Genomic DNA, 245,492 nt, shown 5'->3' with positions numbered 1-245,492 from the left:
AGTTTACATTCCCACCAACAGTGTAGAAGGGTTCCCTTTTCTCCATACTCTGTGCAGCATTTATTTGTAGACTTTTTGATGATGGTCAGTCATTCTGACTGTGTGAGGTGATACCTTATTGTAGTTTTGACTTGCATTTCTCTGATGATTAGTGATATTGAACATCTTTCCATGTACCTGTTGGCCATCTGGATGTCTTCTTAGGAGAAAGGTCTATTTAGGTCTTCTGCCCAGTTTTTTGATTGGGTTGTTTGCTTTTTGATATTGAGCTGTACGAGCTGTTTGTATATTTTGGAAATTAAACCCTTGTCTCTTGCATTGTTTGCAGATATTTTCTCCCATTCTGTAGGTTGTCTTTTTGTTTTGTTATGGTTTCCTCTGCTGTGCAAAAAGCTTGTAAGTTTGATTAGGTCCTGTTTGTTTATTTTTGCTTTTATTTCTTTTGCCTTGTGAGACTGATCTAAGAAAGTATTGCTACAGTTTATGTCAGAAAATGTTTTGCCTCTGTTCTCTTCTAGGAGTTTTATGGTGTCGTGTCTTATATTTAAGTCTTTAAGCCATTTTGAGTTTATTTTTGTGTATGCTGTGAGGGTGTGTTCTAACTTCATTGATTTACATGCGGCTTTCCAGCTTCCCCAACACCACTTGCTGGAGAGACTGTCTTTTCTCCACTGTATATTCTTGCCTCCTTTGTTAGAGATTAATTGACCATAGGTGTGTGGGCTTGTTTCTGGCCTCTCTATTCTGTTCCATTGATCCATATGTCTATTCTTTTGCCAATACTTCTCTGTTTTGATTACTGTAGCTTTGAGGTATTGTTGAAGTCTGAGAGGGTTATGCCTCCAGGTTCTTTCTTTTTCCTCAGGATTTCTTTGGCAATTCTGGGTCTTTTGTGGTTCCATATACATTTTAGGATTATTTGTTATGAGGACTTTCTTGTAGGCAAAAGGAGATGCTGCCTTGTGGGACCAGCTAGTTTATATTTTCATTTTAAATTTGTAAATTGAGATTCTGTCTTATCAATCAGTGTCTTGTGAACTTGACTAATGCATCACTCCCCCAGGCCTAATCACCTCTGAGGAAAATGGTAAAACCAAGTAGCTGGACCTCCAGAGTGTCAGACTCTGAAAATGTGACGAACCTAGTGAAGTGCTGTAAACTTCTCAAGGGCCAGCCTGGCCACTCTTACATCATTTTTCTAATTCAGAGCTCACACCCTGACCTACCTCTAAACCCCTGCTCCCAGGCTGCTGTGATTTCCTGAAGAAAATCCCAAACTAGCTGGCACCTTTGTAAATTTATGGTTTCCAACCTCAGCTGACCCTTCAACACACCTCAGCATTCCCTTATTTTATCCTCTTCTTGTATTTCACACCCCTCTTCCTTACTCTCAGCATGTAGCCTCACTTCATGCAGTACAAAGCAAAGTAAAACCCACAAAGCTCAGTATCTCCCTCCTCTCCACTGAAGACTACTTACAACATGAGTCATCCTCAGAACCTCTAAGAGCTCAAGGCATGCCCAGGCTACTTCCAGCTTTTGAGAATGCGGGCATTTTCAGATTTGGTATTGAGGAAATTATTTATAAACACTGCGGCTTGTTTGTTAATTTTAAATAAAGCATTTACATGATTCAAAAGTCAAAATGCACTTGAGTATCCATTGATATAGCTGCCTCCAATCCCTGTCTGCAGCCATCTAGTTCCCCTTTCCATTGACAGCCACTGTTACCAGTTTCTTGCTGCGTATCTTTGTATCCTTCCAGAAATATTCTAGCATGTTTACATATATATGTGTATATATAACAAAAATGGCATCATAGGATACACACACTTTTGCACCTTATTTTACTTAACAATGTATCTTGGAGATAGATCCACACTTATACAGCAGCAAAGTATTTCATTACCTGATGTACCATAATTTATTTAACTTGTCCCTGAAGGGGAGCAGAATGTGTGACCCCAAAATATGCCAGTTTGGCATGTGGATTGTCTTGAACGGAGGGCAATCAAGATGCAGCAGACTCAAGAAAAACTTGTACCTCTCTCACCACTACCTAAAAGAACGTAGATAGGGGGCCTGGCCTAGAGAGAGCTATTACCAGAGAGGACTTTTGCCTAAATGACCTATTTCTGTGGCAGGGCAAACATCTAATTACCAAACATCTGTTCCTTGGAAGCCCCAGGCCCCTATCCCATTCCTTAGCTCAGGGTGGTACATAAGCTTCAACTGCCCAACTTGCTCTTTAGTCTCATGCTTCTATTGGACTCCTGTACATACAAAATTAAATTTGTTTCTCTCCCGTTACGTTGTTTTATGTCAATTTGATTATTATCTACCCTAGAAGGGTAGAGGAAAAAATTTTTCTCCACTACATCCCCTACAGACGAATATCTTTGGTGACCTCAGTCTTTCACTATTACAGTGCTGCAGTGAATAACCTTGAATATGCCGTCATTACACACACATGGGATTATATTTGCAGGATAAGCTCCTGTACGGGCATACCTCAGAGATACTATGGGTTCAGTTCCCAACTTCCACAGTAAAGCAAATATCACAAATAAGCAAGTCCACAAATTTTTTCATTTCCCAATGCATACAAAAGTTATATTGCACTACATTGTAGTCTGTTAAGTGTGCTCCAGCATTACGTCTCAAAAAACAATGTGCATACCTTAATTAAAAAATAATACTGTTGGGAAAATAGCGCTGATAGACTTGCTCCACTAAGAGTTGCCGCAAACCTTCAGTTTGTAAAATTGCAATATCTGCAAAGCACAGTGAAATTTTCAGCCCCACCCCCTGACTCCTGGGAATGTGGCAGACAGGAGAGGGCAAGGAAGAGCCTTGCGCACCTCCCCCATATTTTGCCCTGGACACCTCTTCCATTTGGCTATTCCTGAGTTGTTATCCTTTATAATAAACTGTTAAACATAAGTGTTTTTTTCTGAGTTCTGTGAGTCGAATTATCAAACCTGAGGGGGGAAGGGGGTCATGAGAATCCTCACATTTGTAACCAGCCAGGCAGGAGTGGGTAGCTTAGGCACCCCATTTAAGGCTGGTGTCTGAAGTGGGAGCAGTCTTGTGGGACTGAGTCTTTAACCTGCAGGGTCTGTGCTAAGTCCAGGTATTTAGTGTCAGAATTGAGTTGAATTGTTGGACGACCAGCTGGGGTTGGAGACTCAGGCTTTGGCGATGACTTTAAGCCCTTCTAGGAGCATATCAGGTAGTCTCTATCCTTCCCTTAAAGGTTAAGTTCTCTACTTCCACGGTCATGGAGGGGTCACTGCAGGGTTGCTTCTTGGACTGTCTAAGAGTTTGGGATCTTGGGGAGGTTAATACGTCCTCACACCGATTTTCCTTGTATATTTGTTCATAGTTTCATTTAAAGAAGAGGCAGGGGACTTCCCTGGTGGTCCAGTGGTTAAGACTCCGTGATTCCACTGTAGGGGGCATGGGTTCGATCCCTGGTTGGGGAACTAAGATCCTGAAAAAAAAAGAAGAAGAGGCAAGACCTGGAGCAAGCCACTCAGCAAAATAAGCCTGGTAATGTGACTCACTCTCAGAAGGCAGGTTAGTGAGCATCTGTTGATCTGTTGTGTTTTAGGCATGCCCTTAGAGGGGTCTTACTCCATACCCTGAGATCCTTCACAGAGTGTCTCTTCCAATGCACACTCAATTCTACATTTGGTTACTTTTTTTTGCGTGATTTAGTGTCTCTTCTGTATTGGTAAATCAGGCAGTGCCCAGCTGGTTGTATCAACATCGGAACCCCCCTCTCTTGCTTTTATCCAAGTTCTTCTCCACCAATTATGCCTTTTTCCCTATATCTTCTCATAACCCTTTGTGGTAGCCGTGAGAATGTGCCTCTCAGATCTCTAGCCTCAGGAAACATAATTAACCTATGGCCTCAGCTGCTGTGCGCTGAAATTCGTTACTGCATTTGCTCTGAGTCCACATATCCCATGGCTGCTCGCAGCCAAATGCCGAGCACGCCAGCCAATGGCTGAGGACTGCTTAGACATCAGGACTGCTCAGACACTCCTGGGTGAGGAGGGACTCTCCTCTTAGAGATGACATTGGATCCAGTGTCTGAAAGAGTCAAAAGCAGCCATGACAATGAGCAATTTCTGTCCTTGCTCAAGTGGTTGACTTCTGGGGGGATAAAAAAAAACGCCGCAGGATTCCTTTTGAAATTGAAAGCCCCTGACCTCATGCAGAGTGGCTGATTTCAACCATGTAAGGCCAGGCAAGGTTAGTGTAAACCTGAATCAGGGTGAAAATACACAATCCTGAGCTGTGGGAACCAGGCATTTGTATTCCTTCTCTCAAGAAAATGGATGATGAACTTTCTAAGTAAAGAACCAACAATGTTATCTAGAGCAGTGTTTCTCAAACATTAATATGCATACAAGTCACCTGGAGAGTGTATAAAACTGCAGATTCTGATCCAGGAGTTCTAGGATGAGACCTGAGATTTTGCATTTCTGACAAGTTCCAAAAAATGCCATCGCTGCTGGTCTCCAGACCACACCAAATAGCAAGGATCTAGAGAATCTGAAGAATGCCATATATATTGTATTGATTAGTTGGTGGGGCAGGGAGAGGGTCATTTCCAGAACCAATAACATCATGTGATCTCCTTAGCTGAACAGATATGTCTCCCTTAGGACGCTTAGAGCATTCTAGCCATTCATGTGACAAATATGTACTGAGCAGCTACAGTAAACCAAGTGCTGTGCTAGGTGCTAGGGAGGAGGGAGCATGGAGAGGAGGGAAGGTGGCGAAAAAGATATGGTTTTTGTTTCCAGGATCTTTCAGTCTGGTCATAGGGACACGTCAGTAGAACATGATGAGAGCCACATAGCCCAGTCTCAAGGGTAGTAGGGAAAGAATTCCAGAAGGAAGCAACAAAACTGAGACATAAAGTTGGTGTTTGACGTGCAAAGTGCCTGTGATTTGGGTGTGCCTGTGTGTGGGAGGTGCATTCCAGAGAAAGAGATAAATACAGAGGCCCAGAGGAAAGCACTGCTGGGGAACTACACATAGTTTAGTACTACTGGAATGAAAGTGCAAAATGACAAGGACTAAGGCCAGAGGGACAAGGCCATGAGGCATTACAGTGTTTGTGGTTCTGACCCTTATCTAAAGACATTCTAAAGGAAACCACTGAATGGGAGTGACTTGATTTTTAGTTTAGAAAGATCACTCTGGCAGAACTAAGATAGCAGCAGTGGGAATGTAGAGAAAAGAATGGACTTGAGAAATAGTTGCCCCTGTTCCTCTAGTTTGACCCAAAGAAGGTACTGCATTAAGCAACTGAGGACTGCCCAGACTGGAAATCTATGAGATGCCAGGTCGGAAGAGAGTGTCAGGACGCAAACAGCGCCGTAACTCCTACTGGGAGGTGAAAGGCCTGGCAAATCTCTGTGGATTGGTATCAGTGTTCTAGTGAAAGGCCTTAGCCACTAGGATATACACAGGCACACCAGCTTTGATTCCTAGTTGTGTTTGCAAAGGAAGTAAGCTCTCCTAACTACTTGTTTGGGAACATATCTTCGCAGGAGGTGTATTTGGCCAGAACCTGTGGCTGGTTTCAGTAGAGAGATTGACCAGGCCTGCTGAGACAAGGCTTGATCCACTCAGCTGTTTAATGCTCCCAAATCGATACTTACTTCAACTTGGAGTATGGGCATATTACTACAATGTTTGCCACCCCACAGCACACACTCACACAGGCACCCATGTGCTATTTCTGTTTGTTGTCCTATTGACTAACCAAACTCAGCATATCTAAAGTCACTCTCATTCCATTTACTCTCAAGCAATACCCCCAATATTTATATCCTTTTTGCTGTAAGTATTATTTTTTGAATCGCTTGGGCTTTAGCTGTGCATCATCTTTTTTACCTCTTTCTCATCTGCCCTCACCCCCTTGCCATACCCTAGCTTGGTTAATGTTAGACCACAGAGATCTCCACGCTACCTTGCTTTCTCTAATTTCTTCTATCCATTAGGCACAATACTAGTGTGATTTACGTACTACCATTCTGATATGTTTTTATAGTATAGATATCTCTTGCCTAGAAATTTATATTTTACATAAATGTGTCTGACTTGAAGACAATGCTATGAGCAAATCAATTATATTTAGTGAGGGTTTGGTAGAGGAAATGGGCAAAATCCTTAGTAGCCAAGTAACCCTAGAAAAGTTTTTTGCCTGACTGTGCCTCTGTTTCTTCATGTGTAAAATGGGGACAAAAATAGTATCTACCTTACCAGGTGATTATGAGTACTGAGAGTTAATATTTATAAAGCATTTAGAACAGTGCCGGACACATGGTAAGCCCTGAAATGCCTAGAATCTGTGAACAAGTCAATAAGGAAATGGCCTTACCTAGAAAGAAAGAATGTAGTTGAAAATCATAGGATGAGGCCTTGAAGCCATGATTAGAAGTGACTGGTGCTGTGTGGCTAGGCTTGTGAGCAGAGGCTATTCAATCAATGTTGTAACTAAATGAATCTAGTACTGGAGCTTGATGATCCTCTTGACCAGAAACCTGAGCTTAAATCTATTGACAGAGTGTTTCAAAACCTTGATTTATTTACTGTCATTTTAGATTCAAAATATTAGTTTTCACAGGCATTTCTGTCTAAGGCAATGTCAATTAATTAGGTCCCAAGTAAAACATCTGCCATGGGAGATTTACATTACCATAGCCTGCATTTGAGAAAGTCAAAAATTTCAAAATATCCTTAGTTCCAAAGTATGTTTTTGATAGCCCAGCTTGAATACTGCATTGTGGATAACAAGGTTAAATAAAGGTTCTAATAAGACAAACAACGACAATTTTAAATAAATCAGATGTTTTTGTCGAAGATTACTCTGTGATTTTGTCCAATTATTCATGACATTTCACCCATTCATATTGTGATCTGCTTTAATAGTGAAGGGAAAAAAAACCCTCATCTCCTTGTTTATTCTTTGTTCTCAAGGAGATAAGCTGTTTATAAAGATACGTTATTTGTTATTTAAATCACTTTTACTGAAGTTGTTTATTTCCTTGTTTCAGTTTCTAAAAATATTTCAACAATTGTAATGCTTCTTAGAGATGTCTATTCAATTCAGAGTGATTTGTACTGAAATTCTTTACTAAATGGGCACAGGTGCTATGTGTATAACATGCTAGAGTGAGTCAAAACTAATAAATGCTAAAAAACAAAAAGGATAACGGGGATATACTTGTGTCAACTTTCAAAATCTGTGATTAAAAACATTTTAGACCTAACATCTCAGATATTTGTAAATGTCTAACTCTATACTTGCCACTTCAAAACTATTTAATAATAGTAATAATAATAAATTAGATAACACCAAAACTATAAGCAGAAAAACTGTATAATTTAAATCCAGAAATCTATTTCTTAGAAAATGCCCTTTAATCACTTTGCAGACTTTCAAGATCATAATTATTATATAAAAGTAATTACATTAGGGCTTCCCTGGTGGCGCAGTGGTTGAGAGTCCGCCTGCCGATGCAGGGGACACGGGTTTGTGCCCCGGTCTGGGAAGATTCCACATGCCATGGAGCAACTAAGCCCGTGAGCCACAACTACTGAAGCCCGCATACCTAGAGCCCGTGCTCCGCAACAAGAGAAGCCACCGCAATGAGAAGCCCGCGCACCGCAACCAAGAGTAGCCCCCGCTCACGTCAACTAGAGAAGGTCCGTGCGTAGAAACAAAGATCCAACACAGCCAAAAAAAAAAAAAAAAAGGCATCCAAATTGGTGAATTTTTGTGTAGCCATTTTAATATTGAAGATGAAAGAAAAAAGCAACATGTTTGGCATATTATGCTTTATTATTTGAAGAAAGGTAAAAATGCAACTGAAAAGCAAAAAAAGATTTGTGCAGTGTATGGAGAAGATGCTGTGACTGATCGAACATATCAAAAGTGGTTTGCAAAGTTTCATGCTGGAGATTTCTTGCTGGATGATGCTCCCTGGTGGGGTAGACCAGTTGAAACTGATAGCGATCAAATCGAGACATTCATTGAGAACAATTAATGTTATACCACGCGGGAGATAGCCGACATACTCAAAATATCCAAATCAAGCATTGAAAATCATTTGCACCAGCTTGGTTATGTTTATCTCTTTGATGTTTGGGTTCCACATAAGTTAAGCGAAAAAACCCTTCTTGACTGTATTTCCACATGCGATTCTCTACTTAAACGTAATGAAAACGTTCCGTTTTTAAAACAAATTGTGGCTGGCGATGAAAAGTGGATACTATACAATAATGTGGAATGGAAGAGATTGTGGGGCAAACGAAATAAACCACCACCAACCACACCAAAGGCCGGTCTTCATCCAAAGAAGGTGATGTTGTGTATATGGTGGGATTGGAAGAGTCCTCTATTATGAGCTCCTTCAGGAAAACCAAACGATTAATTCCAACAAGTACTGCTCCCAATTAGACCGACTGAAAGCGTCACTCGATGAAAAGCGTCCAGAACTAGTCAACAGAATATGCATAATCTTCCATCAGGATAACGCAAGACCACATGTTTCTTTGATGACCAGGCAAAAACGGTTACAGCTTGGCTGGGAAGTTCTGATTCATCCACTGAATTCACCAGACATTACACCTTCGGATTTCTATTTATTTAGGTCTTTACAAAGTTCTCTTAATGGAAAAAAATTCAATTCCCTGGAAGACTGTAAAAGGCACCTGGAACAGTTCTTTGCTCAAAAAGATAAAAAGTTTTGGGAAGATGGGATTATGAAGTTGCCTGAAAAATGGCAGAAGGTAGTGGAAAAAAAGGGTGACTACGTTGTTCAATAAAGTTCTTGGTGAAAATGAAAAACGTGTCTTTTATTTTTACTTAAAAACCAAAGGCACTTTTTGCCCAACCCAATAAGAAAAGTATCAGAACGCATTTAGGAAATAAAGATGGGGGTAGGGTGTGGGAAGATGAGATCAGTTTTCCAGTTTTTTGAGAATAGTATATATGGAGGTTCATGAAAACAAATGAGATACTTGGTAAATCACTGGGTTTCAATCACTTATGAGAAGATGGTAAGGTAGGTTAGGAACCAGATCTTGATTTTCTAAAGGTCCATAATAAATTGTATTTCATTCGGTAGACAGTAGGGAGGCATTGCAAGTTCAGAATCTGTGATGCAATGTGGTCAGATAGGTCACATTTTTGGAAACAAACCTGATAGCAAGATGGATCAGAGGAGAGAGAGAGAGAGCCAGTTAGGAGATGACTGTATTATCCTCAGAAAGACTGGAGGAAGACCTAACAGTAGTTGGTGGATTTATGCCATATTAAGATGATAGATTCAATTATATCTAATGAAAGATTGCATCTGAATCATGAGGAAGAGAAATTAATTGAAGGTGGCTCCCAGGTTACAAATTTGCATGTGGATTTGGGGGAGGTTAGAAATGGCTGTGGGTTGCTGCTATTTTAAAAAGAAAGATGGGGGCTTCCCTGGTGGCGCAGTGGTTGGGAGTCCGCCTGCCAATGCGGGGGACACGGGTTCGTGCCCCGGTCCGGGGTGATCCCACGGGCCGCGGAGCGGCTGGGTCTGTGAACCATGACCGCTGGGCCTGCGCGTCTGGAGCCTGTGCTCCGCGATGGGTGGGAGAGGCCACAGCAGTGAGAGTCCCGCGTACTGCAAAAAAAAAAAAAAAAAAAGAAAGATGGCAGAGAGGGCATGTGGAGAAATTACATAAGAAAAGCCTCTCCTTCCCCCTTAAAATTTGGGTAAGAAACATTTAAGGAGGAAATATATAGGTAAATAGACAAATAGACATATTATCATGTGGTTCAAATAAAAAAAAGAATATCCTGATAAAGGATATTCAAAACTGAAAAACACGCATACAACTCAATATCAAAAAAACAAAAAATCAAAAAAAAAAAAAAACCCAGCCCAATCCAAAAATGGGCAGAAGATCTGAATAGACATTTCTCCAAGGAAGACATACAAACAGCTAATGGGCATGTGAAAAGATGCTTTACATTGCAAATTATTAGAGAAATGCAAATCAAAAACATAATGAGGTATCATCTCACACCTGTCAGAATGGCCATCATCAAAAAGTCTACAGAAAACAAACTTTGGCAAGAATGTCAAGAAAAGGTAACACTTATACACTGTTGGTGGGAATGTAAATTGGTGCAGCCACTATGGAAAACAGTATGGAAGTTCCTCAAAAAACTAAAAATAGAACTACCATATGATCTAGAAATTTCATTACTGGGTATATATCTAGAAAATAAGAAAACATTAATTCAACAAGATACATGCACCCCAATGTTCATAGCAGCACTATTTACAATAGCTAAGATATGGAAGCAACCCAAGTGTCCATGAACAGAGGGAATATATATACACACCATATATGTGTATGTGGTGTATATATGTGTTTATATATATGTGTGGTGTATATATATGTATACATATATAAACAAATTATATATACAATGGAATATTACTCAGTCATAAAAAGAATGAAATTCTGCTATTTGCAGCAATATGGATGGACTTAGAGAATATTATCCTTAGTGAAATAAATCAAAGACAAACACTGTATGATATCATTTATATGTCGAATCTCAAAAATAAAACAAACGAACATAGATGCAAAACAGAAACAGACAGATTTAGAAAACAAACTAGTGGTTACCAGTGGGGAGAGGGAAGTGGGGAGGGGCAAGGTCGGGGTATGGGATTAAGAGATACAAGCTATTATGTATAAAATAGATAAGAAAGAAGGATATAGTCTATAGCACAGGGAATTATAGCCGTTATTTTATAATATTAATAGCTTTTAATGGAGTATATTCTAAAAATACTGAATCACTATGCTGTACATCTGAAACTAATATAATATTGTAAATCTACTATATTTCAATTAAAAAACCTGAAAAACAAACCGAACCAGTTATTTTGAATCTGTTGTTGAAAATAAGTAGAAAGAAACTAAATAAAGAGTTGAGCACTGAACAGGACTTCAAATATTTTGTCTTTGGCCAGTCTCTGGTTACAGATGAAATAGTGTTTCATTAAGGAAAAAAATGGTAGCTTTTGTTGGAAGTTCAGCAGATGTGTAATTCTTACTTATTAGAAGGAATGGATTGCTTGCCACAACATCTATACTTGATATAAATTTATATTACTGAGGTGGGTATATCTTGTTTAGAAATTTCCATAGGTAATAAGGCACTTAGGCATATTTATTGTTTGTTGAAATTAAGGATCCTAAATTATATTTTTGACCAAGGATCTTTAATTACAAATATTGGAATTTAGAAGCTAGATATTTTGACTCTGACTCCAGAAAATGAGTATTTATGGTTTAAATCATTCCTTATGTGTCTTCAAATGAACCATATTGTCTCTTGTAGCTAAAGTGTTTCTTTGTTAAATTAGAAGAACCTATAATTATGAGGAAACATGTGTGATGATAAATAAATGAATGAATAAATAAGTGAAAAATTAGGGCTCTTTGGCTGTATTCCAATTACTTCTCTGATATTGAATTTGATTTTTTTTTTTTTTTTTGCGGTATGCGGGCCTCTCACTGTTGTGGCCTCTCCCGTTGCGGAGCACAGGCTCCGACGCGCAGGCTCAGCGGCCATGGCTCACGGGCCTAGCCGCTCCGCAGCATGTGGGATCTTCTCGGACCGGGGCATGAACCCGTGTCCCCTGCATCGGCAGGCAGACTCTCAACCACTGCGCCACCAGGGAAGCCCGATGGTGTTTTTTATTAATCTTCAAGTGGACTCAAAATATTAGGAGTATCACTGATTTCATGAAGCAGGTAGTCTGGTTTTTGCAGAAAGACTAAAATGATGATAAATTTTGTATTTGTACTAAGACAACTCATTCAGTCACTTAATACACATTTATGGAGTGTGTACTAACTTAGGCACTATTCTAGGCCCTGGGGATACAGCGGTGAACAAAAGAGACATTAATCCCAGTCCACATGGAGCTTAAACTCTAGGAAGAGCAGTAAGAGCAGATAATAAGCTAATAAATTAGTAAAGTATATATAGTGATGTTGGAGAAAATAAAGCTAGGAAGGAGGAAGTTAGGTAGTTAGGTGGTTAGGAAAGGCCTTCACTGGCAAGGTAGCATAAGGAACTAAGGACACAAGGAAGTGAACCAAGTAGATATCTTGGAGGAGAGCATTCCATGCAGAAGGCACAGGAAATGTAAAAGCTTTGAGGTGGGAAACAGGTTTGTGAGTTCCAGAAACTCACATACCATAGTATGTTATCGACCAACCACTTTCTTTCCCATTTTTGTCATCCTTTTTTTAATGATTGCATTGATGGGTTGATTGATGGCTGTGTTGGGTCTTCATTGCTGCATGCAGGCTTTTTCCAGTTGCGGCGAGCAGAGGCTTCTCTTGTTGCGGAGCACGAGCTCTAGGCGTGCGGGCTTCAGTAGTTGTGGCACGTGGGCTCAGTCGTTGTGGCTCTCGGGCTGTAGAGTGCAGGCTCAGTTGTTGTGGTGCACGGGCTTAGTTTCTTCACGGCATGTGGGATCTTCCCAGACCAGGGCTCGAACCTGTGTCGCCTGCATTGGCAGGCAGATTCTTAACCACGGTGCCACCAGGGAAGCCCTGGCCTGGTTTTGTCCCTGAGATTAGAGTCCAGAACTAATTGGCACTTCTCTAGGGAGATTTTTTAGTAGGAAAAGATAATGCTTTGTGATTTTCTGATTTACTTTTTCTGATAATGTTCAAAATGCCTTTTAGGGCTTTTTTTTTTTTTTTCGGTACGCGGGCCTCTCACTGCTGTGGCCTCTCCCGTTGCGGAGCACAGGCTCCGGACACGCAGGCTCAGCGGCTATGGCTTACGGGCCCAGCCACTCCGCGGCATGTGGGATCCTCCCGGACCTAGGCATGAACCCGTGTCCCCTGCATCGGCAGGCGGACTCCCAACCGCTGCGCCACCAGGGAAGCCTTAGGGCTTTTTTTTTGTTTTTGTTATAGCAATTGCAGGAACAGCAGGAGTTTGGGATTGGTATTTTAATAAAATAGTTTACAGTGGCTACTTAATTAGTTTTCTGGTCATAATAAATTCTCTTGAATACAACAAATGTAATTTAAATTATTTCCAAGTTACCTCATACTTGTACACAATAAAGTTCATTTGCCATGTTTCTGTCCACTTGCACAGTCATGTGAAAATTTCCTGCAGATCTTCCTGTCAATTTGGCATTAAACTATCAATGAGTTCCTATTTCACTTCCATAATTATTAAGCCTTTGGAATCTCTACTAAGAGGTAATTTCATTGACCAAGACCAAGACAAGCAGTTGTTTTCCCAGGGCAAACAAAATGATACCCAGACACTCTCTAAAAGTCTTGAGAGTAATGAATATGTAAGTCAAGGAAGAAACAGTCCAGTTTTTTCAAAAGGCCTTTCACAAAGTGTCACACAAAAAAATTAGTAACATTAAATGAAACAAACATGGAGGAATAGTTTGTCGTGTCAGACAATGGAATTAAAGATAGAAAAAAATGTGAAATGACATTTTGAAAGACACAATCAAAATAATTTTTCTATAAACGATTTGACAGAGTCAGTAGAGAAATCTCCAAAATATTATACCATGCTATATGCTCTCCTTTTCCTGTTTCTTTGGAATCTTCTATTGTAGACCAATTACCTAACTTCCTGGAACTCTTTCTAGTGTAGTCTAAAGCATGGCTTTCTCCTTCCTGTAATCCAGTTTTTTAATTTTTATTTTTTTTGCCCCACTGCGCCACCCGGGATCATAGCTCCCCCGACCAGGGATGGAAGCCATGCCTGCTGCAGCGGAAGCGCAGCCTTAACCACTGGAATGCCAAGAAAGTCCCTAGTCCAGATTTTCTTGCTTGCCTGCCTTAGCTCACTCTATTTCCTGTTCTTGGAAGGTCTTCGTTTCCTGTTAAAAATAAAGCTTCTAGAAGGCCTTCCTGATTTCCCAGCCAAAGTGCTCTTTCACTGTTTCCAGAACACCTAGTAGAATCTTTGGTCGCTTTCTTTATCCTTCCTTACCGGATTGCCTGCCTCTTCTGGACAGCAGTTTGTATTCCCAATACAGTTATCATAGTGACTCAAAACATTTTTTGTTTAATCAAATTAGGGCAGATCACTTAGAAATTCCTCCTTAGATACACTGTCGCACAGCCACTCTATCTACTTGTCCATCTTGGGCCATTGGCTTTCCCATGTTACACAAATTTTCCATGTTCTTTCAAAACATTTGAGTATATGCCACATTGAAAATGATTTATGCTCTTGAAATACAAAAAGTAAAAGTGGTAGGAGCACATTTCATGTACTCTGCCAAAGATGCGTTGGACGCTGGAGGCAAATAAATTGGGGATACCGTTTACGGAGGTAACAATATTTCGTTAAAATATGAAGGCCCACTGGATCACCTACACTTTATTTAGGTTTTGGAATCTCGGTCAGGGACGCTAACCGAAAAGGCTCAGGAGTGGTTACTTGAATACACGCCGCAAACACGTTCTAACTCCTTGAAAATGTTTTTAGATCAGCTGCAGCAAGCGCTGGGCGGACAACTGCCCCTCCCCCCAGCCTAAAGCTGCCCTCCGCCCCGTCCCTTCGCCCGGCCCCCGCGCCGCCGCGCTGCGTGCTGGGAGTCGTAGTCCCGGTTTGCTTTGCCCGGAGGGATCGAAGGGCATCGGAGTCCAGCTTGCCCTCGAGCTACTAGAGGTCGCGTTCTTCTGCTGCTCCCTTTCGTTCTGTCGGGCGGAGCCTTCCGTGAGCACGGCTGGATTTGTCTGTGCTACCGTCTCTCTTCTGGCTTTCAATAAAGTTTTCCTCTTCCTTCCCCTGTACGGAGCTCAAGATGGCGGCCTCTTGGTCGCCCTTGGTTACCCTGCGCTTAGCGCCGAGCCGGCTGAGAGGAAGATGTGTCCGGTGCAGGGCTTGGGCCGCTGCTCTCCCCACTTCGGTCACCGCCCCTGGAAACCCCTTTTGTAAAGGTTAGTGACTGTATCTGGAGTAAGCCGAGACGACTGCTTATGACCGGGGAAGTCTCAGGGCAGTCACCCTCCCTCCTCGAGCTCCCCAAACTGCCTCCTTGGTTCACGGTTTTCGAGAGATTTCTTCGAGAGGAGTTCCACCCTCTCTTGCACCGTTGTTACTGCCTGCTCATGAAGGAGCACTGAGGGAGGTGGCCCAGAGTAACTTTCATTTTGAGGGTTAGATGTCGACCCAGGGTTTGTTCCTTTCCGGCTGTTAGAGACCTGTAAACCCAGGTGTGGGGAGTACCTCGCTTGAAAGGGATTCAAGTGTGGGGTTGAGACCTGGGAACTCTTCCAACCTGCCCCATCCCAAGCTCTCCAGGCTGGTGACCCGGGACTGTATCTCTGACACCTGCAGGCCCTGCGTGCTCTCTGGATTGCGGGAATGCAAGTGTACTGACATTCTCAGATTGAGGGGTCGATTCTTTGTGTTCTTTTCAAGTTCTAGAGGCTTCAGCGAGGCGTATTTTGTCACCGGGCTTGCATCATTCATTCATTCTTTCAAATTGTTATTCATGAGTGAATGAACCTGTATTTTGAGTAACCAAGGCCACAGGAGTGCTAGTTTTACTATATTCATATACTCTCACTAAATTGCGGGCTACTCAAAGGCAAGGACTGGGTGTCATTGTTTCCTCAGCACTTAGCACAGTGTTTGGCACCTGATGGGCAGATATATTTTTTGAGTGAATGAATGACGTTATTCTTATTGCTCCCTCATCCGCATACTTAAGCTTTCCTTTTTAAAAAAAATCTCCAGGAACCCCACCCTTATACATCTTAATAAACTGATTCTCATGGGCAGTTTAGCTAAAACTCTATCAGTCTTTGATTATTATCATAAATAGAGTTGAAATTAATACTAAAACTGTGATTAAGTCACCTCAGGTTTTACTGTAAAGTTTAGCATAACCACTTACTGTATAATGGAATATTTTGGTAGCATGAGGTTTCGATCTTAATATAAACTATTTTAAAAAAATTTTGGAATAGGCTATACAAGCAAATAACACAAAATTCAAAAGGTACAAGAAGGAATTCGGTAAAATGTTGACTTTCTTCCACTCCTGTTCCATAGCCATTTAGTTTTCCTTCCCAGAGGCAACTTCTCATACTTGTTTCTTATGTATTCTTCCAGAGACATTCTGTATATATCCACCATATATATTTATAAATACCTGAATTAAAGAAAAATAGAAGTGGTAATATACTATACACACTGTTCTGGTCCTTTCTTTTTTTTTCATGTAGTATATCTTGGAGATCATTCCATATAAATACGTGTAGAACTGCCTCTTTTTTTTGGCTGCCACAAGGCATGTGGGATCTTAGTTCCCCAACCAGGGATTGAATGGGCCCTCCCTGCATTGGAAGCTCAGAGTCTTAACCACTGGACTGCCAGGGAAGTCCCTGTACCTCATGTTTTAAATGGTTAAAATAGAATTCCGTTCAATGCATGTACCATAATTTATGAAAATTAGGATTTAAGGAACATGAGCATAACAACATGAGCCTTAATGTTTGTTCTGGGTCATGCAATATGCTAAGTGCTTATCTTGTTTAATTCCCGTTATCCTCATTTTGGGGATGAGGAACCCAAGGTTGCAGGTTATTTGGCTAGTTAAGTGGCAGAATTTTTTTTTTTTTTTTTTTTTTTTTTTTGCGGTACGCGGGCCTCTCACTGTTGTGGCCTTTCCCGTTGCGGAGCACAGGCTCCGGACGCGCAGGCTCAGCGGCCATGGCTCACGGGCCCAGCCGCTCTGCAGCATGTGGGATTTTCCAGACTGGGGCACGAACCCGTGTCCCCTGCATCGGCAGGCGGACTCTCAACCACTGCGCCACCAGGGAAGCCCCAGAATTTGTTTTGAATGTGGACATTTGATGAAAATGCAGTTAGAGGTCAATTTAATTGTAACTAAAGTTGCTCCTTCCCCCTCTTAAAGTAAAAGAAAAATTTAAGTTGAAACGTTATTCAGTATTTAGAGTCTGATTTAAGTTTGTTTTCTATCGTTTTCTTGATGTTTTGGGGGCGGTATTTACTGTTGACATTTGTTTTATCTCCTTTTTTTCATCTTTTCAAGCCTACTGTTTACTGCAGTGTAATGTGAGGGAAGCACATTACACTTAATGTTAAACAAAATAAGGAAGTAGATAAAGGAAAGGAATGAGGGGAAAGGAAGAGCATGTTCTTTGTTTTTGTGCTTCATTTCTTTCTTTCATTTTTTTTTTCCTTAATTAATTTATTTATTTGGCTGCATGGGGTCTTGGTTGCAGCATGCGGGATCTAGTTCCTTGACCAGGGATTGAACCTGGGCCCCCTGCATTGGAAATGCAGAGTCTTAGCCACTGGACCACCAGGGAAGTCCCCATCTAAGCTTTAATGCCAGCCTTGGCTCTAAGACATTTTGGTAACTGGAAATGTGAAAACTTTAGGGGTCCTAAAATGGCGTTCATTCATATCACCTAACTTTAAATTCCTTAGGAAGTACAACTTATGAATTCCATTTTGCGATATATGTATTTCCATTAGTCAGATTATTAAACAATTGAAAGTATCAATAAAATTTGGTATCTTAAATAATTTAAATATATATGTCAATTTTGATATTACTGCTTGTTTTCTTTTAGGTCTAAGTGTATCTTCATTTAATGTAACAGTTATTCAGTCTCCAGATAGTTATGGGGAAACATTTTATTAGAAATCAGAGTGGTCATGGTGTGGGTAGAAAATGCCTCGAGATTGCTAATTCAGTTGAAGTCTTGTATTAAGTGTATGGAGGGGGAAAGTGAATGAAATTGGCTGCCAGGCCTTGAATAGCTTACAGTCCTGGGAGGTGGAATTACAAGAGCTAATGTTTATTGAGCCCTTTCTGTGTTCCAGGCAGTCTGCTAGCCGTTTCTTTCTCTCATAATTTTATCTTCATAAAAACTCTATTATAAAGTTATTTTAAAATTTTTAAAAAAATTTTATTTTTTAATGTTTCTTTTTAAAAATTTTATATTGGAGTATAATTGATTTACATTGTTGTGTTAGTTTCAGGTGAAACTGAATCACTTTAGTGATTCAGTAAAGTGATTCAGTTATACATGTACATATATCCATTCTTTTTAAGATTCTTTCCCTATATAGGTTATTACAGAGTATTGAGTAGAGTTCCCTGTGCTATCTATAAAGGTATTGTCATCTCTATTTTATAAATGACTAAACAGGCATGGCTACTCAAGTGGTATTTGAGCCCAGGCATTTTCCCTCCAGAAGCACAAACTTAACCAACCACTGTGTTCTACTAGCTCTTTACCGTGACAATGAACATTAACACCACCATAATCTAGGCCCATCTGAAGTGTTGTAGGACTACAGAGGAGAAAGCAGCTCTGCTTGGAGAGGGGAGGGCTTTTTAGCAAAAGTGTGGAAGTGAGCTGCACCTGGCCCTTATTGGTGTATGTATAGTCCCTCAGGGGGAGCAGCTAGAGATGAAGCTTGGCAGGTGGGCTGGATTCTGGTTAGAAGAGTCCTGTATAGTATGCAAAGATGTGTAGGCTCAGGGGGATACTGCTGAAGATTTCTTAAGAAGAGAAGTGATCAGGTCCATTTTAGCATGATGATCCCTGTGGCTACCTGAAAAACAGGTCAGGAATGCCTGGATGGGGGAATATTGGAAGCTTGGTGATTATTTAAGAGGAAGTTGTAGTAGTTTAGGGAGAGTGATTTAGGCCCTGAATTACTGCTGTGGTAAAGATGGAGAGCAGGGCAGCAAAGGAGGGAATTCAGAGACCCTGCTTTGGTAAAATTGACAGGATCTGGGGGAGACAAGGAAAGAGAGGAGTTAAGGTCAATTTGGGTTTCCTAGTTTGGGTAATTTAATGGCATCAAATTCCATCTATCAAAGGAAACTAAATGAATGAAAAGTAAGGCCAGAGGCATTTTAGGGAGAGGTTCCATTTTGGATATGTTAAAGTTGAGGTGTTAGTGATAATTCCAGGTAAACAAGTCTAAGTAGTTGTAGGAAATATGGGATCTGAGTCTAAGAAAGGAAATATGAGGTGTTGAGAGCCATGAGAATGGAAGAACTAGCCTTGAAATATTTCTAGAATGAAAAGGAGAAAAGGCTAGGGATGAGTTCTTGAGGAAAACTGATGTTTTATGAGCAGAAGGTGACCTCATCAGAGAGCAGTTAGAGAGGTCATAGGGGAAATTGGAGAGAAGCCAAGGAAGAGAACGCTTCTAAGTTTTCTAAAACTTAAAATCAGCGTATCTATTTTACTTAAGCTAGCCTTAGAAATTAAGTTTCTTTCTTTCTGTTTTTTTTTCTTACTTTTTGGCCACACCGCGTGGCATGTGGGGTCTTAGTTCCCAGACCAGGGATGGAACCTGCACCCCCTGCAGTGGAAGCGTGGAGTCTTAACTGCTGGACCACCAGGGAAGTCCCAGAAATTAAGTTTATTTCATAGAGGCAAGGTAATATGACAGTCACACCTTGTGATTTTTTATCATTGTAGTGTCCTTCTGTATCTCAGTGTTATATTTTTAGATCTCTATATTAACTGAAGATTCGTATTTACCTTTAGTCACAATCTCTTCTTTAGTACATGTACATTGGAGAGCTTGATTAGGTATTAATGTGAGTAGAACTCAGCCATATGAATTGGTATTGTTTATTGGCTGTATAGATTAGTGGTTAAGAAAATGGATTTGGACTTTTATTACCCAGTTAGATGAACACCCTGTGTGAAACTTCATGTTTCTTGGATTTCCGTTAATGTTTATTATTATATTAGAAAAGAAGGTTCATGCCTGCTCCTGAGACTATCAACTTCATGATAATGGTTTCTTTCAGTCAGTTTTTTTTTTTAAGCATAGCACAACTTATTACATGGCATAGCTAGTGCTCAGATGTAGTTCTGGGGTAGAGGGTGGGCAGGTGAAATAGGGTGGGTTCAAGAGTAGAACCCATTGGAAAGGAACTTTAGAAGTCCAGAGATGGATTATTGATCTACTGTAGATTTGCACTGTGTTATACCTCAAGAGCTTCATTCTGTTTGTTTAAGTAAATGGTGAATATTTAAATGGGTTTAACTATTTTTAAAAAATTAACTTTTTTTTTGGCTGCGTTGGGTCTTAGTTGCGCCAAGTGGGCTTCTTTCTATTTGCGGCGTGCGGGCTTAGCTGCCCTGCAGCATGTGGGATCTTAGTTGCCCGACCAGGCATCTAACCGGTGTCCCCTGAATTGCAAGATGGATTCTTAACCACTTAAATCCTGGTTTTACCTATTTTGGATTTGTCTTTTCACAAAAATACCACAGAAATAATAGATGTCAAGGGCCCAGTGCAATAATACGCTCTATAAATTCTGACAGAAGGTCATGTAGCCTCAGCTTGACTATATCTAATACTGTTTCCCTAGGCCACTCATATTTTTTTCTTGCTTGTGACTAAGATTTGTTCTAATTTCTCTTTTAAGAGCCTTTTGAATATGTCTGTTCTTCCTGCTGTGTTTTGTCTTCCTTGCCTAAGGTCCTCTGTTGAGGTCCCATTTTTATGTGTACCCTGCTGGAGGTACCTCATACTTTAATCTCCAGAATCTTTTTTCATAACGTTCTTTCGCTGTCCTACTTGTCCTTCTTATTTCTTCTCTCCGTTCAGCTCATCCTAGAAGATACTTTTCAACACATTATCTATCCATATTCTTGACCAGGTGTGCCAGTTTTCAACAATTTTTAAAGCCTGAACATGCAGTTCTTAGTGTAGTTACTTCAAAGCTTCATAATGCAATTTATATCTTAAATGTAATTCCTGTAGATTACATTTAAAAATTCTTATTTATATATTTGTGTAAAAAAATTTAAAATAAATGAGCATAACAGATAGACGTTATTTTTCTTTATTGTTTGAAAGAAAATAGACCCCTTAGGTCTCATTATTAAATAGTATTTGAAAAGGGTGAATATTAAGGAGTTACTCAGTATGCTAGGCCATGCCTATAATTACTTCAGAATAGCTTTATTCAGATTTTTAGGCAGTATTTTACTGATTTGTTATGAAATTTAAGTACTGTTTTTTTTCTTTTGTAAAGTTACACACATTGGCACATTTAAGATTAGCTTCGAAAGGAAAAGAATGATAACTGGCAAGCATTTAGTTTTAATTTTCATAATTTTTCTATTTAAATCAAAAGCACCCTTTTAAAGCCCCTAAATCATCCTTTTATAAATAAAGTAAATGCATTCCTTGATGATGGCTTATGTTGTTTTTTTAAAGAAAGAGTTTAATTAAGATTTGATTTTCTTCTATTCTGCACTTTGTTTATTCATCACTGAATCAAACATAGGTGTTTAATGTCACTGGTAAATCTGACTTTTTGGGTCATTGATGACCGTTGCAGTTTTCGAAAAAAGCAGCTATTTCTCTTTGGGGTATGAATAGAACATAATAGAGCATAAAAGGGCTGCCTGTGACCTTAGCATGGGCTTCTGTCATTGTAGGAGAACATTTCTGGTCAGTGGCCACTGTTTACAGTTTGTTAAAATCAACACAAATGTACAAAACACTCATGAATAATTGTGAACACAGTATTTGAATGGATGTTTAATAAATATGCATTAAAAATATAATTACAGTAATGAAATTACAGCTGAAATTTTAATCCAGCCCTTTAGAAATATTAAACGTGCTTTTCCTGATTGTGCATTTTTCGCACAGCAGTTGGGTAAACATTTTAAACTGGAAATCTAAATTCCTTATATAGTTTTGATTTCATTTAACTAAGCGTGTGTTCTTTTTTGGCAACAATCTTCTTTCTCTTTGTGAAGAAGTGAAGCTCATTTTATTCCATAACTGTTACTTAGAAGAATTTTGATCAGTTCTGTCATAGGACTAATGAACATATGGGATACCAGGTGAATAATAAAATGTGACCCGGAAAGACTAGATTGTGATTCTGGTTTCATCCTATGGTACGGGATCAATCATTTAATTTGGTATTTCTTTTTTCTCATCTGTAGAATGGGATTAGTCATCCTAACTCTGCCTTCCTCACATGTCATCTATGAGGCTCAGATAAGTTATTATATAATAGGAGAAAGTCCTTTGAAAATTATAAGAAATGTTATATAAATGTAGGGCTATGCTGGGAGTAATTGAAATATTAATATTGAAATGCTAGAGGTGGTGGATTCCAGTCAGTGAATAGGAATGGGATGAACTCAACTCTATGTATAATTACTAAAACCATTTTGATTTTCGGGGAGTCTAACTTATATTAACAATGGCAAAGGGCTCAGTCTGATTTCAGTGCTTTGAATTCCAGAAGACGAAGTTTTGATTTTTCTAAGATTGTGCAGAGGGCCTCTATAGATAACCAGGGATGGTTATTGTTATCCTGGACTTAACTACCTTTCCTCTGGATATTCTGAATATCTAGAGGGTCTTAGAAAATATGAGCTACTGCTTTCGTCATGATATTTCAAAGAAGGCTATTGAAATTTGATTTATAGTATGCAGGTAAGTCACTAAGGTAAATTATCTTAATTTAGTAAGATACTGCTTATGAATACTGTTTTCAAAGGAACTCAAGTTGTTAATTATTTGCTGTGCAGCAAGATATGAAGATAACATTTCATGGGATCATAGAATAATAGAGCTGAAGAGGACCTCTGGGTTATGTAGTTAAATGTCAGGTGGGAAGGTAGTTTCTGCCTTTATTGTTTCTTTTTGAGGCATGCTGTTCATTTTTATATAGCCCTAATTGCTAGAAAATTCTTTAAGTAGAATTCTTCAAGTAGAGCTTTTCTGTAACTTCTCATTCATCTTGACTCTTTCCCCAGGCACAACTTATATAACTCTAGTTCTCGTGTGCTTATGACAGTTTTTTAAGTATATCTTATTCATTTATATAGTCATTTATTCATTTATCATATTATTGGTTGCCTCCTTGTCCCAATTCCATTTGACAACCTTTAAAACATTAAAGACATATTTCTCCCATTCATCCGTTCATTCATTCCCCAAATATTTCTTAGTGCCATCTGTATGCTAGACACAGAGTGCTGGGATGTTGTTACTCTCTCCTCAATGTCAACTGTCTCTTGTCTTATCAGTCAAATCTTATGACACGGTTTCTAGATCCTTGAACTACTTCCCTTCTTGAGATTACAGTCTGCTTTCTGAATGTCACTCTGAAAATGTGGCCCACATATCTCAATATATTCCTTTGGACATGTCTGGCCAGAGCACTATTTTAGGTTACCTTTTCTGTGTCCTGTTGCATTAAGTTGGTGGCCAGGTCATATTCATGTCTCACCTTAAGACTCCTAGGGCTATTATAAGACAGGTCTCTTTTGTTTATATTTGATTAGTTATTTTTTCTATTAAAAATAAATTATTTTTATTATAAAAATACTATATGTACATAGTAGAAAATACAGGAAAGATAATTACTGTTAACTTCATTTTTATTTTTTAAGCATACTTATTAAAGTATAAGATTCATTTAGTAAAGTACGCAAGTGGTAAGTGTAAAGCCTACTGAATTTTCATAAAGAGGATAGATTTGTGTAAATACAACCTAAATCAAGAAATAGAACATTTGTAGTACCCAGAGGCTCCCATTGTGTACCCTCCAAATCACTAGCTTTTTACTCCCAATGGCAATCAACATCCTGATTTATGTTACTATTGATTTATCCTTTCATCTCTTCTTTTTTCTTTTTTTTTAAAAATTAATTAGTTAATTTATTTTTGGCTGCGTTGGGTCTTCGTTGCTGCACACAGGCTTTCTCTAGTTGTGGTGAGTGGAGATTACTCTTTGTTGCGGTGCGCGGTCTTCTCATTGCGGTGGCTTATCTTGTTGCAAAGCACAGGCTTTAGGTGCACGGGCTTCAGTAGTTGTGGCATGCGGGCTCAGTAGTTGTGGCTTGTGGGCTCTAGAGTACAGGCTCAGTAGTTGTGGTGCACGGTCTTAGTTGCTCCGTTATCCTTTCATCTCTTGATGGACACTTAAGTTGTTTTCATGTCGTGGCTATTTAAATAATGCTGCAATGAACATGGGGGTGCAGATACTTTTTTGAGATAGTGATTTTGTTTCCTTCAGATAAATACTCATAGGTGAAATTGTTGGATTCTATTTCTTAATGAATTATGCCAGATTTATAGATTGAAAATATATTCTGTCATTCTGTGTGTTGTATTTTCACCTTCTTGATAATGTCCCTTTTTTTAAAAAAAATTTATTTATTTGCCTGTGCCAGGTCTTAGTTGCAGCATGAGGGCTCCTAGTTGCAGCATGTGGGATCTAGTTCCCTAACTGGGGATTGAACCTAGGCCCCCTGCATTGGGAGCACCGAGTCTTAACCATTGGACCACTAGGGAAGTCCCAATAATGTCCTTTGATATACAAAAGTTTTAATTTTGATGAAGTCCAATTTATTTTTTCTTTGGCTGCTTTTGGTGTCATAGCTAAGAAATCATTGCCTAATCCAAGGTCATGAAGATTTACAATTATGCTTTCTTCTAAGCATTTAAAAGTTTTAGCTCTTACAGTTACGTTTTTGATCCATTCCTACTGGGGTTTAATTGGGAGTCCTTAAGTCTGAGTTTCACAGGCGATTGTGATGTCCAGACAGGATTAGATTTAGAAAGTCCACACCTGTTAAGAGAGATCAGGGATTGGCAACATTTTTCTGTAAACATTCAGATAATACTTTTGTCCTTGCCTGCCATGGTCTCTGTTACAACTTTAGCTGACCCTCCATATTTGTGAGTTTGGCATCCGCGGATATAGCGGGCCAACTATTCATTGTACTGCACCATTTTATATAAGGGACTTGAGCATTTGTGGATTTTGGTATATGCAGGAGGCCCTGGAACCACTCCCCTGCAGATACTGAGGGACAACTATACTCAACTCTGGTGGTGTACTGTGTAAACAGCCAGAGATAATAGACTAATGTGCATGGTCAATTTGGCCTGCAGGCTGCTATAGTTTGCAGACCACTGGACTAGGTAAATATTCATGTATACTTTATTTTTTTGGTTTGAAATTTTTTATATATTTACATTTTAAAACCATCTGGAAAGTATTTTGGTATGTAGTATGAGGGGATAATCTAAATTAATTTTTCTGTTGTTTTCCAGTTGTCCAGATGTCACTTGTTGAATGATCTCTTGGCTCCCATTGCTTAATTCATTGATTCAACAAATATTTATTGTGTGCCCATCATATGCCAGGCATTGTAGGTGCTAGGTATACAGTGAATTAAATAGGCATGGTACCTTCCCTCTTGTGGCTTGCAGCCTAGTTGAGAGAGACAGACATAAAATAAATAACAAATAGATAATTACAAGTTGGGTGATAAAAGAAAAGAACAGTGATAATATTTGGTATGCCTCCCTCTTTTATTATATATTAAATTATTCCCTGAAGACTTCCTTTTAGAATATCTATTCTATTCATTGATCTTTTGCTCATAGTGTTTTATATTTATTTTCTCATCTGGTAGTCAAGATCCCCCTCATTACTTTGCATCTTCATGATTTTCTAAGGATTTTGGATTTGGATTTTGGTGGAACTGTATTTAATCTGCAAATTAATTTGTGAAGAACTGACAATGTTACAGTGTTGTGCATTTCTTTTCAATAACACTGTGTCCAGTCTCCCAAATTTTCATTTATGCCTTTGAGAAAGATTTTAGTTTTCTTCACATAGATCTTAGAAGTTGATTGTTACTATGACTCTTCTTTATTCTAGACTTTTTATCTTAATTGTAAATGGGATCCGTTTTTTTTCTTCTATTGTATTTCCAACAGGTCATTGCTAATATGTCAGAAAGATAAAGCCATTAAAATGTTTTCCAGTATTCTCCTTTGCTTAAGAGGGGGTATAATTAAGCCACTGAGTTCTTTAAAATTCATAAGTGGCTTCCTGGAAACTTCAGGATTAAATTTAAACTGCTTATCGTTGTAAAGCCCTGTGTCACCTGGTTCCTTTATATTTTTCTAGTAGCCCAACTCTTGCCCCCTCTGCCTTTCACTTTATATCTCAATACTGAACTTGTTTCATTTTCTTCAGTGTACTATCCTCTCATATTTTAGAGCCTTCTCCCAGCTTAATGCATTTCCTTCCCTTCCTTCCATTTTTCCCTGGCTAACTCCTGTTTGTCCTTTTGCTCTCAATTGAAACATCATTTCCTCTGAGTACCCTTATCTCCTTAAGCTAGGTTACTAGCTTTGGCTCTGTGATCTCATAGCATCCTCCTCTTCCCTTTACTTCATACCACACTTTATTAAAGTTGTTTATCCACTTGTTTATATCTCCCCCAGTGCCCTGTTGATATTTTGAGTGCAGTTACAGTGTCTGTCTAGCTAGCTGTGTTTGAAGTTTTTAGTACAGAGCTTTACACTCTATAGCTGCTTTATAATTTGTGGAATTAGTTGTTGCTTATTCAGTTTTTCTATTTAATAGGTTTTCAAATGATTCTTTTCAGTATAATTAAGTTTTTGAACCCAATTGCACCTGTTGGTACTTTTATCCCATTGTGTAGCACGGCAACATCATCTTGACTGTGATACAGCACTGATTTGTCTCCTAACTTTGTGTCATCTTTGTATTTGAGGGCTAGGTCTTCATTTAGTGCCAGATTTTGTTCTCAAAGCTCAAAAAGGTGTACATAAATCTAGTTAGTCAAAATTCTTAAAAGCCAGCTATGTGAAATGTAAGGGCTTTTAGATTTATATGGAAAGGAATTTCTTTCCTCTAACACTTCAACTTTGGGCTTTTAGTGAAAAAGCTGCTGACTCACAGACATAGAAAACAAACTTATGGTTACCAAAGGGGAAAGGCGGGAGGAGGGATAAATCAGGAATTTGGGATTAACAGATACACACTACTATATATAAAATAAACAACAAGGATCTACTATATAGCACAGGGAACTGTATTCAATATCTTGTAATAGCCTATAATGGAAAAGAGTCTGAAAAAAGAATATGTATATGTATAACTGAATCACTTTGCTGTACAGCTGAAACTAACACAGCATTGTAAATCAACGATATTTCAATTAAAAAAAAAATTTGCTGCTGCTGCTGCTACTGGGTTTTACAAGAGTGCCGTATATGAGCAGAGGCAGGTTGAGCCCAGAGTGCAGGCAGGGCAGAGCTCTAGCTGGGCCTGAGTAGGATGGAGACCCAGGAGGGGTGGATTGTTGGTTGCTCCAGGAGGCTTGAGTACTTCAAATTAGAGGGAGGTTTGTGTTTTTTCTGTTGCCTGGCTCTGATAAATGGGAGCACAATCTTCACTTGTCTGTAGTGTTATGGTGATTTTAATGAGGGCAATATCCTGGTGGTAGTTTGGGGTCACTTAGCTTTAGATCCTATCTTGCCTATTCACTTAAATTTTCTAACATTTTGTGGTGTTTTAGTTTCCTCATTTGTAAGAAATAACAATATCTACCTTAGATTTTTTTGGAGAAGATAATATATAGAATACCTTTCAGAATTCTATCACTCATAAATTTTCAAATGAATCCAAGGTCTGTAAAGAAAACCTTAAGCTGTTAAATGAACCTAAAGCATATAACTTTTCTGGGTTACATGGATACCTCTTGTAATCTGTTAGTTTTGTATAACATCTTTAATTCTACTGAAGTAAACACATGTAATGCCTTGAAGTAGTCTAGACTCATCACAAATTGTATTGAATATTTCTGAACATACAACCGTCTAGGAAGGAATAATGCAAAAAGATAGTTTTCTTTACCTTGAAAACTCTTTAAATTTGTATGGTCATGTGTTATCTTGTGTATCTTCAATTCTTTCCTTTAATCATAGGATACTTTTGAGCTGAGAAATCTTTACAGAATGTTTTTGAGTTGAACCCCACTTTACTGACAAGTTGTATGTAAAACTTCTGCACATTAAACTACATCTCTACTGATTTTGAGTATGAAGTTGGAGATGGATTCTCAAAAAATATTTAACCTCAGGTATTAAAACAAAAAAACCTTAAGGGTGAAGCAAACCTTTAAAATAACATTTCTGAAAGGAAAATGCTTACTTTTTGTTCAAATAGTCTGGTCCACCATTTTGCTTAAGTCTCTAAAGAATATCTCTAAGACTTTCTTAACTATCTACCTTTGTGTAGAATTTGAAATTCCATTCCAATTTAAAGCACCAAAGAACACAGAGACCACACATCCCCTTTGTTGTTATTTCTCAGCTCTATGGAGACAGTGTCAACACAGTTAAGCTTTATGACATATGTTTTAGTCAGGGTTCTCCAGAGAGACAGAACCAATAAGATGTATATACATTTAGTAAGAGATTTATTATAAGGAATCAGCTCATTGCAATTATGGAGGTTGACAAGTCCCAAGATCTACAGTCAGCAAGCTGGAGACCCAGAGACCCAGGAGAGTTGGTAGTGTAATTCCAGTCTGAGTCCGAAGGCCTGAGAACCAGGAGAGCCCATAGTGTAGTTGTAGTCCAAAGACTGGCAGGCTTAAGACCCATGAAGAACTGATGTTTCAGTTTGAGTCCAAAGGCAGGAGACAACCGATGTTCCAAGCTTAAAGGCAGTCAGGCGGAAGGAGTTCCCTCTTACTAAGGGGAAAGTCAGCCTTTTGTTCTGTTCAGGGCTTCAAGTAATTGGATGAGGCCCACCCACATAAGGGAGAACAGTCTACTCAGTCTTCCGTTTCAGGTGTTAACCTCATCAGAAACACCCTCACAGACACATCCAGAATAATGTTTGACTAAATGTATAGGCGCTCGATGGCCCAGTCAAGTTGCCAAATAAAATTAACTATCACAACATATGTCAAGATTATTGTTGTCCTCAGTGTGTGAGCAGCATTTCCCCTCATGTTCTTAAGGTGCTTGCAGCAGTCCAGCTACCTTAATTTCACAGGTAAAAGTACAAAGGCAGGAAGGAATGAGTTTCTGTCCTGGTCTCCTTTTGAAGAGTATCAGGAGAAACTTTGGCAGAAGCTGACTTCCTCTTAGGCATCATTGGCTAGGATGGTGATCATGTGCCCAAGCTGCCATGATCCAGAGTCAAAATGGTGGAGTCAGGAGATAAATCTGGAGGGTATGACTCCAGAGCCCATGCTGCTTCCACTACAACATGCTGCCTCCCTGCTGGACCTGTAGGTACAAATGCTGGCTCTGCCACTACCTAGCTATGGGAACATGGACAGATTACTTACTTAGTCCCTCTGTGCCTTAGTGTCTTCACCTTTAAGGTAGGAATATGTTAGTACCTACATCATAGGGTGGTTGTGAAGATTAAATGAATGAAGGTATGTAAAGTACTTAGAAAAGTACCTGGCACTTAGTGAGTACCCACTAAAGGTTAGCAATTGTTGCTGCTGTTGTTATTAACTATATGATCTTGGTCAGTTTACTTAACCTGCAACTTGCAGTGCTAACTCTCTGGTCCAAATCATAGACATCTCTGAACTGTACTATTGTTAAGAGTTTCCTAAGTAGTCTCCCTGCTTCCACTTAAAAAAAAAATTACATATATGTGTATAATAGTTTTATTGAATACCATACAATATAAAAATACATACATATATAAAAATATATGTATATTATATATAATATATAAAAGCATTATTGAATATCATACTATTCCTCCGTTTCTGCTTTCCTTTTGAATTTCTATTCTCTTATTTTCTACAAACGGATTAATCTTTTAAAAAACAAATTGTGACACACCCCTGATCAAAACCTTCTACTTGATCTTAATCCTATCACATTCACACTATTTACCGTGGCTTACAAGACCGTACATGATCTGGTCCTTCCTCTCCTTTCCAACTTCACCTTGTAACATACTCCACCTTGTTCATTTAAATCAGCCACGTAGACTTTCTTTTCTTTCTTTGAAAATGTGAAGCTTATATCCATTTTCACTTTAGGGTTTTTGCCAGAGCTCTTCACTCTGCCTGGGAAGTTCTCCCAGATCTTCCTCAGGGCTGACTCCTTTGGGCATTCAGGTATCAACTTATGTCACTTCCACAGGGAAGCTTTTCCTCATAATCTATAGGAGTCCTCAATCATTCCCTAGCATAGTGCTTCTCAGTCTTCAGTGTGCATATGAAACACCTATGTGTTTTGTTAAAAATGCAAATTTTGATTCAGACCCCTAGGGTAGGGCCTGAGATTCTGTACTTCTGTTGAGCTCCCTGGAGATGCCATGCTGTTGGTCAGAGGTCCTAGGATATCACTCTTTTATTTTCACCAGCATACTGATTATTATGTGATCTGTTGTTGCTCTTTATTTAATTTTTTGTCTCTCTTCCCCTTGACTGGAAGGAAGGCTCCATAAGGAAAGAAATTTGTTTTTAATTGTTGTTTCACCAGTGGCATGAATAGTGCCTGAGCTATAGTTGGTTCTCAAGAAACCTGAGTGAATGAATCAATGAATAGATTTATCCATGGATTTTTTTTTATTATCATTTTTTTAACATCTTTATTGGAGTATAATTGCTTCACAATGGTGTGTTAGTTTCTGCTTTACAACAAAGTGAATCAGCCATATGCATACATATATCCCCGTATCTCCTCCCTCTTGCATCTCCCTCCCACCCTCCTTATCCCATCCCTCTAGGTGTCACAAAGCACCACACGGAGCTGATCTCCCTGTGCTATTCGGCTGCTTCCCACTAGCTATCTGTTTTACATTTGGTAGTGTATATAAGTCCATATCCATGGATTTTTAAGTTATTTGTATAATAGGATTATTGTGAGGAGTAAAACAAGTAATTATGTTAAGTTACTTAACCTAGTCCCTGGCACACAGTAGGTGCTCAATAAATGTGAGCTGCTATTATTAGAATTTCCTTCTAAAACTGTTTTGACAATTATTTTTAAAACAGTGGTTCTTAATCAGTTTTTGTTCACTTGTTTGAAAATCTGAAGGAATCTGTAGTATATTTAGAGATCTTACCTCAGAAGAAATGCAAAAACATACACACACACAATTTTCTTTTAATTTCAGAGGGCTCTCAGACCATCCCCCCGCTTCCCTGCCAGTTGACTTGTCATGGACCCCAAGTCAAGACCTTGTTTAAAAAAAAACAACCTACGTGTATATAACAATTCTTGTTAGGGCTGTTAGTGACAATTTGCCTTTTTCTAATTTCTTTTATAATTGTTGCTGTTGAATTGCTTCTTCTTTCTGTGTTATAGGTTACCATGTGCCATTAAGAAGAGCATAAATGTGGTTTATTATATTAATTATTATTTTTTAAAAAATATTTATTTATTTATTTATTTGGCTGTGCCGGGTCTTAGCTGTGGCACCCAGGATCTTCGTTGCGGCGTGTGGGATCTTTTAGTTGTGGCATGCAGGATCTTAGCTGCAGCATGCGGGATCTAGTTCCCTGAATAGGGATCGAACCTGGGCCCCCTGCACTGGGAGCAAGGAGTCTTAACTACTGGACCACCGGAGAAGTCCCTGTTATATTACTTATTAATGCCATGAGATTGTTTAAGTGGAACATATTAGCATAGACTGTAATACTGCAGAACTTCAGAAGAATTTTTTTGTTCTAAACCTCTGTCTTCAGATGAAAACTTAAATATTGGGGGAAATCGCTTCTTCCCCTGCCGATAGCACCCCCACAAACAGACAAACATGGTGTATATCCCTGAAACTTGCCAAACTAACTGTAAGAAGCATGCCAAGCATTAAACCCACAGAGTGACACAGGACAAGAAGGGCAAGGACTCTCTGAATGCCCAGGGAAAGCGGTCTTATGACAGGAAGCAGACTAAGCTGCTTTTCTGGAAAAAAGGCTAAAACTGCAAATGGAGATTGTGCTGAGGCTTGAATGCATTGAGCCTAGAAAGTGCTGCAGAGTTAGAGAGTGCTGACTGTTAAGACCAGCAAGCATTTTGAACTGGGAGGAGATAAGAGAAAGGGCTAAGTACTCCAGTTCTAAACTTCATCTTTTGTTTTATTGTGAAGACAATAAAATCTGGAGGTTATGTTCACTTCAAAAAAAAGTTGAAGCAGGGGGAATTGAAGTAATAACAAATACACTCAGAGCCTGGGGAAACTCATTTATTTTCCTTGGGGAGAAAAATTGAAGTAATTGTTAAAATACTATCTAGAAAGTTATAATAGATTATTCAGATGCTAAGACATCATGATATTGAGTAAATCTTATAACAAGTGGGCTATGGAGTATAGTGGGATCTTCCTTAAACTTCGTTTAGGAGAAAGTAGTGAAATAAGGTACAAAATTGAGGTATTAGAACAGCGCAGACTTTTTGTGCCTCTAAAATCTTACATTTATGTTTGTAGATTAGTTTGTGGATCTTCAGAATGGCATTTTCCCACTGTCCATTTGGAGTACAATAAGACAAATTAATACAAATCAAAATAATATGGCAGCAGCATCACATAATTTGTGTACACTGATGCAGTAACAGATTTAATTTAGTGCAGCTTTTGAGAAGTCCTTTGTGATTCAATTTATACAGCTGCTGTCCAGGCCTAAGCTGGCCAATCTCTCAGCCTTGAGTATCTTGCCTGACTGATTCTTTCTTTTTCTTTTTAAAAAGACTGATATTTTTTAGAGCAGTTTAGGTTCACAGCAAAATTCAGAGGAATGTTACAGAGATTTCCCATATACCTCCTGCCCCCCACATGTCCCCTGTTATCAATACTCCCCAGTTATCAACATCCCATACCAGAGAGGTACCTTTGTTACAGTCGATGAACCTACATTGACACAGCATCATCATCCAAAGTCCATAGTTTACAATGGGGTTCTTGGTGTAGTACATTCTACGAATATGGACAAACGTACAATGACACATATGCACATTATAGTATATTTTAGGGTATTTTCACTACCCTAAAAACCCTCTGTGCTCTGCCTATTCACACCTTCTTCCTACCTACCCCCTCCCTTTGTTTACTACTGATCTTTTTACTGTCAATAGTTTTGCCTTTTCCATAATGTCATATCATTAGAATATAGGACCTTACAGTATGTAGCTTTTTCAAATTGGTCTTTTACTTAGTTATGTGCATTTAAGTTTTTTCCATGTGTTTTCATGGTTTGATAGACTCATTTCTTTTTAGTGCTGAATAATATTCCATTGTCTGGATGTACCAGTTTATTTATCCATTCTCCTACTGAAGGACATTTTTGTTGCTTCCAAGTTTTGACAATTATGAATAAAGCTGCTATAAATATGTGTGTGCAGGTTTTTTTGTGGACATAAATTTCCAGCTTCTTTGGGTAAATACCAAGGATAATGATTGTTGGATTGTATGGTAAGAGTATGTTTAGTTTTGTAAGAAACGGCCAAACTGTCTTCTAAAGTGGCTGTACCATTTTGCATTCTCCCCAGGAAAGAGAGGTCCTATTGTTCCACATACTGGGCAGCATTTGTCAGTGTTCTGGATTTTGGCCATTCTAATAGGTGTGTAGTGGTATCTCATTTTTTTTTTCTTTTTTTTGGCCTTGTCACATAGCTTGCATTCCCTGACCAGGGATTGTGAAAGTGCCAAGTCCTAACCGCTGACCACCAGGGAATTCCTTCTCATTGTTCTTTTAATTTGCATTTCCCTGATGACATATGATATGGAGATCTTTTCATATGCTTTTTTGTCATCTGTATATCTTCTTTGGTGTGGTTTCTGTTAAAGTCTTTGGCCCAGTTGTTTTTTTTTAAATTTATTTTATTTTAGTTTTATTTTTGGCTGCGTTGGGTCTTCGTTGCTGCGTGTGGGCTTTCTTTAGTTGCAGCAAGCAGGGGCTACTCTTCGTTGTGGTGCACGGGCTTCACATTGCAGTGGCTTCTGTTGTTGCGGAGCACGGGCTCTAAGCACATGGGCTTCAGTAGTTGTGGCACGTGGGCTGAGTAGTTGTGGCTCACGGGCTCTAGAGCACAGGTTCAGTAGTTGTGGTGCACGGGCTTAGTTGCTCTGTGGCATGTGGGATCTTCCCAGAGCAGGGCTCGAACCTGTGTCCCCTGCATTGGCAGGCGGATTCTTAACCACTGCACCACCAGGGAAGTCCTGTTTGGCCCAGTTTTTAATCAGATTGTTTATTTTCTTGTGAGTTTTTAGAGTTCTTTGTATATTTTGGATAATAGTCCTTTATGAGATGAGTCTTTTGCAAATATTTTCTCCCAGTCTGTGGTTTGTCTTTTGAGATCATGGCATTGTCTTCTGCAGAACTGAAGTTTTTAATTTAATGAAGTCTAGCTTATCAATGATTTCTTTCATGCATTGTGCCTTTGGTGTTGTATCTAAAAAGTCAAAGCTATACCCAAGCTCGTCTAGGTTTCTCCTATGTCTCCTGTATTTCTCCCATGTTATCTTCTAGGAGTTTTATAGTTTTTTCTTTTACATTTAGATCTATGATGCATTTTGAGTTAATTTTTGTGTAGGGTTTAAGGTCTGTGTCTAGATTCATTTTTTTTGCATGTGGATGTCCAGTTGTCCCAGCATCATTTGTTGAAAAGTCTTATCTTTGCTCCATTGTATTGCCGTTGCTCCTTTGTCAAAGATCAATTGGCTATATTTACGTGGGCCTATTTCTGGACTCTATTATGTTCCATTGATCTATTTGTCTATTCTTTTGGCAATACCACACTGTTCTGATTATTGTAGCTTTATAGTAGATCTTAAAGTTGAGTAGTGTCAGTCCTCCAATTTTGTTTTTCTCCTTCAGTATTGTGTTGGTTATTCTGAGTCTTTTGCTTCTTCATTTAAACTTGAGAATTATTTTGTCAGTATCCACAAAATAACTTGCTAGGATTTTAATTGAGATGCCTTTGAATCTATAGATCAAGTTAGGAAGAACTGACATTTTGACAATATTGAGGCTTCCTATACGTGAACATGGAATATCTCTCCATTTTTAAGTTCTTTGATTTTGTTCATCAGAATTTTGTAGTTTTGTTCATATAGATCTTGTATATATTTTGTTAGATTTACACTGAAGTATTTCCTTTTTGGAGGGTGCTAATGTAAATGGTATTGTGTTTTTTTTAAAAAATATTTATTTATTTATTTATTTATTTTGGTTGTGCCAGGTCTTAGTTGCAGCATGCAGGATCCTTTGTTATGGCATGTGGGATCTTTAGTTGTGGCATGCGAGCTCATAGTTGTGGCATGTGGGCTTCTTAGTTGTAGCATGTGGACTTCTTAGTTGCGGCATGCAGACTCTTAGTTGCGGCATGTGGACTTCTTAGTTGTGGCATGTGGACTTCTTAGTTGTGGCATGTGCACTCTTAGTTGCGGCATGCATGCAGGATCTAGTTGCCCTACAAGGGATCGAACCTGGGCCTCCTGTATTGGGAGCACAGAGTCTTACCCACTGGACCATCAGAGAAGTCCTGGTATTGTGTTTTTAATTTCACATTCCACTTGTTCATTGCAGGCATATATGAAAGCAGTTGACTTTTGTATATTAACCTTGTATCCTTACTATAATTACTTGTTAGTCCCAGGAGTTATTTTATTGATTCTTTTGTATTTTCTGTATAGATGACCATGTCATTTGGGAACAGACCATTTTATATCTTCCTTCTCAATCTGTATACCTTTTATTGCCTTTTCTTGTCTTATGGATTTATCTAGTACTATGTTGATAAGGAGTGAGGAGAGGGGACATCCTTGCCTTGTTCTTGATCTTAGTGGGAAACATCTAGTTTCTTACCATTAAGTATGATGTTTGCTGTAGGTATTCTTTATCAAGATGAGGAAGTTCCCTCTATTCCTAGTTTACTGAGAGTTTTTATCATGAATGTGTATAAGTTTTTTCAGATGCTTTTTCTGCATTTATTGATCTGATCATGTGATTTTTCTTCTTTAGTCTGTTGATGTGATGGATTACATTAATTCATTTTAAAATGTTGAACCAGGGACTTCCCTGGTGGTCCAGTGGTTAAGACTCCATGCTTCCACTGTAGAGGGCATGGATTCGATCCCTGGTCAGGGAACTAAGATCCTGCATGCCACATGGCACAGCCAAAAAAAAAAAAAAAAAAGAAAAGAAAAAAGGTTGAACCAGCCTTGCATTCCTGGGATAATTCTCACTTGTTTATATTGTGAAATTCTTTTTATACATTGTTGGATTTGATTTGGTAGTATTTTGTTAGGGATTTTTGCATCTATGTTCACGAGAGATATTGGTGTAGTTTTCTTTTCTTGTAATGTCTTTGTCTTATTTTGGTTTTAGGGAAATGCTGGTCTCATAGAATGAGTTAGGAAGTATTCCTTCTGCTTCTAATCCTCTGAAAGAGGTTGTAGAGAATTAGTATAATTCTTTAAATGTTTGGTAGAATTCACCAGTGAACCCATCTGTGCCTGATGCTTTCTGTTTTGGAAGACTATTAATTACTGGTTCAGTTTCTTTAATAGATGCAGGCCTATTTAGATTGTCTGTTTCTTCTTGTGTGAATCTTGGCTGATGTGTCTTTCAAGGAATTTGTCCATTTCACCTAGGTTCTCAAATTTATGGGTTGAGTTGTTCATAGTATTCCTTTATTATCCTTTTAATGTCCATGGGATCTATAGTGATATCCCTCTTTCATTTCTGATATTAGCAATTAGTGTCCTCTCTCCTTTTTCCTTGTTAGCCTGGCTAGAGGCTTATCAATTTTATTGATCTTTTCAAAGAGGCAGTGTTTGGTTTCATTGATTTTCTCTGTTGATTTCCTATTTTCAATTCCACTGATTTCTGTTCTTATTTCTTTTTTTCTGCTTACTTTGGATTTAATTTTCTTTTTCTAGTTTCTTAAGGTGGAAACTTAGATGATTGATTTTAGATCTTTCTTCTTTCTAATATATACATTCATTGCTATAAATTTCCCTTTAATCACTGCTTTTGCTGCATCCCACAAATTTTGATAAATTGTGCTTCCATTTTCATTTAACTCGAAGAATTTTTACATTTATCTTGAGGTTTCTTCATTGACCCATATGTTATTTAGAAGTGTGTTGTTTCGTCTCTGCATATTTTATTTTATCTTTAAATTAAAAAAACTTTTTTTTGGCTGCGTTGGGTCTTCATTGCCGCACGTGGGCTTTCTCTAGTTGCGGCGAACAGGGGCTACTCTTCGTTGAGGTGTGCAGGCTTCTCATTGTGGTGGCTTCTCTTGTTGCGGAGCCCGGCCTCTAAGGCGTGCTGGCTTCAGTAGTTGTGGCTTGTGGGCTCTAGAGCGCAGGCTCAGTAGTTGTGGCACACAGACTTAGTTGCTGTGCGGCACGTGGGATCTTCCTGGACCAGGGATCGAACCTGTGTCCCCTGCATTGGCAGGCGGATTCTTAACCACTGCGCCACCAGGGAAGCCCTCCATTTATCTTTCTGTTATTGATTTCTAGTTTAATTCCATTGTGGTCTGATGGCAGACATTGTATGATTTCTGTTCTTTTAACTTTGGTAAGGTGTGCTCTGTGGCCCAAAATATGATCTATCTTGGTTAATGTTCTGTGTGAGCTTGAGAATAATGTGTATTGTGCTGTTGTTGGATGAATTATTCTATAGATGTCAAGTTTAGCCAGTTGATTAATGGTGTTGTTGAGTTCAACTAAGTCCTTACTGATTTTCTGCCTACTGGATCTGTCCATTTCTGCTAGAGGGGTACTGAAGTCTCCAACTATGATAGTAGATTCATCTATTTTTCCTTATAGTTCTATCGATTTTTACCTCATGTAGTTTAACTTGATGGTCTGTTGTTAGGTGCATATATATTAACGATTGTTATGTCTTCTTGGAGAATCAACTCTTTTATCTTTATGTAACATCCTTCTGTATATCTGATAACTTTCCTTGCTTTGAAGTCTGGTCTGTCTGAAATTAATATAGCTACTCTTGCTTTCTTTTGATTAGTGTTAGCATGGTGTAATTTTTTCCATCCGTTTTTTAAAAATATCTTTATTGGATTATAATTGCTTTACAATGTTGTGTTAGTTTCTGCTCTATCCATCCATTTACTATTCATATGTATGTGTCTTTGAATTTAAAGTGAGTTTATTTTAGTCAACATGTAATTGAGTCTTGGGTTTTGATCCACTCTGACAATCTTTTAATTGGTTCATTTACACCAATCAATTTCTTTTCAATCTTGGGGGCAGCAGTTTGTCCTGTGTCCTTCCTTCTCTTATGGATCTGAAAAGATACATTGATTTTTCAGCTTTTTACTTGTTGTTGGGATAGAATGGCGACTTATAAGCTTCTTATATGCAGTACTAGATAACCTATGATTCTCTTTTTATGTCTGCTGATTGCCTGAAGTGATGCCTCATCTTCAGTGTAACTTGGTTTTCCTTTTTGAGAAATGTGAATGAAGTATAAACTACTCAATAAAGATGTTGGGTTAGTAAAAAGAAAAGTGGAAGCAAAGGACTTTAAGCCTCTCCAAAGCCAGATCCCAATAGAAACAATGTACTTTGCCCACAGTCCTGATGGTTCCTATGAATAACTTTAAAAATTAGATACTTTATAACTGTAAACAGGAATATGAAGACTGAGGAATATCTACTGGATTTGGCAACACTAGGCATTGGGTAGGGACTTCCCTGGTAGTCCAGAGGTTAAGAATCTGCCTTCCAATGCAGGGGACACGGGTTCTATCCCTGGTCGAGGAACTAGGATCCCCCATACCACAGGGCAACTAAGCCTGTGCGCCACAGTTAGCTGGTGCACCGCAGCTACAGAGCCCACGTGCAGCAACTGCTGAGCCCATGCACTCTGGAGCCCATGTGCTACAACTAGAGAGCCTGTGGGCTCTGGAGCTCACATGCCACAACTAGAGAGAAGCCCACATGCCGCAACGAAAGATAATGCTGCAGCTAAGACCCAACGCAGCCAAAAATAAATAAATAAATAAATAATAAATATTAAAAAAAAAGGCATTGAATGAACTTGGCAGAAGCCATCTCAGTAGAAGCTTGATTATAGTGGGTTGAGAAATGAGCAGGATGTGAGGGGGCGGCCAGAGAAAGTAAAGGCAACTCTTTCAAGTGGTTTGGCTATGAAGGGAAAGAGGGAGAGCAGGTGTCAAGTCAAGGAGGTTGTTTGTTGTTGTTGTTATTATTTTAAGAGGAGAGGGTTGAGCTGATATGAAAAAAACTAGAAGAGAGGGGAAAGGAGATGATATAGTACAGAGGTGATTAATGAAGAGAATGATATCTCTGAAAATGTACGAAGGGAGGGGATTCAAGAAATATTTAATAAGCACCAATCATGTCATGCACTGTTGCCCTCAAAGAGCATATGTTCTGATGGGGAAAGAAAACAAAAAGGTAAATAAGTATCATATAAGGCATTTAGTATAACTAAATATAGTGGTTCTTTAGATATAAATAATAAAAATATATGTGTATAAAATACCAGAGAATATCATGCATAGAAAGATCCTTTTTTTCTTACTATTTCATACTTTTAATAAGTTAGTTATTACTTCATGAAACTTGTTTTTCAGTTATGTATATTTGTGTGTATATTGGGTCATGATTTTTTTTCCAAAAAATTGAAATCCACTGATTAGAGGGTGAGTGAAGGCATTAATAGCCCTTGATGGAAAGAGAAATAGCTCTTAAGCTGTAACTGCAGAAAGAAAAGAGAATGGGGTAGATACAGGTGAGTTTGGAAATCTGGTGGTAGGGAGCTGAGGGTGAGTTGAGATTTGTGGAGGAGAAATTAGGCTGGCAGAGGGTTGGAGGAGGAGGCTCTCCAGTTGGGACCATTGTGAACAAAGGCATGGCTATGAAATGAAAGAATGGAAAATGTTTGAGATATGGTGAGCAATCCAGTTTGACTAGAAGGCAACCCACATTATTGAATCTACCTTTGCATTTTCCATTCTACCCCGCTTCCTAACATTTTTGCTGTTGCCATCCTAATATGGGCCTGTATTATTCCCACTTAGAATAGTTTCATAACCATTTTCTCTGTACCCAAATTCATTTTACTTGCTATTTCCAGTTGATCTTGATACATTACTGCTGCAATTTTTTTGTTCTTCCACCTGCACTTAAAACAAGTCAACTTTGGGACTTCCTTGTTGACGCAGTGGTTAAGAATCCGCCTGCCGATGTAGGGGACACAGGTTCGATCCCTGGTCCGGGAAGATCTCACATGCTGCGGAGCAGCTAAGCCCGTGCTCCACAACTACTGAGCCTGTGTTCTAGAGCCTGCGAGCCACAACTACTGAAGCCCATGTGCCACAACTACTGAAGCCCACGTGCCTAGAGCCCGTGCTCCGCAAGAGAAGCCTGCACACCGCAGCAAAGATCCAACGCAGCCAAAAATAAATAAATAAATAAATTAAAAAAAAAACCCAAAAAACAAGTCAACTTTGATATTCCCTATTACCCATTACATGTGGTGGTACTCAGTCATTTCTTGTATTGAAAAAATAGATGCATTTTGAACAGTAGAGGGGGAGTAGTCTGAAAATGCAGGCTGCACCCCTATTATGGATTCCTTGAACCTCAGAATGAGGACACTATCTGTGTTGGGAATCCCCAAGACTACCCCCAGGTTTGGTGATTTACTAGGAAGACTCAGAGGACTCAGCATATGGTTATACTCACAGCTACGATTTATCATAGCAAAAGGATACAGAGCACAATTAGCAAAGGGAAAATACATGTGGGACAATGTTCAGAGAAAATTAGGCACAAGCTTACAAGCGTCTTCTCCCAGGAGAGTCAAACAGAACATGCTTAATTCTTCCAGCAACTTACTGTGACAACAGGTGTGAAATGTTGTCTATTAGGGAAGCTCATTATAGGCTCAATGCCTAGAGTTGAGCCGTGGTTACAAAGGCACCCTCTGCCTAGCATGTGCCAAAATTACAGATTTATAGAAGGAAACTAGGTGTTCAGCATAAATCACATTGTATACGATACAAACATTTAGGCACAGTGAGTCACTCTTACCATTTCTGGGAATGATGGGAACCCAAGTTCCCAATCAAGGGCCCATTTTTGCAAGCAGGCATTGCTAAGGACGGTAGTCTCAGGCCTGCTGTGTTAACTCTTTTCTGCACACTATCCTTACTTAATGTGATCCTATAAGGTGGGGAAGTGGCCTTAGGGGCTGATTTGGAAATGGGGTGATATGGGCTTGGGAATGAGGGAAATGTGAAGAGGTCAGGACTTTGTTACCCCCTCTTCTTTTCTCAAATAAATTTGGGATCCGATGGAAAGTTTTGTATAGAAAAAGGTGCTGCTGTTAACATTGCATTTGAAAACCACTCCTTTAGGGAATTCCCTGGTGGCCCAGTGGCTAAGACTCTGTGCTCCCAGTGCAGGGGGTCCGGGTTCGATCCCTGGTCAGGGAACTGGATCCCACGTGCCGCAACTAAAGATCCCGTGTGCTGCAACTAAGACGTGGCACAGCCACAAAAAAAAAAAAACTGTTTCCCTTAAAAAAAAAAAAAAAGAAAACCACGCCTTTAAACAATGAGATGAATTTTAAGCAAAATATTGATAAAATCACATTGAGATTTTAGCAAGATCATCCTTGTAGTTGATGGAAGATATTTTTAGAGATTGTGGTGTGGTCATGGTAAATGTGAGGCAGGAGGCGATCAGAGGCAGGGAGGCCAAGCCAGAGACAATAAGAGGCCCAGCTGGAGTGGTTGTGTGAAGAGGGGAGGAGGGAATGGATTAGAGAGTATTTAGGATGTAAAATTGAGTAGCACTGATGATTGATTGGCTGAGGACCTGGTTGAGGGCTGGGGAAAGGGTTTGTGGGATGGAGGAGAAGGAAATTAGCATTATCTTAGGTTTCTTACTTGGTTGATTCCAGGGAGTGGAAAAGAGCATTTTCCCTGGTTGTGAGTTTCTCAAATCCTCCAACACTAATGGTTATCCGTCAGTTCAGTTCTGGCACTATCTACCTGGAGGTAGCATCGGATCCCCCAAGTTAAAGGGCCAATCCCACAAAAGTGGCCCCACTTCAGAGGCCAGCTGCAAATGGGCTGCCCAAGCTACCCACACTTCCACACGTCTGACTACAAATTTAGTGGGTTGATACTTAGCTAAATTTGATAATTTACTAGTAATGGTCGTAGAAATCAGAAAAAACACTTTACTTATGTTTATCAGTTTATTATAAAGGGTACATAGAACTCAGGAACAGACAAATGGAAGAGATGCACAGGGCAAGGGATAGGAGCAGGGGTGTGGAGCTTCTGTGCCCTCTCTGGGTATGTCACCTTCCTGGCACCTTGATGTTTTCACCATCCTGGAAGCCCTCCATATCTTATTGTTCAAGAGTGTTTATAGAAGCAGGTAAGCATACAATTTTTAAAAATTACTTAAATAATTAATTTTTGGCTGCGTTGGCTCTTTGTTGCTGCGCGCAGGCTTTCTCTAGTTGTGATGAGTGGGGGCTACTCTTTGTTGCGGTGCATGGGCTTCTCACTGCGGTGGCTTCTCTTGTTGCAGAACATGAGCTCTAGGCGTGAGGGCTTCACTAGTTGTGGCACGCATGCTCAATAGTCATGGCTCATGGGTTCTAGAGCGCAGGCTCAGTAGTTGTGGCGCATGGGCTTTGTTGCTCTGCAGCATGTGGGATCTTCCCGGACCAGGGATCGAACCCGTGTCCCCTTCATTGGCAGGCAGATTCTTAACCACTGCGCCGCCAGGGAAGCCCTATAATTTTTAAAAGCTAACTTGTAAAACAGCATCTATAGCCCAAACTTTCCCTTTTTCCTGTGAAACCTTTATTGAAGTACAATTTATATACAAATAACATTCATGATTTTAGGTGAACAAGTCAATGAGTTATGACAAATGTATACAGTCATGTAACCACCATCATAATCATAATATAGAATACCTCCATCACCCCTAAAATTTGCTCCTACCCGTTTGCTACCAATCCCATAACCCTATTCCTGGGTTCTAGAAACCACTGATTTGCTTTCTTCCACTAGAAAAGTTTTGCTTTTTCTAGAACTTTGTATACTGTAGTCATATAAAATTAAATTTTGCTTCTGGCTTTTTTCAATTAGCATAATACTTTTAAGATTCATCTACATTGTTATATTTATCAGTAGTTTTAATCCTTTTTACTTCTGAGTAATATTCCATTGTGTGGATATACCATCGTTAACCCATTCATCAATTGATGGACATGTGGGTTCATTTCAGCTGTTAAATATTATAAATAAAGCTGCTGCTTTGAGTATTCAAATACAAAAAAAAAAAGTGGTTATAGAATTTAATCTCCAGCCTCCCCTGCCCTCCCAAGTTGGTGGGTGGGGCTGCAAGTTCCAACTTTCTAAACACTTGGTCTTTCTGGGAACCCGCCGTGTCCTGAGGTTATCTTGGGGCCCTACCCTGCGTTCATTAGCATATGTGGGATGGAAAGAGGCTCATTATGATAAACAGAAAACACTCTATCACTTAGGAAATTCCAAGGGTTTTATGAGCTCCGTACTAGGGACTGTGGACCAAGGGCAAATATGTTTCTTATACCACTCTGGTAGACATCTCAAATTGCTGGAAACCTTATGGAACTCTCAACCTATGCCTCCAGCTTCAACATGAACCCAAGCCTTGTTCTTGGTCCTATGAGGCCTAGGCTTCCAAGAGACCCTTAGTCCGGTTCTCTTTTGCAGGCTGTAAGCCCCCTGTATTAGTTAGGGTACAATTTAGGCCTCCGTAACAAAGAGACCCTAAAATACACTGCTTGAAAAGCAAGATAGACATTTATTTTACATAAAAATCCCGGCAGGTGGTCCAGAGCTGGTTTGGCAGCTCAGCATTGTTAGGGAACTTTGCTCTGCTTTGCTCAGCATTCTGTGCGCCTCTCCTTGCCAGGTTGGCTCTTCCAGCTGCAGTCATGGCACTTTCTTTCCAGTCAGAGGGAGGGAAGGGAAGGGGAGGAGTGGGATTCGCCCTTTCCCTTTAAGTGCTCCAGAGCGGAGCTGCACACATTTCAGCTTACATCCCATTGTTCACATGACCATCCTGGCTGCCAGAGAGGCCAGGATATGGAATATTTCACTCGGCAGCCTTGCACCCAGCTAAAACCTTTATTCAGAAAAAGGGAGAGCAGTTATTAGAGGATAGCTCTGCCCTATCCCTAACAGTCATGGTATATTTAAGGATTTTTTTTTTCCTTTTTTAGAAAATGATGGAAATAATGTTGTGACTGTTAATTCTTTTCCTAAATTAAGTAGTTTTCATATTATTGAAATAAAGGAAACATGGTATTCAATGGAACAAGAGGAACAACGGCAAAATACCCTTGTAAAATCTTTGTCTAAAAATGTGCCAGTTTGCTGCTCACTGAACCTGCCCCAGATAAGGAATGGAGTTCTAACTGGACCTTTCCACAGACAATCAATTTTCTTCCCCAAGAAGCTAAAAAAAGGATTAACACACCTCCCTGCTTTGAAACAGACACTCTGTTGTGTCTCAACTCTTTGTGTTCAACCTAAAGGTGATGGAAAAGGGAAGGAGTCTCGCAAGAAGTGTGCTGAATTCAATGTGGTAACATCTGAATGCTGTGTTGTTTTAGACAGTGAATAAAGAGGCAGTAGAAAACCCTTTGTGACTAGTGTCTAAGTCTCTGTCTTCGTACTGAAGAACCAGATTTAGGCCTAATGCAAAGAAAGGTACCACCCCTGCTGTGAAGAAAGATGTGATGAACCCAGGTGGCTCATTCATTGGAGTGGAGGCAAAGCAGACATTCCATTCTTCCTGGAAGAGGGGTTGTAGTGATAGCTTATGAGTTTGGGGTTTATTAAACTGAGACATTTATAAATATATTTATGTTACAAAATGTGTTTTATATTATTATTTTCATCAAAGTGATATTTACAACTGCTCAAATATAATTATAACTGGTTAAAAGTTTTAATGTGGCCATTAAGAAATAATGTAGAGCACTATGAAATATCTTGATTTCAGAAAGTCTAAAATTTTATATATATTTTTGTTTATAGCCTATACAGTTCAGACAGCCAAGAGTATGTCTTCAACTGCTGCTACAGAGGTTTATTCAAAAGCTTTAGCTGTTTGCCATGGACCACTGGACCACTATGACTTTCTGATCAAAGCTCGTGAGCTAAAGGACGATGAACATCAAAGAAGAGTCATACAGTGTTTGCAGGAATTACATGAGGAACTTAAAGGATACAGTATAGAGGCAGAAGGCCTTTTTTCTAAGGTAAGGTTTGTGTGACATTAAAGATTGAACAGTTAAAAATGTAAGCATTTAAAAAATGGATTAAATGCAGTTGGGTACAATGATGAAAGAGCTTGAAAATTTCCTACCAGTTCCTTTAAACAAGCTCTGTTGGATCCCCATTTCTGACCTCTTGATGTTCCATAGCTTTCTTTCACCTTCAGTGGGATTCAGATAGCTTCATATTGAGGTATTTAAAAAAAAAAATGTGTGCATTTCAAAGCTTCTCCCTCTCTCTAGGTTAGGCCTGGCCCAGGATCAGCAGCAGAGAAGAGGGGGTGACTTGTTCTTCTCTCTCTATTCTTCTCCTCTCTCTGATCGCTTGGCTTCTCTAGGCTCAAAACGAGGGGGATAGAAGATTAGAGTGAAACAGCAGAGTCTGAAGTCACCAGTTAAGGGCCTTTTGTGTGGTAGATGCTGACATGCTAGCTTTCTGTGAGGGGCACTGGGTGGATTCTTCAGGACTCCCATGAGGACCTCCCTGCTGCTCCACTCTGTGACTGACCTCTTACGGCTCTAACGGAACACCTCACACCACTACGTGAGGCTGAGACGGCCTTGCCCTTGCACTTAGCCTTCTAAGACGGGTCCTTTCGGGACAGCGCTAACCAGGTCACCTTTATGGCGTCTACTTAGGCCACGGGAAGTATAACATCTCATTTCTCCAACCCCTTCTGCATGGGCAGCTTCAGTCAGTCTCCTGCCCTTGGACTTCTGCAGATATAAGAAGCAAGCACCAGTGTCTGTCTTTGTCCTGTGCACCCCTATACTCCTGGGGACACGTGTCAAGTTCTTCCATGAGTTCTTTCACACCCTGCTTTGGTAGCTGTCTGTAGATTTTCTCACCTAAATGAGTATCCACCCCGTTTTTTCCTTAATGCTAATCTCCTTGGATGTTTCTCTTGGGGACCCCCTGCACTTGGCATGAGGTTCATCTGGGGGAAATGCCACAGAATTCTTTACCCAGCTAACAGCTTTCTGCCTTGATTACTTTGATTTTAGGGCTGTTTTTGACTTTTTTTTTCTCTTTTTAAGTAATTCCTGCATGGATACAATTAGTGCCTCTCTTTAGTGTGTAGGGGGACCTGTCTCCCCTTGTCCTCAGCTTTGAGTTTTTGCTGAAATTCTGAGACACCAGGAAAACTCCCATTCCTTATCCTTCTGTAGAAGCCATTGTCATCAGTGGTGTCATCCTCAAATCATGAGGGGTATTAATAGTTATAAGAGTTAGAATTTGTTCAACCTAAGAAACTACTTTTCCTTTAACTGACTGACCAAACCTCCTCCCCCCACCCCGCTACACAAATATTCTTTTATTATAAGATCTTTATAAGAAAGGTATTGTATAACAATGTGTTAGTAGTACTTTATTTAAAAACTCTACTGAAAGTAATTTTATGTTTTAAAAAGCACTTCAGAGTGTAATGAAATAGTTTTATTTTTATATAAGGAAAAGGCTGCCATGGTGTTAACATATTTTAGTTAAAAGGAATAGAGAATTATTTAGGTCTGAGAGAGAAATGGAGATGTAGAATAAGATTACATGAGAAAATAACAATGAAGGGCATCTCCATCGCTCAGCCAGGCCTCACAGAGCCTGTGCCAGCTTTCAGCAGTGTCAGCGGCTCTGAAAACTTTGATGACTTGTAGTAGGAGGTACCCATTGATTCTCCAGAACCCTGCCATTCACATAGTCTGCTTACTCTTTGTTCCTTTTCCCATGCCCTTACCCACTTCTATTTATTCTACCAGCTTCTTGGTTCTTTTCCTGTATCCATGGTTTAAATTCCTGAGTAAAAATCTGACCGTCCACCCAAACACTTCATCCCTGTTTGGGCAGAGCTTTCACACCAGTTTTCCAGAGGCTGCTAGTTAGCACAAAGATTGGATCTCTGTATAAGGTGCCATCCAGGGCTCCTGTGAGCAGGGCGGTTTCCCTCAGAAGTGGACTGTGAGTGTGGAAGCCAGAGTGTGTTAGCTAATCCAGAACAATGGTTATGGGAAATAATGATGAATTATCCCTTTTGATGGCCAACCTTTTCTCTTTTTCCTGTGTTTCCAAAAGTTGATGGGTGAGTCAAGAAGCAAAAAGTTTGGAAAATACAGATTGCTTAGGTACTGCATACCTAATTATAGTTTGCAATACAGGAGGTCTTCCAAACAAAATAACAACTTTGTTATGTATCATAGCCAGGAAACAAGATGTTTTACTTACCAGATTTTTTTTTTTATGTTATCTGAAAGTTAAATTTCTCTCATGACTGTTGTATCTTATTCCCTTTCTAGCCCTCTCCCTTTTGGAAATACAGTCCTTTTCCTCCTCCCCACTCTGTATCATCCCTAGGGCTCATCTTACAGGGGTTGGTGAACTTCCATTCCTTAATAAAATATTCCTTAAATTAACTTATCTGGTTGCCAATTCAACAACCTATTTTTTTTCTTTAAAATTATTATTTGGCTCTTCTTAAGGGTATTTTCCCATACTTCCACCTTTGATTTATAAGTTAGCTATGCTGGATTTGCCTAGTAAATAGATAGCTATTTAGCAGTAAGTAAATGCAGTACTTTCTATCTAGAGGCCCTGGTTTTATTGGGTAATTCTTATGTAAGGAGGAAATTTGACAAGTCAGGTAGTTTCAAATGTGTCTAATGAAAGCTTATATTTGTTAAATCCCAATGCATACGTGAATGAATGTTTAGTAAATGGATCGACATCTCTTTATGATAGTATTTGTCCTGTAGTTTCTTTAGCCCACCAAATCATTGTTTTTCAGTGTTTTTCAAACATTGAAAAAGATCCAAATACCAAATGTAATTTGAATAAAACATATATAAAAGCTTTAGTTTTGAAGATTCTAAAGGTGCCACAGACCTACTTCTAAAAATATAGACTGATATGCTGATTATCAGAGAAGGAAACTTTGGACTGTTAGGTTTTCCAGCAGTAGAACTTTGTTAGTATGTAGAGTTCTTGATTTTGGTAAATAGGGTTTATAATTTCATGGACATTTGATTTTTCCCCCAGCTTTATTGAGATATTATTGACAGATAACATATGTAAGTTTAAGGTGTGCAATGTGATGATTTGATACCTGTATACATTGCAAAACGATTACCATAATAAAATTAGTTAACACCTATATCCCTTCACATAATTACTGTTTCTCTTTGTAGTAAAAACATTTAAGATCTACTCTTTCGCGGGCCTCTCACTGCTGTGGCCTCTCCCGTTGCGGAGCACAGGCTCCGGACGCGCAGGCTCAGTGGCCATGGCTCACAGCCCTAGCTGCTCCGCGGCATGTGGGATCCTCCTGGACCGGGGCATGAACCCGTGTCCCCTGCATCGGCAGGCGGACTCTCAACCACTGCGCCACCAGGGAAGCCCCTAAGATCTACTCTTTTAACGACTTTCAAGTATATAATATAATACTGTATTGTTAATTATAGTCACCATGATTCCCAGAACTTATTCATATTATAGCTGAGAGTTTGTACCCTTTGACCAGTATTTCACCATTTCCCCTACCCCACAGCCCTTGGTAACCACCATCCTATGAATTACGCTTTTTAAAAATTCTGCATGTAAGTGAGAACATACAGTATTGTCTTTGTCTGACTTATTTCAGTTAGCATATATGGGCATTTGATTTTGATGCAGATGTTTAAATACTCATTTTGGTGGACTTGTTAAAAAAAATTGTACTCCTAAGAAACTTTCTGTAAGGGTAAGCCATAATGTTAGAATAAAATGCACCTTCTTCACAAAATGCCAGAATTATTAGTCAGTGAGAAAAAATTGGTGGCAGACTATTAGGCTGCTTTCACCTACCTACATAAAAATGTTTTCTCTAGTAAAAATTTGAAAAAGTTATGAGCAGATGACTATGCTATATGAGCAACAAACTATAAAGAATAAGCATTTATGAATACTTTACTTTTGTTATCAAATAAAACTTATAGCCAGGTTAATCTGACACATTTAATGTATGCATAATTGTTATTGTGCTGTGAGGTAATTAGGCATAAATGGTAAGTAAGTAGTTCATGTAAATCACTATAACTAGAATTACTTTTACACAGCCAAATCAAGCATTTCTAGAGTCATGGAGGGAGAGAATTAAAGAGTGTGGAGCTACTCTGAAAATCTCTGTTTCCATTAATCAGGTGTATACAGGCAGCCAGGTTTTTTCATCTCTGGGGAGGAGAAACCATAGCCAGAGAGACCTGGGAATTGGGAAGAGGAGTGGGGAACAAAATTCCTTTTCCTTTTCTCCTGCTCTTCACAAAATAATTTTGCTTTTCCCTCATGAGAAATTATTATTTCAAACTTCCTTTTACAACCTATGGTCTTTTATTTGGATACCTCTCCTCACTCTGCCAAGAACAATGCATATAGCAGGTAGAGACGACCTGCGCTGCCTTGAATCTGGCTCATCTAAGGTGTTGGTGCTTTCTGTGATCTGGCTTCTAGCATCTGGAGGCCGTGAATAGGATACCTGGAATGCCGGGCTGTGGAATTTTCTCTCAGGAGATGCAGGAGGCCTATTGTCTGGGTCCCTTCAGTTATTTATCCAAGACTAGGCAGTTTGCTGGTTTTTCCTCAGTTCCTCCCTTCTCTCCCCCAGCTAAGGAAGTGAGCACTTGTACTCTCCGTTCCTCTTCTTAGAATTGGCATTTCCTATAGGTGAAGTAGGTTGAGCAGTGTGATTTAGGTAAAGCCTCCCTGTTTCCTGGTAATTTATCCTTCAGAACATCATAAGCAACACTGAGTATGAAATAGACATCTATAGCTACAGCTTTATTAAAGACCAGAAATATTTTTAAATGAATATTTTCTTGTATCAAATTTTTATGAAAGCCGAAACAAAAGATTATGTCCTAACCCAATGACGGCATTATTTGTAAGGAAGTGAGTCAAACTGCATTGTTTTTTGAGAACTAACACATGCCAAAGACTCATTTAAAGTCTGAAATTTGAGAGAGTGTAATGGGCCTGCTTCAGTCTCCAGAATAATTAACAAATGTATCCAATTACATTTTAAGTTTTGTCATGGTTCTGAAGGTAAAATTATGCCGTCAACGTAGATGAGAGTGTCTTTTTTTTTTTGAGTTTTTTTCCCAGTTTTATTGGGATATATTTGATATATAGCACTGTATAATTAAGGTATAGAGCATACTGATCTGACTTACATGCATAATGAAATGATTACCACATAAGTCCAGTGAATATCCATCATCTCCTGTAGATACAAAATAAAAGAGAAAGAAAAAAATACTTTTTTCTTATGATGAGAACTCTTAGGATTCACTCTCCTAACGACTTCCACATATAACATACATGAGTGTTAATTATATTAATCATGTTGTACATTACATCCCTGTTATTTATCTTATAACTAGAAGTTTGTACTTTTTAACCACCTTCATCCAGTTCTCCCCCCCTTGCCAGATGAGAATGTCTTTTATAAATTCCTTAAAATAAATTTAAGGAAAAGGGGTATAGCCCTATTTTATAATGTCTGAGATAGGAATTTTATCTGTCATTGTCCGCCAAAACTGGCTACTTTGGTTATGGCAGCAGAATTATGTAGGCCATAAGGAGGCATTAGAGCCATGGAATCTATGCTGAGATTTTGGTCAGGTCTCTAGATCAGGGGTTGGCAAATATTTTCTGTAAAGGACCATGTAGGAAATCTTTTAGGGTTAGGGGGCCATATGATCTCTGTCATAGCTATTCAGTTCTGCCATTGTAATCAGAGTAGCCATGGATAATTCAAAAATAAATGTATTCTGATAAATATTTATTTAGAAAAACAGATTTCAGACTGGATTTAGCCTATAGGCCATAATTTGCCAACCCCTGCTATAGATGGATGACTGCTTCCTGACTAGATTTGAGGGCTGGTGGGAGACCATTAATAGTATTCAAGGTTCTCTTGGAACTGTACTTAGTCTAGCTTTCCAATCTGATTTTTTCATTACTTCCCTTTATGTATACCTGCCTCTAGTCAACAGAACTATTCACTGATTTATTATATAGACAAACAGACAAATGGAACAAAATAGGAAGTCTAGGAGATACATGGAGACTTGATATACCATTGAGTTGACACTGAAAATCAGTGGGAAAAAGATGGTCTAGTCAGTAAGCAGGGATGAGACAATTGATGATCTTTGTGAAAAGGAAAATAAAATTAGGTACCTACCTCTCTGAACATAAACATAAATTCCATAGAGTCAGTGTTCTAAGTTTAAAGTGAAATTTTAAAACTTCTTGAAGAAAATATAGAGGGTTATCTTTGTGAACCTGGGGAAAGGAAGACTCTCTTATACAAGATATGAAAGTTTAAATTATAAAGGTAAAGTTGGATACACTTGACTATACTAAAATTTAAAACTTCTAGTCAACAGTAAGCACCATAGAAAGGTGAAAAGGCAGACCACAGACTGGGAGAAAATATTTGCATCAAAAGTAATTGACTAATAGATTGACTATAATTGACTATATATATCTAGAATATATAAAGAACTCCTACCAAAAATAGAAAAAAAAATCAAACAACTTAGTAGAAAAATGGACAAAGAAGAGTCTGTTTTGGGGTGATAACTAGCAGATGCCACAAAAATAGATAAGTAAATCAGAATGTATTTTTTAAAATGGAATGTTGAGATGATAAACTTCAAAATCAGAATTGTTAACTCTGAGCAAGAAGGGCACAAAGGGGGGGCTTCAACTCTATCTAATGTGTTATTAAATTTTGGAATAAATATTTCAAAATATAAAGATTTGATAAAGCTGTGTGGCAGGTAACCAGGTATTCAATATTTTTTCCAATTTAGCGTGTTTATAATATTCCATAATAAAAGTATTTTTAAGTGTAACTGTGAGATATTTCAACAGGTTAGTTGATTTAAGAAAATAATTTTGAGGAAATTATAACTTTTCCTGATAATATAATTCTAGACTCTACTAGTTCAGCATTTGCTTTTTACAAATAGACTGAGTGAGGAAGGGGTATTATTAGCTCAAAAAGTACTCAGCAAGACATAGGGAATATCTTAGTAAGAGGTTTTTAGCGATGAAACTTCTTTCCTCTTTCTGGAATCTCATCAGCTGAGTTTTCTTGGCCTTAAATCTTTTTCATGAATGCCAGATGTTTCTGAGTTCTATGTACATTGGACTTAATCTTACCCCATGTTCAGCAGAGTTTGTCTTTTCCAGGTAATGTGTCCATTTTACATACTGGGGAAATACTTAGCCAAGTGTCTTCTTGTCCTTTAGGAGATTAATACATCTCCAGGGTGAGCACTGGGGAAAGAAGTTCTATTGTGTAGCTGGGAAAAGCAAATGATTTTTCGTTTTACAGAAAAATTTATCATACTTAGCTAGAAAATGTATCTCTTTGTTTATCAGAACGCCTGGAATTATCATATATAAATTCAGTTCAACAACAACAAGAAGAGTTGGTCCTCACTATGTACTAGGCTCCATGGAGCCAAGGATACAGGTGTAATTAAGGTTAATGTTTTGTGATTTCAGTGATACCTTATTCAGTGGAAGAAATGGTCATAAACAGCTGTTTATAACTCAGTGAATTAAGTTCAAAAATTCATATGGGTATAAAATGCATATGGGGACAGTCTTTGAAAACCCACTCTAAATAAAAGGATTTAAATGTATTTTATTCCATATTATTGCTTCACTTGAGACTTCTAATTCTGTTTCTCATAAAGAAATTTTATGAATCAAATTACTATTCATTTACTCTTGAAGGACAAGGTTCTAAGGATATACATCAAAATTAACAACATAAATCCCATAAAAAATATATGCTGGGCTTCCCTGGTGGCGCAGTGGTTAAGAATCCGCCTGCCGATGCAGGGGACACGGGTTCAAGCCCTGGGCTGGGAAGATCCCACACACTGTGGAGCAGCTATGCCTGTGCGCCACAGCTACTGAGCCTGTGCTCTAGAGCCTGCGAGCCACAACTACTGAGCACGCATGCCAAAACTACTGAAGCCCGCGCGCCTAGAGCCTGTGCTCCGCAACAAGAGAAGCCACTGCAATGAGAAGCGCGCGCACTGCAATGAAGAGTAGCCCCGGGGCTTCCCTGGTGGCGCAGTGGTTGAGAGTCCGCCTGCCGATGCAGGGGACACGGGTTTGTGTCCCGGTCTGGGAAGATCCCACATGCCGTGGAGCGGCTGGGCCCGTGAGCCATGGCCGCTGAGCCTGTGTGTCCGGAGCCTGTGCTCCGCAATGGGAGAGGCCACAGCAGTGAGAGGCCTGCGTACCGCAAAATAAATAAATAAATAAAAGAGAATAATAAAATGTAAATAATGCACTCAAGATTAATATTTAAATAAACTTTATAAAACATTTCTGAGAATTATTATTCTATAAAGCTTCCATTTGTGCAAAAGTATACCACTTAAATAACAGCAGTTTTTGAAACTAAAATTGAGAAATCAAAATTACGTTTGAAGAGAGACAAAAAAAAAAAAAGGTCTCAAGTTTCTTCTCAGATTCAGAATGTTCAATAGTAGGCTTGTGTGAAGACTGAATCAACCCTAAAGATAATTCTTTATTCATTTCAGGATGTGGGAATGGTGGGGGGAAATCCAGCACATAAGAGAGGAAAATCAGGATGGATAGACAGGAGACAAGAAAAATCCCTTGGCAGAAAATATTTATGAAGAAGGAAAACAGGTCTCTATTTTAAGGCTTGTTCACTTGGATCCACTGGCAACAAGGACATGGAGGAAGAAGTAGGGAGGAAAGCATGCTGCTAAAGGTGAGAATCTGAGTAAAGGGCAGTGGAAAGACCTCTTTTCAGATATAGGCCTACCCTTCGGTGAAGGGCATTGCTTTATTTGGAAAAGCCATAGGATGTGGTAGATTTTGATTTCTGTTCTAGTGATTTCATTCTCCTTATAAAGTTACCAGTCAATTAATCTAGTTCTAAATTATTTAGATTTCTTTTTTCAGTTGTTTTTCCATAAATCTATTAAAGCCTGAAGCTCGGAATTCTTCACCAGTTGCCTCCACATTTGCTGTTCCTAAAGATTCTCTATGAAGTTGGCACTTCTTAAGGATAACTCTAAGAAGCTATATTGTCTTTTAACAATATTAAACTTCTCAGGAGTTACATATTTGCCTTCAATTAGTTTTTTTAATTGAATAGTAATTCTGATTTTGCTTTATACAGTTTCTTTTTTTAAAAAAATATTTATTTATTTATTTTGGCGGCACCGGGTCTTAGTAGCAGCATGTGGGATCTTCAGTTGCGGCATGCGGACTTTTTGGTTGTGGCATGTGAACTCTTAGTTGCAGCACACATGTGGGATCTAGTTCCCGGACCAGGGATCAAACCCAGGCCCCCTGCATTCAGAGCACGGAGTCTTACCCACTGGACTACGAGGGAAGTCCTTATAATTGGTTTTTAACTGAGTGAAAACCTCTATTTAGAAACAAGAGAACTATAAAGAAAAACTGAGCAATTCCAATCCATGCCATCATTTTCAATGGAGATGTGCAGATATTAGGACCTGAACACTGAACACACATTTCAGGCCACACTACCACAGCCATGTACAGCTTCTCCAGGAGAAGCGTGAAGCATAGCTCCAAGGTAATCCATAGTCCCTTCTTGGCAGTGAAGACCACCACAGAGCTGCCTTCAGTTACCTTTGCCCTGATGAACCACAAAAAGCCCCCACAAGTATTTCTCCGTGAACCACACTTCCACCTGGCAAGGGTGGCTTGTCAGCAGAGCAGGTAACAGGTAGTGTTGTCTTTTCCTCCAGTTTCCTCCCATTCAATGCATTCTCCACACTGTATCAATAATGATATTTCTAATGGATAATCTGATTGGACCATTCTCCTGCTTAAGACTTCTCAGTGCCCTCTAGAGAAAGTACAAACTCATTAGCAAGTTCTACAGGGTCCTTGAGAGCCTGCCTGGTCCCTGTCTCTTGCTGGCCTCATCTGTCTTTGTTCTCTGCTGACAATAAAAGCGGCAGCTGTGACAAGCTACTTGAAGATTGTTAGACAAGACTGGGGCCTTCTCTTGCCTTTGGGTCTTTGTTAAGGCTGCCTGTCCCCCCATCCTTTTACTGTAGCCCGTCTCACATGGCCCACCTGGTGACCACATGCTCCTTTAGTAAATACCATGTCATTGTTTTCTGGATCTTTTAGGTCTGCAGAACTTAGCTCACTGCCTGATACAAAGTAGGTGATCAGTGCTCAATCCATGTTTCTGGAATAAATGAAAAAAACCTGAAGATTTGAATGAATAACAAAGCAATCACTGAAGATTCACAAAATAATTCTCTGCTGACTCTGAAGGCAGTTGTCCTGGTGGCTGTGAGCCTATCCATATGTCTGTGTGAAAGCATAGGTGTCTCTGTCAGTTTTTTTGTTTTTTTTTTAAATTAATTTATTTATTTATTGGTTGCATTGGGTCCTTGTTGCTGTGCACGGGCTTTCTCTAGTTGCGGTGAGCAGGGACTACTCTTCGTTGTGGTGCGTGGGCTTCTCATTGTCGTGGCTTCTCTTGTTCCGGAGCATGGGCTCTAGGCACATAGGCTTCAGTAGTTCTGGCACATGGGCTCAGTAGTTGTGGCTTGCGGGCTCTAGAGCGCAGACTCAGTAGTTGTGGTGCACGGGCTTAGTTGTTCCACGGCATGTGGGATCTTCCCAGACCAGGGCTCAAACCCGTGTCTCCTGCATTGGCAGGCGGATTCTTAACCATTGCGCCACCAGGGAAGCCCTCTGTGAGTTTTTATATTCACTTGCTTCTCTGTGGACATGTTTGTGTTCTCATTTCCTCCATAGTGTCAGTTCTTTGAAAATCCAGGAGAAGCCTGGAAGGCCACTTTAATCCCTCAAATTCAGAACCTTAACTAGGTTCAGACTGAGGAATATTTTCCACATCCTTCTTTTGATAAACTCCAGGTAGGTTTGAGAATTATGCTTAAGTCCTGGATATCCCTCTGAACAAGTGGTGGACTGGAGTAGGTCACACCTAGCTTATCTTCACCTAAGCTAGTCCAGAATTCGAATATCAGGAGTGAGTGAACTGGAAGGATTTGCTGGAGAAATTGCTTCCTGTCATTTGTCTCCCACTGACACACATAGGCACTTAGAAATGCTTGTTGCTTGAATGCATGCAACATTAAAAAGTCATTTGCATCTTCAAATTCTGTTATAATGAGAAATTGAGCCGTTTCTTATGCTAGTTGTAGAGGTTTAAACTCTGCCCCCACACTTGTTTATTATTTAGGTACTTAAAAGGCTTAATTATACTAGTAAACTGAACAAATTGGTGTACTTTAGGTTACAAGGGTTCTTTTGCAAATCAGCTGATGGTATTTAAAAAAAAGATTTTCATTTAAAGAGAATTTGTGGGTGCTAACATATAGTTCAGTTCTTTAGCTTTAATGATCGTCTTAGAAACCTGAAGTGATCTACTTTTATTAAACAGTGGTCTATGTTGAGAATGATATAATGCTTGTTTTTAAAAGATGTAATTATGCTCAGTATTCCAGCTGGAATCACTGTCTATCATTTTAGGAGTTAGTAATGGATGGTGAGGGGAGTAGGGAGAAACAGGAAAAGGAATATTCCTACATTTTAAACAAATGAAACCAACTCTTTATTTTAAAGCATCACCCTTATTATCTAATTGTCCTAATGGAAATTATACTTGACTAGCAGGTAGACAGTAACCCAGAAAGGTGGAGGACATGCTGTTTTAATTTATAACTTTGATGAGAATCACCTTGGATTTTTTTTTTTTTTTTTTTTTTTGCGGTACACGGGCCTCTCACTGTTGTGGCCTCTCCCGTTGTGGAGCACAGGCTCCGGACGCGCAGGCTCAGCGGCCATGGCTCACGGGCCCAGCCGCTCCACGGCATGTGGGATCTTCCCAGACCGGGGCACGAACCCGTGTCCCCTGCATCGGCAGGCAGACTCTCAACCATTGCGCCACCAGGGAAGCCCACCTGGGATTATTTTTAATGCTAGAATTTTAATATCATAAGGAAAGCATAAAGTTAGAATGATTAAATCAAAATATTTGGAATGATGGATGGCAAATGTTTACTTTGCAGAAGTTAAAGGAATAGTTTTGAAAGCAATTGTCTAAAATGCAAATATGTAGATATTTTAGAATAATTTTAGACTTAGTTCAAAAGTAAAAGTAGTACAGTAATTAATCACCTTACCAGATTTTGTTCTGTTTTTCACAACTTTTTATTTTGAAAAATTTCAACAGTACACTTAAAACCACTAATGGTTAACATTTTGCCACATTTGTTTTCTTTTTTCTCTCTCTCTCTCAATATTTTTTCTTTAATCATCTGAAAGTAAGTTGTAATATCATAACACTTGACCTCTAAAAACATCATTATGTATCTCCTAACAAGGACCTTTTCCTGAATAACTATATTACCATTATCATACCCAAGAAACTTAACATTGATGTAATGATATCTAAAATAGGGCCACCCGATTTAGCAAACAAAAATACAGGATGTCCAGATAAACCTGAATTTCAGATAAATAATGAATAGTTTTTTAGTGTATATATGTACCATGCAATATTTAGGACATACATGCACTAAAAAATTATTTGATATCAGTGTGAAATTGAAATTTACCTGGCATCCTGTATTTTATCTGGCAATCCTAAATATGAAGCCCATATTCAGATTTCTTCAGTTGTCCCCCAAATGTTCTTTTAACTGTGTGTGTTTGAATCCAGTAATCATGCTTTACATTTGACTTTGTCTAATAAAATTTTGATAGAATAATTATCAGATATTTACTTTAAAAATTATAGTCCTCACGTTCAAAAGATTCTCTATGTGGAAGTGGGCTTTTATGTATATAAAATTCAAATCATAAAATTTTTACTAAATTTAGTGGTTTGGGGTGCATCACTAAATGCATAACAACTAGGACCCCAAACACTTGTGACATCAGCACATTTCCTTATTGGACAATTGGCAATTTATTCATATCATTTAAAAAAATTTTAAAGACATTTTTCTGATAGCTGCTTTTCTTATTATCCTCCCTTTTGATTTAGTATATAGTATTGTAATACTTATTATAGTAAGTCTCCTAAACTTGACATACTCTCTTGACTAGATACCTATGAGTTTAGTTTGTTTTTTTTTAGATTCCACATATAAGTGAGTTCATACACTGTCTTTCTCTGTCTGATTTATTTCTCATAGCATAATGTCCTCAGTGTCCATCAATTTGTCACAAATGTGGATTTCTTTCTTTTTTAATGGTTGAATAATTTACATTGTGTGTGTGTATAACACTTAAGTTGTTTCCATGTTTTGGCTATTGTAAATGATGCTGCAATGAAAAAGGAGTTGCAGATATCTTTTTGAGCTAGTGTTTTCATTTGGATAAATTTCCAGAAGCGGAATTGCTAGATCATATGGTAGCTCTATTTTTAACTTTTTGAGGAACCTCCATACTGTTTTCCATAGTGGCTGCACCAATTTACATTCCTACCAACAGTGCATGAGGGTTCCCTTTCTCCACATCCTCACCAACACTTATTTCTTGTTTTTTTGGTAATAGCCATTCTAACAGATGTGAGATGATATCTCATTGTGGTTTTGATTTCATTTCCTGATGATTAGTGATGTTGAGCATCTTTTCACATGCCTTTTAGCCATGTGTATGACTTCTTTGGAAAGAATGTCTGTTCAGATTTTCTGACCATCTTTTAATTGGATCGTTTTCTTGCTGTTGAGTTGTATGAGTTCTTTGTATATTTTAGATACTAAAATATCACATATGATTTGAAAATATTTTTTCTCATTTGGTAGGTTGCCTTTTCATTTTGTTGATTGTTTCTTTTGCTTTTTAGTTTGATAAAGTCCCATTTGTTTATTTTTGCTTTTGTTGCCTTTACTTTTGATATCAAATCCAAAAAGTCATTGCTAAGACCAGTGTCAAGCAGCTCACCACCTGTGTTTTCTTTTAGGAGTTTTATGGTTTCAGGTCTTATGTTCAAGTCTATAATCCATTTTGAGTTGGTTTTTGTGTATGATATAAGTAGTGGTCCAGTTTCATTTTTTTTTTCATGTGGCTGTCCAGTTTTCCCAACACCGTTTATTGAAGAAACTATCCTTGAATCTTGGCTCCTTTATATACCCTTGGCTCCTTTGTATACCCTTGGCTCCTTTGATATAAATTAATTAATCATATATGTGTGGATTTATTTCTGGGCTCTCTGTTCTGTTCCATTGATCTGTGTGTCTGTTTTAATACCAGTACCATACTGTTTTGATTACTATAGCTCTCTCTTGAGAATAGATACTTTCAGATACTTTTATAAATACTTATATCAAACCATTAAAATGGCCTAGTAAAATATATTATGACATCAGTTAGAATGCTTTCAGTTGCGAATAACAGAAAACCCAACTAAATTAGGTTAAATAATACAAGTAATCATTGGCTCATGTAGAAGTCCAGGGATAAGTATGCTTCAGGTGCAGTGTATTAGGCCCCTGACTCTGTTACTTACTTGGAGATCTTCTTGATCTTGCCCTCTTGATTATTTTGGCTTTGTGTTCAGCTTGGCTTATCTCAAAGTAGCAAACTAGCATCACATCTACACAGCATACTGCCCAGAAGACTAGAGCTTCTCTTTCACCTAGAGTTGAACAACAGAACTCTGCTTGACTGGACTTAGTCATAAGCTCACCCTTGAACCCCTCATCCGGTTGTGGAGGATAGAGCTGGGAGTGGGATCATTCTCACCTAAAGGACATGGCTACTGCACAGGTATAGAAGATTGTTGAGAACAATCTGAAAGCCCTGAGGCGTGTCCCTCCATTTTGTCAACAAATCTGTTTCGCTGGTTAGTTCACTCTTCTCTGTAACGATTCTCTAGAGCCTTCTTAGCTCCCTTCAAGCTGAACTACACTTCCCCTATCACTTTCAGCAAATGTCTACATCTTTATAAAGAGAAAACAGAAGGCATTGGGTTGGACCTACTTCCACTTCCTATGTGAAATTGCAATCCCAGAAGTCTGGGTGGACGTGAGGGAATGTGAGGGAAAGTCAGTATCTTAGTATGAGATTTTTCTATTTTTAGCTATCCTTCCATCATTTATTTCTAATTTTATTCCATTTTGGTTGGACTACAGTGATTCTTTGGAGTTTATTGAGGTTTCCTTTATGGCTTGGAATATGCATGGTATTTGAAAATGTGCTCCATGTTCTTGAATGTATTCTTGATTTGTTTGGTAGAGTTTGTATAGATATAAAATAGCTTAAGTGTACATTAATGTTGTTCAGATCTTTGAGAAGGGTGTGTCAAAGGGTGCGATGTTTCTTCTTAGTGGTCCATAGGTTTGGATAGAAGCAGGTATCAGTACATGAAGTTTACAGTCTTCAGCATGAGTGAGTGGGCCTTGTGATTAGGTGTGCAGAGGTGGGCAGTGAGTGGGAACTCCCCAGTGCCGTGTCCTGCACCTAACAGATAAGGAAATGGCTGGTTGTAGAGTTGATGTGGCTTACCCAGAGTCACATAGCTAATAAGTAGCCGAACCAGAATTTGTACCCAGATCTTTTGAGTTCAACTCTAATACTCTTTCCTTATATCTTTTATGCTTAGTGGAGGTAGATGATAGCTTTCCACTGTCTTCCAACATCATCCTTAAGCTTACCATCTGCACAATCTGTAATACAGTATCACTGGATCCTTATCAAAAACACATTAGAGAAGGTGTCATCATCCTACTTCACAAATTCCCTAAGATATAAGTAACATGACAAATCTTACAACTGGTCACTAGAGAAACTTATTCATGTTCAGATCTTCAAGTCTTTGTCTAGTCAGTGTTAAGTAGGTGTATTTTAGAGGTTGGGCGTGTATCAGAGCGCTGTCAGGAAACTGTTCACAGCACTTTAAAGACTGAATCAAGAGATGACTTAGAGAGTCATGGGCAGGGCAGGCCTAAGGCAGCAAACAAAGGATGGAGGAGTGAAGGAGGAGCCTGCAGAGAGCTGTAGCTGTGGCATGAGGACCTAATGATTATGGAGGGATGCAGCTCTGCTAGAGACACAGCACTGAAGCAACGGGAGAGAATGACCCGGATTTCTCTCCACCCCCTCCCTCCTATCTCCTGCAAGTAGTGCCTTCCAGGGACTGAACCCAGCTAGCAGCCAGCCAGCAAGGTTGCCCCCAGGGTAGAGAGCAGGATGAAGGAGGCTTGTGGAGGATGGGAGCACATGTAGAACCCCAGCACCCAGGAACTATGCCAGGGTGGAGTGCTCTGAGACATAGGAACACATTACAGGAAATTAAAACATTGGGAAAGGAAATTTAATGGACCTGAAAAATAGGGTAAATTGTGAGAAAATGTAAATTAGGAGCATGTAAATTATGTGGGTGCCTGTGTCGTTATTTTGAAGAAAACTGTGTGAACCTAACTCTCCCTGAATTGACCACTATGAATAAAGAATTAAAAAACTTCTTTAGAATCCATTTTACAGCCTTCTAAATAGTCTTACTGTTCTCCATTCAATCCTCTGATTTTCCCCTTAAAATATAGAGTTTTAAATCCTTTGAAATAATTTCAATAATTTTTGGAAGACTGAAATTTTATGAGGAGAAAACTAACCTGCCTCTCCAAGTGAAAATACTTGGTGTGTATATAACATAGTTTAGATAAATGATGTCTAACATTTATTGTTAGAGGATTATCCATTGTGTTTATCAATTTATTTGGAGTAAAATCTGCTTCTTAAACAGTATTTATGCCATACGAGATATTTGTGATCTCAGATGTTTGAGAATCTTTTCCTTTGATACTCTATAACCATATCTCTTTATCATCTTCTAAATATTGCCATAAAATGTAATATAATATAAATTATATATGTAATAGATAATGTACTGTAATATTTGCCAAAGTGCTCTTTCAAAAATACGTTGAGTTTGGGTAAAACAGAAGATAGGCCCAAGTGATTTTTTTTTTTTTTTTTTAGCAGCATTGAGCTCTTCCCATGTAATCTTTTTCCCCCACCTTTGTTAAATTTTTGGCTTGAACTTCATTGGTTCAGCATATGTTGATTATATCATGACTAGATCCCGGACTGTTTCTACAAAATGTGATGTGAAGAATTGCTATAACATTTCCAGTTACCTTATGCAAAAAGTTGCTTTCAAAAGATTTCTAATACATAGAATATACTTAGAGATTATTAGGTTGTATATAAGTTTTCTAATTTGAAGCTGTTCTAAAATTATTGAGGAGCATGATGCTTTTTTCTGGCAAATTGAAAATAGAATAACCAATGTACAAGAATGGTTCACATAAGATATTACACCAAGACAAATTAAGAGGTTTTGGCAGGAGTGGCATCTGTTTTCAGTTGAGATTTAAGAATAGATCGAGAGTTAATGTGCAGAGGAACACAGGGAAGGCATATCCACCTGGCAGAATCAAAGCAAAGAAGATCCTTTTGCCTAAACCATGGTGAAGGTTCTTTTGGAAGGGGCGTGCTAGAGTCAGAGGCTGGATTTATAGAGAAAGCTGAGGGACAGGAAAGTGAGAGAGGTTTCTGAGGCATGCTGGAGGGAATCCACAGATTAAAAAACAAAAGTATTAGGTAGTGGATCCTGAAGTCTAGCTTTTGAAAATGTTCTCTGTCAAAATATTGACTGCTCTGGTTGGTGCTAAGGGGCATAACCTTCGCTTCTTTCTGCCTTTACCCTTTCTGAACTCTCTCAGCTCTGGCTCACCTTGGTTTTTGCACAGGTGTCTAGGAACTGTCATACAGTTTGAAGGTTACTCTTCTAAGTGGAGCAAAATTCAGGAAGGTAATTTGGGTTGATAATAATATCAGGCAAAGAGAAGTTCCATTTTGTTTCTTCCTTTGAGGCCTCCATCCTCCTGTTTTGGTCTGGACTTGATTGCTTTCTTGTCCTGCTTGTGCCACTGTGGTTCTAGAGAGCAGCCCTCCATCTTACCAGGGCATTCTCCCCAGGATCCTCTGTGTTTCATGGAGCCTAGGTGTTCCTATTTCTGTTGCGGAGGGTTTTTTGAGACCCTGTATGTATGGAATGTCAGTTTCCCATTTTCACACTTGATGGATAGATTGGATGGATTAGGTTGGAAATCACTGCCCCTCAAACTTTATTCAAGTTTTTATCGGTTGTTTGTGACCTGTCTCCAGCCACCCGCTCCCCACCACCTTTCCCCCTGAACGCCCACCCCACTGCCACCTTAGACGTTTGTAGGATTTCCTTTATATCCCTGGTGTCTGAAATTTCAGGATTATGACTTGGTATGCGTCTTATTTCCCTCATTGTGTTGGACACTTATATAATCTGTCCTCCCAATCTTGAAATTTCGTCCTTCAGATTTGAGAAAAATCTTAGGTAATTTCTTCCTCTCTTTTTTCTCTATTTTCTCTTTCTGGAATTCCTTTTGGTCAAATATTGGACCTCCTGAATTAATCCTGTAATTTTCTTATATTTTCCATCTTTCATTGTTTATTTGTTGTATTTCTTTAACATTTCCTCAAGCTTATCTTCTAATCCCTTTTCTGGAATTTTGTTTCTGCTACCATATGTTAAATTTCAAAGTACTCTCTTTTGTTCTTAATATTCCTTTTAAAAATTGCATTTTGTTCCTGCTTTATAGTTTTAATAACTTCTTTTATTTTCCTCAGCATATTAATTATATTGGTTACAGTTTTATTTTGAAGTTTCCTTTTGATGTCTGTGTAGTCTCTGTTTCCTTGGAGTTTTTTGCCCCCTGTATATTTGCTGTGGTCTCCAACTTTCATAACGGGAGTTTTTCTGTTTTTTTTTTTCAAATTTCTGTTGATTCTTGGCTGTCAATTCGTTTGAGAGTCTTTTCAGATACTAATGAACTGATTGAAGGCTCCACCTTAAGAGGTTTGTTCACTAGTATGCTTTACTGTAAGGTGATCTGATAGGGACCCAGTTCTTTCTTTGGGAGAAACCCACACTAGGTGCCTTTGGGCCTTTATTTCTGGAAACCATTCACTTTCTTCAGAAAAAGTCTTCTGATCTCTTGTTTGCTGGGAATGAGCTAGGCTGTCATTGTTTGGGGAGCCCATTTGGGAAAGAGGGGGAAGATTACATGGTTAGTAAATTGTGAAGTGGATGTAAACTTAAGTTGTGTGACTTCAGAGCCTTGCTCTGAGCTCTTATGATTCTTGCCTCCTATATTAAAACCTAAGTGGGGCTTCATAGCCTTTTATATCAAGTTTTTTGTACTTATTGTGTACAGTAGCCCATTTCAGTCCTGTATATGTAGCACGGTTAGGAACACTATGTATATGATGATATTCGATTATTTCCACGTTGGAGATTTATAATTTGTTCTTAATTTGCAGCTTTTTTCAAGGAGCAAACCTCCAAGGGGCCTGTATGTTTATGGAGATGTTGGTAAGTGTGTTAAAATAAGTTTTAAGTGGTCCAAACAAAAAGTTTCCCAGCTTTCACTCAGGGATAACTTCCATTTCTATCCCTCAGTACACTACCAGCAGGAACAGGATGAGGTGAGGTAAAATAGGAGAGAGGAGAGGAGTGCAGTTATCTTAGTTTTTACTTTTATTTCTCATAGGGTGACTGCAGTTGAAGACAGGATTAGTTAGCATGTTAGGGTGCAAACATTATTTAATGTATAAAGTCAGTTGATCTCAGGGAAGGAAGTCATTTCCAGATAGGTTATTAGATAAACCAGAATCTCATTGCTCAGTGCTATTTGACTCAGGTTAATAACTTAAAAAAAATAAGCTGTTTGTTTTTACTTTTTTTAAAAAATAAATTTATTTACTTACTTATTTTGGCTGTGTTGGGTCTTCGTTGCTGTGCACAGACTATCTCTAGTTGCGGCGAGCAGGGGCTACTCTTCGTTGCGGTGCACAGGCTTCTCATTGCGGTGGCTTCTCTTGTTGAGGAGCACGGGCTCTAGGCGCATGGGCTTCAGTAGTTGTGGTGCTCGGGCTCAGTAGATGTGGCTCGCGGGCTCTAGAGTGCAGGCCCAGTAGTTGTGGCGCACGGGCTTAGTTGCTCCGAGGCACGTGGGATCTTCCTGGACCAGGACTCGAACCCGTGTCCCCTGCATTGGCAGGCGGTTTATTAACCACTGCACCACCAGGGAAGTCCCTGAGTAGACGTTCTTAACATATGAGTGGTAACATTTCCTTGGTCATGCACTGGCACAAAGACTCACATTTTCTTGGAAACCTTATGAGCTGTCACTTACTTTCTGGATTTTCCTAATCAGTTAATGTCTTTCTTCTTCCCTGACTTCATTCTTGCTGAAGTTGTCTGTTTCTGGTTTCTATTTCCTTCAATCAAATCTTTTTCTCCAGTTTTAAACCTCTCCCTGGTTACCCACCTTCACTGATGTCATGAAGGTGGCTCCTCCTTCCTGTGACCTTATGGCTTGTCCTTCAGTTCTTTACATACTCAAAATGCACATTTAATGTAACGAGATCAACAAATTTGCATTGTGAGGAAGTGGTGGCAGAGGTTCGTTATCTTAATAAGAATTTTAGGGTAAGAAAAATAATAGAAGTTGAATAAGTAGTTATACTGCCTTAAAGATCAAAATGTTCTTTTCTGGGTCCTCCCTCTTCTTCTGATTTGTTTACTAATGCCTCTAAATGCCTGTTTTACATTTATAGATTTAGCAAATCTAATAAAAAGGGAATTAGTATTTAAAAAGTGCATGATAGAGATTCTTCAAACTTGCAGATTTTAAAAATGTGAAAGAAGCTCAAACTATTCTTTTTCTTAGTTCATTGGCTAATTGGTATTTTTGAGACCAATGTATGCTTCTTATTTAGAATCTAATTTATACCAGGTACTTGAGCAGTTTTGTGTGTCTGCACCTATGGGCACCGCTAGCAGATCTCATTCTGTTGTCATCTCTTATTTTTTGCCTCTTCGGAGAACGTTTACTTCCTATACCTTCACTTTCATGTTCTGTCATTGCTAAAATCTGCATCTTTGTTTCTCTTGTTACCTTAACCACTTAACCATAAATGGAGATGGTTAGTAAGGCACAACTGTTTCCACTTCTACAAAAGGACTTAAAAAAAATAAAAACAACAACTATGAAAGTTGTTGGATTTTTAGTTTGGAAAATACAGCCATATTCTAACGAATTGAAGGAGGTACAATAAATGTAATTTATCTGAATGTTTGAAGGGATTAGAAAAGATGTGTAACATGGGATATTCACATAGGCTGGGTGTGTGGCAATCTTTGGCTAGGAACATCTTCATAATGTAGAGAGGGGAAGAGAAAGGAATTCTGAAATAGGAAGTGAGATGAACATTTTGGTGGCCATACTCAGTTTAGTTTAGAATACTTACAAAATAGGTAATAAAAGATAGGTCAAATTCTCATTTTGGGGGGGCTCGCTGGCTGGGAGAATAGCCTCGGAATGCCTTTACAAGCTCTTATTCTTTATTATTTTTCTTTTTTAGACTTGGGAAACAGATATTAAATTTTAAAGAGACTTGGTGGAAAAGAGATGTCTGTTTCATAGCATCCCTTTCCCTCTCCTTATTCCTGCCCTTGGCTTGGACTCTGTCATGCCCACTTCACTCTACTCTGTCTTCATAGGTATGTTGAGATGATTGACTCAGATGGACCCTCAATACGGGAACCCCAGGAGCATTGATATCATCATGGTTCAATCTTGAAATGTTTTCATTAATAAAATGCTTATCATATCTCATGCAGAAGTCAAAAGCTTCAGTAGTAATATTTTGTGGCTTCATTCTTACCCTACAGCTGGCTTTCTTACAACAAGGTTTCAGCTCTAAACTAGCAGAATGAGTGGTTATGGCAGGGTTAGTGATTTCTTCCGTACATTAGAAGAGAATAAGTACATTTTTGTTTGTCAGTCCCTTTTTTGCTGTCTCCTGGTTTAACCTTACCTGTTCCACATTGATAATTTCACCAGTGGAAAGCTAGACTGTTTTTAAGGTTAGGGGTTGGAAAGCAAAATTCTTCTTGGGTGGGAGGCAGTGGTGGAGGATACCACTTCCAGCTCCTTCTGCAGGAGGTCAGCTGTGAAAAGGGCACCACTAGAGGGGGCTCTCGAGTAGTCATTTTTTGGCTTCCCAACTATAGGCTTAAAAGTTAGAATTTAAAAGATTTTTACGTTTTATAAATGACTCCCCTAGTAAGAATCTTATCCTGAGAAAATTACAAGGTTTTATTTAGGATTCTGTAGAGACCAAAGAAAAATTATGAAGCAGGTGAAATTTAGTGCTGGTTTCTTCCCTCCTTTTTTCCAACATCTGTCCTCATTCTTCCAGTCACTTGACAAATGCTTGTTGAGCACTTGCCTTGTGCCAGGCAGTCTGTTGTTTCTGGAAACGTAATGGTGAATAAGAGCAGACACAGCCTTTGCTCACCCAAAGCTTACTAACTGTGGCAATGGCTTTGAAACATTTTTAAACATGACTCACAGTAAGTAATATATTTTACATCCTGAGGTAGTATATGCTTGGGTGTGTGCACACCACACACATATATATACATACATACTTATAAACATCTTTGTCCTGTTAGATTTCCTACAACTTGGATTTTGCTGATGCATTTCTGTGGTGTGATGTGAGTCCTCCAACTTTGTCTATTTCAAGATTATTTTGGCAATTCTGTGGCCTTTGCATTTCCATGTTCATTTTAGAATAAGCTTGTTCATTTCTTTAAAAAAAATCTGGGGATTTTGATTGGGATTATGTTGAAGCTATAGAGCAATGTCTACAGAGAATTGGTAACTTAAGATATTGAGTATTCCAATCTATGAGCATGGTATATTTCTTCATTTTAAAATATCTTATTTATTTATTTATTTATTTATTTTTGGCTGCGTTGGGTCTCCGTTGCTGCACACGGGCTTTCTCTAGTTGCGGCGAGTGGGGGCAACTCTTCGCTGCACTACGTGGGCTTCTCATTGCGGTGGCTTCTCTTGTTGCAGAGCACGGGCTCTAGGCATGTGGGCTTCAGTAGTTGTGGCTCACGGGCTCTAGAGCACAGGCTCAACAGTTGTGTCACACGGGCTTAGTTGCTCCGCGGCATGTGGGATCTTCCCGGACCAGGGCTCGAACCCGTGTCCCCTGCGTTAGCAGGCAGATTCTTAACCACTGCGCCACCAGGGAAGTCCCTAAAGTATCTTCTTTAATTTCTCTCAGTAGTGTTTTGTAGTTTGTAGTGCAGAGGTTTGCCATATTTTTTGATAAATTTATTCCTGTGTATTTTACTGCAAATGGTATTGTATGTTAACATTTAAATTTCCAGTTGATCACTGCTAGTGTATAGAATCAATTGATTTTTTGGATGACCTTTCTAAATTCAATTATTAACTCTTATAACTCCTGGTTATTTGGTAGCTTCTTCAGGATTTTTTGTGAACGTAATCATATCTGTGAATAAAGACAATTTAACTTTTTCCTTTACAATTTCTATGCCTTCTAGTTCTTTTTCTTGCCTCATTGCATAGCTAGGATGCAGTACAATGTTGAACAGAAGTCATGAGAGTGGATGTCCTTGCCTTGTGTCAGATTTTAGGGGAGAAGTGTTCAGTCTTCCCTAGTTAAATATGATGTTAACTGTAGGGTGTGTGTGTGTGTGTGTTTGTGTGTGTGTGTGTGTGTGTGTGTGTGTTTAATGTATTAGTTTTTTTATTGTGGCAACATATATATAATATAAAATTTATCATTTTAACTGTACAGTCCAGTGGCATTAAGTACATTGATATTGTTATGCAAACGTCACCACTATTCATCTCCAGAACATTTTTATCTTCCCAAACTGAAACTCTGTACCTATTAAACAATAACACCCATTCTATAACCCCCTCCTTCCCAGTCTCTGGCAACCACTGTTCTACTTTTGTCTCTATGAATTTGACAACTCTAGGGACCTCATGTAAGTGGGATCATATAATATTTATCCTTTTGTTTCTGGCTTATTTCACCTAGCATGGTATCTTCAAGATACTATGTCAGAATTTCATTCTTTTTTTTCTTTTTTTTTTCATTCTTTTTTAAGGCTGAATAATATTCCATTATATTGTATATACCAATTTTGTTTATCCCTTCATCTGTCAATGGATGTTTGGGTTGTTTCCATCTTCTGACTTCCGTGAATAATGCTGCTATAAACATTGATGAACAAATATTTGTTTGAATCCCAGCTTTCAATTCTTTTGTGTATATCCAGAAGTGGAATTGCTGGGTCATATGGTCATTCTGTGTTTAATTTTTTGAGGAACTGCCATACTGTTTTCCATAGCAGCTGCACAATTTTACATTCCCACCATTAATATACAAGGGTCCCCACTTTCCACACCCTTATCAATACATTATTTTTCTGTTTGTTGTTTTCATAATAGTTATCCTAATGGATGTGAAGTGGTATCTCATTGTAGTTTTGTTTTGCATTTTTCAAATAATTGGTGATATTGAGCATCTTTTCAGTGTAGGTTTTTTGGTATTTGTCCTTTATGAGGTTGAGGAAGTCTGCTTCGTTTCCTAGTTTGCTGAGAGTTTTTATCATGTATGTGTGTTGAATTTTGTCAAAATTTTTTTCAAACGTTGTGAGATTATATAATTTTTATATGTTGAATTTTATTTTGACAGGGAGTTAAATAAGTTACTTGCATGCCACTTTGATTCCTTTGAAGTATTTTTTTAATTGAAAATTTCATTGAGATAATTACAGATTCACATACAGTTATAAGAAGTAATTCAGAGAGATCTGTATACACTCATTTCCCCTCTAAGGCAACATTTTGCAAAACTATAGTAAAAATATCACAACCAGGTATTGACATTGATACAATTCACCAATCCTGTTCAGATTTCTCCAGTTTTACTTGTATAGTCATCCCTTGGTATCCACAGGGATTGATTCTGGGGGTCCCCAAGGATATCAAAATTTGGTGATATTCAGGTCCCTTATATAAAATGGCCTAGTACAAGGAATACAGTCAGCACTCTGCATCCACGAGTTTCACATCAGCTGTGCCATACTCATTTATGTGTGTATTTAGTTCTATACACTTTATCACCTCTGTAGGTTCATATATCCATCACCACAGTCAAGATACTGAACAACTGTATCACCACAAGAATCCCTTGTATTGCCCATAATTTTATAACCATACATATCCACCCTCCATTTCTACATCCTGGCAGTCACTAATCTGTTCTCCATTTCTAAAATTCTGTCATTTCAAAAATGTTATATAAATGAAAAAGTATGTAACTTTTTAAGATTGGCTTTTTTTTTTCCCACTCAGTGTAATTCATTGGAGAGTCATTCAAGTTGTTGTATGTATCAACATCTCTGGAAATTGTTTATCACTCAGTTTCCTAGGGGTTCATAATACAGCTTCCCTTGCCTCACATCACGAAGTATCACCCTACGCATGAGCAGCTATTATTCAGCCAAAGACTCAAGAGTGTCCACCTGTTGGTTTCTGGAGCTCTTTCATTATATAGCTTCCTCCTCTCTGGCACTTTGCCTTGCAAATTTCACCTGCATTTTGGACTCCCATAATCCTGATCTCTCTTAACTCAACTCACTCAGACCTGGGTGTTTAACTTGGATTCACCTTCTCTGTGCAGCAATCTGGAAGGTGCCTCCAAGCTAAAAGTTGGAGTGACATAGGGCTCATCTTCTTAATCCAGTTGTCTGTTGATGGGCACTTGGGTTACTTCCACGTCTTGGCTATTGTAAATAGTGCTGCTGTGAACATTGGGATGCATGTATCTTTTCAAGTTGGTGTTTTCATTGTTTCCAGATATATACCCAAGAGTGGAATTGCTGGGTCATATGGTCATTCTGTGTTTAATTTTTTGAACTGCCATACTGTTTTCAATAGCGGCTGCACCAATTTACATTCCCACCAACAGTGTATGAGGAAAAGATATAAAGATATATAATGTTAAACTGCCAAGTTCCATGAGGATAGGGATTTTTGTTAGTTTTGTTCACTGCCGTTTCCTAATAAGCACCTAGAATAGGGCCTCACACATGGTAGGCATTCAATGAAAATATGTTGATTAAATAAATAAAAATATTTTATTTATGGTGATTTTGATATTCAGAAGTTTGAATTTTACATATTCTAGTTTATCAGTTTTTTCCTTTATGATTTCTTCTTTTTGCTTTTATTTTCAGAAACTTTTTATATGATGGTTTTGTTACATTTTAAGCACATTTTTGAAGAAGAGCACAATGATTATGTTCAAATATATATTGTTCACATTTTTTGTTAGATAATTCATGACTTCTTTTCTGGATCTATAAGTATACTATGCTTCATGCAGCAGAATTTGAAACTTTATTAATTCACTTCTTTGTGTAAATGTAATGATATAAAATTTGCTGCCACTCACTATATCAAGAGACTTGTACCGAATATTTTTGCAAAAAATTACTTTTCAGTCTAAGCGGTCTTCTCATTAAAAATCTGTCTGGTGAATTGTATTTTCTTTTTTAAAAAATTTTATTTATTTATTTATTTGGCTCGCTGGGTCTGCATTGCAGCCTGCATGCAGGATCTAGTTCCCTGACCAGGGATCAAACCCAGGCCCCTAGCATTGGGAGCGCAGAGTCTTAGCCACCAGGGAAGTCCTGTGAATTGTATTTTCATATACAAAAAACTTTCTGACAATTCAAATGGCATGGCCCAAAGTCATCTTATGGAATGGAGGAAAGCTCAACAGATTTAAGACTCAAATCTTGCTTCCTGAGCTGCCTTTGAAGTTAGTATAATAATTGCAGCTCCTGCAAGGAGAGCCTGGACGCTTTGGTAAGGTGGTGGTGTAGGAAGCAGTGAGGATGAGAGACAAGACCAGCATCCCCTGGCCTGCCTGCTGGGGAATGCTGGGTGTGAACCAAACTTGACTACTGTCAGTGTCCCCAAAGCTCTGGGCTTTCTGTGAGGGAATAGGCTTCCTGTGCATGCCTTGTGAAATGCTCAGGCTGTTGACTCTTCAATTACTAATGTGATCGTAGTGATTAACAGTTTGAGTGCTGAAAATTAGATAATTTAATTATAAGGGTTAACTGTATCTGAATTTCTTCAAGTAAGCCTCATTTTGAAAGTCAATATTCTCAGCTTTTTAAAAAAGTGTTATAGGACTTCCCTGGTGGCATAGTGGTTAAGAATCCCCCTGCCAGTGCAGGTGACACAGGTTTGAGCCCTGGTGGGGGAAGATCCCACAAGCCATGGAGCAACTAAGCCCATGCGCCACAACTACTGAGCCTGCACTTTAGAGCCTGCGAGCCACAACTACTGAGCCTGCGTGCCACAACTACTGAAGCCCACACACCTAGAGCCCGTGCTCCACGACAAGAGAAGCCACCGCAATGAGAAGCCCGTGCACTGCAAGGAAGAGTAGCCCTCACTCACCACAACTGGAAAAAGCCTGCGCTCAGCAACGAAGACCCAATGCAGCCAAAAATAAATAAACAAATAAATAAATTTTTTTTAAAAAAAGTGTTATAATTGGCAATTCTCCGGCTCTAACATCTATTATTTATTTTCAGTGTTTATGTTAGGTGCTAATCTGTATTTTCTTATTTTTCACTGGTAGATTTTCCTATAGTGCCTAAGACAGTTCCTCATCCTTTGTAATGGCCCAATAAATAATTAATTAATTAAAGTTATTTTATTTATACTGTGCCTTTTGGAAGAGAAACTGAAGAATGAATAATCTGTAAATCTTGCCAGTTTAAAAGCATAGTTCTCTGGAGGAAATACTCCCTGGAGTGCTAACTAAATGTTGTATTTCTTAAAAACAGGATTTTAACAGAAAAGAATAATATCAACATTTTATTTTTAGGTAGTTTAGCATAAGACATAAACACTGCTTTTAAAAAAGTTAACATAGTCTTAAGCTTTCCAGTAGCAGAGTGTGGTTTCATTATCCCAAAGCTAATGAACAATCATTAGAGCAATCAGTACATACTGTTTAATAGTTTTTTTTTTTTTAAGGTACAGGGAAAACAATGGTGATGGACATGTTTTATGCTTATGTGGAAATGAAGAGGAAAAAACGGGTTCATTTTCATGGTTTCATGCTAGATGTTCACAAAAGTAAGTTAATGATCTGAAAGAAGTGATTTAAATGGACAGACATTACAAGATAATTTTCCTCATCTTAAAGTTCTTAATCTTTTAAAAAATTAGATTTTTGCTAAAAGTAAGATTTTATTTGGTTTCATTTGTTTTGTGCTATATTGAAGCAATTAGTAATGTGTCCAGAGTTGGTCCTAGAGACAAATTCATTACTTCCAAATCAGAGAACAGAGGTTACTCTATGAAGGTCAGGCATTTTCTCTTTCTACTAAGGATCAATAAGAAATCTTTAAGCCTCACCTGTTTCACAAAGTTATTCTTGATTAGGCCTTTTCCTCTGTGTCACCTTAGCATGTAGGCATTCAGTTTGTTCTTGTATGTATGCTTTATTTCTTTGTCAAGTGTATGTTATTTCATCTTTGCATTATTTGTTTACTAGCTATACTGTAACCTTCTCAGGGCAGGAATATTTTACTTTTCTTAGAATACTTTCAGCATTTAGTAACATAGAGTGAACGAAGTGGGACTGGCCGGAAACAAGGGAACATCCTGATTAGATATGCTAGACATAGAGGACAGGATCACCTCCTTTGCCTGCATCTCTGAAATCCTCAGGGCTAAGATCTGTGTGTTGATCCATCAGTCACAATCTGATCATCTATTCTATCACTTTGTCATCTCTGAAGTGATTGAAGAGTGGAGATGGAATGACCACAAAGTGTTCTTACAACCATGGGAATATAGTAATATGTGAACAACTTATTTGAGGTGGAGAAACTGCAACCAACCTCAATAATCATATTTGTTTGTATGTGAAATTTAAACTTCATTTTTATGTTCACACTCTGTTTCATTTAGAGATTTTAAAAATATGTTTTCGTTATCTATAATGTACTGTTAATACAATATTTGATTTGTGTTTAACTTCATCCATTTAAGGAATACACCGCCTTAAACAGAGTTTGCCAAAAAGGAAACCAGGATTCATGGCTAAATCATACGATCCAATAGCTCCTATAGCTGAAGAAATCAGTGAAGAAGCAAGTCTTTTATGTTTCGATGAATTTCAGGTAAGGTAGAGATGTTTCATAGATGTAGAATGGTATACTGAAGGAAGTATGAGTATTTAAATCCTGTTCCTGATTTTATCAGTTTTATAAATTGATTTAATACATTATCTCTTATGACTTTAATTTTATTATCTAGTCCAGGGGTCGGCAAACCACAGCTTGCACAGGGCAAATCTGGCCCATCTGCTTTTGTATGGCCAGTGAGAAGAGGAAGATTTTTATATTTGTAAAAGGTCATTAAAAAAAGAAAAAGAAAATGTAACAGACACTGTATATGGCTTGCAAAGCCTAAAATATTTACTATTCTGCCTTTTATAGGAAGTTTGCCTACCCCTATATTCTAGTCAATGGATTCACATTTCCCCTACACCACGATGGAGATAATATAATTATTACAAAATAATGTCTTTAAAGGTGTTTGACTGTTTTTTAAAAGTGTTATTAAAAAGAAACAGGTGATTCACACATCTCATTTAAGCTTCACCACTTATCTGTGATGAAGGAAGAGAATTGCCCTAGTTGAAATTTCTTTTTCCCCCCTAGTTGAAATTTTAAAATTTGTTCTAGTTTTAGGATTCAAAATTGTGCATTTAAATTGGTAGTACATTATTTCCTGATCTTTATTTCTTATGAGAACAACGCATCAAAGCAAACACCATGTCTTATGCTTATTCTGTATCCTACGTCATGTCCAGTGTTATAATAGTAGTAATTAATAATATAACAGTAACAATAATAATAATAGAAGATACTCTAGGTTAAGAATTACTTTCTCTTTATTTGACTGCTCTTTTTAGTAGTTATAAAATGTAATAGTTGGTTTTTCTAAGTTGCTTACCATAAGAGCAATTGATTATTGGAATGAAAATAGAAAAATCCACAAGGACTGAATATAAGCTTAAAAACAGGGCATCACACCCAAAGCTTTTGAAAAAATATTTCTGGGGCTGAGTGCAGAAACTCCTGTCTCATTGCCTAGAATAAAGGCCCAGAGAACTTTCAGGAGTAGCAGACTAACATTTGTTATATGCCTACCCTGAGGCAGGCCCTGAGTGATTCATACATCTCATCTAAGCCTCACAGTGTATTTGTAATGAAGTGAGGAAATTGCCCTAGTTGAATTTTAAAGTTTCTTCCAGTTTTAAGATTCTCTGAAATAATGCATTTAAATTGGTAGTGAGTTATCTCCTGTTCTTCTGTGCCTAGAAACCTGGGTTAGTGGGAAGATGATGTGGCCAGGATGCCTTTAACCCAAATGAGGCATGTAGGTCTCCTCTAGCAACTCGATACTCATAGCTAACAGTGGTCTCGATTTATGATAGAGGAGAAAGGAGAATTTTTACCAGGAATGGTGTTATACTGAACCATCTGGGGAGGAGGAATTTTAATTTCTTTCTCCCTTCAATCATATTCAGACAGCCTGGCATTCACACTTTGTATTGTAGAACTACAAAGGTCTTCAAAAGAAAGGCTTATGGAAAAGAGATGTTCCTCTGCTACTCTGAAGGTACACTAAGTACACTGGTGTACTGCAGAAAGAGAAGGGCCTCATTTAGTTCTAAAAATAGCACCAAGTTAGCAGTTATGTGGACTTCAACAACAAAAGTCAGTGTTGAATCAGTGAAGGCCATTTCTCTTGGTTTCTCATTATGAGTCTTTTAACCAAAATATCTCTAAACAAAATTGAATCGACACAGGTAAATTTTTTTTCCATTTAGAAACAGAAGTTTTATTGAAACAGGGAAACAAGTGATGTGAACAAAGCACTATTTCTATATGTTACTTGTATTGTGTCAACTTTTTAAAGCAAAATAAACTTATACACGACTCAGTACCTTCTCCTTTTGCCACAGTTATCAGGTATTTGTCACAGTTAAATTTTTTTTCATATGGTTTTTATTCTTCAATTTGTTAATATGGTGTATCACATTGATTGATTTGCGTATATTGAAGAATCGTTGCATCCCTGGGATAAATCCCACTTGAACATGGTGTATGATCCTTTTAATGTGTTGTTGGATTCTGTTTGCTAGTGTTTTGTTGAGGATTTTTGCATCTGTATTCATCAGTGATATTGTCTGTAATTTTCTTTTTTTGTAGTACCGTTGTCTGGTTTTGGTATCAGGGTGATGGTGACCTCACAGAATGAGTTTGGGAGTGTTCCTTTCCTCTGCAGTTTTTTGGAAGAATTTGAGAAGGATAGATGTTAGCTCTTCTCTAAATGTTTGATAGGATTCACCTGTGAAGCCATCTGGTCCTGGACTTTGTTTGTTGGAAGATTTTTAATCACAGTTTCAATTTCATTACTTGTGATTGGTCTGTTCATATTTCCTGTTTCTTCCTGGTTCAGTCTTGGAAGGTTATACCTTTCTAAGCATTTGTCCATTTCTTCCAGGTTGTCCTTTTTTTTTTTTTTTTTTTTTGCAGTACGTGGGCCTCTCACTGTTGTGGCCTCTCTTGTTGTGGGGCACAGGCTCCGGACGTGCAGGCTCAGTGGCCATGGCTCACGGGCCCAGCTGCTTCGCGGCATGTGGGATCTTCCTGGACCGGGGCACGAACCCATGTCCCCTGCATCGGCAGGCGGACTCTCAACCACTGTGCCACCAGGGAAGCCCCAGGTTGTCCATTTTATTGGCATAGAGTTGCTTGTAGTGGTCTCTTATGATGCTTTGTATTTCTGTTGTGTCCGTTGTAACTTCTCCTTTTTCATTTCTAATTTTGTTGATTTGAGTCCTCTCCCTCTTTTTCTTGATGAGTCTGGCTAATGGTTTATCAATTTTGTTTATCTTCTCAAGGAACCAGCTTTTAGTTTTATTGATCTTTGCTATTGTTTTCTTTGTTTCTATTTCATTTATTTCTGCTCTGATCTTTATGATTTCTTTCCTTCTACTAACTTTGGGTTTTGTTTTTCTTCTTTCTTTAGTTCCTTTAGGTGTAAGGGTAAATTGTTTATTTGAGATTTTTCTTGTTTCTTGAGGTAAGCTTGTATTGCTATAAACTTCCCTCTCAGAACTGCTTTTGCTGCATCCCATAGGTTTTGGATCATTGTGTTTTTGTTGTCATTTGTCTCTAGGTATTTTTTGATTTCTTCAGTGATCTCTTGGTTATTTAGTAACGTATTGTTTAGCCTCTATGTGTTTGTGTTTTTTACATTTTTTTCCCCTGTAATTGATATCTAGTCTCATAGCATTGTGGTCAGAAAAGATGCTTGATATGATTTCAGTTTTCTTAAATTTACTGAGGCTTGATTTGTGACCCAAGATGCGATCTATCCTGGAGAATGTTCCATGCACACTTGAGAAGAAAGTGTAATCTGCTGTTTTTGGATGGAATGTCCTATAAATATCGATTAAATCTATCTGGTCTATTGTGTCATTTAAAGCTTGTGTTTCCTTATTAATTTTCTGTTTGGATGATCTGTCCATTGGTGTAAGTGAGGTGTTAAAGTCCCCCACTATTATTGTGTTACTGTCGATTTCCTCTTTTATAGCTGTTAGCAGTTGCCTTATGTATTGAGGTGCTCCTATGTTGGGTACATATATAATTATAATTGTTATATCTTCTTCTTGGATTGCTCCCTTGATCATTATGTAGTGTCCTTTCTTGTCTCTTGTAACATTGTTTATTTTAAAGTCTATTTTATCTGATATGAGTACTGTTACTTCAGCTTTTTTTTTGATTTCCATTTGCATGGAATATCTTTTTCTATCCCCTCACTTTCAGTCTGTATGTGCCCCTAGGTCTGAAGTTGGTCTCTTGTAGACAGCATATATAGGGCTCTTGTTTTTGTATCCATTCAGCAAGCCTGTCTTTTGGTTGGAGCATTTAATCCATTCACATTTAAGGTAATTATCAATATGTATGTTCCTATTACCATTTTCTTAATTATTATGGGTTTGTTTTTGTAGGTCCTTTTCTTCTGTTATGTTTCCTACTTAGAGATGTTCCTTTAGCATTTGTTGTAGAGCTGGTTTGATGGTGCTGAATTCTCTTAGCTTTTGCTTGTCTGTAAAACTTTTGATTTCTCCGTCAAATCTGAATGAGATCCTTGCCGGATAGAGTAATCTTGGTTGTAGGTTCTTCCCTTTCATCACTTTAAATATGTCATGCCACTCCCTTCTGGCTTGTAGAGTTTCTACTGAGAAATCAGTTGTTAACCTTATGGGAGTTCCCTTGTATGTTATTTGTCATTTTTCCCTTGTTGCTTTCAATAATTTTTCCTTGCCTTTAATTTTTGCCAATTTGATTAGTATATGTCTCGGCGTGTTTCTCCTTGGGTTTATCCTGGCTGAGACTCTCTGCGCTTCCTGAACTTGGGTGGCTATTTCCTTTCCCATGTTAGGGAAGTTTTCAACTATAATCTCTTCACATATTTTCTTGGGTTCTTTCTCTCTCTCTTGTCCTTCTGGGACTCCTGTAATGCGAATGTTGTTGTGTTTAATGTTGTCCCAGAGGTCTGTTAGGCTGTCTTCATTTCTTTTCATTCTTTTTTCTTTATTCTGTTCCGCAGCAGTGAATTCCACCATTCTGTCTTCCAGGTCACTTATCTGTTCTTCTGCCTCAGTTATTCTGCTATTGATTCCTTCTGGTGTAGTTTTCATTTCAGTTATTGTATTGTTCATCTCTGTTTGTTTGTTCTTTATTTCTTCTAGGTGTTTGTTCTTTAATTCTTCTAGGTCTTTGTTAAACATTTCTTGCATCTTCTCGATCTTTGCCTCCATTCTTTTTCCAAGGTCCTGGATCATCTTCACTATCATTTTTCTGGAAGGTTGCCTATCTCCACTTTATTTAGTTGTTTTTCTGGGGTTTTATCTTGTTCCTTCATCCATCACAGTTAAATTTTTGATTAAGGTATTGAAATTAAAAATTTAAAAGTATATTAATACCCAACCTTTGTAAAGTAATTCAGGGTTTACAAAGTGTTTTTACATCCTTACTTCATTTAATTCTATTAAATAGTTATTATTATTTCCATCATGTATATGAGGAATATAAAGGCATCAGAATTTCTTAGGTATCAGGTAAAACTCATTACCCTTAACTTAAAAAATGTGAATTTTAAAACATTCTGAGGGCTTCCCTGGTGGCGCAGTGGTTGAAAGTCTGCCTGCCGATGCAGCGGACACGGGTTCGTGCCCCGGTCCGGGAAGATCCCACATGCCGCGGAGCGGCTGGGCCCGTGAGCCATGGCCGCTGAGCCTGCGCGTCCGGAGCCTGTGCTCCACAACGGGAGAGGCCACAACAGTGAGAGGCCCACTTCAAATAAAAAAAAAAAAAAAAACATTCTGAGAAATGATTGGCATGTTTCTGTGACATGAGGACCATTGGCAAGACTGTTTAAGAAGATTAGGAAAAGATAAAAGTATGGTTGTGCAAAGCAGATCCTGAGAAGATTTATGGCAAGCAGGTCCAAATTACCCATTAGGCACAATAGGTATGGTGCTGAGGGTCCATGATAGTTTTAGGGGCCCATGAAAATATTTTAATTTAAATTCTTTTAAAATTTGAAGAAGAAATGAATATGTCAATAATGAATCCAGCCTGTATCTGTCTGCATCTGTACTATATTTGTCTTATACCAACACAGTTATAAAATATAATTTATGTATATATGTATATTTATATATATATATTTTTAAGTAAATTTATTTTTTAATTGAGGAAGGGGCTTCTGAAGGTTAAAGGGCCCATGAAAGACATAATGCCACCCTGATAGTGAGGTCCTAACGGAAACCTGTGTGGTTGCTCTGGGCATTCTCCATTGAGTTCAGATTTTAGAAGATTGATACATGGTTGGGAAGAAGGAAACAAAAGCAACTATCTATCAGGATGAACCAAATCTTGTAAAAGAAATATAAGGCAACAAAAAGGATTTTTCAAATTATATATTAAGGATGTGTAAGGGAGATCAAGAGGGAGACAGACCCCTTGCTCATAAAATGTTTCTTGCTAACGAAGAGAAGAAAGTGGATGTGATGGCTCTGTTTGTCATCTCCTGCCTTATCCAGAGTTGGTTTGATATTCATTCATTCACTTAGTCATTCATCCCAGTTGTCTTAAAGACCTTATTCCATACTACAGAACCCTATCTGTCCCACAGTCAAATGGATCATGTCTGGACATCTGATCTATGAGTAGCCAGTCCACAAGCTTGTCAACAACCTTGGACTTGTGTGGTGTGGCCTGGGGGTTGAGCCAATCATATACTTTTTCTCATGTATTTGAACTAAAAGATGCAGAGGGAAGTGCCCACTTAGTAATGAGACAGGAACAAAGAGACATAGGAAGGAGCTGAATCACATTAGGGGGAGGAATACCAGGGTGCTCCCTAGGCAGCTGCAGAGCTACCTGTAATTTCATGCCAATCTCCAGTTCCTGTTCCCAGGAGGTGCTTTCAGTGCTGTTCCATCCTGAGGTCTCAAGTATAAACCCCTTATGTTTAGCTGAATCTCCTGTGCCTGTTTCTTGCAAAGAGTCTTGATGAGAAAGGAACTATTCAATTCATGTTTTGCTCTTATCTTCTATGTCAAGAAGGATTTCCCTATGGTCTAGAAAAGAATAAATAGGAGTACTGTGAGGAAATCTCACCTTCCTTAATATAAAATCTGTTACCTCTAATGGAAGGAGGTTTACCTGATGAACCAAAGCCCAAGAAAAGCAAAGAGATGAGGTATCTACTAGGATGCTTTTGCCTGCAGGTAACAGAAAACCCAACTTAAAAGGGCTTAAACTTGAAGGTGGGATATATTATGCTGTATAAAATGGTGTCATTACCCTTGCTCAAACCCCCCCCCCCCCCCCCCCCCCGCTGCTTCCTCTCTAACATTATCTCCTATACTTTCAGATTCACTCAATGCTCCCTACTTTTTCCAATCCTATTTTCTTCATAGATTAGGGAACTGTAGTTAATAGTGGGTGTTATACCAAATGCTTCTTTCTCAGCAGGGTGCTGAAGAAAATATGCACAGAGACAACAGAACAAGACCGAAAAACAAATTGATTGCTTTTATTTGCTCGCAAATTTCAGTGTAGCGTTCTAGTATGTTAGTGTTGACCCTCTTCCCTTGAGCAAAGTTGGCCTAAATGTCCTAGAATGAAAAATGTTAATAATCTTGCTGTTTTGTTTCCCCTGAAGTACGAAACTTGAACCTTGGAGCTTACCACTGCATGCAAGAAAAGACCAATATTTGCATATACCCCTTGTGGAGAAGAGCCAGGGAAAGCGAGAATCTAAGGGCAAGAATGTGTCGCCTAAGGGCAGAGAGATCACTGAGCAGAGCCTAGATTTCCTAGTTTCAGTATCCTGGACTATCTTTCACTGGTCTTAGAGAAGCTCCTCTAGCACATCAAAACTGGATTAATTGCAAGTCCAGATCTCTACTTGTCCCCCTTTTCTAAAAATCAAAAGGGTAAAATGATAACCCAGAATGTTGCTGTACCAGCGCTCTGATCCCCAACATCTGTACAATTTAGAACAAACAAGCCAAGCCTTTGCAGTTTCTGCATGGAATAACCTCCCCCATACGTCCATCAGGATAACTCTTACTTCTTCAGATCTTTGCTCAATTACTTCCTTAACAAGGCCTAAACCCTGTTTAAAATTGCAATTTGCCATTGACCCCCCACTCTTCTAATTCCCCTTACCCTCCTTTTTTTATAACATATATTGCCTTCTGACATATATTTACTTATTTATTGTGTTTATTGCTTATTATCATTATTTCTCTACAGGAATGTAAACTTGAAGGCAGGAATCTTTGTTTTGCTAATTGACGTATCTGAAATGTCTAGAACAGTGCTTGAGAATGAATTAATGAACAATAATAATGAGTGAACAGATGAATGAATAAAAGTAGTTTCAACTACTAGTTCAACAGTAGTTCAACTACTGTTGAAGTAGTCCCCCAACTAAGTCCCACTTCCCTTATATATAACAACCTGCATTTTTTCCTGTCAACATTCTAAATTATCTTCACATTTTTGTCTAATTTAATAGGTGAAAAATGGGATCTCATTGTTTTAATGTATATTTCTTTAAGTAATATTATGGTTGATTTTTTTAATATCTATTTGCTTACTGTTAATATCCATCTTTTATGAACTGTTTGATTCAATGCCCATTTATTTATTAGAAAGCTTTTATTTTATCTATTAGTATATTCTGTAATAATATTACCTACTCTTTACTGAGTGCTTTCTGTGTTCCTAACTACTGTACTATGCTATGTATCATTCCATCTACAGCTAAAATTCTGTATAGCTATACGTAAATAATAAGGACTTAACCTAGCATATGTAACATATATAGGTAACAGTCATAATCAACATCTCTTGAGGATTTACCATATGTATTGTAACGATTTTGCAGAGTAGTTGTTATTACTGCCTTTATTGGATTGATGAGGGAATTAAGGGTCAGAGAGGTTAAGTGACTTTTCCAAGATCATACAGCTGGTAACTACATTTGAATCCATCATCAGTGCTCCTATTCACTAGTAGTAAAAGCTATGTTATGTGTTCTCTTTGCTATATGTCTTCTATTATGTGTTTAAATATACAGACCTAGAACTGGGTGGGCTTTTAGTAGATGTTTTAATGATGGAACTTAAAAATTATCCTTAAGCCTATTAAGCCTAGTACGATACATTGCTGATTTACTAGCAAAGAATTTTTTAGGCACTTTAATCTTAACAACAGTATGTCTGCAATCACCACTTCACTTTTCAAATTGAATCCTATTAGTGGTCTTGATTTTTAACTAGTTATTATTGGCCATTAGGTGATGTTAATTAGTATAATATTTATTTTACTAGGGGGATGAATAGGAATTGTTGCTGCTTAAAAATAAGAATATAGTCTTTTCTCTTGAATTTAGGGCATTTTTAAGATTATGTTTTCGTAGCATTCGGATTACATTTGCAGAAGGTATTCCTCATTAGCTTGGTCATCTTTACTAAGTGTAGTATTTCAGTTTTACGTGTGATAGATGCAGTATTCTTATCTTGTTTGAGAAATTTGTAGATAGGATGTTTTTATGTGTTTTAATTACTGAAATAAAAGAATAAAGTTTTCTTTAGGGTCTTCATTATATTCTCTTTGAATATTAACATTTCTTATTAAACCATTTGTGATTCTGAAGATATCAGAATACTGAAGGAGAACAAATTTTTTAAAAATGTTATTTTTTCATGTCTCTTTTTAGGGACACTGGTTAGATGTTTTACTAATATGCACCCCCCCCCAAAAAAAAAGAATTCTGATGAGCAGAATATCATTCAAAATTCTCCTCTGTAAGCTATCAATATCATTTAAAAAATAATTTTGACCGTTTTTATAAAACAGGAAAGCTATTAAAAACTGCTAATAAAAATAGATGCTTATTTCTGTGCTAATACTAATTACTAATAATGCATGCTTATGTTTGTCACTCATTACATGGCACTGTACCAATCAGTGGATGACTGAGACTCAAGCACTTACACATGTAAATTAACAGTTAGATTTTTTTTTTCCCTTTTTTTACTTAAGTGAGTCATAATGGAAAGCAACTCTAGGTCATAAAAAATCTTCTCTCTTTAATGCTAATGAAATGTCTCCACTCTCTGTATTAGCAGACTACCCTTAGTGGTAATCTGTAGGCTTCTCTTTTGTTCCTGGTGGTAATGAAATGCTGGGTGCTGAAAAAGCTCGCTCTTCAAGAATGTGTGGCCAATTGTCTTCTGTTCACTTATACTGTAAAATTTCTGTTCCCCAGCAAAGCTGAACAAGTGCAGGGACAAGATCAAAAGAGTATACATTGGCACCCGGCTACACCAAGTGACTCCTGCTTTATTAATTAGCCATAGCTTCTCCAAGTTAATTTACTCTGCTAGAGCAAAAACATTCTGTAATACAAAAACAACAAATGATAATGCACCCACAAGTCCTTATTGTTTGCTTTCTTCAACTTTCAGTTTAAACCTTTGTACAGTGTTATAAGCTAAACATCCCTTCACTTTTCTGAACCTTAGGGCACAAAAGCTATTTTTATTTTTTTCAAGAACCTCAGCGAGATAGTCAAATGATCATTTTTATTCTCTAAAATTGGGTGATTTTAATTGATATCATTCTTTTTAAAAGTCAGTGCATTGGGAATCCAATTTAAAAGTGCAGTTGCTTCTAGAATTTGCAAGCTTGTTCTGTCCTCTCATCAGAAATGCCACTGGTGTTTAAGCATTTGAAAAGGGCCTTCTCTGTGAGTGTTTTGGCGGAAGCAAAATTTGACAGTGATCCTAAGCTCCAAATTAAATAATATCAGTACCACTTTCCTTTTGATTTTAATCACCACTTTGTAAGTTCCTGAAGTCTTTTTAATTTAAGGAATCTTCAGTAGGTTTTTAGTTAATATTTTAAAGTTATAGCCTGAAACAGCAAAAAAAAAAAAAAAAGATCTGCACATTCCCATATCCTGGTTTGGTTTGGTTTTGTTCAGGTGGAAAGGAAATAATTGAACTTTTGAGTAAGATACCAGCTGAAAGAGAAAAGTGATTTAGACCTCTGTCACCCAGGTTGTTATTGTTCATAGTGTTATAACCATTTAGTTGGTAACTTTTAGTATTATGATCTAATTTGAAAGAATTCCACTAGTTTCTATGTACTTTAACATGGTTTAAAAATAACAATGTGGGGCTTCCCTGGTGGCGCAGTGGTTGAGAGTCCGCCTGCCGATGCAGGGGACACGGGTTCGTGCCCCAGTCCAGGAAGATCCCACATGCTGCGGAGTGGCTAGGCCCGTGAGCCATGGCCGCTGAGCCTGCGCGTCCGGAGCCTGTGCTCCGCAACGGGAGAGGCCACAACAGTGAGAGACCCACGTACTGCAAAAAAACAAAACAAACAAACAAAAAAAACAATGTGATATATATTGTGTGATATATTTTGTGAATATAAAATAAGTTTTATTGAGATTATCTAAAATGTGCTGTCAAAGGAAGATCAAAGCATTTTTACATTGGGAGAATATAAAACCCATGTTATTATATTCTTAGGGGAAGGTGCAATGATTAACATCAATCTTCACTATATATTTATTTTTTGAAGTCAACTTCCTACCCTCCCTAGTTTCTGTATTTTTGGGGATTTTTTTTTTCAGGAGCTCTTTTTTAAATTTTTATTATTATTTTTTTTCACATCTGTATTGGAGTATAAATGCTTTACAATGTTGTGTTAGTTTCTGCTGTACAACAAAGTGAATCAGCTATATGCATACATATATCCCCATATCCCCTCCCTCTTGAGCCTCTCTCTATTTTTTGGGATTAAAAAAAAAAACAACAAAGTTACCATTAAGCTTACTTGCTAATTGTGGATTTTTAAAAATAATTTTAGAAAAGATCAGTGGTTATATGTATGTCTGTAACTTAGATGAAATAGTGTTATCTGCATTATGCATTTCTGGTTTTGTCAGAAGCTTTTTTTTTTAAAGCACTGTGTTAACCATTCTTGTAAGGTTTTGTTTTTTTTTTTGGTAGAAGGAATATTTGTGTTTGGGAAGGTTAGCAGAGGCTGGCTGTGCTGGAAGTGACTGCAGTGCCTTTTGATTATTCATGGACAGTAATAGAAGGCACTTAAAAAGAACAATGAAATTGCTTATTTTTGTGATGGGCCATCTGTTGAATTGTTTTGTGCAACAATTGCACAATAGTATCTATGTCATATCATTCTATTTTCAACAGCAGCTGATTATGTCTCACTGGCTACTTGTCCTTATTTCTAAAGTCCCATGACCATTTAAAGTCACCTTTTCAGGGACCTTTGCCAGAAAGGTATTAGAAATCTCAAAATAGCCTGTGTATTTTTTTTTTTCTTTTTTTCTCTCTCTTCTTTATTTGGGGAGGGAGGCTGTGATGGGAGTAGGAGGGGGGAGTTGGTCATGTTAGTTCTAATTAGTTAGACTTCCTAGATGTTTAGGACAATTATCTGTGCTTTCCACCTGTAGTTCTATAAAATAAGTTAACATAGAATCAGTTGATAATTTGGATAGAAATGATAGGCTTGCAAAAAAGAAGAGTCAAGTTTAAAGACTGCAGGCTTTCATGCTTTTAATTATCTACTCTTTTCTTCATGATAATTAGAATTTTTCTCTTGGAATTCACTTCTATTTTTTTTTTTTTAAAAAAGGATGAGCCATTAGCAAATTTGTTAGAGCAGAAGTGAAATTAAAATAAAACAAATGTATTGCTGTCCATAGGTCACTGACATTGCTGATGCCATGATTCTGAAACAGCTTTTTGAAAATCTGTTCAAAAACGGGGTCGTCGTTGTGGCAACATCCAACAGGCCACCGGAAGGTAAAAACAAACACTGTGCTGTAGTGTCTTATCCAATTAGGTAGAAACAAACAAGCTTTTAAAAATTCACAATTTTGGACTCATTTTATTGTGTTAATAAATCTGATTACTTTGCTTTATCCTAAGTTTTATAACTAACTTAATCTGAAAAATCAGTCAGTATTTGTATAATATTTGAAAAATCTTTCCTAAATCCACGTGATCTCCCGTGTTTGATGCACTTGCAGTTTTTTCCTGAGCGTTAGATATGCCATGTGTGCATATCAAAAAAATACAGGCCTCTCTAACTGCATTTTATGGGCCATAAAAGAAACTCCATGAAATGAAAGAAAAAGTTCCTAATTGAATCTTGGAAAAAGACTTAAATCTTTCCTGCATAAGTGGTTTCTGATACTTCATTTATCATTTCTGAAAAAGCACTTCTGGCTTATTAGGATATTATTAAAAATTAAAATACAATAATATATAGATAAAAACAAGTTTAAATTTTGTGTCTTTCAGCCCATCATGTGGTCAGTTGAAGGTTGAAAGAACCAAAAATAATATTTTATGCATTCTTAATACTAACATCTGACTGGAATGCTATTCCGCCAGATGCCTGCATGGCTAAGTTCTTACCTCTTTCGGGTCTTTGCTCAAAGGTTACTTTGCCAATGAAGTCTAGACTCATCTCCCATTTAAATCTACAACCCCTGCTCTTTTTTCCTGGCGCCACTTCTTTTTACCTGCTCTATTTTTTTCACATAGCACTTATGGAGCCACCATGTAGTTTACTTATTTACTATATATATAGTTTATTATCTATCCTCTGCCAAGATACAAAAGCTTCAGGAGGGCAGCAACTTTTATCTCTTCTGTTCACAGATATACATATTTTAAGTACCTAAAACAGTGCCTTGCACATGGATGGATCTCAGTAAATAGTCTTAGAATGAATGTTGAATAAATGTGTGTTTTTAAAGGATCTCTCTGGCTGCAGTACTGAGAATAGATTGTGGGGATGAGGTTTCAAGGTTGGAAGTAGGGAGACCATTTAGGAGATGACTGTAACAATCCCAAGGGGACATGATGGAGCAGTGCAGGTGGTAGGAGTGGTCAGATTTTGTAGACAGAGTCAAAAGGATTTACTGATGGAATGAATATAGGGTATGGAAATAAAAAAGATCAAGAATGACTCAAAGATTTTGGCCTGAGCAATTGGAAGGATAAAATTGCTGTTTACTGAGATGGGGAAGACTATAGGAAAAGCTAATTTGGGTAGGGAAGTAGGGTTTCTACGATTATGAGGCTGATGATGCATTTAAGAGTTTGGATTTCAATGGAAATGTTTGGACTGGAGATATAAATTTGGGAGTCATCAGTACTAAAGGAAGCTGGTAAGAGCAACCAGTGAGTAGGAGGAGAGCCAAGAGAATGTCAAGCAAGGAAAAGGAAAGTGGTACAAAAACGATGGATGATCACCTTTGTTAAATGCTGCTAGGAGGTGAAAAATGAGGTTGAGAACTGACTGCTGGAATTGGTAACATGGAGTTTATAACTGAACCTGAAAAGAGCAATGTAATAGTGTGTTTTTACTTTTTAAATTAAGTCATGTCACATTAATGACTTATAATGAATTTGTAATCTACTAATATGCCCAGATATTACTATGTGAGCTGTTGTCAAACTAGGTCTCTCTCTTTCTATATTTTTGTAGTTGATCTCTTTTTCCTTCCTATTACATTTCAGCATATTAGTTTGTCTACATTGTTTCATATTATTGATTTATGTTGATATTTTTTGAAGTATGATTCTAATAAATTTTTTTTAACTACCCCTACTAGCTATGACATTTATAAACTTAGTAATCGTGCTTCTGTGTCTTTAGCCATTCATTAACTAAAATATGTAAATAGGGTAGGGCCAAGTTTAGACTCCTGTAGTATACCATTAGAGGCCTTATTTTAGGGAGACATTAATTAGTTAATCAATACCTTAAGACCTAGTTATTCAAACAATTACACTTATACCTAATCTGTTACACTGTTAAGAGAATTATGAATGATTTTGTCAGATGCATTTATTAAAATCCTTATAATGTTATATATAGCATTCTTGTGATTTATTAGTGTAACAACTCTATGAGACAAGGCAGTGAGTTTTTCATATTAGATCATCTATGGGGATGTGAGGCTTGACTCTCCTTCAGTTGACTGTTGACTTAACAGTATCTTCAGTATTACCTTTAGACATTCAGTGATAAGCTATGTTCATAAAGAGCAAAGTGCTAGAACAAGCTTGGAACGCCCCTCCCCCCCCCCAGCAAATACTGCTGAAAAGAAAATTGCAGTCAGCTGCTCAAGCTACTGCAGTGTGGTCCACTGAGGAAGGACAACCACAGGAGAGGTTAGGAACATTCTGGAGCTCATAGCTTTGTAGGACTAAGCAAAGTTACAGGCCCACCAAGGTAGCACAGAGAAATCCGAGATGGAGCCATCCTTCTGGAGAAGACTGAAAGTCTAAGATGCAGAATTCCAAAACTTGGGCATTAGCCACAAATTCAAAGAAAGCCTTTTCTAAATATGAACCTGGACAGGATGCTTAACATACACCAGGTTTTTTAGCCATGGCAGACAATCATCATAAGTAGCTTAATATTTTAATATAAAGAAGATGGTATGTATATATACCATCTCCTCATGGTGTGTGTGTGTGTGTGTGTGTGTGTGTGTGTGTGTGTGTGTATGTGTATGTGTGTGTATATAATTTCATGACTGAAGAAACAAGACTCAGATTAAGTATGAATCTCAGGAAAAGGAAAAAGTGTAGGACAAAGAATGGGTCAGTTGTTGCCAAGGGCTGGTGTGGGGAGGTGTTTGACTATGAAGGGCCAGCACCAGAGAATTTTGGGGGTTTTGGAACTGTTTTGTGTCCTGATTGTACTGTTGGTTACTTGTTTAAACGCATAGAACTGGACAACAAAAAAGTTAATTTTCCTGTATATAGATTAAAAACAAATCACATGGTTAGTTATAGAACAGGGTCTAGAAAGTAGGTTTTGTGACTCTTTTGACACATTGTCCTCTATCTTTTCTCCTTGTTGGTCATCACTAATCTTTGTCTACTCTGTCCCAGATACAGTGTGTCCTCTTTTCCAGCCATCAAAATGCATTCAACTTTTTCTTTAGGTTACAGCTTTTAATCCACAGCCCCCCAGATAGTTATTATTATTTTAAAAATAGCATCTACTTATTCTAAGAGTGTTATGAGAGGTGGGAGAAGAACCTTCCTGGCAGAGGGTTGAGGCAAAGCCCAATGGTTGGAGAGAGAATGACCCATTTGAGGAACTGAAAGGTAGCCAGTGTGGCTAGAGTGCAGTGAAGTAGGGGAAGTAGGATACAGTGAGGTACAAGATGAATCTGGAGAAGTGAGAGCTAGGACCTTATAAAGCAGTAGTAAGGATTTTGGATTTTATTCTAAGAGAAATGGGGAGCCACTGTAGTGCTTTAAGGAGGGACTGGTAAGATTGGATTTGGAATATCGCTCTGGTTATCATATGGAGAATGAGTTACAGGATGGGATGCAGTGATATGGTGGATTCAGGGAGACACACTAGGAAGCTATTGCAGTATACTGGGCAAGAAATGATAATAACTTGGTATAAGGCAGTGATTCTCAACTGGGGGGCTGTTTTGCAAACCAAGGATATTTGGCAATGTTCGAGACATCTTTGGTTGTCACTAGACAGGATGGGGGGTTTGGTGCTGCTACTGGCATCTAGTAGGTAGAAGCCAAGAATTCTGCCAAAACATCCTACAGTGTATAGGGATACTTCTCACAACAAAGAACTATCTAGCCTGAAATATTAATAGTTCTGAGGTTGAGAAAACCTGATATAGTATATAGAGAGGATAGATTTGAAAGATAGTTAAGAAGTAAAATGGATAGCACCTTGTTATAGGTTGGATACTGAGGAAAAGGGAAAGGACAATTTCTAAATTTCTGGCCTGTACAAGTGGGTGGGTAGTGGTGCCTTCATTCAATAAAGACAGAATAATCTGGAGGTTAGAAGTCCAGATCATGTTGCCCAGTGGACAAGAACACTGTATTTTCTTCCCCTCTGTTAACTCTTTAGCTGCTGTGTTTAATTTTCTTCCACATTATTCATCTCATTCCTTCCATTTCTAGTTATAATGCATCAATTTCCTGGACAAGAATAGGGGTTATTGTTGGTGGAGATTACAATCAAACACTCATCTTTTCTCAGTTAATAACTTAATTGTCAATTTATAGACAAATAAGTTATTAATTTTAATAGAAAATGATCAGAAACATTTAACAAATAATTAATAATTTTAATAGAAAACAATTGATAACGAAGTAAAAGCAACACCAGAATTTAGGAACTTAGCAGAGAAAATAGCTATGGAGGAAAGTGGTCTGGGAAAGTCCGGTAGAAGAAAAGAAAGGGAAGCAATACTTGAGGGGGTGAAGGGAATAAGGTACCAGTGACTGCCTTTATGTCACTGTTTTTTTCTAGTCCTTCCTTGGGTCCAAGGCCTCATCCTGTACACCATGTAGTTGTTAAAATCTCAAACCAGTGTCAGTTCATGATGACAACTTTAGCTTTTAGCTTCCTGTTTGTTTACTGATCTGCAGGGACTTTCCTACTTTCTGGCAAGCTCAAAATATGTTTAGTATATTTTAAACATTTGTAACACAACACTTGTAGTGCTATTTTATATTTTCTAGGGTAATCTGCTTAAGGTTCTTAAACTTGAAGCAAAGAGGAGTAGGAAATTGCTGGGAAATTTTTAGATAAACTATATCTAGAGATAGTTTATATTCAATTTTGTATTTTTATAAAATCTCAAGTAAATGATTTATTTAGCATTTTTGTCATTTAGGTAAATACTTTTATATGGCTCATGTACAAATAGACATATTTTTACTTTTCAAAGATTATATTGTCAGGTCATTAGAAGAGCCAGAAGCAAAAATCCACAATTAAAATATCATATATATGCCACTCACTTTTTAGGTTCTGAAAAAAATTGTTAATTTCATGATATTCTAGTAGGGAAAAGCAATATTATCGATTTAAGTGCATGGAGACCCTAAGAACAGATTAATAATAGACTGGTAGATTAAGTTAATTAAATTGAAATTAATAATTAAACTTAAGGACTTAATCAAAAATAAGAATATATTTTTATGGGGAAAAAGAATATGTAACTTGAAATGACTATGCTTCTTTGACAGTAAAACACAAAGTGCTAAGGGAAAAAAGTCCCCTATTGACTGAAGAGTGCATTGTGGACTTTCTAGTTTTTAATTCGCTATTTATTATAATGAAAATGCTATAGATAGCATTAGAATGTCCAAGAATAAGTCTGCCTTAGATTATTAGGCAACGACACTGTGTGATTCTAACTCAAGCCAATGTATCTATAGTAAATAAAAGACTGGATATCACTAGAAAATTGGTGCATGCACACACACACACACACACACACACTAATGTAATTTATCATATTAATATTTTTAGGAAGAAAAAAAATCTATTGATGTTCGCCATAAAAGCTTGAAAGAGCATTTGGCAAAATCCAACATCTTGATAGAATCACTCCATAACATGTAAATAGGTGGAAAGTTTCTTAATATGAAACCAAATATATGTATATCAGTTCAGAAGTCAGAAGTATGCTTATTGGGGACACTGTGGTATATCTACTGCAAGAATGAACAAGGCAAGGATGTCAATTATCACTTTTTAACATTGAACTACATTACAGACAGTATAAGAACTAGGTGGATAGGGAAGGGAATCACCACATATCTTGATTAGAGGGGTTCTCCAAGATTAGTCATACCACTCCTTTTTCAAGGTTATGTGAATAGAAAATACCCTAATATGGGAACGATAAGTAGGAAAGAGAAGTAAGTAAGCATTAGAAGATTTCTGTTTTGTGTTCTTTAAAAATCAGGAAAACATAGACTCTGTGATATAGAAGATCTAAGCTGAGAGAAGACAAACAAATTAGTTGAAAACCTTTTTACAGAGAAATCAGATGTAATTAAAAAAAGCTACATGAAATAAAGGGGTTTAAATTAATTAAATCAGTTAAAATCAGCATTTGAAGCACTGAAGTGTAGAATTAAAACTATAGAAAATGAAATCAGTGATAAGGGAAGCAACTTAAGAAGCTCTGCCAATGTGTAGAAAGAGAATAAAGAATGAAATGATTTTTTTAAAAAGTTATTTTATTTTTGGCTGCATTGGGTATTCGTTGCTCCTTGCGGGATTTCTCTAGTTGTGATGAGCAGGGGCTACTCTTCGTTGCGGTGCACAGGCTTCTCATTGTGTGGCTTCTCTTGTTGTGGAGCACGGGCTCTAGGCGCGCGGGCTTCAGTAGTTGTGGCACGTGGGCTCAGTAGTTGTGGCTTGCGGTTTGGTTTAGAGCCTGAACTCTAAAGTTCAGGCTCAGTAGTTGTGGCACATGGGCTTAGTTGCTCCATACCATGTGGGATCTTTCCGGACCAGGGCTCAAACCCGTGTACCCTGCATTGTCAGGTGGATTCTTAGCCACTGCACCATCAGGGAAGCCCAAGAATGAAATGATTTTTAAAAAATTAAATAAGTCCTCTGGAGGAAAGAGGTCTTAAAATGTGAACTTATTAAAAAAGAAGTGGTTGAAATAAGAAAATTGATCATAACAATGAATTGAGTATAAGTGAATATTTGTAGTTACTGCTTGCTTATATATTTGTAAATTTTGTTCCCCTTGGAGAGAGGGTTTACAGATCCTGAGTGACAGTGTCATTATTTGTGACACTGATAACTAGGGTAATATACAGTCAAGTATTTTAGAATTTAAGATACACCTTCTACTTTTCAAATTACTAGAAAAGACGAGGGATCAAAGTAAAAATATTTCTTAGAGCAAAAGCTAGAAAGCAGAAGAAACAGCAAAAAATGAATAAATAAATAAATAACATGAAACAAAATCAGGCATTCCTTGTCAATGACAGGAAATATAAACGGGTTACATTCCTCTATTAAAAACTAAAACTTCTTCTGATGTGGCTGAGTAGGCTCCTAGTCAGTTGACCTTCTTGCAGACAACAATAATACATTCTGAACAAAATATGTAGCACAACTATCTGAAGGTCCTAGAGAGTGAAAAAAAGTCACTAAGATTATAGAGGGGAGACAAAACTTGGAAGAGGGTCCAAAATGGAGAGAATTTCCTGTTTTCTTAATTTTTTTTTCTTTTTAAAAAATAGCTATCAGCTTTAGGACAGGTAAAGTTATTGCTGCATTGGATGACTAAAATTCTGATAGAAAACCCACAGTCTTTCTGGCCAGAAGAATCAGATGGCAGAGTTTAGGGCAAGCATTACTGCTCGAAAATGAAAAACGAATCCCACTGAGAACTAGATTGGTATAGCCCCAAGTTCTCAAGTTCTGTGTATAAATTCTGCCCAAATCTCTGACTGGCCTCTGAACCATACATTTGCAGAGCAAACCACAAGCTTCCTAATGATAGGGTACTGAACTGAGATTCAAGTTTATAGTTTGAGTCCAACCAAGGTAATTTCCTGCTAAAACAAAAATATCAACACTCTTCAGAAACAAAATCCATAAGGTCCAGGATACCATCTCAAAGTGATGAATGAGGAAATATTGACCTATTCTCAAGAGAAAAAAACCATCAACAGATAGCAACCCCAATATGACCCAGCTGTTGGAATTAGCAGACAAGGGCTTTAAAACAAGAACTATAACTATAACTTTGGGGGAAATGAGGTAAAGAAAATATGTTCATAATGAATGAAAGGATAAGGAATATCAGCAGAGAAACAGAAACCATAAAAAATGTACCAAATTTAAATTCTAGAACTAAAAAAGACAGTATCTTAAATAAAATAATTAACCTAAAGAACTTAATAGCAGAATGGAGATAACAGAGCAAAGAGCCAGAGAACTTGAAATTATCCAAGGTGAAGAATAGAAAATGATAGAAGTAAAGAAACAGAGACTTCAGAATTTGTAGAGCTATAACAAGCTTTCTAACATATTTCTAATTGGAATCCCAGAAGGCAAGGAGAGATAATGGGCAGAAAATCTTCTGAAGAAATAATGACTGAAAATTTCCCAATCTGGGGTGAAGATATAAATTTACAGATTCAAGAAGCTCAGTTAAATGCAAGCAGAATAAATACAAGAAAACACTGCTTAGGCACATTGTAGTCAAACTGCTAAAAACCTAAGATAAAGAAGAAATCTAGAAGGCAGCCAGAGAAAAATGACATTAAATACAAGGGAACAATGATTAGCTTTTGATGACTTCCATTAGAACCTATGGAGGTCAGAGACAGTGGAACAACATCTTTAAAATGCTGGGGAAGAAATTGTCAACCTAGAATTTTATATCAAATAGAAATTTCCTTCAAGAATAAAGACAAAATAAAGACATTCTGATATGAAAGAAAACTAAACAAATTCATCAGCATAAGATATGCACTACAAGATATTCTAAAAGAAGTTCTCCAGGTAGAAAGGAAATATTAAGACACTTGGATCCTCAAGAAGAAATGAAGAACATCAGAAATGGTAAATATTAGAGTAAATATCAGTAACTAGTTTTTCTTCTTAATTTCTTAAAAATAGAAATGATCATTTTATGAGAAATTATAACATTGTCTTGTGGGGTTCATAATGTACGTAGATGTGATCCATATGACACCTATAGCATAAAGGGAGGTGTTTAGATGGACTTATATGGATGGAAGATTTCTACATTTTTTTGTGTGAAATGGTATGATATTAATTCTAAGTAGAGTGTGAAAAGTTAAGGGTACAGGCATACCTTTAAGATACTGTGGAGACATCCAGACCACTGCAATACAGTGAATATTGCAATAAAGTGAGTGACACAAATTTTTTGGTTTCCTAGTGCATTTAAACATTATGTTTACACTATACTGTAGTCTATAAAGTGTGCAATAGCATTCATGTCTAAAAAATCAACTTACACACCTTAAGTAAAAAATACTTTATTGCTAAAAATGCAAACCATCATCTGAGTCTTCAATGAGTTGTAATCTTTTTGCAATAGTAATGTAACCGAACCCAGGTTTGGCTGCTTGCCATTCATAAGCCACTAATTTGAGAGGCAAGCGTCAGTAGAAAAGAAAGGTGCTTTAATCAGAAAAGCTGGCAATCTGCGAAGAAGGTGGTCTTGTGTCCAGAGACCAACTCCAAAGATTCTCCTCAACCATGACAGTTTTCAAAGGGAAAAATGGAGGCGAAGAATCTCAGTGAATCATCAAGGCAGGAGGTTTGGTTCTGCATCATTCTCCGTTGAGTGCAGACTGGCTGACTCTTCAGATGTTATTTTGCCTGTGTGATCTGCCTGCAGGATTGCTAAGGAGGCTGTTGGGTGTAGAGAGCTAGTAATTTTTTAATTGCTTAATTCTTCATTCTTACTTTCTATCTAGGAAAATAATCAGGTTAGACAAGGTACGGTGTATATTCAAGAGAGCATAAGTCAGGAGTTAGTTTCAATTGCTTAATGATCTCATTCCTATAATTAGGTTCTTTTAAGGTTAGAGGGGAACAGAAGTGGACAAAGAGGAAAGGGGCAAAAGAGCTGCTTTCAATAACATCAGAGATCACTGGTTGTAGATCACCAAAATAAATATAATAATAATGGAAAAGTTTGAAATATTGCGAGAATTACCAAAATATGACACAGAGACATGAAGTGAGCAAATTATGTTGAAAAAATGATGCTGATAGACTTGCATGACACATGGTTACCACAAACCTTCAATTTGGAAAAATGCAGTATCAGCAAAGATCAATAAAGTAAAGCACAGTAAAATGAGGTATGCCTGTATATATTGTAACCCCTAGAACAACAGAAATAAAATAAAAACCAGTTGACAAAAAGGAATTTTAAAATATATTCAAATAATTGAAAAAAGGCAAGAAAAGGTGAACAGAGGAAGAAAATGTAGAGGAAACAAAAAGAAAACAAATAATAAAATCATAGACCTAGGGACTTCCCTGGTGGTCCCGTGGGTAAGGCTCCATGCTCCCAGTGCAGGGGGCCTGGGTTCAATCCCCTGGTCGGGGAACTAGATCCTGCATGCATGCCACAACTAAGAGTCTGCATGCTGCAACTAAAGATCCCGCATGCGGCAACGAAGATCCTGCATGCCACAGCTAAGTAAGTCCTGGTGCAGCCTAAATAAATAAATAAATAAATATTTTTAAAAAATCATAGACCTAAATGTTAAATGAACTAAACATTCCAGTAAAAGGTAGAGGTTATCAGGATGGATTAAAAAATATCAAGAGATATACTTTAAATATAAATACAGATTGAAAGTAAATGGATGCAAAGAAGTATATTCTACAAACAGTAATAATACGAAGCCTGATGTGTGTGGGCTTATTAACGTCAGATTAAATTGACTGAGGCAGGCCCTGCCAGTACCTTTGGCCCCACCAGAGGATGCTTGTGCTGGGCTCTGCCTCTCTGTCCTCAGTTCATGGCAGCAGGGGTCCTGCGCCCCTGACTCCCGGGCCTTGGTGCTGGAGTTTGTCCACTAGGGATTACAGTTGTGGGTAAATCAAGTATTGTGTGGTGGTTTGTGGAAAACAGTTTTGAGCCTAAGATCAGTTCAACAACAGGGCATCTTTTGTCTAGCACCAAAACGAGTGGCATAAATTCCTAACCTGGGATACAGCTACACAAGAATGATTTTCTGCTTTACCACCGATGTTCATTTATAATGATTTATGATGCCAAAAAGGAGAGGTATTTTCAACATTAAGGAATGAATTAAAAGATCTTTGACAGCAAGTCCCATCTAATTTTGTAGTTGATGTGGCAGGAAATAAGTGCGGTATTATTGCAAAAGGTGAGTCATGGAGAGAGATGCTAAGGATTGCACTGACTCAGCCATACAATTTTTGTAGAGATCAGTGCAAAAACCACAGTGAACTTAAAGGACTCTAAAGAAGTTTCTCAAAGAATTCCATTCACTCACACCAACCCACCGCCCCCCCCACCCCCCATTTGGTAGTAAGGGCTTCTGACTCCAAAGACAACCTTTTGAGTCAAAGTGAAAAAAAGCTGTTGTTGGCTGAACCTCAGCCTCTCACACTTGATAATGAAATAGTTGGTTCTAAAAGTTAACAGGGGACTTCGAATCTCTGCCACTCTGCCTGGCTGGTTTTGAGTCTTCTTTGTGCACAGGGGATTCCCCAAAATATCCAAGGTCTGTTTTCTCATTGAAGACTCCAGTCATGATATTTCTGTTCATTGAATTCTGTTACAAAAAGAAACTCTGGTGTGAAAAACTACTTCACTGCTGTTTGACTTTACTGAAAATAAATACATAAGGTAGTATTTTTGCAGTGAAGGTTTTATGTAACATTTTATTAAGTTTCCCTTTCATGGTTCTTAAAAAAAAAAGAGTCTGTGGAGCCTGTAATTTCCCTGGATCCCCATTATCACTGCTATAAAGGATTGTACCATTTAAAATGGCATAGGATATCTAAAATGGAGGCTGACAATTATTATTTGAGTCAAAAATGGATTCAATTTATAGGACTATTCATGGGATTGATGGAGAGGATTTCATCTTCCTGCTACCTCTAAAGCAGTTTTCTTTGAAAACATTAGCCAAGGATACACGTGGAAAATTAACATCAACAACAATAAATGTGTAGATCACCCTAATTTTTCCTTCAGATTTTTAAATTTGTGTGTCACTAAACACAGTATTGGTACTTGGCAATGAATAGGAATGAGCACATAATAACATGGGTGAATTTCAGAAACATTAGGCTGAGTTAAAGAAGACTTATACAAAAGAATATATACTCTATAGTTTCATTTTTATGAAGTTTTATCTAAGGTTTTATGGTTTGCTTTGGAGATTTTAGTATATATCTTTAACTTATCACAGTCTACTTCAAGTGATACTAGACTGCTTCAGGTATAGTCTAAGAACTTTCCACAGTATACACCCATTTCACTCCTCCTAGTCTTTATGCTGTTGTTTTCATACATTTTATTTCCACGTATGTTATAAATCCCACAATATATTATTATTTTTCCTTTAAATAATTATCTTTTAAAAGAATTTAGATAATAATAATAATAAAAAAGGCTCATATTAACCCACAGTTACCATTTCTGGTGCTCTTTACTCATTTATATATTCCAGGGTTCCATCCAATATTATTTTTCTGCCTAAGGACTTCCTTTAAAGATTTCTTATAGTTCTGGTGTTCTGGTGATGAATTCTTTCAGCTTTTGTATGTCACAAAAAGTCTGTACTTGAAAGGATATTTTTGCTCAGGATAGAATTCTATGTGGACAGTTTTGTTTTTTCTGTTTTTGACCTTTAAAGATGTTGCTCTACCATGTTCTGGCTTGCGTTGTTTCCAATGAGAAGTTGCTATCGTTCTTATCCTTATTCCCCTGTATGTAATATATATTTTTGCCTCTGGCTGCTTTTAAGAGTTTTTTTTTTTTTTCCTCCTTTGATCACCAGTTATAAGCAGTTTGATTATAATATGCCTTGATGTAATTTTATTCATGTTTCTTGTGCTTGGGCTTTAATGAGCAACTTAGATCTATGGGTTTATAGTTTTCATCAAGTTTGGAAATAATTTGGCCATTATTTCTTCAAATATTTTTTCTATCCCCTCCTCTTCTCCCCTTTGGGTACTGCAATTCCACATATATTGGGTTGCATAAAGTTGTTCCAGAGCTCCAGAGTTGTTCTCTGTGCATTTTTTCTTAGTTTTTTTTCTCTCTGTGCTTCATTTTGGCTAGTTTCTATTGCTATGATTTAAAGTTCACTAATATTTTCTTCTGCAGTGTCTAATCTGCTATCATTCCCATCCAGCATATTTTTTTTGTCTCACATATTGTAAGTTTGCATCTCAAAAAGTTCTTCTTGGGTCTTTTTATATTTCCCATGTCTTTATTTGATATGCTTGCTCTTCCAGCTGCTTGAACACATGGAATACAGCAATAACTGTTTTAATGTTCTTGTCTTCTAAATTTATCACCTATGTCATTCCTAGGTCTGTTTCTGTCGATGGATTTTTCTCCTTGTTCTGGGTCATATTTTCCTGTTTCGCTGCATGCTTGGTAATTTTTTATTAGATGTTAGGCAATATGAATTTTACTGTGTTGGGTATTGGATATTTTTATATCCCTATGAATATTCTTGAGCTTTATTTTCTTTCTTACAAACAGTTTGATTCTTTTGGGTATTGCTTTTAAGTTTTGTATGGCAGGACTAGAGCACATTTAGTCTAGGACTAATTTTTCTCACTACTGAGATAAATCCCTTTTCAGTATTCTGCTCAATACCCTATAAATTTAGAGGTTTTCCAGTCTGTCTGGTGGAGATAGGCACTCTTCCCAGCCATGTGTGAGCCCCAGTGATGCTTTCCTTGAGTACTTTCAGATGATTCTTCTCCTGGCTTCAGGTCATTTCCTCACACACATATGCTGATCAGTACTCAGCTGGGGATTTAACTGGGACCCTCAGCAGATCTTTAGAGCTTTTTCACTGGGCAGCTGTCTTTTCTGTGGTACGCTGCTCTGTGAACTCTAGCTGCTTTCTCCTCCCTGGACTCTCACCTATCTCCTCAGCTGGGGAGACTTCCAGGCTCTGTTTGGGTTCCCCCTCCTTGTGCAGAGTGCTATAAACTTCCCCAGACACTAAGTGCATTTGTTTTCTATTCTTAGGGATAACTGTCCCTTTTTTCTGGCGTCCAGTGTTCATATAAAGCTATGATGACCAGGTCTGGGATTATGGAAGGCCACTCTAAAAGTCTGTCCACGATAGTGGAGTCAAGGAAGGCTTGTTAGAAAATGTGGGATTTGAGCAATAGTTTGTATAGTATTAGAAAAGAAGGTAGAGGTAAAGTCATGAGCTTGTGCTGACTCTTCTTCTCTGCTTGGTGGCACCCCACTTACTTTTCCAAGGTGCTCTAGTCCCATTGTTACCTGCAAAGCTGCCTTTGAACCCAGGTAAAATGAGTAGTTCATGTTCTGTATATTATGTTTATACCTTGTATCCTTTTTTACCTTGTATCATGGTTATGATCTGGTTGTGTCTGTCAGCTGTGACAAGTCTAGCTGGTCACAACATGGTTCTGAAAAAGCCTATGAGTTTTAGCTTCATTAAAGACCTTCCTCGGGCTTCCCTGGTGGCGCAGTGGTTGAGAGTTCGCCTGCCGATGCAGGGGACACGGGTTCATGCCCCGGTCCGGGAATATCCCACATGCCGCGGAGCGGCTAGGCGCGTGAGCCATGGCCGCTGAGCCTGTGCGTCCAGAGCCTGTGCTCCGCAACGGGAGAGACCACAACAGTGAGAGGCCCGCGTACCGCAAAAAAAAAAAAAAAAAAAAAAGACCTTCCTCAAAAATTCTAGATATACCAATTACTGGCTGGGAATTCAGCAAATTATTTTTAAAACTTTGAGTATCAGTTTCTTTATCTGTAAAATAGAGGTAGAAATATTTACTATGCAGCGTTATTGTAATTTGTGTACAGTGTCTAGCAAATTGCCTGGCTCCTAGTAGGTGTTCTCTAAATGCTAGTTCCTCCTTTTATTTATCTTTTGTCTTCAGCACTCATTTCAGTGCAGACAAATAATAGGAATTCATGAATGTATGTTGAATTGAATATAAAATTGTAATATACCATCAAATGGGAACATTTAATTAGCTGTATTATCTATACATCTAGTAAAATACTGTTTGAACTCCAGTTAGATTTTTAAAAAGAAGCTAAGTAGCTCTTCCTGCTTACGTGGCCTAAAGGCACCATTTTCTTTTAATCTGTACTAAAATAAGAATCTCCTGGAAAGGTAAATCAGATTGGTTCCATAGAGCCATATAATTATTTTGTGTTAATTTATAGGAAAACTCCTTTTAATTACCTATCTTAAAAGTTTCTTACTCTGAATCCATATGTACTTACATAACTAAGTGGACATCCTGGTCATTTTGACACTGGGTTTTTAAGGAAAAGATCTGCATATCCATGTGCATCTCCAAAGTATTTATGTAGATCCTTGTAATTACTTTATAAATCCTCTTTGCATGCACTTCATCTGTAAGTCTTATTACAGTTATTCATTGTGGAGAATGTAGAGGTCCTTATACCATTCTCAAAAAATGAACGTCCTGGGACTTCCCTGGTGGCGCAGTGGTTAAGAATCTGCCTGCCAATGCAGGGGACATGGGTCCGATCCCTGGTCCGGGAAGATTCCACATGCCACGGAGCAACTAAGCCCGTGCACCACAACTACTGAGCCTGCGCTCTAGAGCCTGCGAGCCACAACTGCTGAAGCCCGCGCTCCACAACTACTGAAGCCTGCGCGCCTAGAGCCTGTGCTCTGCACGCAACAAGAGAAGCCACTGCAATGAGAAGCCTGTGCACTGCAACAAAGAGTAGCCCCCGCTCGCCGCAACTAGAGAAAGCCCACCACGGCAACGAAGACCCAACACAGCCAAAAATAAATGAATAAAATATAAAATAAATTTATAAAAAAAAGAATGTCCCATAATTCCAGTACTCTGTCTTATATGGCCAAGTGCTCTTTTAGCTCTGTTTAGAGATCATTAAAAAATAATAGGCAAGAACTTCTGTTGAATTATAAAATAATATTTAGTAAATAATGACAGATGTTGATATTAATGTAGTATAAAATCTTCATGTCTAAGAAAAATAATATTAAACAACTAATATTAAAAATTTGGGTAGCTAAATAACGTTTCAGGAGATGGATCTATTGTATTGACAATTTGCATAATATTTGAATTGCAAAAAACTCTTCAATTTAATGAGTACAGTCCTTTTTCACTTAAGTGTCCTGTAAAAACCTAAAAGTTTTCCAACCAAATGAATTCTGTTTAGAATTTTGTTCAGAAAATACTTCCCAGAGCATAAAGTTTGAATTATATATCCTTGTAAAGGCTGATTTTTTTTTAAAGTTAACCCTTTAAAAATTAAATCTCAAAGACTTAAAGGCATTGTTATTCTACTTTAATTTTGCTGAGTGGAAATCTTTTAATCAAGAATATTACAAGTGGGCCTTTACATTTCTCATTGTCATTAACCTACTGAACGGTTCATGCCTGTTAAACTACATGTCAGGGCCTGCCTTATATGTCCATAAAAAAAGATATTCCGCGAGTAAGACCAAAATGTTACCTTAACATAAACTTTCATTACTGTAATATTTTAGTTTTAATTCTGTAACATTTCGTTTTTTGACATTCACTAGTGTTGTGTATGTTTCTCTAATAAATTTTCAAAGAGCTTATTGAGGCATAATTGACATATAATAAATAGCACATATTTAAAGGATACAATTTTTAAAATACTGACATACGTATACATCTGTGAAATCTCCACCCCGACAATATAATTAACATTTCCATCACACCCCAAATTTCCCCCTCCCCTTTTTCATCTCTCCCTGCCATCCCTGTCCCAATCCCTCCCTTTCCCAGGCAACTGATTTCTTCAGATTATTATAGATTAGTTGGCTTTTCCTACAGTTTTATATATATGGAATCACACAGTATGGTACTCTTTTTTTTTGAGGGGTAGGAGGGTTTTGCCTCTTTTACCCCATATAATTATTTTGGGATTCATCTATTTTTTTGTGTGTATGAATAGTTTACCTTTTTTATTGCTGAGTAGTATTTCATTATACAGATATGCCACAGTTTATCCATTCATCTAACGATGGACATTTGGATTACTTCTAGTTTTTGGCTGTTACAGATAAAGCTACAATTTTAGCTATTATGATAAAGCTGCTATAAACATCAAGTGTATTTAAAAAATTATTTCATTTTTGATTTTTACCACTTACTGGCAATCATGGCTGTCAACTCTTATCGTATAGCAATGTTTTTATGCACCTTCCCCAGCAACTTTGTAATTTGGGAAGACTGTGAAAATACCTAACTTTAAACCCATTTCCTGCATTTTACCCATTTTATTCATTCGAGGTATTGATTATAGGAAAAAAAGATCTCATTTTGAAGAGATCCTGGTTAGCATTATCTTACCTTTTATAATATCTGGCTAGCATTATCCCATCTTTTATAATATCACTAAATAAAAATTTCAAATGTAACTGAGTTTAAAGCCTGCATTATCTTACCTTTTATAATATCACTAAATAAAAATTTTAAGTGTAACTGAATTTAAAGCCTGTAGTCCTTAATTAACCAAAGAGCTTATGCAAATACTTTCTTCACTATAATGTTATGATGAATATTTTTCTAAAGAGAATAAATGTTTCCTAATGACCATATTTTATTTCCATAAGTAAATATGGCAGTTGAAATCTTAGTTATCAAATTTTCTTTAAACAGGGAAATATAGAAAGGATCCCTTAATGCAATACTTAAAAAGAAAAATTGAGACACAAACTAACTTGTGATTTTCATAATTTGGAAAACTTTTTACTGTTCTCATTTTTATACTTTTTTATTTTTTAAATCTCATTACTTTATAGAGTTGACTTTTTAAAGGAATATTTTATTTATTTAGGCTGTGCCGCACGGCTTGTGAGATCTTAGTTCCCTGACCAGGGATTGAACCTGGGCCTTTGGCAGTGAGAGCGTAGAGTCCTAAACTGCTGAACTGCCAGGGAATTCCTTAAAAGGAATGTTTTAAATGCAATAAAAATTCAACCTCCTGAAAAGAATATTCCAAGTCTCCATTATTAACAAAAAGTATGTAAAGCTTAAAATTTGTTTCCCCTTTCCATTTATTTATTCTTAACAATATGTGTGTTTACGTGTGTGTATATGCGTATGAATATACATACACCGTGGCACATATACATATATATAAAAAACACTATTATAAGGCAACAAAAACTACCTGTTTATGATATATAATTCCATTAACTTTACAGTCTATTAAGAATGGAGTTTTAATTTTTAGGTAGTTTCTTGGAAAGTGGCCTTAATGTTATTTACTTTAATGGAAATAGATCAACTTGATATAAATGCATGCACAGTTCTGTCTGTTGATGTGTTTTCTTGAATGGCAAACTGTGTTACACAGTTTTCTGTACTGAGAACTTTTATTATAGATGAGAAAAGGAAACTATAATTTGTTTCCCAGTAGAATCTGTATGTTCAAATATTAAGTACTTTTAAATAGATCTTCTTTTTATGTTGAATTTTTGATTTAGGATCATTCGTGATATCTTCCAAATTCTTTTCTTGCTTTTTATTATAGTTTATTTTTTTATTTTTTTATTTTTTTGTGGTACGCGGTCCTCTCACTGTTGTGGCCTCTCCCGTTGCAGAGCACAGGCTCCGGACGCACAGGCTCAGTGGCCATGGCTCACGGGCCCAGCTGCTCCGTGGCATGTGGGATCTTCCCGGACTGGGGCATGAACCCGTGTCCCCTGTATCGGCAGGCGGACTCTCAACCACTGCGCCACCAGCGAAGCCCTTTATTATACTTTAAAGCTAATTTGATTGAATGCCTTTTGATATTCTTTCTGTGATTGTTAATTTTTTTCTGTTATTAAGAATGTAATAAGTTTTGTATAGTACCAGAATAGAGATCAATTTTGGTTATTTTTCTTCTCTTTTGCTTCTTTATCTTTTTCATCAGTAGAAAGCTTTATTTGCCAGGCTAAAATATAAGCTAACATTATGATTTAGGTGAAGTGAAAAGCTAATACTAATTTTTTCTTTCAGATCTCTATAAAAATGGACTCCAAAGAGCTAACTTTGTACCATTCATAGCTGTCCTGAAGGTAAGGAAAATTAGTTACTTATGTTCACTGACTAATATCATATTGATTGATAATCAAGGGCATTTATAGGATTGCTATGGTCTTGCATTCAAGCAGAATTTATTTTGTTATTTGATGGTAATAGTTAAAGACTCTAAAGGAGAAAAGAATCTTTTTTATATAGTATTCATCAATATGTACACAGGAAAAATTACAAAATATAGTCTAAATTATTGTCCAGCTGCAGCATTTGATAGTTTGCATTTTATAAATTTTAATTTGAGGTTTGCTTGTAAATTATAGTGGACCGTTTCAACTTATACATTGATTTCTGAAAAAATGTTTAATGTTCCTTGTTTCCTTCAGGTTAATGGCCATTAATATGTTTTCCCAGCTATTAAAGTTGCTATTTTGGAGTAGCATTATTACAAAAATATTGTAATATATTTAAATGTGATTGCCATCAAGTTATCATGAAATTATGTCAAGTTGAGGTACATAAATAGTTTAAATATTTGTGTGTATCATCACTGCATAGAGTTTAAAATAGGCTTCATTACAATATGATGAAGAATAAAGTAGCCTTCTTTTTCACTGTTAATTTTAGTAATTTTTTTACACGATTATTCAATAATTCTACATTCTACCAATATTTATTGGGAACCTACTATGGGCAAAGTGCTACATTAGGCATAATGGATAATATAATCATTAAGTAGGTTGTGTTTCTTGCTTGCAAGTCATTTATAATCTAGTTGGGCATATACTATGTACATAGATACCTATAACACAAAGCAAAATGTTTTTGGTAAAATAATTACCAAAAAGAAGCGTATATGCCAACATATAATTCCTGTAATTCTCAGGCACATTTTTTCCTGTCCATAACAACATATCTAAAGAAAGGATAGAATTGTATTTTTTTTTAAAAAAGAACTAAAACCTCAAAAATTCTTACCAAGAAGGAGGAGTAAAAACATTTTATATTCACATATTCTGAAGATGTAGTCGGACAATCTTTTTGAAATATACTTTAGTTGGAGCTATTGTTAGTGCCAAACTTTATTCCCTGTGTTCCCTGTGCTATCCAAACATCTGTTTCCTTGACCAATTTTAGGTTCCCAGAAGATTTTAGTTTCTCTGAGATGGTTTCATATGTAGGAAAAAGTACTTTTTGAAGATTTAATCTGTTAGTAATTTTTTCCCCTTTGTATTCATGTTTTACATTTGAGGAGAAGGTAGATTTGCAATGTTTTCTCCACGCCAGGAATCCAAAGTAATGTGGTGTATGTAGATACCAAAATATAAACAGGGAAACTAAGAAAAATAGATGCTAAAAATAGTTTCTTCATGTAGCATAAAATACACAAAATATAAAGAGATGGCTCACAAATGAAACAAGCTAAAAGATTCTCAGGGAACTTTGTAGCTGTACTTTTTTAACCCCAAACCTTATTTTTTGGTCAGTTATTTGTCATACTTTAACATATAATAGCATTACTAATAGACAACTAATTTGACCAGATTGAATTTAATTTGCTTTCCCTTTCCCACCCTTAATTTTTTTTAAAAGAGGAAGAAAAACCAAAGAGGTGAATAATCTGATTAGAGATCCAACAAGATCTGAGATAATACACAATTTTTTTTTTTTTTTTTTTTTTTTTTTTGCGGTACGCGGGCTTCTCACTGTTGTGGCCTCTCCCGTTGCGGAGCACAGGCTCTGGACGCGCAGGCTCAGCGGCCATGGCTCATGGGCCCAGCCACTCCGTGGCATGTGGGATCTTCCCGGACCGGGGACACGAACCTGTGTCCCCTGCATCGGCAGGCGGACTCTCAACCACTGCACCACCAGGGAAGCCTTATAATACACAATTTGAAATTAAATATGAACTAAAATTTCCAGGAAACTAAATACCAGATTGGATGAGAAAATATCTAAAATGTCTCATTTATTTAAAAGACTTTTCACATGTAACAAAATATCAGTCTGATGAAATGTACACTAGAGCTGGTTTCCTTAGAGCTTTTTTGGTGGGCGTATGAAGTTTCCCTTGTAAAGCAAAGTTGTTTCATATTCATTTTACCTCTTCACACATGCTAGCGTTACTCTTTCATTTTGGCCCAGCTGAGAGACATGTATAGTAGAAGTGGAAATACTAAATATCAAAACTTTGTTTTAAGATAGACTTAAAACAAATAGAGGATCTTAGTTTAATAAAAAGAGATTATAAACAAGATAGAAATTTATTTTGGGGAAATGTACAGTGTAAAATCCTTTTTCTCCCTTACGTTTTTCTCTGTAAACTGAGTGATAACAAGTTTGTAATTCACCACAAGAATTTGTGATTTGTTGCTTGGAGTATTGCAAAATGACCAAAAACTTATGTAAGCTATTAGTGAACAGTATTTTCATAAGATAGTAAGAATGATGAGGAGGACTAATATGTTATTAAAAGCCATAGATCTGGGACTTCCCTGGCGGTCCAATGGTTAAGAGTCTGCCTTCCAATGCAGGGTACACAGGTTCAATCCCTGGTCGGGGAACTAAGATCCCACATGCTGCGGGGCAACTAAGCCCGCACGCTTTAGAGCCCAGGCACCACAACTAGAGAGAAGCCTGCGTGCCACAATGAAGATCCCGCATGCTGCAACTAAGACCCGATGCAGCCAAATAAATAAATAAATATTAAAAATAATACAAGCCATAGGTCCATCAACAGATGAATAAACAAAATATATTCATGTAATGAAATATTGTTCTGCCATAAAAAGGAGTGAAATTCTGATGTGATACATTATGGATAAACCTTGAAAACATGTTAGGTGAGATAAACCAGATACAAAAGGACAAATATTATATGATTCCACTTACATGAGATACCTAGGAAAGGCAAATTGATAGAGACAGAAAGTAAAATAGAGGTTACCAGGGGCTGGGAGGAAAGGGGAATAGGGAGTTATTGTTCTGTGGGTGCAGAGTCTCTGTTTAGGATGATGAAAAGTTCTGGAAATGGATAATGGTGATGGTTGCATAACATTGTGAATGTACTTAATGCCATTGAATTATACACTTAAAAATGGTTAAAATAATAAATTTTATGTTATGTGTATTTTACCACAATTTATAAAAAAAGAAAAGAAGCCATAGGACTAGAACGGTTATAGGAAACGATCAGATACATCCTCTAGAAACTGCTTGTAAAAAGCAAAGGAAAACAAAACAAAACAGAAAACTCTTACATGTATTTTTTACTGCCTTTTAAGTAGGGAGTTTCCTGTTTTTTTCTTGTACTTTCTTTTGAGTTTATTTTGCTGTTCTTTTTTAAAATTTACTGAGATTTTTATCTCACTTTAACCTTCTTTCTTAAATGCATTTAAGGCTATTTATTTCCCTCTGAATAGCTGCATCCATGAAGTTTTGATATTTAGTATTTCCACTCTCAAGTTCAAAGTGTTTTCTAATTTTCATTGTGATTTCTTCTTTAACCCATGAATTATCTATTATTCTATTATATCTATATCTATCTATCTATTATATCTGTTATTAATTTCCAAACATATGCGAATTTTCTAGTTATCCTTTTGTTACTGTTTTCTTAATAAATGCTTAATTGCATTGTGGTCAGAGAATGTGCCCTTTGTGACTTCAGTTCTTTCAAATTTGTTGAAACTTGCTTTATGGCCAAATATGTGGATAATTTTTGTAAATATTCTCAGCATTCTTGAAAATAATGAGTACTCTCCAGTTATTGTGTGATACATGTAATACCCATTAAGTTATCAATAGGTTTGTTAATTATGCTGTTCAAATCTTTATTCTTATATATTTTTCACATCAGTTATTGAGAGGCTTATGGAAAACATCTCCCACTATGTCTGTGAATTTATCCATTTCTCTTATAATTCTGTCATTGACCTTACATATTTGGAGACTGTTGTAAGTTGCATACAGATTTAAAATGATTCAATATTGCCTCTGAATGGAAATTTTAAAAGTTATTTTTTATCATGAAGGAGTAATTCTCCTTGTTTCAAGCATAGTTATTATTTCCTGATGAAGCATTTTTATCACGCCTGCTTTCAAATCTTTTTTTAAAAAATAAATTTATTTATTTATTTATTTAGGCTGCATTGGGTCTTCGTTGCTGCGTACGGGCTTCCTCTAGTTGCGGTGAGCAGGGGCTACTCTTTTGTTGCGGTGCGTGGGCTTCTCATTGCAGTGGCTTCTCTTGTTGCGGAGCATGGTCTCTAGGTACACAGGCTTCAGTAGCTGTGGCACGTGGGCTCAGTAGTTGTGGCTCGCGGGCCCTAGAGCTCAGGCTCAGTAGTTGTGGCGCATGGGCTTAGTTGCTCCGTGGCACGTGGGATCTTCCCAGACCAGGGCTTGAACCCGTGTCCCCTGCATTGGCAGGCGGATTCTTAACCACTGCGCCACCAGGGAAACCCTGCTTTCAGATGTTTATCAGATAATTCTAACATCTCTGTCATCTTGATGTTGGCGTTTGATTGTCTTTTTATATTCTGTTTGAGGTCTTTGTGGTTTTTGGTATGAGTGATTTTCAACTGAAACTTGGACGATTTAATAATTTGTCATGAGACTTTGAATCTTATATTTGTTAATTGATATTTTATTGTGGTAAAATATGCATAACATAAGATTTACCACTTTAACCATTTTAAATGTACAGTTCAGTGGCATTAAGTACATTCACATTGTTGAGCAACCATCACCACCATGCATCTCCGGAACTTTTACATCTTCCCAAACTGAAACCCTGTACTCTTTAAATAATCACTCCCTATTCTTTCCCTCCCCCAGATCCTGGTAACCACCTTTCTACTTTCTGTCCCTGTGAATTTGTCATTTCTAGGTACCTTATATAAGTAGAATCATATAATATTTGTCCTTTTTTGTCTGGCCTATTCATTTAGCATAATGACTTCAAGATTCATTCATCCATGCTGTAGCAAGAGTTAAAATTCCATTCCCTTGGGGCTTCCCTGGTGGTGCAGTGGTTGGGAGTCCGCCTGCCGATGCAGGGGACACGGGTTCGTGTCCTGGTCCGGGAGGATCCCACATGCCGTGGAGCGGCTGGGCCTGTGAGCCATGGCCGCTGAGCCTGCGCATCTGGAGCCTGTGCTCCGCAATGGGAGAGGCCACAGCAGTGAGAGGCCCGCGTATCAAGGAAAAAAAAAATTGTAAAATTCCATTCCCTTTTAAGGCTAATATTCCATTATATGTTTATACCAATTTTGTTTATCCATTCATCTGTTGGCCACGTGCTCTAGAGCACGTGGACTTCAGTAGTTGTGGTGCGTGGGCTGAGTAGTTGCGGTGCATGGGCTCTAGGGTGCGCGAGCTTCAGTAGTTGTGGCGTGCAGGTTCAGTAGTTGCGGCTCACGGGCTCTAGAGCACAGGCTCACTAGTTGTGGTGCATGTGCTTAGTTGCTCCACAGCATGTGGGATCTTCCTGGACCAGGGTTTGAACCCGTGTCCCCTGCATTGGCAGGCAGATTCTTAACCACTGCGCCAGCAGGTAAGTCCCCTTCATTGTGTTTTGATTTGCATTTCTTAAATGATTAGTGATATTGAGCATCTTTTCCTTTGCTTCTTGGGCATTTGCATATCTTCTTTGTGGATCTTATTTAAACTTTCTGTTTTAACTGATTATTTGGACACTCTTCTGGAAGGAGGAGAGACACTGCCTTGTCACAACCAGACATAGGTAGACGTCTGGGTTCCCTATTCAGCCTATTGACACCTGAGGCAAGGGTACTCCATGTTACTACTGGTGGAGGGGTTTAATTTCCACTGACATTGTGGGGAAGGGGAGGATGCTCATTATTGACTGGCAGGGATGAAAGTTCCAGCTCCCTACGTGGCCTTCCATCTCTTTTTTTTTTTTCCCTCACCACGTGGCATATGTGGGATCTAAGTTCCCAACAAGGGATCGAACCCACATCCCCTGCACTGGAAGTGCAAAGTCTAAACCACTGAACCACCAGGGAAGTACCTGGCCTTCCTTCTTTGACATTAGCCTGGCAGGAGTGTTCGTGGGCCTCATTACATCCTTGTGAGATTTTAATTCAAGGCTCCCTTCAGCCTTTGCTAAAATGGGTGGAGGTGGCACCACAGTTTTCTGTGGTGTTTGCTGCAGTAGAACTGTTATCGTCTAAAAGTTTTCTTTCTTGTTACACTGCCATTTTCCTGGTCCTTTGGCTAAAGAGAGCAGGCTTTTGTTGGAGCCTCATTTGTCTGTGTCAGTTGGCATTTCTGGGTCGCCGGCTTCTTCACTTCTAAGTCTGAGATATATGAGTCAAAAGAAGACTAGAGAACTCACCATTCTATTGTTATTCAGGTCTTGAGGTCCTTTGCTGTTTTTCTTTCTTTCTACTATTTGGTGTTTTCTTATGTTTGTTTTATATATAATTTCCAGGATTTTAAATTGTACATAGCAGGAGGAACAGGGGAATGTACAGCTACTGTCTTCCCAAAAGCAAAAGGGGAATGTACAGCTACTGTCTTCCCAAAAGCAAAAGTCAGTTTATTAGAAGTTCTTGTCTGCTAATTCTATCATCTCTTGTCATTTCTGATTTTGTTTCTATGGTCTGATTTTTTTTTCCTGGTTGTGGGTCCTATTTTCCTGCTTCTTTGCAAGTTTAGTAATTTGTGATGGGATGATGGACATTGTGATTATTGCACTGAGTCTCTGTTATTTCCTTTAAGACTGTTGACTTTTATTGGCAAGTGGTTTTTTCTTGCAGGTCATCCTGATCCTCTGAGGCTTGTTTTTAAAATTTGTTATCGTGTCTAGTGTAACCTTTACTCTAGGACTATATTTTAACTTTCTTCTGGATGTCACCCCTATAGGTTCTCTACTGAATCCCCCCTCTCAGTGTTCACTGAAGTCTCTCTACTCTGGCTGTTCAGAATGCTTACATCTCCCAGCTTTGTGTGGATTGTTCTCCGCCCAGTCTTGTCAAGTTTCATCATATACATGTGCAATTTTACATTCAGCTAAAGATTACAGACCTTTTCTATGTAGATTATCTGAAGCTCTTTCTCTGTATAACTTCCTCCTTACTGAACTGTACCATACAAATTGCAACTGCCTCAGCTTTCCAAAACCCTGATGTTGTCTCCTCAACTCATTTAGACTGCTGTGCTGAAGTCTAGAAATTGCCTCTAGATGGAAAGCCAGGGGAAATATAATACTTGCTTGCCTAATTTACTTCCCACGTCTCAGGGATTGCTGTCCTTTGCTACCCATTGTGTTATGTCTGACATCAGATGTTTCACATGTTTTATCCAGTGTTTTAGTGATTTATGGCAGGAGGGCAAAATTGAGTTTCAGCTACTCTGCCTTGGTCAAAACCATTAGTCTTTTTCTTAGTTTTTAGTTTTAAAAAAGAATAATGCAAGATTTTATTTTTATTTTTTTGTAATTTGGGAGCTCAGAGCCATATTTTTCCATAGATACAAAAATATAAATAGGATAACTATAAAAAAAAAAAGCAGTGATGGGCACGTCTTTCTCTCCCATGTTTAGAGGATTTGTTAAGTAAAAGATGGTATAGTCACATGAGGGGATATACTAGAGTTATTTAGAATGACATTTTCAAAACACGTGATAATGTAGAATAATGCTCATGGATAATATGAGTGAAAAAAATACGATGTAGGAGTATATTACTCTCTCAACTATGAAAGTAATATACATACATGGAAAATAGTGGAAATAAATATCCCAAAATGTAAAGAGAACTTATTTCTGAATAATAAGATTATAGATGATTTAAATTATCTCTTTTAGACCTTTCAAAGACTTCTGGAATGATACTGTCTTATTTTTATAATAAAAAACATTTTTAAGTAGGTAAATTTTTACCCACCTTCCTAGCAAATCAGCAGACCTGGATAAGACTACCCATATTCAAAACTGAGAAATCAGCAAAAAGCAAAATGGACTGAACATGGGTCCCATGTATAGAGACTGTTAAAAAGATGAAATGGCAGGCATAAGAAGGAAGCATCAGGAGCAGATGGGAGAGGTAGGCATGAACCAACAAGTAAAAGCACTTGAAGAATATGCTTTAGAAGAAGAATTATCTCAGGAAATGGGAGATTTTTGTTTTTCAGATAACACTTTGTTATATTTTAAAAGAAATTAGGGACTTTCCTGGTAGTCCAGTGGTAAAGAATCCACCTTACAGTACAGGGGACGCAGGTTCCATCCCTGGTCGGGGAACTAAGATCCCACATGCCATAGGGCAACTAAGCCCACGCACCACAATTACTGAGCTCATGTGCCTCAACTAGAGAGCCTGTGTGCCGCAAACTACAGAGCCCACACACTCTGGAACCCGCACACCACAAGTACAGAGTCTACGTGCCTTAGAGCCTGCACACCACAACTAGAGAGAAGCCTGCGCACCACAACGAAGAGCCTGCGCGCTGCAACGAAAGATCCGATGCAGCCAAAAAATAAAATAAATTTTTTTTAAAAAATCTTTTTTTTTTTTTGTGGTATGCAGGCCTCTCACTGTTGTGGCCTCTCCCGTTGCGGAGCACAGGCTCTGGATGCGCAGGCTCAGCGGCCATGGCTCACGGGCCCAGCTGCTCCGCGGCATGTGGGATCCTCCCGGACCGGGGCACGAACCCGTGTCCCCTGCATCAGCAGGCGGACTCTCGACCACTGTGCCACCAGGGAAGCCCTGTTGTTTTTTTTTTTTTTTTTAAAAAGGAGAGTGAAAATACAATAGGACTAGTTAAAAGAAAAAGAAATTAAAGTTATGGTACTGATGAAATAAGAAATCAGATATGAAAAAATGTAAAATCAGATGAAAAATGAGCTGGCAGAGCTAAAATAAAACAGAACTGAAGGTGGACCCATTAAAAAAGTGAAAAGTGTTTTAGCAAAAGTAAGTTAAAGAATCAACACTACTGAAAATAAAATCACCTATACAGAGATCAGAGTTAAGAAAAGAGTCACACTAAATGAAGTCAGAATAGTCAGAGATAAAAACTATTACAGAGAAGGTGCTAGTATGGAAAATAGACAACAGAGATCAAATATTCACATAATTAGTATTTCTAAAAAAGAGAACATAAAGATAAAATAAAAGAATAATGTATTTTTCTGGTGCAAAACTGCACTTCAAGGATAAAGAGAGAATCCTACAATTACATAGAAGAAGAACCAATGGGAAAAAAATCAAGCTGGACTGAGACTTTTCCACCACAAGTTGATACTGGAATAGAATAGAATAGTTTTTACTATATTAAAAAAGAAAAGATGTGTCCTCTTGTCAGCTAGGCTGTTATGAAAATCCAAGCCCACAGATGTATATTTTTGGATATATGGTAACTCAAGAATTACAGCCCTCATGAAGCTTCCTGAAGAACTTACTTTAAGATTTTGTACTACCAGTCAAAGCTAATAACTTATTAATGGAGATATTATGGTAAGAAAACGTTGGTGGTAGGACATTGAATTTGATTAAATAGTGTCTTACTTTGGTCTGTAAATCAGACAATAAAATTTTTTTCATGTCGTGTGAACTTCTGTAGTTGAGTTAACCACAGAATGCAAACAGTATAAAAAAGGGACCTCAACCCACACTAGCAGTTTGAGTAGAGAAGATGGCACATGTAAGGAGTATTTCCTAAGAGCCGATTAGGTTTAAATTAAGACCTAAAGGACAAATTAAAGTTACCAGGCAAAGTGAGAAAGGGCATTCATCATGGAAGAAAAAGCACATGGGAAAGACAGAAGCATGAGAATTACAGATTAAAAATGTTGTGATTAGTACTTAGCTCATTGAGTTTTCATAAAATAACTATTACTATTCTTCTGTTTACTTGAGGCTTGGGAATTTATTTAAAACTCAGATTTTCCCCCACCCAACATAAAAGCAGAATATGTTTTGTATTGTATGTAAGTGGAAAAAAAAACATTTTGGTAGTTAACATTCCCTTATTTATATAAAGAAGATGGTTAGTATTATGATTATTGTGCTTGCTTCAAACTTGAAACTTCATTATGACTTGATGTCCTGATTTTGCTGATTTACTCTTGAAGAATCTTTGTTGTGATTTTAGTAAAACTTAGGTAATTCTTCTGAAGTATGCAAACAGATATAGTTTTGGAAGCATTTGTCGGTATCTACGTAGCACCAATTTATAAAATTAAATACATCTGTCTCAGTCTCTGCACTGCAGTATTTTAAAGCAGACTGATAATCTATACCAGGGGTTAATAAACTATAGCCAGTGGCCAAATCTGGCCTGCCACCTGTTTTTGTAAATAAAGTTTTATTGAAAAACTTAATGCTCATTTCTTTATGTATTTTCTATGTCTGTTTTCACACTACTATAGTTGCAGAGTTGCGTAGTTATGGCAGAGAACTATGGTCTTTAAAGCCTGAAATATTTACTGTCTGGCTCTTTAAAGAAAAGGTTTTCTTTCCCCTGATCTATGCAACATACAAAGGACAGAGTGACAAAAAACTGTTAAAAATAAAATGTAAATAACACTTGTTTTCCATAAACTATGAGTTGTTTTATTTGATGGAAATTATGTGTCAGCATAGATTCATTAGTAGGTCTTGGAGAAGGCAGCATTTCAAGAGCTTGCTGGATAAATGGTTGATTGAAAGGAGGATGCTTGGTGAACTAAAGGCAAGAGGGTGGTCTAGTATCAGTTTCAAATAATTTGGTAACTTGAGAAATATCAGCTTTGCTAGGATCAGCTTTCTTAGAATGCCTTCAATTGTATACATTTTAAAAGAATAATATCTTAAATGTACAGGCATTGAATAATACTTGAACATAATCTCACTGCATTGTAAACATTATTTAAAACTATTGTGGTTAAAAGAAAAAGGGGACCAACTGATATTTTGATCAGAATAGTTTCTTAGGTTAATTTCAACTGGACTGCTATTATTAGCATTCTTGATAAATGGATTGCCTGGCAAGCATTGCTCTTCCCATGTGGTCAAATCTTCCACTCCATATTTTGGAGGGTGTTTTATATTTAGGTAAAAAAATCTCTCTGTTCACTCCATCACTTACACCTACATCAACCATTTTGTTTGATTCATTCTGTAATGAGCCCTGAAAGAGATAAATGCTATACATAATTTTTAGAGTTAAAAAAAATTCTCCATGTGAATTTCATTAACTTTCTTTTTATGATTTTCTTATTTGGTTTAACAGTATAGACAAATCTCAAATAATCCTCTTGTGGGAAATGTTCCAGTGCAATATCGTATGTAGTATTTTTGCCACAAAACAATAGAATCTGTTATCAATAATACAGCACTTTAACTCTCGTTGACACTAACATTTTAGCAAACTAATCCTTAAATTTTTTATTTCTATTTAAAATTAAGTGAGTTAGGTGATTAATAGATTACTGAAATGATAACTGTAAGCTGGTCAAAAATAACCAGCGAGGAATTCTACAGTATAATTTTCTCTTTGATGAGTGTCAGATGACGAAATTGGAGAAAAATAAGATACTAGCATTAACATTTATAAATACGAATTTTCCTTTTCCTGATAAAAGAGTTGCCCACTTGGTAAGCATCATAATCTGATTTGTTTTAACATTTGTTGAGTGTAAATATGCAACACATAAAAATACTTTGTAATCTAAGGTAGTAATAGTTTTGTTATTATTACTGTTTTTATAATATTAGTTTAGTGTCAAGCAATGACTTCATTTCTTCTACTTGGTTGTTAATGTTTCTTAGCTGTTATGCATCCTTTATCTAAAGCTTGAAAAAAAATAAATTAAGCTATGTATTAGCCTTTATGTTTTTGTTTCCTGTGGGTTTTTTTCTGAGGGATGTTATACCTATAGTGAACTTTTTTTTTTCTCTACTGAACTCTGAGACTATTACCATGGTGTGCTCTCTAGTTATAAACTTTAGCAAAATTGTGTATAACCCTTATATAAAATTCTTCAGTGTTCACCCTTTGCCCAGCCACCTGTATAAGGATTTATAGACTTGCTAAGTGTATTTTTGCTGTTTTTTCTGGCCACAATTTTCATTTCATTGGTGAAATTGATTTGTCAGTTTGTTCATTATAACTTTCAATACTAGAGCTTTCACAGGGCTAAATAATCAGAATCAGCCTTTGAGGTCAGTGTCAGCCCCACTGACCTCCACTGTGTTGTCACCTGAGTCAGCCTAGCAGGGATTAATCCTTTGTTAGTGTGATAATGTCTTTACTTATGAGTTGGCTTTTTAATACTTAAGATTGAAAGAAACAAAAGACAGAACAAAAGTAGTAAATTGAAATCCTGAATTGAAAAGAGTTTTGGCTTTCCCCCCCAAACCACTAAAGTGTTCATTTGAATTTTAGTATTTAATATTTTAAGATACAAAAATTACTGTTTGACTTGTAAAACATTTCTATAATTAGCAAGTTTTAGGCAGATAAATTAAGTAGATTACCTAAGATGTTTTCATAAACCTATTTTATATATGTTTGAGAAAATATATTTTAAAAAATTGGCTATAGTACAGGCATTAAACTTTATTTGTAATAGTGTTTTTGTGCTGTGTCCATGAAATTAATAAGTATCTAGAATAAAAATTGTTGTGATATGGATTTAAAATGTAATTTTGTCCATCTTCATACCAGAATATATACCTTCTATTAGTCAGAGCCTACCTGTGAAATAGTAATTTTGGCTGTATGCCTTTTAAAATACTATTTTCCATCAATGTCTTATATAAAATGAGAATAACTATTTCCCATGAAATATATAAATATATATTTGTATTTGTATAATTATATATAAAATATATAGCTACGTATTTATATCAAACTGGAATACAGCAAGCTATTGCTTATATGTAAAACACGTACTGTTTAAGTCTTGAATTCTCTTCTCTTAGAATAATAAATAGTTATTTTTGGTTAAATTACAAGAAATCAATTCTTTGATGACGAAAATGGTTTAAGGGAAGTGTGTCTTAAATATGAATTAGCTGTTTCTTTGACTCATGAGACAAATTAGTTTAATTACATGTGGCAATTTTCTTGACTAGTGATGTAATGTGAAATAAAATTCTCCCTTTCCCCTCCCTGAAAACTCAAGCCAATTAATAGAACTTTTAAGCTCTTTGTCATAGGCCACCATGGAGGTCTGCAGAGAAGAACTTTAATCCAATCAACATTTCATTTAGATCATGAAAAGAAAGCATGAGGAGAAGCTCCTGTAAGAGAGGGTGTTACTATGATTCCAACCATGAAGAGATGTGAGGAATTTGTCAAATTAACCAAGAGGTCCTCATATTTAACGCATAAATGTGTCAAAACTAACAGAATAATTATTTAATTGCTTGAACTCTATATTGAGAAAACTCTAAAAAGCCACAACTGTTTTCTTCAAAGCCTTCACTGTTAGGCTGGATGGACAGGGCAAAGGGAGGTTGTGAGAAATCCAGATAGCAAATAACACTGGTCGGAGCTGGTCAGAAAAGGGAATAGATAATTAGACGTAATTAGCGTGTATGAATTGTTGTCTCTCTGCCCTTAGCTTGAATAAATTTTGAAGAAAAAACCCTAGTGGTGAAAATCCTTTGATGTAGGAAGAGTCATTGTGGTTTGGCAGCATAAAGGCAGTGTTTTATACTTCTTACATAATGGTGGTGATACAGAAAGAGTGAATGGATCCGCTTCCCCCCCCACCCCCCCCACCCCGCTTTTGCTTTATAGCAAGGACTTTTGGATTCTCTTGAAACAAAATGCATCACAAGTTTTCAGTTGTTAGTAACGAGGTAGCAGACCTCATCAGTGCTCAGAGGAAGCCATCTTTAGCTTTTGTTTAAATCTTAATCACAGTTTTTTTTTCTTTCTGGGAAATCTGTTTTCTTAAATTAGCACTTCTTTTCCCTTCTTTGCTTGCACCTCCAATAAGAGAAAGGAATAATGATCAAGAAAACTAAATAAAGGAGTTAAAAATTATCACAAAGAAGACTTAATACTTTTCTGTTTTTAATTCCATATGAAAAAGATTACTATATTCCTTTTTGCCTCAGATTGGTAATATTCTAGTGAGGTTGTTTTATAATAAAATGTATAAGAAAACATATAGAGGATGATTTTAGATTGGTTTTTAAAAGAACCTATTTTTCAAATTGAAATTACACAAAGTGGTAACTATGTTTCTATTTCACTGTAGTTAAGTTCTTAAATGGAAATCAGTTTGGTTTCAAAATGTTACTCAGTAGATTTACTGTACTTACTTGAGGGACTTAGTGGAAATACAGGTTTGGGAGCCTGGCTCTGTGTGGATATTTTGTGTCTACTACTGGGAACACAGGAAATATTCTTGAGAAAGAATTGCATTTATTTTCAAATTTTCTGAGACCTGAAACGATAAATCATCTAAAATGTAGTAACAATTTATTCTGGTAGCTGAATTATGTTCACTTTGACTATCTAAAATATTTTTAAAAATTAGCCCTCAGCAAAAAGAGAAATTAGCTATTTCAAAACTCTAATGTAAATCATGTATTTGGTGGGGGTGGCTAAAATAGTTTACACTTTAATATCAGAATAGTTTATCTCTAAGTTTATATTTCTGATAAATTTTTACCCTCTTCCATCAGCTATTTTGGAATTACATTTAAAACAAAATCTACCCTTCAATTACTTAAATGTTCAGATTTCCTTCTAATTAATATTCTTTTAATATATTTTATTTATAAGATTTTCTGCAGTAGTCATCAGCGATCCATTTCTTTTTTTTTTTAATATTTGTTTATTTATTTTTGGCTGTGTTGGGTCTTTGTTGCTGCGCGCGGGCTTTCTCTAGTTGTGGCGAGCAGGGACTACTCTTCATTGCGGTGCGTGGGCTTCTCATTGCGGTGGCTTCTCTTGTTGCAGAGCATGGGCTCTAGGTGCTCGGGCTTCAGTAGTTGCGGCGCACGGGCTTAGTTGCTCCGTGGCTTGTGGGATCTTCCTGGACCAGGGCTCCAACCCATGTCCCATGCACTGGGAGGCGGATTCTTAACCACTGCGCCACCGGGGAAGCCCCATGTGATCCATTTCTTAGTGTGTAATCTGTGAATCTATTTTTGTAAGTACTGCTTTGCTTTAGTGTATTTTTGTTCTGACATTTTGATTCTGGATAGACTTCTTTCAAGCCACAATGCTCTGAGATGCTTTTGGCTACTTAACCCATTTTGCATATTGTGCCATTTGTAAAATAAAGTAGGCTTTTATACTTGAAGTTGATTTGAACTCTGAAAGGCAACACCTGAACATCTCACAAAACTGGATAATTATGGCTGATTGTTTTTTTCAGGTATAGGTCACAGGAAATTCATTTGGGGTAAAGTATGTACAAAGCTAAGAAATATGCAGATTTTCTGTTGTAGGATTGTGTAAAAATTATTTACAGTTAATACTTGCATAAAGGTTAGAAAGGTTGATGAAGTGATATTTAGTTTTGCTTTACTATTCACTGCATGTCAGAATGTAATTATGACTGATTCATGAAACTGTCTTAGAAACGAACCATCTTTATTAAAATGCTGATCAAGATAAGAGCTGACAGTAATAAAGAATAGAACATTTTAGTCTTGTTGCTTTTGAATGATTGCTAATTACCCCAGAGGTCATGTATAGTGCTTGGTAGGATTCATTGACATTATTTCTTTTAAGTCTGCTGTTTCAACAACATCTGAGCATGAAGACACAAACTGTGTGCACACTGAACAATAGTTTGGCCAAGTTTTTGAAGCTTCAAGATATCCAAGAAATCTTTTCCTGCTATAGTAAATTTAGCTTTTCTCTCTCAAAATTATAGTATATTAGGGGTGCTTGGTCCAAAACACTTTATATATTTATTTACTACTGACTGTATCTATACTTCCCATTTTTAAGCTGGTGTTAAATAGTATATGTAGGTTATTGAGACAATGACCACTCTGAATAGTCACACAAATATATAAAATTAATGAGAACAAAGTGTAGATTGGCACTTAAATTAGACTTAATAAAAAGACTTATTGATGTATAATCAGAATGTACTCTTACCATCTGTAGTCAGTATTCAACTTGTTTTTGTTGTTATTAAATGTGAACTTTGTAATTTGTCTCTGAAGACATGTAGAAGCTCTTTTAGTGTATTCCTCAGACAATAATTAATGAATAATAATTGCTAGGATTCATAGATTAGAAAAATATAGTTCATTAACTGAATAAACTCTGGCATAATGTCTAAAATAACTTAAATCTTTAAAATTCTTAACAACTGAAAACAGAAGAAACCACCCAGTCATGTCACATATTTATGTGGTTTCCATGATACAGCAGAAAAAGCAATGGGTTAAGAAGGCAGTCTGCTGTGAAACTGGCTCTGTCACTGACTTTGGGCAAGTCTCTTGAATCTGCTTGATTTTACTTTTTTTTCCTCTGTAAATGATGGGATTGGACTACAAGACTGCCAAGGCCCTTATCATGCTACAAATTTTCAAAAAGATTGTTTCAGAAGTTTACTTGTTAAGTTATTTCTTTTGAACTATGATAGATTTCTCCCCCAAACATTGTCCTAAATGTGGTATTTAAGTCCTGGGCTAGCTAGTCTACAAAAGCCTAATTGCCCAAGTAGCTCAAATATTATACCTTTCTAAGATAAAATAGAAGAAAACAGTATTCAGATTTTGACATGCATTTATTAAGTGCTTAGTCACTGGGGTTACAGTGATGAATATTGTCCTGAGGTGAATTCTGCCATCAAGGAAATCAGGATGTTCTAATCAAGGAATTAGACACACCAACAAATAATTATAATACAGTATAGGAAAAATACTGTGCTACGATACAGAATGAGTGAGGAGTGATTAACTGTGTGTTGGGAGATTATAATGCTAACAGTTATATAAAACAGCAATATATTAAAGTAAAATCACAAATTTTAAATAAGTTTTCTACCTTCTGTAATGCTGATAATTGTAGAGGATGAATGGATGAAATGGAAATTTTTGTGAATTTTGAATGGGCTCCTGTATGTGTCTACAAATTTTAGAGGTTGATGAAACTGGACCTTTGTTTTGCCTTTAAAATTTAAATTTATTTATTTATTTATTTTGTCTGTGCCAGGCCTTAGTTGCGGCATGTGTGATCTTTGTTGCGGCATGCGGACTTCTTAGTTGGGGTATGCAGACTCTTAGTTGTGGCATGCATGTGGGATCTAGTTCCCTGACCAGGGATCGAACCCGGGCCCCCTGCATTGGGAGTGCAGAGTCTTACCCATTGGACCACAGGGAAGTCCCTAAAAATTTTTTTTTTTAGTTTGTTTTGCCTTTTTTTTCTTCTGTGTGTGTGTGTGTTTTGCCTTTTAATTTCTTTATTTAGATGTATCACTGCCATCATTCTTAGTTTAATAGTCATGCTTACGATTTTGTTTTGCTCTAATTGGAATGAAGTAGAGGCTTTCTTGAGAAAACTGGACAAGGCTTAGAAGGGAGAAGGTGAAGGCAGAGGAAGAAAGCTAAAAATAGTTTCAGTGTATGTGGGAAGTTACCTGACATGGAACTAAATAAGATATGAATAGTGAGAGCTGAGAAATACAGAACACAAAATGTGTAGAAACTCTTTTTGAGGGGGGAAATGGTAGTAGGAAAGGGGTTGTACTCTTAAGTTACAACTGGAGGTTAAGAGAGCCTGTTTGACTTTGGAATATCCTCATTATGGTTGGAAAAGGCAGACTGCAAGCACAGGGCTATACACATGTTAGACATTTTGTAATTTGGGGGTGGCTGTAAATAGGATGATAATTCAAACTGTTTAACAACTGGTACAGCATTGACAGACCAATCAGAATGGGTGCTGGGCTGTGAACATCAGTCATGCCATACTTGTATAGGCTAGTGAGTACAGCCTTGCCTGTAAATAAAAGTAAGTGTGTGTGTGTGTGTGTGTGTGTGTGTGTGTGTACACACATACTCACAGGATGTCAGAGTTTGAAGGAGCCTTAGGAATATTTATCCTACCACCTCGTTGTGCAGTGGAGGTAACTGACTCATGCCTAAGATCATCTTACCTAAGATTGCCCAGCTACTGGCAGAGCCAGGTCTGGAAACCAGATTTCCTGCTTTTTACTGAGAGTTCTTTCTTCCAAACCATGTTGCACAGTGTGTGTGTGTGTATTAACATTATATATTCACTGTATTTATATATTATAATCTTATTGTCTTTGGGTAGAATTAATTCTCAATTGCTTTTGTCAATAAGAATATTGATAAAATATTTATCAATCTTTATCTTTCTTTTATAAAAGTATAATTTACCTTATTAATCTACCTTTAGTCGTGTGCAGTGATAAGTTAAATATAGTGATATCCAAATCTTGTTTTAGCCTGTAGCTTAATATTTACTCTTCAGATCTTTTATCAGAGATAAGAATAAGCTGAAAGATTGAATTTGTCTTCTTTCTCTTTCTCTTTTCATCTTCAGATAAAAGTGCTAATGAATAGTGAAATGACAAAAAGTTGAGCAAATACAATGAAGAAAGAGCAGATCTAGAGTTTAGAGTATTTATAATGCTACCCTGGATACTGGAAGTCTTAATAATGAACCCTCTGAAAATAGAAACATATTATTGAGACTTAGTTTTTCTTATTATTCTAAAAGTTGTGATTATAGTGTAAATGAGTCATATGCATTATGGACTTTATGTATTTATAACATGGTTACATATTTTGAGATTGAAAAGTTATTATTTACCTCTGATTATTTGTACAGAAGAAGGAAAAATCTTGTGGGTAAATTGACTAGATTTGAAAAAATAGAGTTTGCAAAGCTGCATGTATAGTGGGAAGTTCCTATTCGCCTGGAAATGTATTACACAGTTTTTGTGGGAGAAAATGAAACTTATAGGAGCTGCAGTTATGCATTTGGTAGCATGCTTATAAAAAAGATTCTCGGGACTTCCCTGATGGCGCAGTGTTAAGAATCCACCTGCCAATGCAGATGACATGGGTTCGAGCCCTGGTCCGGGAAGATACCACGTGCCGCGGAGCAACTAAGCCCGTGAGCCACAGCTACTGAGCCTGTGTGCTGCAACTACTGAAGCCCGTGCACCTAGAGCCCACGCTTCACAACAGGAGAAGCCACTGCAATGAGAAGCCCGCACACCGCAATGAAGAGTAGCCCCTGCTCGCCACAACTAGAGAAAGCCCATGTACAGCAATGAAGACCCAACGCAGCCAAAAAGAAATTAATTAATTAATTAATTATTTAAAAAAAAGATTCTCAAAAGGTACATGCATCAACTTCTTTCCAGTCTATGTCATTCTTATGTTTTTCTTTTTTTACCTCCAGAATGAGAACTCTGGTTTTCTTGGATAAAGTAAACAGCAGAAGAAAAATGGAATATTAATTAAAATTCTGTTTGTTATGACAGAGCTGGAAATGTATAATAGCTGTGATTTCAGTAAGATAGCTATCAGCTTTTTCTGAGCACCACTATTTGGGCACAATACATGGAGCTCTCTAAGATCTTTCCTTTTATAAAATTTCATGAGAGATATATGAATGTGTGCTAGGTTAAAAAATCCAAACATCATATTAATGTATATATATTGCATATTGAAAGTTCCCTCTTCACTGCTCCCCACATCCTCTCCCCGTTACCTTCCACCCCAACCTCATTACTACTTTCCTCTTCAGGAGTAACCACCGTTAAAAATTGAATGTGGAGGAGTAACATCAGCATCTTGGCTGAATAAGATGCCTCTTGTTCATGTTTCCCCCTCCACCACCACCAATTTGGCATCCATCCACAGACCTTTGTGAGAGCTGTCAGATTCAGCACCATACACCACGGGACCTGGGAGGAGGCTTGCCCACCCATGTGTCAGGCAACACATACAGACCTCGGTCCTTTCTGTGGACCCTGCAGTGGCCCATGAACCAGCTCCAGCCATCCTGACCATGGTCTGGGAGCCCCTGGAAACACTATCTTAAACAATCACTCAAGGACTAGGGAGAGCCTTTGTGGATGTCCAGATTTCTAGTGGAGAGGTTCTACCACACTGCTGGAGCAAAAAACAAATACGAATTTGGATGCATTGGAGAGGATAAGAGTAATATTTTGACTTTATCCACATCACTGTCCCCCCAAGGCAGCACAGCTTGGGACCAAGAGGGATCTTGGCCTGTGAGTTCTCCTGCAGGGGAAAGAGCACATGAATGATCTTTCAGCTTCCCCAGCTATGCAGATGCTTCCAAAGAGGCTCATTTATCTTTTGCCCCATCAAGAGTACTGAATCTGGAGGTACCTGACTGGAGGATGGGAAGAGGCTGGGAGAGCAGCAGATAGGACTCTTGGAGGACATTAAAGGGAGGTGGATCCTACTGACTGCTTCATGGACACCATCAAGAAGCCTTCCTACCAGCCCCTGGGACACCTTGCCCACAGATCCCCCCAACTGGTCCCAGTCATTCCCAGTGCTTTATGTACTCTCCCCCGCAATCCCCCACTCTGGGGCTGGTGCCCTGTGTGTGCTCCTAGGAGCAAGCTTTAGCAGATGATTTGTGAGCATGTTCAGAAAGTCAACCTGAATATGCGGACCAGGGAGAGACCACAAACTTGAGCTTTAGTGCCACCTTTGGGAAAACAAAAGGGAGGCTGTCAGCACTCAGCTTGGTGTGTTGCAGGATCCAGAGAAGGCATACAAGCTTAAAAATTCTTCCACAAGAGGGAGCAAGAATTATCAAGCAGGTGTATCCTTAGAAGAAGCGGTCCCCAACCTTTTTGGTGCCAGGGACTGGTTTCCATGGATGGGGAGGGGAGATGGTTCAGGCAGTAATGCAAGCGATGGAGAGCGGCAGATGAAGCCTCACTCACTCACCCACTGCTCACCTCCTGCTGTGTGGCCTGGTTTCTAAGAGGCCGTGGACCGGTACTGGTCTGTGGCCTGGGGGTTGGGGACCCCTGCTTAGAAGGTCTGAGAAAGCCTCAAAATCCCTAGTAGGGCTTATGGAAGGTATTTCTGTCCTGAAAGCACTTAGTATAGACTAGAGGAGTGACTGTTACTTCAAATGTGAAGACAGCAACACAAAACATCAAGGAACACAAAAAATCAAGGAAAAGTGACACCACCAAAGTATCACAATAATCTTCCAATAACTGGTCCCAAAGACACGGAGATATGGGATTTACACCATAAGGAATTCAAAATAGCTGTTTTAAGGAAACTCAGTGGCTTTAAGAAAACACATGAAGACAATTCAACAAAATCAGGAAAACAATACCCAAAGCGAGAAGTTTAATAGATAGAAATCATAAAAAAGAACCAAACAGAAATTGTGAGGCTGAAGAACACAATGAATGAAATGAAAAAAAAAAATGCAACAGAGAGCATCCAGTATCACACCTCATCAAGGAGAAGAAAGAATCAGTGAGACTGAAGACAGGGACTTTAAAATTATCCAATTGGAGGAGAACAAAGAAAAAAGAATAAAGAAAGACTACATAATCTATGGGATACCATCAAGAGAAACAGTCTGTGAATTACTGGGGTTCCAGAAGGAGAAGAGAGGGAAAGGGGATAGAAAGTTTATTTAAAGAAATAATGGCAGAAAACTTCCCAATTCTGGAGAGAGATTTGGATATCCAGGTTCATGAAGCTTATAGGTCATCAAACAAACTCAAAGAATCCTCTCCAAGACACACTATAATAAAACTGTCTGGGGCTTCCCTGGTGGCGCAGTGGTTGAGAATCCGCCTGCTGGTGCAGGGGACATGGGTTCGATCCCTGGTCCGGGAATATCCCACATGCCGTGGAGCAACTAAGCCCATGCGCCACAACTACTGAGCCTGTGCTCTAGAGCCCGAGAGCCACAACTACTGAGCCCGCATGCTACAAATACTGAAGCCCAAGTGCCTAGAGCCCAGGCTCCGCAACAAGAGAAGCCACCACAATGAGAAGCCCACACACCACAATGAAGAGTAGCCCCCGCTCGCCACAACTAGAGAAAGCCCACACGCAGCAACAAGACCCAATGCAGCCAAAAATAAATAAATAAAATAAATAAATTTATTTTAAAAAAACTGTCAGAAATCAAAGACAAAATCTTAAAAGCTGCAAGAGATAAGAAACTTGTAACTTATAGGGGAACCTCTGTAAGGCTAGCAGCAGATTTTTCAGTAGAAACCTTACAGGCCAGGAGAGAGTGGGATGTATTTTATTTCAAAGTGCTGAAATTAAAAAAATTTGCCAACCAAGAGTTGCTCTTTTGAAGTAAAGTATAGGTAACAACTTTCTCAGACAAATGGAAGCTAAGGAAGTTTATTACCACTAGAACTGCCAGACAAGAAATGCTGAAAGGAGTTTTTCAAACTGAAATGAAAGGACAGTAATTAATAACATGAAAACATATGAAAATATACAGCACACTGGTAAAGGTAAGTACATAGTCAAATTCAGAATACCCTAATCCTGTAATATGGTTGTGTGTTAGCCACTTAACTCTAGTATAAAGCTTAAAGGACAAGAGTATTAAAAATAACTATATAGCAACAGTAATTTGTTAATGAGTACATAATATAAAATCGGTAAACCTGTGACATCAAAAACAAAAAAGATCGGGTAGTAAAATGGTAGAGTTTTTGCATGTGATTGAAGTTAAGTTGTTATCAGTGTAAGATAGACTGTTGTATCTGTAATATATTTTGTGTAAGCCTCACAGTAACCACAAAACAAAAATTCACAGAAGATAAAGAGAAGGGAGTCATAGCATACCACTAGGAAAATTATCTTTTCACAAAGGAAGGCAGCAAGAGAGGAACAAGGGAACTATAAAACAGCCATAGAACAATTAATAAGATGGCATTAGTAAGTCCTTACCTATCAATAATTACTCTAAATGTAAATGGGTTAACTCTCCAGTCAAAAGATATAGAGTAGCTGAATGGTTTAAAAAAAAAAAAGACCAAACTATATGCTGCCTACAAGAGACTCACTTGAGTTTTAAGGTCACCTAGGCTCAAAGTGAAGGGATGAAAAAAGATACTAAATGCAAGTGGAAACCAAAAGAGAGCAGGGATAGCTATACTTACATCAGACAAAATAGACTTTAAATTAAAAACTGCAATAAGAGGCAAAGAAGATCATTATAATGATAAAATGATCAATTCATCAAGAAGATATAACAGTCATAAATACATATGCATGCAACATTGAAGCACCTAGGTATATTAAGCAAATACTAACAGATCTGCAGGGAGAACTAGTCAACATTACACTGGTAATAGGGTACTTCAAAAAATGCGCAGAGGAACTGAATAGACATTTTTCCAAAGAAGACATACAAATGGCCAATAGATACATGGAAAGAAGCTTATCATCAATAATCACATCAGGGAAATGCAAATCAAAACCACAATGAGATATCACCTCACATTTATTAAAATGGCTGCTCTCAGAAGGATAAGAGATATGTGTTGGGGAGAATATGGAGAAAAGGAAACCCTTGTGTAATGTTGATGGGGCTGTAAATTGGTGCAGCCGCTATGGAAAACAGTATGGAAGTTCCTTAAATAAAAAGAGAGCTAGTATATCACACAGCAGTCCCACTTCTGGGTATTTATTCAAAGGAGATGAAATCACTATCTTGAAGAGATATCTGCATTCCCATGTTCCTTGCAGAATTATTCACAGTAGCCAACCTGTGGAAACAACCTAAGTGTCAATCAATGGGTGAATGGATAAAAAAGACGTGGCACACACACACACGCGCACACACACACACACACACACACAGAGGAATATTTTTCAGCCAAGAGAAAGAAGGAAATCCTGCCACTTGTGACAAAATAGATGAACCTTGAGGGCATTCTGCTAAGTGAGACACGAGAAGGACAAATACTGGATGATATCACTCATATGTGGAATCTAAAAAAGCTGAACTGATAGAAACAGAGAGTAGATTGGTGGTCACCAGAGGCTTGGGAGTGGGGGAAATGAGGAAATGTTGGTTAAAGGTTACAAACTTTTCAGTTACGAGATGACTAATGTACAGTATGGTGATTATAGTTAAGGATACTGTATTATATACTTGAAAGTTGCCAAGAGAGTAGATCTTAAATATTCTTACCACAGAAAAAGAAATGGTAATTATGTAAGATGATGGAGGTGTTAACCAATGCTACTGTGGTAATCATTTTGCAATATACCAAGTGTATCAGTTAAACAACTTAAACTTACACAGTGTGATATGTCAATTATATCTCAGTAAAGCTGGAAAAAAGTTCGTGTATATTTTCAAGCATTTATATGCATACCTGTCTCTGTATATGCCTAAACATACAGTTTTGTTTTGTTGTAAATCAGTGGGGTAATAGTTACATCTTAATCTGACTTGTGCTTTTATCCCTTGGAGGTATCCTAGAGATCTTTTGATCTCAAATATGACTCTATCTCATTCTTTTAAATGGCTGCATTCTATTTCACATTATAGCTGCACTATCATTTTTATAACTAATCTGTTTTTTTATACTTAGGTTTATTCTAGTTTTTTGCTTTTTAAATAATGCTTAAAAAGCCTGTTTACAAATGTATTTTTAGTTGCATGAGTCAATGTTTTCTGTAGGTTGGATTCCTATAAATGGAATTTCAAAGTCAAAGTTTCTATGCAATTAAAGCTTTGGTTGGTTCTGTCAAATTACTCTTTATTTGTCACTGATAATTAAATGGCGAAATTGAATTTACAAATGGTAAGATGCCATATTTTTAAGAAGCCACATTAACCCTTGTATGACACAGTAGGATATAAATAAATGACAAATCATGTGGAGTTGAGGTAATATGCTCTGGGAATTTTATTAGAAGTTGCTTCTACATACTGAGTCAGCAATAGGTTATTGCAAAATCGTAATTACCAAAATATTTAAGGGTGGTGGAATTTTGGAACTTTTGTTCTGTGTCTTATTCTGAACATAGGAGGTATGTGTAATGGTGAAGAGCACATGGTCTGCAGACCTGAGTTCAGGTCTTCTGCGCCCTATGAGCTAAATAACTCCAGACAAGTAGAGATCAGAATATTTGATCTTTTTAAATTTCCTGTACTGCATTGGTGAATTGAGGCCAATAATTCTATCTTTATAGGTTGTTGTAAAATTAACTACCAATAAATTGTAGCTGTTGTAATTTTTATTCTTCTGTGGCAGTTTTACAAAGATAACCATGATTAAATATTTATTTTCTTGATTAAATGGCCTTGGGGCATCCTCTGTATAACAAATAGAAAACATGTAACCTCTCTGTAGCATCCATCCCTTGGCTCAAAGATTACCACTTTTCTGATGAACAGAAACAGTCTCTTCTTACAATTAGGATTCTTTGTTTTGGTTTCCATTTCTGTGCCAAAACAATTTGATAGGACACGACTTCATCAATTCTGTTGCTCACCGTCCTGCCACATAGCTGTTTGGGATGCACACTGATATCTTAGATCATCCAAATTAATTAAGTCTTATCAGGAAACTGATAAGCTAACGGCACTCAAAGTCTTGACCAGGTTGACAGTCAGTACAGATTTTTGCTTTCCACAATTTCCTGTTTCCTGATAGCTTAAAGATGATGAATACCATACTTTACTAGAGTCCACATATTTTCTAGAAATCAGTATGTCTAAGGTAAAGCATATGGAGGAGAAAGTAAGTTATTGACATTTTGAACAAGACCTCTGGTTCACAGCAGCAGTTGCCACAGTCAGCTGTTTCACCTTTCCTTTTAGAGGTGGTAAGAGTGGTGGTGTGATTGAAGGACCATGGTTCCATCTCAAAGTTCCAAACACTGACAGGAAGACCCTACAACTGTTGTGCTGGCCTTAGTGCTACACTTGCTGAGTTTGATGAGGTGTGCCACCAGATGCTGGTGCTTTGCCTCCTTCTTTTTAAATTTTTTGTAATTAGTTAACTTTGAAAATATTTTTAGTGACATATTCAGAAACTTATTATTTCAAAGGAATATTGGGATGTTCCAAATCATGGTGGTGTTCAAAAAGATAAAGATGTCACCTCATTTACAATGGGAGATGTGAGTTGAAAACTTATGGTCATCTATAAACTTATGGTCATTGTGTTTGAGATGTTGCAATCCTTTGCTGGACTCATTTGTAGTATCTTACCACCAGGTCTCCTCCTATCCTTTCTGTACATTCCCATAGTTTTTTTTCTAGGCAAATTTGTTCCAAACCCTTTTCATCTACTCAAACTATTCCAGCTTTAGAACATTTCTCTAGCCCACATTAAGTTTTATCAATCCTTTGTTTCCTTGTTATTTTATTTTTTTCCTTTGTTCATTCAAATAGTGCTTGACAACACATAGACTTTTATGTCCATTACCCCCATTGCAGAGTAATGCTGATTTCCTTTTCACCTCACTTTATCCAAACATAAACAAGAAGGGTATCAATGCTACCAATCTCTGGCTCTGTGAGTCTAGGATCATAAAGAGCAACCCTCCGTCATCCTGTGGCTTTACTTACCACCTGTGGTGGACATTGTGGTTATTTCCCCCAAATCCATTTCATCTTTCTGCTTTTGTGTAGTAGCCATTTGATTTGGATGGAACTGATCAGAGGTGGGGCCCGATTAGGCTGAGCCAATGATTCTCAGCCTTGGCTGCCCATTAGAATCGCTGAAGGAGCTTCAAACAAGAGACAAATTCAGCCAACCAAATCCTCCCCCGCAAAAATGCCTGGGAGTGGAGCGGCACTTTCTAAATAATTCCCAGCTAAAGCTAACATGCAGCCAGTGTTGAGAACCACTGGTCTACTCACCAGGGTATTTCCATCTTCCCTGCCACTTGATTTAAGAAACTCAAACCTAAACCAGTTAGCTTGTGCCATTCCCCAAGCTACATGAATTGGTTGTGGTGGGTATAATCAGCCTAATCAACATAGCCCAGGACTTTTGTTTTATGGTTGTGGAAATATTTTCTGTTTTATCTCTTTGGTGTGAGGAAATCCTGCTTAGGGATGGAACTCTTACTTGGAGGAGACAGAACTTCTTGGCTGAGTTCCTGTCTCAGCTGAGTTTTAACAAAGACTTCCCTGGACCATACTTCAGTTAGCCTCTTCTGACCCCTATTCTCTACTCGGCTTCAACTTTGGCCTACAATGTCTGTGTCCATCGGTGCTGAGTCCAGTTTTAGCAAGAATCTTGCTAAGTCAATTCCCATAAAAGTTCAGAGGACTGTACTGGTTGGCTTCTTTCTGTAGTTCCTAACATACCAACTTATACCTAAGCATTGCACATAGATGAGTTTGCTAATGAACCGTTCAGTTAATCAGTATTTACCAAGCATTTACTGTGTACTGGATGCTGTACTAGGTACTGGGGACACAATAATAAACAACATAGATATGATCCTTGTCTCATAGAACTTAACAGGCTTGAAACCCAAATCTGTTTCTGTTATCTTAATTATTGTAGGAAAACTTCCAGTTTGTTATGTGTGGTATAATATAGCTGGACGGAGTCTCTAAAATGCTGCCCTGCATCATTTTTGTATGGAGCTAGGTTGTATATAAATAAACAAATCTGTTATTGCAATATAGCTGCTTCTCCAGATAATTGTCAAGACTAGATGCCTTACTTGGTTACAATATGAGCAACAGAAGTAGGACTTTCCCCGCAGGCTAACAGAGTACTGCAAGAACTTCCTAATAAGCTCACATGAATTTTGGGTTTTTTCAATCATTTTATTTTATTTTTTAAACATCTTTATTGGAGTATAATTGCTTTACAATGGTGTGTTAGTTTCTGCTATATAACAAAGTGAATCAGTTATACCTATACATATGTCCCCATATCTCTTCCCTCTTGCGTCTCCCTCCCTCCCACCCTCCCTATACCACCCCTCTAGTTGGTCACAAAGCACCGAGCTGATTTCCCTGTGCTATGCGGCTGCTTCCCACTAGCTATCTGTTTTACGTTTGGTAGTGTATGTATGTCCATGCCACTCTCTCACTTTGTCCCAGCTTACCCTTCCCCCTCCCCGTATCCGCAAGTCCATTCTCTAGTAGGTCTGTGTCTTTATTCCCATCTTGCCCCTGGGTTCTTCATGACCAGTTTTTTTTTTTCTTAGATTCCATATATATGTGTTAGCTTACGGTATTTGTTTTTCTCTTTCTGACTTACTTCACTCTGTATGACAGACTCTAGGTCCATCCACCTCACTACAAATAACTCAATTTCATTTCTTTTTATGGCAGAGTAATATTCCATTGTATATATGTGCCACATCTTCTTTATTCATTCATCTGTTGACGAACGCTTAGGTTGCTTCCATGTCCTGGCTATTGTAAATAGAGCTGCAATGAACATTTTGGTACATGACTCTTTTTGAATTTGGTTTTCTCAGGGTATATGCCCAGTAGTGGGATTGCCGGGTCATATGGTAGTTCTATTTTTAGTTTTTTGAGGAACCTCCATACTGTTCTCCATAGTGGCTGTATCAATTTACATCCCCACCAACAGTGCAAGAGGGTTCCCTTTTCTCCACACCCTCTCCAGCATTTATTGTTTGTAGATTTTTTTTTTTTCTTTTGTGGTATGCGGGCCTCTCACTGTTGTGGCCTCTCCTGTTGCGGAGCACAGGCTCCGGACACGCAGGCTCAGCAGCCATGACTCTCGGGCCCAGCCGCTCCACGGCATGTGGGATCTTCCCGGACTGGGGCACGAATCCGTGTCCCTTGCGTCGGCAGGCGGACTCTCAACCACTGCGCCACCAGGAAAGCCCCTGTTTGTAGATTTTTTTGATGATGGCCATTCTGACTGGTGTGAGGTGACACCTCATTGTAGTTTTGATTTGCAATTCTCTAATGATTACTGATGTTGAGCATCCTTTCATGTGTTTGTTGGCAATCTGTATATCTTCTTTGGAGAAATGTCTATTTAGGTCTTCTGCCCATTTTTGGATTGTGTTGTTTCTTATTTTGGTATTGAGCTGCATGAGCTGCTTGTAAATTTTGAAGATTAATCCTTTGTCAGTTGCTTCATTTGCAAATATTTTCTCCCATTCTGAGGGTTGTCTTTTGGTCTTGTTTATGGTTTCCTTTGCTTTGCAAAAGCTTTGAAGTTTCATTAGGTCCCATTTGTTTATTTTTATTTCCATTTCTCTAGGAGGTGGGTCAAAAAGGATCTTGCTGTGATTTATGTCATAGAGTGTTCTGCCTATGTTTTCCTCTAAGAGTTTGATGGTGTCTGGCTTTACGTTTAGGTCTTTAATCCATTTTGAGTTTATTTTTGTGTATGGTGTTAGGGAGTGTTCTAATTTCATTCTTTTACATGTAGCTGTCCAGTTTTCCCAGCACCACTTATTGGAGAGGCTGTCTTTTCTCCACTGTATATTCTTGCCTCCTTTATCAAAGATAAGGTGACCATAAGCCCACATGAATTTTGCATTGCTTTGTATATCCAAGCAAGAGCCCTGGTTGCTTGAACATATCCTGGGGTAGCAACATGGCAAAGTAGTTAAGAATATGAACACTGTAAGCAAAATGCTTGGGTTTGAATCCTGACTCTACAACTTTTGTGCTCTTTACAATGGGCAAGTTTCATAACTTCTCTGTGCTTTATTTCCTTATCCATCTGTAAAATGAGAATGTTGATAATAATGCCTACCTTTTAGAGTGGTTAAGAGGAATATAGAGTTTAGAATGGTTTCTGGCACAAGGTACACCCGTATATCTCTGTTTGCTCTTTGATGATGTTGATGATAAAGATAGACCCACTTATTTACATCTCAAATTCTTACTGGTTTTATGGTAGTCTTATTATGAGATCTTTTAAAATATGAGCAGAATCTTCATGTGTAATTTGCAGAAGAGGGTAATCATCAGAGACTAGTTTGTACTTTCCTTTTTCAACTCATGAGAGAGGGGAGATCATCATCATCATTGGACTCCAGTCCTACTTTGTGGGCCCGTGAGTATATGGTGCTGTGCCCCGAGTTAAGCAGGCAGCCCCTGCTCTCTTGGAGTTTACCTTCCAAGACTGACTACATCAGTTTAGATAATCAAGTAAAGGTCATAAAAACAGTGAACTGTGAGTTGGCCAGACACTTTAAACATAGAAAATGTCCTATATAATGGAAGTTTACTGTAATACAACCCATTAAAGTGTAGATTTAGTATAGTTGCATATATCTCATACACAGTTTTGGACTACATACCTGAAGGAAATCATAATAGAATCATACAGTATGGGGACTTCCTGGTGGTCCAGTGGCTAAGACTCCATCCTCGCAATGCAGGGGGCCCGGGTTCGATCCCTGGTCGGGGAACTAGAACCCACATATCTCAACTAAGAGTTCACATTGCTGCAACTAAAGATCCCGCATGCCGCAATGAAGATCGCGCATGCAGCAACGAAGATCCTGTGTGCCACAACTAAGACCCGGCACAGCCAAATAAATAAATAAATAATTTTTTAAAAATTGAATCATACAGCATGGATCTCTAGAAGAGTAATTAGCATATTTATACTGGGCAGAGGTAATTACTTTGGGACAGGGATGGAGGAGTTGGGGAGCAAAAATTAATCCTGTAAATTGTATAAGGTGAAAGAAAAATGAACCTGTGGCTACTGCTTAATAAAGCAGTGTGACGTGGTGGGAAGACCATGGATTTGGGGGCAAGAATGATCTGGGCAAATAATGGCTCAGCTACCTACAAACTATGTGGCCTCTCTGGAGCTCTATGAATTCAAACGAAAACTGTTTTCCCTTCCAACTGTAGCTGCAGAAAGGGTAAGATTTGTGGCTCAGCTTAGAAGCAAGTATATATAGGTGTGGTTTTTAGCTTCAGTCCTGGCTTTTTTTTTTTTTAATCTCACAACTATTATTTCCTTTTTTACTCTTTTTTAAAAAATGCCTTCCTGTATGCTTATTGATGGACCAAGAGTATTAGTGATTGTATTGGTTCACTAGGGCTACCATAACAAAATACCACAGCCTGGGTGGCTCAAGCAACAGAAATGTATTTTCTCACAGCTCTGGAGGCTAGAAGTCCAAGATCGAGGTGTTGATGGGGTTGATTTTCTCTGAGGCCTCTCTCCTTGACTTGTAGATGGCTCTCTTCTCCCTCCGTCTTCACATGGTCCTTCCTTTGTGCACACTTCTGTGACACCAGTTATATTGGATTAGGGCCCACATAAACACCTCATTTTAATGCAGTCACCTTTCAAAGGCTCTTATCTACAAATACTGTCACATTCTGAGGTACTAGGATTAGGCCTTCAGCATATGAATTTGCAGGGGACACAATTCAACCCATGGCAGTGATTAAAAAAAAATAGTAATAACCTCCCTCATACATTTCTTTAACTGTAAAATAGGGATATAAAAATGATTACGTTGTTCTGTGTATGATTATTGTGAGGATTATAATGAGAAATTCACCTCAGTTGACTGGCACAGTTGAGTCACATAATAGGTACTTCGCAATTGTTAAATATCTTCCTTTCCTGCCTTTGGCAGGGGAGAGAAATTCTGAAATTGCTTGATTAAAAAAAAGAAACACAGACCTTACCTGCTACAGTGATAGGGTATGGGTGTTTTAAGTGTCAGAGACAACTGGGGTAGCCAGGGAAGGAGGAGTGGGGCAGTGGAGAAAAAAAAATGTTTTTATTTACTTTGGAGCATGAGATGATCAAGAAAGCAAAGGAGCTGAGGTGGCTTGAGGTAGACTCCAAAACTCGAAAAGCCCAAAGAAGCATTTAGCCCTGAAGTGAGATAACTTCAGCAATAATGTTAAGAATTTTAGACTGAAAGGCATCATGATTCAATTCCTTTATTTTATGGAGGAGAAAACTGACATCCAGAGAGGTTAAGTAACAGGCTAAAATCACATAGCTAAGCAATTGGTGGAAGACTAATCAACTCTGAAAAGTTAAGTCTATGATTGGGAGGAGCAGAATATGATAACTTGAGGAAAATATCTGAATTCTACCAGACTGTCAGAGCTAAAGCTGTATCTTATTCATTATTGTATCTCCAGTTACCAGGGATGTGCCCAGTGTATAGTATTCAATGATGATTGTTAGGATGATTCAAAATAAATATTGAATTTGCAGGGGACTTGTTAAACCATAGGTGTACATTTTTGTGAATAAATCAATGCAGCATACTTATGAAATATATGGAACATCTTTAGTATCATCCTGGAGATCAGTATACAAAAAATTACATTAATAAGTGAGTTTCTAAGACTGCTGGATCTAAGGGCACTATTCAAAAATCAATTGTATTTCTTTATACCAGTAGCTGATACATACTAACGAATGCACATACACTACTGGTGGGAGTGAAAGTTGCACAATCACCTTGGAAAACTGACTATTCATAAAGCTGAGTATAGTATACTCTTATCCTATGATCAAGCAGTTACTCTTCTAGGCGGTATATATCCAGCAAGAGCATGTGCACATATGTACCAAAAATCATGTGCAAGAATGTTTGTGCCTGCATTATTTGAAAGAGCTAATAACTAGAAGCAACCCAAATGTCCATCAACAGTAGAATGAATCAATAAATTGTGGCATATTCACATTGTGGGTATGATACAACAATCAATAAGCTACAACTACCAAAACATGTGGATGGATGAATCTTGTAAACCATAAAGGAGCCCATTCACAAAAGAATACTCAATATAATTCTACTTATATAAAGCTCCAGAAACAGGCAAAATTCTATGATGCTAGAATCAGGATACTGGTTACCTTTGGAAAGGTAAAAGAGGATACTAAGGGGGCTTCAGAGGTGCTAGTAATGTTCTGTTTCTTGATTGAACTGGACACTTATTTGTATACTTTTCTGTATTTGTTATACTTAAATTATAAAAGGCTTAAAAGTATGTATTGAATTTTTATATATCATTGATATCTTAGAAGTAGTATCACATGATTATTTTAAATGAGACTGAAGCAGGTGTCAGAATGTATAGCTGCTTCAGTATGTATATTTGAATGTATAGCTGCCTCAAAAAATAAATAGAGGGCTTCCCTGGTGGCGCAGTGGTTGAAAGTCCGCCTGCCGATGCAGGGGACACGGGTTCGTGCCCGGTCCAGGTGGATCCCACATGCAGCGGAGCGGCTGGGCCCGTGAGCCATGGCCGCTGCGCCTGCACGTCCAGAGCCTGTGCTCCGCAACGGGAGAGGCCACAACAGTGAGAGGCCCGCGTACCACAAAATAAATAAATAAATAAATAAATAAATAAATAAATAGAATTTAAAAAGACATCCCCACCCAGTCTCCCACCCTTTTTTTGGTTCAGTATTTCTTTTTGTACTCTTAGTTGTTGTTTACTTATGGAATTGTATTTTTAACAAACAAAATAGTACAGTATGCAGTATAGCTTTTCAGTATTTAAATAGTTATTTCTCTCAGAAATTTTAAGGTATCAAAAAGGATTAAGCTTAGAACTGTGTGTAATATGATCCCCATTTTTCTTTCTGTCTGTCATCATTTCTAGGTGTAAAGGAAAAACTTGGAAGGATATAAGCAATAAGCAAACTTTTTTATGAGAAGGGGGTAAACTTTCTATTTTTATATGTTTGATATTTGAATTTTTTACAATAAGCATGTGTCTCTTTTTTTAGTTTAAAAGGTACAATTTTTAATAATTAAGCAAAAAGATAGATCTTAGCTATTAAAATATTTTATATCCTAGAACTAGAAAAACTCTCAACCTTTTTTCCTTTTATGCTTACTTATTAAAAATGTATAAAACCTAACAGTTGAATACTGTCAAGAAAAACACCAATAATTTAGATCTTTAAATTCCTATTTAATGTCATCACTTAGATAAAACATAAAACTTTGATTTATGTGGTTGGTTTTTTGTTTTTTCTGTTTTTCCAAATTTTCTAGAGTAAGCAATATTACTTTTATAATAGAAGTATTTAAGGGAGGCAAATCTTTATTATTTCAGTCTTTGCTGACGAGGTTAATATGTTGTACTTTAAAAGGATTTTTCTCCACTATATTTATTGTTCTTTTGTTCCAACTGGGAAGGGAAAAGCCAGACTGGAAGCTATAAAAAGTTATTTTGTGAGATGCTGTTTTTCTAATGGTATTATTAAGAATTGCTAAAAATACACACAATAGATCTTGAGGAAAATGCAAACTGTTGGAATACAGTTCTTTTAGTGGCATACTTTTCTTTCCAAAGTCAAAAGCCTTTGACTCATGAATATGCTCCCAAGGGTGAATTAACCTCCCTCCTTTTCCTCCTCAAGTTTCCTAATTGCATTCTTAGCTTGTGTAATTGTATTTGTCCTTTGTATACATAAATATACAAACCATTTTAAAATAAATTCAGTTTGCTGGCTGATTAGTTTTATGCATTTGAATTGGTTGGTGGTAAGAGGTCACAGGTCTTGTAAATATCCCTGGAAATTAGGAAATTGCTTAGAGATCAGGCCCTTTTGACTAGATTCATCCTCAACTTGGAAATAAAGTTAGTTTTCACTTTCCTCCACCCTTCTGCACAGTGGTTTGAAGACTCTAGCTTAAGTGAATAAGATCAGAAATTTTGAGGTTTATTTTTCTTTAAAAATATAAACTGAGTGTTAGTATTTTTCAGACAATTAAGGGCTAACATCTAAGGGCTTTGGTTATAGTTCTTATGCTGCTGATTAGGTATTCCTTGGTGGTGATTAGTGAATGTACAAATGCAATCATTCGGTAGGGTTTAATCACTTATATGAGAGAGAAGTTCGTTACCCAGAAGGAGAAATTGAAGCTTGTATAACTTTCATTAGCCTTATTTTTTTAATAGCAAAAAAATAAAGAAGAATAATTTTTGACTAAATTAGGAATATTGAGTAATATAAGATAAATTGTTGTTTAAAAGAAATAGAGAACCTGGGGAAATACACTTACGTGAATATACTTTTCCACCATGTAGTATATTGTCTGTATTACAGGTAGCTTATGAATAGTTGGCCCATACCAAACCAGGACAGATTTCCCTCAGAGAGAGAGAGAGAGAAAGAAGTGCTAGCTGAACAAGTGCATCTCCTTCTTTCTTTGCACTGGGTGGCTGAGCCCCACAGTTATAGCGGGGGTCAGGGGAGGAAATGTCTCCTTTCCCAGGTTTCCTACATTAACTTAAAGTTGAGAAGAGAGATGTATAGCTATACCTTTTTTTTTTTTTTACAGGTCTCTAAGGCAATGGGAGAGTGGAATGCATGTATTTGGGCAATGCTGTATTTCTTTCTGGTGAGATGAGTTAAGGGCCTGAGCCCTGAGGGTAGGTTTGAGCCACTTGGGATGATGAGCTAGGGAGGTGTGGGTGGCTGCTTAGGCCAAGCATTGCACAGTGGCGTGACTCTCTTAGCTTCAGGGGTGGTTCTTCAAATGTGTAGTCAAAAAGCTTAGCTTTGGGCTTCCCTGGTGGCACAGTGGTTGAGAGTCCGCCTGCCGATGCAGGGGACATGGGTTCGTGCCCCGGTCCGGGAGGATCCCACATGCCGTGGAGCGGATAGGCCCGTGAGCCATGGCCACTAGGCTTGCGCGTCTGGAGCCTGTGCTCTGCAACGGGAGAGGCCACGTCAGTGAGAGGCCCGCGTACCGCAAAAAAAAAAAAAAAAAGCTTAGCTTTGTAGGGTTGGGGATTATTTTATTCTAACCTAATTCACAATTGCTAATATATAAATCAAAATGCTGTAGCTTTTCCAGCCTTCCAGGCCAGTTGGTCTTCACTCCGAGGGTGACCAACTATCCCAGTGTGCCCAGGACTCCCGTGGTATTAGTACTGAAAGTGGTGCTTTCAGGAAAAAAATCCTCAGTCTTGGGGAAACCTCTCAGTCTCAGAGGGATGGTTGATCACCCTATTTTACTTCCCTGAGCCCTTAGCAGCCGTAGCATAGGAGGAGGAGAAATGCATTCTCGCTGCCACTGTGTACAATCTCTTCCCTGTAGTACAGATGATGAAGAGCTCTTACATAGCAGTACAACCCAGGATGTAATTTCAGGGAGGAAGAATGTTGCTACATCCCAAGTGTGCCCAGATAGTGCTGTTCTGATTATCTATTGCTGCATAACAAATGACTGCAAAATTTAGAGGCTTAAAATAACACTATTATCTCTTCTGGTTTCTGTGGTTCTGGGATTTGAGAAAATCTCAGCTGACAGTTCTGGCTCCCTCATTATGACAGTGGCTACAACTGGAACAGCTGGAGACCAGTTCAACACCTCTGTCTTCATGTCATCTCAAGGCCTCTCTATGGGCTACTTTAAGCTCTCCTGGTTGCTTTCAGACAGGTGATGCTTACCTGGCAGTTTAGAGTTCTGGAGCAAGTATTCTAGCCAACAAGAAAGAAGCTGCCTCAAATGTCACATCAGATATTATTGAATAGCATCATTTTCACCAGAGCCACAGGATTCAAGTGGGGAGCATAGACCCCACTTCTTTTTTTTTTTTTAATATTTATCTATTTGTCTGTGCCAGGTCTTAGTTGCAGCACGCGGGATCTTTAGTCATGGCATGCGAAATCTTAGTTGCAGCATGTGGCATCTAGTTCCCTGACCAGGGATCGAACCTGGGCCCCCTGCATTGGAAGTGCTGAGTCTTAGCCACTGGACCACTGCGGAAGTCCCTAGACCCTACTTCATGATAGTTAGAAGGTCAACGTCACAACCTGTTGAGATGGAGACATTATTGCAGCCATCTTTGAAAAATACAATCCACCACAATTACCTTAGCTTCCAAATGCAGTTTTTCATTAATAAAAGTAGTAAAGTTGTTAAAATATGGTTTTTCCTCATGAGTTTTCTTAATGCAATTTTTATTTCGAATGAAAACAAAAAGATCAGCCTGTAAATGTTACTTGAATTGTTCTGAGAACTCTCGCTTACCACTGTTCTACTGGAATGAGTGTGTGTGTGTGTGTGTGTGTGTGTGTGTGTGTGTGTGTGTGTGTATATCTTCCCAAAAAGCCAACTGACCGACATAGGTGTAGTAAAAGTTCATTTGCTTCCATAGTAAGAATTTTAAGGTGTGTGTGTGTGTGTGTGTATGTGTGTGTGTGTGTGTGTGTGTGTGTGTATGGGAGTTTCTATGCATACATGCACCCCAGAGGATGGAAAGGAAAGAGTAACTGGGAGGAGACAAGGACAGCAGTGGCACAGGACCATTCGGGTTGAACGGAAGCATTCATAGTAGGAAAGAGCTCTGAAGACATTGATGGCTGGAGAGGGAGCTAAGGAACAAGGGCAGTGGCTATCATTTAGAAGTGAAGGGCAGGTATACCTATAGCATCACTTTAGAACGATCATTCAGTTTAAAATGTGGATGCTAATGTTCTGATGCAGCTTTCTTAGACTGTCTCCCATTGTGATGCTTAAGACCCATGAGTTATTTTTTCTGATAGCCTCCAGCTTCTCACTTCAGAATAATGGAAATTGGAATTAAAAAAAATCTAATGCGGTTATTTGGGGAATTTGCTGACAGAACAGTTTTAACAAAGTTTGAGGAAGGCATGCTACAAATCTTAATTTTATTAAACTGATTTTTTTGGCTTAATAAATGTTTAATATTGCAACATTTATGATTCTTACATGAGTTCTGTTGTTTTGTCCTAAACTCATTATTTTATTGAGGAAAATTTGAAAAATTAAAAAAATATAGGATAGCAGAAAGATTATAATTCTAAGCTACCATTTGTTTAAAAAGATATTTTATGTGTTTGGATTGTAGGAATACTGTAATACTGTCCAGCTAGATTCTGGGATAGATTATCGGAAAAGGGAACTTCCTGCTGCAGGAGAACTCTACTACCTGTAAGTTGTTTTTTAATTTTCATTTTCTAAGTTTAATATCTAATAATTAATCAGGAAAAGATGAGAAAAATAAGCAGGGTAATTATTAGAAAATGAAAGCCTAGTTCTAAAGCCTGTGATTTTTAAAATACAAAATGTTATAATGTTAACTTCTTTAAACTGTGTTTTCTGCCATCCACATTTGCATGATTTATAATGTGTGATTGGTGGAAACCCTAATTAGTTTTTTGGGGAGGAGTGATGACAGATGGTTAGAAAATAATGAGTATCCTTTTTAAGAAACTCTAGTATTAAGAGAATATCTTTATTGTGCTCAAGTAATTAATTATTTGTGGACATCTTCTGACAAATGTATCATTTCTGTTCTCTGAAAATTGTGTTTTATTTTGTCAGTCTGTTTGTATTTATCATTGTTGATTGACTTCCATACATAACTATGTAAAATATATATACACAAGTACAACTGGATATATTTTGTCTTTTAAAAGCTCAGACTCGGGCTTCCCTGGTGGCACAGGAATTAAGAATCCTCCTGCCAATGCAGGGTACGTGGGTTCGATCCCTGGCCCAGGAAAATCCCACATGCTACGGAGCAACTAAGCTCGTGCACCACAACTACTGAGCCTGTGCTCTAGAGCCCGTGAGCCACAACTACTGAGCCCACGTGCCACAACTATTGAATCCCGTGTGCCTAGAGCCCGTGCTCTGCAACAAGAGAAGCCACTGCAATGAGAAGCCTGCGCACCACAATGAAGAGTAGACCCCACTCACCACAGCTAGAGAAAACCCACGCACAGCAATGAAGACCCAATGCAGCCAAACAAAAAACTAATTAATTAATTAATTAATTAAAAAAACCTCAGACACTCCTGAGTAGGAGCAATTTATAATAATAGATGTGTTCAGCATGTGTAGTTAATGCTGAAAAACAAATATAGTTTGTTTTAAAAATGTCAGTTGTGAGAACCTGAAAAGGAAAAAGTGCTTTACAAATGCAAAGTGTTGTTTAGTGTATGCTGCTAGTGTTGGGCACCTAGTGGGTTCTCAGTAAATAGGTCTGTCTAAGGGCTAATTGTGATTTAACTCAAAGGCATGTTTCTGCTAATTTAAATTTTGATGACAACGTGCATATGAGAGGTTCAGAAAAGTTCTTGTCTCTGCCACCTTGTAAGCAGAAGTACTTTACTGTTTTTGAAGCAGAAATTAGCTAGAAAAATCACATAATTAAAATTGCATACTTTACAGTGTACCAGGGGGACTGTTTCAGTTTATTATTCAGATTCTGATGATTATTATAGGAGGCTCTTCATCTGCCCTTAAGTACTTTGTCTTTAAATACTTTATAATTTTGAAAAATTCTTAGAACACTTTTTTTTCTGCTTTAACTTGGACTTTTTCCTCTCCATTTCTTTTATGTTTGTGCTTTCTGGTCTTTTTATTTTTCTGATATTCACAAGATTTCCCTGAAGCTTTGTTACCTGTTCCTTGATGTGCCAGATGTATGGTACTTAGAAATTAATTTATTATTATTCCTTTTATTCTTTTTCAACAAATCCTTGTTCCTTGTTTTCCCACAAAGTATATCCTTATGTGGAAGAATTAAAACATTTTCCTAAAGGGAAGTTCTTTCAGTAAAAATGGTTGCCTGACTCTAAGTCATGAAATTTGTTTCCGGGTGCTAAAGAGGTCTCGGTGGAATTTACAGGAGTTGGAAAGGCTGCTTTTGCTTCAGCAGAGCCACTTTCTCTCTGACCTACTCTGTGTTGCCTCTTCCTCTTCCTGAAAAATGTAATACAGTTCTAACACATCGAAATTCAGGTTTGTACTTTAAACAAGTACTGGAGGAAATCAGAATCTAACAACGTCCCAGAGTCCAGAAAACTAGAATCTACAAAGGCTACTGTGAAACTCTAGAATGGCTTTCTTAAAAATATGTAAATTCTTTAACCTTCAAGGAAAGTAGATTTATTTTTTTTATTTTTAATTTTTATTTTATTTATTTATTTATTTTTGGCTGTGTTGGGTCTTCGTTGCTGCGTGCAGGCTTTCTCTAGCTGCGGCGAGCAGGGGCTACTCTTCGTTGCGGTGCACAGGCTTCTTGCGGTGGCTTCTCTTGTTGCGGAGCATGGGCTCTAGGAGCGTGGGCTTCAGTTGTTGCGGCACGCGGGCTTCAGTAGTTATGGCTCGCAGGTTCTAGAGCTCAGGCTCAGTAGTTGTGGTGCACAGGCTTAGTTGCTCCGCGGCATGTGGGATCTTCCTGGACCAGGGCTGAAACCCATGTCCCCTGCATTGCAAGCAGATTCTTAACCACTTTGCCACCAGGGAAGTCCTAGGAAAGTAGATTTATTTATGAATTTAACATCAAAAGAGCTTTATCATAGTCTGATAATCAAGAATATAGAGCCTGGGGGCACACCTCAGAGGGAAAGCAGATACGTGTGCCTGAGGAGAATTAGGAATTAAAGTCATCTCAGAAGTGGGAAAATAGTATTAGATACCCAGATGGGATGCTAGGGATGTCACTTGTATTGTTTCACACGAACCCTTGGGTAGAACTTCTTTCATGAAAGAGTAAAAGAAAAGTTCCTTGGGTCATGTTAACATTTCTGATTTAATTAGGTTTCGTTTTATCTTGTTCCTATAGGAAAACATTACTTTCCCCTCTATAACAGATTTTAATGTGCCATGCTATATATTGCCCAATTAAAGCATGTATTTCTCTTTATTACCCTCTGCCTAAACATCTGGAATTGGTTCCTGAATATACAAGTCTTGACTACTCCCTTTGTCAATCTCACTGGCACCCCAACTAAAAAAAAGAAAAGCAAAATTCTAGCTTCCCTCTAGGGGAACATCACGCATTATCTCAGAATTTCATATATGCAGAATCCCATATATGATCTTTATTAAATAGAAATAGTCATTAATTCAGTATTTTATTAGTCTAACTTTCCAAAAGCCAATCTAAAATGTCCCAAAACATAATTCATATAATATCAAGAATTACCAGAGATTTAAAAAACTGCTCCAAAATTTGACATGGAACAATTTCTATAGTTCATAATATTGTCTGAGTTACACAAGAACTAATTCATACAAGCCATTGTATGTTTATATGTAATCTATTTCAGTTGTAGTTTTATATCACATTAAATTTAGAAATCCTAGAGTACCTTTATAAAAAAGTTCCAGTTGCTTTTGGCTCATCCCAAGAAGTTTTTAATCTCACATAAAACTAACTCAAAAGAGAATTTAAATTTAGCATGTTGTAAGCCACAGAGCTTGAGTGCAAAAATCCAAACTTCTGCATAGATTAAAACATCCCATGGTTCTCCAGTTTTGCATTCTGTGGTAACTGATCTCCCCAGAGGTGAGCACAAAGTCATTTTCTTACTGGTTTCTTGGCGGATTGGGCTCAGTAAGATTCCCCATGAGTGGACTATGGTTTGCCAAAATCCATACAGGTCAACCAAACACTGGGCTTCTTGTTTGCACTTGGGCGGAGACTTGGACCAGTAATTTATTTTGAATTACCTGGTGTTTGCCAAAGGAGGCCCCATCCCGTGCCTTCCAGAGAATTTAACTGCTTCAGATTAGCTCTCTACTATGGGGCTGGTGACACTAGAGGTTATCATTTTATATATGCAACAATGAGCATCTCTTTTCTGACAGGAAACACCACTGCCGAGGGGTCCATGGGATGCTGCCCCAGACCATTTTGCTGTAAATTCTGTGAAGGGTTATGTTTTCCTGGAAAGAGGAAGTCAGGTCACCTTGGACTCACCCTCACTCTCTGTCTCTTTTCCTTTTTCATTCAGGAGCTGAGTAGTGCAGGTTCTTTTTTTCTACTAAAAAGAAGGAAGGAAGGAAGTTGAGGAGAGGTTTCCTATTCAAGCACCATATCTCCACCATACTCACATACAAACACCCTACCCCCAACATAGAAGCCATGGCCTCAGTGGAATATTTTAAACTGAACCAAAAGGGGTAGAGGGAGGTGTTGGGCCTTGGATTTGATTTTACCCTACTTATGAAGTAATAGCTTTGCCTGTATTATTTCATGAATGCTGGCAGAAGACACAAGAAACCTGCGTCAGAGACAAAGGATTTTATTACTCTAGGCACAGATAGCATGTTGAGTCAGTTCCCTCCTTGCTCCAGAGTCCCGTTAGGGAAGGGAAGAGGAGTTTTGCTGAGGGCGCAGATGGATGCCTGCATAGGCAGTGAGTTGTGTTACAGGAGAGGAACTCTGAGTTTGGGGAATGTACCAATTTATAGTCAGAAGTAAGCAAGACTGCTTTTTTCCCAAGGGAGACGTTGCCTCATCCCTCAAGGTTTCTCGTTGCAAATACACTTTAAGAAATGGTTAGGGCCTTGCATACTTGGCAAGAATGTGGGTGAGTGAGAGACCCAGGGATAACTGTCTCTCCTCACAGGGGACATTTATCAGACTTTTAACCTTAAAGAAGCCAGACTTTCTCCCTTTATTTCATTTGGCTCCTATCCACCAAAGTCATCCACCACTTCAACAAAATTATATCTGAATGGGTTATTCAGTTATTTAATCCCTCAATTAAATTGTCTCAAGACCATTTCAATTCCATGTATATGGGGACTATGGATCATACTGAAATGATGAAAAATATGTTACAACTTTTCAGACAGAGACCAAATAGTCACATTTTCTTACCTGGCTAACATAGTACATGTGTTCATCCATCTTTTTTTTTTTTTTTTTTTTTTTTTTTTTTGCGGTACGCGGGCCTCTCACTGTTGTGGCCTCTCCTGTTGCGGAGCACAGGCTCCGGACACGCAGGCTCAGCAGCCATGGCTCACGGGCCCAGCCGCTCCGCGGCATGTGGGATCTTCCCGGACCGGGGCACGAACCCGTGTCCCCTGCATCGGCAGGCGGACTCTCAACCACTGCGCCACCAGGGAAGCCCTTCATCCATCTTTTGAACAGTTTTAAGGAATTTCTTTTACTAATGGAAACTTCATGTCTCAAGTACTCTTAATTTTCCACTTGGGAAACATCTATTCCAAATAGGAAATTACTTCTAAGAATGTATCTTTGAACACCATTTTTAAAAAAAAAGTTTGCTGGCTAAAAACACACAGCTTCAAGGTACAGCTCTGTTTTAGAAGAAAGGTCTGTGAAAACAAAGACTGGAACTCATGCATGTTACAACTTACTTCCCCACAATTAAAAATTTCTTGTTTTTTGCTTGTGATATTCCCTACACATACTACCCTGCCCCCAACCGGAACAACCATTGATGAAAATTTAAAACATTTCTTAGCTTGTTTGTCGTATCTTCTCATCCCTAAAACTTTGACAGAGATCTGTCTTCTGCCTGGAACGTTGCCACCTTCTGGTTCAGCAGAGTCTCTAGGGCATCTTGGGACCTTCTCCTCATCCCCCATCATTACCATTCCAGGTGTTTCTGCCCCAGACATTGGAATCTGCAGTTTCAGTCTTAGTTTTTCTCATCAGAGTACCAGCCCAGTCATTTCCTATTTCAGTTCCCACTGAAGAACCTCTGAAACACCTGCCAATAGAAGCAACTTGAAAATTGTTAAGTCTGGCTCCCTTCCTTTTATTTTTAAAATTTTTATTTATGTATGTATGTGTGGGTGTATGTATGGCTGTGCTGGGTCTTCATTGCTGCCCATGGGCTTTCTCTAGTTGTGGCGAGCAGGGGCTACTCTTCGTTGCGGTGTGTGGGCTTCTCATTGCGGTGGCTTCTCTCGTTGTGGAGCACGGGCTCTAGGCGTGCAGGCTTCAGTAGTTGTGGCACGTGGGCTTAGTTGCTCCACGGCATGTGGGATCTTCCTGGACCAGGGCTCAAACCCATGTTCCCTGCATAGGCAGGCGGATTCTTAACCACTCTGCCACTAAGGAAGTCCCCCCTTCCTTTTAGACTGTGATTTGTTTCAGTTCCATGGACTAGGCTGCCCAGGGTCCCTGCATAGGTTAGGCTGTGTGCATAACCCCATTGAAACAGTCGATCTCTGGTCACCTACACCAAAGTTTTTATGGACTGATGCCAAACATGGGCCTGCTATACTTTCCCTTCAGTTCCCTGAATTCTCTCATGTGTCTTTTAGAGTCTTCTCCATTCATATCAGTCCTACTTCTGACACTAGTGCATGGTGTCACAGTGGAGCCATGATGGTATTGAAGAGAAGATACCATACAGGTAAACAATGTGAAATTTATTTGGCAGCAAAAGACACAGAAACGTATCCATATGGAGACAGTTGAGTAAAACAGAAGACAACATAGCATATTCTCATTGGAAGTTTAAGTTTTGCTGGCCTGTGAAGCTGACATATAGCACCTGATCAGGACGAGGATCCCAACAGGTCATGTTTATCATTCTTGGGTGAGTGGTTTAGAGAGACTCTGGCTATGTGCCTGCCTGCTTACTGGGTACAATTACCAGGTACAAACCCCAGGACATGCCTGAATGTTCACTGTCAATCAGTGTGAATGAAAGGTCAGTTTCCCATTCTTCAACAAGACCAGACTAGGCCTTCCCGAAGTCTGTTCCTCAGAGGGTGGGGAACAGGATTTCTGCCTCTGGTAATTAGAGAAACTAGTTTCGTGAGGTTCAGACTGTTGATCTGGTTAATTCTTAAGTCTGGGGAAGGGAAGAAGACTGTTGGGGACATTTTTGACATTTACAGATTAAATTTTATTCTTAGCATCATGACATGGAACATATAGGTTTATCTACTTAGTCATAAGCATAGTCAAAAACTAAAATATTTACAGATAAAATAATACAGTGTACGGGATGTGCTTTAAAATAATCCAGGGTGGGAGAATTAGAGGGAGGTATAGTTGAAGCAAGATTGGCCATCTATTGAGTGGGTGATTGTTACATCAGGTTTATTATACTGTTGTCTTTACATGTATATATGTGTGAAATTTTCAACAATAAAAAGTTTTTTTTAAAAAAGGTACAAATCTTCTCTATTTTTTTTCTGGATTATGCTAGCGAGAGTTTTATTAGTTCTATTCATCTTCTCAAAGAAACAGCTTTGTTTTATTCTCTCTGTTGCTTTATGTTTTATATTTTATTGATTTCTTTTCATTTTGTCGATAGTTTCCTTTGCTGTGGAAAAGCTTTTAAATCTAAATAGATCCCATTTGTTTACTTTTATTTCCTTTGCTTTAGAGGACAGATCCAAAAAAATATTGACAAGATTTATGTCAAAGTGTGTTTGGCCAGTTTTCTTCTAGGAGTTTTATGGTTTCTGGTCTTACATTTAGGTCTTTAATCCATTTTGAGTTTATTTTTATGTATGACATAAGAAAGTGTTCTAATTTCATTCTTTTACATACTTTGCCTATTTTTAAATTGGGTCATTTGTCTTTTTATTGTTGAATTTTAAGTGTTCTTTATGTATTCTAGATACAAGTTCCATGTCAGATACATGATTTGCAAAAATATTCTCACATTCTTTTTTTTTTTTTTATTTTGTTGATGGTGTCCTTTGAAGCACAAAACTTTTAAATTTTAATGAGGTCCAATTTATTTTTTCTTTTGTTGCTTATGCTTTTGGTGTCACATTTGAGAAACTATTGCCTAATCCAAGGTCACAATGATTTATGCCTATGTTTTCTTCTAAGAGTTTTATAGTTTTAGCTCTTATATTTAGATATTTGGTTAATTTCAAGTTATTTTTATATGTGGTGTGAGGTAGTGGTCTATCTTCTTTCTTTTGCATGTGGATATCTAGCTGCCTCAGCACTATTTGTTGAAAAGACTATTCTTGCCTTACTGAATTGTATTGACCTCCTTTTTGAAAATCAACTGACTGTAAATTAAAGGGTTATTTCTGGTCTCTCAATTATTATATTCCATTGATCTATTTGTCTAACTTTATGTCAATACCACGCTGTCTTGATTGCCATAACTTTGTTCTAAGTTTTGAAATTAGGAAGTGTGAGTCTTCCAACTTTGTTTTGTTTTGTTGTGTGTTCAAGATTGTTTTGGCTATTCTGGGTCCTTTGAATTTCCGTATGAATTTTAGGATCAGCTTGTCAAGTTCTACAAAGAAGCCATCTGGAGTTTTGATGGGGATTGTGTTGAATTTGTAAATCACATTGGGGACTACAATATGAAGTCTTCAGATCCATGAACATGTAATGTTTTATTCGTTTTCTAGGGCTGCCATACAAAGTACTGCTAACTGATATCTTAGAAAGCAGAAATTTATTCTCTCATTCTGGAGACTAGAAGTCTGAAATCAAAGTGTTGGCAGTTTGGTTCTTTCTGGGCAGTATGGACAATCTGCTCCATGCTTCTGGTGGAGTTCTTTGGCTTGTAGGTGCATTGCTCTAGTCTCTGCCTTTAGTTTCATATGCTATTTTCCTTGTGAGTGTGTGTGTGTGTGTGTGTGTGTGTGTGTGTGTGTGTGTGTATGTTTCCAAATTTCCTCTTCATATAAGGACACCAGTTATCATGTTAGGGACAACTCTAATCCAGTATGACCTCATCTAAGCTTAATTACATTTGCAAAGACCCTATTTCAAAATAAGGTCCCATTCACAGGTATTGGGAGCTAGTACTTTAACATCTTTTTGGAGGACACAATTCAACTCATAACAGCTGTCTTTCCATTTATTTTGGTCTTCTTTAATTCCTTTCAACAATGTTATATCGTTTTCAGTGTATAAAATTTGCAATTCTTTTGTTAAATTTATTCATAAACATTTTATTCTGTTTTAAACTAGTGTAAATTGAATTGTTTTCCTAATTTCCTTTTTGGTTTGTTCATTGCTACTGTATAGCAATGTAATTGATTTTTTTTAAAACATCTTTATTGGAGTATAATTGCTTTACAATGGTGATTGTAATCGATTTTTGTGTATTGATCTCGTAACCTGAAACCTTGCTAAACTTGTTTATTAGTTCTATTAGTTTCTAGTAGATTTCTTAGGATTTTCTAAATATAAGATCATATCATCTGGAAATAGAGATAGTTTACTTCTCCCTTTTCAATCTGAAAGCCTTTTATTTATTTTTCTTGCCTAAATTTCCTGTCTAGAACCTTCAGTGAAATGTTGAATAGAAGTGGTATATTCTATCATAGAGAGTGGACATCCTTGACTTATTCCTGAGCTTGGGGGAAAGACTTCAGTCGTTCACCATTAATTATGATGTTAGCTCTGGGTTTTTCTTAGATGCCCTTTATTAGATTAAGGACATTCCCTTCTATTCCTAGTTTTTGAGTGTTTTTATCATGAAAGGGTGTTGGATTTTGTCAAATGCATTTTCTGTTCTATTGAGATGATCATGTGGTTTTTGTCCATTATCCTATTGATTGATATGGTGTATTTTATTTATTGATTTTTGGATTTTAAATCAGTCTTGCATTTCTGGGATAAATCTCTCTTGGTTGTGGTGTATAGTACTTTTTATATATTGCTGGACTCAGTTTGCTAGCATTTTGTTGAGGATTTTTGTGTTTATACTCATGAGAGATATTTGTCAGTAGTTTTCTTTTTGGTGGTGTCTTTGTCTGATTTTGCTATCAAGGTAATACTGGCCTCATAGAATGAGTTTTGAAGAGATCCCTCCTCTTCTGTTCAGATTTTATCTTTTTTCTTGAGTTGGCTTCAGTGGTTTGCATCCTTCTAGGAATTTGCCCATTTTATCCAAGTTATCTGATTTGTTGATACACAGTTGTTAATAGTATTCCCTTATAATTCTTTTTATTTCTATAAGGTTGGTAGTAATGTCCTCTCTTTCATCCCTGATTTTAGTAATTTTAGTTTTCTCTCTTTTTCTTAGTCCATTTAGCTAAATGTTTGTCCATTTTATTCAGTTTTTCAAAGAACTAACTTTTGGTTTTATTGATTTGCTGTATTATTTTTCTATTCTTTATTTCATGAATTTCCACTCTAATCCTTATTATTTCCTTCCTTCCACTTGTTTTAGGTTAATTTTATCTTTGTCCATGGTCTTATGATAGAAGTTAGGTTGTTGGTTTGAGACTTTTCTTCTCTTTTAATGTAGGCATTTATAACTATAAATTTCCCTATAAGCACTACTTTTGCTGCATCTCATGAGTTTTGGTATGTTATGTCTTCATTTTCATTGTCTCAAAGTATTTTCTAATTTTCCTTTAGATTTCTTTTTTTGACCCGTTGGTTATTTAGGAGTGTGCTGTTTAATTTCCACATATTTGTGAATTTCCCAAATAACTGTCTGTCACCAATTTCTAATTTCACCCTACTGTGATTAGAGAACATTCTTTGTATAATTTCAATTCTTTTTAATTTATTTAGGCCTGTTTTATGGCCTAGGATATGATCTTTCTTTGAGAATGTTCCATGTGCATTTGAGAAAATGTATATTCTGTGGTTATTGAGTGGAGTGTTTATATAGATGTCTGTTAGTCTAATTTGTGTATAGTGTAGTTCAAGTCTTATTATTTCCTGTTGATCTTCTCCCTAGTTGTTCTATCCATTATTGAAAGTTGGATATTGGAGTCTCCAACTATTACTGTTGCATTGTCTGTTTCTCCCTTAAGTTATGTCAGTTTTTGCTTCATGAATTTTGAGGGCTCTGTTTCTAGGCACATATATGTTTGTAATTGTTATATCATCCTGATGGATTGATACTTTTATCATTATAAAATATTCCTTTTAGTCTCTAATCACATTTTTGTTGTTGTTTTAAAGTCTGTTTTGTCTGATATTAGTAGTGGTTGCTTTTCTCATGATGTATCTTTTTTTCATCCTTTTACTTTCAACCTATTTGTATCTTTGAACCTAAAGCTATCTCCTGTAGATAGCATATAGTTGGAACTAGCTTTTTTATCCAGTCTACCAATCTCTGCCTTTTGATTAAATTGTTTAATTCATTCACAAATTATGTTATTATTGATATAATTGGATTTACATCTGCTCTTTTATTTTTCATTTTCTTTATGTTTCATGACTTTCTTGTTTCTCTGTTCTTCCTTTACTGATTTCTTTTACATTAAGTGAATATTTTTAGTGTAATATTTTCATCCTTTTAATGATTGTTTTCCCTTATATTTTTTGTCATTTTTTAGTGAAGAACTTTTATCTCTATGAGAAGTATAAAGTTTCATTCGAACTGAAATGTTGTCTCAAATTCAAAATGAAGCAATGCATGTTGCTATATGTTTTGATAATTAAAATATCAGTAATGGTAATGAAACTTTACCCTAAGACCACCAGTAGGGAAAAGGTCTCTATGGTGGGAAAATATAGTTGATTCTCAAAAGTAGATACACAGTAGTATCTTTGTCATAAGAACTCCTGTTGATATTTTATCAATGAGTAAGGCTCTGTGACATTGCAGTCTTACAACTGTATATTAGTAAAATACAACAGTAAGAGTTTTCTGCTTTATGTACTATAGGGCATAGTCAGGTAGGCCATTTATTATGTCTCTTAAAAAATCACAAAATTATCCTATTTGACATAATTTAGATGTACATTTAAATATTAATTAATCTTATATTAACACAAGGACTGCTGAATTAAAAATTAATTTCAAGGATTTGAAACTATTTGAAACACCACCTAAAAAGTGGGAAAGCAGAGAAAGAAGTCCATCTTGTATATATTTTGGTATCAGTTTCCATCAGTCAGCTCAGCACACCTTTTATCTTCTATTCCTTTATTGAACTGTAATTTGACAATAGCATGTTACAGTGTTTGTTTTCCAGCAGGCCAGACAGAACCAGAACAGAGCTGGCTCACCATTTCCAGCTAAACACATTGACAAAGTATTCAGTTATATGACTGTACTCATCTAGTAAAGTATAAATAAGCTATATATACAACATGTACATGAGTAGATAATATATATACTTATACATAGAAAGTTGCTAAATTTCCTTAGAATTCTTGTCTTGTTATTTCATCTTCAAATATATCACATTTATAACTAAAAATCTTCAACATAAGTAAAGCTGATCCGGCAGAAGCCCTATATCTTTAGTTAGTTTTGCTGTGTACCTTTTTTATACCTATTAAAACTCCCTGGCCTCTCTTTCTGAGGTGGATGTGACTATCTCCTTCACCTAAATGGGAGTTAGAGATTCTTACTCTCCAGCTTCTTCTTCATTTTTATTGTTGTTGTTTAAAATATTTAATCATTGTAGCCGTTCTGAAATTTTATGAAAAATAATTATTTTTAGATCTACCAAGTTGCAATTTTACATGTTACACCACTGATTTATTTGGAGGGAATGCAATATATAGATTTAGTAGAAATTTTATGTAGAGTTTGGGGCTGAGAAAGGGGGAGGTGATTAAGGTCTGGAATTTGAGAGCTAAAGGTGCTAGATCCCGCTTGCTGCATTATGCATAGGTCAAGATTAATGGAACCAGTTAAGTTACTCTCCAGGTGATTGAGAAGGGTGGGAAATTTAGAGACTGAAATGGATCTCTGAACAGTCAATTAAGCCTTTGAGTGATTGAGAAGAAGATAAATACTAGGACAAAATCCATCCTAACAACTGGTTCTGTTATGTAAAACAAACCTACAGTATTTGAAATGCAACCAAGTCCGTTTTATATTAAGGCAAGTATAAACCAACTTAATCTTAGACCTGCCTCCAGCCCCAGATTATGTTTGGTATGAGCACAAAGAGCTGTACAGCATGAATGCACAAGGAATCAGTAGAGTGAGAAGGCTCACTGCCAGGGAAGTTTGGCACAAGAACTCTAAGAGGAAGGGGAAATTTCTCCCTCGTTGAATCAACTTTGGCTCTCTGGAATAGAGAACATGGAGAGAGAGGGACCAAGGAAAGCCAACCCTATTCTACTTGTTGATACCTTAACAAGCTGTTGATTTATAAAAGGGGATAAAGGGGTAAAGTGTGGGTAGCATTCTGTTCCTCTGAGTCAATCCTAATGAAGTAGGAGGTTCTTGAAGAAATTAATTTCCATTTAAATTCATGTGTGACCCTCTTCTAGAAACCTCCACTTGTTTTGGAATTTTTGTAGAGAATTTCAAATGATTCAGCAACAATAAGGTCTTTTTTGACATATTCTATTTCTTGAGTGTAAGTCTTATGTTGAATGCCTTATTTCAGCTATAGAAATTTTCTCAAAATTGAAATGACTGATTACTTTCCTCTCCGTTTACTAATTTATTATGGAATAATAAATCATGATTCTTATACTTCCGAAGCAGTCAGGCTTTTAATCCAGGGTACTGTACTCCAGGATTCCTATGCCAAATTTCCTGGCAACGAAACAGTGGTCGATTCCAGGGCTTTTCTGACTTAAAGACAGAGTAGTTCTACTCAACAGAAAATGGAAACTTGCCCCTCCAGTGCAGTTTCTGAGCTTAACAAAAGGTGACAGAAGCAATGAAATGGGTGGATTTTACCCAGAGCATTTAGAACAAAGGAAAAAGAGTCTGTGCTCTGCTTGGGCCCCTCACACTCTGCCCCCCAACAAAAAGCATTTGAAAAGAGTGATTCTGCTTCTTCTTCAGAATGACTTTTAATTCTCTTACCATGGTCACCTTTTGATTATCTGTGAGCAGATTCTTTTCTTTTTTTTTTTAATTTTTATTGGAGTATAGTTGCTTTACAATGTTGTGTTAGTTTCTACTGTACCGCAAGGTGAATCAGCTATACGTATACATATATCCCCTCTTTTTTGGATTTCCTTCTCACTTAGGTCACCACAGAGCATTGAGTAGAGTTCCCTGTGCTATGCAGTATGTTCTCTTTAGTTATCTATTTTATACATAGTATCAATAGTGTTTATATGTCAATCCCAGTCTCCCAATTCATCATCCGGTATTCATGGATACCGGTCCCCTTGGTATCCATACGTTTGTTCTCTACGTCTCTGTCTCTTTTTCTGCTTTGTAAATAAGATCGTCTATACCAGTTTTTTCAGATTCCACATATATGCGTTAATATATGATATTTGTTTTTTATTTTGCATCTTATCTGCTCTACATAGCATCCAACTGGTGGGGCAGTTACCCAGAATTAAAGTCCCTTAAATTCTTTATCCCTACTCACTTGTAGGAGCTTATGTTTCTGTCTCCCCTCATGAGAGAAAAGGGGATACAATTCAAAGCATCTAAGCTTAATTCCTGTATTTTTTCCTGATCATTTTGATGCTACTCAAGGCACTCTTCCTTAAGATATGGCTCTGTGGTTAAAATTGAACTACACAAAGCTAAGCAGAACATGTTCTTCCATCCATGTGACATGATATTCTTGTAGCCCCAGAAGAAAACTCTGAATTTATCTCCCCTTTTACATTAAAAAATCATGTTTAATTTAGTGCCCTCTTTAGGCTGTAGCTTTTCCATGCAACTGCCTTTGACTACCAGGCTTTATCCCCCCTCAGTTTTATTGGTTAGGCTGAAATATTTTTCAAGTATGTTTATAATTTTCAGTTATGTTTATAATTATAATGTGATAATTTTAATCACTGTATTTTTGTATAATCTATATCCTTGTGTGGTTTTTGTACATTCGTTTTCTGAATATACCTGTTGCCAACCTTGGGTTGTATGTTCCAAACTTGATTTTTTTTTTTTTTGAAACTAGCTGACCCTCATCCCTTTTTAGAGTTTCACAGACATGGTTGTATTTCTGGGTATAGATTTTTAGTGTAAGGTAATGCTGCTGTCTTTTTAAATAGTTTCACTGGAAAACTGACAAGAGAGCCCTGGAGTTGCAGACTCACTGCTGTCACTCTAGTTTTTCTCCATTATAAGTGAATCACCACCACCACCACCAGCCCCATTTTGAAGTTAAAGGCATTTTCTCTGGCTGAAATTTTTACAATAAAGTTGCATTCTTGAAATTTCCTACTTAAAGAAGTCCAGAGATCTTAGGTGTTTTTAAGAATAGATTTACAAATTTTCATGTATATCATAGTGACATTTTACCAAGAAAATGCTTCTGGATTAACTTGCATTGATTGTATTTTTATTCCATTTCCAAAAATGATTTGTAGCAACTTAGATTAAAATTATTTATCATGCCTTCACCATAATCACTAAAATGGAAGCGATGGAAAATACAGAGTATTGGCAAGGATGTGGAACAAGTAGAATTTCTTGTACACCGCAAGTGAGAGACTAAATTGCTACAACTTCTTTGGAAAACTGCTTGGCAGTATCTGCTAAGCTGAATGTAGATATACCCTATGAATAGCAATTCTACTCCTAGTTATATACCCAGCAAACATGTATACATGAGTTTACCAAAAGGCATGTACTAGAATGTTCACAGTAGAACTATTCACAGTGGCCCCAAACTATAAACTACACAAATGTTCATCGTTAGGGACTGAATTGTGTTCTCCCAAAATTCATAGGTGAAGCCCCAACCCCCAGTGGGACTGTATTTGGGGATAGGGCCTTTAAGGAGGTAATTAATTAAATGGGGTCATATGGGTGGAACCCTAATCTCATAGGACTGGTGTCCTTATAAGAAGAGGAAGAGACACCAGAGGAAAGACCATGTGAGGGCACAGCAATAAGATGGCTACCTGCAAGACAAGGAGATAAATCTCAAAAGAAATCAAACCTGCCGACACCTTGATCTTAAGACTTCCAGCCTCCAGAACTGTGATAAAATAAATTTTTGTTGTTTAAGCCACCAGTTTGTGATATTCATTTGTGGCAGCCCTAGCAGACTAATACACTCATCAACAGTAGAATGATAATAAACTGTGGTATTTTCATGCAATAGGATATTACTGTACAGAAACAAAAATAAACAAACTACTTCTACATACATGGATGAATCTCACATAATATTGAGTAAACAAAGCCAGACACTTGCTAATAAAGGAAATGAGTTTATATGAAGCAATATGTACCCTAATATCCAATTTGAAAATGATTTAGGACACACTGTCATTGATTTGATCAATGTCAGTGCAAAATGAAAGACACTTTCCTATGTCTGGAATATTTGTTAACCAGCAAAGGTCAGGACTATCAGATTCGGTAATTAATACTTCGTGTTTTAAAAACCTTTAAGAAATAATAAAAATAAAAACGTTAAAAATGGTGACTTTCACATATTAAACTTCTGATGTATTTAAATTTTAAAATAATTTTATTTAGCATTTATTTTGTGTTAATGTTTCCTTCTAGTGTTTTCTACTATCATAAGTCTTTATCAGGTAGAGATCATTCTAACATGTTACTGAAATACATAATCTTGTCATAGTATATTGACTTATACTAGTGATAAGCCATGAATTTATTATTATTATGGAGTTTTTTGGACAGAAAACTGCTGAAACTTTTAGTATAATCCTATAATAGAAAAATGGTTCACTGTTTATTATTATGGGCACATTATTTGAGAACACATAAAGTATTGTGATAAATACAGAACTACTTAGGATTTCAGGAATTTTCCAGATTAATATCTTTTGTTTGGAAACACTTTTTCTGGAATTCCCCGATTTTCCAGCTGTGTGATTACCTGCAACTCTCCTCTGGTTCTTCATGCCATAAGGACTGTAGGTTTTCTGTTGGAATTTTAGTTGCCCTGAGCAGTACTGATTTTATTGTCTTTAGTCTGAAAAAGCTGTAAAAATGAGTAACACTTCTCCCAAGTGTCAGCTTCTTCTAGAATCTGCCTGCTTCTGTTCACTTTCCAGTGCCTTCAGGTTACCCGTTTCTGTACTTTGAGCAGAGTTTACAGCTGCCCATCAGCAGGAGAGTCAGCTAGGGCAGAGCTTAGTTTGCCCTACTAGGAGCATAACTCTTCTCCCTGTTCTGATAGAGCACAATTTCTACTATCTTCTTGAGAAGACTGCATGGGAAATATATTTTTTGAGGGCTCATCTGTCCAAAAATGTCCTTATTTTACTTGATTAATAGTTTGACTGGGCATGGATAGTTTGACAATAATGTTCCCTTCAAAACTTTTAGGCACTATGCCATTATCTTCACGTTTCCATTATTGCTGTTGCAAAGTTCGATGTGAAAGTTTCTTGATCTTTTGTATTTGACCTGTTTTTCCCTTCTGAAGTTGTTAGGATATTCTTTCTTTATTTCTAGTTTCCTGAAACTTCATAATAATGTGCCTTAGAATGGAGCTTTTCCCCCATTCTTTGTGCTGGGACTCTTTCAATTTAGAAAATCATGTCCTTCAGTTCTAAGAAATTTAATTTTCTTTCTTTCTTTGATAATTCCTCCCCCCCACCAATAGTCTTTAGAACACCTCCTGGTTAGATATTGAACCTTCTGGATTTATCTTCTAATTCTTTTATTTTCTCTTTTATTTTCCATCTTTTTGTCTTTCTGCTCTATTTTCTGAAAGATTACTTCAACCTTTTTCCCTAAATTTTTTATTTAGCAGTCATATTCAGAGTTCTTTCTTATGCCCAAATTGTCCTTTTTGTTTATAGCATTTATGCAGTGCAATATGCTTATATAATAATAGGCATATTAGAGTGTATTTTTCCCCTTTTGGTCTCTGTATTTTTTTCTTTCCTTCCTCCAAGCTCCTTTTCTCTACTTCTTTATTGTGATTTTTATCTTTTATCCTAGAGGATTTCCTTAAATGCCCAGAAATATTTGTTGTCCCTTCACAAGAATGAAGCACTGAAAAGCCGATTAGAAGTTCTGTGTGCATAGATAGGGTTTTATTGATTGGTGGGCTTCACTAGATAAGGTGGCAGGTCAGGTTTTCCAATGAAGAACCCCCAAATGTCAGTATCTGCAGGTCTTTTTTTTTTTTTTGGCTATTGAGTTTCCTCCAATTTTTCTGTCTACTTCTTGGGATGGAAGCTTCCTGGACTGGTAGGGTTCTGGATGCTGAAGAGGTAAGGACTGTTGGTTTCACTGTTTACTTTGCAGAATTGTAGTACAGTGTCTCTCACCTTTTCTCAATGTTAAAAGTGTCCCAGACAGTAAACTTAGCAGTTTCAGCTGGAGTGGAGGAATTATAGGAGTCTGGCTGTCCAGGTGAAAGGAGAGAATCTAAGGAACTGCCTTTGTCTTATTTTCAAACAATGCCTGTGTTTCCAGCCTGACCCCTCACCTGCATTTTTGAGTATATCTAGTAGTGCCAAACCTTTGGGGAGTTTGTGGTGAGGACTGGATTGCTTTATCTTGGCTCAGTACCCCACCTCCCGCCTTCTGATTTCTCAATCTACTAAGGTCCTGTTCATCCAACTAAGGAAAGCAATGCCAGTCTTTTCTTCTTCCAGGCTTCCCTAATCTTTCCAAGTGCTTCTCTAAGAATCACTTTCCCTCATCACTTGTTTTTTGGGGAGGGTAAATCACCCTCTTCTTTCCTAAGGGGAAGGGAGGGAAAAGGTTCTTATCACAAATACTAGACACAAAAGCCAGTGATTCCTGATCCTCTTTCCCCTCCTTAGAAAGACACTGTGGTGTGGGGAATAGGGGGGATTGTGGAGGAGGGTGGCATTTAGAATAGGGCTGGTTCTTCTCATTATTTAACCACAGGGGCAGGAGTCTGGATCCAGTTATTGGTGGCTTATTGGTGGTTCTCTTTAGAAATCTGAGTGTACTCAGCACTTCTGTCCATCAACTTTGAGCCTTAATTACAATTCCAGGACAAGAGGGAAACATTGCACAATGCAAAAAGTGCATAATGATCCATTGTATGGGTGTATCCAAATGTACTTCAACTTCCCCATTATTGGACATTTAGGTTCTTTTTCACTTTTTTGATGTTAGCAGTGTCACAGTGAACATCCTTGGAGTCGTTAAACATTATTATTTCCATAAGTGAGATTCCTATGGGTGGAATAGCTGGGTGATATGATATGCATGTTTTTAATACTTTTATTACATACTATCTGGTTACCTTGAACTCTTGTAACCAGTTTTACATTCCTCCCCGTGGTACATAAGAGGGTTCTTTTTCCCCTTACCTATGCTTGCTCCAGCTATTTTATCTTTTGCCTTATCTCTGCCAGTTTAGATAAAAGTATGGCCTCTCATGATTTTACATTGCATTTTTATCACTAGTAAGTATGAAACACTTTACACATGCTTTTTGCCTACTGAGCTGTTTTTTTTAACGCAATTTGCCTGTTCAGGTCCTTTCACAGTTTTTCTATTGGGGTATTCAATTTTTTATATGTTGGCGTTTTTAATACATTGAAAATATTAGTCGTATGCCATAAATGTTGCCACTATGCTTCCCAATTTGATGTGTACATTTTATTTGTAATATTTTCTGTTATACAGAAAATTTAAATTTTTATGTATTCAGATCTTAGATAAAATGACTTAATTCTGAGTTTCAGTTTTCTCTTCAGTAAAAACATGATAATACATACTACATGGTAAGGTGGATATGGTTTAGGTAAATTAACTGCTACATAATAGTTGCTCAACAAATGATAGCTTTTTTTATTCCGTGTGACACATTGAAAAAGTTCAGAATCATCCAAATTTTTTACTAGAATTAAAAAACATAGTCAAAGAAGTTTAAACCAGATATGAACCTGAATATTAAGTGAAACTCTGTATCTTTTAGGCCAGTATAGACAGGTAACTTTTAATTTCTCTTTTTTACTAGTCTAATTTTTGTTCTTAAAAAAATTAATGAGCTCTGATTGATGGATCCTCTTAAGTAGGGAAGTCTGAAGTCTGAGTGGAGTGTGAGAAGACTAGTGTTTTCTTCTAAGTTATTGTTAAGGGATTATGAATATATTCATTTCTGGTAATGATTTCTTTCATAGCGTCATTATTTATTTTATATCAATATAGATACATCTGATAAAACCAAAATAACACACTAGCCCCTCCTGCTTTTAAGACAATATGCAAATAAGGTTTCTGTCCCCCAGCAGGTCAGTAGAGCTTCTTACTCCCTGAGGTCAAGTGCAATTTGGCTTAGATAGATAACAGTCTGTTCAGTTGCGAGCTACATAAAATGCTTTTATGAATGTTTATTTTTAGGCCACTTTACACCAATCATTTTTTTTTTTATTTTACATGTTGTAACTTCTGAGTAACTTTTTTTAAAATTAATTAATTAATTAATTTATTTTTGGTTGCATTGGGTCTTGTTGGGTCTTCGTTGCTGCTTGTGGGTTTTCCCTAGTTGTGGCGAGCCGGGGCTACTCTTCTTTGCAGTGTGCAGACTTCTCATTGCGGTGGCTCCTCTTGTTGCGGAGCACAGGCTCTAGGCGTGCAGGCTCAGTAGTTGTGGCTCGCAGGCTCAGTAGTTGTGGCACACAGGGTTAGTTGCTCTGCGGCATGTGGGATCTTCCCGGACCAGGGCTCGAACACGTGTCCCCTGCATTGGAAGACGGATTCTTAACCACTGCTCCACCAGGGAAGTCCCTGAGTAACTTTTTATGATAATATAATAGAATTCTTATAAGGTACTATTATAATAAAAATAATTTTATCATTTCACATATAATTTCACTATAAATGAAATCACATATAGCAATTTCATAGATGTGGCCTAACTAAAGTCTAGTGAGCCATATTTTAATATTATAGTATATTTGAGCACAGAGTAACAAAGAAATCACCACTGAGGAAGTTTATAAGCAATTGTTTGTTAACCAAATATGCTTTGAGAAACGTGACTGTCTTCTATTTTAGTTATTTTTCAGAATTCAGTTCTCCCCCTCTATTAGGTAACATGCCTAACCTAAGGACAGGTTAACTTTCTGAAAGCCAGCAGATGTCCTGGGTGGCTGACATTGCTTTCTTCTTTTTATATCCCTTAAAAAGTAGCTCCCTTCTCCATCAGTTGTATGTGTGTACATCTCCATTGCAAGGTGGAGATGATTCCAAATGAATTCCTATGAATGATGTTGGCAAAGCCATCTAAACATACATGTGCTTGGTGTGGGCATTGACATTTACATTGGCTTGTATGATTTCTTTGTACTTTAAAATTGTTTAGTCTCTATAATCACTCTTTCTGTAGTGTAATTTTATTACTTTAATACAGCTCTATTCAAATATCATACAAGCCTTTATATAAGTCAAATAGCATTCCCCTGCAAAGCCAACCATTGCAAATGATATTTTTAAGATCCTTGAGGTGGAGTGGTTATTACTTGAAATGTGATAGTTCCAAACCCTTCATAATGACTGTGAGCTTTTACTGTAGAACATTTGAAGAATCAGGTGCTTATGTGTTAAATGCTTGCCACCTGATAATTATCTCAAGGGAGAAATTATTTTGGTTTAGTTTAAGCTTAATCTAAAGAAAAAATAATTTATCATATTAGTTTTCAGTAAGACTTTATTAAGACGGATGTCCAGAATGGAGGTTAATTTCTTCCACTCCTAGATAAGAGTGATTTGTGTGTCAAAATTAGGCATATTGGCAGGTCATCCTGTATAAGTTTATATATAGAGTTGAAGTAAACTTATATTTTAACTTGAAGTTGTTTTTTTAACAACGTTTATTTCTTCTGTCAGTTATTTTTATTTTATTGACTGTTAATTTATCAGTCCTTTTTTTTAAAAAAAAAAGTGAGAGGGAAAAAAAACCATAGTATTATCACATTTGTGTATGTGGGTTCCCTAAACCATATGGTGATTTCTAATTAGAATACAAAGGATTCTTTGTCGAGACTAACTTCACAGTAGCTGCAATGGTGGGCATCACAGAAGGAGAGAGTTTTCTTGAGTTTCCGACAAGGACACTTTTGAGAGAAACTGTATGGTCTATAATCGTCCTTATACTCAAAGTCTGATAAAGTTATTGATGTGCAGATCAAGTTGGTATTTTGAAGCTGGTAATTTAATTCTGCATGTTTGATCCTCTCAGTCAGTGGCTTGGCTTGATTTTTTTAAAAGGCAGATTCAGTATTTAATTTCACATGTACCCTCGCAGTAGAGATTTCAAAGGATACTTTGCTGGATGCTTGACTGCCTTGTCTATTTGCTCTTGTTTTGCATGCAAGAGAGAGCCAGAAGCCTTTCTTCTCATTGTGTACACATAGTATTAATGGATTTACTCTGCCTGTATCGTCTCATTACTGAAAACAGCCAGAAGCACAGAAGTCTTTCAGTGTATGCAAATAAGGCAGAATCATCTACCTGAGAGTTAATATTCTCTGCTTTTAAGTGTATTCTAAATCTGATGTTTGTATTTAGAGCATAACATCCTGTTCTTTTTTTTTATGGGCAAAAAGCTAAGCAGGCTCAGGCAGCTGTTTGATGTTGGCTTCAAGTGTTATTAATTTCATATTCTATTATTCTTTTCACTGTAGCACAAGTGAAGCTGATGTGGAGGCTGTCATGGATAAGTTGTTTGATGAGCTGGCTCAGAAACAAAATGATTGTACGTAAGTTAATTTCTCTTGAAAGAGAATACATTTAGAACACAATGCCCAATCTCCACTGACCAATTAATAAGTTCCATTGCTGTATATGGGTTGATGCCACACTCAAGTGGCAGTCATTGTATCAGCATTTTGTCTAATTTATGTGTTGAATCATGTGCTATTATTCATCAAGCTATGCATTTCCTATCTGTAAGAGATGAATTTTATAGTAATTATCCAGACAAGATTGAGTCTTTGTTCATGTTCCCATAGTAACTAGACCAAGGATTCTAAAAGTGCAAGGCAGAGAGCTGCGGCTGAATAAAGCCTGTGGAACCATTGCCGACTGCACATTTGAAGAGCTATGTGAGAGAGTGAGTATCCAGACATGTTCAGACTCATTGGCCTTTTCACATGTTAAAATACTTCATATTTTCCTCTCTTCCTGTTTCAGATTTTAAAATACAATTCACAGAGTCAGAACCGATTTAAAAGTCTCATTAAGAGAAATACTCGTGTATATACCCATGTACTTTTTATAGATACTGGCATGAAATTTACTCTTAGAAGGGCTCGAAAACAAAATTAGAAACAGAGAGAACTGTCAGCTATTGCTGGAAGCAAAACTAAAATCAGCTTTAGGGATATTTTGTAAAAGTCAAACATAAGAAGATTTTTTTTAAAAATGAGGTGAGGTTAGTACCAGGGGAAAAGAAGATGAAGTAATAATACCATGATCCAAGGAGGTATGACATAAAAGAATTTCCATTCCTTGTTCTTATGGCTCATCTGTTATTGTCATATCTGACCTATTTGGGCCAAGGTCAAAGAAAGTGAATTTTTATAACTGTGACATCTATATTATATAACAATATATCCAACAGAGAAAAAAATATGTACATATATATTCATATAAATGAGAAAGATGTTGATTACAGATTAATTATAGATATGAATTCTGTCTTTTTTTTTTTTGCGGTACGCGGGCCTTTTACTATTGTGGCCTCTCCCGTCGTGGAGCACAGGCTCCAGACACGCAGGCTCAGCGGCCATGGCTCACGGGCCCAGCCGTTCCGCGGCATGTGGGATCTTCCGGGACCAGGGCACGAACCCGCATCCCCTGCATTGGCAGGCAGACTCTCAACCGCTGCACCACCAGGGAAGCCCTGAATTCTGTCTTTTAAAAGCTCTGGGAATTCTCAGTACTCAATGGGTATTCAATTGACTGTAAATCTTGAGAAAAACAAAGCCAGTTACATATATCTTTAAGCATAATACCTCAATTATGTATAAATTATCATTTCAACTAGTGTCTCTGATTTATCTTGAATTGTATGTAGCTAAAAAAGAATTGTTTTTCAGGGGGAAGAGAAAGTATTTTTTATACCTGCTAGCCATTTTATGACCACTTTTCTTAAAAACTAGTGACTTCATTACTTCTAAATTTGTAATTTTCAAACCAGAGAGAGAATCCAATCTACAAATGCTATCACAGAAATAAAGCACTTCAAGACCAATAAGGACTAGGATGAATTAGAATCCTCTGACAAGGTGATAATGTCAGTCTCTGGTTGTAAAGGTTATTCTGTGTGATACGGACGCTTCACACTTCTATTGCATCTATCTCATCAGGGTCCTAATAACCTAATATCTTCAGACGTAATTTTATTAAGGCTTCCATTTAAGTTTTACTTACTTTGCCACTTGAGAAAAATCTTATATATCTGAGAAGCTCCCCCCACTTCCATAGAAGGGGACCTAGTGAGGAAAGGGGAAGGACAGACCTGTTGTGTCTTGAGGTGGCAAGGCAAAGGTGGTCTCTTGGAGCAGCTACTGAGTATTTATCTCTATTTTTTATGTGCTCATTATTTCAGGAGACTTAGTACCAGGAAAAAGCCACTAATCAGAGACCAACATCTTCATAGTCTACTGTATCGGGGTAGTGAGGAAGAAGATTGATTGGGACTTTATCTTGAAAAATTAAGATAATACTTATAAAAATAGATATTTTTATCTTATTTGACAAAAATATGGACTATAATAACAACTAAGAACTAAATTCCTAAAATAAATAGTGAACAAACTACTATTTATTTTTGGCATAACTTTCTTGACAAAATTTTAGGATGATAAACTAGTATATCCTACACTTCATGATTGGTTGTTCGAGTACATGGAAAATCATGTTTATAAAAACATTTAAGGATATCATCGGTTTTTTCAAAGTCCTGTTTTAATTCATGAATATTTCAGTTACTTTCTTTTAAAGTTTTTTTTTTCTTTTAAAGTTTTTATGTTGTCACTATCCTTGTTGAGTTTTTTCTTCTTCAGTTAGCCAGATCTTCATTTCTCAGTGGCTTTGCATGGATAGGTTTGCTTTATATCCATATTGTAATTGTAGGATGTTTACTATGTCAGACTGGATGACTGACATTAAACATTGATATGATAGGTTGGATTAAGTACTAGTATTAAGCTGTGATGGAAGTTTGAGGAAGGGTTACATTTTAAAAATTGAGGTATAATTGACCTATAACATTATATTAGTTTCAGGTGTACAACATAATGATTCGGTATTTGTATACATTGCAAAATGATCACCACAATAAATCTAGTTAACATCAGTCACCTTATATAATTGCAAAAAAATTTTTTCTTGCGATGAGAACTTTTAAGATCTATCTTCTAAGCAATTTTCAAATCTGTAATACAATATTATTAATTATAGCTACCATGCTATACATTATACCCCCATGACTTATTTTATAACTAAAAGTTTGTACCTTTTGACCCCTTTCACCCATTTCTCCCACCCCCCAACCCCCACCTCTGGCAACTACCAATCTGCTCTCTGTATGTATGAGCTTGTTTTTTTGTTTTCATTTTTTTAGATTCCACATATAAGTGAGACCATACAGTATTTTTCTTTCTCTCTCTAACTTATTTCATTTAGCATAATGCCCTCAAGGTCCATTCATGTTGTTGCAAGTGCCAAGATTTCTTTTTTTTTTTTTATGGCTGAATAATATTACAGTATATAGATATACCACACTTGCTTTCATCCATTGATGGATACTTAAGTTGTTTCCATGTCTTGGCTATTGTAAATAATGCTGCAGTGAACATGTGGTGCATATATCTCTTCAAGTTAGTGTTTTTGTTTTCTTTAGATAAATACTCAGAAGTGGAATTGCTAGATCATATCTATATTTAATATTTTGAGGAACCTGCATACTATTCTCCATAGTGTCTGTACCAATTTACATTCATACCAACAGTGCACAAGTGTTCCCTTTTCTCCACATCCTTACCAATGCTTGTTATTTCTTGTCTTTTTGATAATAGCTATTCTAAATGGTGTGAGGTGATATCTCACTGTGGATTTGGATTGCATTTCCCTGAGGATTAGTGATGTTAAACATCTCTTCATGTATCTGTTGGGCGTCTGTGTTTTCTTTGGAACAATATCTATTCAGATCATCCGCCCATTTTTATTTTTAATAATTAATTTTTGGCTGCATCGTTGCTACACACAGGCTTTCTCTAGTTGCAGCGAGGGGGCTACTCTTCGTTGCGGTGCACGGGCTTCTCATTGCAGTGGCTTCTCTTTTCTGTGGAGCACGGGCTCTAGGCGTGTGGGCTTCAGTAGTTGTGGCTCACAGGCTCTAGAGCACAGGCTCAGTAGTTGTGGCACACGGACTTAGTTGCTCTGCGGCGTGTGGGATCTTCCCACACCAGGGCTCGAACCCTTGTCCCCTGCATTGGCAGGCGGATTCTTAACCACTGTGCCACCAGGGAAGCCCCATCTGCTCATTTCTAATTGGATTTTTTTTTTTTTTTTGCTATTAAATTGGATGAGTTCTTCATATGTTTTGGTTATTAACCCCTTATCAGATATATGATTTGCAGATATTTTCTTCCATTCAATAGGTTGCCTTTTCATTTTGTTGATGGTTTCCTTTGCTGGGCAGAAGCTTTTTAGTCTGATATATTCCTGCTTTATTTTTGCTTTTGTTGCTTTTGTTTTTGGTGTCAGATTCAAAGAGTCATCTCCAAGGCCTAGGTCAAGGAGCTTACTGCCTGTGTTTTCTTCTAAGAGTTTTATGGTTTCAGGTCTTATGTTCAATTTTTTAATCCATTTTGAGTTAATTTTTGTGTATGGTGTAAGATAGTGATCGAGTTTCATTCTTTTGCATATGACTGTCCAGTTTTCACACCACCATTTATTGAAGAGACTGTCCTTTCCCTATTGTATATTCTTGGCTCCTTTGTCATAAATTAATTGACCATATATACGGATTCATTTCTGGGTTCTCTATTCTGTTGTATTGATCTTTGCATCTGTTTTTATGCCAATACCATGCTGTTTTGGTTACTATAGCTTTCTAATATAGTTTGAAATCAGGGAGCATGATGCTTCCAGGCCTGTTCTTTCTCAGTATTCCTTTGGCGATTCAGGATATTCTGTGGTTCCATATAAATTTTAGGATTGTTTGTTTTATTTTTGTGAAAAATAACACTGGAATTTTGATAGGGATTGCATTGAATCTATAATTGCTTTGGGTAGTATGGACATTTTAACAATATTCTTCTAATCCATGAGCATGGACTATCCTTTCATTTATTTGTATCTTTAATTTCTTTCATTAATCTCTTGTAGTTTTCAGTATATAGGTGTTTCACTTCCTTAGTTAAATTTATTCTCAGGCATTTTATTCTTTTTGATGCAATTGTAAATGGGATTGTTTTCTTAATTTCTCTTTCTGATAGTTGGTTGTTAGTGTATAGAAACACAACAAATTTTGTATATGATTTTGTATTCTGTGACTTTACTGAATTCTTTTTATTAGTTCTAATAGTTTTTTTGGTGGAGTCTTTAGGGTATTCTACATATAATATGTCATCTGCAAACAGTGACAGTCTTACTTCTTCCCTTCAATTTGGATGCATTTTATTTCTTCTTCTTGCCTAATTGCTCTGGCTAGGGCTTCCAATACTATGTTGAATGAAAGTGCTGAGAGTGGGCATCTTTGTGTTGTTCTTGATCTGAAAGGAAAAGCTTTTAGCTTTTTACTGTAGAGTCTGATGTTAGCTGTGGGCTTGTTACATATGGCCTTTATTATGTTGAGGTACATTACCTCTGTATCTACTTTGTTTAAAGTTTTTATTATAAATGATGTTGAATTTTGTCAAATGCTTTTTCTGCATCTATTGAGATGATTAAATGATTTTTATCCTTCATTTTGTTAATGTGGTGTGTCAGATTGATTTGCATATGTTGAACCATCCTTGTATCACTGGAATAAATCCCATTTTAATATTGCGTGTGATCCTTTTAATGTATTGTTGAACTTGGTTTGCTAGTATTTTGTTGGGGATTTTTGCATCTATGTTCAGCAGGGATATTGGCCTGTAATTTTCTTTTCTTGTGGTATCCTTGTCTGGTTTTGGTATCAGGGTAATGCTGGACTCATAAAATGTATTTGGAAGTGTTACTGCTTCTGTTTTTTAGAAGAGTTTGGGAAGTATTGGTGTTAATTCTTCTTTGAATGTTTGGTAGAATTCACCAGTGAAGCTGTCTGGTCCTGGATTTTGTTTGTTGGGAGGTTTTTGATTATTTATTCAATTTCACTGCTAAATTTTCTATTTTTTCACAATTCAGTCTTGGTATCTTGTATGCTTCTAGGAATTTATCCATTTCCTCCAGGTTGTCAAATTTGTGGGCATATAATTGTTCATGAGTCTCTTTTTTTTAAATTTAATTGAAATATAGTTGATTAACGATGTTGTGCCAATCTCTGCTGTACAGCAGAGTGACTCAGTTATGCACATACAGACATTTTTTTTTTTAATATTCTTTTCCACTGTGGTTTATCACAGGATATTGAATATAGTTCCCTGTGCTATAAAGTAGGACCTTGTTGTTTATCCATCCTATATATAATAGTTTACATCTGCTATTCCCACACTCCCAGTCCTCCCAGCCCCCACCCCCTCCCCCTTGGCAACCACAAGTCTGTTCTTTATGTCTGTGAGTCTGTTTCTATTTTGTAGATACGTTCATTTGTGCCATATTTTAGATTCCACATATAAGTGATAGCATATGGTATTTGTGTTTCTGACTTCACTTAGTATGATAATCTCTAGTTGCATCCATGTTTCTGCAAGTGGCATTATTTCGTTCCTTTTTCTGGCTGAGTAATATTCCATTGTATATATGTACCACATCATCTTTATCCATTCATCTGTCGATGGACATTTAGGTTGTTTCTATGTTTTGGCTATTGTGAATAGTGCTACTATGAACACATAATAGTCTCTTTTATCCTTTGTATTCCTGTGGTATCAATTGTAACATCTCCTCTTTAATTTCTGATGTTAGTTATTTGAGTCCTCTCTCTTTTTCTCTTGGTGAATCTAGCTAAAGGTCTGTCAATTTTATGTTTTCAAAGAACTGACTCTTAGTTTTATTGATCTTTTCTATTGTCTTTGTAGTCTCTATTTTATTATTTCCACTCTGATCTTTGTTATTTCTGGAAGGGCTACATTTCTAAGTGGTCAGTTTATTTGTAACTATTTTCTTGTTATGATGATTTTGCATTTCTTTGCAACCTTATAACTATGGCAATTCAGATATAGAACACTTTGCATGAAGAGGACTCTTAATATCATTGTACTTTCAGATGTAGCCTAAAACTCTTCATTAGTTATAATGATATTATGAGCCAGGCTAAATAGCTGCCACAAACCATTCAGTAAAGAAGAAGGTACATCCAGCTGAAGGTAAAGAAGCAGGCATCTAGTGTGTCTGGGACAGTCCCAGCATTGGACTGCCCTTCTAGATTTCTGGGAGGCTCTTGAAGCCTGAGACTCACCCAACCACCCATCCTGACATTATCATGAAAAACACCTTCGGCAAGGAGTGGATGGGTTGATAGCCTATAACCATTATTTTTGAACCATGGCCCTTTCCAAGAAAAAATAATATATTTATAGACATATATATTAGGTAGAAACTTATCTATTAGTATCTTAATAGGTTAAAGGAGGTTTAAACTCTAAACCCTTGACGTATGCCATAAGTAAAGCTAAAAAGGCCTGGGCTATTACCCTCTTCTCACACCTGTACCCCTCCCAGCACCAAGCACAGTTCCTCAGATCTGGAATCCAGCAGGTTAACATCTAATCTTTTGTTATCTATGGGATTCTTATTCTCTGCAAATCAACAATTCAACACTGTCACGCTCAGAGAAGCAGTCTCAATTAGGAGACCCTATAGCACCTGCATAGTAATAATAGCAAATATTACCATGTATCAGGCATCGTTCCAAGTACTTTATATGTATTAATTCATTTTATACTTACAATAGGTAGGTACTATTACTGTCCCCATTTATAGGTGGAGAAATTGAGGCACCAAGATGTTAAGTTACTTTCCCAAGATCACATAGCGAGTAAGTGGCAGAGCCAGGATTTGAACTCCTTGGTAGTCTAGGAGTCAGATTCTGTGCTCTTAATCACTACAGTATATCTGAAAATGTTCTGGAAGAGTTCTACATCAAACCTTTAATATAATTCTGGTTCTACCATGAAGTACAATCAGATACTTTGTGAATTCCCACATCTGAGCTAAGCTTTGAGCCCTTTATAAAGCGTGAAGCTGGCTGGGGAACAAGATATCCTCCAGTCTGAGAGACCCACCTCTCTGCTAGAACCTTAGTGCAGAACTGTCCAATTCATATGCCTTGGCATGCCCACTGGGAATGGGCCCAGCTACTGACCCCTCCATCCTCCTGAAGGCAATATAGGGCCTGTGCCTCCAGGACAGGGACCTCAAGCCTTAGGCAGCCTCATTCCTTTACTCCTTAGTGAAAATATTATCATTTTTTTCTCCTGGCCATGATATTAAAAAGGTTGGGAAGCCCTGCTTTAGAGAACTATGGGAGGGTAAAAGAGAATATGTTTGGGTGGTCTTTGTTCCCTGTCATTACCTCCACATCAGAGGCATGGTAAAGGAAAGTGAGGCAGATTCATTTCTCCAGGCTTGACATGAGCTTTAGGGATTCCTTTCCTTTCCTTGACATAGTTACTTGGCTCAATCAGAGGGTAATGGAGAAGTCAGAAATGTCATCACTTAAGTCAGTGGTTTTTGAAGTGCAGTTCTTTGGCATCTAGGGGTCCTGAAACCCTTTCAGAGGTCCTGGAGGTCAAAACTCTGTATAATAATACTAGGATACTGTTTGCCTTTTCCACTGTGGTAACATTTGCAGTAATGGTGCAAAAGCAATGGTGGATAAAACTGCTGGTGCTTTAGCATGAATCAAGGCAATGGCACCAAACCATGTTATATTCTTCATTGCCCATGAAGAATACTTACAGTTCCACTTTAAAATGTCCTTGAAGAAGCAGTAATTAAAAATGATTAATATTGTTAAATCTCAACCCTTGAGACATGTCTTTTTATTTTTTCTTTTAAAAAAATATTTACTTTTTTTTTTGGCTGCATTGGGTCTTCGTTGCTGCGCGCGGGCTTTCTCTAGTTGCGGCAAGCGGGGGGCTATGCTTCGTTGTGGTGTGCAGGCTTCTCATTGCAGTGGCATCTCTTGTTGCGGAGCACGGGCTCTAGGCGTGCAGGCTTCAGTAGTTGTGGCTCGTGGGCTCTAGAGTGTAGGCTCAGTAGTTGTGGCGCATGGGCTTAGTTGCTCCGCAGCATTTGGGATCTTCCCAGACCAGGGCTCAAACCTTTGTCGCCTACATTGGCAATCGGATTCTTAATCACTGCGCCACCAGGGAAGCCCTGAGAACATGTCTTTTTTTTTTTTTTTTTAGAACATGTCTTTTTAATACTCACTGTCATGAAGGAAGTACACATAAAGCTCTTCTGCTATGTACCAAATACAGTGGCTGTCTTTAGGAAAAGCACTTGTGCAATTGTTTGAGTTGCTAGCTAAACTAGTCACTTTTTTCTTGGACCACCATTTTTACTTGGAAGAATAAGTGACAGATAGACTACAGTTATTCAGGTTTGGCAGACATTTTCTCATAGTGTTTGACAGACATTTTCTTGAAAATGAACAAAGTATCGATAAAACTGTCACTTTAAGAAAACAACTACAAGTATTTGTTGCCAATGATAAAAATTTGAGCAAACAAGTAAAAAATAGAATTTTGGAAAACTTGTTGCTGCCACCATGAACTTGGCACCTCTTCCCAATTCTTAAGTATTTTTTTCTGATGAGATTGATGGTGATATTAACAAATGCTAAGTTTTGGTATTGTATAATTAGATGTATCAACATTTAGAAGATATGCATTACTCTTTGAATGAATATTTTCCAATAACCAATGCATACTCTTACAAAATCATGCATGACGAAGGTCTATTTAAAATGCAAGAAAGACTAATAATGGATTTTAATATAACAGAATTTAAAAAATACACTAATATTGTTTCAGACCCTACATTGCAACTATTATTTAAAAAATTACTTCTTGTCAAGTTTTTAAAAAATTTTAAATAGACTATGTTTTAGAAGTTTTAAGCTTACAGAAAAATTGAGAAGGTAGTCCTGAGAGTTTCCATATACTCCCAAATCCAACTTCCCCTATTATTAACATCTTACATTAGTATGATATATTCATTACAATTAATGAACCAATATTGATATGATTAACTAAAGTCCATATATTATTCACACTTTCTTAGTTTTTACCCAGTATCCTTTTTCTGTTCCAGGATCCCATCCAGGATACCACATTACCTTTAGTTATCTTGCCTCCTTAGATTCCTCTTGGTCATGACAGTTTCTCAGACTTGCCTTGTTTTTGATGACCCTGACAGTTTTGAGGAATACTGGTCATTTATTTTGTAGATTGTCCCTCAAATGGGATTTGTCTGATGTTTTTCTCATGATTTGACTGGAATTGTGGGCTTTGGGAGGAAGATCACAGAGGTTAAGTGCTATTTTCATCAGATCATATCAAGGGTACTTATTATCAACATGACTTATCACTGTTGATGTTAACCTTGATCACACTTGTCTGAGGTAGTGTTTGTCTCCACTATAAAGTTATTCTTTTCCCTCTCTTTCCATAGTGAGCTCTTTGGAAGGAAGTTCTTGTTGAGTTTTCATGTAGCAGCAAAGAAGAAAATCCACAATTATCTAACAAGGCTGTTAAAATACTTTTCCCTGGGCTTCCCTGGTGGTGCAGTAGTTGAGAGTCTGCCTGCCGATGCAGGGGACACGGGTTCGTGCCCCGGTCCGGGAGGATCCCACATGCCGCAGAGCAGCTGGGCCCGTGGGCCATGGCTGCTGGCCCTGTGCGTCCGGAGCCTGTGCTCCGCAACGGGAGGGGCCGCGGCAGTGAGAGGCCCGTGTACCGCAAAAAAAAAAAAAAAAAAAACTTTTCCCTTTTCCAACTACATATTTGTGTGAGGCTAGATTTTCTTATATGATTCAACCAAAGCAACATATCACAATAGTTTGACTGTAGAAGCAGGTATGAGAATTCTACCATCTTCTATTATGCCAGACATTAAAGAGATTTGCCAAAAGTATAAAACAATGCTACTCTTCTTACTATTTTCATTTTAGAAATATAATTATTTTCATAAAAATGTTATTTCTGTTAATTTTATGGGTTGAATATAATGGTTTTATCATTGTTTTTTAAATAAATTAATAAATATTTTTAAATTTTCTCAGTTTTTATTTCTAATACAGTAACTATTGGGAGATATAACCCACATAAGCAAAAGCTCATGGGTTCCTTAGTAATTTTTAAGAGTGCTAGGGGGTCCTGAAACCAAAAAGTTTGAGAACTACTTTCTTTAGAGTTAAATTTCTGTGGACCTAAAACGAAAGTACCCTATTCAAAGAAAGCAGGCCAAAACTAAATTCTAAAGGCTTAACGAGTAAACTGACTATACCTAAATTTTTCTTATTGAGAAATGTAATTTTTACACCTGCAGAAAATTGTTTCCTCAACTGATAACTGTGCTCACAAGTAACTGTTTGCAAGAGTAGTTTGTTATTTGTGTCTTAAAAATAATGACAGGTAGCCAGGTGTGTTTGTAAGAAGTCTGAGCAGAAAAATATACCAGTTGATGCAGATGCATGGGTGTATACATTGTTCATTATCAACTTTTTGTTCATTAGCTTTCTTCTTTGGTTCTTAGTATTCAAGGAATGGAGATCCATCAGATATGTGTTTTGGCTTTCAACTGTCTATTAGTCTTTATTATATCATATTAGTTTGTATATTGTTAGACTTATCGAACTGTATCGAATAGAATCCTTGGGAGAGTTGCTAAAAGACGTTTCCCTTCTCTTTCTCTGTTCTGTCTCTATTTCATTTCATATATTCCAAATGAAACCACTGATTGGGAACTACTTCTGGTTTGTGTACTTGGTATACTCTCAGTAAATACTAAAGGATGAATAGCTTTTATCTCTACTATTTGGCCAAGAGTCAAGGCTGATGGTGTTTGGATGCCAATGGTGGTGATTAGCATCAGGGAGTAAGGGCATTAATCACCAGAGCTGAGGCAGCCCAGGAATCTCCTTAGCCCTTTACCTTCCCAGCAGCAAAACCGTTCTGGTAGCATTGCTGATCTGTGTGTGTCCTTTTCCTAAATATTCTGACCTCTGGTAATACCATGTGCAAATAAGGCAGTCTGCTAGCCTGGCTAAAGCATAGGGAACAGGTAGGGCAGAAGTGAGGTAGCAAAGAGCTTAGTAGAGAATGGGTCAGATTCTTGAAGGGTAGAATGTGAATCCAATGTCAAAAATGAGTCCTAAGTCTTTCTGTCCTTTGTCTTTCCCTGTCCTCATTCCTAGTCAGCCCTTAAGCTAAAGAGTCATAGTCTTGGTGTAGAAAGGCACCTTGAAAGCCATCTTATCTAACCATTCAACTAATCCTGAATCCTCCCTACAAACCCATGCTTGCCTTGCTGTGCCAGTTTGAGGGGTACACTTAAATGTGTGAGAAGGAATATAGGACATATGCAGTAAGATGTCAAATTTCAACGTACATCTTGGAGCCAGCTGTTTCATATTGGCCCTCCGAATTATAAAGAAGGTTTTTGGGATAAAACCTCATAATAGACCTATACCATAATTTGATTTAAAAAGTTAAGGTGTATACAAGTAACTTTTTTTTTTTTTTTTGCGGTACGCGGGCCTCTCACTGTTGTGGCCTCTCCCGTTGCGGAGCACAGGCTCTGGATGCACAGGCTCAGCGGCCATGGCTCACGGGCCCAGCCGCTCCGCGGCATGTGGGATCTTCCCGGACCAGGGCACGAACCCGTGTCCCCTGCATCGGCAGGTGGACTCTCAACCACTGCGCCACCAGGGAAGCCCTATACAAGTAACTTTTAACCTGAATTTACATAATTATCCTGAAATTCTGTAAATGAAAGAAAAAGAATTCTCTATAAGGTTAGAAGTTAGACTGAAGGATCAGTTTTTACTAATTGTTGATGATGATTTGTCTCTTCCAGGGAAATAACTATATATTGGGTTAAAATTGTTATGTTTTTTGTATTTTATTATTTTAAAGGAAAAAGGACTTTAAGAGAAATGCCCATTAAAAAGGGGCTAGATTAGGACTTCCCTGGTGGCTCAGTGGTTAAGGATCCGCCTGCCAATGCAGGGGACACGGGTTCGAGCCCTGGTCTGGGAAGATCCCACATGCCACGGAGCAACTAAGCCCGTGTGCCACAACTACTGAGTCTGTGCTTTAGAGCCCGTGAGCCACAACTACTGAGCCAGCGTGCTGCAACTACTGAAGCCTGCGTGCCTAGAAGCCCGTACTCTGCAACAAGAGAAGCCATTGCAACGAGAAGCCCGCACACTGCAACGAAGAGTAGCCCCTGCTCGCCGCAACTAGAGAAAGCCCACGCTCAGCAACGAAGACCCAACGCAGCCAATAAGTAAATAAATAAATAAATAAATAAATAAATTTTATATTTAAAAAAAAGGGGGGCTAGATTAGAAGTTAGAAAACTGTGGCCACTTAAAATAATTGTGGTCATTTCCATGATAAAAAGGGAGATGAGAAGAATCTGAAGGAATGGAGAAAAGCTGGGTGGAGAGAGTGCCTTCCAAGTTTCTTCACATGGGAAGTTTTCTGTCGCAGGACTCATTGTGAGTCTGAGTAGTCTTGCTCAGCTTCTGTTCCCAAACTGGGGTGAGAACAGCTCCTTAGCTGATGCAGCGAATATGGCAACAAAAATTTTAAGCTCTGCAGGCCATGGACTTCTCAGACTCAGCTGCCTGAAGCTTCTCTAAGGGAGAAAATTTGCTTTCATTTTCTTGAATATATTTATGTTGTGCTGCTAACTGAAACGATTTAAAAATGTATTTGTCATACAGAGTGAAGTAAGTCAGAGAAAAACAACTATCATGTAATATTGCTTATATGTAGAATCTAGAAAAATGGTACAGATGAACTTATTTGCACAGCAGAAATAGAGACACAGAAGCAGAAGGAGAGAACAAACTTGTGGATACCAAGGCGGGGAAGGGGGGTGGGTGCGATGAACTGGGAGACTGGGATTGACATATATACACTACTATGTATAAAACAGATAACTAATGAGAACCTTCGGTATAGCACAGGGAACTCTACTCAATGCTCTGTAGTGACCTAAATGGGAAGGAAATCTAAAAAAGATGGGATATATGTATACATATAGCTGATTCACTTTGCTGTACAGCAGAAACTAACACAACATTGTAAAGCAACTATACTCCAATAATTAAAAAAAAAAATGTATCCAGTCCCTATAATGGGGAGAAGTTGCTCAGAATTCCCAGGGGACCTCAAGGGAAGAGTCAGTGTGCTAAGAACTGTATACCTTCAACATGTCCTCTTTCTTAGGAATAAAACTATTTTGGGAATCAGAGCTAGTAGTAGGCGCAACTCCTCATATTCCTCTCAAGACCTCTTCTACTCTAGGAGGGCATGACAAACTAATATTTAATAGTTGCTTTGGTCTTTGGGAGGAATGTGTCTGTCTGCTCAGACAATGATTAAGAAGTATGAATTAAAACTTTAAAAATTGAAGTGGTCATTGGACTTACCTGGTGGTGCAGTGGTTAAGAATCCACCTGCCAATGCAAGGGACACAGGTTCGAGCCCTGGTCTGGGAAGATCCCACATGCTGTGGAGCAACTAAGCCCGTGTGCCACAACTACTGAGGCTGCACTCTAGAGCCTGCGAGCCACAACTACTGAAGCCCACGCACATAGAGCCCATGCTCTGCAACAAGAGAAGCCACTGCAATGAGAAGATGGCGCACTGCAATGAAGAGTAGCCCCTGCTCGCCACAACTAGAGAAAGCCCAAGGGCGGCAACGAAGACCCAACACAGCCAAAAAAAAAAAAAAAAAAAAAATTAAAGTGGTCATTAACTTTGTAAAATGAGAGTTTTAAAAAAGAATTTAAAGTACGTGATCTCACTTGGCTTTTAATAACACATGTATCACAGCCCTAAATAATTATTGGGAATAGTTCTCTAAACAGAAGACCTATACAATGAGATGATGGGTAAAGGGTTGAGAAAATCTAGGCCAATCAATTAACATGACTATAAAACACTTTAAAAGTACTTGCTTGATTTTTAAAAAAGCTTTAACACTGATGGCTTTTCTAATGCTAACCTCCAACTGGCTTGATTTTTTTTAAATAGAAAAATGTTTTAATCAAGTAATTGTTTGATCTGTAATTTTTAAGTTTTTCTGTTTCTCATCGTAAAGTACATGATTTGATATACTCCATAGTACCTTCCCCTAGATTAGATCAGTTACTCAGAATTATAATTAATAATTAATTAAAGTAATTAATTAAAGTAGTTAATAATTACTTACTACATTGCTAGTTAGAATATTCAATAAGGTACATCTCACTAGATATATTATTACTTTGAGATGTATTTTATAGAAAAAAGTTTGAGAATTATTAGAATATACTGTTTTGTTTCTTAAAATAACTTGTGAAGATACTGTGGAGTCAGGCAAAAGATTTTGAGAAAAAAAACTAGAAGTGAGGTATAGTGTTAAGAAATCATAAGATTTCCACGTATTTTAGTGTGTGGACTAGAAAAAAAAGCACAACGTGAGAACTGTGAGTTCAGTTTTATTTGGGGACTTACTGAGGACTATAGCCCAGGAGACAACCTCTCAGATAGCTCTGAGGAACTGCTCCAAAGAGGTAAGGGGTAGATCATGCATCCTCTTTGCCAATATATACGATTTTGGCAAAGAGGATGCATGCAATCAAGCATACATCAAGGTTGCTGCTAGTCATGAGGAGCAGATGTCTCCATTAACGATTTTAGTGCTTTTCTAAGTATGAGAAGATGCAAGAAATTGAGTAAAATCTATCTGAAAATATCTATGTGCAGGCCTGTTCTGCCAGTTTTCCCAGAGCATAGAGTGTCTCCTTCCTGATCTCCACCCTGAACTCCTTTCAGGGTGTGTTAATGATCAGTGACTACCTTGGCTAGTGACTTCTTTCTTGTAGAACCAGATGGTAAGCAACATTATTTGCTGTCAAGGGTCAAGTATTACTTAACTCTTTTATCTTTTATTGTTAATCAAGAAATATATGTTATGTAAGATTTCCCTCCCAAGACTGCTACAATGATTCAGTGGTCAGCAACTATTTAAGTGCTTCCATATCTGTATGCCACTATGTTATGAAGAATATAAAAGGAGTGAAAGAAGTTTTTTCAAAGAGTTTACAATTTAGTAAATGAAATAACGTGAACCAAATACCAAACAATGCAGTAGAGTGGAAAGAGGCCCAATTGAATCAAGAAATATGAATCCGAATCGTTACTCAGATACTATGTAGCTGAATGGCCTTAGGCAGGTCACTTAACCTCTCTGGGTCCAAGTACCTCATCTGTAAAATGCATGATGTGATCAGCTAGTTTCTGTCACTCCTTTCAGCTGTAACGGTATTTTAAAGAGCCGTGCTCACTAGTTAAATACATTATTAGGAGTGCATCAGGAGTTAAAGGTAAGGATAATAAGGATTGGGAAGGCTCTGAGGAGACATGAGATTTAAGGAGGAAAATGATCTTGCTTGAAAGGTGAGTAGAATTTAGACAAGCGGAGTGAAGGTATTTCAGCCATGATCTGAAGCTAAGCACCAAATGTTTCAGGAGGAAGAGAAGAAACTTGCCTAATAAGAGCAGAGTGCATGTTGGAGAGAAAAGGGAAGAATGAAAATCCTAGACAGATTCGCCATAAAATCAGGCAGCAAAGTATAGACTTCTTACCCTGATCCACAGGGTACATCTACAGAGGTTTTGAGCAGGAACATGGTACATAAAGTAATGTTTTAGGAAAATTAATAGGGCAGTAAACTCTAGGAAAGGTTGTAACTTTGACCAGCATGTTCTAGTGGGTCAGCCAATAGTATCTCCTCTTGGGAATGTCATCCTTTTAGGAAGGAAACTTGCTAAATAAATAAACCAACATGCTAGATATTTGTTTAAGTAACCTTTAAAGCAGGATAACAGGGACTTCTGTGGCAGTGCAGTGGTTAAGACTCCATGCTTCCACTGCAGGGGGTATGGGTTTGATCCCTGGTCCGGGAAGTAAGATGCCACATGCCCTGTGGTCAAGGAAGGAAGGGAGGGAGGGAGGGAAAGAAAGAGAGAGAGGGAGGAAGGGAGGGAGAAAGGAAGGAAGGAAGGGAGGGAAGGAGGGAGGGAGGGAGGGAAGCAGGGTAACAGAGAGAGCCCTACCCATTTTATATTTTATGTCCGTTTTCCCCAGTCATTCAGTAGATGTTTACCGAGTACAGTAGTCCCTCTTTATCTGTGGTGGATACCTGAAACCATGGATACTATTAAGTCTATATATACTATTGTTTTTCCTATACATACATAACTATGATAAAGTTTAACTTATAAATTAAGCATAGTAAGAAATTGACAATAAATAATAAAATTGCTTAATTATAACAATATACTATAATAAAAGTTACGTGAATGTGGTCTCTCTCTCTCAAAGTACCTTATTGTACAAATTTAATTCCTTTTCCATCTTAACTAGGCACTTATCATGCACTGTGGCTGTAACTTTTTCAGTTTGAGGTGCAACAGCAAAGTTAGCATGAATATCTTTTTCCTTCACAATATTCCGGATAGAAGATTCATTCTTACTGTAGATCTTAGCAACCTCAGCATATGGTTTTTTTCTTTCCTTATTAAGTCGAGAAGTTTTACCTTTTCACTTAAAGGAAGCACTTTACAGTTTCTCTTTGGCATATCCGAATTGCCAGCATTACTCCTTTTGCACTTTGGGGCCATTATTAAGTAAAATAGAGGTTACTTCAACATAAGCACTGGGATACCAAGAGAGTCGATCCGATACCTGAGATGGCTACTAAGTGACTAATGGCGGGATACCCTGGACAAAGGGGAGATTCACATTCTGAATGGGACCGTACAAGATTTCATCACACTGCTCATGTGTGCAATTTAGAATTTTACAAATTGTTTATTTCTGGAATTTTCCATTTAAAATTTTCTGACCAGGGTTCACCACAGGTAAGTGAAACCATGGAAAGTGAGACCTACTGTACTTAATGGAAAGCTGGCATAGTTCTAGGTGCTATAGGGGGTAACAAGATGAATTAAGAGTCAGTCACCATAGTTAGTCTTAATTTAGAGGAGAAAACGTGACTAGTATATAGATCACCAGAATGTGAGACAGATTATAATTTTTACCACAGGATCTGTATGACCAGAATGCTGTGGGTAGTAAAGAGGAAGTGAGCCTTGAAGGCTGGATGGTTGGAGACTCGGCTGGTGCAGGGGAGGAGGAAGAAGGGGTGGTTGTTTGGTTGTTCCTAAGGGTAAAGGATCATGAGGGCAACTTTTGTGACCTCTTCCTCCTCTGAGGTTTTATGTTTCTATGAGAAACACAGAGGTAGGAAATTACAGAGTATGTTTAGAGACTTGAAGACTCTGGAGGATCCTACTTCCATTAATGACAGAGTAGCTCCTATTTGACCAACCCACCTATAGATCACAATTGTAACTCTGGACAAATGTAAAAAACAATTATCTGGAAGGCATTATTGAGCAACCAAAAGCAGGGAGAAAGTAGAACACTATCCACACATGGAAGAAGAGATTGATACCGATGAATTCTTATTTTTGTCGTTTTTTGCCTGAGAGCAGATCACAGTTGGCTTCTTATGGGATATTTAAAAATAGTTGGAAACCTGCAGTATTCCTGACTTGAGGAATCAGAGGAGAGTGACCGTAGCAGCTAGAGAATAAGAGGAGAAATTATGGAAAGGAGAGAAACACAGAGAAAGAGCCCAACATTCTTCATATAAACTCTGCCTAAATCTTGGGCTGAACTATATATGTACAACTAAGGCTAAAAAAAAATTGAACAGAGATTTCAGTCGCTGCGCATCACAGAGGAGACAGAGTTTGGAGTGTGAGACTAGCCAGGTTAATTACCTGCTAAAATAGCAACAACAACAAAATCAATATACTTTGGTGGAATATAAAAGAATCCCAAGCCTCTGCAACATATCATTCACAATATCCAGAATACAATCCAAAATTCCTAGATGTGAGCAGACACAGGAAAATCTGACCCATTTTAAAAAGAGGAAAAGGTAATTAACAGAAACTGACCCTGAAATGACACAGATGTTGGAAATAGAGGCAAAGATTTTAAAGTAGCTTTTATATCTATACTCAGGGATATGAAGGAAATATATACTAGAATTGAATGAACAAATAGGAAATCTTAGCAGAGGAATTGAAACTATAAAAAAGAACCAAATGGAAATTCTAACACTAAAAATTAAAAATTCTAGACTTAAAAATTTTTAAGTTCACTATGTATACTTAACACTAATTGCAGATGATTGGAAAGTTGGTGCACTTAAAGATAGATAATAGAAATTATGCCATCTGAAAAACAGAAAACAATAAAAAAAAATTAACAAAGTCTCATGACTTAAGAAACTTTATCAAAAGGTTTAACTCATGTGTCATGGAGTCCCAGAAGGAAAAGGAAGAAAGTGGGACAGAAAAAAATTTTTAAAGAAAATGGCTGAAATTTAGTAAAAGATGTAATTTTGCAGATTCTAGAAGCTCAAAAAACTTCTAGCAGATACAAAGAAAATCACTCCTAGGCACATCATGGTCAAACTGTTGAAAACCAAAGATAAAAAAAATTTCAAAGCAGCTAGAGGAACGACGACATCATTAAGGACTGACTTCTCATTGGAAGCGATAGAGACCTGAAAACAGTACAACAACATCTTTAAAGTGCTAAAAGGAAAAAACTGACAATCCAGAATCCTCTATGTAGAGGACTTAAGAGTCATGGCTGGAACTTCGATTATGTGTGGGAGAGTGGTGTGTACTCAGGCAGGATAGAAGGGTTGAAGTCAGTGTAAAGGGGTTTGCATATCAGGTAGTAGAGTTTGGATTAGAACCTTCATCAGCATAAAACAAACTAGTCATTATTTTTTAACATATCTGTATTGGATAATCTGGCAAGATTGGCACTGCTACTACCACATGTGGAGCCTTGTGTGCATTAGATAAAGCCACCCGTGAAGATGGGCATGGACCTAAATAAGCAAGTCATGCCTTTATGTGGATAAAAGTGTGCCCCTTCCTCTAGGTAGATGCTGCCCCTCATCAGGGTGCATGGCTTAGCAAACAGCATGGACTGGATTTCAGTTCCTAATTGCCCCCTCAACCAGGGACATAAGCCAAATTTACATGATTGGAAAGAACAGATGGGTATGAGAGAAATCTATGGGATTGGATGTAGAGGGGTCTCGGGTGCAAGGCAAGTCACTGAGAGCTCTGACGTTTTCAGTTTGGGTGACCAGAGGAACAGCAGAACCCTTAACAGAAATACCAGAGGTAAGAGAAGAGCTCTTACAAACGATTGGAAGTCTAGTATGGAAGATATAGACCTGGAAGATATTTATAGAGATGTGTTAGTTTGGAGCCTAAAGGGGTCAGTGAAGTCACCTGAACTGACATAGAAAAAGGAAGAGATGATGGGTAGGGGTGGAGTTGGAAAATGTGTTATTATGAGAATCAGTAGAAGGAAACAGAGCCAATGTACTACCGTAGATGAATCAAAGGTACAGTAGGAGCAATAAAATTTCCCACCATTTTATTGAATTTTTTAAAATGGAAGTAATTTACTAGATTGGTAACATTTTAGGATTTGGATGTTACTTTGTAGAAGGTCTTAACAGGAGTGTATAACAAGCAACCTAATCTTACTGCTTTCAGCTTTAACGTATGTAAAAAAACTGTGTAAACAGCAAATTATTATATTCTCAGCTTCTTTCCTGAACTTTCTGCATTTCCCTATCATGTCGTAATACAAATCTGAATTGTTAGATATTCACATCATTCTGGATTGCTGCAGCCCTTGCAATACATTTTCTAATCTCCCCCTTCAGTGTTTACTAAAGCCAGTGATGGTTTGCTTTTCTCAGACTTCTTCTGTCTTCACCAAATTCCATTTAATTCCATGTTTATGAAATAGATTTCTACTTTCCTACACTGGGCAAATTCCCTCTCCATTGAAAACCCACCTTCTCTAAGAATACTGCTCTCTACATTTAGTACTGTGTAACTGATAGGTGTTCAGTGCATAATTGTTAACAAAATTAAGAGGCACTGCTGTTTATTATCTGAAGTTCTTACTGACATGTTATTTCCCTGATTCTGTTTTACCGCCTATCTAAAGGAAACTAAATAACAAAATAAGCTTTAAAAAGAAATAGAAAAAGGTAATTTTAGTGTGTATTTATTTATACCTTACTTGATTCCAAAAAGCATTTTGTATGTATGTGTACCCATATGTATACAAAGACACCCACATACATACACAAATAGAATTAAATAGACTTTTTAAAAAATTAGAGCAAAGGGAAAATAGAGAAAAGTTGAAAGACAAGAAAAGTTAATATATATCAATCCATATCATAAACTTCTACAAAGTTCTTAAAATTGAAAAATTAAATCAACACTTAGCCTCCCTCCAGCCAGAGAGGGGAAAGGATACTTAGTAAGTTAGAAAATAGAAGCAAGTTAGCTACTCAGAAGAAGTGAAGATTTTGCCGGGGGTGGGGGTGGGGGTGGGACGGAGCGGGGACCAGGACTTGTACCTTTCATAAAGGGACTTCAGGTCTGAAAGATGCCAGTGGACAATTTACTCAGCACCATTCCTGCTGCTAATACAAGTTTGTATTGTACAGATTCTTATCTATCAGCTGGGGGCATAATGACAAAGTACAGTTCAATGAAACTAGGGCTATAGAGGTCAAAAAAGTACTTTGCAACTAAGCTTTTCTTTTTATTATTTGACTTGATCCAGAGAAATAGTTTTAAATGTTTAGAGATTGGATAGACTCAGTTTCAAGCCTTTCACGAATGTTGTATCTTTTAATAAAATTTGGGTAGCAGATAATTCAAAGTTGTCTCTTTGACAAGAAAATGGAGTGCAGAATGCTATTGGTCTTAGTAAGTTTCAAGGAGTTGGCCCTTTGTGTATGCAGCGGTACAGAGAGGCATACAACCTTGCTCTGTTTCATGTTTTAATATCTTTAGAGTATGAATTTAGCATTTTGCACTGAGTATTTCCATGATTTAGAAGGCAGAAGAGTATGAGGAAGGATAACTCTTTAATATCTACTTTTCCAACTCTGCTTAGGCTTTTCTAATATCCACCTCTAAGAGGATTCAGTTTCTTCCCAATGACTGCTCACAAAGCAAAACAATAAAATCTCTTCATTTGTTAGATTTTAACACGTTCAGAAACCATCACTCTCAAATTTAAAATAATTTCTTTGCTATTCTAAAGTTCTTTACAAAGTTACTTTTTAGTGTCCTACATGTAATTTTTCATGCCGCTGAAATCCAGAGGGAAGAGTTAACATTGATGGACCTTTCATTTCATATGCACATGTAGAACCAGTAGCAAAGGGTATAGAACCTCATGTTGCACCATATGGGGGTAGTCTTTCAAATTTCTTCCAGATAGATCTCAAAGCCAGACGAATTTATAACATTGCCTTTCCTCCCATGAGATGTAACAAATACTGCCCTCTACTGAGGGATGCTCACGATGCCTCAATTATGTTCACCATCAAGTGCTAATCTTCTATCAGTTACTGATTTCAGTGATTTTGGTAGTATTGTTACTAATTACTTCATCATTATCATGTACATTCTTATTAAAATCATTAAATTAAAAATAGAAAATGAAAAAGATGGAAACATGTATCAGCCTTGGCCACGTACATTTATTACCTTCTGTAGTCTATACAATCAGATATCATAATGTCTGAGGCTTTAACAATAATGTTTAAATTTCCATTTGTTTTGAATGAGCCAAGAAAACCCCTTTTGCAGTGGGAAATTAGAAGGGGGTTGTTATAGCATTATTTTAATAAATGATTTTGTGAAATGATTCTAGCAACTATTGGGCTATTTTTCTTCCCCCTGCCAATATTTTTTTCAATGTCTGCTGGATTGCTAATATCTAGGTTAATCATTTCAAAGAACTAGCTGTTTGTGCAGCTAAAATAAAATTTCCTCATTGTTTATGATTTTAAAAGATTGATTATACATGGTTACTTAACAGTAGAGGACCACATTAAACTAAATACCTTCCAATCAAAAACTTAAATCAAGAACTAGGACTTCCCTGGTGGCGCAGTGGTTAAGAATCTGCCTGCCAATGCAGGGGACACGGGTTTGAGCCCTGGTCTGGGAAGATCCCACATGCCACGGAACAACTAAGCCTGTGTGCCACAGCTACCGAGCCTGCACTCTAGAGCCTGCGAGCCACAACTACTGAGCCCACGTGCCACAACTACTGAAGCCCGCACCCCTGGAGCCCACGCACTGCAACAAAGAGTAGCCCCTGTTCACTGCAACTAGAGAAAGCCTGCATGCAGCAATGAAGACCCAAGTCAGGCAAAGAAAAAAAAATCTTTAACTAGTGAAATACTTATTCACACACACACACACACAGTATATGGCACGTTTTTGAAAACTGTCCTGCTGCCTGTGTTCCTGGACATGGAGAATATGGGTTCTCTTATTAGGCTACATGCTCAGTATAATGCCTTGTTCAGCTCACTTGTGTTGTTCCCATTTTTCTAGAATCTGGTTAGAATTGGCTTAAAGCTTAAACAAATTTTGGGTGTCATTATAAACAAAACCTAGTAATTCAAAGTATCCCCATGGCTTTTTTTTTTTTTTTTGTCTGCTCTGCGCTGCATGAGGAACTTCCTGCCTGACCAGGGATCAAACCCATGCCCCCTGCATTGGAAGTACGGAGTCTTTACCACTAGACCGCTAGGGAAGTCCCCCTGCTCCCCCCGCCCCCATGGCTTCTTATAAAATCTAAAGCATAACCCTCTCATTACCTTAATTCAGAAACTTTAGATACCCTGAGAACTAGCAAGAGAGTCTAGCCAGGTTGAATAATCCCATGGTGAGGGTAGATTCTAGGACATGGTTAGCCAAGGTCTGTGAAGGAGGCTGTGAAGGCTCATTTCTCTCAGACTTAAAAACCAAAGAAGCAGTCCTGTTTTGTATAGAATCTAGGCTGCTTTCTGACTATCATGCATAGTTAAATTGAAAGCTTAAACTGAATAAATTACCTGGGCAGGACTTTCTAATTCCAGAAGTATTTAGGGTCTTTCTGAATAGAAGGTTCTAAGCTACATGAACTCATTCATGATGTTAATTTTGTTGGCATAATCAAACCCAGTTATCTCATTTCCTAAAGGGACAACTCTTGACACTCCTCAAATTTTAGATGTCTATTAAACAATTGGACGTTCCAGTCAGATGCCAGCTAATTGCTTAACAAATCATGGTCTCTACTTACTCAATCCCAGGTGGTTAGTATAATCCATTCCAGTAATTCTTACCATCTCATCGTTAATGTATTGCCTTAGAGTGGTATTGATGCTTACACTCAGTGGTGCTTATTAATAATAATGATGATGCTAATGATTTCCTACTTCTTCATGTTCTTCTAATGTTGTGTTTTTGACCTATCTCCATATTTTTCATTTTGGTTTTCTATGCTGCAGGCTATAAGTCGAATGGGTTTTCCACTCCCCAGTCGAACTAGAAGAATTCCTAGAAATAAACCTGGCACAGTGCTTTTCACATAGTAGGCACTCAGTAGATCTGGTATGCAGTTTGTGTTTCGAGAAAGTTTTCAGTTCCATAATCTCCAGAATTAGACATCTTCAGGATTTGGAGATCTATTAGATACACAGAGCTAGTTGCATCAGGGTGGGGAAAGGGTACAATTGCCTCTGGTTTGCCACGTTGATTTTTTGTTATTGTTGAGTCATTGTTTCTACAGATTCTCTTAAAATAAAAATATGATGCCCACCCCCCAATAGAATACTATATTAACCATTGTTATTTGGCCATAGAGGGGATAGAGTGTTAGGCAAAGATCTGGCAGATCTAGGTAGGACTAGCCTCCTGCCATTGTGACTGTATAAATCAAGTAGTAAGACTTTTCCTCAGCACAAAAAGAACATCTGAAATAGAATGTGTAAGAGTTGATAGTATTTTCTGGAATGGCGAGATATTTCCCAGCTGGATGTTATGGTCTTCATATTAATGAGATTTCTCATATTAAGGTGCCATATGACCAATCTTGGGAAATTATTTGCACACATTTCAGTGCTCTTTTTCTAATTATTATCTTTATTATTTTGGTGCACATAGTTGTTTTTTTGCTTTTGTTTTGCGGTACGCGGGCCTCTCACTGTTGTGGCCTCTCCTGTCGCGGAGCACAGGCTCCGGACACGCAGGCTCAGCGGCCATGGCTCACGGGCCTAGCCGCTCCGCGGCACGTGGGACCTTCCCGGACCGGGGCACGAACCCGTGTCCCCTGCATCGGCAGGCGGACTCTCAACCACTGCGCCACCAGGGAAGCCCCACATAGTTGTTTTAATGTCAATTCTTTTTATTTTTTTTGTTTGTTTTGAAAAGGACACATTCATCTGAATTCCATTCAAGCATTTTTTTTTCCTATTAAAAGGTACTTCTCTTTAAGATCTGAGATATTGTCATTTCTGTGTAAACAAAGCAAGGTGCCACACATACTTGTTTAATTAGGAGCTATCAGGGCATCACTACAAGGAATTTATAAAGAGGAGTCTATACAGATAAAGAGTAACCCTTAGGACAGTATAATCTAGACAGCGCTTGAAATAATAATCGTCCTACTTGAGCTGAAATAATGGTGGCAGAACAAGCACTAGCCAGGCAGAGAAAAAAGAAACTCAAGCTGGCAGCTCATTCGTGTCACTGAAGTGGATCAACTGCTCATTGCAGGGCAGAAGGCAGGCTGGTGGTAATGCTCGTGCCTTTCACATTGGTGTGGCATTGAGAAAATCCTCACTCCCGGCCTCAGGGTCAAACCAAAACAGACAGCTGTGCCGTTTCTCATACAGGAGAAAGAAGACAGCAGGCAAGCTCTTTATTCCTAAAAGTTTGTTAGAGAAACTGTGCTACATATAATGCAGCTGTATATTCTTGGTAATTAAGGAAAACAAATGCCCTTAGCAAACTCATTATAGATTTAAAGTTCTTTAAGTTTTCATCAGGTTTCCACAGAAACAAAGAGTTTGAAACAATAGTCGAGAATGCATAAACCATTGAATAAGTGGATTTTCATTGTTCCTGTTTAGAAAATTATTCAGATAACCAGCCACATCAAAGACAAACTTTTGTTTTACTAGAGCAATGCTGTTTATTTATTCTTTTCTTTAAGTTTTTAAAAAAAATTTATTTTGTATTTTTTTTTACATCTTTATTGGAGTATAATTGCTTTACAATGGTGTGTTAGTTTCTGCTTTATAACAAAGTGAATCAGTTATACATATACATATGTTCCCATATCTCTTCCCTCTTGCATCTCCCTCCCTCCCACCCTCCCTAACCCACCCCTCTAGGTGGTCACAAAGCACCAAGTTGATCTCCCTGTGCTATGCGGCTTCTTCCCACTAGCTATCTATTTTACGTTTGGTAGTGTACATTTGTACATGCCACTCTCTCGCTTTGCCACAGCTCACCCTTCCCCCTCCCCATATCCTCAAGTCCATTCTGTAGTAGGTCTGTGTCTTTATTCCTGTCTTACCCCTAGGTTCTTCATGACATTTTTTTTCCTTAAATTCCATATATATGTTTTAGCATATGGTACTAGACTTTCTCTTTCTGACTTACTTCACTGTATGACAGACTCTAGGTCTATCCACCTCATTACAAATAGCTCAATTTCGTTTCTTTTTATGGCTGAGTAATATTCCATTGTGTATATGTGCCACATCTTTTTTTTTTAACATCTTTATTGGAGTACAATTGCTTTACAATGGTGTGTTAGTTTCTGCTTTACAACAAAATGAATCAGTTATTTATATACATATGTTCCCATATCTCTTCCCTCTTGCATCTCCCTCACTCCCACCCTCCCTATCCCACCCCTCCAGGCGGTCACAAAGCACCGAGCTGATCTCCCTGTGCTATGCAGCTGCTTCCCACTAGCTATCTACCTTATGTTTGGTAGTATATATATGTCCATGCCTCTCTCTCGCTTTGAAAGACAAACTTTTTAATTGCTCAGGTAGAAAGATGGAGACTGTCATCCTTATCTATCATAAGAAGAATCTGCATTTGGTAATGCTACTTGAATTTTGAGCTAAAATAATATACTTAAGGATGCTACTAACTGGGGTGCCATTTAGTACTCAAAAATAATCATATGCCTTAGTTATTCATAGGACACAATGCATGAATTTATGATACTAATTATGATTTCAAACAGTGTCTTATGCTATGGTTTATTTACATAGGCAGATTGACTAATGCAAAACGTAACTATAAATATTTGCAGCTGCCATAAGTATCATGTGCATGCAATTTAGTGGTATGTTAGTGAAGTCAAAAAAGTGGAAAAATGTGTCTTCTCTGTGTTATGCAAAGTCCTTGTAGGATTTAGTACAATACCTTGTATTTATTAAACATTCAGTAAATATAATTGATTTTGAAGAATTGGTGACTGTATTCATTTATTCACCAATCTTGTATTATGTAAGACTCTGTTCCCTGGTCTGTGCAAGGTGCTAGGGACACTGAGGTGAATAAATAGTGCAGTTGATCCTTGAACTATGCAGGATTAGGGGTGCTGGCCCTACACGCAGTTGAAGATGTATAATTTATAGTTGGCCCTCTGTATACTCTGTTCCTCTATGTCTGAGGTTCCGCACCCTTGGATTCAACCAGCCACGGATCACGTAGCACTGCAGTATTTACTACCAAAAAAATTCTGCATGTAAGTGGACCCACACAGTTCAAACCGTATTTTTTAAGAGTCATCAGAAAAGTCTTAAAGTAGATCATAAAAATACCTCTAAGTCTATCACTCAGACCACTTAGAGACAGCAACTGTTAGTATTTTTTACATATTTACTTAGCCTTTGTCCTACCTATATGTTTTGAATACAATTATAAATTTTCATTATCCTTTTTTCACTTAACTTTTTACCATAAGCATGTTTCCATATCATAAAATATTTTTCATAAACACCATTATTTGTTGGCAACATATTAGTGCATTATATTAATGTGCCCTCTTGAGCGATTCCTCTGTTTGTTATGCTTTAAAGTTGCTTTTGGGTTCTCATAGTCATAAATAATCCTTGTGTATAACCTTTGGTTGAATTTCTGATTATTTCCTATAGATTGATTTCTAGAAGGAGAATGACTGGATCAAGTTTATGACTTCTTTTAGGGCTCTTAATACAACCTAACAATTTTTTTTCTGGAACAGCTGAACTGATTTACTCGTCCAGCAGCAATGGATGTCTCATTATATGCTTTCCAGCATTGAGTAGTGTAATTTATTTTTCTTTAGAGAATTGCAATATGAAAAATGATACATCATTCTTATTTTGTCTTACTTTGGTTACTACTGAGCTTGATTATATTTTTTGTTTGCTTATTAGCCCCTTATAATTTTTATAATTTCTGTTCCATGAATTGTCTGTTCAAATTCATTATTTTTCTTGGAATGCTCTTACAATTTTAATTTTATTGCAGTCAGTCTTTGTCTTCCCCCAATTCCTTTTTCATGTCAACTTGCTTTCTCTCTATGGCTTTTTGTTTTCATTCAGTTGGGTCCATTTTGTCTTGTACTCTAAGTAAGGATGCCACATAATTTTCTGGCTTTTTTTCTTCTAGTTCTTATGTACAGTAAATCATGTTTTATTTTTGGAAATAAGTTTTATACTGCACCATAAAAATTCCAAAATTGATTACAAAAGTAAATGAACACAAAATAAATGACACTATATGTGCTTACATGTATTTATTAATTATGTAAAACCAATCTTTTAACATCTTTATTGGAGTATAATTGCTTTACAATGTTGTGTTAGTTTCTGCTTCATAACAAAGTGAATCAGCTATACATATACATATATCCCCATATCCCCTCCCTCTTGCGTCTCCCTCCCACCCTCCCTCTCCCACCCCTCTAGGTGGTCACAAAGCACCAAGCTGATCTCCTTGTGCTATGTGGCTGCTTCCCACTAGCTATCTAATTTACATTTGGTAGTGTATATATGTCAATGCTACTCTCTCACTTCGTCCCAGCTTACCCTTCTCCCTCTTCATGTCCTCAAGTCCATTCTCTACGTCTGCATCTTTATTCCTGTCCTGCCCCTAGGTTCGTCAGAACCATTTTTTATTTTTTTTTAGATTCCATATATATGTGTTAGCATATGATATTTGTTTTTCTCTTTCTGACTTACTTCACTCTGTATGACAGACTCTAGGTCCATCCACCTCACTTCAAATAACTCTATTTCATTCCTTTTTATGGCTGAGTAATATTCCATTGTATATATGTGGCACACCTTCTTTATCCATTCATCTGTCGATGGACACTTAGGTTGATTCTATGTCCTGGCTATTGTAAATAGAGCTGCAATGATCATTTTGGTACATGATTCTTTTTGAATTATGGTTTTCTCAGGATATATGCCCAGTAGTGGGATTGCAGGGTCGTATGGGTAGTTCTATTTTTAGTTTTTTAAGGAAACTCCTTACAGTTCTCCATAGTGGCTGTATCAATTTACATTCCCACCAAAAGTGCAAGAGGGTTCCTTTTTCTCCACCCCTTCTCCAGCATTTATTGTTTGTAGATTTTTTGATGGTGGCCATTCTGACCGGTGTGAGGTGATACCTCATTGTAGTTTTGATTTGCATTTCTCTAATGATTACTGATGTTGAGCATCCTTTCATGTCTTTATATATGTGTTAGCATATGATATTTGTTTTTCTCTTTCTGACTTACTTCACTCTGTATGACAGACTCTAGGTCCATCCACCTCACTTCAAATAACTCTATTTCATTCCTTTTTATGGCTGAGTAATATTCCATTGTATATATGTGGCACACCTTCTTTATCCATTCATCTGTCGATGGACACTTAGGTTGCTTCCATGTCCTGGCTATTGTAAATAGTGCTGCAATGAACATTGTGATACATGACTCTTTTTGAATTATGGTTTTCTTAGGGTATATGCTCAGTAGTGCAATTGCTGGGTCATATGGTAGTTCTATTTTTAGTGTAAAACCAATCTTTTGCTATAAAATCTAGGTCATATTTTTTCTACATGTGCTGGACTTGCTAATGACTTCTAAAACATGGGCTTTTCTTAGTAAATCTCTCTGTAGCAAGTATAGTATTTCAGCAAATCACCCCAAATGCAGTGGCTTAAAAAAATAAGCATTTATTATCACTCTCTAGTCAGCTAGGAAGTTGGGAAGTCAGCTGGGAAACTGTTTTGATCTATTTTGGGCTCACTTATGCATCAGCACTCAGCCTTGCTGATCTTGGTTGGGCTCTCTCATCTGTTTGGGGGGCTGGCTGGCTGTAGGCTGGCCTGAGATACTTTCTCAGCTTAGGCAATTGGCTCTCCTTCTGTCCCTTCCTCTTCTAGCAGGCCAGCCTAGGTGCTGCAACAGAGTGAGCAGAAGCAGGCAAAGCCTCTTGAGACCTAAGCTCACAACTGGAAATTTGTCACTTTTGCCTCATTCTATTGGCTGTGATAAATTACAAGTCCAGCCGAGATTGAAGAGTTGTGCAGATAGACTCCATGTCTTCATGCTACAGCTGGAAAGTCACAATCCAAAGGGTGTGGACAAGGAGGCAAGAATAATTGGAACCATAATTGTAATCAGACTACCCCACGTAGACATTCTTCATTTCTCCAAAAATATTTTAAATGAATTTTAAATTATCATAATCTTATAGAGAATTTTTTAGTTAATGCATTTGAATGCCCCAGACACCTTTAAATACTGAATGCTACTGAAAGTGAGGGGGTGAGTGGTCCTGTGGAACCATTAGTATCAGCTTCTCGGTCACAGTGATCAAGATGTCACATATCAAAAATGATACCATTGGTGATACCATGGCACACTGTGCTATATAATATGATTTGGCAGCATCTATATGTGGTTTGGTGAAAACATTTATTATATTTCTGTATATTATATAATCATGAGAAGAAAAATAAATTTACAAAGATGTTTTAAGTATGTCAAACACTGAATTTGAACAAAACTGTCAAAATCTTTTCAAAATTTGTAATGAGAAAAGTTATCTCTATGAATATAGCTCTTTAAGAATCACATTTGATATTGGAAATGGCTAAATGCAATTCCTGATTTAAAAAATTTTAATAATCTGAAGAAAATTTGAAGAGAAACTTTTGATAGTTACCATCTTATGTGAACAAGAATCCTTGTTCATACAGGAAGTGTTAGGAAGCCATCCACTTCCAATAATTGTGGACTCTTTGTCAGTAATTTGCACCAACTTTGTAGTTAGGACAATGAAAGAAGTTGGATGAATTAAGTATTAGGATAGGCTAACTGTGGAAACAGACAAGCCCCAAATCTCAGAGGCTTAACAAATAAACATGTATTTCTTGCTCATATCACCATCCAGTGCAGGTTGGCCAGGAAACTGCTCCATGTGGTCCCTCATGGATCCAGGCTTCATCCCTGTTGTGCCTCCACCCTCCTTTAAGTCCTCAGAGCCCTCTCTTTTCAACCAGGAGATGAGTGAAGGAAGTGAGGAGTCTGTGTGGGCGGTATTTATGGGCCAGATCTAGAAGTGATGCATATCACCTTCTGTTGCATTCCACTGGCCTGAATTTGATCACATGGCCACACCTAAATGTAATCTAGCTGTGTGCCCAGGAAAATGAAGAAAACATAGATATTGGTAAGCACTAGCAGTCTTCTGTTTAAAAACAAGTTGAGCTGAACTGAACTTGCTCTTGGCAGCCTAGTTGGGTAGTGAGACAAAAGGCAGAGACTAGGGCCAGCCAAAGGTGGGGGACCTAGTAAACTGCTCTCCACTTTGGTTGGAGCCCTAAAGGACTGCACTCTAGGAATAAGAGTGAGCCCGAAGCAATCCAGCTCTCTGTGGGCTTCAGTCAAACTTTGTGTGAGCCAAGTAGTTCAGAATACTTTCAAGCCTTGAACTTGAAATTCTTTCTACAAGTGTTTTTTTTTTTTTCAAAGAAAAAATACAGTACACAAAGTTAACCAAACATATGAGGAGACAAGACAATAAAATTAAAACACCAGATATTGGAATTATGAGTTCATATTTTAAACAACTAAGCTTACATATTCAAAGAGATTTAAAATGAAAGATAGGCTTGGAAATTTAAGTGTAGGAATCTAGAAAATATAAAAAGAGAGATATCAACTTTGAAAAAGAACCAGTAGAATTTCCAGAACTGTAAAGTGTATAACCAAAGTTAAGAACTCAATGGATGAGTTTAAGAGCAGATAAAACACAGCTAGGGAGAAACATGGTGGAGTAGAATATAGGTCAGAGGAAATTATCCAAAATGAATCATGAAGAAGTGAAAAAAAGAAAATACAAAAGAAAGGATAAAAGAAATGGAGATGATGAAGTTTAACTTGGTTCATTTAGAGTAGCAGAAGGGGAAGAGAGAGAGAGAGAAAACGGAGCAGAGGTAATAAACACGTGCAGATGGACTGGATATTGTCTGACAGTTATGGAAAAAAGAAACACAGCGTGCTGGTCATCAAGCTCACGTGGAGAAAAATTGCTCAGATTAAGACACGATATCAATGGGAGCATATCCATCTGGGCCAACAAGCTGTAAATATTGTATACTATTGATTTTTAATTTTATATAAGCAATTTTTTATTTCCAACTCATGTACAGATCTCATTGTGTGTATAGTATAATTTCCTGGAGAAAACAAATTTTGCAGTGAATTTTAATTATTTTAATTGTGGTAAGCATCAGGTTTAATTTTGGTAAGCATAGAAATGTCGATCTTTATTTTAAATTATTTTTCACCACTCATTTTCTTCAAAGGGTAGCAATAAATATATGCAAGTTATTTTTGATTATAGAAAGTTGGTCTGCAAAGATGAATCTAGATTCCAATTCATTGCTTTAAAGAAAAGATGCATAATTAACATCATCCACTGTCTAATCTCAGGACCATTTCTGAGGTCCATATGTGTCTCACCACTTTGTAATATACAGGGTGAACTCTTTACTGATAACACACAAAACAACAACTGTTAAAGGCAAAGACTTGCCTTTTGACATTACTAGGCCTTTGATCTGGGAACTCTGGTGCTCGGCCATGAGGGCTGAACATGAACTATTGGGGAATGCTGCCATTCATCCCATCCCCTCCCTCCCCCTTGTCTCCCTGGTGTGAAGAATCATTAGCTGAATGTAACCATACAACCAAAGTCAGATTTCATCCCAAATATCAAATCTGTTTTCCTTTGTCAAACTTTAAAGGAGAACACACGCATTCAGCTTATGATTTCTTTTTTTAAATGTCCCTGAAAAAAATCCTACTTCTATAGATTAAGAAAGCTTAGAGACAAAAAGAGAAATATCCATGACAAAACCGATACTATGATCTCACACAGGTGAGGCATAAATGATAAGATGCTCGCTATAAAAATGATCTCCAAAAAAAGCATTATTGTTTTTGCTATTCAAAAGTAACACAAGTTCACTGGGGAAAAAAAGTCCAAAAAGTATAACAAAGAAACAAAAGTTAATCTTTCATTCCACTATCCAAAGATAACCATTGTTAACATTATGGTCTATATCTTTTCTAGAATGTTCCTACATGTGTTTTCTAGGATATACAACAAAGGCTTACCTGGGGAGTGAGGAATTTGGGCCAACTAAGAAAAAGTGGAATTTTTTTGGTAGGTGTTTCAATTAATTTGGTGACAAATGGGTATAAAGGAAGGAGTAGGCCTGCTGCCCAGGCTATGTTGTGTTTTATTCATACACTCACTAATGCATTCAATAAATATTAAGCACTTCCTATGTGACATGTACTGGGTTAGGGGCTGTTCATTATGTGGGCCTGGGGCTTTACCACACACAGGTGCTCGTGTTATTACCACAAGACATGTGGGAAGGAGAGGGCCTGAGACATATGCTATTTTTGTCATCTACATATGACTTCATGGAGGGCTGAAGTGCCAGGAGGGCAGATATTTTGGTGGACCACAGACAGGAAGGACCAGAGGGAGTGGCTCTTACCTCCTGAGTGCAAAGGCAGAGTCAGACTGGACTGTTGAACTGTTCACTTGCCTGGCTTTGTGAGCTGAGGAAAAGGTTATTTAATAGTTAATAAAAGAATAGCTATTATTTATTAAGTGTTGTATGCCAAACAGCATACTATGCATAATTCATTTTAGTTACTTCTCACATGAACTCTGTAAGTTAAGAACTAACATTTAGTTATCACTTACTGTGTAACCACCACTGTTGTAAGATTTTACGTGCAATCAGTGCATCAAATCCTTGGGACAAACCTATGAGACAGGTTATGAGCCCTCTTTTACAGATGAGGAAATGGAAGTTCAGAAAGACTTGCTCAAGGTCACATACTAGACGTGACAGACCATAATTCCAAAGTCCTTATGTTATTTTCTCTCACAACTATTTAACTTATTTAATTAATGAAAAATAGTATTTCTAACTAATAAGAAACCCCCATCTCTCCCCAGATTCAGTCCTGGGGAAGTTTGGCGAGTGTCACTTCTTAGACACTTCAACATCGAAGCCAGGATAAGAAAACAGACTCTTTAAATATATATATTTTAAAACTTTATGTTTTAAATTAATCTTTTTGGAGCTGATTTCTTTGGGGAAAAGACTTCCTTCTTTGATTAATACATTTCATTCTTTTTCATATTTTTAAAGAAAAAGGTGATATTACTCTCTTCATAGCCTGAATTGGGATTTCTTTGGCAATTAATAAACTCTCCTTTATTTAATGACTTTTTTTATTGTGGTAAAATAATATATAACATAAAACTTACCACTTTAATCATTTTTAAAGTGTACATGTCAATGGCATTAATTATACTCACATGCTGTGCAACCATCACAACTCTCCATCTCTAGAACTTTCTCATCATCCCAAACTGAAATTCTGCACCCATTAAACAACTTCCCCCAATGACTATTGTTCTTAAAGGAGATAGGTAACTATATTAAGTTTAGTTTTCTTTACATGAATGAGCACATAATTGTATGAGGGATATGAAGGAAAGGGATATTTGCCAGTCTAATGGCAAATGCAGAGCCTACTGACAAAGGTATATAATTTGTAAAAATAGCTGAGTGGGCAGAATTCTGATTTTCAGCTGCCCTAGGCACTTCAGTGCACTTCTGGTAATGATTTTCCTTGGGCATGTAGTTATACTGATAGAAATCATATCCATGCATAAAGAGTGAGCTTAATTATACATAACTACACACCTAAGATGAGGTTTTACATATTTTTTTTACGTATAATTTCTGATTTACAAAAGATGAGACACTAAATTCTAACTGATCTCAGAAGAGTAGTATGGGTCACCCTCAGAGCATGAGTGTCTTATTGTATGAGTTCTCCTTTTTACAGGAAGACACTGTATATTACCTTCCCCCTCCCCCTTTCGGGAATTGTTTTCATTACATGGGATTCCACAGTCTCATTCATCTGGTCCCTGCTGTGACTCTGAGGACAGGCAAATGCACAAAGGCTGATTTTTAAGGTTTAGGATGTAGTCAGGGGGTAGAGCAACGCTACCTGGTCCTGTTGAGAATGACACTTCTTCACACCTTCAACTCATTTGTACTGAGCCTAATCATTTGAGCTCGAAATAATAAAAATAAAAAGCAGCTAAAGTGGGTTGAGTGGTAATATATGTTCCAGGCACTGTGTAAAATGCTTTGCATGCATTATTTTGTTTAACCCTCACAACGCTGTGAGATAGGAAACAATTCTCATTTTACAGATGGGAAAAGTAAGGAACAGAAAGATTAGGTTACTTGCTGAAGACACACCATTCATAAGTTACAGACTGAGGATTCAAACCCAGGCTGTCTAGAGCCCTTGTTCTGAGCTGCTCTGTTAACCCACCCTTCTGGTCCACATCAAGCTTGACAGCAGTGTTTCCTCATAACAGAGTCAAGGTTAGACCAAAATAAACCACACGCACATTCGAGCCCCTATGGCTGAGGTGAGCAGGGAGTCTCAGCTAAGGTCAGGCACTGGGTCTGGAGGTAGAGGCTGTCCAGCTAGGGAAGGGAAATGGAAAAGGCAAGGTCATCTCTTTTCTGGCCCCATTTGTTACTTGGTTGGTGAGAGGAGATGGGGGGAAGGGGCCTCTCTAAGCAGATTTCGAAGGCATCATGTCATTCTTTGTGCGCTCTCTGGTGGTGTGCCCCTGCGCCCTTGGCTCGTAGTTACTGCGTCCTTCTTAGAACTGCTGTTCTTGAGGGGCCACCTCCCCAGAGCTTCACTCTCTGATTCACTCTTACCTCCCCACACCTCCACTAGAAGTTTTCTGAATATAACTGATTTTAGCTGGTCATTAGGATAGTGGTGGCCTTAAATGGATGGACTCTAAGGTGAGAATGACCCTCCCCTACCTTGCAATTCCCTGATTCTCCCAGGAACGTAGCCCTGTCTACATTTCTGAAAGCAAGAGTTTTAATGCAAATTACCACCCTAGTGAGGGAGACATTTTTGAACAGGTATTAATGAATTCTGCCAGAAATTGAGGAGGCTTAGCCATCTGTGTCCCAGGGATCAGTTGTTGGGATGCAAGAGCTTCCAGAGGCACCTGAGAGCAGCTCCTGGCATGCTAGTCTCCTCCACATTCTCGCAGGGCCAGAAACACTCTCCTGGCCCTGCTCATGGTTCCTGCTCACAGGTCACAGTCATCCACACACAACTTAAAATAAGAAGTGCCTCTCCTGGGAGTGTTCCTAACCCCAAAGAGTGTTCGCAAGTCGTTTTCATAACTGTCGTGAGTTAACTTCCTGTTTCAGGAACAAACACTTTACATCTGTAGGTGGCACCTTTGTGAATGGTTTTGTGGACCCTGAGTGCTGCATCCTCCTCGTGTGTAGAGGTAGCAGCTGCACCACGTTATGCTTGAGGTCTTGGTCTACTTCTGGTCATGAAAACCCTCTGGTATTCCTTACAGAGGTTAGCAGTGTTTACTACATTGTACTTGAGTAATTGTACCTCAAATTAAACGAAAAATATTTTCTGATGCTTTTCATGCTGGAGCATAGTCTTTATTTCAAAATGGTGACAAAATATTCAGCTGCCATGATAAGACAGCTCTATTTACCAGTAGTGACAGTTTGCAGTTGAGTCGTAGGAAGGATTTGTTAGGATGTGTTTAAAGTCATGTCGTATAAATAAAAAGAGTAAAGACTGGGTTTAGGATGGGGGCCTACAAGATAACCAGCGGAGGCAGCCAGAGTTATTCTCTAACTTCCCACCAAGGTCTTGCCTTCTCTCTTACTTGTTTACAGTATACTGTTACAGTATAGTGAATTCTGTCCTCAGCCTACTCTGAAAACACTGCCCCGTTTGGTCAAGTTACCCCAAAGCTACCACCTAGATCACACCATGACAAGAAAAAGAGATGTTTTCAACCAGAATTGGCTTATTTCAATTTTCTATTCTTTATTTCATTTTAACTGTAGCCACTTGGAGCCAGTGACTATTTGGAACTGTCAAAGAATTTTGATACAGTATTTTTACGAAACATTCCACAATTTACCCTGGCAAAGAGGACCCAAGCTCGGAGATTCATAACTCTCATTGATAACTTTTATGATTTCAAGGTAAGGATGTGGCACATTTTCTCAAAACTAAACATTTTGGACTGTGGAGCGAAATTATCTGGGCTGGAATCCTGGTCTACCACTTACTTCACTTCTCTGTACCTGTTTCTTCATCTGCAAATTGGAGATAATAATAGTATTTACTTCAGAGAACTGTTGTGAGGACAAAATAAACTAATACAGGTAAACCATTTAAAACAACACTTGGCACAAGCTGAATGCTATATAAGTACTATTGGTAGTAGCAGTAATAGTAATAGTACTATATTAAAAATCCCATCATAAGACAGTCTGCTATATTACCAAATCCTTCATTCAACCAGACATATCATATGCTCTGTCTATGAGGATGCACAGCGCAATGCCTTACGTAGATTGAGTGCTCAATAAATACTTGTTGCATGAATAGATTATTGGACTGATAAAATAATGAATGAACAAAATGAATGAATGAATGACTAAAGCACCCTCCTCAGTATTAGAGTTTTCTCTCCCTCTGACCCAGAAATCCCAGTACCTGTCATCTCTCTAAAAAAAAAAATAAAAAAAAAATCCAGGTGTTTTAGCATGAATTGCAGAGCCTTTGTCCCTTCATCACAGGCAGTATTGCCTAGTGGTTAAGGAGTGGGCCCTGGGACCAGGCTGAATACCTTGAAGACCAGCTTAACCTCTTGAACTTGAATTGCCTTCTTTAGCAAAAGAAGGCAATAATGGTATTTACCTCATAAGATGGTTGTGAGGTACATGAGCATGTAAAGTACTTAGAACATCGTGTGGCGTACAGTAAGCTTTCAATGAAGGTGAGCCACGATTAATAGTATATACCTATAAATATATATTTACAGTAAAGTATAAGTACCACTTCAAATTAGAGTAAAATATTGTTTCACTGTTAGATACAGTTTTTCCTCCTTATTCCTTGCACAGAAAGAGATAGAGCAGTGATTCTAAAATTGAAGGGACTTTGAGGGGAGGAGAAAGTACCAGAATCTGCTGGGAGGGAGAGGTGAGATGTTTAATGTTTCCTTTATTCATTCATTCAACAACATTTATCATGCCAAGCAAAGTGCTAATTCAGTGACAAGCAAAGCCAGACATGGTGCCTGCCTTCATGGAGCTGATAGTCTAGTGCTGAAGAAACACTAATGAAACACAGAGCTGAGTGTAGAGTCCTCACTGGGATGTTCTCTTGGAAAGAGAGGGGAGTTGGTGCTATGAGAGTACAGGGGGGAGTAAACTGATCTTTGTGTGGGACATGGGGCTGGGCATGGAAAGTCCTGCTGAGGACCAGCTGCACCAGAATCATCTGAGCTACTTAAGATCCAGATTCCAGAGCCCACACCACCCCCACCAGCAAATGAGGACCAAGGGTGGGGCCTGGAGCCTGCTCGTTCACCAGCTCCTCAAGTGCTGCTCACAAACTCTGAGATGTGATGGCCAAGCTCAAAGTGCAGGGTGAAAAGCCCTCACCAGGGCGGCGAGTTTGCAGCAAAGGCCCTGTGATGGGCCTGAGCATGAAGGGCAGCCAGCGTGGCTCTGGTGCAACACCGAGGGCAGCCTGCCTTAGTGAGCATGATCAAACTCTGCTGCATGCTTCCAGGGGGTGTGCGAGCAGGGAGTCAGCAGAGGCAGGAAGCTGAGAACACCAGAGCTTAGGGGTCAAGTCCTGTCACTTGTCTCCTTCTGGGTCACTCATCCAGAGACTCTGCTCTGAAATAATCGCGTGGAGTCCAGAATAAATCTCCTGGAGGTGGCACTCTGTTTTTAGAGGGCAGTGCTTCAAGAAGAAAGTGGTAGAGGGGCGTTGGTAGGTGGTTCTTAGACTGGAGGATTGATAAACTCTTATTTTTTTTTATCTTTCGGCTAGGAATACCTTAAAGAAAGCTTATGGTCCCCACCCCTTAGTCCCACCCCCTGATCCTACCTCCCCCCACTGTTTCACCTCTTCGTTAGACAAAAAGATTTATCTGGCAATATGATGAAATATCAGAACTACTCTCCTAACATTTGCTTTAACCAAATCATGCATTTGGAGTTTATACTTTTTTAAAGCATAGTCGAAATTATCTTATTTCAGAAATTGGGAGCATTAAACAGACATTGTTCTAGAATGTATTCTAGATGTATCTGTGAAATAAGGGCATTCCCATCTGAGTAATGAAAAAAGTGTCATTTGTGATTTAAATAATTTATAAGAGGAGGTAGAAGGCTATTTGGATATAGAAAGACTAGTCCCAAACATCAATACATTATTTTGAAGTATCAGCATATTTACTTAAATAATGATTTTAAAAGGATGGCTGTGAATCCTGAAAACAAATTCAGGTTCCTTAAACATCAAGAAGAGTATGTTTTATATATAAACTAGTGGAAATAAAATTTATAAAGATAAAGCTTTTTCTGATATATGATCACATATGTACACTCAAACACTCTGTAATCAAGAAATATTAATGTCAAGCGTAGTCTTTTTGAAGGATGTCTGGCAGGATGCTGAAATAAATGTAGGTTTTGGAAACTCAGGGTATAAGTAGAGTAGCAGGGCTTCCCTGGTGGCGCAGTGGTTGAGAGTCCGCCTGCCGATGCAGGGGACACAGGTTCGTGCCCCAGTCCGGGAAGATCCCACATGCTGCGGAGCGGCTGGGCCCGTGAGCCATGGCCGCTGAGCTTGCGTGTCCGGAGCCTGTGCTCCGCAACGGGAGAGGCCGCAACAGTGAGAGGCCCGCACACCGCAAAAAAATAAAAAATAAAAAAAATAAAAATAAAAATAAGTAGAGTAGCAATGCACTGACCTTAGCAGTCACCTACGCAGCAAAGTGGTAACGGTGCATCTGGGGAGCATCTTTGATGCACATAGAGATGGGCTCCAAACAGGTAAAAATGTCAACCTCAGTTGTAATGGAAAAACCACTGAACTTAGAACTGGAAGATCTGGGCTGGTGTCACAAGTTGAGACCTCTCCAGGCCCCAGGTTGCCCAATAAAAGCTTTGTTCCCCACTTCAGAGGGTGGTATAAGCTGTGTGGAAGTATTTGTAAAGTACTATGCAGTTTTAAAGTATCACTTTAGGCCTTCCCTGGTGGCACAGTGGTTGAGAGTCCGCCTGCCGATGCAGGGGACACAGGTTCGTGCCCCGGTCGGGGAAGATCCCACATGCCGCGGAGCGGCTAGGCTCATGAGCCATGGCCGCTGAGCCTGCACGTCCGGAGCCTGTGCTCCACAACGGGAGAGGCCACAACAGTGAGAGGCCTGAGTACTGCAAAAAATATTTTTAAAAAGTTAAAAAATACCACTTTAAAGAGACTCAAACTATAAGGAAAAATATGGACATGGTCAAAAGGCTTTTTTAAAAAGTATTTTGTTTCAAAAATACATTTGGAAACATCTGTGATCCTAGGCTATCTGAATATGGGTTATGTGGTTTGTCTATTTACATTTCAGAGCTATTGCAGAAACAGGAAAAAAGTTTTCCAAATATTGAAATCCACCTTAAAGAAATGCTGAGGCTTCCCTGGTGGTGCAGTGGTTAAGAATCCGCCTGCCATTGCAGGGGACACGGGTCCGAGCCCTGGTCCAGGAAGATCCCACATGCCTCAGAGCAACTAAGCCCGTGTGCCATAACGAGAAGCCACCAAAATGAGAAGTCCGCGCACCACAACGAAGAGTAGCCCCCACTCGCCGCAACTAGAGAAAGCCCGCGCGCAGCAAGGAAGGCCTAACACAGCCAAAAAAAAATTTTTTAAAGAGATTTCCATATAATTATTTTTAAAAAAAGAAATGCTGTATTCATTTATTTATGCAAGATTTTTATTCATGAAGAAGATACAGTGTAAATGGGTCCTGCCAGTTTTGAAACTTTGACAACCACATTTTGCTGATGCTTTTTTTGTAGATGTTTAAGCATGGAGATTAATGAAATTTTTAGTAGCTTTAGGATAATTTAGGATAACTTCAGGATAATTAGCTAAAATCTCTAATTAGAAAAACAGATTAATGAAATAGGAAAAAAAAGTCATAGATTGAAGCTTTAAAATATTTATTTTTCCAAAATAAACATAGTACTTGGAGAAAATGTGTAGAAGTAGAAATAAAGTTAAGACTGTTACTTAGATTGAAAGAGAGGAGTTCAAGGCATTGTTCTTTTGTAAATACGCATTCTATAAACTCATAAGAGTGTATTTTCACCAAGTACCAGTTTTGCTGCATATATTTAGAACCATTTAAAATTATATATCACTTTAAAGAGATTCAAACTATTAGAACAAATATGAACATTTTAAAAGCAAAAATCCAAGCTCCCTGTTATGACAAACAGATTTTTATGAGAAATTTGTTTTTACCTTCAACTTGTGAAAGGTAAGGAGTAACACCATTTACTCGTTTTCCTCTGTTTCAGGTGCGCATAATTTGCTCTGCATCAACTCCCGTATCAAGCTTATTTTTGTATGAACATCATGACAGTGAGTTGGAGCAAAGCAGAATACTGATGGATGATTTGGGGCTGAGCCAGGTAGGCGATATTAACATAATCTCTTTTTATTATAAAACAGCTTAATTGTTTTTGGTTTGATGCATGGCTACATTTTGAAGAAGGAATGCAGTATGTATTTAACCACTGATTTGCTGCTCTCTTCTAAAGCCAGTATAGCAGACGTATCCTCAGCATCACTAAATGTAGAGAATTACAGCTTTAGAGTGGAAGGAATCTTCGTGATCATTTTTGCATATGATAAAAACAAAGTCCAGGGAGGTGGACTAATGGGCCTGCAGTTATACCACTGACTAATGGCAGGCCAGAGCTGGATCCAGGCACCGTCTTTGGTTCTGGGCTCATTCTGCATTCTGCTACACCATGCTGCCTTTTCTGGATATCCTCTTCATGTCTGCTGGATTTGTAGAGTGCATGATACGGTATCCAACCATGTGAACTGGCTATACCAGGACTATGAAGTGCCTGGCAAGGCCCTTGCTTTAAAAGAAATCCATGTTTCATCTCCTAACCCCCATTCTGTAGGCATTTGTGGAACACCTGTGGGTGCCAGGCTCTGGGGACACTCTGTTGGGAACCAGCCTATGCTGGCCTAGTTCTCCTGGAGCTTGGGGTCTGGTGCTTCACCCCAAGCCAAGCATAAGTGACTTTGCATTTCCTTCTTCTGTATGAATGTTACAGGGTATATTTCTCAACTGTAGGCAATTGAAATATTAGTCAAAAATTTTAAACTATAAACATTCACCCCCAGAATGAGGCCAGCCCCATTCTTTCAACCCCAGTGGTGAAAGGCTATTTGGAATGAGGAGACAGTTCCTTATTGACCTGAGTAGAAATTATGCATTCTCAGGAGTCTGGGAAAATGAGGCCAATAACTCTTTAAAAGTAAACTTTCAAAATATGATTATTTAAATCTACATGTAGAAATAAATGGCTGCTTATGATCCCATTTCTCTAAGAGTGATACATCCAAATAAAGTCTTCAGCAATTTGGAAGAATACACTTAAGGGGCTACATGATCTCAGTTCCTAAAGTCCTTTAAATCATTGGCTTTACAATTTTTCTTCTGATCAGGGTTCAGATACAGGGCAAAGTAAGCTAAGCACTTGGGGCTAATAATCATGAAGAAATCAGGGCACGTGACCGTAGGGTGATGCGGTTTTACGGTAGGTCAGTAACTTGGACTTAGGAGTCCAGAACTTTTCTCTGAAAGAGTTTAATAGCAAACCCCTAAGGAAAGAGACAAAAGTTCAGCGTTCACTTCCGGCCACAGGCTGGTGTTAGAATCACCAGTCCCAGGATGTTTACTGGCCTCACAAGGGGCTCCCCAACTCAGCCGCTACATGGGAGGATCAAGTGTCCCAGCAGCTCAAGACCAAAAGCAGCTCTGGCCTTCCCGAAATAAGCTCCCAGGCACGATCTCCAGGCCCACAGGAGACCTCTCAGTCACCCAGTTTGGAAAAGGTTCTTCAGAGGTTCATCTTCAGGCCTCCTGTCAGGAATGTGGCCCTGTCTGTGGAGCTTCAGGAGAGGGTCTTAGCTTCGTCCTGACATACCAGAACTTCTTGGTTTTTCTGTTACTTATTTCTGGTGTGCACTTTTTGAGAAAAAATTCCTTTCTGTCTGGAATGTCCTTCCGTTAGATTATGTAGAGAACTTTCATCTGAGCAAAAATTTTCTTATTTGGATTTTGGGGTGTTGTTTCAGCTTTAATTATTCATCTAATGTTTTCTCCCTGGTAATTTGCTCTGTTTATTGATTATTGGTTTAAATTAGCTGATTCTCCAGTCTAATTTAAGAAATTGTATATGAAAAAAATTTATAGAATATTTTGTAATATAAACCCAAGAAGTATTTTTTAAAGCCTGTACTTAGTTCTTTAAATTTTTAGTTGTGGGGGTTTTAATTGGTGCTAGGTTGTTGTTTTGTTTTGTTTTTTGGTAACCAGGACTCAGCAGAAGGACTCGCCATGTTTACTGGAGAAGAGGAAATCTTTGCATTTCAGCGCACAATTTCCCGACTCACAGAAATGCAGACTGAACAATACTGGAATGAAGGGGACAGAAGGAAGAAGTAGCCGTCACTTTTGCATGAATAAAACTCTGGGCAAATCATTACCGCAGGGAGAACTCTTTATTATGGGACTTGAAGGAATCATTTTCTCATCATTAATTAAGCACTTTGTCCTCTGGACCATTTTTATCTAAAATTGCTGTCAAAGATGTAGTGGATTAGTAAGTTAAAGCCATTTTTAGGTCTACTTTTTCCTATTTATTTGGCCTTATTTCTGCACCACAAAATTAAAATCAGCACTTCTGAAGTTGAATGTAGGACTAGGCATTTTGGTTTCATATTAAGCCACTTGAATGAACCTTGAACACACACACACACACACACACACACGGTAAATGCAGGGTGTCGGGAAATCTCTAAGCTTTGGCTACATGGTAGCCGCACAATAGAAACACACCTTTATGAGAGGGGAAGAAAAAACTCTACATTTCAATTAAAAACAAGGAAAGTTTTATGATCTTATTTCTTTTCTTTTTCCCCCATTGTACTTTATATGACCCTGGCTTTTCTTTTTAATAAACATCTTTATTGGAGTATAATTGCTTTACAATGTTGTGTTAGTTTCTGCTGTATGACAAAGTGAATCAGCTATATGTATACATATATCCCCTTATCTCCTCCCTCTTGCATCTCCTTCCCACCCTCCGCATCCCACGCCTCTAGGTGGAAACAAAGCACCGAGCTGATCTCCCTTTGCTATGTGGCTGCTTCCTACTAGCTATCTATTTTACATTTGGTAGCGTATATATGTCCATGCCACTCTCTCACTTGGTCCCAGCTTACCCTTCCCCTGCCCCGTGTTCTCAAGTCCATTCTGTACATCTGCATCTTTATTCCTGTCCGGCCCCTAGGTTCATCAGAACCTTTTTTTTTCTTTTTGTTTTTTAGATTCCATATTTTACATGTTAGCATACAGTATTTGTTTTTCTCTTTCTGACTTACTTCACTCTGTATGAAAGCCTCTAGGTCCATCCACCTCACTTCAAATAACTCTATTTCATTCCTTTTTATGGCTGAGTAATATTCCATTGTATATATGTGGCACACCTTCTTTATCCATTCATCTGTCTATGGACACTTAGGTTGATTCTATGTCCTGGCTATTGTAAATAGAGCTGCAATGATCATTTTGGTACATGATTCTTTTTGAATTATGGTTTTCTCAGGATATATGCCCAGTAGTGGGATTGCAGGGTCGTATGGGTAGTTCTATTTTTAGTTTTTTAAGGAAACTCCTTACAGTTCTCCATAGTGGCTGTATCAATTTACATTCCCACCAAAAGTGCAAGAGGGTTCCTTTTTCTCCACCCCTTCTCCAGCATTTATTGTTTGTAGATTTTTTGATGGTGGCCATTCTGACCGGTGTGAGGTGATACCTCATTGTAGTTTTGATTTGCATTTCTCTAATGATTACTGATGTTGAGCATCCTTTCATGTCTTTATTGGCATTGTGTATATCTACTTTGGAGAAATGTCTATTTAGGTCTTCTGCCCATTTTTGGATGGGTGTTTGTTTTTTTGATATTGAGCTGCATGAGCTGCTTGTATATTTTGGAGATTAATCCTTTGTCAGTTGCTTCATTTGCAAATATTTTCTGCCGTTCTGAGGGTTGTCTTTTCGTCTTGTTTATGGTTTCCTTTGTTGAGCAAAGGCTTTTCAGTTTCATTAGGTCCCATTTGTTTATTTTTTTATTTCCATTTCCCTAGGAGGTGAGTCAAAAAGGATCTTGCTGTGATTTATGTCAAAGAGCATTCTTCCGATGTTTTCCTCTAAGAGTTTTATAGTGTCTGGCCTTACATTTAGGTCTTTAAACCATTTTGAGTTTCTTTTTGTGTATGGTGTTAGGAAGTGTTCTAATTTCATTCTTTTACAGGTAGCTGTCCAGTATTCCCAGCACCACTTATTGAAGAGGCTGTCTTTTCTCCACTGTACATTCCTGCCTGCTTTATCAAAGATAAGGTGACCAGATGTGTGTGGGTTTATCTCTGGGCTTTCTATCCTGTTCCGTTGATCTATCTTTCTGTTTTTGTGCCAGTACCGTACTGTTTTGATTACTGTAGCTTTGTAGTATAGTCTGAAGTCAGGGAGCCTGATTCCTCCAGCTCCATTTTTCTTTCTCAAGGTTGCTTTGGCTATTCGGGGTCTTTTGTGTTTCCATACAAATTGTGAAATTTTTGTTCTAGTTCTATGAAAAATGCCATTGGTAGTTTGATAGGGATTGCACTGAACCTGTAGATTGCTTTGGGTAGTATAGTCATTTTTACAATGTTGATTCTTCCAATCGAAGAACATGGTATATCTCTCCATCTGTTTGTATCACCTTTAATTTCTTTCATCAGTGTCTTATAGTTTTCTTCATACAGGTCTTTTGTCTCCTGGGGTAGGTTTATTCCTAGGTATTTTATTATTTTTGTTGCAGTGGTAAATGGGAGTGTTTCCTTAATTCCTCTTTCAGATTTTTCATCATTAGTGTATAGGAATGCAAGAGATTTCTGTGCATTAACTTCATATCCTGCTACTTTACCAGATACACTGATGAGCTCTAGTAGTTTTCTGGTAGCATCTTTAGGATTCTCTATGTATAGTATCATGTCATCTGCAAACAGTGACAGCTTTACTTCTTCTTTTCTGATTTGGATTCCTTTTATTTCTTTTTTTTCTCTGATTGCTGTGGCTAAAATTTCTGAAACTGTGTTTAATAATAGTGGTGAGAGTGGGCAACCTTGTCTTGTTCCTGATTTTAGAGGAAATGGTTTCAGTTTTTCACCATTGAGAACGATGTTGGCTGTGGGTCTGTCATATATGGCCTTTATTATGTTGAGGTAAGTTCCCTCTATGCCTACTTTCTGCAGGGTTTTTATCATAAATGGGTGTTGAATTTTGTTGAAAGCTTTTTCTGCATCTATTGAGATGATCATATGGTTTTTCTCCTTCAATTTGTTAATATTGTGTATCACATTGATTGATTTATGTATATTGAAGTATCCTTGCATTCCTGGGATAAACCCCACTTGATCATGGTGTATGATCCTTTTAATGTGCTGTTGGATTCTGTTTGCTAGTATTTTGTTGAGGATTTTTGCATCTATGTTCATCAGTGATATTGGCCTGTAGTTTTCCTTTTTTGTGACATCTTTGTCTGGTTTTGGTATCAGGGTGATGGTGGCCTCATAGAATGAGTTTGGGAGTGTTCCTCCCTCTGCTATATTTTGGAAGAGTTTGAGAAGGATAGCTGTTAGCTCTTCTCTAAATGTTTGATAGAATTCGCCTGTGAAGCCATCTGGTCCTGGGCTTTTGTTTGTTGGAAGACTTTTTAATCACAGATTCAATTTCAGTGCTTGTGATTGGTCTGTTTATATTTTCTATTTCTTCCTGGTTCAGTCTTGTAAGGTTGTGCTTTTCTAAGAATTTGTCCATTTCTTCCAGGTTGTCCATTTTATTGGCATATAGTTGCTTGCAGAAGGCTCTCATGATCCTTTGTATTTCTGCAGTGTCAGTTGTTACCTCTCCTTTTTCATTTCTAATTCTATTGATTTGAGTTTTCTCCCTTTTTTTCTTGATGAGTCTGGCTAGTGGTTTATCTATTTTGTTTATCTTCTCAAAGAACCAGCTTTTAGTTTTATTGATCTTTGCTATTGTTTCCTTCATTTCTTTTTCATTTATTTCTGATTTGATTTTTATGATTTCTTTCCTTCTGCTAGCTTTGGGGTTTTTTGTTCTTCTTTCTCTAATTGCTTGAGGTGCAAGGTTAGGTTGTTTATTCAAGATGTTTCCTGCTTCTTAAGGTGGGCTTGTATTGCTATAAACTTCCCCCTTAGAACTGCTTTTGCTGCATCCCATAGGTTTTGGGTCGTTGTGTCTCCATTGTCATTTGTTTCTAGGTATTTTTTGATTTCCTCTTTGATTTCTTCAGTGATCACTTCATTATTAAGTAGTGTATTGTTTAGCCTCCATGTGTTTGTATTTTTTACAGATCTTTTCCTGTAATTGATATCTAGTCTCATGGCGTTGTGGTCAGAAAAGATACTTGATACAATTTCAATTTTCTTAAATTTACCAAGGCTTGATTTGTGACCCAAGATATGATCTATCCTGGAGAATGTTCCATGAGCACTTGAGAAAAATGTGTATTCTGTTGTTTTTGGATGGAGTGTCCCATAAATATCAATTAAGTCCATCTTGTTTAATGTATCATTTAAAGCTTGTGTTTCCTTATTTATTTTCATTTTGGATGATCTGTCCATTGGTGAAAGTGGGGTGTTTAAGTCCCCTACTATGAATGTGTTACTGTCGATTTCCCCTTTTATGGCTGTTAGTATTTGCCTTTTGTATTGAGGTGCTCCTATGTTGGATGCATAATATTTACAATTGTTATATCTTCTTCTTGGATCGATCCCTTGATCATTATGTAGTGTCCTTCTTTGTCTCTTTTAATAGTCCTTATTTTAAAGTCTATTTTGTCTGATATGAGAATTGCTACTCCAGCTTTCTTTTGGTTTCCATTTGCATGGAATATCTTTTTCCATCCCCTTACTTTGAGTCTGTATGTGTCTCTAGGTCTGAAGTGGGTCTCTTGTAGACAGCATATATAAGGGTCTTGTTTTTGTATCCATTCAGCTAATCTGTGTGTTTTGGTGGGAGCATTTAGTCCATTTACATTTAAGGTAATTATCGATATGTATGTACCTATTCCCATTTTCTAAATTGTTTTGGGTTCGTTATTATAGGTCTTTTCCTTCTCTTGTGTTTCTTGCCTAGAGAAGATCCTTTAGCATTTGTTGTAAAGCTGGTTTGGTGCTGCTGAACTCTCTCAGCTTTTGCTTGTCTGTAAAGGTTTTAATTTCTCCATCAAATCTGAATGAGATCCTTGCTGGGTAGAGTAGTCTTGGCTGCAGGTTTTTCTCCTTCATCACTTTCAGTATGTCCTGCCACTCCCTTCTGGCTTGTAGGATTTCTGCTGAGAGATCAGCTGTTCACCTTATGGGGATTCCCTTATGTGTTATTTGTTGTTTTTCCCTTGCTGCTTTTAATATGTTTTCTTTGTATTTAATTTTTGACAGTTTGATTAATATGTGTCTTGGCGTATTTCTCCTTGTATTTATCCTGTATGGGACTCTCTGTGCTTCCTGGACTTGATTAACTATTTCCTTTCCCATATTAGGGAAGTTTTCAACTATAATCTCTTCAAATATTTTCTCAGTCCCTTTCTTTTTCTCTTCTTCTTCTGGAACCCCTATAATTCGAATGTTGGTGCGTTTAATGTTGTCCCAGAGGTCTCTGAGACTGTCCTCAGTTCTTTTCATTCTTTTTTCTTTATTCTGCTCTGCAGTTGTTATTTGCACTATTTTATCTTCCAGGTCACTTATCCGTTCTTCTGCCTCAGTTATTCTGCTATTGATCCCATCTAGAGTACTTTTAATTTCATTTATTGTGTTGTTCATTGTTGCTTGTTTCATCTTTATTTCTTCTAGGTCCTTGTTAACTGTTTCTTGCATTTTGTCCATTCTATTTCCAAGATTTCGGATCATCCTTACTATCATTATTCTGAATTCTTTTTCAGGTAGACTGCCTATTTCCTCTTCATTTGTTAGGTCTGGTGCATTTTTATCTTGCTCCTTTATCTGCTCTGTGTTTTTCTGTCTTCTCATTTTGCTTATCTTACTGTGTTTGGGGTTTCCTTTTTGCAGACTGCAGGTTCGTAGTTCCCGCTGTTTTTGATGTCTGTCTCCAGTGGCTAAGGTTGGTTCAGTGGGTTGTGTAGGCTTCCTGGTGGAGGGGACTAGTGCCTGTGTTCTGGTGGATGAGGCTGGATCTTGTCTCTCTAGTGGGCAGGTTCACGTCTGGTGGTGTGTTTTGGGGTGTCTGTGGCCTTATTATGATTTTAGGCAGCCTCTCTGCTCATGGGTGGGGTTGTATTCCTGTGTTGCTAGTTGTTTGTCATAGGGTGTCCAGCACTGTAGCTTGCTGGTCGTTGAGTGAAGCTGGATGCTGGTGTTGAGATGGAGATCTCTGGGAGATTTTTGCCTTTTGATATTATGTGGAGTTGGGAAGTCTCTTGTGGACCAGTGTCCTGAAGTTGGCTCTCCCACCTCAGAGGCACAGCACTGACTCCTGGCTGTAGCACCAAGAGCCTTTCATCCACACGGCTCAGAATAAAAGGGAGAAAAAGTAGAAAGAAAGGAAGAGAGAGAGAGAGAGAGAAAAGAAAGAAAGAAAGAGAAAGAAAGGAAAAAAGGAGGCAGAGAGGGAGGAAGGAAAGAAGGAAGGAGGGATGGAAGGAAAGAAAGACAGAAAGAAGATAAAGTAAAATAAAGTTATTAAAATAAAAAATAATTATTAAGAAAAAAAATTTTTAAAGAGAAAAAAAGGACGGATAGAACCCTAGGGCAAATGGTGGAAGCAAAGCTATACAGACAAAATCTCACACAGAAGCATACACATACACACTCATAAAAAGAGGAAAAGGGGAAAAAATCATAAATCTTGCTCTCAAAGTCCACCTCCTTAATTTGGGATGATTCGTTGTCTGTTCAGGTATTCCACAGATGCAGAGTACATCAAGTTGATTGTGGAGCTTTAATCCGCTGCTTCTGAGGCTGCTGGGAGAGATTTCCCTTTCTCTTCTTTGTTCTCACAGCTCCCAGGGGCTCAGCTTTGGATTTGGACCCGCCTCTGCGTGTAGGTCCCCGGAGGGCATCTGTTGTTCGCTCAGACAGGACGGGGTTAAAGGAGCAGCTGCTTCGGGGACTCCGGCTCACTCAGGCCGTGGGGAGGAAGGGGTACGGAGTGCGGGGCGAGCCTGCGGCGGCAGAGGCCAGCATGACGTTGCACCAGCCTGAGGCGCGCCGTGTGTTCTCCCGGAGAAGTTGTCCCTGGATCACAGGACCCTGGCAGTGGCGGGCTGCACAGGCTCCCTGGGAGGGGAGGTGTGGATAGTGCTCGCACACAGGCTTCTTGGTGGCGGCAGAAGCAGCCTTAGCGTCTCATGCCCGTCTCTGGGGTCCGCGCTTTTAATCACGGCTCGCGCCCGTCTCTGGAGCTCCTTTAAGCAGCGCTCTTAATCCCCTCTCCTCGCGAACCAGGAAATAAAGGGAAGAAAAAGTCTCTTGCCTCATTGGCAGGTCCAGACTTTTCCCCGGACTCCCTCCCGGCTAGCCGTGGCGCACTAACCCCCTGCAGGCCGTGTTCACGCCTCCAACCCCAATCCTCTCCCTGCGCTCTGACGGAAGCCCAAGCCTCAGCTCGCAGCCCCGCCCGCCCCGGCGGGTGAGCAGACAAGCCTCTCGGGCTGGTGAGTGCTGGTCGGCACCGATCCTCTGCGGGAATCTCTCCGCTTTGCCCTCCGCACCCCCATTGCTGCATTCTCCTCCGCGGCTCTGAAACTTCCTCCCTCCGCCACCCGCAGTCTCCGCCCGCGAAGGGGCTTCCTAGTGTGTGGAAACTTTTCCTCCTTCACAGCTCCCTCCCACTGGTGCAGGTCCCGTCCTTATCCTTTTGTCTCTGTTTATTCTTTTTTCTTTTGCGCTACCCAGGTACGTGGGGGAGTTTCTTGCCTTTTGGGAGGTCTGAGGTCTTCTGCCAGCGTTCAGTAGGTGTTCTGTAGGAGCTGTTCCACGTGTAGATGTATTTCTGGTGTATCTCCTGAGAATTTCCTGCTTCAAGCTGGTTCTTTAACTCGATTCCTGACTCGACTCACAGGACCATCCCTTGAGGCCTCACGGGTCCCCAGAGCCGGTGAGCAGTGGAGGCTCCTGATTTCAGCCCCAAACTCCCTGCAGTTCAACCTCCCACTCAACGAGATCAGTTTTAATAGTGATTCTTTTTTGTTTAACTCAGTGAAGATGAATTTACAATAGAACCATTGCTTTGAACTCAAAAGGTATAAAATGTTTAACTTTAGTCTTTCAATCTTAGCTTTTTGTTTTCACATTTCTTTGCAGTTATGCTATTCTTTAATAGAAAGACAGTGTGAATGGCTAGACAGACTGGTGGACAGCCTGATCGATAGAAACAGGAATGGTCCCTGAGTGTGTGGGTGTATGTGAAATAGTCCTCCACTCAAGTTCTGTTGCAAAAGTTCATTTGAGGTCAGATATTTGAAACGAGAATTTCATTTTTCCATAGAAACAATAATGTGATATTAGTTAGAGCCTTGACTCAATGCACAGAAGCCTATGGAGTTCTCAGTGTAAACGCCTTATAATTTTGGTAATAAAGAACTTAAACTCCTTTTAAAATACAGTTTTTGTCAGTTTACCTAAGCCCTGTAGTTCGGGCCTAGGTACCAGGAAGGCAGAGGAGGGCTTATCAGGAGATAACTGGAGATGGTACATTTTTACCCCCATCTCCTCTCCACAGAGTCTGTTTCATAAGACAGGCTGCAAGAAAAAGAAACCAAAGACTTAAAGAAAACCTCCTACCAGGAAACAATATGGTAGTTCTACTAAAAAGGAAATTAATGCTAAAGTGAAACATGAAAATGACCCCTAGATTGGAAAGCAACATTTCAATTCATGTGTTTTTTCTTCCAAGCCCTGTCCCAGTTACCCTCTCAGCATTCCAGTCTTTCTCCCTGGGGTTGCATGAAATCTCTCAGAGCAAATACGCTCGCTCTCTCTTTTTAAAAAAATGCTTTAAATTCATACTTTGAAGATGGAGGTTTGAGCTGAGTATTGCTGTGGAACACTCCCTCTCACCTAGGAGGTGACCAAGGGTCACACTGAGGGTCCTTATAGTTGGGAAAATGCCAAGAGTACCCTCCAAAATGACCACTAATCTCCAAATTTAGAAGAAATCAAGTGGAGAAAAAGGAACACTTTTCTTTAAAAAAAAAAAAAAGAGAAAAATCTAATCACTGCATTATTCTTGTATTTCTTTAGACAGTTGATAGGCTTATTTGTCAACATCAGTAATAATGATATAATAGACTTAAAGAATTTTTAACCTATTTCTGATGTTTACAAGACACCAAAGACTATAGTACTGTTCTAATCAAATTTATGCATTTTCAGTGGGATTTCAAATTTTAGTCATAGGCAATATTTTAATCTCCCTGAATATATATATTCCTTGTACCTACAAGTGTGCAAATAACATAATTTTTAAATTACTTGGAATTTTGAAAAAAATTAAAATATTATTTGTAAAATATGTAAATGGCTATACTCATATCCATTTATTTATTTAACATTATTTAAGAAACACATCATGCTTACTATGTGCTGGGCATGGTTCTAAGTGCTTTATAAATAAACTATTTTGATCCTTATAATAATTCAATGAGATACGTACTGTTATACCATTTGCAGACAGGGAAGCTGAAGTACAGAAAACGGGTCCAACAACTGCTAAGATGTACACTGGAGTCAGTAAAATGATCAAAATACTAATTTAATAAACTTCCATGTAACTGCTTCTTTCCTGAAAACATTCTTTCTACTCCAAGTAACTTGAACCTACACTTGCATCCCCTTCATCTGGGGTAAAAACACCCAGAGGGATTGGGGTCCTGGGTCCTGACATTTGGGTTCCTGATCAATTGTGGGACTCCGTCTGGTAGTAAGTCTGTGATCTTGTAAATGACCTTCCTCAGATCCACTAGCCTCATAAGACATCACTTGCTAGTAGAAAAGGATTTTCTTTGGAGATGAATTTATAACTTTTTCTTTAAGGCAGATTCATTTTACCCACTGGCACAGCAGTTCATTTTCCTGGTACAGAAAATTTTAAATAATACAATCTATCCTCTTGTTGAGTGTCTGCTGCCTTATACAGCTTTGCACTAAAAACCTAACATACGTCACCTCATCTCGTCTCAACTCAATTCAGTCAAATGTGTCACCTACTGACCTGTTTGTCACCTGTGATAGTGTGAAATTCCAGAAGGACATCTGTGCATCTTCCAAGCTCGCTCAGGAAGTCTTCCAGAGGTCATCCTGAGAAGTTTCCTCTCTCAGGGCTGTACTTGTCGGGGCCCCATCAGTTGAGAGCTGATCTCTCTGATGCACCTGCTCTTATCCGAGGACAGAGGGAAGGGCCCTGGATCTGGTTCTGCCAACTTTTGCTTTGTGACCTTGAGCTAGTGCTTTGAGCCTTTGTTTTCTCATCTAGAAATGAGAACAGCAATTTCCATTTCATAAAGTTATTCTGAGGATAGTTGGTAAAGAGCACTTTGCAAATGGCAAAAGATTAAATACATATTAGTTGTTATTGATAGTGATGATTATGATCAGAAAGCAACAATAAATGTCTCCTCTGCTTTGCATCATAGCCCCTTGAAGAATGCAAAACGAGATGACCTATCCCAACTCAGTACGGTTTCTAGCAGAAGGGAAAAGATGCACATTACATGGCTAGACAGCAAAGGCACAGAATTCTGGCTTAATGAGATGCTGTGAAGATTGTTAATTTCAAACCCATTCTTTCAGGATTAATAGAGAAAATGGATTGTTGTCGAACATCAAAGATTTCCCAGAAAGAGGGCACCATCTTGTGGTCAGTGCGAAGAACTGACAAAAACAAATGTCTAAGAATCACGGAGTTGGAGAGCCAAGGTTGTCAAAATTGTAGTTCCCAGGCCTACCCTGGAGAGTCAGACGCAGTTGGTGAGATGTGGGACCCCAGGTAGGTACTTGGTAGAGCTCCCCGTGGGATTCTCCCCAGGGGATTCTAATGTGCAGCCGGGGTTGATAACCGCCAATCAGGAGGTCTTTCCCCTGACCACACAGAGTTGGGCCCATGTGGGACTCCTGACTCCTCACCAGGGCACTTTCCAGAGAGTAGAGGCTGCTGCTGTGATGCACACCAAGGTCTTTTAAGGGCCTCCCTGCCGCCTCCGAGAGCCTGTTTCTCTTCTTCCTTCCTCTGCTTCTCCTCCTTCCCTAGGCTCTCCTGCCTTCACCACCCCTACTACAGCAGACTAGCTAACCCACCAGTGCTTCCTACTTTGCAAAGCACTCGCTTCTACCCTATCATTTCATCCACAGCAATTCTCTGAAGGTGTGATTATCTTTACTTCCTAAGAGGAAATGGAGGCTCAAGGTGACACAGCCTGGAAACATGTCTTCTAGACTCAATTCTTGTGCTAATGGCCTTGTCTGCCACAGCAGTACTAATAACAGCCCCCATTTTATTTTTTATTTTATTTATTTATTTATTTATTTATTTATTTATTTATTTTTGCGGTACGCGGGCCTCTCACCGTTGTGGCCTCTCCCGTTGCGGAGCGCAGGCTCCGGACGCGCAGGCTCAGCGGCCATGGCTCACGGGCCCAGCCGCTTCGCGGCATGTGGGATCTTCCCGGACCGGGGCACGAACCCACATCCCCTGCATCGGCAGGCGGACTCTCAACCACTGCGCCACCAGGGAAGCCCAATAGCCCCCATTTATTGAGCCATTGTGGACCTTGAGGGCTGGAATAGGAAAGATGTGGGTGTAGGGGCATGGACAAGGGGATTGCTCCTTACAGCACCATAGGGGATGGCAAAGAACTGGAACATGGTAGTTGGCAAAACTTTGAAGTATCAATCAGCATGATCATTATGTAAAAGGAGGTATTATCACCTCTAGTGTTTTTGTCTGATGAGAAAACTGAGTGTCAAAAAGATGGACTAACTGGAGGCCACTGGGTATCTATCACTAGGGGAATGAATGGCTAAGGAAGGCGGACTCTGCCCTCAAGGGAATCCTCTGCAGGGTCAGAAGCAACGAACCGTGTTTATGTATAGCATCATGGACAAGGCTCACATACCACTGAGGGAAAATTAGAGTTAATACCATTAACATAAGTTTGGAAACCCACATGCAAAATTACACTAAATATTTTTCTAGGGCACACAAAATCTATATATACTTATGGAAATAGATTAAAGAGAAACAACATACACTAGAGTGGATGCTTATGGGAGGAAGGAAATGAGATTGAATATGGTGGATGAGAGAGGAAAATTAAAAAGGCTGCCTCCCATGGGCAAATGATGTCAGTGTATCATAAACTGAGGCACATGATCAACATAATTTGATGCACCAGAGGTCCCTCAAAAGAGAGAAGAATGGAAAATATTTGGGGCAGAATCATCGGAAATTCTCCAGCATACTGGGACTCCAGGGAGGTACAAAGACAACAGACATTTTTGGGATTGGCGATGAGGGTTTGTAGAACGTCTATTCGGAGTGGGACAAATGGGACCTAATTAAAATTAAAAGCGTTTGCATAGCAAAGGAAACCATCCACAAAACGAAAAGACAACCTACAGACTGGGAGAAAATATTTGCAAATGATGCGCCCAACAAGGACTTAATTTCCAAAATATACAAACAGCTCATATAGCCAGTATCAAAAAAACAAACAACCCAGTCAGAACGTGGGCAGAAGACCTAAATAGACATTTCCCCAAAGAAGATAAACAGATGGCCAACAGGCATAAAGTCAAGCAGCACTAGCTCAAGCACATGCTTATCCTGACTCATAAGGAATCCAGACACTTCGCTCATCCAGTGGGGTAGGGATCCAGAGGCAACCTGACAGAAGGGCCAGTGGGGCAACAACAGAGCACTGGTTAGGAGTCAGGAGTGTATTTGAGACTTTGTATTGCTATAGCTTACATAACCTTGAATAAGTCACTTAACATTATTCTTTGGGCCTCATCTACGAAGTTTTTCTCTGTGAAGTTCTGATATTTATAATTTGATTGAATAGTGTACAGATATAAGTGGCCAATAAACGCATGAAAAAATATATTCCATATATTGAGCAAAAATGTTCAATACCTCATTAGGGAAATGCAAATCAAAACCACAATGAGCTACCACTTCACACTGCTAGGATGGCTAGAATCAGAGAGACAGGTAAAGAAAGTATTGGCAAGGAGGAAGGGAAACTGGAACCCTCATACATTGCTGATGAAAATGTAAAACGGTGCAGCTTTGGAAAGTAGCTTGGCAGTTCCACAAAATGTTAAACATTTAAAGTTACTGTATAATCCAGCAATTCCACTCCTAGGTATTTACCCAATTGAAATGAAAATATATGTCCCCCAAAAAACTTGTACGTGAATGTTCATAGACAGCATTAGCCCCATAGTGAAACAACCCACATATCCACCAACTGATGAACTGGTACACATGATGTGGTATACCCATACGACGGGTAATTACTCAGCATTTGAAAGATGAAGTACCAATACATACTACAACGTGGACGGACCTGGAGCACATTATGTTAAATGAAAGAAGCCAGTCACAGAGGCTGCATACTGTATGATTCTGTGTATGTGAAATGTCCAAAGTAGGCAACTCCATAGAGACAGAAAGTAGGGCCTAGAGGTGGTGGCAGGAGTGAGGAATAATTTTTGATGGGTACAGGGTTTTTTCTACGGGTAGTTTCAGGGGGTCTGAAATTAGATTGTGGTCATGATTGCACAATTCTGAGAATATACTGAAAACTACTGAACTGTACACTTCGAATGGTAGAATTTTAGGATATGTGAATTATATCTTAATAAAGCTGTTAAAAAATCGTGTACAGATATTCACTAATCATTCATTAATTCATCATTTACTTGCTGTCTACTCTGTGCCAGGAGCTAGGCACACCGAGGTGAATGAGACAAACTCCTTCGCTGTGATGGGCTCCTGATCTTTTGGGGACAACAAATGGACGTAATGTAGTAAGTGCCAAGAGAGCAGCTTGCCCAGGTGTCCTGGGAACACTGAAAGCACTTAAGTCAGCCAGGAAGTTTAGTAAAAGGCAGAGAAAGGACAGAGCAACAGAGGTTGTATGCTGGGGGAGAGGTGCAGGGTGACAAGACCCATCCCTCCTGCCCAGGAGATGAACTGAGTGTGGATACACAGTGCTAATACACAGGGCAGAGTGTGATAAACACTATGAGAAATTACTAAGTGGAAATTCTGGAAATTCAGAAGAGGGAGATATAACGACCTGAATGTTATTCTTCTGAATGGTCAGAGAGAACTGGGATGTAATGTGGTCCTCCCAGACTTAACAGTTCATCTTTAGAACCCAAAATTCAGCGTGCATGGTGTGAAAACTGCCGATGTCATCAAAACGTGCCCCTTGTTTTGCACTAATAACCTATCATATTTTTACCAAATTCTGTAACATGAAGAATATTAAATTCAATTGCTAAAGAAGCATCAGTTGATTTCTGTTGAGTAGAGTAACATAGTCTACAGAATTAAAAATAATTGCTTATACCTTTGTGGTACTGACATAATTTAACAGCACAAAGGTAATCCTCAAAGCATGATGAGGTAACATTCAGTTTGGGGCAAAATAGACACCCAGCGTATGGGTGAGCTCCACCCTCATGGTGGAATCCCTGCAGTGTAACCCACGCTGTGAGGAGGAAGAGAAGAAGCTGCTGGGAGATGGCGGGAGAGGAGCCCTTCAGGGGGCAGAGGAGAGGGGCAGGACAGTGATGCTCAGAGCTGGGGTCAGAGCACCAGATAGAGGGTTCCAGGGTGGCTTTCTGATGCCAGCTGAGAGCAGGTCCTTCTTCCTGCTGGAACTGGTGTGACAGCTCCTAGTGAGGCCCGGGGCCCAGCTCCTCATTCGGGGCTGAACTGGGTCTGCAGCCTGGGTGTGGCCTCTAGACTCACCTTGACACCTGTCTCCGGAAGAGCTTTCTCCTCCAAGGCTCCGGGCCATCCCCAGATTGTGCCCCTGAGTTTTAGCCCCTCCAATTCTGCCTCAAGGCAGAAACTGTGCCCCGGGGTTTCGAGGCTGGGGAGAGGGTGTCCTCACACCTGTTCTCTCCCTGCATTCACAGCATGCCTCCGCCTGCTCGTCCTCTGCAGAGCACAGCTTCCGGTTCCTGTTTTCCTTCCTCCTCTTGCCAAGCTCCGTGGGAGGTAGGACGGTCCGGACCGGGACCAGGAGACGCCGGCTGGCTTGAGTCCCAGCAAAGCCCAGAGCCTACGGACCTTGGTTTTTCTCACTCTTCCAAGGGGGCTAGCTTGCTGTTTGGAGTCAGACAGACCTGGGGTTAAGTGCCTGCTCTGCCTGTCAACGGCCGCGTGACCCTGGTATGTTCCTAACCGGGAAAGGACACCTATCTCGCAGGTGTTCTGGGGACGAGCACATGACACAGCCGGCATCCGTCTGATGGTAACTGTCGTCTATAATGGTCCTTCTGAGAGCTGTGCTGGGTCACAGGGACGCCCATTCCTCCCCATTTTTCAGGCTGACACTTTAGTTCCCTCTGAAAAAAGCGAGAGGCGACCTGAGGAACCTGCCCATGAACTTGGAGGCCCAGATGGTAGCCGTTGTCACCCCTGCACTCCTGCCCCCAGACCCTGGCTGGGGCAGCCCATTTCCACCTTCAAGCTTCCTCCTGCGGATCGCTGCCCCAAGTGTTTGTGTTTGTGCTTCTTCTGCAGCAGCGTAAGGAGGGCCCTGAGTCCCTCCCCAGCACAAACCTCCCCCTGTGGGGTGGGGCTGCCGAGGAGTGCGGCCAATTGGCCCTGTGATGCTGTGAAGAAACGGCCTCCTTCTCTAAGCTGAGTCGTGGGCTCCACTGAGAACCTAGGATGAATGCTCAGAAACCTCTTCTCAAGGTAACGGAAACGCGGCCAAGTTCTGCACACAGACCCTCAAGGCCATTGCATGGATTCTTGTGGGGCCCATGGACACCACATTAAGGACCTGTCAGGCATGGTCACTCCATGTATGTGTGCAGCACCCTATTCCGGGAAGGGAAGGGTTCAGAGTGCTTCCTGCTCTCTGGAAGGTAACAGGTTCAGGGTGCCCCCAGCCCAGGCCCGGCTGCTGGCGCTGCTGAGGGTGCAGAAGAGACTGAGGTCCTGCACTGCTCTCCTCCCAGGGAGGCCAAAGGCCCTCGGCCACCCAAGAGGCCCCATGAGGTGTCCTGCACGTTCAGGGAGAGTCTGGCCTAGTGTCAACATTATAATCAGCAAATTGTAAGTAAAATATTACATTTCTTTAACACTATTTTCCTTACAGAACTTTCAAGCGTTAGAATGAACCACTGATGTTGTTTTCTAGATGATGGTATAGGATCATTTATATATTGTTCCCCAAACCTGTTGAACCAGCAGAATCACCTGGGAAACTTAATACAGATTGTTGGACCCCACCCTAAACTTAATGAATTTGAATCTTCAGTGGATGGGCCTAGAAATCTGTATTTCAAAGAAGTGCTCTCAGAGAAACTGTGATTAACTAAAATTGAGAAACAAAGACAATACCTTTAATGTTCCTGGAGAAATCAAATACTCAAAAGTTACATACCCCAAATATTTTTAATGTATTTATTAGTTCTACCACGTTTTTCTATAACCTAAGGCACCTTTGAGAGGTGCAAAAAACACAGTAAGATTATTTAACCGAAGTAAGAGAAAATAATAAATTAGATTTAAATAGGAGTTAAACTAAATTTGCCTGGTAACCTCGTACATCAGATTTCACTGGAGCAGTTCCCACTCTCTTATATTCCTCTGTCTCTGTCTCTCTCTGTCTCCCTCCTCCTCTCTTTATTCCCATAAGTGGATTGGGGGTAATCTTAAGTTGGACCATTTCATCAAAATGACCTTATAACAAGTATTTTTAAGAGGACCTGGGTGAAGTCTCTCACTCAATACTTGTGCTGGGTGAGCACAGCAGCCCTGACCCTTATATTTGTATGGGGGGGGTGGGGGAAGTATGGAGGGAACAGTAGTTAACAAATGACTATAAAAATAAACAAGAAAACATCAGGGTCTTAAGTGCTGAGACAAAAAAGAAGGGTGATGTGATGGAGAGTGCCTGCGCTCTCCCCTCAGTTGGGGTGTCAGAGAAGCCCTCTGAGGAGGCAGCATCTGAGTGGAGCCCCAGATGACATGGGGACCAGCTGTGTGACCCTCTGGGGAGGGCATCCTAGACAGAGGGAAGCTATTGCCTCCCTAAGGTAGGACCATATTACTGATGTGGGAGGAAGAGGAAGAATATCTGTGAGCCCACATCTAATGACTTTTTTTTACCCATTAGGGAAACACTTTTAATAAAACTCCAACGTATCTGGAATTCTGAGGAGATGCTACTATAATGTCCCAGCCCACCTCCCGTGGAATTTTTTAGTCTGTCCTTGAGAGTGATATGGTGAGCTCTCCCTCCTCCATCTATACTTTCTCCCAACAGGCCCTCCTCCTTGAGGACCTCTCCTAAAGGCCACTTCATCCTCTTCTCTCTATCCTTTCCCCTTGTTTCAATGGTACAAAAAACTATACCACTGAACAAAATGCCACCTCCCCCAGGAAGCCTTTTGCAATCCTTCTAAGGAGAATGAATGAGAACCAAAAGTCTTTTATGCTCCATCCTCCCACACCCCTTCTTGCATTTCTCCAGCAGCTCCTACTTCATTCTGCCCTGGGTTGTATGACATCTCATGTTTACACATCCCTCACCCCAGTACATGAGAAAGGCTCAAGAATAGGGCCTGGGGGCTTTCCTGGTAGTGCAGTTGTTAAGAGTCCGCCTGCCAATGCAGGGGACATGGGTTCAAGCTCTGCCGGGAAGATCCCACATGCCCCGGAGCAACTAAGTCCGTGCGCCACAACTACTGAGCCTGCACTCTAGAGCTCGTGAGGCACAACTACTGAGCCCACGTGCCACATCTACTGAAGCCCGTGCGCTCTAGAGCCCGTGCTCCGTAACAAGAGAAGCCACTGCATTGAGAAGCCCGTGCACACAAACGAAGAGTAGCCCCTGCTCGCCGCAACTAGAGAAAGCCCGCATGCAGCAACGAAGACCCAACACAGCCAAAAATCATAAGCAAAAATAAATAAATTACAAAAAAAAAAAAGAATAGGGCCTGGGATTTATTCATCTCTGAGCTTACCCCAGCTGGGTCTGCACGGGCATCTGCACAACCTAGGACCCCTGGCTGGTAGAATGCAGTCATCCATCAATCCAGCGTCACGGAGCAGCTGAGCTTTGCTCTCCCTGTGCTGGGTTCTCTGGAGGGATGGGAAGGACCAGGCACAGCCCCTACTCCTAAGAAGCTTAGAAATCCATGGTCGGGGCGGGACAGGCACGACCAGCATCCTGAAAGTACTACCAAGGGGCAGTGGTCTCCACACTGGGGGGAGTGCACACCACAGGAGCACATGACAACCCTGAGATGCATGAAGAAAGCACAGAAGTTCTCTTTTATTGTATTGCTTATTTAAAATTTAGAAATAAACTAAAAACTTAGAAATGAACATTTTTTTCGCAATCTGGCTTCCCCGTAGCGCCTCTCTAGGTCCACTGGCAGGCAGCCAGAGTCACGTGACTTGTCCTTAGGGCGAGGTGGCAACCACAATGCTGAGACCTGACAATGGCTCCCTCACTTGTCCATTCGCCAGCAGTGAATCACCTCTCACTACAGTTTAGTGTTACAGGTTGTCATCGACATGGCTACTTTTATAAAAACAAGACCTTTCAGTAAGAGGATCTTTACAGTATTTTGTAAATGAAATGGTGGAGGATAGACGTGGCCATGAAAAAGTTCTGTACCACATAGAGGTTTTTGAATTGCTCATGTCAAAGTGCTTAAAAGAAATTTTTGGACTTAAAGATGAGTTATGCATTTTTCTTTGACAAAGAAAAGAAAAAAACCTTAATTGTTATAAATTTGCCAACTTTTCCTGTGATAAGTAGTTTAGTAGTACGCTACTAATGAGTAATTTTAAAATCAGTACCTTGAAAGAATGGGTGATATTTTAAAAATAAGAGTGAGAAAGAAGCAGCTTTACAACGACTGTAACTGCTGCTATAAAGAGAACAATTTGAACATGTCTGGGAATATTGCATCAAGATGTGATTTGTGGCCAAAAATGACATCATCTATAAAATTCACACTTAAAAACATAAAGTCTGGGCTTCCCTGGTGGTACAGTGGTTGAGAGTCCGCCTGCCGATGCGGAGGACGCGGGTTCGTGACGCGGTCCGGGAGGATCCCGGATGCCGCAGGGTGGCTGGGCCCGTGGTCCATGGCCGCTGGGCCTGCGCGTCCGGAGCCTGTGCTCCGCAACGGGAGAGGCCATAGCAGTGAGAGGCCCGCGTACCGCAAAAAAACCCCAAAAAGCAAAAAAAAATAAAGTCTTATGGTCTTCCAAATTAAGGGTTCATTTGTATAAAAAAAAAAACCTTTTGGTATCAAGGAGATGGGGAAAAAACAGCTGTGTAAATGGTGGGTAGAACTGAAAAACTAGTATGAAGAATTAGGAAGTGCAGCCATTAATATAATTATATAATTTTCCTAATTTTAATCTATATATCAGTATCTCATTTTTCTATAAAAGCCATTAAAACCAAGTATAGATATAAACTTAAGACTAGGACTTTGGTGTGGCAAAGCAGCCGGACAGAGTGTTGTCAAACCATTTTACTGTGGGACGTGAAAGTGAGTGTTGAAATACAAATAACTCCAAATTTGGGGATTTTTTTTCAGTAGTGAGATTTCAGTGTTAAATAAGTATAAACTTCACTAATTCAGAAAGCCCTAACATGAAAATTTAATCGAAAGAACAGCTGGTTTGTGAGACAGTCAAAAGTAAAAACAAGGTTTGAAAGGGACAGCTTGCACCACTCAAGTGGCAGAGGGATGCAGAAGGGCAGGAGTTGGGTTTGAAATCTCAGGGTGTCAGCAGGACTGAATCAAGGTTTTGTGGGACTTGGAGATTATATAACTTGGGGGAACCCACTTAAGATTCCAAATGTAAAATTAAGTATGAAAGTGAATATTACTTAGAATGAGAAAATCACTGTATAAATAATTATAACACATTAATAAATTTGTTTTGTAATTAAGTCATAAGAAATTTTCAAAGGCTGAGAAATGCCACAAACATCCAAAATCCAGAAAAAAACATTTTATTAACTACCTGACATACTTCTATAAACTTACTTTCTTAAATTTTTGTTAAAATGGCCATCTTCAAAAAATCTACAAATAATAAATGCTGAAGAAGGAGTGGAGAAAAAGGAACCCTCTTATACTGTTGGTGGGAATGTAACTTGATACAGCTACCATGGAGAACAGTATGGAGATTCCTTAAAAGACTAAAAATAGAGTTACCATATGATCCAGTGATTTCACTCCTGGGCATGTATCCAGAGAAAACTCTAATTAGAAAAGATACATGCACCCCAATGTTCACTGCAGCACTATTTACAATAGCCAAGACATGGAAGCAATCTAAATGCCCATCGACAGATGAATGGGTACAGAAGATGTGTACGTATACAGAGTGGAATATTACTCAACCATAAAAAAGAATGAAATAACGCCACTTGCAGCAACATGAATGGACCTAGAGATGATCATACTAAGTGAAGTAAGTCAGAGAAAGACAAATATCATATGATATTGCTTATATATGGAATCTGAAAAAAATTACAAGTGAACTTATTTATAAAACAAAAATAGACCCACAGACATAGCAAACAAACTTATGGTTACCAAAGGGGAAGGGATGGGGAGGGATAAATTGGGAGTTTGGGATTAACATACACACACTGCTATATATAGAATAGATAACCAACAAGGACCTACTGTACAGCACAGGGAACTATACTCAATATTTTGTAATAACCTATAAGGGAAAAGAAGCTGAAAAAGAATATATATGTTATATATATAAGAATATATATATATATAACCAAATCACTGTGCTGTACACCTGAAACTAACAAAACATTGTAAATCAGCTATACATCAATTAAAAAATATTTTTAAAAAGACTAGGGCTTTGAGTCATAAAGTATTAAGCTAAGATTTTAAAAAAGAGAATAAAGTATTTCCAATCACAGTCTTGACGGCAAAGAGCTTTTGAATCCTGTTAATAAATAAAATAACATAAAACAACTATTTACAATTTTTCTTTTATTTCAGCCTTTAAAATATATTTTTGTTTTATAATGTACACATATATTGCTACATTAGTGGTAGCTACATTGGTAGCAAACTATGCATCATGTTTATTTATTTATTATAAATTTATGTATTTTATTTATTTATTTTTGGCTGTGTTTGGTCTTTGTTTCTGTGCGCGGGCTTTCTCTAGTTGCGTCGAGCGGGGGCTGCTCTTCATCCTGGTGCGTGGGCTTCTCTTTGCAGAGGCTTCTCTTGTTGCGGAACACAGGCTCTAGGCGCGTGGGCTCAGTAGTTGTGGCTCGTGGGCTCTAGAGCACAGGCTCAGTAGTTGTGGCTCACAGGCTCTAGAGCGCAGGCTCAGTAGTTGTGGTGCACGGGCTTAGTTGCTCTGTGGCATGTGGGATCTTCCCAGACCAGGGCTCGAACCCGTGTCCCCTGCATTGGTAGGCGGATTCTTAACCACTGCCCCACCAGGGAAGCCCCTGCATCATGTTTATTGACTGAGGTATATGATGAAAAACACTGGAGACCACAATTAGTGTAGTACACTTGTATGGGCTACCTCCCTGGCATCTATTCCTTTGCTTCCATCAAAATTCAGAAAATCGCCCATTTTCTTTGGCAATGCCCCACCTTGTTTTGTGGCAGCCAAGGGTGCTGCGTGAGACTGATCCCACTCCAACTCCAGGAGTGGCCTCTGTTTAGTTTACACCAGTCAGAGGATCCCATTCCCCTTGGGCATTGTGATTGACTTAGGTGTGAGCACAGGACCCAGCCTAGCCCTCACAAAGAGGGGGAAATATTTACCACAGACTTCTGACCAGGAAGCTTCCTGGATCTTCTGGGCACTACTAGAAGAGAGATCCTATCTTTCTTTGGACCATGTAGCCTGAAGATATGAGGCCTGTCCTGACAATGCTAACAGTGAGTTCTGCAGCCCGGGGTTGATGCCAACATTCAGTGGAGGTCAGAGTAGAAAGAATCACAGAGACTTGGACCCAGAGCCTAATACAACATGAACTTCTGGATCAATCTGTGCCTGGGTTTCCCCCCTCTTTTGTTTTTTTTTCAGTTATAGGAGCCAAGAAATTCCTTTGATTTGGTTGATATTTGCTGTTACTTAAAACATGAACAGTCCCAATTTAAACAATGAGAGAACAGTAAACGTAGCTGAACTATGCAACAGAGGCATCATCAATGTTCTGGAATATCACTAATGGGCTGGCTGCATTGCTGGTTAAATTAAGACTTGTTTGTAGAATCTGTCCTGAATCCTAGTTAGTTTTGCATTCAGAACAAAGTTGAGCTAATGAGAGGGCCCCGATTCTCAGGGCACCTCAGCTACCCAATTTCAGCAAAAGATCAACTTGCTAAAAGTTGGCATCTGACGTTTTCCGCCTCCCTTTTGGTAACTTTACCATGTTCTCAGACAATCAGTTTCTTTTCACTTGTTTCATTCTAAGGAGTAAATAAATTATGGGTCCGGTGGATTCTCCCTCCCAGGGTGTGGATTGCGAGGGACAGAGACTGATAATTCAGAGCAAGGGAAATGATCGGCATTCGCATGCATGCCCAGCTCTCGGCCACAAGATGGCAGGAGGAGATCAGTAAAAACAGGCAAAGACCTGCGTCTTCTGGGCTGCGCAGAAGGCGGCCCTGGGGACGCTTGCTCCACTTAGGAAAACCACAACCTGCCAGTGCCTGGCCAGCTCCCCCTTTGGGGTAAGTTAGTAAGGAGAGAAATCATTTCTTTTTTTCTGTAAAACAATAAGAGGTGCCAACCCAAACAAGTGGATACTGTGAAGCTTGATAGTGAATGCAACCACCAGGGACGGATACATGTTTCTGCTTCTTCCTCTTGCCCTCTGCCTCTCTTTCTCCATCTACAAAGTGGGGGTCCTGGTTGTGGCCTACCTCACTGTGATAAAGCAGGTAAGAGAAGTGCCCTGAGTGTCGCAGGTGAAAGGTGTTTTTCTGGGAAGATTGGCGTCGGGGCACCACGTGTGTCTGACCCTCCCGGAACCTCCGCGAACAGTGAAGTGCCCTGGGATTCAGGTGGCTGTGGTCCCTGGGACGATCCTAAATTCTGACATCATTCTCTACTTAAGGAAGACAGTGACACCAACTGAGTTACAAACACTCACCAGAAAGAGGCGCCTCTTGACAAGTGCCAGAGGTAGTGGAGGAAGACATTTTCTTTGTCGGGGGGGGATTCTGGGGAGGATGGATTTGGAGACAGGTGCTGTGGCTGAGACCTCAGTCTTGTTGTGACCCCACCTGATTGTCTCAGCCTCAACTCCCCACACCTGAAGGCAACGCCTGTCTCATGAACCCTCACGGGCCCAGCTGAGATGACGAGAAACATGAATTCTGGTCTGAACAAACTTTGTACGTAACCGTGTGTGGCAGTTAGAGACTGTCTCTTCCTGGTCCTTCGTGTTCACTTTCTCTCTTTTCTTAGGGTATCTGATTGTCCTCACCAGGGAAAGGTGGAGTCTCTGTGCTTAGAGGAGCCTCGTGAGGTTAGAGGTGGGGGGAGGGTGCGGCCTCTGGCCAGCTGCTCCGCCAGCTTGGGCTACTCCTTCCGGTGAGTCACTTCATCCTATCTCATACACATCGCTGTGTTTCTTGGCATCGTAGGCTGGGAGAGAAGCAACATAACTGCGGTCACTGTGTATTTTCATTTTAATCAGGAGATTCTTCTTGAAACTTTACCGAAGTTCTTTCTGTTCCCATCCTGACCCTCTGAATGCCTTGGCGGCTGGGAGGTGAAAATTAAAACGAACTGAAGACTCCAGAGTTACTAGGATGAAGGCCCTAGAGGAGTAGGCAGGGTGCTCGGGCCTTGATGAGTAGGGTGTCTCAAGGCGTCTGGCCTTCTCCAAGTGCAGTCATGGAGCAGACTCTGACTGCCTTCTGGGGGACCCAGAAAGCCTGGCCTAAGAATGAACCTTTCTTCAGTTGGCATGTTTTCTGGATTGGGCATTGGGAGAAAGTCCGGTGGTTCAGATGAAAGGAACTTGAGAAATAGAATTAAAGTGGATATGTGTCATTGGTACAAAACGATTATGGAACAAGGAGGCATTGGTGGGGTCGTGCACTGGGAGCTTGGAGAAGCCTGTAATCTAGTGCTCGGACAGCTGCCGTTCCCTGAGCACAGCCTGACGGGCCCTGCGGTGTGACTGAGTGAGCTCAGGGGTGCCCTGCCACTGGCCATTGTGCAGGGATCCAGGGTACCTGGCAGCCAGTGGCAGCAAGAGCAGGGAGCCCACAGCAAGGAGGTTAATGGCAATCCACAGTGACCCCTGCAGAGAGACTGATGTCAAACAGCATCGCATGCATGGCAACAAGGATGGCAACAGCAAGGGTGTCAGGAGCATTGGGATGACATTTGGCTCAGGACACATAATGGACCTGGGTTCACGCAGGGTTCACGCAGGCAAAACAATGACACAAATACTGACTGGGGCCCCAAGGACTGATTTGGCACGCCCAAGTTTTACCTCCCAAGATTGTTCTGAAAAACAACCCTTTCAGGAGAAAAATGCTGCAAGCTTGGGTCTCATCCCTGAGGTGATTGCTTCACTTTTCAGCAGCTATTTAATTTTTTAAAGATATGCAAGATTAGAGCCTTGCTGAGCATCAGAAGAGTGACCTGATAGAGCCAATCTACAAGGACTGGAAAGTGAATTACAACAGGAGAAAATCAGACGTCTATGCAGTGGATGCTTGATGCATCTGCAGAAGCCTAAGATGTGTGGCTGACAGGGTCTTGGTGCTCTGGCCGGGTGTCAGGCCTGAGCCTCTGAGGTGGGAGAGCCGAGTTCAGGACATTGGTCCAACAGAGACCTCCTGGCCACTCGTAATACCAATCGGCAAGAGCTCTCCCAAAGATCTCTGTCTCAACGTTAAGACCCAGCTCCACGCAATGACCAGAAAGCTCCAGTTCTGGACACCCCATGCCAAACGACTAGCAAGACACGAACAAAATGCCACCCATTAGCAGAAAGGCTGCCTAAAATCATATTAAGTTCACAGACACCCCAAAACACAGCACTGGACACAGTCCTGCCCAACAGAAAGACAGTCCTGCCCAACAGAAAGCCTCATCCACCAGAACACAGGCTCCAGTCCCTTCCACCAGAGAGCCTACACAACCCACTGAACCAAGCTTACCCACTGGGGGCAGACACCAAGAACAACAGGAACTATGAAACTGCAGCCTGTGAAAAGGAGACCCCAAATGTAGTAAGTTAAGCAACATGAGAAGACAGAGAAATACACAGCAGATTTAGGAGCAAAGTAAAAACCCACCAGACCAAACAAATGAAGAAGAAATAGACAGTCTACCTGAAAAAGAATTCAGAGTAATGATAGTCAAGATGATCCAAAATCTTGGAAATAGAATGGAGAAAATACAAGAAGCGTTTAACAAGGACCTAGAAGAACTAAAGAGCAAACAAACAATGATAAACAACAAAATAAATGAAATTAAAAATTCTCTAGAAGGAATCAATAGCAGAATAACTGAGGCAGAAGAACGGATAAGTGACCTGGAAGATAAAATAGTGCAAATAACTACTGCAGAGCAGAATAAAGAAAAAAGAATGAAAAGAATCGAGGACAGTCTCAGAGACCTCTGGGACAACATTAAACACACCAACATTCGAATTATAGGGGTCCCAGAAGAAGAAGAGAAGAAAGGGACTGAAAAAATATTTGAAGAGATTATAGTTGAAAACTTCCCTAATATGGGAAAGGAAATAGTCAAGTCCAGGAAGTGCAGAGAGTCCCAGGCAGGATAAATCCAAGGAGAAACACGCCAAGACACAGATTAATCAAACTATCAAAAATTAAATACAAAGAAAAAATATTAAAAGCAGCAAGGGAAAAACAACAAATAACAAACAAGGGAATCCCCATAAGGTTAACAGCTGATTTCTCAGCAGAAACTCTGCAAGCTAGAAAGGTGTGGCAGGACACATTTAAAGTGATGAAAGGGAAAAACCTACAACCAAGATTACTCTACCCAGCAAGGATCTCATTTAGATTCGACAGAGAAATTAAAACCTTTACAGGCAAGCAAAAGCTAAGAGAATTCAGTACCACCAAACCAGCTTCAAAACAAATGCTAAAGGAACTTCTCTAGGCAGGAAACACAAGAGAAGGAAAAGACCTACAAAAACAAATCCAAAACAACTAAGAAAATGATAAAGGAATATACATATCCATAATTACCTTAAATGTAAATGGATTAAATGCTCCAAAAGACACAGACTGACTGAATGCATACAAAACAAGATCCGTATATATGCTGTCTACAAGAGACCCACTTCTGACCTAGGGACACATACAGACTGAAAGTGAGGGGATGGAAATGGAAATCAAAAGAAAGCTGGAGTTAAAAAAAAAAAAAAAAAAAAGCTGGAGTAGCAATTCTCATATTAGACAAAATAGGCTTTAAAATAAAGAATGTTACAAGAGACAAAGAAGCACACAACATAATGATCAAGGGATCAATGCAAGAAGAAGATATAACAATTGTAAATATTTAGGCATGCAACATAGGACCACCTCAATACATAAGGCAAATGCTAACAGCCATAAAAGGGGAAGTCGACAGTAACACAGTAATAGTAGGGGACTTTAACACCCCACTTTCACCATAGGACAGATCATCCAAAATGAAAATAAATCAGGAAACACAACCTTTAAATGACACATTAAACAAGATGGACTTAATTGACATTTATAGGACATTCCGTCCAAAAACAACAGAATACACTTTCTTCTCAAGTGCTCATGGAACATTCTCCAGGATAGATCATATCTTGGGTCACAAATCAAGCCTCGGTAAATTTAAGAAAATTGAAATCATATCAAGTATCTTCTCCGACCACAATGTTATGAGATTAGATCCCAATTACAGGAAAAAAACTGTAAAAAATACACACACATGGAGGCTAAACAATATGCTACAAATAACCAAGAGATCACTGAAGAAATCAAATAGGAAATCAAAAAATACCTAGAAACAAATGACAATGAAAACACGATGACCCAAAACCTATGGGATGCAGCGAAACAGTTCTAAGCGGGAAGTTTATAGCAATACAATCCTACCTCAAGAAACAAGAAACATCTCAAATAAACAACCTAAACTTACACCAAAGCAATTAGAGAAAGAACAAAAAAACCCCAAAGTTAGCAGATGGAAAGAAACCATAAAGATCAGATCAGAAATAAATGAAAAAGAAACGATGGAAACAATAGCAAAGATCAATAAAACTAAAAGCTGGTTCTTTGAGAAGATAAACAAAAGTGATAAGCCATTAGCCAGACTCAACAAGAAAAAAAGGGAAAAGACTCAAATCAACAGAATTAGAAATGAAAAAGGAGAAGTAACAACTAACGCTGCAGAAATGCAAAGGATCATGAGAGATTACTACAAGCAAGTATATGCCAATAAAATGGACAACCTGGAAGAAATGGACAAATTCTTAGAAAAGCACAACCTTACAAGACTGAACCAGGAAGAAATAGAAAATATAAGCAGACCAATCAGAAGCACTGAAATTGAACCTGTGATTAAAAATCTTCCAACAAACAAAAGCCCAGGACCAGATGGCTTCACAGGCATATTCAAGCAAACATTTAGAGAAGAGCTAACAGATATCCTTCTCAAACTCTTCCAAAATATAGCAGAGGGAAGAATACTCCCAAACTCATTCTAGGAGGCAACCATTACCCTGATACCAAAACCAGACAAAGCTGTCACAAAAAAGAAAACTACAGGCCAATAACACTGATGAATATAGATGCAAAAATCTTCAATAAAATGCTACCAAACAGAATCCAACAGCATGTTAAAAGGATCATACACCATGATCAAGTGGGGTTTATCCCAGGAATGCAAGGATTCTTCAATGTGTGCAAATCAATGTGATAAACCATTCTTAACAAATTGAAGGAGAAAAACCATACGATCATCTCAATAGATGCAGAAAAAGCTTTTGACAAAATTCAACACCCATTTATGATAAAAACCCTCCAGAAAGTAGGCATAGTGAGAACTTACCTCAACATAATAAAGGCCATATATATCAAACCCACAGCCAACATCAGTCTCAATGGTGAAAAACTGAAATCATTTCCACTAAGTTCAGGAACAAGACAAGGTTGCCCACTCTAGCCACTATTATTCAACATAGTTTTGGAAGTTTTAGCCACAGCAATCAGAGAATGAAAAGAAATAAAAGGAATCCAAACTGGAAAAGAAAAAGTAAAACTGTCACTGTTTGCAGATGACATGATACTATACATAGACAATCCTAAAGATGCTACCAGAAAACTACTAGAGCTCATCAGTGAATTTGGTAATGCTGCAGGATTCAAAATTAATGCACAGGAACCTCTTGCATTCCTATACACTAATGATGAAAAATCTGAAAGAGAAATTAAGGAAAAACTCCTATTTACCACTTCAACAAAAAGAATAAAATACCTAGGAATAAACCTACCCAAGGAGACAAAAGACCTGTATGCAGAAAACTTTAAGACACTGATGAAAGAAATTAAAGGTGATACAAATAGATGGAGAGATATACCATGTTCTTAGATTGGAAGAATCAACATTATGAAAATGACTATACTACCCAAAGCAATCTACAGATTCAGTGTAACTCCTACGAACTACCAATGACATTTTTCACAGAACTAGAAGAAAAAATTTCACAATTTGTATGGAAACACAAAAGACCCTGAATAGCGAAAGCAATCTTGAAAAAGAAAAACAGAGCTGGAGGAATCAGGCTCCTGGACTTTAGACTGTACTACAAAGCTACAGTAATCAAGACAGTATGGTATTGGCACAAAAACAGAAATATACATCAAAGCCCAGAGGTAAATCCACACACATCTGGTCACCTTATCTTTGATAAAGGAGGCAAGAATATACAATGGAGAAAAGACAGCTTCTTCAATAAGTGGTGCTGGGAAAACTGGACAGCTACATGTAAAAGAATGAAATTAGAACACTTCCTAACACCATACAAAAATAAACTCAAAATGGATTAAAGACCTAAATGTAAGGCCAGACAGTATAAAACTCTTAGAGTAAAACATTGGAAGAACGCTCTATAACATAAATCACAGCAAGATCCTTTTTGACCCACCTCCTAGGGAAATGGAAATAAAAACAAAAACAAACAAATAGGACCTAATGAAACTTAAAAGCTTTTGCACAGCAAAGGAAACCATAAACAAGACGAAAAAAGAACCCTCAGAATTGGAGAAAATATTTGCAAACAAAGCAACTGACAAGGATTAATCTCCAAAATATACAAGCAGCTCATGCATCTCAGTATCAAACAACCAAACAACCCAATCCAAAAATGGGCAGAAGACCTAAATAGACATTTCTCCAAAGTAGCTATACAGATTGCCAACAAAGACATGAAAGGATGCTCACCATCACTAATCATTAGAGAAATGCAACTCAAAACTACAATGAGGTATCACCTCACACCAGTTAGAATGGGCATCATCAGAAAATCTACAGACAAAAAATGCTGGAGAGGGTGTGGAGAAAAGGGAACTCTTGCACTATTGGTTGGAATGTACATTGATACAGCCACTATGGAGAACAGTATGGAGGTTCCTTAAAAAACTAAAAACAGAACTACCATATGACCCAGCAATCCCACTACTGGGCATATACCCTGAGAAAATCATAATTCAAAAAGAGTCATGTACCACAATGTTCATTGCAGCTCTATTTACAATAGCCAGGACATGGAAGCAACCTAAGTGTCCATCAATAGATGAATGGATAAAGAAGATGTGGCACATATATACAATGGAATATTACTCAGCCATAAAAAGGAACAAAATAGAGTTATTTGAAGTGAGGTGGATGGACCTAGAGTCTGTCATACAGAGTGAAGTAAGTCAGAAAGAGAAAAACAAATACTGGATGCTAACACATATATATGGAATCTAAAACAAAAAAGGTTCTGAAGAACCTAGGGACAGGACAGGAATAAAGACGCAGACATAGAGAATGGACTTGAGGACACGGGGAGGGGGAATGGTAAGCTGGGATGAAGTGAGAGAGTGGCATGGACATATATACACTACCAAACGTAAAATAGATAGCTAGTGGGAAGCAGCCACATAGCACAGGGAGATCAGCTCGGTGCTTTGTGACCACCTAGAAGGGTGGGATAGGGAGAGTGGGACAGAGATGCAAGAGGGAGGAGATACGGGGATATATGTATATGTATAGCTGATTCACTTTGTGATACAGCAGAAGCTAACACACAATTGTAAAGCAATTATACTCCAATAAAGATGTTAAAAAAAAAAAAAAAAGAACCAGACCATGCTGTCACCCTAATCTTGGACTTCTGGCCTCTAGAACTGTGAAAAATGTCTGTTTAAAAAAAAAAAAAAAGATATGCAAGATTAGAATGTGGGTAGTGGTTGTGGTTATAAAACCCGGAATAGATGTCAAGGGTTTTATTAGTTGCTCATCTCTTTTTAAAAAGGGGTATTTCCCCTCCAAGGTGACTCTTTCCTATGACAACAGTTGCAGGTCAACCAAGGCAGAAGTGCAAAGACATCAAGCCCATCACCCAATTACGCAGAACCCCCTTGTCCATGAGAGAGTGTTGGCATCTTTCCTTAGCGTCATCACAAAAGAATAGGAAGCCAGGGATCTGGGAATGGGGATACTCAGCAGTCAGACAGGTAAAAACATCCATCGATATCTTTTGCGCAACCTTTCTGTATATGAGGGCCCCCTTTTAATGTCAAAAGGAGCCAAGGCCTCTCCCATGATTGTCGCTCTACTTTATTATCGATGAATTGAGAAAAATTCATAATACGTGTTTACAATGGTACCTAAATCCCATTCAAAAATAGTGATGCGTGGATGTGTGAGATACTCTTTTTCAATCTCAGACAATGTTTGGAGGATACTGGCAGAGCCGTTGTAACAGCTCCTGTAAACCCAGGAGGGTAAAAAGGCTGAGATGTATCCCTACCCTTAAGAAATCTATCATCTAGTTGTTAAAAATGGGCCCACAGAAGCTTTGACCTCAGAGCCTTGGCGTTACCACAGCACTGGGAGGCTGAGAGCTTTGGGACAAACAGGCAAGGACGTGGCACTTGACGTCGGACCCTCCACCCCCAAGGTTCTGTTGCTGAATAACTGGGGACTATGAGGGTGGGGAGGGGAGAAGGGGAGGAGGGATGGTACCATAATCAAATCTGGGGCCTGACACACAGCATCTGCTGTGATGTGCTCCAGGGGAGCCAAAAGGGGCAAGAGTACGATGGTCATGTCTGTTTCCCACCGGTTCCCCTACTCCAGAACCTTAACTCCTCATTGGCATTGCCTGGTATAGAGCTGAGACTGTTCTCTCTGCCTTCCCCACTGAAACAGGGTCTTCCCTCAGAACCTCTCCAAGGGATGGCTGGCTTGAGAAAGGCAAACCTTGTAGAGAGAAACTTAGGCTGAAGGCAGTCTGGCTCTATTACAGGCTCATTCCAGTGCTTTAAAAAAGAATTCACCCTTCCACCTAGAGACTAGTCCTCCTCCCCTGGATACCTTAGAGCGATGTGGTAAAGAAAAAATAAATCAGCAGCCTGATTAATGCTCCAAAACCAGCCAGTGGTTAGACTTTGGGGAGTGGGGTGGGGGGTTGGTGTTGGCAAGTCTATCCGTCCCCCCACCTTCCCCCATTCCCCCTCCCCACTCCAGGTCCAGAAGTCCATAGGTTTCTTTTTCCAAGGGCCAGGGGTTGTCACATGAGTGTAAGAGGGCACCCTGGCTAAGCACGGGAAAACACGGTTGAGCAAACAAGAATTTTGTATTTTACACTTGAGTTAGGGACATGGTGGCAACTTTGGAAGCAAGTGTAATTGGGACATATTCATAGTAAATCACGGGTCACCAGGAAGTTGGCAGGGCCCAGAGCTGGACCCAGGTAAAGAAAATTAGACCTTCCTAAAGAGCATCTCTAAAACATACTAACACAAATGAACAGAAAGCAGGCTGTTTTACAGTAATGCCAATTCAGCAGAAATAAGGATCCTCCAGGGCAGATTTTCTATGGTTAGGAGCCAAATGAGTCTGGTAACTTTACTATAATATTTTTCTCTCCTCCTTTGCACTCAGAAGCACTTGGCATCCTTTATCACGGCCATCATTACATTAGGTACCTGCAAAAGGCTTCAATAAAAGTAATGTAATTTTGTATAGCTCTGATGATTTGCTGATACAGTGAAAGGTCAGCGCCTGCTACCAATGGCAGCTGTGTGAGCAGGGAGAGTAGTTTAAATAGCGACTATCTGTGCTCAGTGATATCACAAGTATAGGAAGATTCGAAAGATCTGTCCTCCCTTCCTTCCTCCTGTCCTTCCTTCCTTCTTTCCTTCTCCATTTGTTGAGTGCCTCCTATGTGCTGAAGAGACAAAGACAAGCTAAACACAATCCCTGGCCTCACAATCAATTGGGGAAACAGCAAAATGGCCCTTGATTTAAAAAGAACTAAATCTAAAGGTTAGAAATAGGTAAACCATGAAGAAATGACAAATACCCACGAACATGAAACAAGGGAAAACAAAACAGCTCTGTGGCACTTTACCTGTGTATCAATGATATGGGCCAGAAGTTTTGTTTGTAAACGGGTGGAAACAGAAGGTGTTAGATAACTGCTTGTTGAAATTAACACAGTCACAGATGCTAGTGCTGGAAAGTGCCTCTGAGATTCTCTCGTCAGCCCTTTCGTTTTTATAGAAGAGGAAATTGAGACTGGGGAAGGTCAAAAGGCCTGAGTGACTCGAGGATGGAGCAGAGAACGGGAGCCACATCTCCTGGTCCCTGTGTTCTTTCTCCCATGTTGATCTCTGACCTGGGCATTCAATTTATAATTTATTTTATTCTATTTTAACCATTTTTTAAGGTATGACCAAAAAAAGCTGTACATATTTAACATACAACTTGATGAGTTTGAAGATAAGTATACACCCATGAGGTCATCACCTCCAAAAGTTTATTTCCACCCCATTTCTTTCTTTCTTTTTGGTTTGTTGTTGTTTAAATTAGATTTTTTTTCTTTCATAGTAGAGCACTTAACAGAAGATCTACCCTCTTAGCAAAATTTTAAGTGTATAATACAGTATTGTTAATTATAGGCCAAATGTTGTACAGACCTCCAGAGTTTATTTATCTTGTATCAATGAAACTTTGTACCTTTTGACTGACACCGCCCCAAACATGATTTTATTTATTTATTTATTTATTTGGCTGCGTTGGGTCTTCGTTGCTGTGTGTGGGCTTTCTCTAGTTGTGGCAAGCAGGCGCTACTCTTCGTTGCAGTGCGTGGGCCGCTTTTCTCATTGCAGTGGCTTCTCTTGTTGTGGAGCACAGGCTCTAGGCACATGGGCCTCAGTAGTTGTGGCTCATAGGCTCTAGAGCGCAGGCTCAGTAGTTGTGGTGCACGGGCTTAGTTGCTCCGCAGCATGTGGGATCTTCCCAGACCAGGGCTCGAACCTGTGTCCCCTGCATTGGCAGGCAGATTCTTAACCACTGTGCCACCAGGGAAGTCCCCATGATTTTTTTAAAAACGGGATCAGTCTTTGCCCTCAAGTAGCTCAGTCTGGAAGGGAAAAATCCCATTGGAAAAGGACTAAGGCTGAAGCTGAAAGAGAACAGTAGGTTTCTGGGCATTAAACGAAACGGAATAAGCTAGTTAAAGAGCATTTAAGAAGAATCCTTTATAACAAGAGAAATGTGTTTCTGCTGGGTTAGTGCAGCAGACACCTCCTGTAATGTCTCCTTTGGGTGGTGAGATCTGTCATCTGGATTTGGGCATGTGTGAGGTCAGAGCCAGGGCCCAGGCCCCAGCAAAGGCCTTAGGTGGGCCATAGGAGGCACTCCAACCCAGTCAGCCGTCTTCCAGATGATGACGAGGAGAGACTGTGTGATAATGTGGAGAGACCGTGCTCTTTACAGTGAACCAGACCCGGGTTCAAGTCCCAGCTCTGTCAGGGCCTCAGCTGGGAAACTCCTGGCTGTGGCTTCAGTTTCCTTAGTTCTGAAATGGGGAGAACATCATCTCTTTTATAGGGCTATTGTGATTAATGATGATTAAATATGTACAGAAACTCCTAATCCAAGCACTGCTTCTTAGCAGTTGCCCAATTAATCTTAATTACATCTAAACTGTTTAAATCCATCATCACTAAAAGAAGAAAATTAAAAATTTAAACAGTCCAACAATTCCAAGTGCTAGTGAGAGAGTGGATGAGGCGCACATTCATACTGTGTTGGTGAGTGTAAACTGTACAACCACTTTGGAGAACTGTCTGGCATTCAGTGAATTGGAAGATGCACGTGGCTTTGACCTGGAAGTGCCTTTATTAAGTATACACTAAACTCATGCACACATGCCTAGGAATGTTCAGAAAAACAATGGTCGCAATTGCCCTAAACTGGAAGCAACCCAATTAGCCATCAATATTACAAGAGATAAATTTAGATATCTCTATACAGGTTATGGATAGATAGATAACTCTTCATACAACAGAGTACCATGTGGCCACGAAAATGAGTGACGTACAGCAGCACACAGCAACATGGGTGAACCTTACAAACACAATATCAAGAGGGAGAAGCAAGACACAAAAGAACATATGCGGTGTGATTCCATTCATATGAAGATCAAAACCAGGCAAAACTAAATGATAGTGTTTAGGGATCAAACATAGGTGGAAAGCTATGAAGAACAGCAAAGAAATGATTACCACAAAAGTTAGGAGTGATTACTTTGAGCGGGAGAGAGGAGGGTTTCAATGGGGAAGGGCACCCCAGGAATTTGTAAGGTGCTAGTAATATTCTATTTCTTAACCCAGGTGTTACTTATATGGGTGTTCTTACTCTCTCTCTCTCTTTTTTAATATGGGTGTTCTCTTGGTAACCACTCATTAAACTGTGCACTGTTACATAAACTGTCAACTGTTCTGTGATTTTCTGAAAGCAGGTTAGATTTCTCGATAAAAAGTGGAAAAAATAGTATATGCTGAGGGAGATGGGAGATCCACTCTCAGAGATATAGGACAAGTAAAAAATATAAGTATTTTTTAAAAACATTTTAAGTGCCTGTGATTCATATTGGATAAGTTGAGGCATTCAAGGTTAATAAATTTTTATATCTGACAGAATGAAGTAGCATTAGTAGACAACATTAAAGACTTCCAGAAGGAATTTTTCAAGCCATCTAACATTCTCTCTCAATTCTCTCTCATCTTCTGAGTTTTTCTTTTTTTTTTTTTTTTTTTTTTTTGCGGTGCGCGGGCCTCCCAGCCGCTCTGCGGCATGTGGGATCCTCCCGGACCGGGGCACGAACACGTGTCCCCTGCATCGGCAAGCGGACTCTCAACCACTGTGCCACCAGGGAAGCCCTGAGTATTTCTTGAATTCAGAAGTTAAGAAACAACGACAGATGAATTTCGACCTGGCCTAATTTCAGTATTAATGTACAGCAACTGTGAAAAAGTGGAGGGGAATAACTTAAAACCTATAAAGACAAACAAGTCTTATACTCCTGAGAAAGGAATGCAACTCTAATTGTTCACTTGGGGATCAATTAGCTTGAGAAGAACAATTTGTTGATAACATGGCATTTTTAGAGGGGAAATGGGTCAAAATGGCCACCTCTTTTAGTCTGGGCCTCGTGGAATTCTTTTGCCTATGGTTTCCCCAGATCAGGCCTGATTCTCTACTCAGCAGATAAAGAAACTTAATTTTGCCACTTAACCCAGAGAGTCATCAGGTCTGGGGGCCTGCTGACAATGGTTTCTGAGGCCACTGACCTTCCCTTAGCTTTTGGGCCCTCCTCTCCACTGCCTGTCCACTGGAGAAAGGTTACCTGTGCAGCCCACAATCTCTCCCATCTTAAGGCTCCATGTCACTCACAACCTTTCCAGTCAGTTGTCATGACAGGCCATTCACTCTTCAACAATAT

At 38.4% G+C, this 245,492-nt stretch overlaps 1 protein-coding gene, 1 non-coding gene and 2 pseudogenes across 4 annotated transcripts; 3 read left to right on the top strand and 1 right to left on the bottom strand.

Moving 5' to 3' along the window:
- The first annotated feature begins 14,749 nt into the window (after nucleotides 1-14,749).
- Nucleotides 14,750-210,111, top strand: AFG1L (AFG1 like ATPase). 3 transcript variants are annotated; one of them, XM_060167562.1, is made up of 14 exons: nucleotides 14,750-15,036; nucleotides 45,023-45,246; nucleotides 64,676-64,727; nucleotides 73,321-73,422; nucleotides 74,344-74,474; nucleotides 86,701-86,800; nucleotides 105,570-105,628; nucleotides 140,819-140,878; nucleotides 143,358-143,440; nucleotides 165,663-165,733; nucleotides 165,990-166,090; nucleotides 202,881-203,021; nucleotides 207,417-207,530; nucleotides 209,459-209,624. In XM_060167562.1, exons 1-14 carry the CDS (start codon nucleotides 14,901-14,903, stop codon nucleotides 209,585-209,587), a joined length of 1,503 nt encoding a protein of 500 aa, XP_060023545.1. In that variant the 5' UTR covers nucleotides 14,750-14,900; the 3' UTR covers nucleotides 209,588-209,624. The 3 variants fall into 3 exon arrangements, with proteins under 3 accessions (XP_060023545.1, XP_060023544.1, XP_060023546.1); XM_060167561.1 differs by lacking the exon at nucleotides 140,819-140,878 and having other exon boundaries at nucleotides 209,427-210,111; XM_060167563.1 differs by lacking the exon at nucleotides 140,819-140,878.
- Nucleotides 17,367-17,439, bottom strand: TRNAG-UCC (transfer RNA glycine (anticodon UCC)). Its single transcript has one exon. It is a non-coding gene; the product is annotated as a tRNA-Gly (tRNA).
- LOC132530705 (large ribosomal subunit protein eL42-like) lies at nucleotides 31,719-32,025 on the top strand (annotated as a pseudogene).
- Nucleotides 94,738-97,879, top strand: LOC132530890 (ras-related protein Rab-22A-like; annotated as a pseudogene).
- Nucleotides 210,112-245,492: the final 35,381 nt, after the last annotated feature.

The sequence above is a fragment of the Lagenorhynchus albirostris genome, chromosome 12 (genome assembly GCF_949774975.1).
Source record: "Lagenorhynchus albirostris chromosome 12, mLagAlb1.1, whole genome shotgun sequence".
Taxonomy (NCBI): domain Eukaryota; kingdom Metazoa; phylum Chordata; class Mammalia; order Artiodactyla; family Delphinidae; genus Lagenorhynchus; species Lagenorhynchus albirostris.
This window is presented reverse-complemented; position numbering and strand designations above follow the sequence as displayed.

Coding starts and splice junctions, on each gene's coding strand:
- AFG1L (XM_060167561.1), top strand. CDS start 14,901: ATGGCGGCCTCTTGGTCGCCCTTGGTTACCCTGCGCTTAGCGCCGAGC. Junction 45,247..64,675: donor CAGAAGGCCTTTTTTCTAAG/GTAAGGTTTGTG, acceptor CTTAATTTGCAG/CTTTTTTCAAGGAGCAAACC. Junction 73,423..74,343: donor CATGCTAGATGTTCACAAAA/GTAAGTTAATGA, acceptor CATCCATTTAAG/GAATACACCGCCTTAAACAG.